We start from the raw sequence: 218,454 nt of genomic DNA, 5'->3' as shown, positions 1-218,454 counted from the left end.
GAATTTTAATCTTCCAACAAAAAGGAGTTTGGTAGAGATGAATTGTATCAAAAGTTTTGGTGTTCAGCAGCCGGACACTTTCAGGGCCTTCCTGGCTCTCGGCGTTTATGCAGCCAAAAATCGCAGCAGCGCTCTCACTTTGCAGATGGAAAGTTGGAGCCTGGGGCTTGCAGTCTCCGGAGTGAACCGCAGGCACCTGGGACTCAGGTCAATCTTCCCGCCTAATCTTTACCCACTCTAAACCCCCATCCATGGTTGTCAGTAGACGGAAGGGAGAATCTCCGGGTCTGTCTTAGATCAGCGACAGCGAGAAACCCACAGTGGGGAGTTCCCACACAGTGGTTAGGAAAGGCCCTAACTCACAACACACAGTGCCAGGGATGTGCGATCCGCAGAGCTGTCCTCCCCCACGTGGTAGTTCCTGATGGGCCCACGCAAGGGGTGCTTTTTGCTTTCAGATTCCGTGGGGATAAAGACTTCCACTTGAAACATTACCAGCTCACCGAAGTTAGGGTCACTGCTCCTACCGTAGGCCGAGCTACCCCTCTGACTCCTGGTGGTGGGAGCATCTCAGGAGGGGCACCCTGGCCCCAGAGCAGAAGGTGGTAATTACTCTAATTGGAAGCGGGTTGGGTTGTAGCCAGAAGTACCTTCCTTGTTCTTCAAAGGGCCTCAGGTTTCCCTTACTGACCAGACGGTTTTAGGATCTCAGTTGATGACCACGGGCCTTGGTAAGGACCTAGTTCTTGACTAAAAGAAATGCACAGCGTGAGAGTTGTGAGTTAAGTTTTATTTGGGGCAAAATGAGGACTATAGCCCGGGAGACAGCATTTCAGAGAGCTCTGAGCAACTGCTCCAAAGGGGTAGCGGGGGAGGTCAGTATATACATGATTTTGGTGAACAGGGGTATGTACAGTCAAGCCCCATTTTTTTTTTTTTTTTTTTGCGGTACGCGGGCCTCTCACTGTTGTGGCCTCTCCCATTGCGGAGCACAGGCTCCGGACGCGCAGTCTCAGCGGCCATGGCTCACGGGCCCAGCCGCTCCGCGGCATGTGGGATCTTCCCGGACCGGGGCACGGACCCACGTCCCCTGCATCGGCAGGCGGACTCCCAACCGCTGCGCCACCAGGGAAGCCCCAAGCCCATTTTTTTGCAGAGAGTTGCTGCCGGTCACGAGGAGCAGATGTCACCATTAATGATTTTAGTGCTTTTCTAGATACAAGGAGATGCAAGAATTGGGCTCATAAAATCTTCTTCTGAAAATATCTGGCTATCTGAAGGACTGTCGTGCCAGTCTTTCCCAGTGCCCAGAGGGCCTCTTTCCTGATTTCCAGCCTGAACTCCTTTCAGGGGGTGTTGAAGTTCAGCAGCTGAAGTACCTCATGATTTAATCCTCGGAGAGGTAGATGGCAAGTGTCAATTTGTAGATGGCATAGTGATGACTCGCACCTGCCTGATGCAGGGGCCCTGAGGTCACCTGTGTAACGTATGATACCCTTTCTGATCTGGCATTAATTGTTTTCTCAGGGATCCCTGTGCACTTCAGCCAGCAAGATTTAGAACACTGGGGTTTTACTAAAAAAGAATTTTAAGTTAGGTAGGTTCTACTTCCATATCTCTTGGTATCTGAAGGTTTGTCCCTCTAGCCACAAGCAAATAATGAAGCAGAAGCATCCGTCGGCCCCCTAGATGCTCCTAGAAACCATTTCGTTTTTCCCTGCCAGGTCATTTATTCATACATCTCCCAAAAATGTCCTAGATGAGATCTAGAAGTGGACATAAGGTGAGAAGTAACAGCCTGCAGGTGGTGGTGGCAGTGAGAGGGGTTTCAAGCTCTTAGATTGGGAGCCTGAGAGTGGCATCTAAGTCAATAAAGGGAAAGGAAGTGAATTCACCAAACCAAAACTGATCAAAGGGGCCCATGACTCGAGTGACCAGATGCAGCAGGCTCTGATCTGGTTGCTAGAAGCTCTGGGTATAGTGACAAGTTCCACCCATTGGTCACAAGTCAGAGTCAAGGTAATCACTTCCTTCCTGGGGTGGAGTACAGCCCAGGCACAGCCATACTTTAAAAAGCCAAGTCAATATTTTAAATCAGACCGAGGGCTCTGCCATAAGGAACTGGTGTGGGTAAATTGATAGCTGTCTGGGCTCCACACACTGAGAGAGAGCAGACGATGCCTGGTTAAAATGGGAACGGGGGGACTTCCCTGGCCGTCCAGTGGTTAAGACTCTGCACTCCCAATGCAGGGGGCACGGGTTCAATCCCTGGTCAGGAAACTAAGATCCTGCATGCCGTGGGCGGGGCCACACACACACACACACACACACACACACACAAAAGTAGGCATGGGGTTTATCCCAGTAGGAAGTGGCTCTCGGGTTACTATATGGAGGTCTTTGTCTGCCAAGTACGCAACACAGAACATCAGCGTCAAAGAGATGTTAGTTCTTCCATGACTTGAAGTTGCCCCTTGGAGTTTAGAAATGAAACAGGCTATTTCCAGCTGTTCAGAGTCTCAACAGAGAAACATGATAGAAATTGATGGTCAGTCATGGACCCAACCTGGAAAGCGTTGGATCCAGGTCATTTCTACATGACGGGATCATCAATAGACCACTCCTGAAGCCACGTCCTTTAGCATTCATTTCCAGTACACGAGGAAGGCCCGGGGAAGGGAGGCTGTGCTTGGAAGCAGAATCGAAACATTTAGTGATGTGACTAATCCACCAGTGCTTGGAGTTGGAGAATCACTCTCAAGTTATCACATTAGCAAACACACTCCCCAAAGATTCATCTTACAGTGTAGGCTGTTCATTCACACGTATTTGCTGAGCACTGGGCGTTAATGTCTTATGCCTGGGAAAGACCAGTGAAAAACCTGCCCAGGTCCTCCCAAGGATCCACCAGTCTCTCAGGGGGAAACAGCCACGAGGAAACACAGTCTCTGCAGTTGGGGAAGGGCTACAGGTGGCTACATAACCCCACTGGTTATGTTGGTGTTTTCCCATGCTCTGTGTTTGATGCTTTGAGGGAATTAGAGATCATGTCCATGCCAGGGCAGTGCAATCAGAGGGGTGGTTGGCTCATGACTGCCTTTGGCCAGAGATTCAGATCTCCAGGAATTATACCTCTGAGCATCTTTGCGGACACAGAAACTAAAGGATCCTAATTTTTGGCCCCTGGAAGTCAAAAAGATAATTTAGGACTGGAAGCCCAAGTGCCCTGTGGAATATAGTTACCTGATTGCAGGAGGGGAGGGTGTAGGGCTCCAGGGTCCAAGGTACCACACTGAGAGCACGCTGAGGGTTTTGAGACAAAGGTCAGAGTGAGTCAGGCGTATGAGCGATTGGGTTAAACATCAAAGACAATTTGAGATGAAAGGCCCTTGGACTCCCCTAGACACAGGTAGAACCACTTCACCTGCTGTGAGGGGAAGGCAGAGGCTCTGCACTGAATTCCACTTCAGCTTGAAAAACAGGTCGGCTTCTCCCAAGGGACCTGCACACTGAACGCTGTGAGCAACGAGGCCCTTGTGTCCACGACTCAGAGGTCCCTGAATGCTGTCTTTGTCACGATCCTTGCAGCGAGGTAGGGCTCAGGGGTCCGGGAGGAAAAGCTGAAACTCGAGAGGCTGTGGTTTTGTGCTTTAGGATTATTTTGGGATAATGATAAAGCCCATGAATCCCCAGGGATGCCAGATAGGCCCAGGCTGTGCTTGATCTCTAAAAGGGAGCCCGGTACAGCTCTGGGGAAAGGGCTCTGGGACTGGCATGGCCGCAGGATTTCTAGGCTGGTATTAGGAAGAGGTGGAGACAGGAGAAGAGGCAGGGACCCAGAGCTAAGCTAAGCCCAGGTGATGAGAGGAAATCCCACAAGATGATGGGAAGAGGAGGGGAGGCAGACAGGGCTGTCCTGTGAAGGAGGGAACGAGAAGTACTTACATGCTTACCCCGGATTCCTGATCAGGAGCCGAGAAAATACTCGAGAACACTGTTTGCTCCCCATTGATGGCATTGGCGGTCATTTGCAGTTGTATTTATGTTGTGAAAATTAACAGAAGCCTCATTTAAAATGGAGTCGGTTGGCCAGAAGGGGGAACACTCACGCCCTACGACCCCACCTGAACTACAGACCCAAGAGGAAGAAGCTTACTACCTCCCTACCCATCAGGGGAAGGAAGAATTTCTCCCTGCCCGCAACAGCCCAGCCAATGAGAGACCACCACAGCTCAGCCAATGAAAAGCCACTACACTTCCAAGTCCCAGTTTCCTCCAATGGACCCTTTGTTTACAACATCCCCTCCCCAAACGCCTTTCTCTCCTCTATAAAAGAAGTTCCTCTCCTTTGTCCTCTGAACTTGCCTGGGGTTCGCCATAGGTTGCATGTCCTGAATTGCAATTCTTTGATATTCCTGAGTAAACCCATTTTGCTGGTAAAATAACTGACCGTTTCATTGTTTTAGGTCAACAGTGTTTTGAACAGGTAATGCAGGGAAGTTAAAAAGGAATCAAACGTTTTCTAAATGTACACACAGACGAGCTGCTGTATCAACTTCTCTGTTGTACCATGTCTCCCGCTGCACAGACTGGAGTGAAGCAAGCTTTACCTCAGAGCTGACGTGATCTTGGATGGGGGGGTGAGCCTCAAATGCTTGCTGGGGCCTGAACTTGGTAAGATTGTAAAAATAACTGTGTAAATTGCGGTTGGCTAATTTGACATGGATCGATGTTCAAAAGTACAAAAAGGTATAAACTGCAAAATCTTCCACCAGACACTGGCCCCAGGGGTAGTCACTGTGTCTGGCTTTTTGTTTATCCTTCTAGAACTGTCATATGCCTGTTTCAAACACACATGTCCCCGAGGTCAGCACATCATACACCCTGTCCTGTGCTCTGCGTATTTACTCATCAGTGGGGGTGGGGGGTGGGGAATGGTTCGTATCGGCATGTGAAGAGCTTCTGCGTTCTCTGTACAGCTGCATATCCCCGCTGGGGGCGGGGGGGGGCAGGGGGAATAGGTTTTTTCCAGTCTTGAATGGATAACTTTGTACGCAGTGCTTTGTGAGGGCATAGATTTTGTTGGCTTAATTACTGCTGCCCCAAGTATCTTGGACAGTGTAAGAGCACAGCTGATACTTGTGCAGTATAAATTCTAAGAAATGGACTTGCTGGGGCAAAGGATATGCCAATCTGTCATTTTAATAAATATTATCAAACCGCCCTTCACAGAGGCTGCACACTATACACTCCCACTAATGTTTGAGGGTCTTTATTTCCCTAAGCTCCCTTGACGCAGGGTGTGATCAAACTTTTGTATCTTTGATGCGTGAAAAATGGCTTAATTTGCATTTCTCTTATTGGAGTGAAGTTGAACAACAGATTCTTTTAAAAAATTATTTAACTCAACTAGTATTTATCAATGCATTTCTAAATGCTGGACGGTGTTCTAACTGATAGGGGTATAGCAGTGAATGAAATAAACCTGACCTTTCCTCATTCACAAAGCAACAGCACATTTTTAGTGATGACCCTGACCATTCGGGTAAAATTTATTTTATGTTAACCATTGCACTTGAGGTTTGCAGATCATCACAATTATTTTATATTCCTAGAGCAATGGCTCTGACACTTTAGCATGCATCGGAATCCACAGGAAGTCTTGTTAAGACCTAGGTGTCTGGAACCCTTCCCGGGTTATTTTCTGTCTCATTTGGTCTGAGGTGTGGCCCGAAAATTTGCATGTCTAACAAAACCTGGGTGATGCTGAGGCTACTGCTGGTCTGGACACACTGAGAACACTGCCTAAAATCACCTTGTTCTGTGACGTAAACATCTCCCTACTCTTGTCTGATCAGTGTTATAAATTGTCAAATACAAACTACCCGCATGGAATAGCTTACTAGAAAAGAACTATCAATTTGCATAAAGACCATTTTATGTTTGGAAATCTCAGCAATGAGTGTTTGGCGGGGCTGGGTCATGAGGTGGCTGGGTGCGGAACCTGGGTCTAGTGCTGGCTCACTGGTGCGCAGGGGCAGGGTCCAGGAGATCCCGGGGCTTCACCCACTGATGGCTGAAGCCAGGTCCTGGGGCTAGTGCAGGCCCACTGGCGGACAGAGCCAGGCTCTGAGGTCTGGCTGCAGGGCCCAGGGGTCCCAGAGGTGGTGTCGGGCTGCTGATAGATGGGGCCAGTTCCTGACACAGCTGGCTGCGGGGTCCGGGGATGTCCCAAAGCTTGTGCCTGCTGGAGAGTGGGGCTGGGTCCTAGGTGGCTAGTTGAGGGGCCTAAGGTGTCTCAGAGCTGGGCTCGATCCTACCAAGACCGGCTGTGGGGCCGCAGTTGTCCTGGGGCCGCTGTCTGCCTACTGATGGGTGAGGCTGGCCCAGAGTCTAGAGCAGGCTCACTGGTGGGCGGGGCCTGGGCCCAGGGGATTCCGGAGCTGGTGCCCGCCCACTGGTGGGTGGAGCTGGGTCCCAGGCTCTCCAGCTGCAGGGCTTTGGGGTATAAGGTCTAGTGTTCGTGCACTGGTATGCGGGGCCAGGTCCTGGGCTTTCTGGTGGGCAGGGATGTGTCCAGGGGCGGCTGTGGGTTCGGGGTCATAGGGCAGCCTGTCTGCTGGTGGATGGAGCCGCGTCCCTGCCTAGATAGCTGCTTGGCCAGTATTGGTTCCTACAGGCTGGTGGGCCCAGGTGGGGCTGGGTCCTGAGGCTAATAAGCTAGAGGAGGATTCCACAATGGCATCTACCAGCACCAGAGCCTACATGGTAGAACGAGCTCCCACAGTGACCGCAGCCAGCGTCTGTGTCCCCTGGGTGAGCTGTAGGTGCCTCCCGCCTCTGCGGGAGGCTCTCCAAGATCAGCCAGTGGGTCTGACCCAGGCTCCTTTCAAATTACAGCTTCTGCCCTGGATCCTGGAGCGTGCGAGGTTTTGTGTGAGCTCTTTAAGGGTGGAGCCTCTCTTTCCCACTGCCCTCTGGCTCTCCCAAAATAAGCCCTGCTGGCCTTTAAAGCCAAATGCTCTGGGGTTTTGTCTTCCCGGTATAGACCCTTGGACTGGGGAGCCCGATGTGGGGCTCCCTCGCTCCTTAGGGAGAACCTCTGCGGTTGCAATTATCCTCCCATTTGTGGGTTGCCCACCTGGGGATATGGGTCTTGGCTAACCCACAACCCCGCGTGACTACCCATCTCGTTGAAGTTCCTTCTTTATGTCTTAGTCGTGGAAGATGTTTTCTAGTGGCTCAGTCTTTTTCATCAATAGCTGCTCTGTGAATAGTCGTAATTTTGGAGTGCCTTTGGGAGGAGGTGCGTTCAGGGTCTTCCTGCTCTGCCACCTTCAGTGATTCCCCCATGAGAGTTAAATTTTTAATTGAAGTATAACGTACAGACAGTAAAATTCACCCCTTTTAATGTATATGTTAATGATTTTTGACAAACACAGTCATATAACCACTGCCACAATTGATACGTTCCATGACCCTTAAAACTGTTCACTTCCAGTTCTTGTGTCCAATCCTCTGGGCTAGCACTGGCATACATTTTATTTTTACATATGCAATAAACCTGCAATTCAGTGCTACTGTTTTTGCTTGAAACAGACAATTACCTTTTAGAGTGATTTATATTTACCTTCAATTTATGCGTTTGTGTGTAGATCCAAGCGTCTGATACATTCCTTCTGACTGGAGAGCTTTCTTGAATATTTATTCTAATGCAGGTCTGGTGATAAACTTGTTCACGTCTGAAAAAGTCTTTATTTTGCTTTTTATTTTTAAAAAGATGTCTTTGCTAGGTATAGAAATGTGGGTTGATTTTCCCCCCCAACCCTTTAAATATGTCACTTTGTTGTCTTCTGTTTGCATAGTTTCTCAAGAGGAATCTGCTGTAATTCTTATCTTTGTTATTCTGCATTTAAGGCACCTTTGTTTTCTAGCTGCCTTCAGGACTCTATTTCTTTGGTTTCAGCAGTTTGAATATGGGGTGCGTGTGTCCGTGTGTGTGTTTCATCCCATGTTTATCCTATTTTGTGTCTTCTGAACTTCTTAGATCTGGTGTTTGCTGTCTCATTATTTTGGGAACATTCTTGGCCATTACCTCGCAAATATTTTTTCTGCATTGTTTTCCCTTTCTTCTTTTTTCGGGAGTCCTATTACATGTATGTTATACCATTTGGTAGTATCCCACAGCTCTTAGGTGCTTTTTTTTTTTTTTTTTTTTTTTTTTTGTGGTACGTGGGCCTCTCACTGTTGTGGCCTCTCCCACTGCGGAGCGCAGGCTCCGGACGCGCAGGCTCCGGACGCGCAGGCTCAGCGGTCATGGCTCATGGGCCCAGCCGCTCCGCGGCATGTGGGATCCTCCCGGACCGGGGCACGAACCCGTGTCCCCTGCATCGGCAGGCGGACTCTCAACCACTGCGCCACCAGGGAAGACCGGTGCTCTTTTTTTTTTCTTAAGTTCCTCTTTGTTTTCTGGTTAGAGTAATTTTTATTTCTCCTCACCTGTGTTGAGCCCACTGATGAGCCATTGAAGGCACTCTTTATCTCTGTGACCATGTTTTTCTCTCTCATACTTTTCATGTGTCTGCTGAACCTCCTCATTCCTTCATGCACGTTGCCCACCTTTTCCACCAGAGACTTTAGCATATGAACCATAGTTACTTAAAATTCCCTGTGTGACTGTCCCAACATCTGGGCCATCTGGGTTTGGTTCTGTTACCTACCTTGCCTTTTAGGGATGGGTTGATTTTTTTTCTCCAGCTTCTTTTGTCTGTCTCGTAATTTTTGATTGCATGCCCAACATTGTGTGTGGGCCAGGAGAGTCTGAGGTAGTGTTCATGCCTCCTTCTCTGCTCGGTCATTAGTGGGGTGGGGGGGTGAGTCAGTTTGGTCTGGAGTTGAGCTGGATTTGTGTTTCAGTGTGCTGTGGCCACCTTCCACACAAGACTCCTCCAGCACTGCCCTGTGCTTATGGTGGGGATGGGCTGCTGAGGGATTTTCTCAGTGCAGCTGCCCACTCCCCGCTTACAGCCTTCCTTGCCTCTGCACACTTTGGCCTCACCCGGAGTGGTGGCTGCTGTTACTATCACTCAGCACTTGTTAGCTTGGTGGTGATGGGAGCGGTGTTTTCTGTTGTCCCAATCCAGCCTCAACGATGGTCTTTGAAGCTTTCCACATCCTAGATGCAAGTTAAATTTGCGAGGTGATTTCAGGTGAAACAAAGGCAAATTTTAAACAGATTTCTTTAAGTTGTTTCATATTTAGTTTATGATACAGGAGAATAATGAATTTCCATTTATATTGGCACATACAGTTTTCTTTTAAATTAGATTTTGGTTTTTAAGAAGTGATTAAATTTAACGGAAAATAGTCCCTAAATAATGCTGATTATCAGTGGAGGCTGGGAAGGCACACGCACGAGCGATGTTTTGGAAACTGAGCTATGGCCCATTTCTGATAGAAGGTCTCACCCGGCACAGGAGGCACGCAGGTCATGACAATGGCATGTTCGATGTGCTTCAAATAGCTGCTTTTCATCGTTCTTTGAAGCAGAAGGATGAGGACTGCGACGATGGGCAGGGAGGGATAGCTCTGGTGTGCCTGGGGCACGTGTACGCGTGTGTGGGTGTATGTACGTACGTGTGTGTTGAAGCTTCTACGACCTACTTCCCCTGGCAGCCCCATCCAGGGGTCTGGCATCTTGAATCTGACACACTCACGTTTGAACTCTGAGCCCCTCCTGTTATTGCCTCTCAAACCGTCCTCCCAGTGTCTCCACCTCTCAGGTGAGGCGTGTGTGTATGTATATGATGCACGTGTATATAAGATGTATGCATGGGTATATGATATATGGATGTATGTATATGGTGTGTGTACAGTGTATGTATGCATATGATGTATGTTTGTATGATGCATGTGGGTGCATATGACGTATGTGTGAATGATACGTGCATGTGTATCTGATGTATGCATGATGTGTGTATATGATGTATGTGTGTATGACGTGTGTACGATGCATGTGTATGATGCGTGTATGTATGATATATGTGTGTACGATGTGTGTATGTATGATGCATGTATGGTGTGTGTATGTATGATATATATGTGTGTGATGCATGTGTATGTGTATATGATGTTTGTTTGTATGATGTGTATCTCTGCCCTCCCAATGGCTCGGGTTAGAAAACTCTGCACTTCTTCCTCACCTGGCAGATCAACCTTCGAAGTAGGAACCGAGCTCATCACTTCTCTCCATCTCATGACCCCCGCGCTGGTCACGCCCCCTGTCCGTTGCCCAATAATGGCCTGAGGCCATGTCCCTGGCCTCTGTGCCCTGCCTTTGCCTCCCTACAGTCTCTTTTCAACCAGCTGCATAGCTCATGATGTGCACCCGCTGGGGCCCTGCTCCCTTGGCGTGGAGGCCGAGGGCTTCACAGCGCTTACAAGGCCACGTGGGTACTCCCCTCCCCTCCTAAACTGTTGCTTAGTGCACAGTCGTGTGGGTCTCTGGCAGTTCTGGTCTCAGCCAGCCTCTCCCCCTTGTTTACCTCACTGCTGGGTAGTCAGCAGCTGGACGGCCTGTGATGGCCTAATTTCCAGGTCTGGCAGCAGGCAGGCTGCTGGCCAGGGCATGGGACTGCTGGCTGGGCGGCCACCTCTCCTCCACGTGGGTGGTCCTCAGCAGGCTCGCTCACGTGTGTTCCTTGGAGGTACCTGGCTCTCAGCACCAGCTCCTTTCAAACTCCTGTTTGTGTCACGTCACTCCTGTGTCATTACCAGCCCAAACGGAAGGGACGGAGATGGGGGGAGGACTCGTGGCTGCTTTTTGCAATCCCCAAGGGCCACGTGCTGTCTAGCAGGGCCACCTCCAGTGGACCCTTGTTTACGCAAGTTTAGCAGCCCCCAACCTGGGTTGGGCAGCAGCAGTTATGCAGGGTGGTCATGGCGTGCATGCAAACTTGAAAACTTGGAGTTTCCAGCCACGTGGAAGCAGTTCAGGAGGTGGCAGTGGTGCTCTTTGAGGGCATCCTGCACCCGCAAGGTCTTCACGGCCGATGGGACCATGATGTGTGAAAACCCGGACACTGAGACACGGGGCTGCACAGTGATTGTGAGATAACAGAAATGCATGTCGGTCTCTGTGCCTATCGTGGCACAGACCCCGTGAAACCCCTGTAAATTCCTAAGTGGGAAGAATGCTAGGAGCATCTTTTTCTCTAACAGGTGGACACTGGGTGGGCTCCTGGTTGGCTCCGGCACAGGGGCTGAAGGCCAGAAAGGCCAAGCCATGCTTACAAGCCTGGGATTTTCAGCCCTCCTTCCCCCTCATCCTCCAGAGAGGGGAGAGAGACTGGAAATGGACTTCCTGTGTGTGACCCTTGTGGGTGCGACCCCTGGCTGTGCTCGGCCGGGGTGAGCGGCGCTGTCCACCAGGCGGCCTCTCGTTTACACTTAATTGAAGTCAAGGCAGAGCAAGCCTCAGCTCCGCAGTAACACCGCCGCCCCGGGTTCCGCGGGAGACGAGGGCGCAGACTCGTCCTATACGGTTTCCAACTGGCAGCGCGGTTTTAGCGTCTCCCTGGATTTGGGTTTGTCGGATTGCTTCTTCATGCCCAGCTCTGGGTCATCTCGACAGGACTAACGCACAAGGGATGGCACAGTTTTCTCGCCCGTGACGCCGTTTGAATCAGCACCGCAAACCTCCAACGTCAGTGCTACCTACCTGGCCCAGGCGTCAGTCAAACCGCGCTCCCGCCACCACCAAGATGGCCGTCGTGCGGCGCCACCAAGATGGCTACCGAGGCTCCGCCCTGAAGGGTGCGGCCGGGCAGCTGGCAGCCAATGGGCGCGCGCGCCTGTCCGCGGCCAATGGGAAGGAAACGCGGGCCAGAAGCCGAGAGACGTTGCCCGTGGCTCGTTCGCGACATGTCGGCCTCCCAGGCGCGGGGCGCTGCCTCGGACCTGGGGCAAGGGGGCTGCAGGCGGGCCTGGGTCGAGCTGCTGGGTAGGTGGGCGCGGGGCCCCAAGACCCCTTCCTGCCCCAGCCTCCTTCGGCCCGTCCCCGTTCCCCCCTCACTGCGCCCCGATCGCGGCCCGTCCCCGCCTCACCTCGACCCCCGCCCGTCCCCCCCTCACCTCGACCTCCGCCCGTCCCCCCCTCACCTCGACCCCCGCCCGTCCCCCCCCACCCTGACCCCCGGCCCGTCCCCCGCTCACCCCCGACTCCCGGCCTGTCCCCGCCTCACGCCGACCCGTTCCCGCCTCACGCCGACCCCCGCCCGTCCGCCCCCATCCCGGCGCCTGGCCTGTCCCCACCTCATCCCCGCCCGTGCCGCCTCAACCCCCCCGCCCTCCTCCTCCCCCACGCCCACCCCGAGCTGTCCCCTCCTGGCAGCCCTCTGTCCACTCTGTCCAATGAGTGGCCAAGAGGGGTGTTTCCAGAAGGTAGGGAGTTAAGATTCACTGCCCCCCGCCCCCAGTAGCCTGGATGACAGTAACTGTTCAGCTCCGCTTAGCCCCAGAGTCGCGTAACCTCTTTGAAAGGATCAATCCCAGGAAACTAGCGTTGGTACCATCCTGCCAGCGATACTACACTTTACTCAGGTTTCACCAATTTTCCCCATAATGCCCTTTTTCTGACCAGTCTCCCGCGTGGCAGTTACTCCCGTCAACTTGGTCTCCTCCAGAGGGTGACAGTTCTTGGGTCTTCCCGACCTGGATGTTTGGAGGAGTGTCCCTCAGTTGGATGTGTCTCAGGATTAGATTAAGCTTGTGTGGTTTTGACAGGAATCCCATGGAAGTGACATTCCCGGGTGCGTCACCTCCAGGGGTACAGGGTGTCACGATGTCTCCTTGCTTGAGTTTTTAAAGAGTGCTGTAATTTTTTGAAACTGATTTTCTCCCCTAGCGGGAAGGGTCAAGAGGCAGAAATTGGGTCCTGAAGGTGAGCAGAAGGTCAGGGAGTCGGCTGTGCGCCTCCTGAGGAGCCACCTAAACCTGGGTGACCTTGTGCTGGAGGTGAGTGGAAGTTGGTTTCGCCTTTGCCAGCACATTTGGGTTTGGGGATTTGAGCCCAGCAAAGCATCATATTCATGAAAGACGCCTGGCAAGCCTCGTGAGTATCTGGGAGAAGCACGCATTAAGTTTGCTGTCCAGGTGAGAAAAGTAACCGGGAGCACGTATCTATTTGGAGGTAAAACAGTCCGGAGAGGAATCTGGTAGTTCTCAAAGGCTTCAGTAGGTTTCACCTTTTAAAATGCTTCTTTACCTCGGAATATTTGGGAATAGCGCAGTAGGCAAGCACTGTGGACACTGGGTGTTTTCAGGACATGGCTTGAATTTTAAAATGGAGTGCTTGGTGTTTGGTTTCTAGGTAGAAGGTCCTCCCGGTAAACAGCTGTGTCTCAGCCGGTTGATTGATTATGATGGTCCTGGGGCCCACATTGACCTTTCCAGTTCATTGATAGGTAAGTTAGAGCTTCATTTTCTCAACAGATTGAGTTACGGATGAGCTTTATGTAAAGTAACTTTTAAAAAACAATTTTATTGCAGTATAGTTGCTTTACAATGTTGTGTTAGTTTTTGCTGTACGTAAAGTGACTTTGATTTGCTTATAACAAGCAGATGTGTAAATTCCCCCAGGTAATGGTTTTCTGCTTATATGTGTGGTCACCAGCCACAAGTTTTTGTGACTTGCTTGAGGCTTGTTATGGGGCTCTTGTTTAAAAACAGTGACTCAGCATCGGACTCAGAAGCAGTAGGAACCAAAGTTACCCTTGGAAAAACGGGACAGAAACATGCCCCTCGTTTCTGGAAGTGGTGAGAACAGGCTCTGCTGGGTAGGGAAGTGCAGCAGGCAGCCAGAGATACAGGCTGACCTGGGGAGACTGTGGTTTGGGTTCATACCACTGCTAGAAAACGGATATTGCAGGAAAGCGAGTCCCACGAATGTTTCGGTTTCCTGATGCATATAAACTTCATGTTTACACAATAAATACTGTAGTCTACTAAGTGTACAACAGCGTTGTCTAAAAAAGTGTACATACCTTAATTAAAAAATGCTCTATTATTAAAATTCGAAAAACTGCTTTATTGGGGCTTCCCTGGTGGTGCAGTGGTTGGGAATCCGCCTGCCAATGCAGGGGACATGGGTTCGAGCCCTGGTCCGGGAAGATCCCACATGCTGTGGAGCGTCTAGGCCCGTGCGCCATGAATGCTGAGCCTGTGCTCTAGAGCCCGTGCTCCGCAACGGGAGAGGCCACCGCAATGAGAGGCCCGTGTACCGCAATGAAGAGTAACCCCTGCTTTCTGCAACTAGAGGAGGCCTGCGCACAGCGGCGAAGACCCAATGCAGCAAAAAATAAATAAATAAAATAAAAAACAAAAAACCTTCCAAAAAAACCCGCTACTTTATGGCTAAAAATGCTAACCATCATCTAAGCCTTCAGAGATTCGTAATCTTTTTGCTGGTGGAGGGTCTTCCCTCAGTGTTGATGACTGCTGACTGATCAGAGTGGAGGTTGCTGAAGGCTGGGGGGCTGTGGCCTTTTCTTAAAACAAGACAGCAATGAAGTCTGCTGTATCTTCCTTTCACAAATCCTCTCTCTGTAGCCTGCAATGCCAGCTGATAGCATTTTACCCACAGTAGAACTTTCAAAACTGGAGTCAGTCTTTTCAAACCCTGCTGCTGCTTTATCAATTGAGTTTATGTAATAGTCTAAATCCTTTGTTGTCATTTCAACAGTCTTCCTGGCATCTTCATAAGGAGTATGTTCAATCTCAAGAAACCACATCCTTTGCTCAGACACGAGACGCAACTCCTCATCCTTCAAATTTTATCATGAGGTTGCAGCAATTCAGTCACTTCTTCAGGCTCTACTTTGTTTTTCAATTTTTGTAATTTTTTAAATTGAAGTATAGTTGACTTAACAATGTTTCAGGTGTATAATAAAGTGATTCAGTTATACATATATAGATCGCGCGCGCTCTCTCTCCCTCTCTCTCGATACACTTTTTCAGATTCTTTTCCATTATAGGGTATTACAAGACATCCAGTATAGTTCCCTGTGCTATACAGTAGGTCCTTGTTGTTTATCTCTGTTTTTTTGGTTTTTGTTTAAGATTTTTTGATGTGGACCATTTTTTTAAATTAAATTTATTTTTATGTATTTATTTTTGGCTGCATTGGGTCTTCGTTGCAGCACGTGGGCTTTCTCTAGTTGCGGTGAGCCGGGGCTACTCTTTGTTGCGGTGTGCGGGCTTCTCATTGCGGTGGCTTCTCTTGTTGCAGAACATGGGCTCTAGGCGCATGGGCTTCAGTAGTTGTGGCACGCGGGCTCAGTAGTTGTGGCTCACAGGCTCTACAGTGCAGGCTCAGTAGTTGTGGTGCACGGGCTTAGTTGCTCCGTGGCATGTGGGATCTTCCTGGACCAGGGCTCGAACCCATGTCCCCTGCATTGGCAGGTGGATTCTTAACCATTGTGCCACCAGGGAAGTCCCTGACGTGGATGAGTTTTAAAGTCTTTCTTGAATTTGTTACAGTATTTTTTCTGTATTATGTTTTGATTTTTTGGCCCCAAGGCATGTGGAATCTTAGCTCCCCAACCAGTGATTGAACCCGCATCCCCTGCATTGGAAGGCAAAATCTTAACCACCGGCCTGCCAGAGAAGTCCCTGTTTATCTGTTTTATATATAGTAGTGTGTGTATTTTAATCCCAAACTCCTAATTTATCCCACCCTGCCCCCCTTTCCCCTTTGGCAACCGTAAGTTTTCTACGTCTGTGAGTCCGTTTCTGTTTTGTAAACGGTTCATTTGTATCATTTTTTTAGATTCCACACGTAAGTGATATCATACCACATTTGTCTGACTTACTTCACTTACTTTGATAATCTTTAGGTGCATCCATGTTGCTGCAAATGGCATTATTTCATTCTTTTTTATGACTGAGTCATATTCCATTGAGTATATGTACCACATCTTCTTTACCCATTCACCTGTTGATGGGCACTTACATTGCTTAGGTTATTGTAAGTGGTGTTCAGGCTCCACTTTTAATTCTAGTTCTCTTACTATGTCCTCTACATCTGTAGTTACTTCCTTCACTGAATTTTTGAACCCCTCAAAGTCATCCATGATGGCTGGAATCAACTTCTTCCAAATTCCTGTTAATGTCAACATTTTGATTTTGATACATCCTTCCCGTGAATCACAAATGTTCTTAAGTTCTTAATGACATCTAGAATGGTGAATCCTTTCCAGAAGGCCATCAATTCACTTTGCCCAGATTCACCAGAGCAGTCCCCGCCTACGGTAGCTATAGCCTTACGAAGTGTATTATTTAAATGATAAGAGTAGAAAGTTGAAATTCTTCCTTGATTCATGGGCTGCAGGATGGGTGTTATGTCAGCAGCCGTGAAAACAGCATGAATCTCATTGCCCATCTCCAACAGAGCTCTCGGGTGACCAGGTGCATTGTCAACGAGCAGTTGAAAGGACTCTTCTTTTTCTGAGAAGTAGGTCTCAACGGTGGGCTTAAAATAGTCACTAAACCATGTTGTCAACAGATGTACTGTCATACCGGTTTGTTTTTCCATTTTTTTAGAGCACAGGCACAGTTGATTTACCATAATTCTTAAGCGCCCAGGGATTTTCAGATGGTAAATGAGAATTGGCTTCAACTTAGTCACCAGCTGCATTAGCCCCTAACAGGAGAGTCAGCCTCTTCCTTGAAGCCAGGCACTGACTTCTCCTCTCTGGCTATGAAAGTCCTGGACGGCGTCTTCTTCCAGTAGAAGGCTGTTTCCTCTACATTGAAAATCTGTGATTCAGTGTAGTCACCTTCATGGATGATCTGAGCTAGAGCTTCTGGAGGACTTGCTGCAGCTTCTCCATCAGCACCTGCTGCTTCACCTGGCACTTTCGTGCTGTGGAGATGGCTTCTGTCCTTCAACCTCATGAACCAACTCCTCCTGGCTTCAGACTTTGCTTCTGCGGCTTCCTCCCCTCTCTCATCCCTCATAGAATTGAAGAGAGTTAGGGCCTGGCCCTGGATCAGGCTCTGGCTGAAGGGAATGTTCTGGCTGGTGTGATCTTCTGTCCAGACCACTCAGACTTTTTCCATATCAGCAATAAGCCTGTTTGGCTTCCTTATCATTCACGTGTTCACTGAAGTAGTGCTTTTAATTTCCTTAAGAACTTCTCCTTCGGCTTCGCAGCTTGGCTAACTGTTTGGTGCGAGGGGCTTTAGGTCTGTCTCAGCTTTCGACATGCCTTCCTCGCTAAGTCATTTCTAGCTTTTGAGTTAAAGTGAGAGATGTGCAACTCTTCTTTTCACTGGAACACTTAGAGGCCACTGTAGGGTTATTAATTGGCCTAATTTCAGTATTGTGTCTCAGGGAAGAGGGAGGCCCGAGAGACGGAGCGAGACAGGGGAGCGGCCGAGAGGTGGAGCAGTCAGTGCACACAGGATGTTTGTGGGTTAAGTTCACCATCATCTGTGGGTGTAGTTAGTGATGCCCCAAAACAGTTACAGTGGTAACATCGGAGATCACGCATCACAGATAACATGACAAATGTGATAATAATGAAAAAGCTTGAGATATTGTGAGAATTACCAAAATGTGACACAGAGACACCAAGTGAGCAAGTGCTGTTGGAAAAATGGTGCTGATAGACTTGCTGGGTGCTTACAGACCTTCAGTTTGTAAAAAGAGGCAATCTCTACAAAGTGCGATAAATCGAGGTCTGCTTGTCTGTTTCTAGGTCCCCCACCCCACTTTGAGAATACGAGACAGGGAGAGTTCTGTGGGAATAACAAAAATAAGTTATTTTCTGGTCTTTCACATTTTTATTATGTAATGACTGTCATTTCAGAAAGATGCAGTCGGCCCTCTGTATCCGTGGGTCCCACATCTGTGGATTAAACCAACCTTGGATGGAAATACTCAGGGGGGAAAAGAATTCCACAAAGTTCCAAAAAGCAAAACTTGAATTTGCTGTGTGCCAGCAACTATTTCCACAGCATTTACATTGCTTTAGGTATTATAAGTAATCTAGAGATGATTTAAAGTGTCCTTGAGGATGTGTGTAGGTTATATACAAACAGTACGCTATCTTGTGTAAGGAACTTGAGCACCTGCGGATTTTGGTATCCACGGGCGGCCCTGGAAGCAGTCCCCCTGGAATACTGAGGGACGACTGTCTTAACTAATTCACTAATTTGTTTTAAATTGCTACTCTGAGAACCCTACACCCCAGGCTTACGTCGGCAGCTGATCCCTGAAAGCCACAGTGCTGCTTCTCTCGGCCGGAATTGTACGTGGATTTCACAGACTGTGCACGGTGCAGGGAGCCAGCTCATCCACACACTCTCTTGTGTGGACTTTTGGATCAGAGCATAAGAACTTAGATAAGAAGCTCTTCACCTTGACCACAGAAATATAAGTAGACTTGCAACTTGTGAATTTTTCAGTTTCTCCTGCTGAAGGTGGTGGCTACCATACGTATTGGTATTTGTATAAAAATAAAAGCCTTGTAAATAAAAACAGGGATAAACTTTCCCATGGGCACAAATTGGAAATGAATGGCTAGAAATGAGCATTTTCTACATTTCTGCCGTGAGTTATTTCCTGACCACAGTGGTGGATAGTATCTAGTACTGTCACTTGGAACCTTTACAACTGTTGCACGTGTTTTCACTTCTGTAGTGGTCTGTGTTTCAAAGCCTTGAAGGTAATGGGCATGTGATACAGTTTCCTGGTTTTTTTAAATTAGTTTTGGAAGTCAAATAAGCTAGGAAACAGTTTTCTGGTGGCATCATCTATTTCCAGGCTGCGCAGCATTTCTCTTTGTTGAGTGCAGACCAGGGGCTGGTCCTCAGGGGGCAGGTGGCTGCCTGTGGGCCCAGCTTCCACCTGGCAGCCCAGGGACCGGCACATCTGTGGCATGCGATGCCTGCCATGTGTGTGGCTGGCATCAGGAAGCCAGACCCATGTCCAGTCAAACATCATCGTACGGTTGTGGGAGTGGTAACTATAAAAAACTGAAATTTGTTAAAAGTTCTCAATTTATTGTGCTCCTTTGGAAAGAGTTGCTAAAGTTCTTGGTCAGAATGTATCTGCCAAGCTCCCTTGTTTTTGTCATACAAAACGCACAGATGTGTATATGCAACCATGGGCTTCAGGTGCTGCCCTGATTCTCGTGAGCTTCTTCAATCAGACTGAAGTTGTCTTACTTTCATACCTCATGTTTTCCCCCCAGATCTCTTCTCCCCTTCAAAAGGCAATTTTCTGTGGTGCTAGAGCTTCGGAGAAGGCATTTAACCAATCTACTTCAGTTGTACATTTTGTTGTGTGTGTCTGTGTTTTGTCTCATCTTTAAGGCTCTGCTTTGCGCGACCAAGCCGCGCAGCTGGGTGTTCCAGCGGCTGTCCTGTGCAGCCAGGTGGTGGCCTCTGGCCTCGTGCGGGTCTGTGAGGCAGATGCGGTGCCCCCTCCCAAGGTGCTGCTGACACCGGACCAGAGGGTAAGACACAGCACGAGTTGCTATTCAGCTGTTTGGGAAAGTTGTTTAGAAAGCTGTTTAGAAAAGTTGTTTAGAAAGCTGTTTAGAAAAGATTTAATCTCTCTTTTCAGAAGAAACTGTCTTCCTTGTTTGAGATCGCGCAGAATTTATTAGCACAAAGCATGTTCTCCCGTCTTTCCTTCTGTCAAGAATTATGGAAAGTACAGGTAAAGTTGAGATTGTAACTGACTCTAGGGTTTTCAAGCAGTGTTCTGTTGATTTTGGTGGAGCCAGTAAAATCCCCAGGTTTTGTTAGGAATTCCAGCAAGCATCGTATTAATTACAGAGACTGGAGTGCCTCTGTGGATGGGAAAGAAGGACCATCAGTCACCATATTTGTCAACATTCACCCATCATTAGTAATGTTTATTAGAACAGACTGCACAGAAACATCATGCTTTGCTTTCTTAGGTATATTATGATGAACGATTTCCCAGGGTAGCATAGTAAACTAGAAAAATGTGATTTAAAGTGATTTAAAATCCTTCTCTTTTTTTTTGGCCGTGCTGCGTGGCTTTGGGGATCTTATTTCCCCTATCAGGGATTGAACCCGGGCCCCCTGCATTGGGAGCAAGTGGAGTCTTAACTGCTGAACTGCCAGGGAATTCCCTCATCTGTTCTGTTTTGAAACATTTTGAATTCAGTAGGCCTATAGATTTTTTTTTAATTTTAATTTTATGTTGGAGTGTAGTTGATTTACTGATTTTTGAACACTTCAAAGCTATTGCTTAGTTACTAAATGAGATCAGTTAAGTATATAGGAGAAGGAAAGAAGAAAACCAAGATTATGGTGCATTCATGGTTTTTTCCCCCCTTTTATCCAGCATACAGTGTAGAGCTCAGTTGACTATCAGGCGTTGGTATGGCCCCTGCACCCGTTGGTAACTAGCTAAATGGCCCTGGTGTTTGCAGGTAGCAGAGAAGAGTGGGCGGCCATGGCTGATTGGGTGGTTAGGAAGGGCTTCCTGGAAGGAAGTTCCTGGGTGAAGAGGAGGGCACTGTGGGCGTTGGGGCCGAGTCCGACGGGGGCTCCTTGTTCGAGGGGGTGGGCACATCAGTGCTATAGTCTGGAGGGCCTCCCTGGGAGGACAGACGAGAGTCTGAACTTTGTCCTGAAAGCTGGGAGGAGCCACAGAAAGGGTTCTAAAGAAGAGGAGAGATTGGCCTGGCCAGTTACATTTTGGAATCTTGTGTTGGCCATAGTGGACTAAGCTAGAGGCTGGGCAGAGAGCAAGCCTGAGCCTGAATCTGGTTGCAGTGGCGGGGGGGCGGGGTGAAGGTGGTGATGTGAGTGTTGAGAGGCTTGGTTTTCAGGAGAGCACGTGCTTAAGCACACAGGCTGAACGTCTTGTAGGAAAATGTGTGCGTGAAGGACTGACTCATAGTTCCTGTCATTTTCTGCAGAATTCTTTGCTGCTTGAAGCTGTGTGGCGCCTTCATGTTCAAAACATTGTAAGCCTCCAAGAGCTGCTGGAAAGGTATACCAGTGATTATTTACCATTAAACTAAATCGAACATTTAAGTTAAAAATTAAAATTTTATGTAACATGAAATTTAATTAATATTACATGATTTATTTTTTTCTAATCTAGTATGATTTATTTATATGTAAAGCCAAAAATCACCTAGAGAAGCAGTTGCTTTATTATTTAAAGAGAACATTTGTTATAATTGAAGTCTTCATCATGCACAGACTTGGTAATGTTTTCTTTGTATAAGATGTACAGTGCGATAAAATATTTTTAAAAGCTAAAAAAGAGACATTCAGGTAAATATGGCTGATAGAATGTGTGCAACTCTTACCTCCTGAAATCCCACCAACAGTCAGAAAGGGGGTTTTATAAAAGGAATAACCCCATAAGGTTGGGAGAGTCTAGGGGAGGAGAAGCAGGAGGCGGAGGGACGGGTGGTGAATGACTTAGCAAGTGAGCAGGCGGTGCAATGGCGCCAGGTGCCTCTGGGTGAGGGGGTGAAGGGGAGGGGGGCTCAGGATGAGCTGACTGAGAACACACATGAGGAGCATATGGAGCTGTAGGTGGATTGTCTTCTCTGCTCTAGGCAGCCAGGCAGTCAGTCCTCCCCTGGTCGACAGAAGGCTGGAGGTTTACGTGTTTATTCTCTGGTCAGGGAAAACAGACAATGTCTAGTTTGGGGAACTGTCAAGCACAGTTGAAAATGTTGTATTGAAACCGGTGGCAGCATGACACGTGGGTCACATCCAGAAGTCGTGGAAGATTGATCAGTTTGACTACGTGAAAACCGTATCTCCCAGCATACATGCCTGATGTCAGGGCTCCAGATACATGAAGCAAAACCTGACAGTTGGAGGGAGAGATGGACTTTCAACTGTGGTCATTGGAGCCTTCAGTCCCCCACTTTCAGTAACGGGTGGATCACCTGCTCAGACCAGCAACGACCGGAGACGAGAGAGAGCAGCATTCGCAGCTGGCGCCCGCGGAGCGCCCCACCCGGCGGTGCCCAGCGCCAGGGGAGGCCACCCGCTTCAGGCCATAAGCCAGGCTGGAGTAAGTTTACAAGGGTTGAAACCATACACAGCGTGTTCTCAAGTCACAAAAGAACTGCATAGAATCAACCAGAAGATTTGGGAAATCCATAATATTGGGAATTAAGCAATAGACTTTTTTTTTGTTTTTAATAAATTTATTTATTTTCATCTTTGGCTGCATTGGGTCTTCGTTGCTGCATGAGGCCTTTCTTTAGTTGCAGTGAGCGGGGCTACTCTTCGTTGCTGTGTGCGTGCTTCTCATTGTGGTGGCTTTTCGTTGCAGAGCATGGGCTCTAGGCGTGCGGGCTGCAGTAGTTATGGCACTTGGGCTCAGTAGTTGTGGCCTGTGGGCTCTAGAGCGCAGGCTCAGTAGTAGTGGCACACGGGCTTAGTTGCTCTGCGGCATGTGGGATCTTCCCGGACCGGGGCTCGAACCCGTGTCCTGTGCATCGGCAGGTGGACTCTCAACCACTGCGCCACCATGGAAGCCCCACACATCCTGTTTTTATTTTAATTAATTAGTTAATTATTTTTGGCCATGCCGTGAGGCATGCAGGATCTTAGTTCCCCGACCAGGGATCAAACCTGTGCTCCCTGCAGTAGAAGTGTGGAGTCCTAACCACTGGGATGCCGGGGAATTCCCCACACATCCGGTTTTTAGAGCTTACTACAAGACTGTAATTATCAAGAAAGTGCAGTCCTGGCATAAGGATTGACATATAGATAAACAGTAGGATTGAGGATCCAGATGTAAACTCACACATTTATGGTCAGTTGATTTTTGACAACGGTGCTAAGACCATTTAATGGGGAAAAACGGTCTTTTCAACAATGGTGCTGGAACCACTGGACATCTACATGCAAAAGAGTGGTGTTGGACTCTACCTCACACTACAGATGGCAACTAACTCAGTGCATCAGAGACCTAAACCTGAGGGCTAAAACCATAAACCTCCTAGAAGAAGATCTGAGGGTAAATCTACATGACCTTGGATCAGGCAGGGGTTTCTTGGATATGACACCGAAAACTCATGCAACAAAAGAAAAAATAGGTCATTTAGGCTTCATCAAGTTTTAAAACTTTAGTGTGTCGGCCCTATCGAAACAATGAAAAGACAATGCATAGAAATTGTTTGCAAATCACATATCTGATAAGAACCTAGTATCTAGAATAAAAGAATTCTTAAACTTCAACAAGAAGAAAAATAATCCAATTAAAAAATGGACAAAGGATTTCAGTAGACATTTCTCTAAAGAAGATTTACAAATAGCCAAGCACGTGAAAAGATGCTCATCATCCTTATTCTCCAAGGAAATACAAATGTGACAGGTGAGGGCTCCCCCACCCCGCTCTGCGCCCAGACAAGGACTGTCCTGCAGGGCTGCTGCATTGCTGACGTCTAGAGCCCATTATCGCTACTCTCGCTATTTATTATTACTGAAATTTCCTTTTTCCCCCAAGAATAGTAAGCTACTCCAAATAAATAAACTATTTGAAAAAAGTGATGTTTTGTTTTTTTTTTTTGCGGTACGCGGGCCTCTCACCGCCGTGGCCTCTCCCGTTGTAGAGCACAGGCTCCGGACGCGCAGGCTCAGCGGCCATGGCTCAGGGGACCAGCCGCTCCGCGGCATGTGGGATCTTCCCGGACTGGGGCACTAACCCGCGTCCCCCGCATCGGCAGGCGGACTCCCAACCACTGTGCCACCAGGGAAGCCCAAAAGGGATGATTTTTAACATCAGTGGCAGCCATTCCTGATGCCCCTTGTACATCTGCTGGCCCTGTTGTGGCTTGGGACGGGAAGGCTGAGGTAGTCGCTCGGTTGCTGTCAGTGGAGTGAGTGTGAAAGAAAGTGGAATAATGGGGTCAGGTGAACTGTGTGCTTGTGCCCCCAGCCATGCCGACTCTCAGGCCGTGGTGGCCTGGCTCTCCAGGGACCTGCGCCTGCTGTGTGAGCAGACAGAGGCACCCTGTCAGCACACCGACGTCGCCAGGGCTATGCTTGCTGGTAAGTTCACGGCAGAGGTGGGTTCCTGGGTACAATTGCTTTAGACCAGTGGGAATGCTTTCTGCTGTGACGATCTGTGGGAAGCAGAGCGGCCCACACACTCCAACAGGAAGGCATTGCAGTCCGTACCTGTCGTTGTGGGTTTGCATTGAACTTGAGTTGTGGAAATGTCAGCTTGTTGACCCGATGGGTTGGGCCGGAGCTGGTGTGTTAAGGATGTGCACCTTGTGACCTGCTAGCAGAGGCAGGTGGCTCCCCCGGCATCCCAGCTCCCACTTTGGAGAAGCGAGAGTCCAGGGCTGATTTGACTGAAGACGCAGTTCCTAGACAATGCGCAAAGGACGTAGGGTCACAGATTGGTTATTTACATATCCCAGGGAGCTGGGGATGGGCCGTCCTCCGTCCAGGTCACAAGCGAGCAGGAGAGAGCACAGCAGAAGGCACCAGTGCTTGTATGGTGGCCACTGGCTTTCCACGGCTCAATTCTAGGTGGTGGTTTTACAAGGTGCCCGGGAGAAGCAAAGTGGGAGCTTGGGCAGGAATCCTTATTTGAATGTGGGGACTGTGGGTGAGCAGGGCTGCCCTGCTGTGGACGCCTGGGCAGCGCCACACCCTGTTCTTCTGTCACCTTCCCTTTCTCTCCGAGTCAGCAGGCCCGCCGTCACACATACCGAAGGAATGCAGTCCACAAGTAAACGGAAACCTAGATGGGAGGGGTTCCCTACAGTTAGTTGGCTTGTGGACTGTTTTTCTTTGCAAAAGGTGCATTCCTTTTTCCTAAAACTTTCTTGGTGATGTGAATTATTTCCAATTCCTGAATCCTGTAATCTGGTCCCAGATTAAGTTTAAATTGAAATTTGACAAAATCTTTTTAATTTCAGTCCCATTGGTCATAACCTTTTCAGAAGTTATGAGTCCATTTTCTGCCTCATTTCCCACAGTGTAATGCTTCCGAGCCCTAGAACCGTCTTTGTATGGTTGGTGTAGGAGATTGGCTGAGAGGAAGGCCACGTAAAACCCTTAGTAGATACTTTTTTGTTTTCAGTGAGAAAATCCTTCCTATAAACTTGATGGATTGTGTTTCCTTTTCACATAGAGTGTGGCTCGGGGAAGAGGCTGTCCTTGGCTGGGTTCGGTGGTGTGGTCGGTGGGCTCCCTGGGGCCAGGAGCCGGTGTCCCCTCAGCTCCATGCAGGTCCTCACTCTGCCGGCCCCTCTGAAGCTGGTGGTCTGTGTGATTCACAGCTGTTCAGAGACCACAGTGTATGTAAATGCTTTGGTTTTGTGGGTTTCAGATTTTGTGCAAATGCTTGTTTCGAGGGGATTCCAGAAGAACGCGGATGTGAGAGGAACCGTGGACCCGGAGTGGATGTCCCAGGTAGGAGGACACTGGGCCTCGTGGGGCAGCGGCTGCAGCACGAGAGGCCCACGCTGTAGTTGTCAGCTCTATACGGGGAAGTCCGCTTTGCTGTCACCACAGGGCGCTCCCTGAGTGCAGATGTGAGGGCACGGGCACGGGCCTGGACGGTGGTCTCTCCCCCACAGCTCTTGAGGGTAAAGCCCTCCCCATGGCCCAGATCCTGGGCCGTGCCTGAGGGGGAATCTGGAGATGAGCTCTTTGTAAAGTCCAGTCTTGCTTTACTTTGGGGTGACGGCTTGCTCGCTTGTGCCGCTGTGTAACTGCAGCGTTCTGTCCCCGCAGGTGGCCGTCGCTGTTCTCAAGAGGATGCTGGCTTGTGAGTGGCTCTGTGGCCGGGTGGCAAATGGCCTCTCTTGCTGCTTAGGGCTTCCTGTGGTTCGCCGCCTTTGCAGCTCAGTGCTGCTCCGGGGAGGCCTCTTTTACGGTTGTGATTGGGTCTAAACTCACCAACTTGCTTGTTTCTCTCCTGCTGTCAGTTTTGGTGGCTTCACACTTGATCTCCAGAGCACCAGAGGTGACCAGTTGAATGGTTCATTAGGGAAGCATTTTCTTGCCTACATATTGTGCTTGATTTTCAAGGCTTAAGTCTGGTACCACTGAGACACTTGGGATCTTGCAGGGCTTGTGCGTCGGGGGGTTCGGGGGCCTAGGAGGCCTGTGATGGCAAGGTGTCCGTTACCTGACTTGCCCAGAAGCAGTTGGTCGGGGCTGTTTATGATGGGTGGTGATGCTGTGCTGATGTCTCTTTTCTGCCTCAGCCGCGCTCGAAGCTTTGGCGGCCGGGATACAGGAGGGGTCCGCAGCACACAAGGCAGTGAGCTGCTGGTAAGTTCTGGGGGTGGGCCTGCCGGCTGAGTGGTCCCAGGAATGCTGGTCGCCCCCGAAGGCCCAGTGATCCTTTGCTATTGTGGTGACATCAGGAGCTGGAAAGCACTAGAAGTCCTCTGAAGATGAGGCCCTTCCTGTGGGAACCATGCCACCTCCGGGTCTGAGGGGAGGGGATCTGAGGGGTCCCAGCCAGGGAGACCTTGCCCGTCATGCCTGCCCCCGCAGGACCCTCCGCTTGCTCTCCTTGGTTCTGTGGAGGCGCATCCAGGTACTTGGGGACCGAACGTTGGGGTATCGGGTTTGCTTCAGAGTAACATGGGGTGAGGCCACCTGGACCTTGGCTCTGTCCTGGGAACCCGGGAGATTTCCCAGCATTTCCAGGCTTTGTCACTCTTTCCATTTTTCCATTATTTTGCTCCTGATTACCTCTTCTCCACGATTACTTTAATCGTCCTCAGACCTGCTGGGTGAGTGCTTCACTCATCAGCATATCAAACACTGCTCTGTTCTGTGGCTCATGCATGTTCACCATGTGCTAGTCCGTGCTCAGACTTGTCACGAGAGTCAGATCACGACTTCACGATTTTTATTTAGTTGCCAGCACTTAGAGTCAGACGTCCCCTCCCAATCTGGGTGGCCATCCTGCCTGGAGCCTCCGCACTGCACGTGTGACATGGGCAGTTCACGTGGCTGCTAGGGCCCCGGATTCTCTCCCCTGAGGGGTCGGGTGGGGCTGATCATGACACCCCGCTGTCGGCCCCGGTCTCCCTTTGTCCCTCCTGACCTGTCAGTGACATCCTGCTCCCTCTCCTTTTCTTGCTTCTCCTGTCGGGAGAAGGACGTCCTTGGCTCCGGGTGGGGTTGAGAGCCTCCATGTGCCGGGGCAGGATCAGGTGCTCAGTGGGAACCATGGCCCTGCCACCTCTGGTTCCCATTTCACAGATGGGGAGACTGAGGCTTTACGACTGTGCTGGGCCTGGGTCCAGCCACTGGCTGTTGTCACCGTGGCCTCCATCACCTCCTGCGAGGCCCAGCCTCCTGTGACCTCACTCTGACCTTCTAGCTTCTCCATGTGACAGCGACTCCATTGCCTTTGATTCTGTCCTGTTGAAGCGACGCTCCCCTGGATTCCATTTCCATCTGCGGCACGGCCGCCTGGCTGCAGGCCTGGCTGGGGAAGCGTGGGCAGGGCCAGCCTGTGAGCCTGAGCTGGGGGTCTGGAGTTGGGGGCCTGCAGGTCCCTGGCTGCTTTGCCAGCGAGCCGCTCCTCGTGCGTGAGGTGCCGCTGTCAGGTGCTGACACTGTTGAGTGGCGGAAGCCTGCAGGGGTCTCCTCCCCTGAGATCCTCTGCTGCATCTGCAGGTTCGGTGTGTTCAGTGGACACATGTATGGAAGTATAATTTCAACCGAGTATCCAAAGAGGTTCTTCTGTCACACTCTGACCCAGATCCTCACCCACAAGCCTGTGCTGAAAGGTGGGTCCTGGTGCCCTGGGTGCCTCCCTTGACAGAAGCTCGGGCCACGGATGTTAATGCTGGGAGGACAGTCCGTTTGTCATTAAATATCTTCTCATTTGAAAGCAACACTTTCCCGTAAAGAAAATTTAGAATTAAAGAAGCGTCATCCATTATTGCCAAAGTAGAATATCTTTAATATGAAGCCCTTCCTGTCTTTCTAGATAGGTTTTTAAAACAGTGCTCGTACTGTGAATTCCAAGGTTCTGTTTCTGCGGCTCACGTCAGCATTTTCTGTGTGGGTGCATGGCTTTCTGAAGGGTGTCTGACACCCGAGTCATCGTCTGCCTGACGCACTGTCCCGTGAGGGCTGGGCGGTCCGCGAGGCTCCTCATGGTGCCTTCTCTGTGGTGCTGTGTCCAGGGGCGCACGGAAGCCCCCGGCAGAGGCTGCTGCCCTCCCGGAGGGCCTGGCCTGGCTGATGAATGCTTTCCAACTGTGTCCTTTCAACACGTCCTCACTGACTGCTTATTCTTAGTGAAAGTTTAAAAGCAGCAAAATTAAAGTGTAACTGATGGGTTGGAGGATATTTATAGCAGATATGATCAAGGATTACCAAAGACAGACAGTTCATGACATAAAAAAATGGCTGGAAAATGGGGAAATGGTGAAGTTCACATACATTTGGAAAAGTGCAAATTAAAACAAGGTACTTTATTGATACTGGACTTTTTGATGATTACTGATGTGACATTATGTGTATTTCCTCCTGAATGAAGTTTCCGACGCTGTTCAGATGCAGAGAGAGTGGAGCTTTGCAAGGACCCCGCCTCTGCTCAGTGGCCTGTACCGTAGGGTAAGTGCACAGGGTGGGGTCCAAGACCTGCTGCACGGGCTCTGTGGGTCCCAGGAGATGCCACAGCCACGGCCGTCCATGGCTGGACCGCCGTCCGGGTCCAGAGACTGAACTTTTCACTTGGGCAAAGCACCTTGTCCTCAGATGAGAACTCCCTGCAGCCACTGCTGGCCGTGGGGGTCAGGAGGGCAGGCGTCTCGAGTCTAGGCTGGGTCCGATGCGGAGTGGGAGGGAGTGGGGGTCCAGCTTTGACACTTCGGTTTCAGCTCTTCGTGATCCTGAGCCCAGAGGAGCTGGTGGGCCACTTGCAAGAGGTTCTGGAGACACAGGAGGTGAACTGGCAGCACGTGCTGTCCTGCGTGTCCACACTGGTGATCTGCTTGCCAGACGCACAGCAGCTCGTTAATGGTGCGCGGGGATGGGAGCCCCGTTGTGTTCCGTGCGTGCGTGTGCGTGTGATCCGTGGACCGGCGTTGAGGCGAGCCTGCGGGCGGAATCGCTGTGTCTGGCTCAGTGAGGATGGAAGCCCTTCCTGCCTACCCAGCCGGTGCCCTCTGGACCGCCCTCTGCTGTCGGCCTGCCCGTGTACCCGCTGCTCGGCTGCGTGTGGGCCGCCACCCAGGGCCTGAGGGTCGGTGTTGGGTGAGCGGACTGTCCTGCCTGCCCCCGCACCCCCGTCCCAGTCCCCGTCCACAGCCGTGCCACTGTTCTCACCTAGGTTGGGTGTCGCGTTTGCTGACTCATGCGTTCGAGAGCTGTGACCTGGACAGCATGGTCTTGGCGTTCCTGGTTGCACGGCAGGCCGCGCTGGAGGGCCCAGCTGCCTTCCCGTCCTATGCTGCCTGGTTCCAGGTGAGCCGCCTGCGCTCCCGCTGGGGTCGGCTCTGCCGAGGCTGCTCAGATTCCCATCTGCCTCATTGAGCCTCCTGCCGTCTCTCACGAGAAAATGAGTGAAATCCAGTAGGAAAGGGTGAAAGCGAACACAGCTGCCTTTTTTTGCACAGTGTGCTGCGCTGTGATTGGTTTCACGTCTGTCGGGGAGCGCCCTCCTCTCTTGCCTGTTTCCCTCCACCTGTGCGTGTTTGCCCCTCTTCCCAGGCTGCTGAACCTGGCCGGGCCTGGGGGGGCATCTTTGGGACATCAGCTTTGATGGTTGGGCGTGTGTGGATTTGGGTTTACGAGCCCTGTTCTTTGCAGAAGCTTTGGGTGGTGTAGCTGTGGCCTCTTTGGAGAGCCCGCCTCTCTCTGCATCCACTGGGCTCTGTGCCTGGTGTGCCGTAGAGATGGTGGGCGTGGTTCTTTCTTTCACGGAATGAAGCTCCCTCCTGGCCCCGTGCTTCCCCCAGCTCCACACAGCGGGCCAGGGGCTCCTGCTGGACGCACGTGGACTCAGTGACTGCGTCCACAGTCCTGGCACTGAGGGACTTACCAGAGTCCACTCGGTGCTCCGAGTGTAGGTCCAGTGGTGTTGGCCTTGTGTGCTCGTTCTGATGACTTTGTGCCTGTCGTCTGACAGCACAATTGTTAAGAAGAACCACAGGGTGTGCTTTGGAGGAGGAGCTTCCGTGGGCCTCGTGGTGTTGCAGGTGGGCCTCTTGTGGCTGTCGTGAGGCGAGTGCTGGTCTCTGCAGGCTCATGGGGACATATTCAGGGCCGACACCTCTTCAGAACCTCCCTGCCCTGGGCACCCCCAGGCACCCCTGGGTGCCCTGGGTTCTATAAGAGTCCACTGTCCTGCTGCGGCCTGGGCACTTTGCCCGAGGGCCCACCCCTGCAGGGATCTCATCCGCTCACACGGGCTTGGAGCTGGAGTGGAATGAATTCACCTGTGAGGAAGGGACTCTCGCAGGGTGGTTAACAAATCCTGTCTCTAATGTTCATAGAAAGGCACCATATTTACCATTTTCTGCAGCAATATATTTTTAATTTTTTAAATAAATTTTCAGTCCGTCTGTTTAGCTAGGCCACAGCCATGCCGTCCTAAAAACAAATGAACTGAAATGGCTTTGCTTCCCTTTTTCTGCTGTTTTTGAGGCCGGGATGTAGCCACGGCCACCACGCGGCAGGTCCTCCCGTCGCCCCCACCTCATGCCCATTCTCCCCACAGGCCGCCTTCGGGAGCGCAAGGGGCTTCCACGGCTCCAGCAAGAAGGCGCTGGTCTTCCTCTTCAAGTTCCTGTCTGACCTCGTGCCCTTCGAGGCCCCCCGGTACCTGCAGGTGAGAGGCCGGCGGCACGTTCGGCTCAGGGAAGCCCCACAAGTGACAGTCACAGAATGCAAACGCCATCCTGGGGTGTTGGTGCACTCCTGGGGAGGCATGTTTCTTATAGTAAATGCCCAGAAACCAGCCGCATGTGGTCCTAGGAGCTGGTGAGTGAGCAAAGGGGGCCTGGTGCCTGCATAGAAAGGGGGCCCCATGCCACAGACACCGAAGCCAGCGAGTGCCCTGGGTCCCATGGTTGGTTTTTAAAAATGATATACTTTTATATATCTGGAAGAATCTGCCCCCAGTGGCTGTGGACGTTCCTTCTGGGAGTGGAAGACTTCACGCTCCAGTTTACGTTCTTTATCACCATGTACATTAGTCTCATGATTAGGAAGTGCCTTTCAGTGAGCTTTCTTTTGTAATCAATTGACTATAACCAGCATCCGCTTTGAGGGGTGGGGCACTTGGAAGATGAATCTCACCTTCTTTCTTTAATTAAGAAATGCGTTATTTCATTTCAAAGAATACACATGACGTAACTCACGCAGCCTGGAGTCTGGTCTCCCCGTGCATCTCAGTCCCTGCCGCCCCTCCCGGCCCCGTGCCGAGACCCTCACCCAGGACTCCGTCTGCCCCACCTCCAGCTGTGGCCCTGGGGTCTTTGGCTAATTCTTCAACTTTGTTGCTGTCAGTACGAGTGTCTCCCCCAGAAAGTCAGGACAGCTGACGGGCTGATGGACCTGCTCCGCCCTCTGCCCGCAGGTGCACATCCTCCACCCGCCACTGGTTCCCAGCAAGTACCGCACCCTCCTCACCGACTACGTGGCGCTGGCCAGGACGCGCCTGGCCGACCTCAAGGCGAGTCCCAGCCTCCCCTGCTGCCTGCCCCTCCTCTGTCTCCACGGAGGCCAGTGCCTATCTGGGTCCTCACATGCGCCTGTGTCTTTGCAGGTTTCTGTAGAAAACATGGGGCTCTATGAGGATTTGTCTTCAGCTGGGGACGTCACGGAGGTAATGTCCCGGGCTTGTCGCTGAGCGTCTCTGCGTGTCCGAGCCTTTTCTTTCTGGGCCCCGGTGCGTGTGCAGCAGCTGGGGTGAGCTATGCTCCAGGGCTTGTCCGTTCGTATCCACACTCTTCAGAGCAGTAGCGAGGGTCACCTTTTACAGGGATGCTTCTTCCAGGAGGTCCCCCTTCCCGTGGTTTCACGGACAAAGTGGTCTGTAAAACAGTTGGGGAAGGGCGGTGTCATGTTCTTCTAGGAATTACAGAAAAAAGTGTGAACTATATTTATGTAGACCAAATGTCGGATGGCCATATGCGGTGTGTGTGTGCTTTCTTAAGACACTCTTACTTCAAAGTTGCGAGTCTCTGGAGAGCCCTTGCTGTTGGACTGTTAGGCAAATACTTTAAGTTTTCTATTTAAGATTTATCGCTGTTCACAAGTTGCCATTTCATAATTTTTTTAAATCTCAAAAATTAGGTCTTGGCACCTTCCCACCTGAAAATCTTGCATTGGGATCCTTGTCTCTCCCAGAAGGGCAGCAGGAAGCGGGGTGGAGTGCACAGACACATGGAACCTGGGGGTGGCTGTGGCTCCCCGGAGGTGCTGAGCTCTCTGGGGCCGGGGCAGCAGCTGATCCCTCCTTGTGGTTTTGCTGGTATCAGGGCGTTTGTCTGCATGTCCGCTTGCTCTGTCATGCCTCTCGCCCGACCACAGAACCGTGGCCCCACTGTGCTCCTGCCTTTTCTTTTAAATCTTCTGTTTCTTTCCATCCTCCCCACTTGGAGCCAGCCCCGCTGCCAAGCGGCCCAGGATGTTGAGAAGGCCATCATGGTGTTTGAACACACGGGGAAGATTCCCGCCGCCGTCCTGGAGGCCAGGTGGGGTTACGCTGCCAGAAGGGCTGGTGGGCAGGTGCTGCCGAGCCCCTGCTGTGACATGAGCTCCCTTGCGGAAAGCCCAGGTGCCCCGCAGCACAGACTGTTCAGAGGGACCAGACAGGCCCTCCCTGTGGCCACGATGACTTTTCTTGTTCATGCTTCAACGGTGACCGTGTGAAGCCAGCACAGGGAGTTGAATAGCAAAATTTTGTTGAATTTGGTGTGACGCCAAAACACGTTGAATTCTGGTTGCTACCAGTACGGGGTAGCTGTGGGGTAGCTTTCTTAAGGCTTTGCCTCTGAGAAACGCTCACAGCTTCCAGCTCCCACGGTCGACCTCGTGGCCGCGGATGAACCCAGGTTCCAGGGCCGTGCATCTGGAATCCTCCAGACTCTCAGGGTGCAGGTGGTCACCAGCACAGAGTTCCCTTTGTGTGAAATGTCCCAAAACAGTGGGAAAGAAAACTTGAAAACGTGATATAATGTCATAGCCTTGAAACGTGACACCACGTGGCCCACGCTCTGGCCTGCAGGGACGGCCCTGGACGGTCATTGCCCTCACTGAGGGTCCTCTGGTCGAGGTGGGGCACCCCTGAGCCTGGCCTTTTCTGTTGCAGCATATTCCGGAGGTCCTACTACCTGTCCCACTTTCTCCCCGCCCTGCTCACACCGCGAGTGGTCAGTACACGTCGCCGTGAACGTGGGGCTGGGTCGGCAGAGAGAGGGGTCCCTGTCGGCGTCTCACCCAAGTCCTGTCTTTCCTCTCAGCTCCCGAGGGTCCCTGATTCCCGGGCCGCTCTCATAGAGTCCCTGAGGAGGTATGCATGGCAGCGCGGCTCGTCTGGGGGCTAACAGCGCAAGGAGCTGTGGCTCTTCTGTAGAGAAATGTGTTTTGTCACATGTATGCTTTACTTATAAAAAGTTGGCTCAAAATTAGTCGGTTAAATGTTAAAGAGAAAATTTCTTTGATTCTGGATATCACAACTGAGCGTTTTTCAATGAACTTTCAGGATGATTAGTCTGGGAATTAAAGAAAATAGTGTTTCTGCTACATAATCATTGGGAAAGGAGGAGAACTTAAGGAAAGAAGGAAAAGGGAGAGGTGAAAGCCTTCCACTGTGATGATTTGGGGAGAGTGGAGACCACGTGTAGAACGGGGGTCCCATCCCCCGCCTCACACTGAGGACCTCCAGGAGCAGAGAGGTGGTAGAAACAGAAAACGATAAACCCTGTTTTCCAGTGTCTTATGGGAAGTGATGGGTCCTGTGAGAAGATTGAAAAGATAAAGGGCCTAGAAAGTAAAAATAAGCTTTTTCATCTTATGATTAGGCCATTCTCTGGGATCCTTACTTCTACTTATTTTTGGCATAAGATATTCCAAAAGTAAAAAAAACACCCCTATGCCCCATTCGCATTAATATTTTTGCTATCTTTTCCTTTTTTTTCTTGAAATAGTCCAGATACATCTTACCCCAGGTCTCCGATCCCCTCCCCTTTTCCTCCAAGAAAATCATTATCCTGAAGTTGGTGCATAAATTTTTCCTCTATTTTTTATCCTTCTGTTTTATATGTTTATAACCGTAAATCATGTCCACACACAAACACACCACACAGTGTGCTCTTGTGTGTTTTCAAAGTGGATTTCATAGCAGTGTGTGTTGTTCTGTGACTTGCATTTTCACTCCCCCCCGCTGGTCGTGTGCTCTGGTTCGTTTAATGCTGTGTGGAGTTCTGTTGTGTCTGCAAACTGCCACGTCGCACCCCCCCGGGTGCAGGCCACATGCCTACGGAATAAATAGATGCACTCACCACCCTGGAGTTGGACCCTTGGGTTACTTCACGTTTATGTTCTGTTAGCGGTGCTTCAGTGAACACCCTTGGCTGTATCTCCGTGAAAGCTTGAAAATTTTGAGTGCAATTTCATTGATTCTATAGGTTAACTTGAGGGTATTTGGCTTTATTATGGTACTGAGTTTTTCCTTCCAGGAACACAGTACATCTTTGTTTATTCAAGTCTTTTACTAGTGTTTTGTGTTTTTTCTTTATAAAACTCTTGTAAATTGTTGTCAGCCTTGCTACTCGGTACCTAGCTTTCGTTGTGAACTGCATGTTCTTTTCTGGCTTCTTCATCAGCTGTTGCTGAGGTGTAGGTGCCCTTGTTTCCGTTAACTGTTGAACTTACTCCCAGTGGGTGGTGAGATTTTCTATGCAGTCACGCTGTCCACAAGATCAAGTTTGCCTCCTCCTGTCTGATTATTATGCCTCTCGGTGTTTGTCACTGTATTGGGTAGGATTTTAGTATAATGAGCAATCGTAGGAGTGAAAGCTGGCCTCGCGTCTTGTTCCTGGCTGAAACAGGCCTGCTTCTAGAGTTTTTCCATTTATATATATATATATATATATATATATATATATATATATATATATATATATATCCTCCTTACCATATTAAAAGAGTTCCCTCTGTGAATTCGCTAAGGACTTGTAGCAGGAATTTGTGCCTTTTTTTTTTTGGCAACCCTTAAGATGATTGTGCTGTTTTCCTGTCATCGGCTATGTGATAATTACATTGATAGGTTTTTCCACTGTCTTTGCGTTCCTGGAATACCCCCTAATTGGTAACAGTTTTTTGTTTTATGAACTGCTGAATTTGGTTTACTGATACTTTATTTAGGGTTCAGGCATCTGTGTCTCATTCTGTTACACTCACCTTGGCTGCTTTGCCATTAAGGTATTTGGTTCCTCATGGAACGAACCAGGTAGCCTTCCCTCTTTCCTGTCCCCTGAAATAGTTTGTCACACAGGGATCATGTGTCCCTTAAGGTTTGGTAAAATCTGGCTGCAAAATCATCTGTTCCTGGTGTCTTTTGTGGAGGCAAAACTTTTGGCTGCAGACTCAGTTTCTTGAATGGTTATTGGTTTAGTCAGGTTTTTTATTCTCAAGTTAGCTTTTATATATATTTCTAAAAAATTGTCCATTTCATCTAAGTTTGCAAATCTATTGATGTATCATTTTTCATGATATTCTATTGTGATTTAAAAAATTTGTCTACCTCATCTGTACTTTTCATCCCTTAAAATTTTTTTCATGCTAGTGTTAATTTTTCCTTTTTTTATGACTCATTCATTACTTAAAGACTTGTCTGTTTTATTAATTTTATCACATAACCAGCTTTTAATATTGTGTCCTTCCTGCTGTTTTGGGTTTTTTAAATAAATTTATTTATTTTATTATTTTTATCTTTGGCTGCATTGGGTCTTTGCTGCCGTGCATGGGCTTTTCTCTAGTTGTGGCGAGTTGGGGCTTCTCATTGAGGTGGCCTCTCCTGTTGTGGAGCGTGGGCTCTAGGTGCGCGGGCTTCAGTAGTTGTGGCATACGGGCTCAGTAGTTGTGGCTTGCGGGCTCTAGAGCGCAGGCTCAGTAGTTGTGGTGCATGGGTTTAGCTGCTCTGTGGCATGTGGGATCCTCCCGGACCAGGGCTCGAACCCATGTCCCCTGCATTGGCAGGCGGATTCTCAACCGCTGTGCCACCAGGGAAGCCCCTCCCTGCTGTTTTAAAAAGTATCTTCTATTTGTTTTTAGATTTTAACTTTATTATTTACCTTTTGTTTTCTTTGGGTTTACTATGTTGTTCCTTTTATAACTTCTTAAAGTGGTGGTTTAATTTATTGTTTTATAACTTTCCTTGTGTTTTAAAACAGGCATATTTTAATAAATTTTACCTCCAGATATCACTTTAGCCGCCTTCCAAAAGTTTCAATGTGTAGTTCTTACACTGTCGGTCAGTTCTAAGTAAATACTCAACCATTGTGCTATGATTTTCTCATAATTTGTAAGTTAGTTTTAAGTAAATTTTAAAAAATTTTAAACATTTAGGTGTTTGCCCATGAGTTTTTATTGTTGAATTCCAATGTTAATTGCATGTTTCACAAAGAATATGATTCACTTTATATGGAGATTTTTCTACTTGTCAAGACTTCCTTTCAGAATTTGCTTGGAATTTGCAGACATTCCACGCATCCTTGAAAACAACACATGTCCTTCAGTTTGGGACTGTAGGGTCTGTCTGTTAAATTGTGCTTATTCTCAAGTTTTCTGTATCCTGAATAGTTTTCTGTGTCTTTGGTTTATCAGTTTATTGTGGAGGTGGTTGTGATTTTGTCAGTTTCTCCTTATAATTCTGTCAGATTTGTCTTGTTGCAAGAAAGTTTGTAATTGTTAAAATACAGGCTTCTCTTGCTGGGTGTTTTTCCCTTTGTTATTATGTAATGTCTCTGTTAGGCTTTTTACCTTAATTTCTGTTTTGTCTGCTATTAAAACCAGCTTTTTTTTTTTTTGGTATTTGTATGGTATACCTTCTTAATTTTTTTTTTATTGGCTGCGTTGGATCTTTGTTGCTGCACGCAGGCTATCTGTAGTTGTGGAGAGCAGGGGCTACTCTTTGTTGCAGTGCGTGGGCTTCTTATTGCGGTGGCTTCTCCTGTTGAGGAGCATGGGCTCTAGGCGCGCGGGCTTCAGTAGTTTTGGTACATGGGCTCAGTAGTTGTGGCTCACGGGCTTAGTTGATCCACGGCATGTGGGATCACATGTCCTGTGCATTGGTAGGTGGATTCCCAAGCACTGCGCCACCAGGGAAGTCCCTAATTTTTTGACATATTTATTTCTAATCTTTAAAAAAGAGTTTTGTCAGAGTTAAATATAGATATAGATTAAAGAGTCCTGGCAGCAACATGGATGGACCTGGAGATAATCATACTAAGCGAAGTAAGTCAGACAGAGAAAGACAAACACCAGATGACGTCACTATGTGTGGAATCTAAACTATGACACAAATGAACCAGTGACAGACTCACAGACATAGAGAACAGACTTGTTGCTGGGGAGTGCAGGGGTGTGGATGGGGAGGAATGGAGTGGGAGTTTGGGATTAGCAGATGCAAACCATTATATATGGAATTGATAAACAACAAGGTCCCACTTATAGCACAGGGAACTATATTCAGTATCCTGTGATAAACCATATTGGAAAAGCATATGAAAAAGAATGTATATATATGTATTACTGGGTCACTTTGCTGTACAGCAGAAATTAACACACATTGTAATTCAACTATACTTGAATAAATTTTTTTTTTTTAAGTTAGATTAAAGAGTCAGATACTTCTATGAAGTTTATTAAGAGAAATAGCCAGGGGCTTCCCTGGTGGCACAGTGGTTAAGAATCTGCCTGCCAGTGCAGGAGACACGGGTTCTAGCCCTGGTCTGGGACGATCCCACATGCCGCGGAGCAACTAAGCCCGTGCGCCACAACTACTGAGCCTGCGCTCTAGAGCCCACGAGCCACAACTACTGAGCCCGTGTGCCACAACTACTGAGCCTGAGCACCTAGAGCCCGTGCTCCCAACAAGAGAAGCCACTGCAATGAGAAGCCTGCTCACCACAACGAAGAGTAGCCCCCACTCGCCACAACTAGAGAAAGCCCGTGCGCAGCAACAAAGACCCAATGCAGCCAAAAATAAGATAAAATAAAAAAAAATATTTTTTAAAAAAAGAGAGAGAGAAATTGCCACTCCCCACCCACCCCTGCTACTTCACTTTCTTTCTGGAAGCAAGCATTTTCAACTCAACTGATTTTTCGATATTTCGCCCCGAATCTCCATATAACATTATTATTTTGGTATTAATTTTTCTGTTTTAGTTTTCTTTCCTTTACCAATACACATAGCTGCCCTTCCTGTGTTGGTTTTGAAAAATTGCTTTTTAGGGCTTCCCTGGTGGCGCAGTGGTTGAGAGTCCGCCTGCCGATGCAGGGGACACAGGTTCGTGCCCCGGTCCGGGAGGATCCCACATGCCGCGGAGCGGCTGGGCCCATGAGCCGTGGCCGCTGAGCCTGCGCGTCCAGGGCCTGTGCTCCGCGGCGGGAGGGGCCACAACAGTGAGAGGCCCGCATACCGCAAAAAAAAAAAAAAACCACAAAAAAACCCTGTTTTTTTAAGGCTATCTAAACAGTATTCAGAGTTGATCATTAGGAATCGTTACTTTCTGTTTTCTCTGGAGTTTATAATTATCTTTGTTTTATCTTAGTTTTCCTTGTACATATCATGATTCACTGGAAACTCTGCCAGTTGTCTAAATGTTCTCTTGTTCAGAATCATCAAGTATCCCAACGGTTGTATCTTTGGGAAATCTCTTCTAGAGCCTTCTGACCTGCTTCACTCTGACCCACTAGCTTGTTATGCCTCTAAGACTGCTGTCACCCTTGTATCTTCCTTCAGCATCACCTGGGGACTGACGTCCTTTGCTCTGGCTTGTGCTGGCTTCTCCTTTCTGTGCCCGAGATCATCCTCTTTCTTGGTTTACTCCTTTGTCTTGGTGGAAAACATCCTATTGAAGCTTCTTACAAAAGGATGGGTGTGAGGTAGATTTTTCGACACCTTATTTAGCCCTCACATTTGATAGGTAGTTTGGGTATAGAAATCTAAGTTGGAAATTATTTTCCCTCAAATTGTTAAGAGTCACTCCTTTGACTTCTAGCTTCCGTTGTTGCGTCTGAGATGTTAGAAACTTACAGTTTCTGACTCTTTGCATGGGAATCTGTGTTTTTCTTTCTGGAGGCCTGTAGTGCCTTTTCTTTGTTCCCTGTGTTCTGAAATTTTATAGCAGTGTATTTCATTGTGGGTCTAATTTTATTTCTGGGCTGGGCACATGGTGGGCCTTTTACTCTGGAAATTCATATCCTTCAGTACTAAGGGATTTTCTTGGATACTTAAAACCTTTTTTTTATGAAAAATTTAAGACAAAAGCAGAATAGAATCTATCACCCAGATTTGTTATCAATAAATGGGCAATCTTGTTTCATCTATAGCCTTCAAACTCACTTACCCACCCAGCATTCTGGATTATTTTGAAGGAAATCCCAGACGCTGATTATTTCTACTTGGTTTATTTCACTGCAGATGTGTCCTCTTTATGTCCTTTTTCTTCTTAGAACTGCTATGTTTTAGATATTAGATCTCCTGTATTGTCTTCTGATTTTTTTCTCTTTTGTCCTATTTTGCGTATCTGTTTTGTTTTGTTTTTTCCTCTCCTTTCTGAGAGATTTCTTCAAGTTTATCTGCAAGTTCTTTTACTGAGTGTTTCATTTCTGCCATCAGATATTCCTTTGTACAGCAGTCCATTCTTCTTTTAAAATTTTAATTTAATTAATTTATCTATTTAGGCTGTGTTGGGTCTTTGTTGTTGCACGCAGGCTTTCTCTGCTGGTGAGCGGGGGCTACTCTTCATTGTGGTGTGCGGGCTTCTCACTGTGGTGGCTTCTCTTGTTGCAGAGCATGGGCTCTAGGCGTGCGGGCTGCAGTAGTTATGGCAGTTGGGCTCAGTAGTTGTGGCTTGTGGGCTCTAGAGCGCAGGCTCAGTAGTTGTGGCTCACGGGCTTAGTTGCTCCACGGCACGTGGGATCTTCCCAGACCAGGGCTCGAACCCATGTCCACTGTATTGGCAGGCAGATTCTTAACCACTGCGCCACCAGGGAAGCCCCCCAGCAGTCCATTCTTGTTTCACAGCTGCAGTGTTTTGTCTTACCTCTCTGAAGATACTAATAAAAGTGATGACTGACAGTTTCTTTTCTGTGAATTTCTCCGTTTCCTTGAATTTGTTCTTTCTTTTTATTTGCATTGGTTTCTGTTTTTTCTTTTCTTCTTTTTGGTTTCTGTTTTTTAAACTGAAGGCTTTCCAGTCCCCAGGGCAGTGGGTGGTACCCTCAGTTCCTAGTCTCCAGCCAGATTCCCTGCCTCCCTCCAGTCCCGGTGTGGAGGTGTGGATTCTCACTCTGGACCACAGCTATGTCTCTGTTCTTCTACTTGAATCTCGTTGTCACGGTTTGCAGCACTGATGGGGGGGGGATGCTCTGTGGCTCTCGTCCTTGTACTTGCTGCTGTGCCATGACAATGTGCCAGCCGTGTCCGTGCCCTGCAGATGCCCCGTGTCCTCATCACAGGGCTTGTATTTTTAATGACATTAATTGGATGTTTTCCTTAGTTAGCATTTTTCATTAAAAGTAATATAAGTTCACCTTTAAAACTGGGGAATTACCAAAACTTGAATGAGAGAAGTGAAAATCATTTATAATCTCACTACACAACAAAACCCACTGTTGGGAGATGTTTATATAGGACGTATGAAGTAGTCAGGACCATTTAAGTCCATATGGACAATGTTTTTCCTAAACATAGGGTCATGCTGTGGGGTGTTGTATAATTTATTTAGATTTACTCTGTTGCATATTTCTGTTTTATGATAGTCTTTGGGATTGTAAGCTTGAGAATTAATTTGAGTCATAGTTGACTATTTTAATGTTTTCTTCTGATCCAGAGCAGATAAAATTCCCCCCTCCTTATACTCCACCTACCGCCAAGCCTGCTCCACTGTCGGAGAGAAGAAGCCAGAAGGTAAGGTCAGTGGGTCGCTTGGTCCCCAGACGTGCCCACATCTCACCTCCACTTCCCTGACCACGAGACGTGTCGGTGGCACCTTGGTCCATCTGGTCTGCTTCTGTCATGCTGGGTCTGGTCACAGCTGTGGCTTCAGAGACTGCCCAGCACCAGCCCTGGGACAGCTGTGACACCAGGAGGGCTGCCTGTGATGTCATTCCCTGAACACACATGCAGTACAAAATCCACTTGACCATTTCTCATCTTTGTGTGCCCCGCTGAGGCTGTCATGTGGCTTCTGTTTGCCTGTCTGAATTCGAGCTTTTTTTTTTTTTTTTTTTTTTTTTGCATTACGTGGGCCTCTCACTGTTGTGGCCTCTCCCGTTGCGGAGCACAGGCTCCGGACGTGCAGGCTCAGCGGCCGTGGCTCACGGGCCCAGCCGCTCCGCGGCATGTGGGATCTTCCCAGACCAGGGCACAAACCCGCGTCCCCTGCATCGGCAGGCGGACTCTCAACCACTGCGCCACCAGGGAAGCCCTGAATTCCAGCTTTAAAGTCAGGTGACCAGCCAGGCCCGAGGCCCGTGGTGCTTGTTCTGCACCGTGTCCTAGTAGGGGGTCTGTCATGGCTCTTTGGCCGTTTGGACGGTTGGGGATCTTTCTGCTTCTAGGGGACAGTGATGTAGACCTGGGCCAGTGTGTGAAAGTGTGCATCATTGCTTGGAGCAGCTGGGCAGGCTGTCCGCACCCCATTGCCCCAGGAACGAGGCGCCATCCAGACAGGGCCTGGTCTGTCGGTGTTGAAATGGTGCAGCTGCTTGCTGGTCAATCCCTCTGACGCCTGCAGGGCCAGTTGGGCTGCATGAGCAACTGCAGCTCTGCTTTCTAATTCTCTCTGCCAGGACCCTCCTTGCACAATCTTCCACGGTTTCTGACAGCCAGGGAGACCCACACCTGTTTGGACCAGTATCGAAACATCTTGCAGACAGGATGCCAAGGGGGCCGTAGGGCTGTGTCCACTGTTGAGTGAGGCCTTGCCCTCCTTTCCTAACCCCATGGTCCTGCTTTTGGGGGCTTCTAGAATGTTTTCTAATGCTGTATCTCATAGGGCTAATATTTTTTAGTAAACCTACTAAATGTGTGTTGAGGACTGGTAATCACCTCTAATATACTGATTTTAACATCCTGTTGTAAAAAACAATATCACAATGTTACTTAAAAGTTTGAGAAACAGGGACTAAACCATCATCTGTACATAATTCTGCTCTCCCCACCCAGCCTCCCTCCACATGCATTTGGTCTTTATTCATTACATACCTGCATTTTACACTTGTGGCGATAGTGTGTATAGAACCATGGTTTTTCTTAAACTTCCTTATGAATGTTTTAACTTTGATAGGACATGAACATCCGCCGTCCAGGGAGAGCGTTTCACTTCCCTCCTCATAGGGCCTCAGTCCTCTGTGTGCCCTCTGCAGGGAGAACCCAGGGACAGCGTCAGTTCCGTGTGCTTCCTATCTGATCTAACCTGTTTAATTGTTAAAATTACCTCCTGTCTCTCAGATGCAGCCTCGCAAAGGGAGGTGGAGCCCAGCTGTAAGGAGGAGCCGCTGGGCCTGCTCACGACTGCCCTGCGAGAGCTCAGGGCCTCAGTGACAGATCCCACCCAGCGTGACGGTGAGGACAGGGCTGTGGGTCGGGCCGTCCGCAGTGGGTGCCCGTGGGTGCACAGGCCAGTCCTGACGTGCTCAGAGCTTGAGGCTGCTCTGTTGCCCATAGTGGCAGTGGTCAGTGCATTTTCCCTGCAGTTCAGCATCTGGTAGTGAACCCGACCACGGCCTGGTGGGTGTGGAGTGTGCCTCCTTTCTGACACTCAGGCTGTCCCAAAGTCTGGGTAGAATATGGTTATTCTGCTACTTGGCATCCCGGTGGGACAGGAGACAGAGGAGGAAAGCTGCGTTGTCTCCTTCCTTTACTGCCTGGGTGGCTGTGCTCTTCAGCACTGGGCCTCTGCTTCTGGGACTATTTCCTATGAGGGGCCTGGAGGACGGGCGTGAGCAGTTCAAAGCGCTCAGTGGCCATAGCGGTCCACAAGTAAAATGTAAGGTTCTGGTGTTTTTAGAGTTTTGCTATGCTAAATGCAGAAACTAAAATACATAAGGCATGTTTTTGCCTAGTAACTTCAGTAGATGTTTATTTATTATGAATTCATTTAATTCCTATGAGAGTCTCACGGAGGAAATACAGTTGACCCTTGAACAACACAGTTCGGTTTTTTTAAATTTATTTTTGGCTGCGCTGGGTCTTCGTTGCTGCCCGTGGGCTTTCTCTAGTTGTGGCGAGTGGGGGCTGCTCTTTGTTGCGGTGCACGGGCTCCTCATTGCGGTGACTTTGCTTGTTGCGGAGCACGGGCTCTAGGCACACGGGCTTCAGTAGTTGTGGCTCATGGGCTCTAGAGCGCAGGCTCAGTAGTTGTGGCGCACGGGGGCTTAGTTGCTCCGCGGCATGTGGGATCTTCCTGGACAGTGCTCGAACCCGTGTCCCCTGCATTGGCAGGCGGATTCTTAACCACCGCGCCACCAGGGAAGTCCGCAACACAGTTTTTAACTGTGTGGGTCCACTCAGTATATGCAGATTATTTTCAGTAAATATACTGGAAAATTTTTTGAGATAAATGACAATTGCAAAAATTTCAGATAAACCACATTGCCTAGAAATATTGAGAAAATTAGGTATGTCGTGAATGCATAAAATACACGTAGATGCACATGACATGCAAAATACACGGAAGGCTGTGAGGAGTTAAGCTTCGGGTCAGAAGTTACGCACAGATTTTCACCTGTGGTGGAGGGTCGGCAGCCCCAGCTCTGCACTGTTAGCTCTGCCTCCACCGTGGTCGTCCTGAGGGCCCAGGATGTCCCCTCATGGTCAGCGTGACCCTTCCAAACTCTGCTCCTGCAGTACGTGGTTCTTGGGGAGGTCGAGGCCCGTGTGGGGCCCCAGCGCTGCCGCAAGATGGTCAGCCAGCCAGGCCTGTGAGTCCCTGTGCTGGCAGAGCTGCTGAGGCCGGGCCAGGCGGCCGCAGCGGGCGTCAGTGTGTGCAGAGGTGGCGGGCGGACGAGGGGCGCGGGGTATAGACACAGGGGCTGTGGTGACGTGAAGAGCTATGCCAGCCCCTCGGAGAAGCCTGGCCACCTGCACTGCAGAAAAGTGGTTCCGCTGCTGGCCGGGCGGGGACGAGAGCGGGCTCAGGGTCAGTTGAGAGTGTGGCCCCTGAGGTGGTGGGTGGCGCCCCTGCTCATGGCGCCGGTCCCTGCCTTGCAGCGTTGTTGGCTCAGATGGCAGTGATCTCTGAACAGCTCCGCTCCGCCCTGGGCCTCGGCGAGGATGACAGCGACTTCGAGGGGGCCCCGGTTCAGCTCAGCGTCCGGGCCCCCAAGCTGCAGCCGTGGGAGCAGAGGGTGAGTGTGGGGCACCAGGGAGACCACATGTGAGTTGAGGGTTTCGGGCCGGTGCTGCCGTTTGCGTACAGACTCTGTGTTTGAGAGGAAGTTGTGGCAGAGGCTGCTCGTGGCCCTTTGTGGGCAGGTTTGCTGACCCTGCTCTCTGCTGAGAAGCTCCGTGATGACCCCTGGGGGCCCCTCCCAGGGTTTGGGGATTCCTGTGCTGAGGCGTTGCAGCCTCTTCTCTGGATGGGGGCTCATTTTCCAGTCTCGTCAGCTCCACTGTGGCCCTGTACGTCCAGGGTGGAAACGCTGTGATGTGGGTTTGCGGCCCTGAGACCTCTCCTCTCTCAGGTCGTGGACCTCCTGCTGACGTCTTTCTGTCAGAACCTCATGGCGGCCTCCAGCGTTGCCCCACCAGACAGGTAGAGGCTAGGTGGTCTCACCGGGTGGTTTGGAGCTGTCCTGGGGCAGTCTGGATGCTCGTGATGAGAGTGGCCATCGTTCCTGGTCCAGCTCTGAGCCTTGGGCCCTGGTCCTGCCCCCCGACTTCGTGCTGCGCTGGGGAAGGGCCTGGCTGCGGGGGGGGGGGGGGGTGGGCGCTGACTTATCCAGCAGGGACGTGGCGATGGTCAGCGTCGCAACAGGAGACCCTCCTGGTTGGGGAACAGCCTGGTTCTTTCTTCAGTCTCTGGTGCCTGACTGCTCGTCCACCAGGCTCCAGGCGGGCAGTGCAGGGCCAGGCCTGGCTGCTGCCACTGTTCTCTGTGGCTGTCCCCACAGGCAGGGCCCCTGGGCCGCCCACTTCGTGAGGACCCTGTGCAGACGCAGGCTCCTGCCGGCTCTGCTCAGCAGGCTCTGCCAACTGCTTCATCACCAGGTAGGGCTGCTACCTCCTCCAGCCCCCACAACGCTGAACCTCTTTTCTTTTTAAATATTTCTGTATTTATCTACGTATGTACGTATGTATGCATGTGGCTGCGCCCGGTCTTCATTGCGGCATGTGGGCTCTTAGTTGCGGCACGTAGGCTCTTTAGTTGCGGCACACGGGCTCTTAGTTGCAGCACACAGAATCTTTAGTTGCAGCACGCGGGCTCTTGCGGCATGCGGGATCTTTAGTTGAGGCACGCGGGCTCTTAGTTGCGGCATGTGGACTCTTACTTGCGGTATGTGGGATCTCGTCCCCTGACCAGCGATTGAACCCTGGCCCCCTGCATTGGGAGCGCGGAGTCTTTAGCCACTGGACTACCAGGGAAGTCCCTGAACCACTCTTCTTTCCTATTTTAGGGCCCGAGCCTGAGTGCCTCACATGTGGTGGGGTTGGCTGCCCTGGCCGTCCACCTTGGCGAGTCCAGGTCTGCCCTCCCGGAGGTGCATGTGGGCCCTCCCACCCCTGCCAGGGGCCTGCCCGTCCCCGAGCTCTTCGACATCCTCCTGCCCTGTAGGACCCAGGAGTCCTCAGCCCTGTGTCTGAAGTGAGTGTCCCTCTTGTCAAAAGTAACACACGTTCATCAGACAAAATTAGCACAGACACACATGCTCTACAGATGACCAGTCTTTACCGTGTTGGTCTGTACCCTTCCAGAACCTTGTCTTCGGTGTATTTATGTGTGTGTTGGTATCTTCAGTTATAAAAGTGAGATCACCCTACTTTGCTACCTGCTTTTCAAGATGCTCACAGTGGGCTGCAGGTGCCCTTCTCCAGGTCAGGTGGCCAGCGGCTGGCTGGACCTGTCCCTCAGGTTAGGTTCCGGGGTCTCCCTGTGGTGAGCAGCTTTCTCTGGGGGATGTTTCTACACACACAGCTGTCCCATCCAGAGGGTTTTGAGACCCATCGTCCAGTTACGTGCTCATCCACTCGCTGCACACTGCGTGCTAGGCCCCCTCCGGCACCTGGTGAGCCGCAGGGAGCCCGTAGCCTGGGGTCGGCGGGTGTGAGAGATGGGCGGGGGTTGGGTGAGAGTGGCCATCCCATGGGCAGAGCCCTGGGGAGTCCACGTGTGACTCAGGCCCGAAGGGCTTCCTGTGGCTGCTGAGCTCAGGACGGAAGCTGGAGGCTCCGGTGGGAGATGTTGGGTCTCCGGTGGGAGATGAGGGTCGCGGCTCACGGACTGAGCTGGCGTTAGGAGAGACAGGGAGAGCTGAGCACAGGAACGCGGCCTGGGACCAGTGCCCGCCAGCTGTCTGCGCCATCCACAGCAGCACCACTGACAAGTCCGCACTGGGAGTCGGGCCCCATCCTCGCCACGGTCCTGACTCTCTGGGCCTCGTGGTCACCTCTGCTCTTGGCAGCCTCTCCCTCCCACACGTCACAGCCCGCCATGGGCAGGCAGAGGCTGAGTTGGAAACCGGACATGCTTCACTCTGGCTCTGAGGTTCTTTTAGGCGGGAACAGCGAATAATTTGCCATCATGCAGATGAACAAGAGCCTTACGCAATCACACGGGGAACACCCACCTCGCACCTCCTCACTTCATTCCCTTGGTTCTGACCGTGGCTCTTGACACGCTGGGAAAGCAAGCCCTTACGTGCAGAGCCTGCGTGTTCATGTGTTTTCTGAGTCTCTCGTCAACATGGAAAGAGCTCAGGCCAGACGGCCTGACTGGGGGCTCTTCCTGAGGGCTCGGGGGAGCCGGCCTGGCTGGGCCTGAGGCTGAGCGCCGAGCGGCCGTCGGGCTGGGAGGCCCTCAGTTCACGTTGTGCAGTTCACGCTCTTCTTCCACCTGTTGTTTTGCGTGGATCCCATTTCTGTGTTATAATCTGTTTTCTATTTTCAGATTTTGTACAGCGGCAATTTCCTATTCTCTGTGTAAGTTTTCTCCCCAGTCACGTGACATCTCGTACAGCTGTTTGTCTCCAGGCCTTATAAAAAAGGTGAGTCTTGTGGGTTCCTTTTTCTGCTCTCCTGTAAGTTCCAGTCTTGTATGGGTTTCTGGCCTGAAGCCTGTGTGGCCTCCATCTCGGCACCGGCCTCGTTCGTAGCAGACTTGTCTCCTGGCGCCACCCTGCCGTCTGCTTGGGTTGAACACTGCCTTTTCCTTCCATCTGAGTTAAGAGGAGGGGCTGGCAGGTGACAGCTACAGATGTCCCTCCTTATTTATGAAGTAGGCAAGTTAGAAGATTGACGTTCATAGAAAGTGCGTCAGCATTTAAAGAAGCACCCTGCGCTTCCTCTGAAGACGGCCTGGGAAGCCGCGTGTTAGAATCCTCAGCATCAGAGGCGGCGGTGCCGTCACAGCGGGAACCAGTGTTGCTGCGCCTGCAGAGCTTTAGGGCACATCTCCCATGGGGATCGAGCCTGGTTCAGAGTTCCGGGCTCCGCGTCGGACTCCTGGGCGCTGCTGGGAGCTCCACCGCGTCAGGAGCAGCCTGGGGTCCAGGTGCCCCTGTGCTCCCGGTCCCAGGTGCCGACATTTTAAAGTGTGGGATAGAGATCCGGAGGAGCGGCCCAGAAGAGGAAGTCCTCGCCCTGTGTCCCAAGCTCCCCGAGGTCCCCTCGAACAGCCTGTGGCTCTGTCAGCATGAGGGCGGGGGTGCGACCTCCTAAGGCAAAGATGTGCGGCTCAGTGCATCACTGAGGGAGCATCTCCTGTAGCCAGTGAGCACACTTCTTAGAATGCCGGTGCCCGCGGGTCGCGGGGGACGGCCGTGCGCGGCTGCAGGGCGTGGCAGCTCAGAGATGTGTGGTAAGGGCTGGCTGCCCACTGAGACCAGGGGCTCCTCGCTGCCAGCCGAGCGCCGCCAGGCCCCTGCGTGTTTCCTCAGTCTCACAGCACACACACCACTGTCTTTTTTCAGTTCCAGTTCATGGTGTTCAGATGGTTCTCAGAGGCCCGAGACCCTCCCTCTTGGGAAGACCCGGCCAGCTCTCCCTGGCGGCCCCTGTGCCTGCCCTCCGTGGACTGGCAGCGAGCCGCCCTCTGCCTGTGGAAGCAGAGGACCTTGCGGGAACTGCTGAAGCAGGAGGGACTCCATGTAGGTCCCACTGTCCCTTCCCCTGCTTTGCTCCTCCACGCTCTGGGCTCCGTGGGCGCAGGACATGGGCGGCGGGCCTGACCTGACAGAAATCACTCCTGGGATCGTCAGATTTTAAACACGCCTGCCAGGCTGCGAGCTGGGGCCGGGCGTCTCCAAGCACAGTCACCGGAAGCTTGGCCGCTCAGCCAACGTGCCCACGTGACTGTTTCTGCCACCTCTTCATAACTTTCCATTTATTTCTTGGATGTTTGCCTGCTTGTTTTGGTCTTTAGAGAAGAAGTTGTGTCGTTTTATTGTATATGTTTTTCAACTCTTTTATTGTTAATAATCAGTCATACAAGAGTAGGTCTGACCGGGCTTCCCTGGTGGCGCAGTGGTTGGGAGTCCGCCTGCTGATGCAGGGGACACGGGTTCGTGCCCCGGTCCGGGAAGATCCCACATGCCGCGGAGCGGCTGGGCCCGTGAGCCTTGGCCGCTGAGCCTGCGCGTCTGGAGCCTGTGCTCCGCAACGGGAGAGGCCACAACAGCTAGAGGCCCGCGTACAGAAAAAAAAAAAAAAAAAAAAAAAATGAGTAGGTCTGACCATCTGCCTGATGCCAGGAGCAACGAGGCAGGAGCAGCCGCGCCTCGATCACTGTCTACACACACGTCCCTGCTGGTGTCGCACAGCCCCGGCGTTTACACACACTGCGTGTGCTGCATGCATGTCCCTGAGACACGTTGTGACACACAGTGTGAGGTTTTTTTTGTTTTTGAATTCTGATGTCATTTATTGGCACAAAAATTATTCAAATACAACATGGTGTCTAGACATGGCTACACTTTATATTTTGTGCATTTAGTTTATATTTCTCTTGCTCCTAATTCCCAACATGTACTAGACCTTCCTTCTCTGTGTCAGCGGTGTGAGGTTTTGAGGTTAGTCTGTGTTGACGCGTGGAGCTGTGACTGTTGGAAGCATGTTGTCACGTCAAGTTTATCTCTTGGTTGTTTGCACAACTCAGTGAGCTAGAAAGCGATTGTTGTGCAGAGGCTGTGGGCTGTCCAGGACCAGGCAGCAGTGTTGAGGACTGAGTTTAAAGACCAGTTTGAACAGTTTTGGTTAGCTTCACGTTCAGAGTTAAATGACTGATTCTTCATCTGGGCTTGGTGCCAGCCTCCCAGTCTAACCCTGGGAGATGGCATAGGACGATATTTCTGACAGACACACAGGAGACCTCCAGCTAATATGAGAGGGCAGCGTCACAGCCCCAACCTGTGGCTTCTGTGCTCTGTCCTTGCTGTGGTGGTCACTTGGTCCTTTTCTCTCAGTTGACTTACAGAGACTGGTTACAGCTGGAACTAGAAATTCAGCCTGAAGTTGATTCTCTTTCAGATACAGAAAGGTAAGTGCTTAAAGGATCTACCCTTTAAAATGTTAATACAGTTTTCTACACTGTCTTAAGTCTAAGTTTTGTCATTATATCTTCAGTTTAATGTTCAGTTTAACATAAGTGTATGAGTACAATTTTATTCATTCTTTTATTCGAGAAACACTTATTGACCTACAGTTTGCCAGACACTTCTAGAATGTTCTGGAAGCTGGGGATGCAGTGTGAACAAGACAGATGGGGCACACGAGGCACATACAGGGCTTCCCACTTGCACTCTGCCCCAACGCCCCTAAGCCGTTCTTCACAGGAACTGTGCAGAACCGGGCCCTGTGTGAGCCTGGGGGCGGGCAGGGTGATAAATAAGGTGGATTAGAGGGCACTGAAGACACCAGATAGGGCTTTGGGAGCTGGTGCCGGCGGGCAAGGATCAGAGAAGGCTGCGCCTGGGGAGGGCCACAGTGGGGAAGCCCTGGAGGGTCTCAGCTGGTGTCGGCCAGCCAGGGAAGCAGAGGGGAGGGTGGGCAGCGCCTTGCCGAGTGCTGGCTTTGAGGCATGGCACCAGGGGTGAGCGAATCAGAGTCTGAGCCCCATGTGAGTCCCGGGGCTGGTGACTGAGACCGCCAAGACGTCAGGTGTGCTATCCTGGCCTCGAGCAGGTGCTGAGGGGCCATGGGTTTGGGGGTGGGTCAGGGGGCACAGAAGCCAGAGGTGGCTGTCCTCAAGCCACCGTACTTGGAGTGGTCAGAGACGTCCCTGAACACGGGGGTGCTGTGTCGTGGTGTCAGATTCTGACAGAACAAGTAGAATGAGGAAGGACAGTGATGGGCAATGGGAGGGATGACCCGCTTCCTTTCCCAGCTCAGTGGGCGCTTCCACCTTTCAGGTTTGTACGCAGCCTGCCTTCTGTGCGCTTCCTTCCTTGCCAGGAGGGAAAGAAGGAACTAGTTTTCTGGCCTGCGGATCCATAGGACCCCTTCTTAACTCACCCTCAGGTCACTGTGTGTTGATGGTGTGGGTCCTGTTCAGGGCCTCCTTCCGTCTCTCCTGATTGCAGTTCCAAACAGGCTTTGGCGGCTCGCTCCCTGCCCCTCGTGGTCACATGGGGAGGTCCTGCTTGGGTCCTGTTATTCCTGCAGGAACAGACTGCAGTGTTGGTGGCTGTCTGTGCTGTGGTTTCAGCACCACGGAGCCTGGTCCATATGTGGATGCTTTGCTGGTGGACCTGGGACAGTGCAGGCACCCGCTTCACCCCCAGCTCAGCAGCTGTAGACCTGCAGTCCCCGTCACCCCTGGCTGAAGCAGACCCTGGCCCGTGCCTCCCTCAGCACAGACCCTGGCATTTGCATTGCAGGCAGGACTTCCACCAGTGGGCCATCCACCAGCACTTCCTCCCCGCGCCCTCTGCCACCGGGGGCTGCGATGGAGACCTGGAAGTCGCCTGTGCCACGCTTGTCGACGTGCTCATGGACTTCTGCCAAAGGTTAGGAATGTTAGTGCCCAGAAGAGTCTGTCTTTTGATTTTGGTAGCTCTAAGAATGTTTTTATTTCTCTCAGTCCAGTCTGTGTTATACAGAGCACAGTTGAACATATCCTGATCGCAAGTTTGGGTTTTCGAGATAAAGGCAAGCTTCCGGAATCAGCTTCCTCTCTGTGCATAGATTTGCCAGTGGCAGTGACCTGGTCTTTCTGCTTTGTCTCCTGCTATCAGGGTTATTAGCAAATGTGATGAGAATAAAAGGTCAAGCAAGTGGTGGGCACCAGTGTTGTCACCCACAGTGCAGGGAGCACTGGCGTGGACTGCCTGCCATGAAAGGCAGGCGTTCCTGGTACCAAATGGGCTGTGCCAGGTGTGGCCTTCTGACGTGGCCTGTTTTTCTCATCGTCCTCGTGGTTGCTGTGTCGAGGTGGTACGTCGTGTTATCTCATTATGGTTTTGATTTGCTTTTCCCTGATGGCTTATGATGTTGAGCATCTTTTCACGTGCTGGTTGACCATTTATGTTATCTTTTTTGGACAAATGTCTGATCAGATCCTTTGCCTACTTAAAATTGGGTTATTTGCTTATTGAGTCATAAGAGTTCTTTATATACTCTAGATACTTGGTCCCTACCAGATACATGAGTTGCAGATATTTTCTTTCATTCCATGAGTCATCGGTTCACTCCCTAGAAGGGGTACTTTGATGCACAAAAGTTTTAAATTTTGAAGAAGCCTTATTCATCTATTTTTAGATTTAGCTCTTATTTTTAGGCCTTTGATCCATTCTGCATTAATTTTTTATATGGTGTGAGGTAGGGATCTGGCCCCATTCTTCTGTATGTGGATATCCAGTTGTCCCCTTTTGTTGAAGAGACTGTCCTTTCCCTGTTGAATGGTCTTGGTACTCCTGTGGAAAGTCCATTAGCCATACATGTGAGAGTTCACTCCTGGACTCCTGATTCTATTCTACTTATCTATATGTCCATCCTTGTGCCAGGACCACACCATTTTGATTACTATAGCTTTGTAGTAAGTTTTAAAATTGGAAAATGTGGGGATTTCTTGGTGGTCCAGTGGTTAGGACTCTGCACTTTCACTGCTAAGGGCCTGGGTTCAATCCCTGGTCGGGTAACAAGTTCCAACGAGCCATGTGGCATGGCCAAATATAAATAAATTTAAAAAATTGGAAAATGTGAAATCCTCCAACTTTGTCCTTTTTCAGGATTGTTTTTGGCTATTCTGGGTTCCTTGCACTTCCACCTGAATTTTAGGATCAACTTATCACTTTCTGCAAAATGAGATGAGATTCTGATTATGACTGCATTGTATCTGTAGATCAGTTTGGGTAGCACTGCCATCTTCCTATCCATGAACATGGGGTGGCTTTCCATTTATTAAGGTCATCTTTAATATTTTCAACAATATCTTATAGTTTTTAGCACGCAACTCTTGCATCTCCCTGATTAAATTTATTAAGTATTTTATTCTTTTTAGCACCATAGGCTCATTGCTTTAATTTCACTTATTTGCTCTGGTGGTTTTTTATTGTGAATTCTTTAGGATTTTCTATATAAAAGGTCTTGAAATCTGCCAGTAGAGATGGTTTAACTTTTTCTTTTCCAATCTGGATGCCTTATATGTACTGATTTATTTATTTGCTGAATTGTCCTGGCCAGAACTTGACAGGGCAGTGTTGACTGGAAGTGGTATGAGTGGACAGTTGTCCTGGTCCTGATCTTAGGAGGACAGTTTTCATCATTAAGTACGGTGTGAACTGAGGGTTTTTCATAGATGCCCTTTGACAGGTTGAGGAAGGTCCCTTTTACTCCTAGTTTTTTTTGTTTTGTTTTGTTTTTTGTTTTTTTTTAAATCTTGAAAGGGTATAGCATTTAATTTAATGCTTTATCTGTGTGGTTTTTGGTTTTTATTCTACTCATATGTTTATTGCATTAATTGATTCTTGCATGTTGAGCCAACCTTGCATTCTTGGGATAAATCCCACTTGGTCGTGGCATGTAATTGTTTTGATGTGTTGCTTGAGTTGGTTGCTGGCTTTTTGCTGTTGTTGGCACACCGTGAGTGTCCTGCAGTCTCCGGGTACCTCCTGGCCCTGTGACCACAGGCCACTCTGGAGGCAGGAGGAGAAGCAGGCAGCCCAGCACAGTTAGGAGACACTTAGGAGGCTTTCACTGTGTTTTCATTTCAGTTCAAGGAGTTATGATCACTCAGAGAATTCTGATTTGGTTCTTGGTGGCTGCACAGGAAATCGCGATATTTTTTCCAGATTGCAGGTGAGTTAGAAGATGTAAAACTCAAGTGTGTCCACTGCGTTTAAGCCGCGTGCTATTAAGGTATTTATTATGAATATCCAGTGAGTCCTAAGGAACCTGACCAGAACGAAAGCTTGAGTCACATACACAATGGCTGAGACCAGAGAGGCCACGTGCTCTGTGAACTCACCTCACCGTGAACATCACAGGAACACGGAAACGAAAACTGTAATATGGGAAGCATCTCCAGGCTTTAGGACGTTTAAAATTTGAGAACAGGAAGTAAAGATACTGACTTTGGCAGCAGCGTGGCTGCTACTCCTGTTCTCTGCTTTGTAACTCCTGGTGCTGCGTTGGGAGGTCAGGCTCTGAGGATTGACATAAATAACCCTCCACTTGGCCGAGGATCAGGAGTTTGCAGATGTCGGAGGCTGGGAGACTCTCCCGTCTCCCAGGTCACTTGGCAGCAAGGCAGGAGCACTTTTAGGAGAGTGCAGAAACCGTGTTTCTCACGTTGAAGTGAAAGGGGCGTTTCTGTCAGCATCCTGCTCTCCCCAGATCTCTTGAGCGTGAACTCTGGGGCCAGAGTGCAGAGCAAGGCCCCATCCTGCATCCTCGTCCACTGTGTGCACTGGGGGTCTGTAACTTTGGAAGAGTACGTGCAATTCTGTATAATAGGAGTCGGTGTTCCCGCTGTCACTCTTAAAAAAGTGCCTGACTTTAGAACATGTGGGGAATGAAAGAGATATCATGGAGGATGTGGTCTGGAGCACTGGGAAAATGTACTTAAAAATGAGTAAAGCATCCCACAGAGAAAGGACCCGAGTCCCCCAAGCCCTCATCTTGACCTTTGTCCTCCACGTCCGTCATAACTGAACGTGGAAGAAAGTGACCTGTGAGGGCAGACACAGCGGGAGACGTGGGGTTGGGGTCACACATGACGGGGCGATGATGAGACGGGTGCTCTGCATCTGGGGGGTGAGACAACACACGTGTGCCTGCAGGCTGTGTGCGCACCTCACTTGTGTGATTCACCCTCAGGCTGTGCACACACCCCCACCTGCACAGGGGAGCAGGTGATAAACGGGTGAAGTGTTAGCCATGGGGAGTCTGGGGAAGGGTGTTCTTTGCACTGTTCTTTCTTCATTTTTGCAAAATCCTGCAGTTGTTCAGTCATTTCCAAGTGAAAAGGCTAGTTGCACTCACTCTGCTGGCCCCACCTCAGGGCCCTGCTCGGAGTGAGAGGCCCCAGGATTTCTGCCTCTGGCCGTGCTTTCTTCCAGGAGATGGCTGCTGACCTGGAGCAGGGCCCAGCGCCCCTCGGCCATGCTGCTCCCCGGGGCCACTTCCTCTTTGGAGTTTTCTGCAGACGCCTCCAGGCCCTGGCTCGAGGGTGGGACGTGGCCAGCCGCCTGCAGCGACAGCAGGAGCTGCTCATGTGCAAACGGTAACACGGCTTGTGCCCCAGGGTCTGTCTTCACTTTGGGTTCTCTTCCCACTAGTCGCTCGTCTCTGGCCCCCGCCCCAGCCTGGGACGGCACCTTCCCCGGGTCCCCCTGGAGAGCAGGGTCTAGAGGTGTGAAAGCAACTGGGGGTGAAAGTTCTCCTCCTGGGCTTCAGAAACCCCTCAGTTCAAAGACCTCGTGTGGAATGTGCGCTCAGGGTCCTCACTGCATCACGGCTGAGCCGTGATGTCCTTCCCGGTCTCGTGAACTGGTTGGTTAACACGCTGCTCCCTGCCCTTGGTCATCATGTAACATCACACCTGGTCTGGGGACACACAGTGAGTGTCCGTCGGCCCAGCAGGGCAACAGGCCGCAGACCAGGGCCAGTTCCGAGCGGGCTGGGAGGGTTGGCTGCGCTCCGAGCGTAGCTCTCGGGGTCACCGTCCATGCCTCCCTCCTCCCAGCATCCTCCTCGGCCTGCCCCCCTCCGTGCTTGTCGGCAGCCCCCGCTTGGAGCAGCCGGCCGCCCCCGACTGTGATGACTTCTTCCACTTGGTCAACTCGGAGCTGGTAGGCGCAGGGCAAGTGAGCTGGGGTGTGGGGTCGAGGGGCTACGTGGGCACCTCAGGCTGGCTCTGGAAAACTCCACAGCACATCCGTGGTCACGTGGAGCCAACGCCTCAGTGCATGTCCTGCCTGCCCACGCCGGGTCTCTGAGGGTAGGACGTGGCGCTCGGAGCTGCGGGTGAGCCCTTCACCTGGCTCGGCACCGGCCTGCGAGGCTAGCGACTGGGCAGCCTCGTCCTCCGGAGCACGACTCCTTCACGGAACCTTCCCCAGGGTGACCAGCTTGGGCCCTGCGTGTGCAGACCATCCTGCCCGCCTTGCCTCCCCTCCGTCGGTTTCTTTTGGGGGCACGGAAGCCAGATGGTGCCCTGGCTCTTGTCAGGGGCTCCAAAGGGTGACATCCCTGTGACCTGCATGCGGTCAGGGTCAGGGAGGTGCCGTGCATAAGTGCTCCCCTGCCCACTGCAGGGGAACGGCTTCTACACCAAAGATGGGTTCCCGCTTTCTAGAAATGCACACGTGACTAGAGCTTGACCTGAGGTTCTGTTCATTTGTGTGGAACTTTAAAAGGTAACTGGGGAAGCAGCAGAAATGAGATGAGATTTTCTTTAAGTTCGTTCTAAAGGCTGTTTCCCTTCGAGCCTTGAGAACGCCTGTGAAAGCAGCCAGGGAGGACACGGCAGGGACAGCACCTGGCCCGCCCGCCTGGGCCCATAGGGTTTGCGCCACGGCTGGCGGTCGCAGGGGTGGACGCGAAGCCACACGGAGCCAGCCCTCCATGGACCGTGGTGGTGCCATCCTGCCGCGTGTCCTTACGTGCTGGAGCCCCCAGCAGCTGCCCGCCCTGTCCTGTGCGTGCTTCCTCACTGGCCTCTACCGTTGTGCAGAGAAACTTCTCCCACGACGGCGCCCTGACCCATGACATCACGGCCCACTTCTTCAGGGTAATTTCCTTTCCCTCTGCCCCTCCAGCGTCGCTGCTCACTCAGACCCCAGGGCTGGGCCCTTGCGTGCGTGGCAGCTCCCGGGGCCCTGGTCCACGTGCAAACCCTGCGTGCGGGCGTGTCTCCCCGCAGGGGCTCCTCAACGCCTGTTCACGAAGCAGAGACCCCTCCCTGGCAGCCGACCTGACCCTGACTGCCTGCCAGACCCAGTGCCCCTTGCTTCTGACCTCTGCTCTGGTAGGCTTCGCATCTTCTCAGGGGCGTTCCTGGACCTGGCTCAGCCGGGGTCCGCCCAGGGCTTCCTGGCAGCGTGATTCAGGGGAAGCTGCACCAGGAGCAGTTGGGACAGACCGCAGGAGTTGGGGTGGGGCTCCTCAGGAGTCTCTGTGCCCGGAGCCGTTCACACTCCTACTTGCTCTGTGCTGACTGGAGCTGAGCGGGGACTGCTGCTCTGCTGGTCCGGCTGCTGCCCCAGCCTCTGCTGGCCCGGCCTTCTCGTGACGTTCCACGGGTGGGGCTCCCACGCGGGCTTTCTCACCCCTTCTCAGTTTTGTCGGGAGGGAGGACGCAGCGCATTCCTTGCTGGCTCCCTGGGCGGCTGTGGCCTCTGCCTCACGGCTCGGCAGCTCAGCAGGGCCGTCCAAGGACCGGGCCATTCTCTGTCCGCATCCTGCGTCCTCCGCGGATGAGGATGAGCACGCCTCACGGAGCTGCTTTGGGCCTTAAATGAGACGCTGTCCTTGCGGTTATGAAGCACTTGATGAGCGGGAGACAGGCTCTGGGGGTGTCGGCCTGCGGGCAGACGTTGCCCGCGCAGATCGCCAGCGTCACCCGAGGCTTCCCGATCTTCTTGGTGAGGGGGGTGGGGGAACTGACCCGTCGGTGCCCGTTCTCTCCCATGAGCTGTGGTGGCCGCACCTGGAGCCCGAGCTTCACCGCCGCTGGAGGAGATGCTCCCAGAGCCCGCTGCCTGCAGAGCTGCGGAGGCTGCAGGAGGCCCGGCACTTTGCCGGGAGGTGAGTGCGGGCAGCGGGACCCACTCTGGGTTACGTGCATCGTGTCTCGGGAGCTGGAGGGGGCCCTGGGGAGGCTCTGTGAGGCCCACGTGTGGAAGGGGGAAGCAGAGCCGAGCGGACACGTTCCCGTCAGACTGGTATCCGGGGTCCACCTGCCCGTCTCCTCGCACATCCGAGTGGTGCTGTCCTCGGAGGTCACAGCAGGGATTGCTGGCCCCATCCAGCCTCCCTGCATCTTCCTTTGTGACCCGTTTTTATCCGAGGCACCTGTGTCCCCGCCCCCAAAGGGTCAGGGATGCTCGAAATCTCAGAAAACGAGGAAACCAAGTCTGCCCACAGAGTCTAATTCTGCAAAGAGCAGAGAACTTTCTTAAATCACTGCATTATATTCCATTTTTAACTTTCGGCCCAGTTTTAACCTTCTGGAGAACCGTGAACATCACAGTGCAGTCGGAGTGGGGGCTGAGTAGAAGGCGGGTGCAGACTCTGGGGGGAGGACTCCTTGCAAAGCTGAGGCTGCTGGGACCGGGCTCCCCCTCCAGACATACCGCTTCCTGTGTCTGGGGCAGAGGGGCATGTTGACAGCCAAGGGCCAGCCTGTGGAGACTGGTTGGGAGGCCGGGGCGGGTGCGCTTTGGGTTCTGGCTGTGACGGGCGGGGGGCTCTTGTGGTGACACACACCTCCGTCTGCGGCAGCGTCCTCTCCCCCCTTGCGGCACCCCCCACACCTGGCCCGGCCTGGCTCTGCGCGGCTGCCCTGCACTTTGTGATTCGACGGGCCGGGAAGGAGAGCATCCGGTGGGAGCTGGGGCAGCTGGATGGCCAAGGAGAGGAGGTAAGAGTGAGATCCTTTCCCTGCGTGTCCTTTTCCAGCAGCCTCACTGGTTCTCAGGGTTCCGACCACACTGTGCTTTTCAAGGACAGACAAGAGTTTGGGGTGCTTGTAACTTTATTTGGAAGCAAAAACTTACTGGGTTTGTAGGTTTAGTAAGACTTAGGTTCTCAGGTTTGTTGATAAAAAGGGTACTTTACATTTCATTCTCAAGTGCTTTTATTCGGCCTGTTTATCAACGCAACCCCGGGGTGGGGGGTCAGGGCTGGCTGTCAGCTGTCCAGCGGGACCTTCCGTCTCATAGCCTCCAGGCACCCGCACCCCAGTTAGCTGCTGGCAGAGACCAAGGGTGGACAGAGGGCTGCTGGGATGGCAGGCTGGTGGCCCCACTGGGAGCTGTGGGACCCCCCCAGGGACCCCTACCCAGAGCTGTGGCGTGCTCCCCTGTGTCTCCCCCAGCTGAACCCCTGGTTCTGTGAAAGCCAGGGTCCCGCAGTAGCTCAGGCCGTACACACCTGCCTGAGAACGGTTGCTGAGCTGTGAGTTTTTGGTGATTATAATTTAAAGTAAGAAACTACCAGGGAGAGTCTATTTTTAAGAGTTTTCAGGTTGTTTCTGCTGGAAGGATTTTAGTGGCTCCAGAGCCTCCAGGCCACTGTCACCTCTACACACTCTGGCCTGGAGGATCAGCAGAGACAGGTCCCCAAGCAGTAACAGTTTATAACCCACTAAATTTTCTCTTTAAGAGTGACTGGAAAATTTTCTTTCTCTGGAGATCCACTTAAGAGAGATTTATAACCTAGGCCTGTAAATTGTTCAGTTAACGAGGAATGTGTTCTTTCCCCATTCAGAATTACTTTAAGGGAACAGAGCACAGATAGTTTTATGTTGTCAGTGGACCTGTTTTTATTTGCAGCTATTGGTTTTCCTGTTTTTTTTTTCCTTGATGGGCCTGCTCTCTTCACATCTGACCCCACAGGTAGGTCAGACCCTCTGCCGCCGTGGGCAGGGCGGCAAGCAGCTGGTACGACCCCCCAGGGCACTTGAAACCATGGGTCTCCCCGTCTCCCCCGAGACCTCCTGAGTTAGGGTCTCGTGGTGGTGGTGGGGGTGGGCGCGCCTGGGACCTTTGTGTCGAAGGCTTTCTCAGGAGAGAAAACCCCAGGCTGTTGGCCTGCCTCTTGGTGTCTTATGTCCAGAGGCCCCAGGTGGACACCTCTTCCTCGCGCACTTGTCAGCTTAGGGTCCTTCTCCTCCTCCTCCTGTGGGTAACAGGCCGCTGGCTCCCTGAAGCCTCTGGACGTCTGTGCCGAGGTCCTGGGGTGTCTGCAGAGGAAGAGGGTTTCCTGGCTGCCGCTCTTTCAGTTGACGGAGACGGGTGAGAAATCCGGAGACCGACTGGCCGGCCTGTGTCTGTCCTGGTTCCCAGCCCTCTGCCGGGAGCACAGGGGGTGGCAGGGTCAGACTGCGGCCCCGTTCTTTAGTCCTTCTCTTCAGAAGCAACTTTCAGATGGTTAAACATGAGCCTCTCCTTGGGGCTCACTTTGAAAACTCATTTTTGCAAGTTTCTGTTCTTGGTAAGTATGTAGACTCATTTAAGCAAAATAATTTAGTGGAGTATCGAGGATCCCAGGGACCCCGGCCCCCAAGCTCTACTCTGCAGCATGAGGACATCACCCCTGCGTCACAGGCACACGACGCCCGTGAAGACCCTGACCCTGCAGGGAGGCACCTGCGTTGCTGACGGAGCCCCTCTGTGTTGCAGATGCTGGCCTGGGGCGCACCCTCCTCCGCCTGGCCCCCGACCACCAGGTCAGGCTGCTGCCGCTCGCCTTCTACAGGTAACCCCGGGGCCTGCTGGTCAGGGGAGGGGCGGCGGGGCTCCCTCGAGATGGGAACGGCTGCTCCTCTGCTGCCTGCACCGGCCTCAGTGAGGTCAGTGAGGTCTGGGTCACCTGACATCCGTCTCTGCTTTCAGCCTCCTGTCCTACTTTGACGAGGACGCCCTCCTCCAGGAAGACGCCTTCCTGCACGTTGCTGTTAACATGTACCTGAAGCTCGTGGGCCTCTTTGTGGCTGGGGAGACTGGTGCGGTTTGGACTCTGGCCCACGGTGGGGACCTCCAGGCCCAGGCAGGTGCAGGGCCAGGCCTGTCTCCAGACGGACCCGGGCGGCCAGCTCTTGGGGGCCTGTGCAGCCCCTCCCGGCGCAGCACGCAGCTGTGGGCACCCTGACCGCGTCTCTGTCTTCTCTCCAGGGCGACCCCGTAAGCCTGATTACAAACGCTCGTCTTTTTCTGCTGCAGTCGATACCTCGGTGCCCGAAAAGGAGCTTCTCAGACGTGGCAGAGGTAACACCCAGATGCTCGCCTTGCTGTCTGTCTTTTTAAGTCCCCATCACTGTTCACTGTGAGGGTGCTGAACGCCTTCGGGAAGACGAGCATGCAGCGTCCAGCACTTGGCATCTCCCCGGGCCCTGGGTGTTTGTTTGGGGGCCATGGGCAGCAGCACGGGCCCAGCACACGGGCTTTCTTGCAGCTGCTGGGCGCGAGTGCGGACTGTGACCCGGAAGTGCGTGCCGCCCTCCTCAGCAGGCAGCAGGCCGTGCTGGACCCTGACCTCTACCAGGCGCCCCGACTCTTCTGACAGGATCTGTGCAGGGCACAGCCCAACTCCTCGGTAAATAATTTATTACAAGCGTTAACGTGGAGCTCTCCGTTGCCCTGAAAAGTGGGTTACAAACCTCGACTGCATTAGCGGGGAAGAGGAATCATTTCTTTGAAGTCTGCCTCTGGCCCCAAGTCACTCTGTTTATAGAAGAAACTGCCGGTCCCGGAGCAGAAGCCACAAGGCCCCGTGAGCTGTGTGCTGAGCCCCTGCCACCCAGCACACGGGGTGGAGGCTCGTCGGGGTGCAGAGCTGTGCCGTCAGGCCTGAACCCCCATCACTGCCCACTGAGCTCGGGGGCGGGCGTGCCCTCAGGTGGGCTCAGCCTTCACGGCCTGCCCCGCTGCGGGCCCAGGCGGGGGCTCCGGGGCCTTGTCCGGGGTCTGCGTCAGGGGGTGCACCATGGACATGTGCACGTTGAGGTTGTGAGCCTTCTCGAACCGCCGGCCACACTGGTCGCAGGCAAAGTCCAGCTCCGTCTCGGCCTTGTGCTTGGTCATGTGGTACTTCAGGGATGCCCGCTGTCGGCACTGGAACCCGCAGACTTCGCACCTGGGGGCCGGGGGCAGGTGAGCCAGGGCACCGCTGGTGGGAGAAACCCCCCCCCCAACCCCCCACCCCACTTACTGCAGGGGCTTGGCTCCTGAGTGGCGCATCTGGTGGACCAGGAGGTGCTTCCGCTGCTTGAAGGTCTGCCCACACTCGTCACAGATATAGTTCCGCACCTCTGGGGACCAGAGAGGCAGTGACCACAGGCCCTGACACCCTCCCCTCGGTGCCCAAGTGCCTTACAGGTGACACAGCTCTGATACAGAGCCCTCCGGGTCGCCTGAAAATTGTCACCTGGCTGCAGCTTCCTCTCCAACTACTGTGTACATTTCACCTGGAGCCTGTTTTCTTGCCCTTTAGGCCGATTTCCTTGAGCACAAATTTTTAGAGGAAGCCAAAGCAGCAAGGTTTCATAGATGACTGACTGATGACAGCTGCTGCTACTCTAAGACCCACCGTCACGCTGGGCCCTCTGCGGGGTACCCACTGCAAAGGCAATCTTAACGCTCTTGAACAGACTTGAACCGTCACGCCCCACGCCAGTGGTTCCACTGCAGGCCGTGCCAGTGGGGCAGCTGCCACACGCTTCCCGCCCCACGTCACTGCACGTCCCACTGCTCATCTACCAGTACCTGAACCAGCCTCCCAGGCAGGCTCCTCCCTCACTAGGGGCAACTGTCCCCATAGCACACGATCTAGCCTCTTTTGTGTTAGAAACAAAAACTGCTTGTGGTCACGACCACTGGCATCCAGACTGAGAACAGCTTGACCCAACCCAAGAGAATTACTGTGTTTGTTAGAGACACAGACAAGAACACTTGGAGCAAAAAACACAAGGAAAACTGTTTCGCTGTGGAACCAACAAGTAAATGTGCGCCAACAATTAAACGGTCAACTCTGAGTGAAGTAACTCATTTTTACAAAGTTCAAAACGAGAAAAACTCTCTCTTAGGGATAGACACAGATGTAACAAATCTATCTAGAAGGGGGTGCGGTTTGGGAGAGCTGCCTTCTGTGCAGAAGCAGTGACGATGCGCACCAGGCACGTAAGAGTCCAAGGTATGAACGCATGTTCAGAGAGAGAAGGGGGCAGTGGGCCTCACGTGCTGTTGGCGGTGATGACCAGGGCACTGTCTTCACTGTGCTTCCTCCCCCAGTTTCTACAACGGATGCGGGTCACTTGTAATCCAAAAAGCACACGTCATCTTCTTAAAGTAGTGATTTAAAAAAACACGACAGTAAAGCCACAGAGAGGTACCAGGATTCTTTGGCGCCAGTTTCCCAGGAGGCAGCCCTGTCCACGGGGGTGGGTGGGGGGACGCACCTGTGTGGATGAGCTTGACGTGGCGCTGCAGGTAGCGGTCGATCATGAACACCTTGTTGCAGCCGGGGTGCGGGCAGGGCCTCTCCCGGACCTCCTCGTGGTGCTCCTTGACGTGCTTCTGAGGGAGGGACCGGGGACCTGAGTGCCTCAGCCTGGCCGACACCCCTGGTCACAGCACGTGCCTCCCTCCCACAGGCCCCGCTCAGCACCCTCCTCTCCCCAGAGGAACAGATCCCAGCACTGCAGGCCTGTCCAGCCTCCCCCCAATCCTCACGGGCCGGGGCCCTCACCTTCATGCCGTCAGCCCCACGGTACACGGCCGTGCAGCCCTGGTGAGGACACTTGTAGATGGTGGGCAGCTCCTCCCTGCAATGCAGAGCACACGTGGAGCTGCGGCCCCGATGGGCTGCGTGGCCCGGACGGGCTGCGCGGCCCCGGCCCCTCACCTCTCACAGCGCGGCTTGCCCTTCCAGCCCGGCTTGGGCCCAGGTTTCTTTCGAATTTTTGGTTCTTCTGGCTTCTTGGCTTCTTTGCTTTCACTCTTCTTACCAGAGATCCTGGGGGAAAAAGAGGACACCAGTCAGTGATGTTTCTGATTGTTTGCATATGCACTGCGGGAGGTGGGTCTCCTCGGGCCTCCAGGGCTAACCTGCTTCAGTCCCCGTGCTGACTGGCTGGCCCTCATATTGACCCTTGGCCGCCAAAGCTAGAACAGCTCTTCGGGGAGGTGGAGGCGCTGCACTGCCCCCTCGGGACACAGGAGTGGGCCTTCATGACAACTTTCACTCCCTGTCTGAAACATCAACACCATAATTTTGGAGACAGCATGGAAAAAGGTGGGGCAGGGGAGACTCGGGGGTCAGTCCCTCAACAAAACTATCGTTAAGCTAGAAAAGATCAGGATCCACTCTTCTGGAACCTGCTGGGAGACTCACGGCAGCCAGGAGAGAGCTCTGCGCCCACTGCCGTCCCCCACTCCACAGCCCCTGGGCAGCGGGGACCTTGTCCTCCACACATGGGGTCATGCATTTCAGCCAGTCTCGCAGGCCCCAGAGGACCAGGCCAGACACAGTAACTTCCCCCCCCGCCCTGTGGTGTCCTTCAAAGACTTAAAGATACATGCACACTTTTCTTTCTAGATCCAGGAGTTTAAGGAAATCTGTCAGGAATAGAAGGAAACTTCTAGGGCCATAGCAACAAGCCCACAGCTGACACCATGCTTGGTGGTCAAAGACTGGAAGCTTTTCCTCTGAGATCAGGAACAGAGAGAGAGGGGGCGGTGGGCCTCACGTGCTGTTGGCGGTGATGACCAAGCAAGAACAAGACAAAGATGCTCATTTTCACCACTTCTCAACAGAACACTGGAATTCCTAGCCACAGCGAGTAGGCAAAAAAAAAAAAAAAAAGAAAAGGCATCTAAATTAGAAAGGAAAGAAAATTACCTCTTCACGATGTCATGATCTTATATGTAGAAAACCCTAAAGAACCCACACAGAAAAATAAATTCAGCAACATTGCAGGGTAGAAAATCAACACACAAAAACCAGTTCTATCTCTATACACTAAAAATGAACAGTCCAAAAAGGAAATTAAGAAAACAATTCATTTTTAATAGCATCAAAAAGAATAAGACACTTAGGAATAAACTTAACCAAGGTGAAAGACTTGTACACTGAAAACTGCAAAATGCTGCTGAAAGAAGTTAAAGACCTAAATAAGTAGATATCTCATACCCATGGATTGTAAAGATGGAAGTAATCCCCCAAAGCAATCTATACGTTCAATCCCTATCAAAATCCCAATGGTGTTTTTTACAAAAACAACAACAACAAAAAAACAAATTTTCACATAGAATTTCAAGGTACACTGAATAACCACACAATTTTGAAAGACAACAAAGCTGGAGAGTTCAAACTTCCTGATTCCAAAATTTACTACAAAGCTACAATAATCAAAACTGTGTGGTACTGGCAAAAAGACAGACATACAGACCAACTGAATAATTGAGTGACCAGAAATAAACCCTTGCAAGTACAATCAACTGATTTGACAAAGGTGCCAAGACCACTCACGGGGGAAAGGACAGTCTTTTCAACAAAAGGTGCTGGGACAACCGAATATCCACATACAAAAGAATGGAGCTGGATCCCTACCTCACACCCTACGTAGAAATTAACTCAAATGGATCAAAGATCTAAAACTAAAATTCTTAGGGGTAAATCCTCTAGGACCTTAGATTTGGGAATGGTTTCTCTTAAATATGACACCAAAAGCACAGCCAACAAAAGTAAAAACAGGTAAACTGGACTTCAAAATAATTTTTTGTGCACCAAAGGGCACTATGAAGAGAGTGAAAAAAGGGAGAATATATACAACTCAATGGCAAAAAAGCAAACAACTCAATTAAAAAGTGGGCAAAGGACTTGAATAGACACTTCTCCAAAGAAGATACAAGCATGTGAAAAGATGCTCTACATCACTCATCAATAGGGAAATGCCAATCAAAATGACGAGATACCACTTCACACCCATTAGGATGACTATTAAAACACACACACACACCCAGAAAATAACAGATATTGGTGAGGATGTGTAGAAATCAGAACCCCTGTACACTGTTAGTAGGAAATGTAGAATGTGCAGCTGCTGTAGAAAACTGTATGGCAGTTCCCCAAAAAGTTCAAAGTACCATATGACCCAAAGAATTGAAAACAGGGTCTCAGACAGATACTTGTTACAACAGCCTTTATACCATGATTCACAATAGCCAAAAAAAGTATAAACAACCAAAACTGACAGATGAATGGATCAACAAAACGTGGTCCATCCATACGATAGAATTTTTTTTTTTTTTTGACCACACCGTGCCACATGCAGGATCTTAGTTCCCCGACCAGGGATCAAACCCATGCCCACTGCAGTGGAAGAGTGCAGTCTTAACCACGAGACTGCCAGGGAAGTCCCTTTACAATAGAATATTACTCAAGTCATAGAAAGGAATCAAACTGACACATCACAACATGGATGAATTTCAAAAACATTATTCTAAGTGGAAGAAGCCCGTAGCAAAAGGACACATAACATGTTATTGCACCTGTATGAAGTCCCCAGAATGGATACCTAGATTAGGAGTTGCCAGGGCCTGTGGGGAGGAGAGGGGAGGTCGTTGCTTCATGGGGACAGAGTTTCTACTTGGGATAGTAAAAGTCTGGAAATAGTGGTGACAGTCGCACAACACTGTGAAAGCACTTAAATGCCACCGAGTTGTACACTTTTAAAAATGGGGAAACAGTAAATGTTCTTACGTATATTTTACCACAATTGAAAACATAAACAGGGCTTCCCTGGAGGCTCAGTGGTTGAGAGTCTGCCTGCTAATGCAGGGGACACGGGTTCGAGCCCTGGTCTGGGAGGATCCCGCGTGCCACGGAGCGGCTGGGCCCGTGAGCCACAACTACTGAGCCTGCGCTCCGCAGCGGGAGAAGCCGCGATAGTGAGAGGCCCGCGCACCGCGACGAAGAGTGGTCCCCACTTGCCACAACTAGAGAAAGCCCTCGCACAGAAACGAAGACCCAACACAGCAAAAATAAATAAATAAATTAAAAACATAAACAGCTGTCCTCCTCTTTAAACAGTGCATTAACAAGAACCTTCTCAACAACTGTACAGGCTGCTTCTCCTTTTGTCTAGTACCTGCTTTTCCGCCTGGCCACGGTCCTGGCCTCCACCCTCCCCCTCTGCTGCGTGGCTTAGGTGCCCAGTCAGAGCTGAACCGTAACCAGTGCTTGCAGAGGATTACACATTTCTTGAGAGCAGGAGGCTTCAGAGAGCCCACAGGTGTCTCAGGTGAGTCCTTGAAGGACAAGGTGTTGAGGTCCCTGCGGACGCAGGAGGACCGTGCTCACAGCGCCCAACTCGGGGCTGCCGGCGCCCTTCCTTCCCATCGCCGCTCAGGCTCCTTCTCTCCCGCTTCCTGCTGGAGCCCTGGCCCCTGCCGCCTGGCTGCGGACCCCGACAGGCACGGCTGCTGCAAGGTCACATGGACCACGGCTGCTCAGAGGCCCCATCCTAGGACGTCAGCTGGCACTCACATCATGGCACCTGAGGCACCAAGTGGCCGTCAGGGCTAAGCCCAGAGCTTCCGCCAGCCCACTGCTGCCCAGTCCCAACTCCCACAGGCCTCTGAACACATACCTTGTGTGTCCTGTCCTACAGCATGTGTCTGTGTGCCCTCCCAGGGGCCTCCTGGAAACCCAGGGACACGGCAGGTGTCCCCGTCCCCACACCAGTGGCCCCAGGCCTGCTGGGCAGCAGGACGTAAGAGGTGGGTTCGTGGAGTTCAGGGTGGGGAGCGGGGGCTCCTGCCGCAGCCCCGGGCAGCACCGTGGAAGCAGATGTGGTCTCCCCAACCTAGCCCGCCTGACGCCCCCCCTTGGCCCCAGGCAGCGTGTGTCCACTCAGGCCTGCTCGAGGGCTCGTGACTCAGCCAGCCCCACACGCTGACTGGGATCTCCTAGGCCGCCTCCTCTCCTGTCTCTCTACCCACACCGCCCACACGGGAGCTTAAAGCAGAAAAGGAAGCCATGCTTTTGCTTCTCTGTTTTGTTTTGTGCTTTCCCGGCTGATGGTGTGGTGCTCCTGAGATTTTGTTCCACGTCAGAGGCCCAGGCTGGGCATCTACTAACTGGAGGTGTTTGGGGTGTTCCTGGGCACAGGGTGACACAAGTGAAAATCGGCCTTCTCTGCCACGACCCCGCGTTCTAACGGAGAGAGGACACAAAGCCGCGCAGGGGGCAGGCTGCCCCAGCGAGGAAGTGGCGTGGCAGTCAGAGCCAGAGGCGGGCCTGAGAGCCGCTGATGAGCCGGGAAAGTGGGGCCGACAGCAGACGCGGGGGGTGGCGGGGTCCCATCCCCAGGGCTCCTCGCACAGCTGGCTGCCGCCCCCCAGGGTGACGCCAGGCCAGGCCCCTGCGCTGAACTGGGCAGGTCCTCCCGGGTCACCCAGAAGCCACACTGTGCCGAGCTTGGGAAGTCAGGCCATCAGAGAAGCAGAAAGCATGTGCTGAGCGAGGCAGACGGGGGCAGCGAGCTTCCGTCCAGTCCCCGCTGCCCCCCAGGACAGACGCACGTCTCCAGGTCACCCACTGGACACCTCCCACATCCCGTGAGCTTACAGCACCACTGTCCCCCTTACTTCTTTTCTGGGTAGGGCTCAAAGGACTCGTCTGAGGACTGGGTATTCTGCTTCTTATCATTTTCGTCTTCACTCAGGAAGTCTCTAGGAGAGAAGAGAGAACCTTTAGCAAAGCTCTGGGGCCGGTGACGGAGCCAGTGAAACTTCCTGTCTAAAGGCACCCTGTGGATCCCCACACTGCACGTCTTAGCTCTCCTCAAAAGGCCTAAAATTCCCAAGTCTCCAATCCCATCTCCTAACAGCAAGGGCACGCCAGCCAGGGTCACAAGCTGACGATCCCGTGTAAGCCACACTTCTCATCACGACACCAGGACCCCGATCTCCCAAAGAGCCTCTCTACCGGGGCCCGAGGCAGGGGGTGAAGACCCTCACAAGAGGCGGGCTTCTCAGGAAGTGGGCCTTTAGAATGTCACCTCACCCCCATAACTGTGAGCACCTGCCCAGATGAGAGGTCAGCTGTCAGTCATCTCAAAGGTCACAAAGGCCAAAAAAACATCTGTACGTCTGTAACCTTTACCCTGAAGTGTGAGTCACTACACAGGCTCTGCTGGGCAGCGGATAGAGCCCAGCTGTCACACTCCCCACAGAGAAAGGCCCAAGGCTGGCTGGTGGCTATGGAACAGCCACGGCCTCCTGACCCCGGGGGAGTTTGTGGCACACACGGTGGGGTTCCTCCAGCACCTGGGTCATCCGTCACTGGCACCAAAGTCACGCTGTCCTTCTACTTGTTTGGACAAAAGTGCATCTGCAGTCCAGCCAGAGCTCGCAGGGCAGGGTGGGAAGGCTGGCTGGCATGCGGCCTCCATCCCGAAAGGTTTGGTCTTGGAGCCCGGGGGGTGGCCCCAGGAGCAAACAGGTGCCCCTTCCAGGAAGGTTTGTCCTCCTGTAGGAAGCCTCCACCCCCATGTCACCAACACATGATAGAGGGCCAGAGGCTGGCTTCTGTTCTAGTAATGTCTGGGGTTGGCTCAAAACTCAGGCCTTGGAGGGCGAGACAAGCGGCAGCAGCAAAGGACCAGCCAGAGGACCATCTGAGCAGAGTAACTTCCATACCACCCTGGCCAGGCCCCCTGCAGCTCCATCAGGTCTGCGGTGCCCCGGGGACCCAGGAGCCCCCAATCAGGAACGGAAGCCTAGAAGCACCCCCCGCCGCTCCCCTCCTCCCAACAGAGAAAGCGGGGAGGCCGGCCGAGACCCAGGCTGCCGGCCCCTGGGATGGCGGAGTTTGGTTTCCAAGGAGGAATTTTAGGCTATGTAAACCCACTCTTCTCTCACCCCTCAGAAAGGTCACTGAACTCGTCTTTTACCCGATCATCCGAGGTTGGAGATGGAACCTGCTTCTCACCCAACTGCCCTGAGAAACAAAGAACAAGACTCCAGTCACCCGTCACCCCCAGACAGCCAGGGGTGCTCCCCGCAAGGACGACGGGGAGCCTGGGGTCCCCCTGCCTCCAAGTCACTCACCTCCCAACCCATCCCGCACATGGGGGTGGCCCCAGCGCCGGGCCACCCCCATGTCCAGCCAACAGTAGCAACACCAGCAAGCCCAGCCCCTCCCCAGGGGTTCGGATCCAGCCGCTTTGGGATGGGCTGCCTGGTACTTTGTGGATGTTTTGGGACATTTAAAAAAATCACTGTTATCCAAGTACTGCAGGCACACAGTTTAGAAACGCAAGCAATTCTAAGAACGGTGCAGCACAAGTCTCTCCCCTCCAACACCAGCGTCGCCCTCACTCTGAGCCGTCCGGTGGCTGAGGGTCAGCACACGGGGCAGCCTGGTGCCCACACGGCAACAGGCGCCCACATGGAGGCCGAGGGACGCGGCCGGAAGCCAGCCTGGCCCTCCGAACACGACGTCTGCGAACAGCTGCGCCCAACCCACAGTGCCGTGGGATCGGGCCCCGAAGAAGGGGCCGCCCAGAGCAGCCTGTCCACACTGGTCCCACTGGGCGCTGGTTGAGGCCCAGGGAGAGACCTGCAGCTGGCTCAGGACAGCCTCAGACACCAACCGCCGTCGGGCCCCATGAGGCCCCCGTCCTCTTCCACCCTCTGTGCCCTGGGCCCACGCAGGCTTAGAGGAAGCCTGCAGGGCAGACGAGTGTGCCGTCACAGAAAGCGCTGGAACAGGGTCCTCGGCCTCTCTGCTGTCAGATGGCCGTGAGGCGGCCCCCGGCATTACCCTGGCCCCTCCACGCACGACACTGCAGCCACCGCCCCAACACACGCTTCCTGTCGAGGGCTCTGCCTGGCCCAGGACTAGGAATCCTGGTCAGACAGCCCAGAGGCGCCTCCTACCTGGGGCCCCGCTTTGGGGGAGGCTTGGCTGAGGCGGGGGGCCCGGCCCAGGCCCCACCGGGTCGCCATCTGAAGGAGGCCGGGCTGTGTCCGTGCTGGGCAGCGTCTCGGTCTCGGCCCCGGCGGCGGTCGCTCTGCCCTGGGAGCTCTGAGGGGCAGCCCCGCTGGGGCTGGACCCCCGATGCCGGGGGAGCCCTGGGGCCAAATCCTTGTCCCACGTCCGCCTGACGCCCAAGGTGCCGTCCAGCAAGAGGGCCCCGCAGCTGGAGTCGGCGTCCATGGTGTAGTCGTGCCCTCGGTCACAGCCCCACACGGCCCGGACGATGCCACAGTACTCGGAGGACAGGGTCCTCTGGAGGCTGGGCAGGGCCCCGCAGCCGGCCGCGTGTCCGTGCACCCACCCCACCAAGCCACGCAGGCCCTGGGGGCTCGAAGCGATCAGGTCCACTGAGGAGAGGCAGAGACGCCAGCCCATGGCCGGTGAGCACGGGCACCTCCCACCCCGCCCACCCCACGCCCCACCCTGGGGGTGCACTCACCCACACACGCTCCCTCCTCCGCCCCCGTCCGAGGCTGCACACCGACCCTGCAAAGGAGCAGCGCCGCCCACTGAGAGCAGGAGTGGGCCCGGCCGCTCCGCGTGCAGTCTGAGCCCTCTCCTCCGAGGCCGCCCGCCGGGCCCCCCTGCCCACACACCCGTCGCACTGGTGCTCACGAACGTCTCCCTCACCCGCCATGATGGGCTCCCCGTGAGGAGGCTCCCACCCGGGCCACCCTGTGCCCACGCGGCCCGCTTGTGGGGTCTCCTGCACGCCCCCAGCGAACGAGGGAGGGCGCCTACTTTGCACAAGGCTTCCGGCGGCCCGTGGGGGGGACGTTGACTCTCTGCAGGAAAGACGTGAGGAGGCCGTGGCACTGGTAGAACTGGGTGTGGCAGTTCTTGCAGACAAACTGGGACAGAGCCGGGTCCTGGTGGACGGCCACCCCCAGGAGGCGCTGGAAGTCCCGGACAAAAACACGGTCCCCAGGGGCCGGTCTTTCTGAGCTCTCCCCAGGCGCCCTGCCAGAGATGCTGCGGAGACTCCGAGAGGAGAACTTCCCGTGACAGAGGCGACAGTGCCCCATGGCCAGGGCCCGGGCCGTTCCTGGGCAAGCACAGGAAACATGAAGTCAGGCATGCAAGACAGCTCCCAGGGGAGGTGAGGCCCACACTCCGCCAGCCTCCCAGCTCCTGGAGCAGGGCCTACCCAGACATGCCCCTTAAACACAGGCGCAGGTCTGGGCCAAAGGCAGGCCTCTGGCTCCGGTCTCCCAGGCGAATACACAGCCTTTGGGGAGAATGGCCAGTGGAGGGCCTTCTGGGCTAGAAAACCTTTCAAAGAATTCTAAATGCCTCCAAAACAAGACTTTTTTTTTTTTTTTTTTGGCTCTGTTGGGTCTTTGTTGCTGTGCGCGGCTTTCTCTAGTTGCAGAGAGCCGGGGGCGGCTCTCCGTTGCAGTGCGCGGGCTCTAGGCACACGGGCTTCGGAAATTGTGACACGTGGCCTTAGTAGTTGTGGCTTGCAGGCTGTAGAGCACAGGCTCAGTAGTTGTGGCACAAGGGCTGAGTTGCTCTGCAGCTTGTGGGATCTTCCCGGACCAGGGCTCAAACCTGTGTCCCCTGCTTTGGCAAGCAGATTCTTAACCGCTGTGCCACCAGGGAAGCCCAACAAGGCCGGTATTACTCTGATACTAAAACCAGACAAGGACACAACAAGAAAAGAAAATTACAGGCCAATATACCTAATGAATGTAGATGTAAAAATCTTCAACAAAACAACAGCAAACTGAATTCAACAATTAATTTAAAAGATCGTGGAGACTTCCCTGCTGGTCCAGTGGTTAAGAATCCGCCTTCCAATGCAGGGCACACGGGTTTGATCCCTGGTTGGGGAACTAAGATCCCACATGCCACGGGGCAACTAAGCCCGCGCACCACAACTACTGAGCCCGGCGCCACAACTACAGAGCCCACACGCTCTGAAGCCCACGCGCCACAACTACAGAGTCCATGCACTCTGGAGCCTGCATGCCACAACTAGAGAGAAGCCCGTGCGTCGCAACGAAAGATCCCGTGTGCCACAACCAAGACCCGATGCAACCAAAAAATATATAAGTAAAATAAATAAATAAATAAGTAAATAAAAGATCATGCACAATGATCAGTTGGGATTTATTCCAGGGATGCAAGGCTGGCTCAACCTCCCCAAACCAATCCATGTGACACACATTAACAAAGTAAAAAATAAAAATCATACAATCATCTCAATAAATGCAGAAGAAATGTTTCACAAAATTCAACATCCATTCACGATAAAAACCTCAATAAATTGTGTACAGACAGAAAGTACCACAACATAATAAAGGCCATACATGACAAGCCCAGAGCTAACATCATACTCAATGGTGAAGAGCTAAAAGCTTTCCTCTAAGACCAGGAACAAAGCAAGGATGCCCACTCTCACCATTTTTATTCAACATAGTATTGGAAGTCCTGGCCAGAACAATCAGACAAGAAAAATAAAAACCACACAAATCATAAAGAAAGAAGTAAAACAACCTCTATTTGCACATGATATTATATATAGAAAACTCTGTAAGACCCCACCAAAAAAACTGTTAGAATAAACAAAGTCAGTGAAGTTGCAAAATATAAAATCAGTATACAAAAATCGGCTGACTTCTAAATACTCACAAACTATTAAAAATTAAGAAAACAACCAGATTTATAATTGTGTCAAAAAGAATAAAATCCTTAGAAAAAATTTAACCAAGGAGGTGAAAGACCTGTACACTGACAACTATAAGACACTGAAGAAAGAAACTGAAAACACAAATAAAGACAGTCCATGCTCATGGGTTGGAAGAATTAATATTGCTAAAATGTTTACACTCCCCAAAGCCATCTACTAATTTAAAGCAACCCCTATCAAAATCCCACTGGTATTTTTCACAAAAATACAACAATCTTAAAATTTATATGGAACCAAAAAAAAAAAAAAAAACCATGAATAGCCAAAGCAATCCTGAGAAACAAGAACAAAGCTGGAGGCAACATTTCAAACTATATGGAGGCATGATCATGGAGGCATGACTTCAAAGTATACTACAAAGCTAGAGTAATCAAAACAGTACAGTGTTAACATAAAAATAGACATGTAAGCTAATAAAACAGAATAGAGAGCCCAGAAATAAATTCATGCGTACAGAGCCAATTAGTTTGCAACAAATGAGCCAAGAACATACAGTGGGGAAAGGACAGTCTCTTCAATAAATGGTGCTGCGACTGGGAGATTGGGATTGACATATATACACTAATATGTATAAAATGGATAACTAATAAGAACCTGCTGTATAAAAAAATAAAATTTAAAAAAAAATGGTGTTGGGAAAACTGGACAGCCATATGCAAAAGAATGAAACTAGACCACCACCTTATACCATACTCAAGATAAACTCAAATGTATTACAGATTTCAAAGACCTGAAAGCATAAAACTCCTTCATAGAAGAAAACATAAAGGTAAGCTCCTTGACATGGGTCTTGGAGATGACTTTTTGGATTGACACCAAAAGCAAAGGCAACAAAAGCAAAAATAAACAAATGGGCATATGTCACACTAAAAAGCTTCTGCACAGCAAAGGAAACCACCAACAAAATGAAAAGGCAACCTACTGAATAGGAAAAAAAGTTTGCCAATCATGTATCTGATAAGGGGTTAATAATCAAAATATGTAAAGAACTCATACAACACTATAATAAGAGCACAAATAATCTGATTTTAAAAATGAGCAGAGGATCTGAAGAGACCTCTTCCCAAAGAAGGCATAGATAACCAACAGGTGTGTGGAAAGGTGCGCAACATCACTAATCATCAGAGAAATGCCAATTAAAACCACAATGAGACATCACTCCCGCCTGTCAGAATGGCCACCACCAAAAAGTCAAGTAATAACAAGTGTCGGTGAGGGTGTGGAGAAAAGTGAACCCTTGCGCACTGTTGATGGGAATGTAAATTGGTGCAGCCACTATGGAAACAGTATAGAGGTTCCTCAAAAAATTAAAAACAGAACTACTACACAGTCCAGCAATTCCAGTGCTGGGTGTTTATCCTAAGGAAATGAAAACACTAACTTGAAAAGATATATGCTCCCCTATACTCACTGCAGCATTATTTATAACTGCCAAGGTATGGGAACAACCAAAGTGTCCACCAATGGGTAAATGTTTAAAGAAGCTGTGGTACATATACACAATGGAATATTTACTCAGCCACGAAAAGGTGAGAAAATTCTGCCATTTCCAACAACATGGATGGACCTTAATGGCATTACACCAAGTGAAGTAAGTCAGATGGAGGAAGATGAATACCATATGATCTTACTAATACGTGGAATCTAAAGAAAGAAAAAATCCTGAACTAATAGTTACAGAAAACATATTAGTGGTTGCCAGAGAAGGGGAGTGGGGTGGTGAGTGAAAGGCATGAAGTGGTCAGAAGGTACCGACTTCCAGTTATAAGTCCTGGCATGTGCTACACAGTACGGTAACTACAGATACTTCAGCATAATACTGCGTTGCATATTTGAAAATTGCTGAGATCTTAAAAGTAGATCCTAAAAGTTCTCATCTTAGAGAACTTAGAAGGGAAAACAACTTCTAAGTACAAGTGGTGATGGATGTTACCTAGTACACCTGAAACCAATATCATATTATGTGCCAATTATACCTCAAAAAATCCCCCCCCAATAAAAATAATAATAAAAAAGAAAGTTTGAGTAAATAAATAAATGCCTCCACAGCTATGGAACTTCATAAACTAAGCTGGAAACTTCATTCCTCTTCACATCACCCTCCTGCGACCAGAACTGAAAGAGCACGTCCATGCTCTGCTTCTCCGGGGGTCTCCGGTCTGCAAGTGTAGATGATGCACCTCCCTCTCTGACCCGGGGGAGGACTACATGAGAGAAGCGTGAAGTCCTTCTCGAGGGGGCAAAGGCATTACACGAAGGCAAAGTGCATATTAACGTCCATACCGCCTGCCAGGAGGGGGCCCCGGCACTCCTACACTTAACCCTCTTAAACCCTCTTAGTTCTGTTTTAACGAAGAGGAAGCTGAGGCCCAGACCAGATGAAGCCATTATCCGAAGAGCACAGGGCAAAACCACGACTGAAACCCAGGCCTGCCCGACAGACGGCAGGACTTGAGCACTAATTACTCAGTGAGCTCAGAGTCGGCGCCGAAGGGACAGCTGTCTTGCGAAACATCACCCAGCGCAGCTGCGGCGTCCGCCGCGGAGACCGCCTCACCCCCTCCAGGCGGGGAGGCCTAGTCCGCTTTCTGAGGAGCCAAGGCACCCTGGGCCAGGTTGTCGCGGGGGGCGGGGGCGAACGGGTGGTCTCGGGGGGCCGGGGAGTCACGGCGGGCCGGTGCTCCCCGGGGGCCGGGTGGTCGCGGAGAGACGGGTGTTCATGGGGGCTGGGTAGTCACCGGGAGCCGGGGGGGGTCGCGGGGGCACTCGGCGGTCACGAGGGGCCCCCGCCCGCCGCCCCTCGAGCCCGGACGGCAGGACCCACCTGCCTCGTCGGCGCCGTCCTCGCCCGCGTCCGCGCAGGCCCGCGTCGGGCCCCAGCCCAGCCGCGCAGCCACCAGAGCCGCCGCCTCGGCCACGTCGGGACCGCTGCGGGACGGGCGGCCCCGGGCCCGGCCGCCGCCACAGCTGCCGCCACCTGAGCTCCCGCGCTGCCCGGACACCCCGGGCGACAGGAAGCGCCCGAGCCGGTCCCGCTTCATCGCTGTGGTGGCGGCTTGAGCTCGGCCCCGGAGCTCCGCCCCGTCCGATTCCGTTCGGCCCCGCTCGGCTCCGCTCGGCTCCGCCCGGCCCCGCCCGGCCCTGCTCGGCCCGGCGCTCCGCCCCGTTCCTCCTCGCTCGGCCCCGCTCGGCCCCGCTCGGCCCCGCTCGGTTAGCCGGGCCAAGAGGCAGGGCTAGGTGTTGCTCTGCCCGGAGCCTCTCGTCCGCTAGGTTGGACTGTGCTCACTCGTTCAGTTCGACTCCGCCGTTCGGCTCCGCTGGACTCACTGGCAGCGGGGCGGGGCGATGAGGGAGGGGCGGGGCGAGTGATGGGGGCGAGGAGGGTGAGGAAACAGGGATTGGACGGATTGACAGCGGGAGGGGAGTGGCGAGGAAAGGGAGGAGGGGATGGGAGAAGCGTAGCGAGGAGGGGCGGGGCGATGAGGGGAGGAGCGGACTGAGGAGGGGAGGGGCGGACTGAGGAGGGCAGGGCAGCACGGCACGACGAGGGCAAGGGGCGGGGGCGTACGCGGTTGCCCTGTCACCGACAAGGAGTGATGGCATCGGTAGTTGCACTTACACTGTCGTGGCAACTGCGGGAGGAGGTTATTTGAGAGTTCCGTCCCCCCCACCTCCGCCCCTTCGGCTCCAGGAGCGGAGCGCTCCGCGCGTCGGGAGGCAGGGCTGCCGGAAGTGGCCTCACGTCGGTACCGCCTTTTCCGGCGGTCAGGGGCTCGGGCGGCACCCGCGCCCGCGCACGCCGCGTTCCGGTATCCGGGCCGCCCGCCCCGCCCCTCGGCCGCCACGGCCTACTCCGCCGGCGCCATGGCCGCTGCGGTCGGGGACGGCGCGGTGAAACCGCTTCAATGCGCCATGAAGCTGGCCAACGGGGCCATCGAGCTGGACACCGGCAACCGGCCCCGGGTGAGGCGGGCGGGGCGAGGCGGGGGCGGTAGCCGACCCGCGGCAGCCCGGTGGGCGTGGGCGAGGGCGGGGCTGCGGGGTGGGCGCCTCCAGGCCTCTCCGAAGGCTCCGGGGCGCGGGCTCGGGCTTCGGCCGTGACCGTGGACAGCTCCCGTGGGTTCCAGCCCTCAGTTTTCCCGTCTGTTCATTAAGTCGGGAATATGAGAAGAGGTGTTTTCATTTGTGAAGGGGACTCAGGAGGGTCCGTGAAGCAGCCCTCCAAAGTGTATCTGGCAGACAATCCCGTGTGTTTGTATAGTTTGTGGGCGGGCCCTGTAGCTTTAGTCAGATTCCCGAAGGGGACGGTATCCATAAGAGGTTAGCTGCGGCTTTCCAGTCGCCTTCAGCGCTTGTTTGGAAGGAAATGCCGGCGGGGGAGGGGTGTGGCTTGTCTCCAAGAACGAGTGTTAATCCTAAGGGTGGCGACCGCCTGGAAAAGCCGGCTGAGTCACACCGGGCCGCCCAAGGAGGGGAGGAGGCCGCGGGTGCCTCCGAAAGGCAATCCGGTCTTCCATCCGCTGCCTTCCCCAAGTCGGGATCCTAGGGCAGCAAATGCCCCCACAAGTCAGAAATCCTTCCCGGAACCCATTTTATCCTTATCTGAGGTGTAGACTTAAAGGTGGGTAATTTGAGAACTGGGATGCAGCAAAACAAACAAAAAGCAAAGCACCATGCTATGGTTCCAAACGCCCTGAGCTCTATCAGGGAGCCCTGAACAGGGCGGCAGGGTCACCCTCTTGAAAATACTGACATTCTAGTGTCAGACTGCTGCGTGCCCAGGGAATACTTACTCTGGGGTTCGGGAAAGGATCTCCCAGAATCCGAGTCAGAAAGGCATTCTGAGGTTTACAACACACTTCCTGATTCACCTTCCAAGAAATATTTTTCTAAAGCCACTGAGTGAATGGCCCCTGAGTTACACAGGAAGAGAACTTGTTGCATAGAGTGGAAAATGGCAGCACCTGCCAAGGCTCCTTACCCTGGCCCACTGACAGAGAACCTCCGTTCCTTCCTGTACTGGAGAGAAAGGCAGTGATGCCAGCTTCAAGTCTAGAGAAGAGGGGTACTCTCCATGCCCCAGCAGAGCAGTTACCAGTGAACCGGCTCGGCCACTGCAGGTGTATCTCACAGATAAGCAGGCACCACTGTTCCTGTGTTTCCACAAGGGCACCGAGCAGGCATGATGGAATTATGCGCCTCTACTGGCCTGACCGCTGCCATTTCTCTTCCCTGGGCACAGGAGGCATATACAGAATACCTGAGGAGCGTCCACTACATCTCCCAGGTGCTGCTAGAAGAAGTGGAGACTTCCAAAGGTACAGCTCCTCCCAGGCCGGGCAGACCGTGGACAGCTTAGCCTTTGATGGGTCCCAGGGCCCCAGGCCTGGGGGTGTCCTGTGCCTTGCCTGCCGCGCCATTGGTCGAAGGTGGACGGCTGAGCGCTCAGTAAGCATGAGCGCAGCAGGGAGCAGGAAGGGCCGGCTGCCGTGACTGAGGGGATGGAGATGGGCTGGGACGTGACCAAAGACTGGACACTGAACCTCAGTCCAGGGACGAGTGAGCTGCACGATGGTTGAGGGCTGGGGGCAGCATCCCAGCAGAGGGCGCTGCAAAGGCCCTGAGGCGAGAGGGTGCCAGACACAAGAAGGGTGGGTAGGCAGGCAGGAGAGGGGAAGGTGCAGTTGGGGCCGGTCGGCCCTTGGGATGGGCCTGGGGTTGTTCTGGCACGAGGCGAAGCTCGCGGAGGCTTTGTGGGGAGAGGCCGGCATGGGAGCAGATCCTCCAGGAGGCTCCCACAGTGAGGACAGCAGTGGTGGGACTGCCTGGAGGTGGAAGGAGTGAAGGGCTTGGGGCATGTTCTCTAAAGATGGGCCTCACCAGACATTCTGAGCGGACAGTGAGCTGCCTGGAGTTGGGGGGGAGGGCCAGGGAGCACAGGAGGCAGTGCGGGAGGTGGCAGGAGCAGACATGAGGGAGGAACTGAGGTCTCTGTCAGGAGCACATTCTGCTCGAGGTGTCCAGCAGCCCGACAGCAGTCAGGGAGAGGTGGGAGTCTCCACCCTGGGGAGCTAGGGAGCTCAGCAGAGCTCTGGGCACCGGGCGGAGGGCACGGTGGGAGCAGCCGCGAGGGGTCGTCCTAGAGGAGAGACCTGCGAGGTCAGGGAGCCCTCAGAGAAGGGCAGGACTGAGTGGGTGAGGGCCACTGCAATGGGAGCAACGTGGCTGAACGAGGGTGTGGTGAGGGTCTGGCCGTCACGGGAGCGGGGGTGGATCAGGTCTGGTGGGGTCCAGGGGAGAGTGTCAGGTGGCAGCTCCTACACCGTGAGTTTGCTGATAGGAGCGATTCCCAGAGGGAGTGCAGAACAGAAGTCCTCTAGCTGCACCAGGGGTGAGCTTGGACACAGCCAGGGGGCGGGAGATGGGTTTTGAAACTCTTTCTGTGAAACAGCCGTGCTGACTGCAGGGCCCACCTGGAGGAGGGGCTGTGAGTAAAGTGAAGCCGTCAGTGAGGAGAAAAGGCCCAGTTAGTTACAGAGAAGGCTCTGATGGTCCAGGCGAGAGGACAGGACAGCCACACACAGGGCCAGGAGGTAAACCCAGGGCAGATGGTCAGAGATGAGGAGGAAGTGGGCTCTCCTTTGTTTCTATCCCAGCAAGAATCTGACTAGTGATAGAGGTGATGGTGACCACCCTTCTTGTCGCTTGCTCCCCAGAAGCTGGGGAAACTGTGACCCCTGACACCTCGAAGATGCTGAAGCTGGCTGAGCAGTGTCTGGAGAGGGCCCAGTCGACAGCTGCCAAACTTGGTGGGTGTCCGGCAGAAAGCTTTCTTAGGACATCCCCACCCCCCAAGTCTGCATGTCTTTTTTTTTTTTTAATTAATTAATTTTTTGGCCGCGTTGGGTCTTCATTGCTGTGCACACGCTTTCTCTAGTTGCAGTGGGTGGGGGCTACTCTTTGTTGCAGTGCGCGGACTTCTCATTGCAGTGGCTTCTCTTTGTTGCGGAGCACAGACTCTAGGCACACAGGCTCAGTAGTTGTGGCTCGCGGGCCTTAGAGCGCAGGCTCAGTAGTTGTGGCACATGGGTTTAGTTGCTCAACAGCACATGGGATCTTCCCGGACCAGGGCTCAAACCCGTGTCCCCTGCATTGGCAGGCGGATTCTTAACCACTGAGCCACCAGGGAAGTCCCAAGTCTGCATCTCCTTTGTGGAATGTCAGGCCCCTGTGCAGACCCTTGGCTACGTATGTCTTACAGGGAAAACATGCCTGAGGCCAGCCATGCCTGTGGCTGCCCCCGTCCCCTCTCCTACCAGCCGACACCGCCGGGTGTACTCGGATGAGGGAGGGAAGCTCTCTCCATTTCTGCCGCCTGAGATCTTCCAGAAGCTTCAGGCTGTAGAGTCACAAAGCTCTAAGAAGTAAGATGGGTCAGAACAGAAGGTGGGCTAAGCCTGGGTTTAGAGGCAAAGTGAGCTAATCATGGTGGATTTAGTCAAAAGGGATCCCAGAATGGAAATACCTGGTGCCTGGCAGAAACAAATGCAAATTGTCTCTGGAGCAAAGCACCTTCAACTTTCATAAAATGAGTGGTACATAGTCAAAGATAACCAAGCACAGAAAGAATCAAGAAACTGTAAACGAGAGGTAGCAGAAACAGACTTGTAAAGTCTTCAGATAGAGTTATGGGACACAGATTATAATACAATCACGCTTTCTGTATTTAGAGAAATAAAAAGCAAGTTTGAAAATACCTGCAGGGAACAAGAAACTATAAAATCTGACTTATAATAGGGGTCAAATAGAATTTATAATAGGGGTCAAATAAGAACCAAGTAGAAACAAAAATACTGAAATTATTTTTAAACACTAATCAGAAACGGCAACAAATTATATCCTCCTGTAAACATATACACACGCACACAAAAAGAAGGGGACAAGTTTAAAACAGCAGAGTAGACCCAGCTGAAGACAGAATTAGAGAATTGGATAAAAGGTTAAAAGATACCCTGAATGGCTCACACACACAAAAAGACATGGAAGGTCTAAGGGGTTATTGGAATTCCAAAGAAAGATGAGAAAGAAAATGTGAGAGGAGCGTTACTTGAGGAGATGAAAGCAATTTTCTAGAACTGGTGAAAGACACTGAGACACAGATGCCAGAATCCCAGCAGGATAAGCAAGAGGATGGGCTCTTCCTGCTGCTGCTGCTGCCAGGCCTTGAGCCACAGCTACACCCTGTCTCTCCAAGTGCAGTTCTGGGGCAGGGCCAGGCACCAGACTTCCATCTCAGTATAGTCTTGTGTCCCCACGACTTACCTCCTCCCACCCATGAAAGCAGGAAGACGTGGGACCATAAGTTTTGATGGTGAGGGGGCTGTTGGTGGCTGTTACCAAGTAGCTGTGAAACACCCCCCACCCCTACCCCTCTTTCATGGGTTGCAAACTAATCTAGCTGTTCGGCTCACATGGTGCCTTCACAGAGTTTCATGCTGTTAATAAACACATGTGACTGGTGTGCATAAAGGTCTGGAATCCAGGCAGTAGGGCCATGTTTCAGGGAGGCAGGTGTCTCCCGCCCACCCCAGACCTCCTCCCTCCTTTACATTCCTGCCTGCCCCCATCACCACCTCCTCACCTTCCGGTCTCAGGGCAGGGCCAGGAAGGGACCTCAGGTGACCAGAGCGTTCCTGGGCTTCCTGGAGCCTGGACAGCAGCTTGTCACCATTCCAGGGAGCTGACACCCCTGGAGGAGGCCTCCCTGCAGAATCAGAAGCTGAAGGCTGCCTATGAGGCCAGGATGGCCCGTCTGGACCCCAGCCAGGCCATGCAGAAGACATCCCTGGTGAGCGGAGTCCAGGAGGGTCTGGACTGAGGGCCGCGGGGGCAGTAGGCCTAACTCCACCCTCCCCGTCCTAGACCCTGTCCCTGCAGCGGCACGTGATGGAGAACCTGGTGATCGCTAAAGCCCGGGAGAAGACAGTATCCTTTCCGTGCATCCTTAGTGTGCAGAGGCTTCACCTGAGGGAGGGGACAGGGAAGTAAAGATGCCAGGGTTCAGGTGTGGAAACAGAGTTCCTCCAGTTTCGGAGACACTTGTCCTCAGTGGGTGGTTCCTGCCCAGCCCCGCTTCCTCTCGCCTCCCGGCCTTTGCACAGGCCACCCTGCCCCTCCCAGCACCCACAGACTCCTCTCCACCCCTCAGGTCGACTAGGACTTGCCTTCCCTCCCTGAGCGGGCCTGTCCTCTGGCCCAGCCCCTCCTCCCACCCATCCCAACGGGCCCCGTGTCCGGCAGGGCGCTGGGACGCTGGGGGGGTTCGTGCACGCCGCGTCGGAAGGGCCTTGACTCTGCCGCCCCAGCTGCAGAGGAAGATGGAGGAGCGCCGGCTGCGGCTCCAGGAGGCCGCCAACAGGTGCGTCTCCGCCTTCGGTCCCGGGACTACTGGGGGGGCCAGGTGGGGACTCCCGCGCCCACCTGTCCAGCCCTGAGGCCCTCAGACCTGTCCTTTCTCCCAGGAGGTTCTGCAGCCAGGTTGCCCTGACCCCCGAGGACCGGGAGCAGCGGGCCCTCTACGCCGCCATCCTCGAGTACGAGCAAGACCACGTGAGTGCGCGGGGCTGGGAGTCCGCAGGGAGGCCTGGGCCCCTGGGCGCGGCCTTGGCTTGGGAGGAGGGGCTTCCCGCGGGCTCTCCCCCAAGGTCTCCTGTCCTGCAGGACTGGCCAAAGCGCTGGAAGGCCAAGCTCAAGAGGAGCCCAGGGGACCTGTCCCTGGTGACCAGCCTGGTCTCCCACCTGCTCAGGTACCGGCCGTCGGCCCCTCCCCCGGCTGCAGGCTGATGGCGGAGGAAAGGATTAAGAAGGAGAGAGGAGCGAGGCAGTCTGGGGTGACTGCACGGGCAGCAGGCCACGCTGGCTCTCTCGGAGGCCCCCGCCTGTGACCCCGGGGTCTCCTGTCTGCGGATGGCCTTTCACGGGCCTCCTGGCTTCTCAGAGGGGTGGGACAGGCCTTACCAGCAACATTCAGCCGCGAGGACTAGTCCATGCGTCCCTTCTCTGAAATCCCTCACGGCGGGGCCACGTGGCCGTTGGGTGGGGGTCGGGTAAGGGCCTCGCAAGGCTGGCGGGCCTTCTCAGCCCCCGGGTCACCCAGCGAGGGGACTGCAGCCCCAGCCCGACGGGGCTGCCTTCACACACTGCCTCTCCCCCTACTCACAGCGTCCCCGACCACCCCATCTCGCAGCTCCTGAAGAAGCTCCAGTGCGCCGTGTACCGGGCGCTGTACCCCATCGTGAGCAGGGGCGCTGCCTCGGCCCTGGGCTGCCGTTCCCTGCCCCCCGACGCCGACGGGCTGCTGGCTCCTGGAAGCCGGCGGCTCCGGCCCTCTCAGAGCCTCTACTGCATGCCCTCCCCCCCGGAGCCCAGCCCAGCCCAAAGGCCCACAGACGGCGCCTCCGCCAGCGCCCCCATCCCCCCACCCCACCCCGGCAACCCGGACAGAGGGGCAGACGGCAGCCCCGCGGGGCCTCCCTCACCCCTGGCGGACACTTCATCCGACCTGCCGGGCAACGACAGCTCCTTCGGGGACCTGGAACAGTTCTTGGCTGCTCCTGAGAGGAGGGGCCGGGGCCCTGGGGGGCAGCCTGAGCCCCAGCCCCCAGGGGTGAGGAAGGAGCCATTGCTGGAGCAGCTGAAGGGCACCGTGCAGGACATACACGACGCCATCGGTGAGGTCCGCGCCACAGGCCGGGTGGGTGGTGGGGGAACTGCGCTGTCCAAAGCCCACATCCTCGGAAAGCTTGTCAGAGGCCTGGGATGGGCCCGGTCCGGTGGAGCCTTCCTGTGGGTGGCATCCAGGCCGGCCCTGCTCTGCAGAGCCCTCCCCTGGGGCCACGTGTCCAGTTCAGCAGAGAGGCACACACCCTGCCCAGAGAGCAGCTGGGGCTGGCAGTGGCCAGGGTCTCCCTCCATCCCTGGCTGTCTCCTCACGGGGCCACATAGGGAGGACAGCCGGGTCCATTTCAGTCTTGTGTTTGGGGGAGGGTCTGCTGTCAGGGCCTCTGGCTGCCAGGTGGTCCTAGCTGCCCCATTAGGTCCGACCCCCACCCTTCCAAACCCAGGGCTCTAGGTCTGTGCGGCCTGGTGGCGGCTCATCTTAGGTTTTTCCATTTTGAGAAGCGTGTGTGTGTTCCATAAGGAGCCCAGGGTGGCAGGGGACTTCACGTCCCTTCCAAGGAGGAAGGCTGTGAGGGTTTCCTGAGAACCAGCGAGAGGCCCAGCAGTCAGGGGCCTGTGTTGTCTGGGAGACTCTGGGTGAGCACCCCTTCCTCCCCGGTGGGGGGCGGGTTCCTTCATCTCCCTGGGCCTCAGATTTCTTGTCTTCAGATATGCTTCTGACGGTCCTCTGGGTGCCCCAGTTTGGGGTACAGACCCTTTTCAGAAAGAAGCTGTCTTATGCCCTCCCTTCCAGGCTTGTCTCCTTGGCCCCCTGGCGGAGCTGCATATGACCTTGTGACCCCCTAGGGATGAGGGCCCTGACTCCCTGCACCGACCTGGGCCGTAGCGTTTAGAAGTGGGGGGAGGCAGGGCCAGGCAGAGCCCCTCCTGCTGAGCCGGGAAGCTACCTGTGGCTCTGCCCATCCCAAGCCTGGCTCTGGGGCAGCAGGGAGGGGCAGGCAGGTGGGGACCCTGCCTGGGCACCCCAGGTTGGCTGCGGGTGGGAGAGGCCTCCAGGGGCCGCCAGCGGGGCTAGAGGTCCCAGCTGTCCCCACAGTGCCTCTGTACCGGCTCTGCTCCCGGCAGACAGGCTGCTCTCGCTGACCCTCCTGGCTTTTGAAGGCCTGAACACGGCCGCCTCCAAAGACCGCTGCTTGGCCTGCATCGAGGAGCCCTTCTTCTCCCCGCTGTGGCCCCTGCTGCTGGCCGTGTACAGGTACGGCCCCGCCACGTGTGCGTCCCTGAGCTGCCTTCCTCCCAGGCCTCCTCAGGTGTTGCGCATGTGCAGGCGGTGCCACGCGCACCCTCCCACGGCTCGGGGCATGGCCAGCTTTCCCCAGCCCCGCCCCTGTCCCCTCCCGGGCGGGGCCCTGGGCCGCTGAGCCGGGCCCCTCTCTGCCGCAGGAGCGTTCACCGCCTGCGGGAGGCCGCCCTGAGCAGGAGCATGGAGCTGTACGGGAACGCGCCCCCGGCGGCCGTTGGCGTCCCCACCAAGCTCCTCCCCCGGGACCCCGAGGCCACAGCGGGCGGCGCCTACCCGTATTGTGCTGCCGCCCAGGAGCTAGGGCTGCTGGTCCTGGAGAGCTGCCCCCAGAAGAAGCTGGAGTGCATTGGTGAGGGGGGACGGTTTGGTTGGAGGAAAGGGAGAAGGGAGTCAGATGAGACAGAGTCGAGTCCCGTCCCGGAGGGCGACTGGAGTCTGCGCCTTCAGCCCTCAGCGGCAGGCCCTTCTCCAGTCCGGGGGGTGTGTGTCCCGTGGGACATGAGTGGTGGTGGTCCAGGCTCTGCCCAGACCTGCACGCGATGGGGGTGGCGCGGCGCCCGGGGCCGTACCGGGACGAGGTCCCCAGCCCCTCACCCGAAGCCTGGCTTCTGCGACGCAGTGCGGGCCCTGCGGGTCACCTGTGCCTGCGCGGAGGACTACTCCCGGGCTCGCGAGGCTGCGCCCCAGCCGGGCATCGCCGCCATGTGAGTCCCAGGAGGCCGCGGCCTGTGGTGGGGACTGGGCGGGAGGGGCTGCCTTCAGAGGCCAGGGGAGCGGGAACCCTGCCACCCAGGCCCTGGCCCCGGCGCCTCGGGCTCCCGCCCGGCGCCTGGCCCTGCTTCTCCTTGAGGAGAGTGCGGCCCATTTCCACCAAAGACCCCGGGCTCCAGCCCTGCTGACGACGCGGTCCGGCCCCTCGCTAACCTGGTGGCGTGTGCCCCCCTCAGGTGCATGCTTGGGGAAGCCGCCCCGGTCCTGTCCTGGGGAAGAGCCCGTCCCCTGTGCTGAGCCCCAGCCTGGGGTTCCTGCACTGCCCCTGCCCCAGCCTCCTGAGGTGGGCAGGGGTCTTCCCCACCTGGGTTCTGCCTTATCTCACCTGCACCAGCCTGTAGCCAGCAGCCTGCCCTGGCCCTGGCGCCCACCTGGGGCTGGTGACCCTCACCCTGTGCCAGAGACCGGGGTCGTCCTGAAAGCACCTGTCCTTGCAGCCAGCTGGGTGGGCTGCGGGGTCAGGCCGGGGGACCCACCTGGCTCTCACCGGCCACCATCACTATTGTACCATCTGGTCTCCGAAAAAGTTGCAGCAGGTGAAAGGGCCCCAGAACTGAAAGCATTTCCGAGTCCCAGCTGCAACCCCACGCTAGCGCTCTCTCTCTCCTCAGGACATCCAAGGAGTGGGGGGTGGGGGTCGCTGTGTGTCCCTGCAGGTGTGTGGCACCCAGCGAGGTGGGGGCAGGAGTCCCTGGTTGGTCATCAGGTTCAAACCAGTCTGCCGCCGTGCTCCTCGCCAAAAGTACTGGCCCGTGGGCCCTTCGCCAGGGTTTTGAGCATCCCCCGAGGCCTCCCTCCCTCACTTAGGTGCTTCTTGGGGAGGGTCTGGGGTACCTGGAGTGGTACGTGAGTGACCCTGATCCCAGGAGTGAGCAGGCTGCCTGGGACACGGGCTATCCTCTCCGTCCTCCCGTCCCAGGGCTCGGGCCAGCTCACGGGAGAGCTTCACCGTGGGGCCTCCTTGGTCCAGCCCTGGGCTCTGCGGCACAGGGTCCCCCTTCAGGATGGCCTCAGCGATCCCGGGTGGTCTCTTGTCACGCTGACCCAAGCCCACCCCCAGCCCCCTGAGGCCGGTGGGCAGGAGAGGCACGGGGACAGCATCCAGCAAGCCCAAAGCTACTCCAGGGACCTAGCTGGGAGGCTTCAGGGCTGTGGGGACTGAGCAGCGCCCCCGGTCCCTGGAGCCTCCTGGCCGGCTCTGCGTCTCCCCAACAGTGGCGCCGACGACCTGCTGCCCATCCTGTCCTTTGTGGCGCTGAGGAGTGGCCTCCCCCAGCTGGTGTCGGAGTGTGCAGCCCTGGAGGAGTTCATCCACGAGAGGTGGGAGCCTCGGGCCAGCGTGGGGGCTGAGCTCGTGCTCCCACCCATGCACGGGGCCCACGGCCCCTCTCCCTGCCCCTCACCCAGCACACCGCCCAGAGGAGCCAGGGGGCCATCCCCTGAGCAGCGTCTGCCTGGGGAGTGGGCCGTCCCCCAGCCCAGCGCCCTGACAGCCCGTGGGACCTCAGCATCCAGGTTCTGCCCCGCCAGGGCAGGTGCCCCTTCCAGAATGTCGGGGTCTCCTTGCATCCCTCCAGTGACAGGTGCTTGTGCCACCTCCGTGCAGGTACCTGATCGGAGAGGAGGGTTACTGCCTGACGTCACTGCAGAGCGCCCTGAGCTACGTGGAGCTGCTGCCCCGGCGGGCCCTGGGCAAGTAGCAGAGGACGGGCTGGCCAAGGACTGGCCCAGAGGCACCTGCGTGGGGCGGTGGGCTGGCCGAGGTGGGGCTCTCGCCCCCGCCTGACATCAGCCGCTAAGGCTCAAGGAGGCCCCTCTGCTCCGGATACGATGGGGCTGACCCGAGTCAGCTCCCAGGAACCAGACCCTTCTCTTTCCTGTCCCCACCTGTGAGAGGCCCCGTGCAGGGAAACTGGGCGCCCCTGGGGCCTGCACACTCCAATGGCTCAGTCCGCTGACACCCTGCAGGCCCCGCAAGCCCAAGGACAGAGGGGCCGTGGGCCTGACCGAGGGCAGGTCTGCTTCTCTCCCTTCCCGTCCCCTGTGACACGCGGAGCTCCCTGAGCCAGGTTCTTGTCTGAGTCGAGAAGAGAGCCTGTCACCCCACAAGAGGCCTGGGGCCCAGGTGGGTTTAGACTGTGCTGTTTATTGGTCACTGACCACTCTGTCCTGGAGACCCAGGTGTCCCCAGGGCACCCGCCCATGTGTGGGAGCTCTGAGCCACACTCCCACCCTTGGTAATGGGCACAGACATCCTGAGACCCCTGGCGAATCCCCACCCCCACTCAGCCACTTCAGGGTCGGTGTGAACCCAAGGGTTGGCGCCTGCCAGGAGCCCCACCACCTGCCCACCCTGACTGTTACAGGCCCCTGGGCAACCACTGACCCAGCTGGAAATAAAGAGGTCACTGGTGTCTCCGTCAGCGCGGCTCACCTGCTCCCCGTCCCACTGGCCGGGCGGAGGACTGGGCAGCACAGCCACTCCCAGCCAACCAGCCAGAGCCAGAGGGTCCCAGAGGCCCCTGGGGCCATCGCCAAGCCCAGCCTGCCTCCCAGACCTCTGCCCAGGAGTGGGATCCGTGGGGCTGCTCCTTCTAGCACTGGACACACTTGGGGGGGCCTAGCAGGTTGGCAGGGTCAGAGGTCATCACTGGGCAGGATCTGAGCCCGGACCACTCCTCCCGAAGGGTTCCCAGGAGTCATGTTGCTCTCCAGGTGGGGAACACACGCAGGTGGCCCGGCCCCAGCCCCAGGCAGCATCTGTCACCATGGCAGAAAGTGGTGTGGGAGCAGCGTGTGGGTCCCTGGGGAAGGCCCAGCTGGACCTGACTGTGTGTTCTGTGCACGCAGTGTCCCAAGGCTGTGCGGGAACCTCGTGAGGAAAGTGAGGCACAGAAGGGGAAACGCCTTCTCCAGGCCACAGCTCCCGGTGGCAGAGCTCTCTTTGAGCCCAGCAGGTTGACTCCGGAGGCCAGAGGGGGCCGGGGACGTGACCCCAAGGGAAGGCCAACCCGAGTTCCGGGGGCAGCTGCCTCTTTCGGGAGCCTTTGTGGGCAGGGGTCCCCTGCCCACCAGCACCCCAGGAACGACAGGCAGGCACCCGCCTGCTCACCCTGCCCTGCCCTCAAAGCTCTCAGTCCCTGAGTCCCTGCCCTCTCCAAAGGAAGCCCCCCAGTCCTGGACACGAGGCCCAGCCAGCCATGAAGCCTGGGGAGGATGACCCCCCTGCTCCAGGCCTTGGCGGTCTCAAGGATGGGATTTTAAGCCCCCTTTCATAGAGCAGGTGGACGATGGAGCGAAGCCTGACCGTGGGCGCTCCTGCTGGCTTTGGGGAGCTCTCTGGAGGCGCTGATCAGACGGCCTTCCTCCTGCTGGCTCTGGGCCAGTCCTTCAGCCTCTCCCAGCCTACAGCCGTTCGTAAGACGGTGAGTGATGGATTCTTCACACAGAAAATCCTCCAGATCAACACGAAAAAGGCAGGAGCCCCAGTCAGGAAAATAGCAACGGCTGTGAACAGGCTGTCTTCAGAAGAACTTTAAAAAGCTCATCAGCATAAGAAGAGGTGTTTAAAGTCATTTTTAAAATCAAGAAATGCAAATTAAAACACTTACAAGACAGACCTTCCCTTGCGCTGAACTGGTGAAGATGAGAAAGCTGGATGATCGGGAGAGTGGTGTTGCCTGGGAGACTGGACCCAGCCACACAGTGTGCAGCGTGCTGGGCGGTGGTCCGGGGAGCTGCGGTCCTGGCAAAGGTAGGTATTAACTGACCCTGCCACCCATCTGCTCCGTCCGGCTATAGCCCAGGGTCACAGGAGGACCCCTACGCAGCTGGCGCTGAGGCAGTGTGGCATCCACCCCCCCCCCTGCTGTGTAACAAACCAGCCCACTCACTGGCTTAAACATGGGACAGCCATTTGCTTTGCTTGTGAAACTCCCACCTCGGCAGGGTTCAGTGGGGACATCTTGTCTCTGCCCCACCTGCAGCATCAGCTAGGTCAGCTTCCAAGTTGGGGTGACCCAAGATCAAGGGGTTGGAGTCATCTGGAGATTTGTCTACATGTCTGCCATCAGCGAGGGCCTCAGGGCTGTGGGAACAGCCGTGGGAGGCCTGCATTCGTTTCCTGTAACTAGCTACTGGGGAGCTTAAAACAACAAAAATTTACTCTCAAAGCCCTGAAGTCAAGGCGTCCACAGGGCCGTGGCCCAGCAGAGTGCTAGACGAGAACCCTTTCCTGCCTCGTCCAGCTCCGGGGGTTCCTGCAGTCTCTGCCTGTAGCTGCAAGCCTCTGCATCCATCATATGCCTCCTCCCGAAGTATGTAACCTTGCTCCTTACAAAGACATCATTCTGACAGGGTTTAGGGTCCACCCTAATCCAGTCTGACTTCGTCTTAACTTGATTATATCTCCAAAGATCCTATTTCCAAATATGCTCACATTCCCGGGTTCCATGGATTTTGGACATTATTCGGCCCCTTCATGCAGCTGCTTTCCTCCCAATATGTGGCTAGGTCCCAAAATTGAGCGTCTCAAGACAGCAAGGCAGTTTTATGACTTAACCTGGAAAGCCACGCAACGTCACTTCCATTCAACGGGTCTTCTATGGGACTACTCCTCTAAGGGAGGACGGTGCAAAGACCTGCTCAGGTTCCAGTGGCACACTGAGACAGAGCATGCTCCCTGGAGTAGCACACAACAGTTAACAGCGAACACCTGGGGCCACGCAAACAGCACTCAGAGCGGGAGCGGAGAAGCAGGGCTGGATACAGAGCAGAACATCGGATCCGGTGCCTGGAAGCGACTCTGACCTAGGCAGAAAGGCGCCTTCACGCCGCCTCAAAGAGGCCCGGGTTGCTGATTTTTTGGGTTTTTTTGGTGGGGCGAGGAGGGTGCGGCGCCCCCAGCAGTGGGAGAGCGGAGTCCTAACGACTGGACCGCCAGGAAAGTCTCCTGAGGTTGCAGTTTTAAATGACGCTGAAACGCCCGGCCGGCTTCCACCTGGAGCGCTGGCCCCGCCAGAGGGCGGCTCGAGCCCTCCCTCCCTCCTTCCCGTATCTGGTCAATCCCGTTAGGCAACGAGAAGGGTCCTGTCACTGTTGGGGTAACCCCGCCCCCAGGAGATTGCCCCGCCCCGCGTCCGGTCCCCGCTCCCGGCAGGCGCACGAAGAGCCACGGTACCTGCTTCCTCGGCACCCTGGCGCTCCCGAGGGTCCAGCTCGGGAGGTCGGCGCCCGCCTCGGTGGGAGCGTCCGCGGTGTGCCCCCTGTCCTTGGCTCCGCAGGCCGTGGAGGTTCGTGCTCCCGGGCCCTCACCAGGCCCCGCCCTGTCCGCGTTGGCGGAGGGGGCGGTGCCCGAAGAGACCCCGCCCCTAACGTCACGGCCGAGGGGTGGAGCCGGCCCGACGGAAGCGAGGTGCTGCTGGAGAGGCCCGAACAGAGCAGCGGGCGCTCGGGGACTGCTGGTGAGAGACAGGTAGGGTTGTCGTCCTCCGGGCCCACAGCACGATCTGCTGGGCAAAGGGGTCTCTGTTCGGGAAGGGAGACTCAGGTGGCGTACGTCTCCAGGGAAGGGGGTGCTGTAGATACCAGGGGCGTACAGTTGGTGGGGGACCTGTGGATGCAGGCGAGGGCTCTCGAGGCGCGCAGCGGGCAGGGAGGGGCCTCTGCGTCCTGATACCCTATTCCCGCCCGCCAGCATGGGCAGCAGCTCGCTGTCCGAGGACTACCGTCTGTGCCTGGAGCGCGAACTTAGGCACGGCCGCGCGGCCGTGTGCGGGGACCCATCGCTACGCGCCGTGCTCTGGCACATCCTGGTGGAAGACTTCGACCTGCATGGGGCGCTGCAGGATGACGCGCTGGCACTACTCACCGATGGCCTGTGGGGCCGCGCCGACCTGGCCCCTGCGCTACGCGGCCTGGCCCGCGCCTTCGAGCTGCTGGAGTTGGCCGCCGTGCACCTGTATCTGCTGCCTTGGAGGAAAGAGTTCACCACCATCAAGGTAGGGCGCCGAGCCGAGTGGGGGCCCCTGCCCAGGCTACTGGGAGTTGGCTACCATCGGGACGGTGGCTACCGTCGGGCATAAGGGATTTCAGGTATCCTCAGAGGCTGATAGGTTTCAGAGAGTTCAGTGTGCTGAGGGGTCCTGGGCGTGTTGGAGCATCTCTTGGCCGATGTTCCCCTTTGTACTCCTGGGGCTGAGAACATGGGGTGGGTGGAGGTCACCTGTTTGGATACCTGCCTTCTGAGGGGGATCCTGGTCCTTAAAGCTTGCATCACTGCCCTCCCCAAAGTGGCCTTGTGGCCCCAGTTACCATAGAAATCCTAGGACAGGAACACAGGATGGACTGGGCATTCCAGGGTCACCCTAATCTCTCCAGGAGAGATTTGTGGCTCCATTTGTGGAAGAGGACATGGTTATCCTCTATGAAGTAGGCAGGGGCTGGGGGTGCCCCTGCATGTCCTAGTGGAGCCGGGCTAAACAAGTACCTAGCTCACCCCACAGCCTGGGTAGAGCTGAGCCCAGGGCTGGCCGGGCCCCTCCAGGTGAGCTGCAGGCTGGCAGGAGGGGGCAGGCTGCCTTGTGCTCTGAGCTAATTCAGAAGAGTGGGAAGGTAATGATGTCACTGGGCACGTGGGCGTCCGCCTACACTGGTTGCCATGGCAGCAGCAGCCTCTCTCAGTGAGGTGAGCCGTGGAGCCCACTGCTCCACTGGGACACCTGCTGTTCTGAGGCTCTAGGACTTTCATTCATCGGTTCAGACGAGGGCAGGATGCAGCCCCATGGGGGGCCAAGAGCAGAACAGACAGGCCTGATCTTGACACGCTCACGGGCTTCAGCACTGGGCAGACCTGGATGGGGTCTGCTTCTGCCGGCTCTGTGGCTTGGGGCAAGTTACCTAATCTTTTGGAATCCATTCCTTCCTCCATGAAGCAAACACGAGGACAGTCTAGCACAAGGTCCATTGTGAGGGGTGAGAGCACAGCCCTGAGCACAGTCTTACAGCAGTGCCCCATCTGTGGAGGTCCTCTCATTAGCTGTAAGCAAAGGTACACTCACAGGGTCCCAGGATCAAAGACCTGTAGACACGCGAGACACACGTTATCACCATCCTAGGGACGCTTCTAGTTCCTTTGCAGCCTGGAGCGTCCAAAAACTACAGATGTTCCATCCGTGTGGTGGAAAGCTGCACAGCTGGAAAAGTGAATGGCTAGGCCTCTGTCGTGTTAGGGAAAGCTCTCAGAAACTGGAAAAGCAGAGTTCAGAATGAGGCGTTTAGGAGGCTACCTGCTCAGAGCAAATAAGCACCTGTATTCTTTGTGTGTTTGCATGACCACTCAGCAGGTACACGGGAAACTAACTAAAGTAGCAAACCCCCACAGGTGAGAGGAGGTGGAGAGGACCCAGAGGGCAGCGAGATTTCTCAACAGGGCCTGTTTATTTAGTTTGTTCTATGACCCAGGTGAAATGTGTTAGATTAAAAAATTGTGATGCCTGGGCCTACGTCAGCCAGTGAGATCAGAGTTTCTGGGGGTGGCCCTGAGCATCTATGGTTTTTTTGTTTTTGGCCGCACAGCTTGCGGGATTTCAGTTCCCCGACCGGGGACTGAACGCAGGCCCCAGCAGTGAAAGCGCCAAATCCTAACCACAAGACCACCAGGGAACTCCCAGCATGTATGTTTTTAAACAGCTCCTCTGGAGGGAGCATCAGCACATCCCAGACCGCCTTGGGGCCATGCTGCCCCCTGGGGTGAGGATGGTGGCCCCCAAAGCAAGCCACTGCCAGAGTGCAGCTGAGGCGGGGGCAGGTCTGCGGGAGGGTGGGCTGCCGCCGACCGACCCCCTCCCTTGCAGACTTTCTCAGGGGGCTACGTGCACGTGCTGAAGGGCGCACTCTCGGAGGACCTCCTCATCCAGAGCTTCCAGAAGATGGGCTATGTGCGCAGGGACGACCACCGCCTTATGGTGGCCGCCCTGCCCCCTGCCCGCCAGCTTGTGCAGGTGGCCCTGGGCTGCTTTGCCCTGCGGCTGGAGTGTGAGATCCTGGGCGAGGTGCTGGCGCAGCTGGGCACCAGCATGCTGCCAGCCGAGGAGCTGCTGCAGGCGCGGCGGGCCAGCGCGGATGTGGCCTCCTGCGTGGCCTGGCTGCAGCAGCGGCTAGCCCGCGAAGAAGAGCCACCACCTGTTCCCCCCCGTGGCTCCCCGGCCCGGTGCCAGGCCCGGCTGGACCTGTACCGGGACCTGCAGGAGGATGAGGGCTCAGACGAGACCAGCCTATACGGGCGAGCCTCGCCAGGCCTCGACTCACCCCCCTCGGAGCTAGCCTGCCAGCCTCTGTTCTGGGAGCAGAGCGCCAGACTGTGGGGCGTGGGGGGCGGGGCCTGGGAGGCTGAGGCCAGCAGCCCGGCCTCGGAGGAGGAGCCCGAGGCCGAGGCCTTCTCCCTCCTCTCACTGCGCCAAGAGCTGCTTAGTCGGCCCGGAGACCTGGCCGCCCCCCAAGCCCCTGGCACCCCTGAGCAGGCCAGCCCCCCACGAGTCCCCGAGCCCCCCGGCTACCAGACACACAGCTGCCTGGGCCCTGGCGCCCTCCCCACCCTCTGCTGTGACACGTGTCGCCAGCTGCACACTTCCCACTGTGCCACCCTGGCCACCTGCCGCCTGGGCCACCCTTTGCGCGCCCTGCACGGAAACCACCAGCGGCGCCTGTGGCTGCAGCGAGCCCAGGTGGACACCTTGCTCTACGATGCCCCTAGGCCCGCCTGGCCCTAGGCCCAGGGCTTTCTGGAGACATGTTCCGTGGTGCTTTTCTGGGCCTCATCCCTCCTCAGACCCGGGCCACTGGCCACCCTGCTCCTCCTGCCCCCCCAGGGGTGCTGAGCACAGCGGCAGGTCGGGGGGCATGGAGACTCAACCCCGCTACGTGAGAGGTGGGGGCCGTCTTCCTCGGAAAGCTGCCGGCCCGCCCCCAGGGAGCACCGTCTCCCTCCTCTCCCACCCCTCCCCGGCCCCACCACTGGCCCCAGCGCCGCAGCTCCTGACCTGCTCCCTGCAAGTGCCCAAAGGGGTGCTCCACAGAGGAGTGTCCTTAGGGGCTCAGGTGACCTCATGAGCCCCGGAGCTTTGCTAAGACCATTCTAGGGGCTCTGCCAGGTGCATGGCTGACCCGGCTGAGGGGACCTGGTCCCCCATGGGTGTCACAGACCAGCACTGAATGAGCTGAGTGCTGGCCTGAGACCAGCCCCATGGGCTCCAGTCAGAGCCGGGCGGGGAAGCTGGACCCAAGGACAGAAGAGAAATGATCTAGTCTCCAGCCAGCGTGAGTGCCCAAGAGTTCCAGAGAACAGCAGGCGGGAGACAGGGAGCCACGGAGCCCGAGAGGCTGTCACCCCACTTCCGGGTGGAGCGTGGGGGCTTCTGAGCAATCAGTACCCCAGCAGCCTCCCTGCTACATCTTCCTGCTGTCCGGCTTCGGAAGGCAGGGTGAGAGATCTCCAAGGCTCCCACCCCAGAGCCCACCTGGGTCCCGTGGTAAAGATGCACCAGCTACCAGCCGCCAGCCCGCTCACAGGGCTGGAGGGGGTGGGTCTGCCCACCTGGGCCTGGGGTGGGGCCAGTCTTGTGTGTGGCCCCTCCCCCCACACCTGTCCGTCACGCGAATCACAACTTCAGAGTACATTAAAGGACGCTGGATCCAGCTGCGTCTGTGAGGAAAGCGTTTATCTCTCCGAGGCCCAACCATGTCCCTCCCTCCCCAGGAGCCTCAGTGGGGAGTGGGGACAGGGCACAGCCCCCAACCCAGGGCTGTCCCTCTGGTGGGCTCAGAGCTGCCCAGACTCCAGTCCACCCAGCTGGCGGCACCCCACACCCCACCCCTCCTTCCCACTCTGAGTCCTGCAGCCCCAGCGGGGGGTCACTGTAGCCTCTCCCTTCCCAGGCCGACCCTGGGGATCAAGTGGGGACAAAGGTGACCACGTGGGGTCTGCTCGTCCCAAGCCAGAGACACCTCCTGAGATGGGCCCAGCCAAATTTCCTCCTGGGAAGTGAGGGTCTGAGGGCTTGGCAACAGGTGGACCCAGCCCAGCCACCAGATGGCAGAGCCACGAGATGACAGAGCCACCAGGTGGCGCCCGGCAGGGTGTCTGGGCCTGCAGGACACACCCACCGGCATCCCCCGTGTCCACACGCTGCCGTTCTGGGGCAGCGGTGGGCAGAGGTGCAGGAAGCGGTGCAGTCAGCTGGAGGAGCTGGTCGGTCCTGGCTGAGGGACAGGCCGGGCCGCAGGGGCCCCCACCCTCAGGGCTTGCAGCGCCGGCTCTGGCTCTCAGCGCCTGAGGATGTGGCCGGGGCAGCACGCTTGTTGCGGTGGTGGGGGAAAGTGGGCATGAGCTCCGGCTCGCAGGCTGCAGGGAGGGGGCTGCTCAGCGCCGGGTGGGGAGGGCCCCCCACGCCTCCCTCTGCTCCCCTCCTGGCCCTGCACGCGGTTCCTGCGGCACGAGCAGCCCGTGCCTGCTCAGGCCCCACTGCCCACCTGCCCAACAGTGGCCCCAGCCCGGACAGGGACCCCCAGCCAAGCGCCGGCCAGGGGGCGGGGGAGACTCACGCAGGGGCTTCTCCTTGAAGTAGGAGCTCTCCAGGCAGTCGCCGGCCGTCGCCCTGGAGAGAAGGCCTTGCCGTTCGTGGGGCCCAGGCCTGGCCGAGGCCCATCTCCCTCACACCCGCCCCGCACGGCAGACAGCTGGGTGGCAGGTAGGGATCGGGGGCCCAGAAACCGACAGGAGCCTCAGAAAGGGCTTCATGACCTGGGTGGGCAGAGGCCCCGGCCTCACAGGCATGTCTGGGACCCGCAGGCCGGGTCAGCACCTTTTCTTGGGGTCGTACATGAAGAGCAGGTTCAGCAGGCGCAGGCCGGCCTCCGAGAGCCACGGGAACTTGTGCTTCAGGTTGTTGTAGGGCTGCTTCCTCAGACTGTACTGGCTCACCAGTGGCAGCTGGGAGAAGCCCTGTGGGGGGGAGGGGGAGTGGCAGCTGCAGGCTGGCGGCCGGCAGGGGGCAGGAGAGGGGAGGGCAGGGCCGACACTCACCGGCCAGATGTTCTCACTGGGTGTCCCCAGCAGCTGTACGATCAGGTCCACCTGGTGGATCTCGGAAGCGCCGGGCAGAAGGGGCTTATGGGCCAGCAGCTCGGCCAGGATGCAGCCCACGGCCCTGCAGAGGAGCACGGGGCCTCGCCTCAGCTCCTCCGGCCCCGCAGAGCACCACTCCGCCGGGCCTCGGCCCCCGGGGTGCTGGGGTCAGAAGCCGGGGGCAGAGCTGGGAGGAGGCCACGACGGGAAGGCAGGTGACCACTGGGTTCTCCCCCCGGGCCACGTGAGCTGGCACCAGCAGGCCTCTCTGAGTGGCCACAAGGGCGGGTCCTCAGTGATGGGGGCCGTGAACGCTGAAGCCGTCTTACACTGCCTCTCGGGACCCCAGGCGCAGGCCCACCTTCCTGGGAGTTGGGAGGCTGGTGCGATCCCAGCCCCACTCCTGCCCCGCCAGCTCCCACAAGACCACCCCGCCCTGCCCAAGGCCCTGGGTGCATCCACCCCTCACCACATGTCGATGCTGGTGGTCTGCGTGGTGGTCCCCAGCAGCAGTTCAGGGGCTCGGTACCTGCGAACAGGAGCCCCCACCTTGGGTCTGGCAGTTCCTCTCCTCTGGCCCGGCCTCCACGAGGCACTGTGGCCCTGCACCAGCCTACCCACCGGCCACCCCTCCCTGAGAGCCAGAGTCAGCCTGGGCGATGGAGCATGAAGCCCAGCTCAGCTGTCCCTTCCCCTAACCCGACAAGCACGACAGCACACGAGGCAGCGCAGCAGGGTCCTGTGCTGGCCCGTCCTATACAGGTCGGGGCTGAGCGACACACGGCAGAAAGCATCCTGCCCTAAAGCACAACCCCATTCTTCGAAATGTCGAGTGAGAAATAGTTACAGAGGACATGCACTGTTCTGTCCTCGCGTCGGTGGAGCCACCGCCCCTTCCGAGCAGCTCAGAGCAGCGCCCCGTCTGGACGGGGCAGGTCCTTCCCAGTGGCAGCCCTGCTCGGCCTCAGGAGCCATCCACACCCAGCCTCTGAGTGTGTGCAGCCCCACAGCTTAAAATCCTCCAAAGTCCTTGAGCAGCTTCAGCGTGACCCCCCCACTTCCCATGGTCCCCAGGGACTCACCAGAGGGTGACCACCTTGGGGGTCATTGGCTTCAGCGGGATGCCATAGGCCCGGGCCAGGCCGAAATCCGCTGGACAGACGGGAGGGACAGTGTCACCCAGTGAAGACTGTCCACTGACGTTTGCAACCAGCTTGTAGCGTGCAGGGTGCTTATCGGGACCGGCCTGCCGCCCCGTCGAGGTGGCGCTCATGGAGGCCCCCACCAAAGAGCCAGCACCTGCACCCACCTGTCTTCACGCAGCCCTTATCCGTCATGAGCAAGTTGGAGACCTTCAGATCCCTGTGACAAAAAGAGAACACCAGTGCTTCCCAGGAAACTGCGTGGGGAAAGAGGCTGTCACCGTCGCAGTGACGCTTAGAACATTTCCCCATACGTCTCCTCCTGTTTGCACTTTTTTATTTTTTTTATGTGGACCATTTTTAAAGTCTTTACTGAATTTGTTACAATATTGCTTCTGGGTTTTTTTGGGGTTTTTTTTTTGCGGTACGCGGGCCTCTCACTGCTGTGGCCTCTCCCATTGCGGAGCACAGGCTCCGGACGCACAGGCTCAGCGGCCATGGCTCACGGGCCCAGCCGCTCTGCGGCATGTGGGATCTTCCCGCACCGGGGCACGAACCCACGTCCCCTGCATCGGCAGGCGGACCCCCAACCACTGTGCCACCAGGGAAGCCCTACTGCTTCTTTTTTATGCTTTGGATTTTCTGGCCGCGAGGCATGTGGGATCTTAGCTCCCCGACCAGCGATCGAACCCACACCCCCTGCATTGGAAGGCAAAGTCTAAACCACTGGACTGCCACGGAAGTCCCTGCACTTCTTAAAAATAAGGACGGCAGGCAGTGCAAGGCGATTTGGCAGCTGGGAACACCAGAGAGAGCTCTCAGTAACTTTCTGAGAAACTGGCAGAGGCGGCCTTGAGCCCAGGTCTGACTTCCAGGGCTGTGTCTGATCCCCACCCAGGCCATGCGAGCCACCGAGGGCACACGGAACTGCTGCCTGCAAGGTCCTGCCCAGGCCTGCAAGACCCTCCCCTCTGCCCCTCCAGTCTCTGCCCTTCCTGGCCTGCCTTCCAGTAAGGCTCTCTCCAAGGCAGCACTTCTCAGAGCCTGACTCGCTCACACCATCGGCCCCCCAGAGGAGAAAACAGGTATTATCTGCTCCTGGACCATCCGCCAGGAGCAGTCACAGAACCTCTACTGCATCGAGGCTGTGCCTGCTCCTCTCCTGGATACTGGGCAACGTCAACTGGCACTGGGTCAGTACTGGCAGTCACACTTCCCCCATGTCACAAACCAGCACTCCTCTGGAAAAATGTCTCCTGAGGCCCCGCCCCCTTCCAGGCCCGTGGACCCCGCCCACCTGTGGATGATGAAGTTCCGGTGCAAGTACTGGAGGCCCCGGAGCACCTGCAGCACGATGCACTTGACCTGTAGAGGGCCAGGATGCAGGGTCAGGGCAGCCTGCGTCTGCCACAGTGCGCCGAGCAAGGACTTGGGAAGCCCGCCACCAGAGCCCGCAGCCTCAAACCTGCGCCTCAGAGAAGGGTGTCGGCATGTTCTCCAGAAGGCTGGCCAGGTCCTGCTCACAGTAACCCATCACCAGGAAGATGCTGAAAAGAAGAGGGGGAAATGCAGGCCACCTCCCACCTCCTCCCAAGTGGGCCAAGGGACCCTCCTGGGGCAGCAGGAAGGGCAAGAGAGAGGGGCGGGCAGGACCCAATGCGGGGGCAGCAAGCGGCCCACTCACCTCTCCAGGTGGTTCCCCACAACCACCTCCTTCAGCTCCACGATGTTCGGATGGCGGAGGCGAAGGAGAAGCGTGATCTCTCGAAGGCTGCTGATGGGGACCCCTGCAACCCAGCGTGGCCTCAGCGAGCCCACCCCTGCAGTCAGGACCCCCTGACAGCCTCTGGGACCCCCACCCTTGCAGACAGGGACCCCTGACAGCCTCTGTGACCGCCCCCTGCAGACAGGGACCCCTGACAGCCTCTGTGACCCCACCCCCGTGCAGACAGGGACCCCTGACAGCCTCTGTGACGCCCATTCCTGCAGACAGGGACCCCTGACAGCCTCTGTGAACCCCCCCCTGCAGACAGGGACCCCTGACAGCCTCTGTGACGCTCCCCTGCAGACAGGGATCCCTGACAGCCAGCTACTCGGTGAGCCCCCAACCCCTGTCTACATCCCCTCTCAGGGACCCCCATGCCCGCCGCTGTCAGGGCTCTGCCTGCTACTTCAGGGAGAAGCAAGGCCATCCTAACCAGCACCTTTAACTTTTCCCTCCTTCATCAAATGCAAGCAGCACTCTGTACTGACCCCTGTGCATGGCAGGTGGCCCCCAGTGCGCCCAGCACAGCCCTGCCTGCACAGGCAGCCACGGGGCTGTCGGCAGGGCGGCATGGAGCACACAGGTGCTGCCGGCTCAGTCTTGGGTGGGAAAGCCCTGTGGAGGGGTGACGCTGAGCTGAGACAGAAGATGAGGCAGTCATTCAATGGGAGGGTGAAGGGGATGAACCGCACAGGGCTTGGGGGGGCTGAGGCCTAGACTGTGTGGCAGGGGCCAGGCTGCAGCCCCAGAGATCAGCCTCCTTTGACCATCATGCAGACACCCTTGGGAAAGCAGGTGCGACTCGGGGGGGGCCTCAGGCAACTCACACCTTCCTCCCCCTCCCACGTGAGCTCAGAGTGGTCCGGCGGCCCCTCCGCGCTCACCATCCTTCTCCTTGTCCATCCGCACTTTCTTCAGGGCGACAATCTCATCCGTTTGGGTATCCCGGGCCCTGTCTGCAATGGAAACTCCTCCAGGATAGGATCCAAGCCCGACCCCAGCGTGTGGCCTCCTGCCCCACAGGGGCTCCCTTCTCTTCCCCCTTGACTGCTGGGTACCCTGTGACAGCCCGTCCACACTCCTCGCAAGCAGCACCCGACCCTGCGAGATGTGCTCCCTGGGGAGTCCTCTGGCTTGAGCTGGTACAGGGTCCCTGGTTGTGAGAAGCTCCCTGTAAGTTTTCCTTCTTAGAGCTGGTATGCAGATCACTGCTTTGTGCTCTGCGGTTACTATGTTCTAACAGCAAATAAGGTAGCTTATCTTGAGAAAGGAACTCTTATTTTGTCAAAGTTGGCTCCCCAGAGCACTGTGCTCGATTGTGCTTCTTCCACACCCGTAGCCGCTTGACGCACACCGGTGTCCCAGCTACTGTGGACGCAGCTCTGGCTGCTTCCCGCGGTGTGTACTTTACGGCTATAACAGCTACCTCTACTCACGGGCACACATTAGCAACCTGATGCTTGTGTTTATTCAGGCGTGCTGTGAAATCTATGGCAATTACACCAGGGATTAGAGGTCACCTGTCCCCTCCTTCCAGCCCCGCCACAGCTGCTGCTGGGACAGTCCCTGGGCGCCCAGGCCTCCCACCGTGGCCACTCACACACAATGCCGTAGGTGCCTTCCCCAATGCGGTTCAGCTTCTCAAACTCCTTCACGCTCCGGCACCGTCCCAGCTGAAAGAGAGAGGTGCTGGCGGTGAGGGGATCCGGCAGCTAATGGAGCCAGAGATGGATATGGACACGCAATTGGTACCAAAACGCCAGCTCGTGTCCTGCTCACCAAACAGAAAGGTCACCACACACCTGGGTTTGCAGGTGAGAAAATGGGGTGATGATGCTGGCCTCTTTGAATGTGATATCAAAGACGCTCTAACCACTCCCTTTCAATTCCATGGTCCAGATGTGTGCTGCCCAAAAGGAGGAACTGCCAGCCACATTTGGTTAAAATTAACTAAAATGAAAGTAAAAGTCCATTTCTTCAGCTGCATAAGCCATGTGAAGCGCTCCATGGCCCCACGCAGCTTGTGGTGACCATCCTGGACGATTCAGAAAACAGAACATTTCCACCATCACAGAAAGTCCCCTGAACAGCACCGCTCTAAATTATGCTCTGGGGTTTTCTCCAGCAGTCCACTGGATAGAACTCCGCACTCTAGGTGCCGAGGGCCTGGATTCAATCCCTGACTGGGGGAACTGAAATCCCACAAGCTGCAGGGGGAGGCCATAAATAAATAAATAAAGAAGCAAGCAAGCTCTGGACGTGGAAAAAGCTTGAAGAACTTCTCAAAGCATCTACCAAGCACAGTGGAAACACTTCTGCAGCAAAAACTGTCTCAATCATCCACACGTTACTTCTTCCTTTGGGTTATGAAACTGCCCAGGGGCACATAGCCACCCAGCTGGTGGCCATAGTTCCCAGCCTCCCTTGCAGCTGGGTGTGACCATGTGACTAAATCCTGGCCAATGGGATGCGGGCAGAAGGGACAAGTGCAACTTTCTGATCAAAGGAGGCTGCTTGCTGCTCACTCCTTCCTGCCCCTTGAGGCAGGCTGGGATTTGGGTGGGGCACAGGTGAAGCAAAGAGACAACCTGAGTGCCTGGCCCACCTGTGAGACGTTAGGGGAGCCAGAAATAAAGTCCTGTACTTACGCCACTGTATTTTGGGGTCTCCATATTCTAGCAGAGAGCCTGTACCCTAATACACCTTCAGTTGTAGCAGAATCAATGAGCACCTCCCCTTGGGTCGGAGAAGCACGTGCGGCAAGGTTCAAGTTCTAAGAGCCCTTCTCTGGACTCCCTGCCTCTATGTATCTTGCCCTCCATCCTGGGGAACGGAGTCAGAGTCACCTGGCCTGTACTTAAGCCCTTCCACGGTTTCAGCTCAACCTAGTTGTCCTCTCTCTCCCGTGACCCCCTGGTGCTTCTTGTGCGCTCTGTGCTTCGCGGGACTTTGCTCCTGCTGCTGCCCAGGTCTGGCAAGAACCCTCCTCGTCTCTGCGTGTCCAAAACGCACTCACATTTACCCGCCCAGCAGAAATGCTACCGCTTTGCAAAACTGCTTCCTGGCCCCCAGCTGAAAGCATTCTTTCTCTGAAAAATCCCGACACTTCCGTCTCACAGCACCTACTATTGTGCACTGTCCTCGTCCGGGTATGTCTTAACTCCCCACTGAGAGCAGCTGCTGCGTGTCTCGGTGATGAACGACGGCGGCGGACGGCTCAAGGCGGGGGTCCTGCGTTCACTCAGCCAGCATGTTAGGATCCTTACTGGGCACTGAGGCGGCCTCTCAGAGCACCAGCAAGTGTTTAAAACAATCCGCCGCCAGGGTTCACACCAGCCCCTGCACGAGCCGTCTACCTTGGAGAAACCACCCAACGCCCATAAGCTTCACTCCCCTCACCTCTACAAAGGGTCCCCGAAAGGACTAAGTGACAGTTACACACGCAGAGGCCCCACACGGAGCAAGGCACAAACGAAGCTGCCGGGTCACAGGTGGGGCCCCGCGCCCAGTGCACCCACAGCCCGGTGGGAGACACGCCTCCAACTCTTCCCATGGCTACTGTCTCCCGACACAAGGCGCCCGTCCCCGGCACAAAGCTAAGAAACGCCCGCGCTGCAGCGCGCTCTTGCTTAGGCGGCCGGAGGCCAGAGAGCCGGCCCTTCCCTCGCGCGGGCGTGACACGCCCCGGGGTCTGCAGACCGGCCGGGACCGGAGTCCCGGGCGGCCGCCGCCGGCTTCCGCGCCCGTCGCGAGGAGCTCTGGGACTGTCGTTCCCGCTCTCGCCGGAAACCTGGCGCTTTAGCGCGACACTGAGGGCCCCAGTGCGTTTCGGCTCCGCCCTGCCGCCGGCGAGGACACAACTACCCCGAGCAGCCCGTCGTCGCACCCTGTGCTCTGGAGGCACCGTGAAGAAGCCTTCCTTACGGATACACTTCAGACGGATCTGTTCCGGCTCCGGCTCCGGCTCCCCCATGCCGAGCTCAGCCCCACCCCACCCCACCCCCACCACTTCCCATGTGCGTAGGCGCAGACGGGTGTTCCTCGGAGCAAGCGCATGGCCTACTTCCGGGGCGTCCCCTCCTCAGCAACGGTTACCAAGGAAACCTCCCGAAGACCCCACCCCACCCACGAGGACCTCAACTCCTACGATGCACTCGGACTACCAAGGTTCTAGCTTTAGTTTTTTTTTTTTTTTTTCCAGTACGTGGGCCTCTCACTGTTGTGGCCTCTCCCGTTGCGGAGCACAGGCTCCGGACGCGCAGGATCGGCGGTCATGGCTCACGGGCCCAGCCGCCCCGCGGCATGTTGTATCTTCCCGGACCGGGGCACGAACCGGTGTCCCCTGCATCGGCAGGCGGACTCTCAACCACCGCGCCACCAGGGAAACCCTACTTTAGTTTTAAGTGCGGGCACGTGACCGCGCTGGGGCGCTGAGTAACGGCCGCCGGAGGAGGAGGCCGAAGTCCGGGGGGCTGCAGTGGGGTGGGGGGGTGGCTGCGGGGGCCGTGGCGGCCGCGGGGCCGCGGGAGCTGTGCTGTAGAGCTCTCCCTTGGAGCATTGGAGGGCTGACCTGGAGCCAGGGAGGGAGGAGGCTCGGGCAGGGCCAGTGGGGACCGAGAGCAGAGGGCGCGTCCGAGAGCTGTGGAAAGAACTGACAGGACGCGGCGACGGAGGGACTGTGGGACCAAAGGGTCACCTAACACATCCGTGTTGAGCACCCAGTACGTGGTCGGCCCTGTCAGGCTCTGCCCTGGCGGACCTTACATTCCAACTGGAGGCGGTAAACAAGGTAAGTAAAGCAGACGGCGTGCTAAGGAGAAAAACGAGGCAGGGCAGTGAGTGGCCCGTGTAGGAGGAGGGGTGCAGCTTCTCCTGTCACGGGGACTATACTGTAAATGATAAAATGATGCGAATGTAAGTTCAGGGCGTTTGATAATTATGAAATTAAATAATCATGAGTCAAAAGTATTTAATTTAAACTAATTACCACATTCAGTTCATTCTGGTGGGTTTTGAATTCTGATAAGCTAAGCTCACGGCTAATAATGAGATTAGAATTAATGCCATGGTAAGTATAGTTTGGGGATTATTTGTTTGAGATGCTCAGGGCAGGGGTAGGAGGAGGGCAATTTCTAGGTCATCTAGTAGAAATGCAACAGCTACTAGAAACTTTATAGAGAAGGAGAGGCATGCTGACCCAATGGGTTCAAATTCGAATACCTTTGTGTGGGCTTGATTTTTCTGTATAAATATTTAGTCATGGCAGTCAGGATACATAAATAAACATACTAAATAAATACAAATAAGGATGTTGATAATATGTTAGTAAACAATGTCAATATGAGATTTCTTTTTTCTTGGGTTATACCAAAACTCATGGATTGAAAGTCACTTGTACTGTTTACTACTAAAGAATATGACCCTCATCAATAGACAGAGACAGACCATGTGTACGGCCTGCTGATCGTTCCAGGAACGAAGGAAGCTGACATATACTGTCATCAGACTAAACGTTTGAGCTCGGACGGGCAGGGCACTCTCTCCAGCCACCCCGGAGGAGAATGGACTCTGACCCAAGGGCTGCCGGTGAGGATGGACAGCTGAGGCTGGGGGTCCCCTGAACAGCCCCTCCCCCCCAGGAGCCCTCAAACACAGCCAGAAAGAGGGGAAGTTGTCAGTTCAACTCACCTTCTCCCAGGGCAGCTCTGACAAAGCCACTTCCACAGTTCTAAGCGCCATGGCTGCCACCACTCCTGCATCCACATTCTTCTTCTGGATCCTATAATACCTTGCATCCCTACTACTCAAGCTAGGAGCCCTTGGACCCTCCAAGGTGACTGTGCACTTCCCTGTTCTGGGACCTAACCACCTGAAGGTTTCATCCTCAGAGTGCGACCTTTTGCTCAAGGGTGGGGGCACCTCCTCCACTGTAACTGCTGAGTGCTTACGCCATGCTCCTTCAGAAGCGAACAGGAAGGGTTCTAATGCCCACCCAGAGTCAGCAAGAGATGCTGCCTGCTGCCAGTTCATCACTCTGCACAGCCAGACAGCTCCGACAGGGTCATCTCTTCACCGATTACCCCAGAGCCACTCTTGCCCTCTGCCAAGCTGCCTGCGGCTTTGGAGAAGCTGGGGAGAGCCTTGTTTACTGAAGGGGCACCTGCAGCTTTCCACAGGGTAGGGCAGCCCTTTGCCATCACCTCTGAGACTCAGAGCACAGGGAGTGACTGCAGCTACTGGGGTGCCTGTTTATTCTTTGGTCTGTGAATTATAGGCGTCTACCGTACTGGGGTTCCTGTGTCGGTAGAAGGGGCCCGGTTCAGCCCTTTCCCGAATGGTCCTCTGCTCCTCCATTCCTGTGGAACCGTAGCTGATCAGAGTCTCTTTTGAGGCTGTGGTGATGACAATCTGGGGGATGGCAAATTTCTTCTCTTCTGAATTTACATCAGGTTTCTCTAGAAGGAAGGAAACATCCGGGTATTTCATAAGTCTGTGGAAAAACTCTTCTGTAAAACAGACAATGTCTGTGTTAGGGCCAGAGCAAAGGAATTAGGTTCGTGGCTCAGGAAAAGAAATGGGTGAGGTTGAAAGCAGTCAAAACCGTAAGTGAACATTCCAAAGCTTACACCAACCGGCAACGCAGCCACGCAGTGGTGACCCTGGAGGCCTCCTTCCAGGAGGGGAACGGACAGACACCCGCACCGTCCCCGTGGAAAGCCTGAGCTGCCGGGCAGCCGGGGTGACAGACGCAGGAGCGAGACCTGGGAAAGGCAGGGTCTGCCCCAGAGGTGAAGGTTCAGACACACAGTGTGCAAAGGATTCTCTGCACAGAGCTTCATCAGGCAGGGCGCTCTAGAAATGGACGCCACAGCGTTTTCTCAAACTTGTCAGGATTACCAGGAACACATGGGACGTGTGAAACGTTACAAAGTACAAAAGCGGAAGCCCCTTCGCTGCCTCCACCGCCTCACTTCCCGGCCTGCTCCCTCCGTTCAGGCCTGTGTGTCCCCGTGTGCACACACGTGTACTCCACAGACTTAGAACACTGAATACCCCAGGAACTCAGCTATACGGGGGATGAACAGGTGCCCGTCCTGTGCTAGATGTTGCTCTGAGCCCTAGAATAACAACTGCACGTTTCTGAGATAGGTCCTCTTAAGACCTACGTTTTACAGACGAAGGAACTGAGGCACAGAGGGTTGGTTCAGTCACATGCCCAGGGCTGGTGGGAGAGGGAGACGCCGGGTCCCAGGCGGTCGGGTCCAGAGCCACCTCAACCTTCAGCGCTGCAAGCATGGCTTCAGTCGTTCTAACCCGCTGCCGATGGCCCACGGCCTGCACTGAGCACTGACAGTATCCTTTCTTTTCATTTTTATCATTAAGCCAAATGTGCATTTCATCGTATTTTGGATTTAATTTATTTTTTTAAATTTATTTATTTAATTTATTTTTTGCCGTGTTGGGTCTTTGTTGCTGCACGTGGGCTTTCTCTAGTTGTGGTGAGCGGGGGCTACTCTTCGTTGCGGTGCATGGGCTTCCCATTGCGGTGGCTTCTCTTGTTGCAGAGCACGGGCTCTAGGCGTGCAGGCTTCAGTAGTTGTGGCACAGGGGCTCAGTAGTTGTGGCACACGGGCTCTAGAACACAGGCTCAGTAGTTGTGGCTCGTGGGCTTAGTTGCTCCGTGGCACGTGGGATCTTCCCGGACCAGGATTTGAACCTGCGTCCCTTGCGTTGGCAGGCAGATTCTTTTTTTTTTTTTTGGCAGGCGGATTCTTAACCACTGTGCCACCAGGGAAGTCCCTTTTGAATTTAACTTAAATTGAGATCATTTTTTCATGTTGATTTACACAAGCATTTTTATATGTTAAGACTACTTAAAAGGTTATGAATATTTAATTTAAAAATAATACATGTTGGTTAAAGGGGGGAAAGTGATGGGGGGTGGGATGGATCGGGAGACTGGGATTGACATATATACACTAATATGCATAAAATAGATAACTAATAAGAACCTGCTGTATAAAAAAATACAGTTAAAAAAATAATTTAAAAATAAAAATAATACATGTTGGTTAGAGACTGCACATGGAATGACGCTTCTCCTTGTGGACACTTCATACGCACACGACATGTGCAGCTGGGATCACGCTGTGCAAGGCTGAGTGTTGCAGTGACCACGCTGTAGGCTGAGCCCCACATCCACACAGGTGCGGCCCCTCCTCCACGGCAGCCTGCAGTTCACTGTCGGGGGCCCATCATGTGCGTAACCAGCTCCCCTTGATGAACATAATTTAGGTTATTTCCAATTTTCTTCTTTGGACAATGCTGCAATGAACATTCCTGCATTTATGTATTTATACACTTGTGGAGGTTTATCTGCCAGGTAAGTTACTAGGAAAATTTTGGCAAATATTGTCAAACTGTTTTCCATAACGATTATATCAATTTTGGGACTTGCCTGGTGGTCCAGTGGCTAAGACTCCACGCTCCCGATGCAGGGGGCCCAGGTTCAATCCCTGGTCAGGGAACTAGATCCCACATGCTGCAACTAAGAGTCCACATGCTGCAACAAAGATCCCATGTGCCTCAACTAAGACCCCGTGCAGGACTTCCCTGGTGGCGCAGTGGTTAAGAATCCGCCTGCCAGTGCAGGGGACACGGGTTCGAGTCCTGGTCTGGGAAGATCCCACATGCCGCGGAGCAACTAAGCCCGGGAGCCACAACTACTGAGCCTGTGCTCTAGAGCTTGTGTGCCGCAACTACTGAGCCCCTGTGCCACAACTACTGAAGCCTGCGTGCAGCAACGAGGACCCAACACAGCGAAAAATAAATAAACAAAATAAATACATTTATTTAAAAAAAGACCTTGTGCAGCCAAAAGATTATATAAATTTATCTTTCCTCTAGGAGGCTATCAGCAGAACTTTCCTCCACACTCTCCTGCTTCTCACTTTTCTAAACCTTTTCCCAGGTTACACTGACAGTGGAAGTGCTGACTCCGCCCCCGCTGGTCACCGGTCACCGCCAGCTTCCCTGAGCTTTGGGCACCCCCGCCATGGGGAGGCTGAGCATCTCATCTCGTTGTCACTCGTTCATGGGCCCGTGGCACGTATCCTCCTGTGAATGCATGTCATTCCGCATTTTCTAGATTGACTTTTTTTTCTTTGGTGAGCTTTTTTATATTTGGGAAATTCACCCTTAGTGACTTATACTACAAGTAGCTCCTGGCTTTTAGCTTCCTTTGTTGCTTTCTGCAACAGATTCATCCACCTATTCCTTAATGGCTTTTAGAGTTTGTCAGACTGGAAAAGGCATCCCCTGCTCCAAACTTATAAAAACATTTACTCATTTCCATTTCATACTTTCATAGTTTTACTTTCCACGTTTAACTGTTTGTTTTCTCAGTTGTCGACTGAGTTGCCCCAGCACTCGGGGAACATCCGTCTTTCCCCCATGTCTGCAACATGGCACTTCTCTGGGACCCCATGCAAGCATGCTGTGCTATGTGTTCACCACTGTGAGACACACTTCCATGTCAGAGGACTCAATCCCTCTGCTTTTCCAGATGTTTCCTGCCATTCTTACATTTTTATCCTCTTAGGTGACCTTTGGGATAATTTGGTCTGGCTCCCAAATCGACCTGTGCTCTTTTGTTTGGGGTCATACTGATTTGTTAGAATCAGGGAGAATTAACGACTTTATGTTACTGAGACTTTCTAATCCAAAACAAGACTCCTTTTATCTTCCTCAGAGGTTTAAAGCTTCTTCATTTAGAAACATGAATCTTTGGGGACTTCCCTGGTGGTCCAGTGGTAAAGAATCTGCCTTCTGGGCTTCCCTGGTGGCGGAGTGGTTGGGGGTCTGCCTGCCAGTGCAAGGGACACGGGTTCGATCCCTGGTCCGGGAAGTTCCTACATAACGTGGAGCAACTAAGCCCATGCACCACAACTACTGAGCCTGTGCTCTAGAGCCCGTAAGCCACAACTACTGAGCCTGCGTGCTGCAACTACTGAAGCCCGCACGCCTAGAGCCCGTGCTCCGCAACAAGAGAAGCCACCGCAATGAGAAGCCCGCACACCGCAATGAAGAGTAGCCCCCTCTCGCTGCAACTAGAGGAAGCCCGCACGCACCAACGAACACCCGACACAGCCAAATATAAATAAATAAATTTATTGAAAAAAAGAAACATGAATCTTTTGGGACTTCCCTGGTGGTCCAGTGGTAAAGAATCCGCCTTCTGGGCTTCCCTGGTGGCACAGTGGTTGGGGGTCTGCCTGCCAGTGCAGGGGACACGGGTTCGAGCCCTGGCCGGGGAACTAAGATCCCACATGCCGTGGGGCAACTAAGCCCACGTGCTGCAAACTACAGAGCCCATGCACCCTGGAACCCGTGCACCACAACTAGAGAGAAGCCCGCGTGCCGCAACAAAAGAGCCCACATGCCACCGCGAAGATCCCACGTGTCGCAACTAAGACCTGACAGAGTCAAAAATAAAAACAAAAATTAAATAAATATAAAAAGTAAAAATAAAATAAGAAACATGAATCCTTTTAGGGTTCTTAATACACAGGACGTGTACTATTTTTCAATTACTGCCTAATAAGTTACCTCATTTTAGTGGCCAACTTAAAACAGCGCACACATCACCTTGGGCTCCACGTGTCTGGAGTCTAAGCTACAATCCAGCTGTCGGCCCGGCCGCGCCCTCATCTGGACCTGGGGACCTTCCACGGCCACTCAGGTTGTAGGCAGAGTTCCTTTCTTTGTGTGCCAAGGACGAAGCCCCTTTCCTTGCTGGCTGGCGGCTCTCACATCATGGGAGCTGACTTCTTCACAGCCACGTCTCTGACACTTTCACCTTTTTCAAAGGCTTCTCTGATGAGGTCAGGCGTGCTCAGGAGAAGCTCCATTTTGATTAAGTCAAAACCAACGGGTTACTACCCTGATCCCAGGAGCCCAGCCCATTCCTACTCACAGGCTCTGCCCACATGTAAGGGAGAGGCTCTTACAGCCTTGTTCAGAGGGCAGTGATGGGGCTCTGGAATGCTGCCTTCCACGCTACCACACTGCCTTCAGGAAGGAGTCTGACTTCCACCAACAGTGTGTCCAGGCTCTCCGTCTATCATGTTATTCTCTGGCCTCTCGTTTTTGTTGCAAATACTTTTTGAGCTTACCATTTGTTTTACATTTGTTTATAGAGGGCTTAGGGAGATGTTTTACATTTTAATGTAGTCAAATCCTTCAACATTGCTCTGTAATATCTTTGCTTTGAGGAATCAGAATAAAATTTACGTCTTATTTTTTGCAGCCACTTTTTTCCAGCAAGGAAATTTTTTTTAGATGACCACACACTGGCATCTGGAAGATGGTTCTAGACGTTCTTTCCCTCTGCCCTTGAGTCACCTGTATCAGCTGATGGTAAGTCTACCTTTTTAAAAAATTTAAGTATAGTTGATGTACATGTAATCACTTTTTATATCCACTCTTAAACCATCTGGAGTTTATCAGAGCATATAGCAGGAGGTTACAATCCAGCTTACGTTTTCTCTTAAAACGTTACGCCCTTTTTCTAGCACAATTTATTATATAATCCTTCCTTTTCCCACTTACTTTTGGTGCCAGTTGTATTGTACTCTGATTATATATAAACATACATAATGTTCATACACACATACTCTTGTCCATGTTTTCTATTTCATTGACCTGCTATTCTTATATGGGAATCATGTTATTTTAATTATTATAATTTCTGATGTATTTTTATTTATTTATTTATTTTTAAAGAATCATCTTTTTTAAAAAATTTATTTTTGGCTGCATTGGGTCTTCTTTGCTGCACACAGACTTTGTCTAGTTGCGGGGAGTGGGGTCTAGTCTTCGTTGCACTATGTGGGCTTCTCATTGCAGTGGCTTCTCTTGTTGTGGAGCACAGGCTCTAGGAGTGTGGGCTTCAGTAGTTGTGGCACACGGGCTCAGTAGTTGTGGCTCGCAGGCTCAGTAGTTGTGGCTCGCGGGCTCTAGAGTGCAGGCTCAGTAGTTGTGGCTCACGGGTTTAGTTGCTCTGCGGCATGTGGGATCCTCCCAGACCGGGGCTCGAACCCGTGTCCCCGGCATTGGCAGGCGGTTTCTTAACCACGGTGCCACCAGGGATGTCCCTGATGTATTTTAAAACATTTTACTTTAATATTATAAATTCAGAGAAAGTTGCAAAAGTAGTCCAGAGAGATCCCCGTACCTCCGTCCAGAGAGATCCCCGTACCTCCGTCCCTTCTCCCTCAGTGGTAGCACCATAAGTAACTGTAGTAGAATAAGGCTCAGTGTGGCACAGTGTGTGTTCTGTGCCATGTGATCACATGTCACCACCACCACGATCCAGACACAGGACTGCTCCAGCATCACAACGATCACGTTCATGCTATACTTTAAAAGTCACACCCCCGGCCCCCGCCATCCCTAACCCCTGGCAGTCCCTAGTCTGTTCTTATCTGTATCATTTTGTCATTTGGAGAATGTTACATGAATAAAATCGTACAGCATGTGACCTTTTGAAATTGGCTTTCTTCAGCATATTTTTTGACAGTTAAAAATGCAGTACTTTGGGCTTCCCTGGTGGCGCAGTGGTTGAGAGTCCACCTGCTGATGCAGGGGACACGGGTTCGTGCCCCGGTCCCGGAAGATCCTACATGCCGCGGAGCGGCTGGGCCCGTGAGCCATGGCCGCTGAGCCTGCGCGTCTGGAGCCTGTGCTCTGCAACAGGAGAGGCCACAACGGTGAGAGGCCCGCGTACCGCAAAAAAAAAAAAAATGCAGTACTTCTTCAGAAAGAGAAAAACAAATATCGTATATTAACGCATGTATGTGGAACCTAGAAACATGGTACAGATGAACCGGTTTGCAGGGCAGAAGTTGAGACACAGATGTAGAGAACAAACGTATGGACACCAAGGGGGGAAAGCTGCGGGGGGGTGGGGATGGTGGTGTGCTGAATTGGGCGATTGGGACTGACATGTATACACTGATGTGTATAAAATTGATGACTAATAAGAACCTGCTGTATAAACAACCAAACACACAAACAAACAAGAAATGCAGTACTTCTATCAGATGAGGATACCTCTTAGCATAACCACAACAGCACTGTCACATCTCAGGATATTACCGTCAATTCTTTGTTATCACCTAATACCCAACTGGATTCTCTCCAGAATGACTTAGCCCAGACCCACACACTGCTTTTTGCTCATAGGTCTCCCAAGGCTCCTTCTAACAGTCCTCTCTGCTGTGACTGAAAGTCTGTATCCCCCGAATTCATATGTTGAAGGCCTAGTCCCCAGTGTGCTGGTATTTAGAAGTGGGGCCTTTGGGAATTAATCAGGTTTAGATGAGGCCATGGCCACGTGAGGACACAGCAATCGGGCAGCTGTCTGCGGGCCAGGGAGGGGTTCTCACAGGAGTACAGCCAGACTGAGGGCCTCCCCAGCCTCCAGAACGAGGAGAAACAAAGTCTGTTGTTTAAGCCCCCCAGCCCATGGTATTTGTTGTTTTTTTTTTTCTTTCTTTTGTTTTTTTTTGCGGTACGCTGGCCTCTCACCGTTGTGGCCTCTCCTGTTGCGGAGCACAGGCTCCAGACGTGCAGGCTCAGTGGCCATGGCTCACGGGCCCAGCCGCTCCGTGGCATGTGGGATCTTCCCGGACCGGGGCACGAACCCGTGTCCCCTGCATCGGCAGGCAGACTGTCAACCACTGCGCCACCAGGGAAGCCCAAGACACCACCTTTTTTGCAAGTCATTTATTTGTAGAAAAATCAGAGTTCTTTTTTCAGAAGAACCTGCAGCGTTTTTGGAATTGGCTGACTGCCAGCTTGTGGTGTTTGGTCTGTATAATGTATGTTTGTGGATTCTGTAATGCGAAATTTGAAGCACAGACAGAAGCAGTGGGAATAGTACAATACAACCCATCACCCAACTGCCGAAGTCCTCATAAACCGCAGGCAAAGCTGACCTCACTCCAGCTCTTACCCTGTGTGCTGGTCACTGCTGCTGAGCAGTGACTCACCCCAGACCTCAGCAGCTTGAAACCACCATTTTCTTACCGTTTTATGGCTCAGGAATTCAGGAAAGGTTCCACTGCACTTATCACCTGTGGTTTCCCAGGGGCTGCAGTCAGATGGTTTCTGAAGGCTCAGCTGGGCTGGACACGTGGATGTCCACTCGCAGGGCTGCTACATGCTGTGCAGTGGCTCGGCTAGGGAGACTCCAAGCCTGGGGCTGGAGTCACGACAAGCTCGTCACAAGCCCGGCACCTGGGCTGGACGGGCTGCGAGATCAGGACCGCGGGCTGCGGCTCCCCTGTGGCCTGCCCAGCAGCCGAGCACTTCCCAGCACGGTGGCTCCCAGCACAGCCAGCGTTCCCGTGAGCCCGGCCAGGCCGCCCAGCCCACAAGTCACTTCCACCACTCCACTGGTTACAGGAGAGTGTCAGGCCTTCAGAGGTTTGGAGATGGGACGTTAGACCCCCAGGTCACACCACAGGACCCGTGGGCTGAGAGGGGCTGTAGCACCTGCAGAGACAGGTGCACCCCTTCCCGTGGCAGCAAATCCCCACCCAGCGCGTCCATTTGCCCTTAAAATACTTCGGGTGCGGCTCTAAGAGACAAGGACTCATGCGTATTCCATGTTTTCCACGGCATAACTCACACTGGACAAAACGCAGGGTCCCTACTGTTCAGCGGGAGAGTTTTCCACAACTGTACGCACCCGTGTCATCACGCAAACGAGATGCAGAACTTTCCTCCACCCCACAAAGCTCCCACGGGCCCTGTTCCAGTCAGCTAGCCTGCCCCGGCCCCAGCCCAGCAATCATTTTCCGATTTCTACCCAACAGTAGTAAAACCTACTTTTTTAATTGTATAACACACAGAATTTTTGACTTGTTGACCTTTCTATTTCTCTGAGGCTTTTATGGTATTAGGATGACTTAAAGAAACGTGACTTCCGAAAGTTGTCACTTTCCCAAATCTAATAGGGGAATTCCTCAGCTTTAAAACCAGAATGTGGAAGAGAAGATGCTCCTGCCCTACTTGAGGTGTTGCTCCTGGCAGACCAGGTCCTGTCCTCACTCCCGACTCCCAGTGCCTCTCTCTGCAAGGCCAGCAAGACCAGCTGCTGGTCTCATCCGACGGCCTTCTCTGAGTTTACTCCACCTCGCTGCAGCACCCAACACTGCCAACTGGTTCTCCTTTCTTAACAGCTTTCTTCAGTGCAATTTAAATACCACAAAATTTACCTGTTTAAAGCATGCAATTAAATGGAATTCAGTAAACTCTCAAAGTTGGGCAACCATTGATTCAGTTTTGAGACTACTTCCATCACCCTCAAAAGGGCCCTTGTGCCCTCTTGTGACCGATCCCTGTGCCCACCCTTAGCCCAGGCTTCCCTCCATATGGATTTGCCTTTGCAGGACTTTTCATATAAATGGAATAGGAATCTATATCTGGCTTCTTTCACTCGCATCATGCTTTCGGGCGTCGTACACAGGGCGGCACATTCCTTGTGACTGCAGTCTCCACTCGCTTTCTTGAAACTCCATCCTCACTCCACCCCCGAAGTGAGAGTATGACACACACTGTTGGTGGAGTCCCCTGCCCACACCTTCCCTTGCTGGCAGAGGTCCAGCCCATCCTGGAGACACCGGGCACACAAGGCTTCTGGGGGAAGATTCTCCTTGCTGACACGAAGCAAGAAGTAACGCCTCTCACAAACTAGACGCAGTCCCACGTGTGTGACACCAAGAGCCGTCCAGCCCTCTGCGGACCGTGGACACAGAGGATGGCAGAGTGTAGACACACAGCTCTTGATGCTGCCACGCCGAGGGCCCTACCTCTGACCTCTCCTCTGTTTGGGGGGTACCGAGCCCCTCAGCACTAAAGCTGTGTCTGGATGGCTTTTCTGTGACTGACAGCCAAAAGCCTCCCGACAGACTAGTAGCAGTTTTCCAAACGTCCCCCCTAGGACTCTGGCCCTTCCTGCACTCTTCAGCCCTCAAGTAAGGGCTCTTAAGTTGGGATCTGAAGTCCAGGCCTTGCCCCCAAGGCAAGCGCCCTCATCTCAAACGTTTCCTACCCTTGATGACCCCCAGGGGGCTCGATCTGAAGCTGTCTGTGCCCAGCTCCTCTCCCCTGCCAGGCGGGCATCCATCCTGCCCTTCCTTGTCTGACCCACCGGCCATGCGTCCTCACAGTCACCGAAGCCTACGGGCATGGCTCCCTGCTTTGCCCTCACACCCTATCACTCGGCAATTCCCGCTGCCGCAGCCTCACTGGTTCCTACCCAGTTACAGCAATGGGCCTGTGAGAGGCCTCTGTTCTGGAGACACAAACCCCATCGTTCCTCCCTTGGTTTAATTACCTAACAATTCCGTTTCCACGACCCACATGATAAAACTGACGAAAGACTTCACATTCTGCTGCTTCTGTGGCTTCAACCCCGACCCACACCCAAAGGCTGTTACGGTGAGTAACTCTGCCCAGCTGTTTCACCAACATCCTATCCCCTCCGTGATCTCTGTGGCCAGGCAGAGGGCTCCCATGGGACCGTGCTCCGCAGGCGAGGAGCTTCCCAGGCTCTGTCCCAGTCTGTGGAATGCCGAAGGAACGACACTGGGGCCAAAGGCGTCCAGCCCTCGGGAGGACAGCAGGCCTGCTTGGGATCTGCGCACTGCTTAGCCCTCTTGACTGTGTGTTCCGCATCTACCACGTGGGAACTCACCTAAACCTTGACTAAACTTATTACATCTTCCAACTAGAACTCTGATACTAAAGGTCCTAAAACCCCCTCCACCGTTAGGGCACGCCCCCTGCTACTAGCATCCCACCACAGGCTCCTGTGCGCCCCATCCCCAAACGCACCTCAGGTTCTGTACCCTCCTGGGTGTGTCCTACCTTCCACTTCAGATGAAGGCCACTGCCGCTTGGCTGCCCCTTTCTTCTCATGGAAGCTCTCTGCAGGCTTGGTGTCTAGAGGCTTCTCAGACTCTTGTGAAGGCCTGTCCACCGGCCTTTCCGTAGCCTCTGGGATTGAACAGGTGCGCCCCGACTTTGGCTCCTCACCTGAAATATATGGGTAATTAATTAGACCTATATTTTACTGAGTCTAGGGCAAAGGATTCCATCCTTCTTCAGTTGCCTGCTTTGGTCCGGAATGAAATAAGATAGCGTGAAAGACTTGGGTCAGTCCATTTCCCTACACGTGGATATTCCCCGGATGAAAAGGTCCCCGAGGCAAGATCATCAGAGAGGACCCGGCGCAGGAGGATTTGTGGGGGCGGGGCCGCGCCGGGGAGACTGCGGGGCGGCGGCCCTTTACCTTTCCGGAGTTTGTGTTTGCTTTTGGAAAGTCCCATAGGTGACTGCCCCGCGACGCAGGCGCGGACCCTGCACCTCAGTGGGAGCCCAGCCCACTGACTCACGAAAGGCCCGGCCGCCGCCTCCCTGGCCCGCGCGGTCGCCACGGCAACGCCACCGCCCGCGATACCAACCCGTCCTCTCGCGAGAGCTCCCGGCCGCCGGAAGCAGCGGCGACCCGGCAGTACCTGCTCTCCAGCCCGCCAGCCCGCGCCGGTCGGTTCGGTTGACGCCGCCGGGAGATCCAGTCCTTCCGCCTCTGCCAGGGCTGCCGCTGCCGGACCGGCCATGGACGGTGAGAGGCCGCCGCCCTCCGGGGCCGCGCAGGGCGGGGCCGCCTCTCCCGTGGGCGGGGCTCAGGCGGGTGCCCCTGGCCTCGATCCCGGACCCTGGGCCCCGATCCCCGGTACCGGATCCCGGGGCCTCCACCCGGGACCCCGATCCCCGACACCATACCCCGGGACCCAGGACCCCGACCTCGACCCCGGGGCCTCGACCCAGGACTCCAATCCCCTTCCCTGATCCCCGACCCCCCTCCCCGGCCCTCCTCAGCTACCGTCTGCCCCTGCCCCACCTGCCCCTGCGGTACTGGTGAGGGACATCGGCCTTTGGGGGCCTTGGGATGCCGGGTCAGAGGGCACCCGAAAAGGAGACAGTTGCACCACTGCCCCCAGAACACCGCTAAGAGAAATAAGAAGAGCTCTGGCAGAAAGCCCTCACTATGTACAGGAACAACAGCTCTTGAGATAGGAACCGTATGCGCCCATTCTGCAGATGGGAAAACAGGTTGAGGAGTCCGTGCAGGCACAGGCCCCAGGAGGCCTGGTCCTCCACTGCCTGCAGCACCCCCTCAGGGCCCTCTGCCCTGCTCTCCTCCAGAACAGGAAGCATCAGTGATAAAATGAAGATACCGACATTTGCCAGGATATTTAAGTGCTAGTGTGGTAGAAAGGCTGTGCAATGTTATTGTCATGAAGGAAATCCTATGCAGATTGCCTCAGAGAGAAGATGAACAGCTATACCCCCACCCCACGCGCGCGCGCACGTTGGGTTTTGCCTCACGGTTCACTCGGCTTCAGCTCTCCAGGGAATTCTGTTTTGCCCGTGTCCCTTTTCTCTGGGGTTAGGTTTTGCCCTTCAGAGTCTGTCCTTCCCACTCAAGTCTGGGCCACACCCAGCCCAGCCTCTCTTTCCCGGCAGTGAGCACACTGCCTGCCACCTGTTTCTCCAGAGATGCAGACAGCTCTGGCCTTGACTAGGGCCCGCAGTGACAGGTGAGAGCTGCACGGAGCTCCACTGGGCTCGCAGCTGGGAGCCTTCACATACCTTTGTGGTCCTGAATTCTGGTTGCAGGACTTCGTTTCTTCATTCCGGGCTAGTGTGGTACACCCTTTCAGAAATCATTCCCCCAATTTAGGAATGGGATATACACTGAGATAGTTTTAAGATGAAGCAGAATCTACCGAGCTCTTGAGTTTGGGCAAGTGAGCAGCAAGTTCAGAGACCGAGGGACTTAGCCAGTAACACACACAGGTCTCCAGTTCCTCATTGAGGGTAGGGGGGCACCTGAGCCTGATTCGATGGCTCAGAAATGGCAGCTCCCACGGAGAGCGGTCTCTGTGGGCCAGCTCTTTTATGGCGTAAGAGTCATCGCCCTGCTGTTTTTATCCGTAAAGAATAGACTCTCAAGTACTAAACCTCATTAAATTGGGGAGGACTCCCAAGGGTCCTTTGTAAAGCTGCACTGATTACAGACCATCTCGAGTTTTCACCATGGGCCACACGCTGCACCCATGACATTCCCCCGCACGCTAACCCTTAAGGTCAGCTGGTCAGCTGGTGTTTTCCTGAATTGGAGAGTCAGGGAGGCTAAGGAGGGGCAGAGCTTGTGTGAGTAGGCCTCCCTGAAGGCCCCAGTTCTGTTCCAGCTCTTCACGTCCAGGAGGGTCGTAGTGCCCCCACCAGCTGGTTAGGAGCGTTGCTTCTCACATTTCTTAAAATCCTCAAACCATCTCCTCTCTTTGCAGATACCCTGTTCCAGCTGAAGGTATGTACTGAGTGGCCCTTCACCCCATCCCGGCCTGCTGGTTGTCAGTGGGGACAGATGGTGTGAGTCACACTCAGGATCGTGCTCAGCCAGACTGATGACCGAGGGGTCAGGGAGGTGGTGTGCTAGCTTGTCTTGGGCTGAGCGGAAGCAGATCATTTGGCCTCATTCATGAGCGCGCGCGTGTGTCTGCAGCACCTGACTCTCTGTCAAAGAGGGAGGGGTTTACGGTGGCAGCATCTGTGTGACGCTGGCCAAGGCCTGTGGGCAGTTTCTCAGTGTGCCCCCAGCTGCTGACCCGTGGAACAGGGAGCCGGTGCGCCGTGCTTCAGGCTGGTGGAAGGAGGGGCTGAGGCCGCTGGGAGCTGGGCTGTGTAGAGGGGGCACAAGCGCACGGACGGGCACCGACGTCCTAGTGGGCAGCGGATTGTCCAGCAGAGGCAGCAGTCATGAGGGATCAGTGATGTCCGCCCTCGGAACGAACTTACAGCCCAGGAGGGCGGGGAGCAGAATGGGGGGTAGGCCGGGTGGTGACCCGGCCTCCTGTCCGTCAGTTCACTGCAAAGCAGCTGGAGAAGCTGGCCAAGAAGGCGGAGAAGGACTCCAAGGCAGAGCAGGCCAAGGTGAAGAAGGTGAGTGCAGGCGCTGCCGCCGGGCCGGGCCTTTCCTCCTGTGGGTCCTGTGCTCCTCGGGCCTGGGCAGAGGCCGAACCCCTCTGTGGGGCGGGGCAGGGCTGGAGGCTCCTGGGGTTGCTGTGCTCTCCGTGGGGGGGCTTTCTTACAGCTGGTTAGCGGCTAGAGTAGCTCCTGGGGTGCTGGGTTTGGATGACTCCTCAGCCAGACTGAGGCTCCCAGGGCAGAAAGAGAATGCAGCTGACATCCCAGTCTGAAGCCACGTCACCGCTATAGTCGTGATCCTTTGGAATCAGCATCGCCTGCGCCGGCTTTTCAAGCTCTGCTGCTTCCAGGCGGAGCTATGTCATGTGAGGGCAGCTGAGTGTGTCGGTGGGAGTGGAGAGGCCTGGAAAGGTGGCCGTGTTTTCCTGAGCCCGGCTCTCTTGTCTGACTTTCTCTGAGGGCTGGTTGGGGGCCCTGCCCCTGGACACCCTCACTCCTGAGACACTTCTGATGAGAAACCCTGCGGAGAGGCTGAGAAGGGGCCGCCCCACAGCAGCAGACGGCACCCCAGGACTGGCCGGGGCTGGGCCCCAGCTGGCATCTCCCCCTGCATTTCAGGCCCTTCAGCAGAAGAATGTGGAGTGTGCGCGGGTGTACGCCGAGAACGCCATTCGCAAGAAGAACGAAGGTGTGAACTGGCTCCGCATGGCGTCCCGCGTGGATGCCGTGGCCTCCAAGGTGCAGACGGCCGTGACCATGAAGGGGGTGAGTGCTAGGCCGGGCGCCACGTGCCCGGGGCCGGCTCCTGCTGGCAGAGTCGAGGGGGTGGCCTGGCGCAAGCGATCAGGCCGGCATTCCCTCCCTACGGTAAGGGCGGTGCTAGAGCGGAAGACGCACCCTGAAGCCTCTCTCCAGTGTCCGTCCTTCCATTGACGGCGCCATCTGGGGACATGCCATGCCGGGGGCGGGGGTGCGGGGGCCCTGAGGCCCTGCCTGCCTCCTCACTCCCGCCTCTGCCAGGTGACCAAGAACATGGCGCAGGTGACCAAAGCCCTGGACCGGGCCCTCAGCACCATGGACCTGCAGAAGGTCTCTGCGGTGATGGACAGATTTGAGCAGCAGGTGCAGAACCTGGACGTGCACACGTCGGTACGTCGGCCCAGGGCCCGGGTGTGCGGGTGACGGCCAGGCGTGTGGCCCCTTCCCCTCCCGGGAACCTGGCTCCTCGTGGGGAGTCCAGACCGGCCTGCAGAGGTCCAGCAGGGGAGAGGGGGGCCTGGGGCCGGGGATGGGTGCCCGTGCAGGCAGCTGTGCCCCAGGACCGGCACGCCAGAGGGAGTGCGCTGGAGAGAGCGCCACAAGGGGGCTGGCGGGGGGAGGGAGCCACAGGAAGCCCTGACCGGCCGGCACACGACCCCCAGGTGATGGAGGACTCCATGAGCTCGGCCACCACGCTGACCACACCACAGGAGCAGGTGGACAGCCTCATCATGCAAATCGCCGAGGAGAATGGCCTAGAGGTCCTGGACCAGCTCAGCCAGCTGCCCGAGGGCGCCTCTGCCGTGGGCGAGAGCTCCTTGCGCAGCCAGGAGGACCAGCTGTCTCGGAGGTGGGCCAGGGGCACCTGTGCTGGGCGGGCAGCGTGCTGGGCGGGAGCTTGGGAGGGACGCAGAAACCCCGGCCTCGGTGCCTGCAGGCCCAGGAGCAGCTCAGTCCCCGCCTCTCGTTCAGACCCTGCTCACCGTCTATAGCTCCCCCTAGAAGGCGGGGGACAGGACTACGCCGGCCTGGAAAAGGGCCTGGGAAAGCCGGCGTGGAACCATTGCCGGGCCTCAGGGAATCCTGTTGTCGTTTGCAGGTTGGCCGCCCTGAGGAATTAGCGGAGCCCAGCGGCAGCACGCTCCATCCCGGCCTCATAGGGGAAGGGCTAGGAAGCCCGCCTCTGCCCCCTCCCCACTGCTCTCCCCCTCTCACCTGCCAGGCCTGGGACTCTGCCTCTTCTCTGAGCACGGGTGTGGGTCTGTGTCCGGCTGGGCGAGTTTGCACAAACTTCTGACTTCTGTGGGTAATTTCTGTGACTCCGGGCCACCAGCTGGGCGATCTGCAGGCTCCCCCCCGTCCACCACCACTGAGAAACCCCCAGGGACTGGCTGGTGGCTGCCACGTCGATATGGGGGCTTTCACACTCCATGTGATGGCAGATGCACTGGGAGTGGTCAGCCAGTGGGGGTCAGGGCTGCAGGCTGTTGCTAGGGACCCCTGGAGGCCCCCCCACTCCATTTAGAACCTGGTCCTGCCAGCTGCATGGGCCCCGCTCGGGCTCCCCAGTGTAAGGCGCCTAGCTCCCAGTCCAGCGGGCCCCTGGGGGTCTGCATCCTCTCTCCCCTGCGCCTCTGGAGGGCTCGGGCCCTGCGGGGTCTCCTCTAGGAAGCCAGAGTCTACGCTGAGGCCCCTCCCAGCCAAGGAGCAGGCGCCTCCCCCTTCTGGGTGGGATGCTTTGCTCCTGTCACTATAAATGATGGGGTGCCTCCCCCATCTGGCTCTCGCTGCCTTGTGGGCTCACGCTGTTGACCTTGAAGCTGGAGTGGCTGATGGGACAGCCGCCCTCAGTGGGGCAGCAGTGGCAGTGCTTCTGACGCCTTGCTGGGCTGGCCTGAGAGGAGCTTCAGACAGGCTGCACTTTTCTGTTTTCTCCAGTGACTGAAGTTTACTTCGTTTTCCTGAAGTTTCCAGGGATTTTTTTTTTTTTTTTTTTTTTTTGCCAAAAAGAAGGAGCAAGTAGATCGGGAGCATTTGGTATGAACCCCTCCCTAGCGTCAGCTGGAAAGCACTGCTTGTCGGTGCTGACCAGAGGCCTCTGGCTGGCCGTCTGTCCTCACAGCACTGGCTCTCATGGACAGAAATGTGGGAGAACTTTCCCTGGCTCTCTGCGTTTGATTCTTCCTGGACTTGGAGCCCTTGGGTGCTCTGTACAGTAAGTTGTGCTGTGGGCTGCCTGGGGCTCTGGACTGTGGTGTGAGGCCGGAGAGAATGGGGTTCAAGAGCCACCTGGTTTCTCTTCTGTGATGCCGACCTCGCCTTACTCCCTGGCCATCATCCCTTGGGGCTCCCACGTGCCGGGGGTTCAGAGAAGGTCCCCAGGGGGTGCAGAGCTCCACGGAGACGCCTGCTGGGGGCAGAGGCCACACTGCATCAAAGGGCAGCAGGCGAAGTTTGCCTTTTCCTGAAATGCTGTTGTGAATAAAGAGGTTGATGCCTGAGAACTGTCTCCATCTTTGCTTTAGTGGCCTGGGGTGGGGTGGGGGCCTTAAGGGGCCGGTCGGCTTGCGGTCCAGCCCGCCAGTAGGAGGCTGACGGGTTCCTGAAGGAGGGCAGGTGGGGTGCTGTGAGGAGTGGGATTCCCAGGCCCTGCTCGGTGAGGCCGAATCAGATCCACAGTTCCTCTACAATTTTACCTTGAAATACTTTTAAACTTATGTAACAGCTGCAAACCAAGTACACAACTTCTGTATACTTCCGTGTAGGAGCTTCCCTCACATCAACCTAGTTACCGTAGAACCAACCAAATCAGGAAACCGCCCTCACGTTATTACCCTGTGGTCCCTCCAGCCCCGAATGTGGCACAGGCCCTCCCATTTCTCTACGTGACCGGGACGGTCTCGAGGCCAGTGGGTCTGCACCGGTGTGCTCGTGGGAACTGCGTCCGGGCGCCCCCCACCCCGTGTGCCCCAGAAACCGCGTCTGGGAGCCCCCCACCCCGTGTGCCCCAGAAACCGCTTCCGGGCAACCTATGTGTGCACCAGAAACCAAGTCCCTGTGCCCCGCTGTGTGCACCAGAAACTGCATCCGTGCGCACCCCTATGTGCCCCCAGAAACTACCACCGGGCGCCCCTCTGTACTCACGGGAACCACGTCTGGTCACCCCGCTGTGTGCACCGGAAACCACATCGGTGCGCCCCTCTCTGGACATGTGAGCCACGTCAGCGCGCCCCCTCTGTGAGTGCCGGAACCATGTTGGTGCACCACCCTATGTGCACCAGAAACTACGTCCGGTCACCTTCCCCACAACCCACCGCTCACACGAAGCACGTCTGTGGGCCCCCCTTTGTGCTCACGGGAACTACGTCCGGGCACCCCACTGTGTGCACCAGAAACTACGTCCGGACACACACCAGCAGATACGCACACACACACATACCCCGTGGGCACGGGAACCACAGGTTTGCACTTGTCAGGCCTCCCCCTCTGGGTTACTCCTTGGGCAGGGAAAACCCCGTTTTCAGGTTCTCAGCCCCTGCTCCCCACACAGAGCTCTAGTTTCGGCACTGCTGGCTGCCCCCACCCCCGAGAGACGCCCTTACCCACCAGAGGACTGGGTTTGTCGCAGGCCTTGCCAGGCCCCTCGATGTGTCGTCTCTGTTAGATTATTTGCCTTGTGTTTCACGCTGGTGCTTCGCAGCCTGGATGGTCTTGATCAGTTTTTTGGGGCGTGTGATCCATGGCCAGGGTTGTAGAGTCGGAACCACAGTGGGGTCCATGCCCCTTGTGCCCAGCCCGCCTGTCAGAGTGACCACCTGTGGCTCTGGGTCCCCCTTGTCCCCTCCGAGCACATCTGGGTTTGAACAGGGCCTGGGGCTGCTTGTTGCCTGGTTGGAGAATCGCTGATGTGGGCCCTGCCTGGGGAGACAGCCCTCCAGGGGCTCCTGAGCAGACTCCACGCTGCTGGGTGGGCCCGGGTGTGGCACCCACCTCCCTGGAGCCCCTTACCAGGACCCCCAGGAAAGGCCTGCAGGCCTGTGTCTCCCAGGGTGAATGAGGGGTGAGCAGAAGGGTCCCCAGAACCAGATTCTGAGGATGGCACTTGAGGTGTGGCCTCTGGTGTGATTCTAACGTGGTTAAGATTATTTCAGACGAATATTACAGCGTTTCTTATGGGAAAATCCCTCCCAGTTAGCAAACCTAGGCATGCCCGCCTGCAGCCCACCAGGGGGCCCTCCAGCCCTGATAAATCAGCCAGCCATGGCAGGCAGGCGTGCTGGGCAGGATTCAGCCAACTCAGGACAGAAACCCTTTCTTCTCCTTTAACGTTAAACTGATCCTAAGTGATCAGCAAATACCCACAATGTCCCTGCTGGTGGCTTTAGGTATCCCTGGAGAGAGTGCCTGCTGGGAGAGAGAGGCAGGGCCCCAGCCCAGAGGCCCTCGCTGGCTCCCACGGCCCAGGCTGGCAGGCACCGGTGGGTAATGGCGCAGAGGGGCATCCTCAGGGACTCTGGCCTGGAAAGGGGCCAGCAGGGATGCGTTGGGGGGCTTGTCCAGGGTCTGTCACCAAGTTATTCATCTCAAGACACATGCACCGGATGACCGGTGGCAGGGGGAACGCTACTGAGCCCCCCTTGGGCAGAGCCCTGCCCTGCAGGGTCCTTGTTCATGGTGTGTGAGGAAACCCTGCAGGGCTGGGTTCCTCCCTGCTCCGGACCCTGCTTTCCTGTTTGCCAAGAGAGGCTGGCCCAAGGGGTGGGCCGGGGGCACAAGCGTGTGTGAGTGTGTGTGGGTGTGTATATGTGAGAGCATGGGTGTGCACCGGTATGAGGATATGGGGTGCAGGTGTGCACACGTGTGCATGTCTGTGTGTGTGCACGCACCTGTGTACAGATGTGCGTGGGGAGGTGGCAGCCGGAGCCTGGACTGTGTGTTATTTTAAAGACCCTCCAGCAACATCCACGCAAAGCCTCTCAGACCCTGACCCCTCTGGCCCTGACCTTCAGGACTCAGGCACTCCTGTGTCTGGTGTCCAGCCAGGAGCCCCCTCCAGGGCCAGGGTGCTGATGACACGAGACTCAAAGGATCGGCGACTTTATTGAGGGTCCCGCCGTGCCTGTGTTTTGTGTTGCCCAGGGGAGCGCAGGTGCCTGCCCAGGACAGGCCAGTCTGAGCGCACGGGGAGTCGCTGCCGTTCTAGCACCCAGGGCGTCAGAGGCAACACGGGCAGAGGACGAGGAGTGCAAGGGAGGCCAGCAGGGTCCCCGGCTGGAGGTGGAGGCTGGGGGCCCCTGAGTAGCCGTAGCTGGTCCTGCAGGAGGCCTCCAGCTGGCCCAAGGGGATGGGCTCCTCGCCGGGAGCCTGTGTGTGACTGCTCGCCTGGGGAAAGATGCAGGTCAGCTGCCTGCCTGAGGGCAGGAGGTGGTCGGTGGCGCAGGGAGTGCGAGGCCCCTCACCTGCTCCACCGCCTCGAAGACCCTCAGCAGGTTGTCTGCCAGGACGCCCTTGACCTCTGCCTCGGTCCACTGTCTCCTCAGCAGCTCGGCGGCCAGGTCTGGATACTTGGACACGTCCTTAAGCCCCGAGGGAAGCCTGAGATGCGGGTGGAGAAAGCCAGGCTCTGCATCCCAGGGGGCAGGGCCTGGGCGCCCCCACCCCGCCCCTCACACCACGTGGAGGGGGGGTCTCGCCTCACCTGGACACACCATCGTAGTCCCCACCCAAGCCCACGGCTCCGGCCCCCGCCACCTTCTTGATGTGGTCCAGGTGATCTGCGGAGAGGCGGCACGTGAGGGCCCTGCGAGAGGCCCCGGCCCGGAGGCCCGGCCGCTCAGCCCCGCCCACCTGCCACTTGGGACAAGTTGGCCTCCGCTCTGCAGGAAACGTAGTCACTGTAGAAGTTCACCATCACCAGGCTGCCCGTCTGCTTCTGCTCGGGAGAGAGGGCGGCACCGTGGGCAGGGCGGCCAGGCCGCGGGGGCCAGCCCAGGAGCGGACGGCCCCGGCCCAGCCTCTCACCACCAGCTGGAGCACGTCGTCGGGCACGTTGCGCCGGTGCTGGCACACACTGTAGGCCGAGGAGTGGCTGAAGACCACGGGGGCCTTGGACAGCTGCAGCACGGCCTTCATGGTGGCCATGGACGCGTGGGCCAAGTCGATGATGATGCCCAGTCGGTTCATCTCCTTCACAACACTCTGAGGGGGGACGGGGCTCAGGGGACCCGCACAGCCTGGAGGGTCTCAGCCAGCACCCTGGGACCAGACAGGCTGTGCCGTGCACGCTTGGGTTCACACGACCTTCTAAGGTTTCTGGCGGCCGCCTGGGAAGTCCAGGTGTGGGGAAGGGCACTGGCCAGGTGTTAACAAGCCCTTCAGGGGCTGAAAGACTGGAGGCCACTCTAATGACCAGTGGGTTCCAGTGGAAGGCCCGTGCTGCTGGCCCATCTCACAGTTGAGGAAACAGGTGACATGCCGGGTCCTCTGAGGGTGACCGAGGCCCCGCCCCCCCACTCACCTGCCCAAAGAGTGACAGGCCTTGGCTGCGGGCCTCGTCCACTCCCGTGTCCACCAGCCAGTTGTCGGCCCTGGGAGAGCAGAGGGCAGGCGCCCGAGGGGCAGAGTGGTTGCCCGGGCCCACCCACCTCAGGACCCTCAGAAGGAGAGACAGGTGCTGGGGCTGTCCCTGCTCTGAGACCCTCCCGCCCGCCCGGCCCCCCGGGGCTGCTCACCAGGGCGTGTTGCAGCTGTGGGTGAGAGTCAGGTACCGCATGCCCAGGTGGTAGAGCGCCCGCAGGACGCCCAGGCTGCTGTCGATGGAGTGGCCGCCCTCCACGCCGACCAGACTGGCCACCTTTCCCTCCCGGAAGGCCTGCCGGATGCCTGCAAGGAGAGCCCAGCCAGGGGCAGTGGGCACCGGGCGACACGTGTGCCTGGGTGTCGGGTGTGGGGACTGGCTTCCACATGAAGCAAACCGCAGAGCGGCGCAGCAGCCCCTGCTCAGGACCAGGGCTGGTGGGCGCCGGCACCCACCTGTGCTGTCGGTGACACACAGGAAGGTCTCGGGGTACAACCAGCACATGCGGTGGATGACGTCGATCTGCTCCAGCGTCCTCTTCACGGCATCCTTGTTCTGGGTGTCGCAGGGCGTGTACGCAGACCAGAACTGGGGGGGGTCACGGGGGTAGGCGCTGGGAGCTCAGGAGCTGGGCCCCAGGCACACGAGCTCTGGCTTCCCTCCAGCCACAGAAGCCCTCCCCGCAGCCTGAGTGGCTATCGGAGTCCCCTCTAAGGCCCCGGGGCAGTACGCCGCCACCAGGGAGGGGCAGCAAGAGAGGAGGTGATGGGCTCCAGCGCCTCAGGCTCCGGGCCCGACCATACCTGGGCACCCACAAAGCCAGCCCTCAGCTTGGGGATGTTGGTGTGCGTGTGGACCAGGCTGGTCAGGTTGGCCCTCGGGTCCTGAAGCTGATTGTTGAACAGTTTCAGCAGCTGCCAGGGCAGGTCATTGTGCCTGGAGGGGCCAGGCGGAGGGGTCAGGGGCAGGTCAGGATGGCCCCTTGGACCCGGGCCCCCCGAGCTGCCTCCCGGGCAGGCTGTCCCTTCTCCAGCTCCTCTTCTCATGGGCCGAAGACTAGGGAGGTCGCAGGGTGACTGCTGTCATCTGAGCACACCTGAGCACAGGTGAGCTTCTCAGCTGGCCGCACCCCCAGGCCAGGCAACTGAGCTGAGCCCTAAGTGAACAGGTCTTCCCTCCCGGAGCCTTTCACTGGGGGGAGAGGGAGGGCAGATGCCGGCTTGGCTTCAAAATCGTGGAGGTCGGGGGAGCTTGGAGTTGAAACAATCTCCACGAACAAGGCTGGTTGACATGGGGTTGCTGAGTGCAGGCCTGGGGGAGATTCACAGATTAAAGATGAAATCCTGGGTTTCCCTGGTGGCTCAGTGGTTGAGAGTCCGCCTGCCAATGCAGGGGACGCGGGTTTGTGCCCTGGTCCTGGAAGATCCCACGTGCTGCGGAGGGGCTGGGCCCGTGGGCCATGGCCGCTGAGCCTGCGCGTCCGGAGCCTGTGCTCCGCAATGGGAGAGGCCACAACAGTGAGAGGCCCGCGTACGGCAAAAAAAAAAAAAAAAAGATGAAATGCTTCTGCTGCAGGGAGAGGGTGGGGAAGTGTGGGGCGTGGCCTACCCTGGGGGGCAGCCATGGGAGCAGGGCACCAGTGAGGGATTTGGGGCCCCAGAGGCCCTCTGCTGCCTCTGTCCCTGGGGACAGTCCTGCACCATTTCCAAGAAGATACCTCTGTGCTTCCAAAGGACAGGCCCTCTGAAGTTCTCCCAGGAGCCGGTAGGCGGTGAGTGCATTAGAGGAGGAGGTGAGGTGTGGGTAGAGGAGAGGAGGTGACTAGACAGGCAGGACGAGGGGCAGGGGACAGGTAGGGCTCTCAACAGCTGCTGGGGGTCTTCCAGGGCAGGACCCATGGGGCACATTCCTCCCTGCATCCAGGAGCAGCCCCAAGGGGAGAGACCACTGGGAGCCATAAGCTCCAGGTGCCGGCAGGGGCCTCGGCCCCTGGGAGCTGATTAGAATTTCAGAGTCTCAGGCCCAGCCCTGGCCCACCAGTCCGCATCTGGCTTTTACCAGCCAACGGGCACACACGCCCGGGACATGCAGGGAGCCGACCAGCGGATCCCTAGCCTGGTGACAAGGGGGCTGTGAGGACAGGCCGGAGGGGGCTTTGCTCCCACTGCGGACCCTCCCATCCACCCCTCCTCCCCAGCCCAGCAGCCATGCCCACTCTCCCCAGGACCCTCGCCCACACCTAGTTCCCACCCCCAGCCCTGGCTCCCTCCCTGGTGTCTGTTTCCTCATCTGTAACACACACACACGAGGCTGCCTTGTGAGGGTCACTGACAATGTTAACACCGTGACGGCCTAGGTCGTCCGGGCCCCTGGGGTGGGCTCTTCCACAGCAAGGTGGCCATGGCCCCTGGTGGGAAGTGAGGGCTCCCTGGGCCCCACACAGGGCTCCAGATCCTGGAGGGAAGTTGCCCCTGGTCTCCTGAAGAGCTCCTGCCCCAGCTGTGAGGTTTGACTGCTGGGCATGGGCTGGTGGTCAGGACGCCTTTGCTGACTGAGGGGTGGATGAGCTCCAGGGAGGCGAGGTCACTGCCTCACTGCAGAGTTGGGGCGGGGGCTGGCCCTGGTCACTGTCCCCAAGGCAGCGCTGAGCAGGACTTCACTCCTTTGCCCCTCGAGGAAATCCAGCCCCACGCTCCAGCTGCCTCCACTTTGCTCTTCCCTCCTCGCCTCAGCCTGTTCTCCCTTTGTAGGTATCCGCGCTAAGGTCAACACCACATCCTGGAGTCTGTTCTGGAGGCTGACGGATCTACCCTCCTTATCTGTGTGGCCTGGGTAGCATCCTCAGCTGTGATAGAGGACCCTGCCACCCTACCCAAAGAGGAGAGGGGAGGATTCCGAGTGCTGGGAAGTGCTAGAAACGACAGCCAAACACACACTTAGGCCAGCTATGGCTTACAGATGTGATGGCTGGAGCTGGTGCAGCCATATTAAATCATGAGGTAACTGTGGGAATGGTGGCCACACCATTATGGAATGCCGTGCCAGGACTCCGTCCGGACTTCCCTGTTGTTGAAGCTACTTATTTGGGTCTCTCTTACCCACAGGAGTAGCTAATACTAACTGGTTTTGATTCTGTCAGCCTAGTCTTGGCTTTCTAAGACTTTGGATAATCCCAGCTCCCCAAATCCCAGCTTCCTGAGTACTCCTGGCTGTCTGGGCTCTTTGAGCCATCTTACCCTCACATGGACATCTGGACAGCTCCCAGCACCTAAACTCGGAGCCCCTCTCCGTGTGCCCACCCCCCCTGAGTCCCCCGGAAGGAAGGAACATTCATTTTGTTGGCATATTCTACCTGCCCTTGCTGGCCTGGGATGGCTGGTCCCTGAGCCCAGACCTGCCAGACAGCAGGGCCTCCCGGATGGGAGCAAAGGACAGCGGCCTCTGCAGCAAACTTCCTATGCCTGTGAGGAGGCCCAGCCATGTGAGGACCCTCAGAGGCAGGCAGGGGGATGGGAGGTCCAGGAAGAAGGGGGAGGGGAGGGACCAGGGGAGGACTGAGGGAGCCCTGACCCCCGCACTCTGACCCCTGATGGCCGCCTCCTTATCTAGGGCTGCCCCTCATTTCCCTGCCAGTCTTATGTGATGAGACACCTGTTTTCTCTGCTTTTCTTGCAGAGCTTTTGTCCCATAAAGCCTGGGCAAGTGGGTACCCCAACTTTCCCAGCACCCGGTGGGAAAGAGCAGGTGGGGCGGAAGTGTGTGTGTACAGGTGGCGTCCTTCCCAGGGCTGGGAGAGCCCCGAGGAGTTGGGGGCAGGAGCGGCAAGGGCAGTGCCAGGCCTGCCTGCAGCGTCGAGGGGCCCTGAGGGCCGCTGGAAGGCTCCGGCTACTGCTCTGAGCTCTGTGGGAGTTGGAGCTGGAAGGGCAGGGGCTGGTACTTGTGTCTCCAAGACTTCCTCTGGCTGCAGTGCGGAGACCTGACCTCAGGCCAGGGGCAGGAGGGGGCAGTCAGAGGCACAGAGGCGGGGGTGGAGGGTAAGTGAAGGGGGCAGGCGCGGCCAGGTTGGCTGTGATATCAGGGAGAGAGTGACAAGGTGTCACCAGGGTCTTGGCTGGAAGAGGGGCAGGGGGAGTGGGCACCCAGGAGCTTGGCCTGGGGCACTGAAGCATGAGATGCCTCGGTGAGGTCAAGCCGGGCGCACAGGCCTGATGGCGTCACCCCAGGTGGATGGAGCGAGGGGTGGGCTTGACGAGCGGGTCCCCCAAGGGCCACAGCAGACGCCACCCTCACCTGCACTTCCTGTGACACAGGACCCTGGGCCAGGCCCCAACAGCCCCCAGCCCCAGCCCCACTCTGAGCTGGGATCCAGCCCCCAGGGGTCCAGGCTGTGGGGTGTCCCGGGAGCTGCTGAGGCCTTGGGGGCCTCACTATTCACCTCCTTCCTGCCGCGTTCCCCACAGGCCCTCATGTACTGAAGTCTCTGGGGCCCTGAGAGAGCCCACAAAAAAACTGAGTCCAGCAAAGGGCAAAGGCCATAGTGCAGTTGGAGAAACTGAGTCCCATTGGAGACAGGGCAGCTCCTGTCTCAGGTCAAGGGCACATGAGCCTCGACCCTAGCGCCCCCCCGCCCGGACCCCCGGGCCCGTCACATGGGTGGCTGCTTACCCGTCAATGACAGGCGTGCTCTGCATGATCCTCTCCGCTGTGTCCCGGAACTGGTCCGCAGTGCAGACGGCCACCAGGGGCCAGAACCACCAGCTGGCCCACATGGCGCGGTCCCCAGGGATGCGCTCCCCTGCTGCTCCTGTGCGTGTGTCCTGACCCGCCGTCCTGGGCGCCACAAGACAGAGGGCTTTGGTCCAGGTGATTGTTGCCAGGACCTCCCCTGTTTATCAGTAATCAGCACATTCCCCGCAAGGGTGGATCCATGGGAGTTCCTAGCCCCTGAGGCTGGGCGTCGCTGTCTGGGCCAGGCCAAGTGTAGTAAAACCCCAGAGGCGGGACTGGTGCCCAGAAGTGGGGCAGAGGGTGGGCTAGCGCAGGGAAAGGGGCCGCCAGTGTTTGTTGTGTCCTGCCCCCAGGACCCGGTGTCTGAGGTCTACAAACGAGATTCAATTTTGTGTACTTGAATGTATCCCTTTGTTTGCCTGTAGTTTTTTGTTACTTTTCTTGGAAGGTGGAGCACAGCCTGGCAGGGGCACTCCTGCCACACTCCACTGCAGTGCTGGGGGCGTCTGCACACTGACCCACGCTCCGGCTGCAGGCTTCTGACCGAGCATGTTGGATGCTGGGGCTTGGGGTCGGAAGCTTAGAGCGTTTGCATTTCCTTAGAGCTGGGGGCGCACACTCAGGTCTCCCGGGGGAGGCAGGGGCTGGAGGGTGGGGGGCACGGTTCTGAGAACCAGATGCCCAGGCAGCGCCGGGCCCAGTGAATTGTGAATCCCGGTCCCAGGGCTGGGCCAGCATCCAGGGTTCTGCTGGGCAGCTGGGTGACCCCACCCCACTCTGGATCCTCAGGGCTGCTGAGCTGTGGAGACCCTACCCCCTCGCTGGGCTCCCTGGCACCTCTGTCCCTGGATGGCTTTGGACCCTCACACAGACCTGCCCTGTGGAGCCCAGGTCCCAGGCCGGTGGCCTCCCCGAGCCCCGACCCGGCCCCAAGGACAGGATGGGCCCAGCTCCAGGCCCTTTCTCCCGCCTGGGAAGGGGGTCACGTCCGAACCCTGGCTCTGCCGTCATTAGCTCTGCATCCCGGGGCCTGGGCCTCCAGCCCCGTTTCCCTCCTGTTGAAACGGCAGCTCGCAGGGGAGACTGCGCAGAGCGGGGAGCTGCCTACCTTCCCTCCCTCCACCCAGCATCACTCCGGGGGGAGGGCTCCGGGGCGTCCTCCACCCAGATGCTAGGGGACGAAGCCGCCGGCCCCAGACCCCATCGAGGACTTGCCCCCGCTCCCCGCAGGGGCATCCTCAGTGCCAGGCCCTGGGATGCCACCCTCTTCACCATTCTGTGCACAGAAGGCCCCTGAAGGCTGAGGGATCCAGGACTCTGACCGCGCTGCCTGGGGACTGGGCCCGGCAGGTGCTGGGCCAGGACACGGGCTTTAAAGCCGAGTATGTCCCTCCGCCACCCCGAGCCAGGACCCCGTCTGCCCTTCGCACTGTCCCCATGGCCCCAGCACCTCGACGGTCCTCCGTGCTCTGTGTCCAGCCCCCTCCAGCTCCCCGGCCTGTCTCTGTGACCCGACGCTGCTGCTTTGTGGTGGGCGATGCCCGTCTGCAGCTGGGGGGCTTCTCCCCGGAACCCTCCTCTCTGACATGGCTGTGAACACACGTCCCCCCTTGTTCACACCGGCCTGCTCCATTTGACTCTACGTATTTTCAACATTTTCCCCTTATTGTTTTTGTTTCAGAGTTGGCTTTTTTTAAGAGCATGTAATTGGATATTTTTTAATTTTCTTTTTTTTTTCATGTGGACCGTTTTTAAGGTCTTTATGGAATTTGTTACAATGTTGCTTCTGTTTTCCGTTTTGCTTTTTCGGCTGCCAGGCTTGTGGGCTCTTAGCTCCCGGACTGGGGATGGAACCAGCACCCCCTGCCCTGGAAGGCAAAGTCTTAACCCCTTGACCGCCAGGGAAGTTGCAAGAGCATATAACTGTATTTTATTTCTTCACCTCATCTGAGCGCCTCTGTCTGTAAATGTGACCGTTTAAGCCAGTACGACGGTGACAGCACTGCATCCCCCCTTAGCCTCGCTACTTCCCAAGCTACGGCCGGCCGTGCTCCTCCCGTTTCTTGCTTCTGCCGTGCTCTTCGTGTTACTTTGATTCCTTTCCTACCATGGTTAGAAAGTTCCTCTGCGTGTCACTACTTTGCTAGTGTCTTCCCTCATACTTTGTAACACTCGTATTTATGTCTGTGTGTCTCTTTCAACATATAAACTCCTTAATACTGGAGTACAGCCCACGGGGCGTGACATTCATTTAAATGTAACCACACATTTTCTTAGGTTTGCTGTGTCTTGTATACTTTGTCTCCTCCTCTCCTGAGATAGTCGTTCTGATTTCTTTCTCACTTGTCTGCGGCGCTTCCTCGGCCATTTCCCTGGGTATAGTGGCATCCTGTGTGATCCACGTGTCTGCTTCCGTGGCTGAGGGGTCCCCGCAGCAGACTGCTCCTTTGTGAGCACGTGGGCCCTCCAGGTCTGCCAGGGTAAAGTTCTCCTTTACCCCTTCCACCCTCCCCAGGTGGCTCCATGGGTTTGTCTCTTTAAATCTCCCGGACACTTAATTTTGACCTTCTTTTCATTTTAAATTCAGAATTCATTTAATTGCTTAAAGGATTTTAAATTCTCTGCTCATTCCTCTGTAATACTTCATTCGTTTAACAGCCCAGTGGAAAGGAAGGAAGTGGAGGGGCTCACGGCCCAGTTGCACTGCAGGAGGGGGACTTTCAGTGTTATTTTCTCGTTGTCGCCGTGTCACAGAGGGACGGGCCCCCCACCATCCACTCTGCACGTCACCTACGGACTCTCTCCTCCCTGGGGTGAGATTTGGCCCCAGCCTCCCACCTCTGCAGCTCAGGTGCCCGGGCCGGGCGAGGGCAGGGAGAGCGAGGCACCGTCCTGGGGGCAAATTTCAAAGCGGGGACACTAGGAACCTCAGTCACGGAGATAACTAGTATTTTAACGCAATATTTTTAAAAATCAAAAATTCCTGGCTCCCCAAAAAATCCATGATGAACGAAATGTGAAACTTTTAGATAGAGCCAAGGCCACGTCTGCCCTTTCCTCTGGTCCCAGCTCCCCCCGCGGTTCCGCACAGCTGGTCTCACCGGGCCATTCACATTAGGTTTCGTGACATCAGCTGTAGAACGCTCTTGCAAGTTGGTGACAGAGGCCGGCGTTCCTAGGAGCTAAGCTGAGGGCGTGACCACACTTCCCAGGGTGGCCCGAGCATGAGAAGACTCAAGGCTGGGTGCACCCTTGTTCAAGCAGGAGAGGATGTCCAGGACGACGGACCCGGAACATGACACCCAGAGGGCCCAAGTCCACGTCCAGGAGGGCTCGTGCTGTGCAGCGTCTGTTCCACACCCTCTCTCTGGTGACTCACAGCCTGCGGCTGGCCGGGGTGCGCAGGGTCGGGCTGCTGTGTAAGTGCTCACACGCCTCAACCGCAGCGTCTGTCTGGAACACAAGTCACCGTGGTACCTCCCACTGGGACCACCACCCTATGGACCCGCGGGTCAGGCCCCCGAAATGACCCTTGAACCTGTGTGCTCTGGAGTCTGGGGTCTCTGGTTGCCTTTTTTTCCTTCCACTGGGTGCTGTTACCATGTCCTCACAATCTTCCCAGCTCTGGGCCTCCTACCTCACCGCCCCTGGCTTCGGATCTATGGTTCCCACTTAATTTCTGCCCTGAGCCCTCTGCCTTTCAGTTTATGTCCTTTTTGGTAGAGCTGGTCCCCAAACCACCGCTAGCAGTGGGTGTGCGGGAAGTGGATTTCCAAGTCCTGGAGCGTTTGCACGTGACATTATTATGCCCTCATAACTGAGCAGCAGTTTTACCGGCCATGCAGTTCAGGGTCATAAACCGTTTCCTCTCAGAAAGTGAACGTTCTGGGGCCGTCCGCACCGCGCTGCTGTCGGGAACCCAGTTCTTTGTAGGCGGCGTGTTGCTTTCTTGCACAATCTCCTTGAATCCCCTCTTTCTCCGTGGGCTCTGCACTTTCTCAGTGTCGTGCCTCATTGGAGACTCTGTTTCATCCGACTGCCCTGCACCCACGTTCACCAGCTCTGCCTCTGGTCCCGGGACACGCCCTGGAATCCCTTCTCTCCTGCATCCTCTTTGCCCACTCTCCTGGGCACGGGGCTCAGTCAGATGCTGGACAACCCGCGTTGATCCTTTTTGTCTCTTGTGTTTTTCTCTCCTGTTTTAGGTTTCCTCGTGCTTTTATTCTATGCGTTTCTGTTCTGTGAATTTATGAATAGAATAGAAATTCTGTTCTTTGAATTTATTCTATGAATTTCCTCAGTTCTGAATTCGAGCACTTTTATCCAAAGTTTTCTTTCAGGAATTATATACTTAATCTCCCAAGAGGGCTTTCTTGTGTTTCTGTTGGTGGTGGGGCTTTTTTTTCCTTTGCACCTTGTTCTTGTTACAGAAGCCATATTGTCTGATATCAGTGAGAAGTTTTGTTTCCTCCTGTTTACTGGATGATAATGTTTCCTCTGGACCTTTTTTTTTTCCATTGTTTATCTGGACCTTTTTTTGCATGTGCAGGCTGTCCTCAACCAGCTGGAGGTCTTTGTCACTTCAAACGTAATATTTAAGGAGGTAGCAGTAGCGAGGCCGCTGTGCTGTGGATACACGGGCAGCCTCCCAGGTTCAAGAGGGGGGCCGCCATTACAGTGGGGGCCCTTAATGTCAGCATCTAACATGACCATATCAATAGCAACCCTGATTCTCAAAACAAATGGTTTTTTAGGGAAGGACCCACTGGTGTCTTTTCCCCCAGAGTCAGCCTGGCCGTGGGCCAACCAGGGTTGTGCGTTTGGGTACTTGGGCACTGGGGGTCAGCTGGTCCACGATCCAGCCGTCCACAAGCCCGATTTCAGCCACGTATCTCACTCCCACCCCCTCCCGTGACATCTGAACTGAGTTCCTCTCCGATTTCTGCTGGGTGGCTGCCGCCTGCCCACCTGCCGCCCCCTCTGTACATGTTCCCGAAGGGGCCACCTCCGTCCAGCTTCTCATCCCCAGAGACAGGCTGAACCTGCCTGCTGAGGATCCTTCCTTTCTCTGACACAGCAGGTTCTGCTTGAGTCAAGTCCTCCCACCTTGACAGACATGGCGAGGAAATGTCCATCCCAGGCCGACCTTCTGACCTAGAGGATGCAGTGGGTGTCGCTATGGAGGATTCTCACAGGGTTTCTGCTTCTAATTCCTGTTTCTTCCTCTTGTGCTGGTAGCTGGCACCCAGGGACGTGAGCCTCAGGGACAGAGCCGCGGCCCGACGGCCTGGCCCAGGTCCTTTGATTTCAGAGACTGGCTCTCAGGAGGTGGGAACAGGCTTTGTTAAGAGCACGAGCTTGGAAACCAGGCCACCCTGGGTTCAAACTCCCGTGTGGCCAACTGCGTTTTCCTCAGCCGGCAGCCCCCGCATCTCCATCCATGCGCCCTCCTAATTGTCCGCCGAGAGGGGGGACACTTGGCTTGACCCGCAGAGAGAAGGTGGCAGGCTTGACTTCCGTGCTGCCGCCTGGCTCCTGTGCTGGACACTCCGTCGGGAAGGCAGCCACCAGCCCAGCTCCCTGCCGGCTGGCTGACCGCCGGCCCCCCTGCCAGCTCCCGGCTGAGGCCGGATCCGCGGGCCAGAGACCAGCTGGCCCCGCCGGGCCCGGAAACGTGAGCGATGGGAGCCCGCCGAGGACATATTGTGCGGCGGCGGGGAGCTGACCCGCTGACCCTTCTCCCACTGCCGGTGACCAGTGTCCTGGTCTATAAAATGGGGTGAGTAAGCCAAACCGCCTCGGCCTCCTGGAGGTGGCTGCACCCCACAGTCGCCTTAGTAACGAGAAGCCCCACATGGGTGGCGGCCGAGGACACGTGCTCTCCCCGGCGGGTCCCTGGGAGGACGCCCGAGCCTTGCAGCCAGCTCAGCTCTCAGCGGGGCCGCTTAATAGTTTGCTTTAAGGCATTATCACTTTTTACTTAAATAAGGAGAATAATATCATTAACTGGAAACATCGTCACTTGCCGTAAACAGAAGGAACACAGGAAAATAAACACACAAAAACTAAACGGTGCTGTTCAGTTTCGCCCAGAGCCACAGAGAGGCGGCAGATTCCGCGTCCAGGGAGCAGTCAGGGCCCAGCTGGATCCTCACACACCCGAGGCCCCTGCACGGCAGGGCAGGCGCTCACCCGAGCTCCCAGGACCAAGATTGGGTCCACCGAAACTGCCCCCACCCACGTGGGCCGGGCTGTCAACCAGCCAGGAGGGACCAGAGCCCAGGCCCCGACACAGCCCAGAGCAGAACGGAGGGCCTGAGTCCACAGCCCACATCCCTCAGGAATACACACGCTATGTGCGTGAGCAAACACACAGAGAGACGTGCAAACACAGCCAACCACACACCCACGCAGGCTACAGAGCACACCCACATCCAATGCACAGTTACACAGGTGTACACGCACAACCACCCGTGTGCAGACGCCTGTGCCCCCAGAGACACCAACACAGAGAACGTGTAGACACACCTACCCGTGACCCCCATACCTGCACACGTACGCACCTGAACATCGCACACGAGAATGCTCAGACATGTCCCATACCTGCATGTGCAGACACAGCACATGCTTACAAGTACACACATGCAGACTTGTACACGTGATCAGCACATATGCAGAGATGCAGACGTGCACATACAGAGACACGCATACTTAGCATGTAAATATAAGCGCACACACTCAGACATAAGTACAAAGATGTGACACACACTCAGACATAAGTACACAGATGTGATCACACAAACACACTCAGATGTAAGTACAAAGATGTGACCACACACTCTCACCAGGCCTGTCCTGTCACATACACAGCACACAACACACACATGCTTAGCCTTGCAGACGTGTCATTGTGCCCACCCGGTCCCCATGCCCACCTCGGGGCCAGCAGCCATGCCCTCAGCCCATGACCACCCACAGAGCCTGGCACACGACTGCCCCTGGTGGGTTGTGGGGTGTGTCCTAGGAGGCCCTGGGGCACAGACAGCTTCAGACCCGGCTACATCTGGGTTGGGCTGTCCTCAGGCCCCTCAACCATCCACGCCCAGCCATGAAGCCACCACCTGGACCTCTGCCCCCAGATCCTCACTGCCCAATTTCCTCACGGACGACACCCCGTCCACCCAGCCCCCGGAAGTGGCCTTCAGGCTGGTGGCTTCTCCACCAGCTTCTCCACAGCTCCCTGACCCAGGCGGCCCGCGGTGGCAGGAGGAGACGGCCATCCTGCAGCCCAGACAGCACAGTGCCGGGCTCCCCACGAGGCCTGGGGCTTTGTTTCTGTTTTTCTCAAGTTCCATCTACCCCTGAGCTCCGCAGGCGGCCTCACCTCCCTCACACAGAACAGCAGCTCCCCCGGGGGCCTTCTCGACACACCTCAGAGCACGGGACAGAGGGCCGAAGGCCGCACACGTGTCAGCTGGTCCGCATTTCCGCAGACACGTGAGCCAGGCGTGCCCGGCACACACGGCCCACTGGGTCTCAGCGCCCTCTGACCCTTGGGCTGGGCCTCGGGTCTCGGGCCGGGGCTGGGCTGGGCACCGGGCAGTCGGGGGTGGGGGCCGCCTCCGGCAGGCTGCTGGCATCGGTGGGAGGGCTGAGTTAGGAGCTGTGGGGAGGAGGCTCACAGGGGACACCTGGGGCCCGGGCCCCTCCCGCTTGGCGCACAGCATCCCAGGCAGCGGGCAGCCTGTCACCTGAGGGCCTGGGATTCCACCCCTGCCCACCGCCCTCACTGCTGGGGTGGAACACCGCCGTGTCTCAGGGCTGCAAGGCATCCTCAGCCGGGCCCAGAGGCTGGGGGCCCTGGTTTCTATATATGTAACATCCCCAGCTACAGGAGTGTCAGAGCAGTCAGGGATCGGAATGTCCTCTGGCAGAGACACGGGACTTCCAAACCCAGGGGAAGGTCTGGGTGGTGACCCGGCCCAGCTGGGGGCTGGCTGCGCTAATTGGTTTCAGGGTTCTGCGGTTAGCGTGGGAGGTGGGGAACAGCCCGGTCAGCACTGGCAGGCACCTGGCAGTCCCATCGCCATCCGGGGAGGGCATACACAGCTGGTCACACCCTGGCTCCCCGAAGCCCGGGCGGGGGCACAGTGGGGCGTGCACAGCCGCACTCCCGCCTGCCCTCTGCCCTGGCCCCCTCCTGGGCTGCAGACACCGACTCTGAGTGGGGACAGCCCCCTAGTCGGGGCAGTGCTGTGATGAGCTCAGATACCAGAACTGCGAGGAAAGGGATGTGGCTGTGGGGCCCGGGTCGGGGGCTCTCCCGACCTCAAAGTTCAAGGAGATCCAGAGTGTGAGGAGGGGGTGGGGATCTAAGCAGAGGCTGCAGAGCTAGGAGGTCCCCTGCTGAGGCTCTGGAGGAAATCCACTCCCTCGACCCTCCCCTTCCCGGGTGCAGGGTGAATGGCACCGGGAGGGGAGGGCCCGGGAGGAGAGCCGGGTCAGGGTGGAGAAGGGCTGAGTGTCCCCCCCGGGCACTGCGGACCAGGGCCGGGGGAGGCAGCCAGGTGCAGCCCCTCCCTGGAGGACGACGCCCCAGTTCCACATGTGGGGTGGCACCACTCTGGGGGCACCACGGCTGGAGAGCAGAGCTTCCCCACTGGGCCTGCCCGGGCCCTGGCATAGCGGGACAGCCGGAGGGCCAGAGGCACTGAGGACAGGGTGTGGGAGGGAGGTTTCTGCTTTTGATGTTATTACTCTTTGTACTGTTTGGAAATGTTAGCATGTGCATTAACATGGAAAAATCAAATTAATTAAACCAGAGACAGAGGGTTCAAGCGGGCTCTGCACAGAGATGGGGGTCTGGGCACCTTAGGGCCCCAACCCAGCCCTGAGCCCTCCGTTCACGGGGGTGTCAGGTGAGACCCTACATGCAGGCTCAGGCTCCCCCCTCCCCCCACCCCCACCGTGCAGCTGACCGGTCAGGAGTCCCCAAGGGAGGAGGCTCAGGGACTGCCAGCAAGTGTGTGGAGCCACGTCTACTACACTGCACCCTTCCTGCTTTCACACCTGTGACCCTGGGGGACACATCTGTCCTTCTGAAAGTCCCCAGAGAGAAACCACGCCTAGTCAGGCTGAGCCTGGGGAACATAACGTTCAGATGGGTGAGTCAACAGTAATCTCCAGGGGATGCCCCTCGAAGAGGCTTCCTCAGGAGGCCTGGGGTCAAAGGGCGCACACCGCCACGGCCGGCTGCCCTTCCTTCTGGGGTTGGGGTGCCCTGGGCCCCCAAACACTGTCCAGCATGGTCCAGCTCACAGAGCCGGCACCTGGGCCTGGCAGGGGGACATCTCCATCTGTCCCAGGGTGGCTGCTGGGGCCTGGGAAGGGCTGCCAGGCTCAGACAGAGGCCGCGTGGCTCGCAGTCAGAACCAGGCTGTGTGACGCTCGCTGACATTCTTAGTCTTGCCTTTGCCACGGTCTGGCAGGATGTGTGATGGGCAGGGACTCCCCGTTTGTTGCCCCCGAGGCCCCATCCTCACTAGGTTTGGTTTGTCTCACTCCCTGGTGTGTCCTCAGCTTCCAGGACAAGCCAGGACCACAGAGTGTGTGGCAAAGCAAAGGCGGGCACAGGGGTGGGGGCAGCCTCCAGTGGGCTCCCTCCTCCAGGCTGGCCTCCGGGCTCCTCCCCTCCTGCGCCTGTGGCCATTGGATGAGCTCCTGTGAGGGACACCGGGCCTCCTGTTGGCTGGTGGGCTTCTATATTTGAGCATGAGACATCCCAGGAACATTTAGACAGTGCCCGAGGGCCCTGCCCGGGGCTGCCAGGCCACCCTCCCTGTGGGCCTCGCAGGCAATCCCGAGGCTGGGAGCGCCTTCCGCAAGGGGGGTAGGTCTGGGGGCCCCGCCAGCTGTTCCTTCAGCATATCCCTGTCCCTGCAGAGGCCCCCGTCCTGGGGCGCCGCCCGTTTACACCCCCTGTCCAGCATAGCAATAGGGAAGCCGTGGCCCGGCCGCCCCGCCCCAGGGCAGGGTAGTCACTGGGCGGAACCAGGCCAGGGCAGGCGAGGGCCTCCCGCTGGGGCCGGCCTCCCTCCCTGAACTGTAGGATGGGGACAATGGTGCCCGACACAGGGACCCTCTAGATTTGAAGGAGACGCTCGTGTGAAAATGCTCAGGGTCTCTTAAGCGCTGTGTGAGGGCCGCCCTGTCCTGTCTGTGAAAAAGGCCGGGAGCCCCAAGCTCAGCCTGAGGCTGGTGGACACTCAGGGGTGAGGCCAGGGGCTCGGGTCCCCCTAGGGCCTCCCGTGGTCCTCAGACCCACACCCCGTGACATGGGCCCCAGGTGGCCCTGGCAGCTGTCCCCACCCCCGCCCCTCCACTGCTGCCCTCTGGTGGCCGGTTGGGCCACGCGGTGTTGCCCGGAGGTCATGCCTGTGGAGCAGCCCCCTGCATACTCTGAGGGTCCGGAGGGCAGCACAGGTGTGGCCGCCCTTTCCCAGCCCTGGAAACTGAGGCGCGGGCGGCACGCACCCAGGCCACATGGCTCAGAGCTGCAGGTTCCTGGATGGCAGTGGGCAGGGCAGACAGCAGGGCAGCCAGGCAGAATTGCAGATCAGGAAGGCTTCCTGGAGGAGGAGACAAGCTAGCTGAATCTCGAAGGGCAGGTGGCCAGGGAGGAAGGTTCTAGGCAGAGGACAGCAGAGATGTGGGAGAGAGAAAGCTGCAGAGGCCGGCAGGGGCCTCACCGGCCTCAGTGGGTCTGGACCAAACCCTAAGGACAGCAGAGGGGCTACTGACTCAAGCCCGCTTTGTCAGGGGTAGGGGGGATGTGCATAAACATTCAGTGCATAGCAAACAGCATGCGAGCTGTATTGCAACAAAGCAGTCACAACCGTAGCACAGGGGGCAGCCGTCACCTCCACCCTTAGGCGAATGGACCCACAGATTACGGCGCATCCACGCATGGAGCGTGACACAGAATGAACAGGAACTGTGGACACACATCAACATGGCTGAATGCCGTGAAGAAGGACACTCAGCCTTGGTCCCTGGGTGCAGGGTCCTGGGATGGGTAACCCGGGTGGTGGGATGGTCGGGAGGGGCTGTGGGTTGGTGAGGGCGCAAGGGAAGTTTCTGGGGGAGATGTGTCACGCCTCATCTATGTAATGGTCGCGTCATGTGTGAACAAGTGAAAACTCAGAGAACTGGACTTCTGTCCCTGGAGCTTTGAGGGTCACAGGCTGATTTTCTCTAGGAAAATGTGAAGGACAGCGTTCAGGAGGTAGCGGCCAGGTCAGGGTGCACTTTGCAGTCTGGCGGACAAGGAAGACAAAGCCTAGAGGCCTGCGCCTGCCCTGGGCCCCGGGAGGCCAAGGGGCCAGCTGCGCGCCACGCCAGCCAGGGGGAGAAAGGGCCCACAAGAGGCAGAGCGGCTCTGGACTTGGGCCCCGCCCCAGGGTTGCTTGCAGGTCCAGTCAGAGCCCAAGTCCTCCCCTGCTACCCGCCCCCTGCAGCCCCTCGCAAGGCTGGCCTCTCCCCACCCCACAAACCCAGTCACCCGCCCCCTCCCTCCCCACCAGCCAGGCCCCCAGGGATGCCCGTGCCAGCCTGATTACACCTGCATTTTCCCAAACACAGTCACATTCACAGGCCTGGAGGTCACACCTCTGGAGGCGACCATCCCACCCACTGCAGGTGGGTCTAATTAGTGCCCCATTTCACAGATGGGCTCATGGGTGCCAAATGCCCTGCAGAGGTCACCCAGCTGGCAGGGGAGCTTCAGACCAGGCGGTGCAGGGACCCCCCTCGCGGGGACGTGTGCCTCATCCAGGCGGGGCACGAGGGGGCTGTGTGCCCTGAGGTCACCCTGGGACACTGCCCTGCCCGCCACGCAGGAGGGCGTCACACAGGCCCTGAAATGCCAGGCCCAGGAGACCCCTGACACGTCCTTCTCATGGGAGGAAGATGTGACAGGAAAAGGGCAAAGCAGCATGACAGAGGGGAGGGGTGAGCAGCCCCCGATGGGGGACAGAACTTGCTGAGACCCCGGGAAGCCTCAGAGGCTGGCCTGCACTGGCACCTCCATCGCAGAGCCGGGCTCTCCGAGGCGCCGCATGGACCAGCCCGGGTTGGGTGTCAGGGATCTGGGGGTGGGGGCCGGCAATCGGGGGGCTTCTCTCTAGGAGCCAAGAGCTGGGCTGCCGCCCACACCTCCCGAGGGAAGCCCTGCAGCCAGGCCAGAGAGCCGGGCAACCCTGTCCCCCTGCTTGCTCTGGGGACTTTCTGTTTCTTTTCCTTTTGTCCTGGAAAGTTGCCATCAGATTCCACCTTTTATCTCAGATAATTCTTCCCGAGCACTTCGGCTCCCCAGGACACCTGAGGACGGGGGTGCTGGACGCGCCTGTGGCCGCTCTGTCTGTGAAGATGAGGGTGGGCGGGGGAGGGCGGCACTGTCCCCGCTGGGGGCCCGGAGGGGACAAACCCCCACCCGCTGCTCGCAGGGCCCAGCTGGTGGGACTGTCCAGGCCCAGGAGTGACTTATCCGAGTCACACCGCGAGCTAGTGATCCAGGCGGGGCCAGGGGCTGCCTCTCTGGGGTCACTACAGGAGGGTCGGTTCAGGAAAAATAAGGCTGGAATGGAATTCGGCCTCCAGGCCCTTTAAATGGAAACAGCTGGACTGAATCCGAGTCAGTGGGGCACCAACCGACTGTGGAAGCCAGATTTCAATCAGTGATAACTATTGCGAAAGGGCAAGGATACCACGTTGCAGTTACTGCATTTGTGCCGAGCAAGGGGGCTGGGGGGTGAGCCGGGCTCAGCCACTGGGGGCGCAGGAATCTACAGACGTGGGAAGGGGCCCCCAGGCACTGGCCTTGGGAGCGGGCAAGGGGCAGGGTGTTTGGGGTGCAAGAAGGAAGTACTGTTCCCCAGCCGGACCTCTCCACATCAAAGAAATGCTTGTTTGCTTTGTTCTCCAGACAGTAACGCATAACAAACGCCACCGCTCAACAGGAATCTTGACTCTGACTCCCCAGACCCGAGGTTCCCTCAAACTCCTTGGTGAGCGTCTGCTACTGTGGCCTGACCCCCATTCGCTGGCGAGCCCCCCAAAGTCACGGGCAGTATTTGTCTGGCTCACAACTGTATCTCTAAACCAGGCACACAGTATACATCCCAGAAGCATCAGTGGACAGACTGCCAACAGCTTTGGTCACCACTTTATCCCGTGTGTATCTCTAAACCAGGCACACAGTATACATCCCAGAAGCATCAGTGGACAGACTGCCAACAGCTTTGGTCACCACTTTATCCCGTGTGTATCTCTAAACCAGGCACAAAGTATACATCCCAGAAGCATCGGTGGACAGACTGCCACCAGCTATGGTCACCACTTTATCACGTGTGTATCTCTAAACCAGGCACAAAGTATACATCCCAGAAGCATTAGTGGACAGACTGCCAACAGCTTTGGTCACCACTTTATCCCGTGCGTATCTCTAAACCAGGCACAAAGTATACATCCCAGAAGCATCAGTGGACAGACTGCCACCAGCTTTGGTCACCACTTTATCACGTGTGTATCTCTAAACCAGGCACAAAATATACATCCCAGAAGCATTAGTGGACAGACTGCCAAGAGCTTTGGTCACCACTTTATCCCGTGTGTATCTCTAAACCAGGCACACAGTATACATCCCAGAAGCATCAGTGGACAGACTGCCAACAGCTTTGGTCACCACTTCATCACGTGGAAGAATAGCTGTGGGAAAATTTGTGCTATTCTTTATCCACCAAACGTCCAACAGTGAGGGAAGGGGTTGGGGGATGGACCCAGCATTTTCTTTTCTTTTTTTTTTTTATAAATTTATTTATTTGTTTTATTTCTGGCTGCATTGGGTCTTCGTTGCTGCGTGTGGGCTTTCTCTAGTTGCGGCGAGCAGGGGCTACTCTTCGTTGCGGTGCGCGGGCTTCTCATTGCGGTGGCTTCTCTTGTTGAGGAGCATGGGCTCTGGGCGCGCGGTCTTCAGCAGTTGTGGCACGTGGGCTCAGTAGTTGTGGCTCGCAGGCTCCAGAGCACAGGCTCAGTAGTTGTGGCGCATGGGTTTAGTTGCCCTGCAGCATGTGGGATCTTCCCGGACCAGGGCTGGAACCCGTGTCCCCTGTATTGGCAGGCGGATTCTCAACCACTGAGCCACCAGGGAACCCCAGACCCAGCGCTTGCCTCTTTAACGAGTGCCGTGCTGCGTGAGAGAGCTGGGTGGGTGCTGGCTGAGCAGCGGCAGCTCACGACTCACTGCCCTGCTTAGAACACGCGAGAAGGGTCAGCCCATGGAGACAGCAGCCCATCAATCCCGTGGGATTTTAGTAAATTGTATTCAGACAAGGATAGAACCATCCGAAACACAGGTCAGGTTGGACTCCTCGCCTCATATTCTACAAATCAGAAAGCACTGGAAGGGAGCAGATAGATGGCATTAGAGAAAAATACAGACGCACGGCCAGCACACCCCAGGGGACCATCAAAGACCAGTGACAAACTAGGAAAACACATTTCTAATAATGCTTACAGCACAAAAGGCCTTAATAAGTCATTTTTTAAAAAGAAGCAATCCAACAGAAAAACGGGCAAAGGGCATGAACAAAGAGGTGACCAAACAAACAAAAAAAAAGCTGAATGAGAAAAAGGCAGCTTAAACTATGGCAAGATTCTTGTACCAATCTGACTGGCAAACTCCAAACGTTAGCTAAAATCAAACTGCATTTGCCCTGTGAACGAGGAGCCCCACTTTGGGAAACTGACCCCACGGACACACGGCACACACACACACAAGATAGTGTCTCTGCCACACGGTTCATTGCCCCATGTCCGCCTGGACGAGAATAACTGAGGTATTCTCTGCAGCTGCTGGGACTGTAGACTGACGAGCAGAAGTCAGCAGGACGGCCCGGAGTGGGGGGTGGACGCACCTGCAATTAGCTACGGCATACGATGGTACCTGGCTGGATGCCCACAGTGGCAGGAAGGCCACCAGTAGGACGTCCAGACACACCTCGCCAGGACTCGGATTTCTTTGTACCACGTGAGGGTGTTACTGTACTTACTGCTTACAACAAATATGTCTTTTAATTAGGTGACAGCCATGGTTTTAGTTGGTAAAGACGTGTCTGTCCTCTCCTGTTCTTGAGGCCAACAGGGCAGCTGGCTCTGTGCCCATCCCCCCCGCACAGCACTTCGTGACGGGAAAGCGAAGCCATGGTTCCCTTCTCAATCATCCTCAAGAAGGGGCTGCAGGCTCTTTTGGTCCTGGTGGGGTCGGGGTTGGCCCTTTCCCACCTCCCCTGCAGAGCAGAGTCCACACCCAGGGGGCCGGAGGGGGGCTGTTGGGTGACCCGCCTCTGTCATTTGACCCCAAATACAGCTCAGTCCCAGGCCCCTGGCTGCAAGCCCAGAATTTTCCAGTTTGGTGCCTTTCTGGGCCAACCTGAGTGGGTAAGCCATCCTCCAAGGCTGGCAGACAGGCAGAGCCAGGAGAGTTGCCTGGTGGGTGGGGTCTCGGACAGTTTGGGGGTGCCCGGGGCTTCTGTCTTCCCCCTGGAGCTACAGAGGGTGTGCAGGCCTCTCAGGGACCCCAGACCCAGGGAGCGCCGTTCATGCTCCCAGACTTCTGTCTTTATGGTGGGCTATTCATGCTGGGGGTCGTCAGACAGGACAAAAAAGACTCATCTTAGCCCTTTCAGCGGGATCTCAGGACCCATCACTGCCTTGCTGAGCCGTGTACAGAAACTCTTGTTATAAATGTTCCTTAAAGACTTCTGACGGGCACAATTATATTGTCCTGTGTTTCGAGCGTGGTCAACGTTGAGCATAAACATTAAAGCCCCTGCTTCTCCTCCTTGGCCGGCCTGGGAAGTGTAGGCTCTTGCCCTCTGAGGGCACCTCGTGGCTCTAACGGGACTGGTCCTGGCCCCAGAACCACCCCCTCACCAGCCTGTCTCAGGGCCTTGAGCAGACGCCCTGCCCTGCGAGCTCCTCTGCCTGGTCCAGAGTTCACTTCCACCCTTCCCTTAGGGCTCCCCAGACCTCACCCTGGGCTGGGAGCTGCCCCTGAGCCACACTCACCCTCCGCAGGTGTAGAAGCTCACGCACACGCACACACACGTGCACAAATACACGTGCTCGCAAACAAACGCAGGCGGGTTGGGCCGGGTGGTCAGGCCCCGCGCACTCGAGGGCGACTTGGCTGCTGGAGGAGACCGAGGGGGTGGTACAGGCTGGCTGGAGGGTTCTGCCTGGTCAGTGGGGCCTCTGGGCAAAACGTCCCAGAGCTGCTACCCCCATGCCCACTGCCACCACTGCTTCGGGGTAACCACTGGAGTTCAGTGCCAGCGTGGGTCCTACCAGCGGCCACGGGAGGGAGACTCCAGGAGGACCCTGCCCAGGAGGGGCCCATGGCTCAGAGCACCAGCGCCCCCTCCTCGGCAGGGCTTCCCCTTTTAATTTTGGCTTTTGTGTTTGGCTCTTTTGTTTTGAACGGGTAATACATTCACAGGATTCCAAAAAATCAAGATGATTTTAAACGGTACCTGCAGGAGTCTTCTATCGCCGCCGAAAAACTACCACAAACGCTGAGGCTGCCAGAACCTGGTTCTGTGGGTCCGACTCCGGGGGGCACTGGCCGGCTCTCCCGCCCGCCCTGGGTCTCACAGGCCAAACCAAGGCGGCCCGGACCCGGAGGCCCTGGGGAAGAGCAGCGAGTTAGGTCCCGCTCCGCGGCTCGGCGGGAGTCGACTCCCGATTTCCAGCTGGAGGAAGTGCTCGGTTAACGATGTGCGATTCCATCCGGCCCACCTGGGGCTCCTGCGCCAGGTTCTGCGAATCAGGGGTGGCAGCTCTGGGGGCCGTTCTCTCCCCACGGACACCCCGGGAAGTCGCGCTCCCGTCCCTGGTGCCACAGCACCCTCACTCCCCGCCTGGTACGTGCACTTCATCCGTACACGCGCTTTGCGTGTGCTCTCTTGGTGTGTTTCTTCAGCCAGGCGCACGTGCGTGTGCGTGTGTGTGCGCCCTCACGCACCCTGCTGTCAGGACAGTGGGTGCTGGGTGTTTGCAGCATACGGAGTGGCTTGGAGCCCCGAGTCGGGCACCGTCTCACCGGTGCCCGAGGGCAGCTGACAGCGTTTTCTATGTGTGCCCTAACCTGCCCGGTCAGCTCCCAGGGCTACTCTGTGGGTCACACGTGACTGCCGGGACCCTCCAGAAGGCTGCTCCCGAGCGGCGACATCCACGGAGCGTTTTCCCATAGCTCCTGCGCGTTTGCCAGGCACGCTGAACTTGGACGTCTCCCCCTTCACACGGGGCACCGCCGCCCTGCCCCCACGCACCTGAAGACAGAGGGTCTCCAGGCAGCGTCCACATTTCCTTGGCCTCGATCGAGGCCCCTCAGGGGGTGGGGTGAGGTTTCCGGGAAGCCCGCGAGGTGCGGGCAGGACTCAGGAGTCCGCCAGGAGGGCGGAAGCCGCCGCCAGCCGGCCCGGAGCTGCCCTTGGCCTGTCTCCCAGCCGGCGCCAGCTCCAAGGGCGAAGAAGGCCCCAGGCGGAGCAGCGATAGGACCCCGGGGCCTGCCCAGCATGCACGGCCCCAGTCCTCACCCCCACCCCACCACCCCGCCGCTGCTGGACCCTCCTGACATCGCCTGCTCACTACCCACCTCCAGTAGGGCCCTGGCCCTGCTCTGCAGGAGTCCAAGGCTGGGGAAGGGGCCGGCCTCCGAGCGGCCCAATCAGAGCCGAGTCTGGGGGTTCTGGGGTCTCACTTCATCCACAAGTCCCAGAAGACAGGGGCTTGGGGGGCGAACATGCAGAAACCTGACCTCAGAGGCAGGGTCCATGCAGGAGCCCCTGCTTTGGCTGCCAGTTCATTGGGTGGGGGGGTAAAGGCCTGAGTCACTTGTCCTGGGAAAGGGATGGTTCCAGTTCCCAAAACTGATGTCAGCTGTGAGATTTGGTGGCTTTCATGTGGTTCACTGTGCCTTTTACCATTTAATAAAATCCAGTTTATTAATGATATAAACTTTCAATCCCAGTTTCTTACACATTCAGTCTACGAAGTTTAATATTCTATTTATTCATCACTTTTAAAGTCTTTGATTCAGGTTTGATTCCATTTATAAACCTAGTCAAGCTCCTATAAACATGTTTAACTGTATTAATACATTCACTCCATTTGACTTTCTTTTTAGCTCCTACAGTTGTCTCACAGAACAAACAGAAACTTGTACATCTAGCAAATTACAGTTGTGAAGCTGGAGCCCCCAAAGCTCTCTGAGCTGGTCCAATATTGTATGTACCCAGTAAGATTTCAACTTTAAATCACACGTTGAAATCAATTTCTCAATCACATGTTTTAAATTGGTTTTACAAGGCTGACCTCTCAGATGTCCACAATCCCTCATCCCAAGCTCTTGGAAACAACTGTGTTTAGGAATTGGGAGTTTACCCATTTCCACAGCTACTGAAATGCCCAGTGGGGAATGAGCAGCAGCTACCACCAGACAACACACGTGACTGTTTCTGCCTTGAGATGCTGGAATACTCACTCTGAGGCAAAAATTATTATAAATTTTCCCTATACGAAAAAGAAAAAAAACCCCCATTTGTAATAGCATCAAAAACAATAAAAACACCCAGGAATAAATTTAATCAAGAAGGTGAAAGACCTGTACACTGAAAACTATGACGCACTGATGAAAGAAATTGAAGACAAAAATAAATGGAAAGGTATCCCATGTTCATAAATCATAAGAATTCATATTGTTAAAATGTCTATACTACCCAAAGCCATCTACAGATTCAATGCAACCCCCATCAAAATTCCAATGGCATTTTTCACAGAAATATATATAAAAAAAAAATCCTAAAACTTGTATGGAACTACAAAAGACCTTGAATAGCCAAAACAATCCTAAGAAAGGAGATCAAAGCTGGAGGCATCACACGGCCTGATTTCAAACTATATTACAAAGCTACAGTAATCAAAACAGTATGGTATTGGCCTAAAAACAGATACATAGACCAACGAACAGAATACAGAGCCCAGAAATAAACCCCTGCATATCTGGTCAACTAACATTTGACAAGGGAGCCAAGAATACTCAATGGAGAAAAGATGGTCTCTTCAATAAATGGTGTTGGGAAAACTGGACAGCTACATGCAAAACAGTGAAACTGGACTGCTATCTTACACCATTCACAAAAGTTAACTCAAAATGAATTAAAGCCTTAAATGTAAGACCTGAAGCCACAAAACCCTGAAAAGAAAACAGAGAAAAAGCTCCTTGACATTGGTCTCAGCAACGATTTTTTGGATATGACACCAAAAGCACTAACAACAAAAGCAAAAAGAAATGAGTGGGACTGCATACAACTATAAAGCTTCTGCACAACGAAAGAAACCATTAACAAAATGAAAATGAAACCTACAGAAGGGAGAAAATATTTGCAAACCATTCATCTGATAAGGGGTTAATATCCAAAATATATAAGGAACTCATACAACTCAATAGCAAAAAAAGAGCAAATAACCCAATTAAAAAGTGGGCAGAGGACCTGACTAGACATTTTCTGAAAGAAGACATACAGATGGTAACCAGGGACATGAAAAGGTGCTCAACGTCACTAATCATCAGGGAAATGCACATCAAAACCACAGTGAGATATTCCCTCACACCCGTCAGAATAGCTATTATCAAAGAGACAAGAAAAAACAAGTGTTGGTGAGGATGTGGAGAAAAAGGAACCCTCCTGCACTGTTGGTGGGAATGTAAATTGGTGCAGCCACTATGGAAACAGTACGGAGTTTCCTCAAGAAATTAAAAATAGGACTACCATATGATCCAGCAATTCCACTCCTGGGTGGAATTTCATTTCCTTTTCCAAAGGAAATGAAATCACCCTCGAAGGGACATCTCCCACATCCACAGCAGCACTATTCACAACAGCCAAGACATGGAAGCAACCTAAGTGTCCATCAGTGGATGATGGATAAAGAGGATTGTCTCTCCCTCCTCGCCCACCCCCACCCTCTCTCTCTCTCTCTCTCTCTCTCTCACACACACACACACACACACACACACACACACACACGCAGAGGAATAGCATTCAGCATAGAAAAGAAGGAAATCCTGCCATTTCTGGAACAAGGATGAACCTAGAGGGCATTATGCTCAGCGAAATAAGCCACGCAGAAAACGACTCTCTTTTCTCACTGTATGATCTCAGTTACATGTGGAATCTAAAAGCCAAACTCAAAAAAACAGGCAGTAGAGGGTGGCGGCCAGGGACTGTGGGGGAGGGGAAACGGGGAGGTGTTGGTCAAATGGCAGGAACTTCCAATCGTGAGTAAGCTCTGGGATCTGATGTACAGCATGGTGACTGCAGCTCACAATACTGTGTGTACAGCTGAAAGCTGCTCAGAGAGTAATCTTACGTCTCATCACCACACACAAAGAACAGGTGATTATGGGAGGTGATGCTGGTGGTCTAGCCTTGTTATGGGAATTGTCCCAAAATGTGTAAGTGTATCAAATCATCACATCGCACGCCTTAAACTCACACATAATTACCTGCCAGTTGCGTCTCAGTAAAGCTGGGGAAGAAGCTGCCGATTTGCTGTCAGCGCGGAACGGGGTCCTGTGAGCGCCTGGTTTGGGGCGCCCCCTAGTGGAAGCCAGCGTCCTGACACCTCGCGCTCTGTGCAGCGTTGAGGGCAGGGGTGGACGGAGCTCCTGAGGGACCCCAGGCCCTGGACTCCAGGAGGTGGCCGCCCCCCAGGGCCGGCAGGGCTGGGAGGGAGAGTCGGTCATAACTGGTCCACATCACAGCTCCGCATGCCTGGTATGAGAAAACAGTGTATCAAAACAAAGTGCGGTTATGGGGTCCTTCTGTTTAAACAATAAACTATTTTAGAAAATTTGAAAAATAAGACAAAATGCAGATGTCCCTCGACGCCTCTGACGCACCAAAGCCCAGGCAGCCCCTGGGTCCCCAGCCTCCCCACTTCCTGGGAGCTGCTGCACAAAACCACAAGCAACAGGAGTTCACTCTTTCCCGGTCCTGGAGCCGGAAGTCCAAAACCAAGGTGTCGGGGTACGCTCCCTGTGCAGCCTGCCATGGCAGGGGGGTGGGGTGGGGGGTGGGGACAGCACCTGTCCCATCATTGGCACTTTCCTCCTCTTATGGCGACACCAATCCCTGGACTCAGGGCCCATCCTATGACCTCATTTGACCTTGATCACACCTGCAAAGATCTATTTCCCAAGAAGGCCCCATCCGCGGGACCGGGGTTAGGACTTGATCGTATCCCCTAAGGACGGGGGAGACGGTTGCTGGCCTTCCCCCCCGAGGAGCCCAGGGGCCCCCAGGACCACATGAGCTTTCTCCTCCATCTGCTCTCCCTCCTGCCTCTGTGGGGACTGAACACATTACTCCAGCACAAACTCGAAACTCAGTGCTGTCTAAAGGCCAAGATGGACGACCCGGCCTCCACCTCCCCTGGACGTTAGACTGACCCCCTCCCTGACCCTCAACCTTCTTCTTCCTGGCCTGCCCTTGGCCACCCAGCCAGGGCCTTCAGTGCTGGCCTGCACCTGGGCCTGACAGTAAGAGGGGGGGCCTGCTCTGAGGACCCCACCCTCTCCACTGTCACCCATGGGAAGTTCACCCCTCATGGAACCAAGGCCCAACCTCTTTTCTGCAGGACAGGACACTGTGGTGATGTCACCTTCAAGATCTGGGGCCACCAGTACAGCTGCGTCAGCCTGGAGGCGTGTAAGAGGGAAGAGCCTTTACTCTATTATGAGTTAATCACTCTGAGGGGGGCATTGCCAGACTTCCCTGGTGGCAGAGTGGATAAGAATCCGCCTGCCAATGCAGGGGACACGGGTTCAAGCCCTGGTCTGGGAAGATCCCACATGCCGCGGAGCAGCTAAGCCCATGCGCCACAACTACTGAGCCTACGCTCTAGAGCCCGTGAGCCACAACTACTGAGCCCACATGCCACAACTACTGAAGCCCGTGTGCCTAGAGCCTGTGGTCCACGACAAGAGAAGCCACCAGGATGAGAACCCCGTGCACTGCAACGAAGAGTAGCCCCCGCTCGCCGCAACTAGTGAAAGCCCGTGCAGAGCAACGAAGACCCAACGCAGCCAAAAAATATACATATAAATAAATAAATAAATTTATTTGAAAAAAAATAAAAGAGGGACATTGCCTATAGCTTAAATTATACATGATGGCCCATCCCAGGGAACCCCGCCTCCCAGGTAATGAGCGTTAAGGTAAAATACCTTTGTTTAGCTCCCAGGAAACCTCCTGACCAGCCCACCTGTGAGGAAAGAAATTCACATCCCTCCCGAGCCTGGCCTGCCAGGGTGGGATGGGAGCTGGGATCCTCGCTGGGACCACCTGAGCCTGCATCTGGCCAGCTGCCCCCTCTCGGGGTCCCAGGCTTCCAGGAGCCTCCACGGAGCATCAGGCACGAGGGCCCCTGGAAGTTAAATCCCCGGAGAGAGGCTGCCTAGGGCGCCACAGCGCGGTGTCTCCTCTGATTTTCCTGGGCGAGAATCCAGATATAGGTTCCTGTCTGGCTCTGCTGGTCCAGCTGAAGGGTCAGAATGACCAGACTGCCATGTCCGGGGATAGGGCCTGGGAGGGGGCTGGCCAGCACCCAGGGCCGGGCCGTGGCCGGCAGGGAGGGACTTCTGTTCCTTAAGATGTAACTTGCAATTCCCTGGCTTGGTTCGACCTGGCATTGGGCTCTGTCCAGTGTCCGAAGCCAAATCCCTGGGTCTCACCTCAGCCACATGGCAAGGGAGGGAGGGAGGCCGGGTCTGGCCATCCTGCCCCTTGGGACACGGAGCCTGGGGCACTGTTCCGGAGCCCCTCCCAGGGCTGGAAAAAGTTATCACATCTCATGTTCTCAGGGACATCCTGGTCAACGCTGAGTGACAAGTGTCCATGCTGGGCAGGGCACAGAGCTCCAAAGACACGCTCACGGCCACCAGCCCACACCCTGGACTGAATGACTCCCAGCTCGGCGACCAGACAGAGACAGGGCCCACAGAGCGAGGCTGACACACACACACACACACGACCCCCCCGACCTGTCTCCATGTCCCCAGGAACACACACATAGACACAGACACACACACACACACACGACCCCCCCGACCCCTCCCCATGTCCCCAGGAACACACACACACACACACACACACACACACACACACACAGAGCTGAGGCCTATTGGCTGTGGGCTTCGGGTCCTGAGAACCAGGCTGGGTGGCCCAACTCAGGACCCTGCTCCAGTGCATCCCAGGTCCAATGACTTCATGTCTCTGAGCTCAGTCCCCTTCTGTGATATGCCACCCACCACGGTCTGGCCCAGGGTTGCTGCTAGGGTCTGAGCCACGCTCGGCAGGTAACCAAGACCAAGTCCTCACGGCCAGGGCTCGGCAGCTGTTGCAGATCTGCATGGGGGCAGGTGTGCGCTGGGCAAGGGTCCAGGGTGCCCTTGCTCTGGGGCAGACGCCAAAGCAGGGGAAGCTTTCGCCCAGAGCCCCCTGGGCCCAAGGCCGCACGCCTGGCATCTGACAGCCCTGCTGTCCACGTCAGTTACACCACTCACAGCTGCCTGCTGCCGCTTCCCCCACAGCAGAGGAGAGAGCAGCCTGGCTGCCGAGCTGCCCCTGTCCCGCTGCCTCAGCCCACAGCTGACTCTGAGGACACTGGAGGGGAGGGGCCCAGGGCGAGGCAGACGACCAGCAGGCTGGGGGCACATCCACAATCAATGAGGAAGAGGCACCGCGCTCCCGCGGGAGACCGATATTTATTTACCAACAGGGGTTTTGTGCCAGGCCCTGTGCACACCCTCCCATGCAGTCCTTACGAGAGAGTGCAGAGTTATACCAAAACTCGGTGGCTTACAACAGTGGCAAACAAGGATGAACTCACCCCGTTTCTGTGGGTCGGCCGGCTCCCTCCTGAAAGTGCACGAAGGTGTCGTGGGAGCTGGGGAGCCCCTACCCAGGCAGCAAGGGACCAGGGCAGTCCTGTGGTGTGTTCATGACAGAGCCTTGGAGACACACGGGACCAAGGCCGCCTGGACTCCAGGAGAAGCAGCAGCCACCCCACCTCTTGAGAGGAGGGGCGGCCAAGAACTCTAGGGCCGTGATTTAAAGCTGCCGCGTCCCCAGGTGACAGCAGGGGCTCACGTGCAGGCTGAGGAGACTGTCCAATGAGAACTGGGCCAGGCGTCCGCCTGACTCTGGACCAGTGCTTAAGTCAGTGACCACTGCAGGCTTTTGCAAATCCCAAACCCACCCTCCGAGAATGGGGGCTGCTCCGAGCAGTGTGCTGCAGGCGACTTCTAAAGACAATGAGGCCCACGTGCCTCCGTGGGGGCCCCAGGCCATGGCGCACCTTCTGGGTCCGCCTGCTGAGAACCCCACGTGCAGTGCTGAAGAGCTGGGGGCTGGCCGGCCGCCGGGGTTTCAGCCCAGCCCTTCCTGGGCTTCCCTCCCTGGGATCCCATCTGGATTCCAGAGCCCTTGATGGAGAACCTTGTACTGAAACCTTGTACCTTGTACCTCCAGGAATTGCAAGAGGCTGGCGGGTCCTGCTTCTGCCACTGGCCAGCTGTATGACCCTGGGCAAGTCACTTAACTGTTCTGAGCCCTGCTTTTCTTGTCTGTGAACTGGGCGTATTTGCCATCCTTCTGGGCCAGAATCTTCGGGTGGCAGGGGACAGAAAGAAGCCCCACCCCCAGCCCCAGCTGGCCTGAGCAGAAAGGAAAGAGCGGATCCACGTGCCCCCAGCGTCATTTCTCTGTCCACCTCCTCTATGCCGGCTTCCTCCTCAGGCGGGCCTTGTCCATGTGGCGGCAGTGGTCATCAGCTGCTCCTGGGCCCCATCCCATCAGCTCAGCAACCTGCAGGAAAGGCTCAGGGCCCAGTCTCATTGGCCAGCCAGGTGGCGTGCCCACCCAGAGCCACTCACAGTGGCCAGGGAACAGCACGCTCGCTGATTGGCCGGGCCTGGGTCGTGTCCACCCTGGGATTTGGACAGTGGTCCAGGCCCATGAAATACATGGACTGAGAGACGGCCCCCAAAGGAAGGAGGTGGGAATTGATGCCAGGCCGGCAGGAGCAGTTGGTACCCGCCTGAACCGCCCCTGGGGCAGTACTTTGTTACTCTACTGCCTGTGGGCAGAGCTGGCCACCTTCTCAGGCTGGGCACCAGCTGGTAAAATCACCACATCTGTGCAGCTGAGCCAGCTGATACCTTCCTGCCCCCACCTCCCTCAGCAGCCCCCCTATACCTGCACGTGCCCGGCCGAACCACCCACTGGCCGGGCCCCACGACTGCCCCCGTCGTCCTCGCGTCCACACCTGCTCTGGCTCCAGGAGGGCACCCTCTGAGGGCTGCCCCCGCCCCCCTTGACGCCCGGCTGCTCTCTGCTTCTTGTTGGCCAGAGGTGAGAGGTTGGGGCCTCACACCTCGGCCCCTCCCTGCTCCACGTGCTCTGGGAGAGGCTACATCCCACCAGGCGACAGCTCCCGGGGCCATCACGGCTGCCCCCATGCTGTGCATGGACCCCTCCCATTCTTCTTGGCTTCTGCCTCCCCAGGGAGCTCAGCTGACCAGCCTCTGCTGGCTTCACCCCTGAGCCGGGCCCAGGAACTGTCCACGGCTTTCTGCCACTGAAATGGCAACCCACTCCCACAGGACTCAGCGGCTGGGCTGCTGCTGGCTCACCCTCGCTGCTCGGGACCATGTCACCGCCGCTCTGCAGCCCTGCTGCCTCCCAGATGTGGATGGAAGGGCTGCTGCTTGGGTGTCCTCGCATCCCGGAAGAGACCAGTATCGGCCCTTCTGGAATTCAGCGGTAGCCAGGTTACCATGGCGATGCCCACTATCCCCGCTGAATGGGAGATGAATCAGGAGCTAAAAATAGGCCCCCAGAGTGGATGGATGGAGGGATGGAAGGGTGGGTAGGCCTGGATTCAGGGTCGGAACAGTTTGTTTCTCCCCGACAAGATAATTTAGGGGAAATCTCAATTGGAAATCCACCCCCAGAGGGCTGGGAGGCGCTGGCAGGTGGTGACCCCTCCCCTGACAGAGCCCATAGCACGCAGCCCCCAGTGGGTCCTCGTAGAGCCCAGTGTACGCAGCCGCTCCCCACCCGAGCCTGGCCAAGAGGAGGCTGCTTGGGGCGGGGCGGCCATCGCACCGTCTGGCCCTTCCCACGGTCAAGCAATGGCCCCCCGCACCCTTTCATTCCTGGGAGGGCCCTTGGTTCAGTCCAGGAAGGAGCTGGTGAGCCTGACGAGAAGCTCCCGGCTCCAGTGTGGGAGCTGCAGGGCACACATGCAGCGCTCCATCCCTCCAGGGGTTGCAGGCCTCTGCTGGGAGGGCAGTAAAGGCACAAAGCCGCTGCAAGGACAAGATGACACTTTATTCTGCCTAAGCCTCCTGCCCCCACCCCCAGAGACCCCACAGACACAGAGAGACATGGGGATGCAGCTGGGACAAAGAGGAATCTGGCTATAGGGATGGGTGTCCGGGGGGGTCTGGGTTTTCTCAGAGACAGGACGCTGCCTGCTGCCCCCTCCCCCATGAAGATCAGATGCAAAAGCAGGAATCCCCCAGACCCCCCCACCCACCCACAAGGCTCAGGCAGGGTCAGGCGTGCCCAGGGGGACCTGTCCCTCCTTCAGCCCTGGGGCCCGGAGGGAGGCTGGCCCACCAGGCAGCAGGGTCACAGGAGCCAAAGGTGGGCGTGGGCTGGGGGACGGAAGGCCCCTGGGTAGTTGGGGTGGAGGGTGCTAGAAACAGATGGTGGACACAGTCCTGGCCGGCCCCTACCGTATGTCCTCATGGAGCGGAGCCCGGGCTGGTCTTGCCGAGGTCTCTCAGAGGCATTCCTTGTGGCTGTAATACTCAACCAGCTGCCTGGGCACCTCAGCAAGCACACTCTTGGCCAGCGCCACGGGGGACGCCTGTGGGTGGGGACAGTGTGCCTCCAGCCGGCTTCCCATCCCCCAGCCCCCTCCCCTAGAGCCGCCATTCACACCGTGACCTCCACCCCCTATGGGTTGTGCACCAGCTCCTGGGACCACGACCAGGAATTCACCCAGTGGGCGGCCGGGTGAGCTTGCGCTCACGATGAGAACGCGGTCGCTGGGCAGTCCGTCCACGCTGGCACTGCGGGTGGCACAGGTGGGCCCCTCTGGATCGGTGTGACCCTGCTCTGGGCACAGGGCAAAGTGGCTGAGGCAGGAGGGGACGCCCAGGTCCCCAGTGAAGTTGTGAGTGTGTGTCCACGGGACAGGCAGTTCTTTCCACATCACAAAGGGAGCGGGGAGCTGCCTGAGAGGAGCCCTGCCCCCCGGGGCATCCACATGACACTTCTCTATTGCAAAAGTTTCTAGGGGCCGAAAGCTGCTCAGAACGGCGAGGGGCCCGGGGACCCGATGCGCTGCCCGCGGGACCCGCCCGGCCACCCGCCCAGCACTCACGATCTTGAGCTCCCAGAAGGGCACAAACTTCAAGATGTCAGAGGGCAGGCTCGCCCCGTGGGGAGCACAGGACACCGCTGTCGCCATCGAGGACCTGCATGTCGGTGAAGTCGGTGTTGCCCATCCCCACGATGATAGACACGGGCAGGTGGAAGGCGCGCATGATGGCCTCACGTGTGTCCGCCATGTTGGTCGCCACGCCGTTTGTCAGGATCAGCAGGATGTAGTATTGCTGGGGCCACAGGGACCCTTCAGGGCAGCTGCGTCTCCCCCCACTCAAACTCCAAGTCCACCAACCAGATGGCCTGGGGGTGACCATGGTTTCCAAGCTTTTCTAAAAGCATATTTGCTGAAGCGTAACCCACACACGCACGCGCGCGTGCACGCACACACACACACACACACACGTAATCACAATGAACTGTGAACACATGCTCTCTTTGACCCTGAAGCAGATACTGGAACGGCCACACCTTATAGATGGGGAGACCGCAGCTGGGAGAGCCAGAGTTGACCCAGGTCTGAGGCCAGAGGAGGAGAGGTCTGTGGGCCCTGGGTAGGAAGGGGCTCCCACACCCTGAAGAGTCGCTGAGATTCAAGGAACAGAGTTTGGAAAGGACACAGTCTGGTCCAGCCTGGCCCGGTGCCCAGTGCATCTGCAGAAGACAGACTGGGACTTGTTTCAAATAAAGGTCCATTTCCAGTGTGAAAAAAACAAAACCACTCAGAAATCGTTACTAAAAATCTGGATGAGAGAAAACATACAAGAGAAGAAGGAATCACCCTGGAGGTGCAGCCCCTGGAAGGCGGGCCGGGCTGTCCACCAGTTGGCCCAGTCCCTGGCCCAGAGGGCACCCAGCACCGTGATGTCTCCAGAGAAAAGGAGCCAACCGACAGCGCAACAGGGGCACCCTCTCCCAGAGGGCTCCTCTCTGAGCCTGCAGACCAGGGGGATGGGCAGTCCCCTGTCCACGGCTGGAGCACCCCTGCAGTGCCCAGCCCAGCCCTCAGCCCCACATGCCCTCCTCCTGCCCCCCAGAGTAGGGCCAGTTCTCCATTAACATCTCACAGCCCTGCGTTTGCCAGTAGCGCAAACTCCACACCCTCACCGCCTGGAACAGAAGCTTCACCTGAGCCAGGGGACCACTGCAGTCAGGGTCCCCGGAAGCGTCAGCAAGGAAGGACAGGGCTTCTCCATGGGACAGAAAGACGGGTGGGGGCAAACTTCAGGTGGAGGCGCAGGGAAGTGGGTCCCGCGACACGCGCCCAGCATCCACCCGCATCCACCTTGCTCGGCTAAGATGAAGGGTCCGAGCCCCAGCAAGGACAGAGGCAGGCCTGAGTGCCCCCAGAGCCTGGCCGCCCGCCCCCCCCAGAGGAATGAGAGGGGATATGGAGGCCACCACAAGGGCAAGGTCAGCAGACTCCAGCCAGGGGCCCTACTGGACACAAACGCGGGTTTCTTCAGCAAGGGGACCGCGTGAGAGAAGGCAGGGGTCCCCAGCAGGACAGCCACACCCACTGTCAGGTGGAGGCCCTTATCTTAACCCTGTTCCTCCTGGAAAAGCCACCAGGACGTGGACGAGGCAGCTGGACACTTAATACTCGGGAATGGACATCGTCTTTAAGTGTGATGATGGCATTGGAACCCTACTGTTTCTCTTTCAGAGGTTTATACTGATGTTTACAGATGAAATTATGTGTCTGGGACTTGGTTCAAAACAATAGGAGAACATGACAACTGAATGTAACCCTTAACTCCAGACTGGATTCTGTGCTAGAAGTAATATTGTGATAGACTTATTATGGGGGCAATGAGTGAAATTGGAGTATATTCTATAGGTTAAAGTATTGGATCTAAATTAAACTACCTGAAATTGATATTTGTGCCGCGGCTATAGAAGAGAACTCCCGGATCTGAGGTATAAAGGGCAATGCTGCAACCCTGGCTTTGGGGCTCCATGCCGGGGAGAGCTGCCCCCACACAGGGCGAGGGACAGTCGGACAACCTGACCACGGGCGATCAGAGGCTGGGCGATGGCAAGTCACAAAGATGGAGCAAGGCTGAGAGGAAGAGCCCAGATCAGGAGACCAGGACAGAGGATAGGCAGGTCCTGGGATGGCAGGGAACATGGACACGCGGGGACAGACGGACGTGGGGGAGAGACAAGAGGACGGGGTCGCCTGCAACGTGGGGCTCGAAAGCTGGACCGTGGTCGTGCACAGAGTGTCCTGGCCGCGAGCAGACCAACGTGGAGAACGTGGGGCGGGGGCGTTCAGGTCAGCAGCCTGCTCTCAAATTGTTCAGAAAGAAGACAATAGTAGCAAATATAGGTGGAGGCGGGAGGTGGGGGGAGAAAGAGAGAAGAGGAGGAGGAAACAGGGCAGGGAGTCAATGACGGGTGAGTCTAGGGAAGCAGGTGCCAAAGGTGCTGTACTGAAATTATTCTTCCATAAATTTGATGCTTTTCTTCAAAATAAAAAGTTAAAAGAAGGCAACAGAGTAGCCGTGCCTACAGCAGCATGAACAGGTCTACAGAACATTCTGCAGCAGAATGCAGCCTTCAGCACAGTATTATTTGGGTAAATTAAAAATACAGGGAAGTCCCTGGCAAAGCAAACAAAATGACAATATATGTACGACAGAACTGTAAAGAACAAATCAGCTTCCAGGGTGAGAATTCTGTGCCCGAGAGTAGAGCTCAGCCGCTGGCTCTGGGGCCCTTGGCATCTCCCAGCCGGGTCCTCACTCGGTCCAGACACACCGGCCTCCTGCCCACTGCCCCGGTTCCCTCGGCCTCCTTGCCGCCACGCCCCATCTCGCCCACAGTGGGCCCTGGCCCTGCCCTGTCCCCCAGCAGCAGGCAGCCCTTCCTCACGCGCCCAGCCCCAGCACCTAGAGCTGGACCCTGGGCAGGCAGTTCCGGCAGGCTTTCTCCACGCCCCGGATTCCGGCGGGGGAGGGGGGTGAGCCCAGCCCCGCTGCAGCCCCACCCCGGGCGCCTCGCGCTCCTACCTTCACGCTCACCATCCTCAGGGTTGAAATTGATGGCAAAGTCATGGGACACCTGGGCAGGCACAGAAGGGACTGGTCAGTGGGTCCCCCTCCCAGGACCCCACACCCCCACCTACTGGGAGAGGTAGGTCTGGAGCCACCAGGGCCACCACGTCAAAGATCCTTCGCACAGAGGGCGGAAGGACAGACCAGTGCCGGGCATCGCTCCAGCCCTGGATCCAGGGGGACCTGAAGCTTCTGAGTTACATTAGCCAATAAATCCGCCGCCCCCCCCCGCCCCCAAGTTTTCTGCTTAAGTCAGTTGAATGTCCTTTCTAACTGGAAGGTTCCAGACTAATGGTCCCCTCTGCCTGACAGGGCTGCAGTGCTGGGAGGTCAAAGGTCAGCCCTCTGGCCAGCAGGCGGTCCCTGCAACCTGCCCACCGCCGGTCACATGGTATAGCTGGTTCCCAGCAGGAGAGGCAGCAGCCAGGGGTCCTGGGACCCGGGCTCTCCTACCTCACACTTGGGAGGGATCCGGGCTCCGAACCCCAAAGCAGAGAGCCTCTTGTTGCTGGAAGAGAGACGGCCCCATCAGCCAGGGTCCCTGATCTCCCTGGGGGTGGGTGCGGGTACTTTGGAGAGATACTGACAGAGCCAGGAGACCAGGATGAAACTCTACGGGGTCCAGGCCCCGCCCCGAGCCATGTGGGGGAAACTGAGGCCCAGAGCCGTGAAGAAGCCACCCAGCGTGCAGGCCCCCATCACCTCCCAGGCGAGGGCTCCGCCCTGCCACGGCCTCAGTTCACGGTCTGTGAGGTGGGATTTGGACGCCATGTCTGTGTGAAGAACCAAGGGGACCATGGTTGGGGAGCGGCCCCACCTCCCATCTCGGGCCCGGCAGGTGCTAACCCACACCCCACGCAGAGCCTGGGAGGCGGTGGGCTGGGGGCGCTGGGCTGGCACACCTGTCGTAGTCCTGGCAGGTCTCACCCACAGCCGCCAGGGCCTGCAGTACTCGTGGGGCTGGAAGGGGGTGATGTAGTGCAGGGAGCAGCTGTTCCTAGGGTCCCCAGTGGAGGCTGTGAAGTCAACGGCCACCTGCAGGGGCCACAGTGCGGAGACCCAGGAACCCCTCCCTCCTGGGCTGGGGTGGGCACCTGCACCCCCATATGACAGGTAAGGGAAACTGAGGCCTGGGGAGCCACTCGCCCAGGGCTGCAAAGAAACCCGGAGGTGTAAGCCCGAGGGCCCAGCGCTGTGTTGGCGGGATCACAGAAGGGACGTGCCAACCCCAAAGCTCCTGGGTCCCCAGGGTTGGCCAGCGCCTCAGGGCAATACCAGCCAGTAGCTGCAGGGAGCCAGCGTGGTCACAGCGGACCCTCGGCACCTCCTTCTACAGTGGGGGGCTGTGGAGGTGGGGGTGGGGGAGGGGCTAGGCAGGGCTGGGGAGGAGCAAGCCCTGAGCTGGGGTCCCTGTGTGCCCCCCGCCCAGTCACTTTCCTCAGGGCATTCTGGCTGTCACGAGAAGGAGTGCAGAGGCCACACAGAAGGGACCTGTAGGCCCTGACGAAGGGCCTTTTCTGCGCCCATCCACCCTGGGTGCCAGACGGGCTCTGAGTTACATCCAGGGTGGGGAGGGGCTGCTGGGAGCCCTGGGGTGGGGCCCGGGCGCTGACACCCATCCTGCTGGGATGCACCCAGCAGGCTGTGCAGACAGTCCGTGGACTCACCGTGAAGTGGTCTGGCAGCCGCCCATGATGTAGTCCCGGAACAAGTACGCCCTGTAGAACATCCGGGACCCCCACCCTGGGAAGACTGAGGCCAGGGCTTCAGAGTCGGGACCTCTGGGGCTCCTGGGACATGCCCTCCCCCAGGAGCCCAGCAGTCTCAGTCCCCTCCTCTCAGGCCCTCAGGCCGCCTGAATGCCCATCTTCCCCCCACCATCTATTCTCTTCTGTCTCCCCCTCCCCTCCATCCCTCCCACCTCCACACACTGGGGGCACCAGACCTCTGGGATGGGGGCCCTTGAGGGTCCATCTGACTACAGGGGGTTCCAGGCAGTGGCCGGCCACCCCAGCCCGGATCACCCTCTGCAGAGCTGAGGCAGGAGCACCCCCTCCACCCACTGTGGGGGGGAGGGGCTGCAGGCTGGGCCGAGGCTCACCTTCAGGTCTGCCAGGATGACCACCCCAGAGTTCTTGGAACTGCGCTTCTCCTGCGTGTACTTGAGGTTTACACAGTCCCACTGGGCCTGGGGGACAGGGACAAGCAGAGACCCCCACCCCAGAGTGCCAGCACCCAACACCCACCCCAAGGGGCAGGGGAGCACTGAAAGCCCTGCCCCACCGGCATTTGTCACTTCAACTTTAACACGGGCTGGTGGTCCCTACTCCAGCCACCTGGTGGGTGTGGGTGTCCTGCTCTGTCACCATCTTTAGCCTCTCTAAAACCATCACAACAATTTCTGGGGCAACCCAGCGCAGGGCCAGCGCCCCAGCGCATTCTGGGGGACAGGCGGGCCCTTCCTGCTCTCACCTGGTCCTCCCGGAAGGCATTCTGCATCTCCACGAAGGTGGTAGAGAATTCTGCGATGAAGTCGTGCTTCCCGCAGGAGTCATAATCCCAGACGAGGCCCTGGGGACCCCGGGACCCCTCAGCCCGCCTGCCCCTCTGAGGCCCCCAGCCTGGGTGTCTCCATGCCCCTGCAGCAAGGTCGCCCCCTTCCCACCATCCTTCCCCACGTACCTCAACTCCAGGAAGGTGTGGCCTGGGGGGACTCGCCCCACCCCAGCCACGCCCCCAGCCGCCCCATCCCCTCCCCAGCACCCACCCTCCGCCAGCCAGCCCCGCCCCGCCCCGCCCACCATCAGAGGCCGAGGCTCCTCACGTCTGCACAGGCTGCTCAGAGACACCTTGAAAGGCTGCCAGGTGGGGCTCAGGTCGTTCTTCACCACCTGCGGACCGGGAGGGGCGGCTCAGGCGGCCCTGCCTCACGCTCCGGGCGGGACCCTGAGAGCCCAGAGCTGCATCTCCGAAACTCGTTCCTTCCAGAGCCACCTTCCTAACACCCCACATTCCTGGACCACCTGAACTTCTTTTTCCTTAAATAGCCTTTTTTTTAACTCAGATTAATTTATCTCAGAAAGAAACACTTTCCGGGGTTTCCCTGGTGGCGCAGGGGTTGCGAGTCCGCCTGCCGATGCAGGGGACACGGGTTCGTGCCCCGGTCCGGGAAGATCCCACATGCCGCGGAGCGGCTGGGCCCGTGAGCCATGGCTGCTGAGCCTGCGCGTCCAGATCCTGTGCTCCGCAACGGGAGAGGCCGCAACAGTGAGAGGCCCGCGTACCGCAAAACAAACAACAAAAAAAGTGCCTTCCCACTGGAGTAACTGCAATCTTGTTTTACGGGCAGGCAGTGATAAGAAATCCGGACTCTTGATTCTAGGACAGAAGCTCCATGCCCCCTGGCCGCTCTCTGTTCAAAGGGGTATGGCGGTTTCGGAGGTCAAGACGCTACAGCCGTGGGGAGCCAGGGAGGTGCAGGGAGGGCCGGGGTGACTCCTTCCCCTGTCCTTTCACGCTGTCCCTGGGTGCTGGCCAGGGACCCCTCACCTCCGTCCTGTACACCAGCTGCTTGCTCTGATCATCGTTGATTCGGCGCAGCTCCAGGAGGGGGTCCGGCTTGCTGAAGAGGCCCTGCAGGAGGAGCAGAGGGTGTGCTTGGCAAGCGGTGGGGTCCAGGCTCTGCCACCTCCTGGCTGTGAGGGCAACAGCCTCCCCTCTGGAGCATCCCTGGCTCCCCAGCGCCCAGCGCCCAGTTCCCACCCTGCCCCCCACCTGCCCCACCCCTGCTTCACTCTCCGTCCAGGGGAGGCAGCAGGCAATGCCAGGTCAGACCCCTGCTCTGTGCCCCTACCCCATGTGAGAAGCCAGCAGGACCAGAACTGAGTTCAGATCCAGTTCCTCCACTGTCTGGACGGGGACCTCCCTGAGTGCCCGTCACAGGGAGCTGAGGATGAGCTGACGGCAGCGACACATACAGGACCCTGACAGCAGCACAACCGCCTGCACGGACAGCCCCACCCACGGCTCTGAGTGCGTCCCACTCCTCAGCCACCTGTCTCCCTGTGGACACAGTGTAGCTCTGTCTACACCTCCTGACAGGAGGGAAAGCTGGGCCCCAGGGGGGCGCCCCTCACCTTGTCATCCAGTTTCCCGGCACGGAGGGAGAGCTCCGCATGGCCTTTATTCCCAGAGATGTCTCTGGCTATCGCCTAGGCGAAGGGAGAGCGCCAAGGCTCCCGGCTGGTCAGGAGGGGTTTGACCCCACCCTTCCCTGCCCAGCTGCAGCCCAGCCTCGGGGAGGTGTCCGGACGCCCCGGCCTCGGCGAGGAATGGGCGGGGGTCTGCAGGGGGCGGGGCTGGTGGAAGGCGGGGCCTCACCGTGCTGGGGGACTTGCCGGCGTTCCTGCTGACCTTCAGCAACAGTGCTGGGGTCACCTTCTTCTGGGCCACGATCTGGAAGTCAGAGGCTCAGGGAGGGGTACGCACCTGCTCCCCTGAGGACCCTAACCCCGTCCTGGGTCTCCCTGTCTCCTCCCCAACGCCCCCACTCACCCTCGGTGGCCAGGTTCCCCAAACCGACCCCCCAGGGCACCACGCCCTCGGCGCCTGGCAGCGGCCAGCCCAGTGACCCTCTCTCGCTCCACCAGGCCCTCAGCTCGGCACGCCTCACCGCCTCCTAGGCCCTCCCACCGCCCACGCATCAGGTGAGGAAAGGGAGGCTCGGGGAGGAGGAAGACCGCCGAGTCACGCTGGTGAGCGCCTGTGTGCAACCTGCAGCAGCAGCCGCGCCCTGGGAACCCATCACCCTCTACGGACCAGGTCGAGGACAGCGCAGCCCCTACCACAGCCCAAGGCCAGCGAGCGAGCGGCCATGGGGCTTCCCAGCCCCACCCAGGACCCCCAGGCTGCTCCCTCCCTGGGGTCTCAGCCCCCTGCCCAGCCCTCCCCCTCCTCTCAACAATCTCCCCGGGGACTGCATTCCTCTTTGGCCTATAAGCCCCTGACTGGGCTAAGAGTTGATCCGGGAATGCCGTGTGCAGCCAAGCAACACTGGCTCACCAGGAGCAGCGCTCAGACTGGTCTGCAAACAAGATAGAGGACGACCACCCTCATGGCTGCTGGACGACCAGGTACTTTGTACGTGTGGGGACTGCCCCCTTCCCCTGGCCAGCGAGTCCTCAGCTGTGGCCGTGGTGGGTGAGGGCAGTGCTGACCCTCTTCGCCCTGCCCCACACAGGATCTTGTCTGACAAGCTGAGACAGAGGGACACAGGACAACCCCCCCCGCAACAGGAGGTGCCTGGCTAACAGCTCAGAGCACACAGGGACATTCTGTGCAGAAGAGAAACCCATCCCAGGTGGGGGAAGCGGAGGCCAAAAAGGGCCACGTGCCAGGCCCCCCGATTCTCCCATTTGCAGACTCACTTCTGGGCTCTCCTGACTCATGGGATGGTTGCTTTAGCTGGTTTGACAAGTGACCATGCTTCCTGTGAGCCCCGCAGCTCCCACGGAGGTGGCCTTGTCACGGCCCCAGTCTCCCATATGAGGAAGCAGAGGTCAGGGACTCGCTCAAGGGCGCAGCACTGGAATCTGAAGACCAGGTCCTAGCCTTTGGCCACTGATGGTAGTGCCCCTGACGGCCCCACAGATCTGGCAGTCCTGGGGGGGCCTTTCCCTAAAGCTTACGTGTATGTCCAGATGTGTGTCCATACATGTATCTGTGTATCCATGGATCTGCACCCACATGTGCATGCATGTTTGTCCGTGCATGCATGCCGATACACGTGTGTCCGTGCATGTGTGTCCCTGTGTGTTGTCCTCTTCCACGCTCACGAGAGCAGGTAAGAGGCCAACACTGGGTAGAAGCCTTCCTTCACGTGGGGCTGTGCCCTGCCTAAATCTTGGTCCTCTTAACTGATGGAAGGCTCTACCCTGCCGGCTCCAACCCAGGCAGCGATGGGGATGTCACACACAGGCTTCACGCTGGGTAAAAGGAGTCGGACACAAATGAGAACACACTGTGTGATTCATGGACATGAAATTCTAGAACAGGCAAAACTATTGGGGGAGGGGATTGAGAGGAACAGGGGACCTGCTGGATGACAAAAATGTCCTGTGTGATCTGGGTGATGGTCAGGTGTATAAAACTGTCTAAGCCCATTGATCCCAACCCTCAAGGTCTACACATCTTACTGTATGTAAATTACACCTCAATAAAAGACAGGCAGCCCAGAGCACTCACGAGAATCTAACGTGACACATCGAAGGTGTTCGGCTCAGAGCCTGCGCTAAGCTGTCGGGCTGGTGGCTGGTGGCAACAGCTCCCGTTACACTGACCACGGTAGAGCTAATTGGGAACGACCTCACCAGAGCATGCAGTGTCCCTCGGGTGGCAGCTGGACCTCAGACCGGTCACTGCCATGGGGAGAGACGAGGGAAGGGCTCCCTTATGTCATGGAAGTGAAAAAAAGCAAACTGCAGAACAGTATATGCCGTTTGTGTTTTTAAAAGTGTATCTACAGAGAAAAAACTACGTTCCTTTGCTCAGTTAAGAATAAATCTCTCCAGAAGGATGTAACGAACCTGGGGACGGGGCACGAGGGAGATACGTGGTCCAGGGTGTACCTGTTATACTTTCTGAATTTAGACCCGTATGGACGTATTACCCAGTTCAAAATTACATTTTTTTAAGTAAAAAATGTTTTAAGAGAAGGAGCTATGGAGTCAGAGCAGCTGGTACACGGTCTGTGTGTAATCACGCTGTCCCCAGGCCACCACTGCCATCGCACCGGCCCTCAGGACCAGCTGAGGTCTCCATGCTGCCCTCCTCCCTCTCCCTCCCAAGGGGACGGGCGCCCACCTGCCCCGAGGTGCACTCCATGCCCCCCAGAAGTCGTCATCCTGGCAGCTGAGGCTGCTGGGCCCGTGGGTGTCGTAGACCTCAAAGCACAGCTTCTGCACCTCCTCAAAGTAGTAGTCCAGTGTGAAGACCTTGGAGAAGGCCGGATGCAGGCTGCTCCGGACCACCTCGGTTCTGTCCACCTGCAAGCAGCCCTGGGTGAGCAGACCCCCGGGGTGGGGGTGGGATCTGTCCAGCTGAGCACTCCCCGAGGCCCTGTGCCCCGGCTCTAGCCCTCAGGGTCCCCCCTCTCCCACCCATCTGCCCTCGGGCGGTCTTGAAGGACTTGCTTCCAGGTCCTGCTGTGGGAAGACAACCCCTCCCCCTCGCCCCGCCCGCCACCTGCTGCTGCGATGCCCCAGGGGGGCATTGCCCAGACCCCTGGGCACCTCCCTCCCTGAGACAAAGGCAGTCCTCTGGCCCCCACAGAGGGCCTGCTCCATCCCCACACCACGGATGAGCAGGCAGGCTTAGAGAGGAGGGCGTGTCCAAGGGCCTTTGTGAGGTCACTCAATCAGCAGGGGGATTCCACCTGGACCCCAGTCTCCATGCGGAACCAGTACTCTCACCTCCCTTGATCCTCCAGGCCCCAGGTGTCTCTGCAGCTTTGCTGCACCAACCCCTCCCCTCCCAGGTTGGCAGGGCCGCCCGAGCCCCTGTGAAGCCATAGTCAGGACACCTGCCCAGGGCCAGATGGAACAAGGGACACTGTCCAAGTCTGGCTGTCCCCCTCCTGGGTTCCCCTGACCAGGAGCCACTCTGCACAGGGCTGGCCCTGGGCACCCAATACTGCTGCTCCCAGGATGGTGGCCTGCTTCCCTGGGGGAGTGAAATCTTTCATAACCCAACCTCAGCCCGCCATCCTTCACTTCTGTTCCACTCAGGCAGAAACAAGCTGCTGGGTCCAGCCCACACTTCACGGACCGCACAGACAAGGACACAAAGGTGGGACCTCGGGCCAGGGCAGGAGGGGGGGACCACGAGGACAGCTGCCCGAAGTCCCCAAAGGGGTGATGGCAGTGCAGCCAGGGAGGCAGGTGGCAGCAGGGTCGACCGGGCGGGCGGTCCAGCTGAGGGAGGCCTGGTTTTACTCGTGCCTGGCTCATCTGGGGGCTCTGAGGATACCCTTGGCAGGAGCCGCCTGGATGGTGCGCCCAGCCCCTCCACCCTCAGTCCCTTTCAACAGTGACCCAGCTTTACCTCCTCTGCCGGAGGCACCATCCTTCCTGGGGAAATTTTCAAAAGGGCAGGAACTTACCACGCAGCACCGTTTCATCAGTTCGTCCCCCAGCACTGTGCAACTGGGGCTTACAAAGGAGAGGAGCCCAGCTGAGGCACCACAGTTGGAGGGTGGGGACCAAGGCCTAACACACACCTTCCCACTGCCCCTCAGGTCCTCAGGCTCCCCAGATGTAACCCCCAAGAAAGCTCTGAGCCGTTCCCAGGAGGGTGGGCCCAGAGATGAATCTGGAAGGCCAGCCCTCTCCTCCTGGGCTGCAGGCCTTCACCAGGCCCTGGACCATGGTCCTCCTGTTGAGCAGTCCTCACCGCTACCCAAGGCTGACACGCACCCAACACGCTGCAGTGAGAGCCAGAGATCTTTCAGAAAGAAATCTCCACAAAGGTAAGATAGTTTTACTGCCATGTCCCTGCAACCTGGGACTGTGCCTGGCCCACAGCAGATAATAAATACTTGACGAGTGCCCGTTCTCTCTCCATCGATTTGTTCTGAGACAATTCCCCGCACGTCGCCTTCTACCTTCCCTGGCCCACCCACACCTGCTCCATCATCAGCTTCCGCCGTCCAGGTCCTCAGGACGGTCAGGCCAGGCAGGCCCTGGGCCGGAAGTGCGTCAGCTCATTCACTTTCCTCTGGTCTGGTTCTAAGCTACTGAGAACTGATTCTAGCTGAGGACACTGGGAAATTCCTGGAATTGGGCATGAACTGCTCTGGACAGAGGCTGCGGTTAGGAAAGGGAGGTCGTTGCCTCTCCTTTCCTCTGGACCTTTTGTGACGCAAAGACTGTATTTTCCTCCTGTAACGCCCAGAAAACATACAAGGAAAAAAATGGCAAGTGCAGCCACCTACGCGAGGCATCAAGGAAAGAGGACGTTCGCCCTTTGCACAGCTGCCCCTTAGTCTACTCTTTGGCTTGAACTAAGTTGAGTCAAGTGGGAAAAAAACCTAAATAACCTAAAATGACTATGGTTTCCCTGTAAACTACAACAATTTGAATCAACTGGGAGTTAGAATTTCAATTTTTTAGAAAAATATCACAATTACCTACATTTTAACAAAGCAACTACAGGATACAAAATCAAATTAAAATTCACTCTGGAGGGGTGACACTCCCATGGGTTAAAATGCAGTGATGTATACCTTCCCTCCAAAATAAAAAATACCATGTAACTTGAATATTAAACAAAAATTATTTGTAACTACCCAGACCGACGCTAGTCTCCTACAAATGCCCCAGCACTCCCTGGTGGCCACTGCAGGCACTGCGGGTGACACCAGCACACGTACTTTGGTTATCTGTCCAGGAGATGCACCTACAACCCACAAACAGTTCTGCCCAGATGGACACCGGCACAGTAGACCCCGGCCCCGCACACCCAGCCAGAGGCCTCTCTGCCCCCCAGCCTGTGAGCACCTCAGCCGGGGCTCCAGCCGACGGGCAGCTACCCTGCCCTCGAGTAGCTTAACTCCTTGCCAGGTCTCTGAGCACAAAGCAAATGAACCAGTGTCTCCAGGCTGTCCAGAGGCAGCCCCCCACGTGCCCTCTCTCACAGATGGCTCATCAGGCTCCAACCCCCAGGCCTCCACACCAGCTGACCTTTCTATGGCTCATGACTTCCAAATACACAAAGTGAGCATGGACGTCAAATAAGTACCTTATAAACTGTTAGCTTTAGAGATGAGAACAGTGGTTTAATAGTCCTCCAAATTGCCTGAGGTAGTTGGTACCGAACGCACAGCACCTGCAGGGGTGGAGCGTTCCGACAAGGAAACTCACTAAGCACCTGCCTCCCAGGCCCCGAACCTGCTCCCCTCACAGCAGGCCTGCTGCGACGAGGGACAAGGACGTGCTCCAGGTTCCCCTCAAGGAGGCTCCCCAGGCCCCAGTTCCTTACACAACGAAGGTCACATGGACACTGCAGGCTTATCACAAGTTGCCAACAGCACTTTATTTTTTCTTTTCGACATCCTGTTCCGCAGCTTCCTTGGCCCTTTTTGCCCGGATGCCAAAAAGCCGGGCGTTGGCACGGGCCATGCGGAGACTGGCGAACGCCTTGAAGTTCTTCTCTTCCTCTGTGATGACTCTGGCTTTCTCCTTCTTGTAGACCTGGAAGGGAGCACAGGCCCAGGAGCAGCTGTCAGCAAACTGAGAGGCCTTGGAGGGGCATCTGCCCACCCAAGAAAGGCTACAGGGGAGGCCACCAAAAGATTATAACAATCCCCTGTGGATTTAAAACAACCCCAAGTCATGTGAAGGGTGGGCGGGGCACTGTGCTTGGACAGGACCTGGAGAAGGGGAGGCTCAGGCCCACGCCCCACTCGCAGGAGCCTCAAGGGCCTGGTCAATTGCCACTCAGGTTACAGGATCACCAAACACCCAGGGTTGCCTACAGCCTGGCCTTTCCAAATAGAAGAGAAAAAGGACCCAACAGAGGGAGTGGTGACAAGTAAGGGTTCACAAAGCTTCCCTCAAGGAGTCCATCTGTTAAGATGCAGGAGACTCTCTCCAGGGTGGAAGGAAGGTCCTTTCCACAAACTTGTAAATCTCAACATGGGCCCCAGATGCCAGGCTGACTCCCTCCAACCCAACCCCCGCCCTGTCGTTCAGTTGCTCCCTCCAAACATGCCCACTTACATTCCGTATGGGCATGACTGGTCCGGTCAGCTGGGTGGCCAATTTGAGCTCTTCAGCCTGTGTGCAGTGAGAAGGGAGTTAGGTGGGTTCAGCTCATCTGCCCAAGCCTGTAACCCCTGGCTGGGTGTCTGCCAATGGATCCCTGTCCGTCTAGCCGATGGCAGGCACAGGCACATGAAAAAGCGCCAACCACGTGTGCAGCAGAGACACACATACAACAACTCTCAGGAGCCCATACGGATGGACTGTTAACTTCACACAAAGGTCAGTAACCGGAAAAACACTTTCCCAATTCTACGACAGCTGGCTCCAAGGCCCACAGCTCTTGCCCACGGTGAATCTCGGCAGTCCTAGTAATTAGTTTGTGGATTCTCAGAGGCTTTCTTCTAGGTATCTATCAACTCTCTACTACCCTGCATGAAGACCCAGTTTTGGATGATAAAAAGCTACAGACAAATACGTGTTCTTCTCAAGGCAGCTAAACCCCCGGTGAGACCTCCACGCCCTCACCAGGCTGGGCACAGAGGAAGCCCGGTACTCACAGAGCTGTCTCCCTTCTTGGGGGCCGAAGGCTTCCTGGGGAAGAGGATGAGCTTGGAGCGGTACTCCTTGAGCCGCTGCACGTTCGCCTGCAGGGACTCTGTGCACTTGTTCCGCCGCCTCGGGTCCACCGAGATCCCAATGGTCCGGGCCACCTTTTTGTGGATGCCGGCCACCTGCCCCGAGACAGACACAGATGAAGACCCGAGGACTCCCCGGTCCCCACCCCCTGCCGGGAAAGCCCAGCCGTCAGATGGAAAAGGGTTCAAGCACACTTTCATCACAGCGGTGCAGCGATTCCGGAGAATGTCATCACTTGGCTGTGGGCCGCGAGGGACAACCCGTGGGACTCAGGACGCATGCTGGCGACACTCACCCTCAGCTCCTCCAGGCTGAAGCCCCTGCCGGCGCGCACCTTGGTGTGGTACCTGACCGTGGGGCATCTCACCACCGGCCGGAGCGGGCCGGACGCGGGGCGCGGGGCAATGCGGCGCGCCTTGGCCTGCCGGGCCTTGCGTCTGCGCAGACAGAAGACGAGCGGCGGTCATCGGCCGCCCCTCCCGCAGCGGGCCGGGAGCGCGAGTCCCGGCCGCCCTCCGCGCGCGGGGAGAGAAAGGGGCGCGCTCGCCTCGGGGCGGCTCACCTGCGTATCTTGCGCGCCGGCTGGTTGAACCACGTCGCCACGCGCCGCTGCCAGTCCTTGTGGAAGTGGGGCTTCAGGATCATGCCATTCCGGCTGGGCGCCATGGCTGAGGCCGACTGGCCTGGGGAGCAGGGAGGACGCGGACCGAATTAGGGCCCGGGCGCGGTGGCACGCCGGCGCGCGCACAGAGCCCGGGCCACGGCCCGACGCCTACGGCGGCGGGCGGACCCCAGGGACGATAGATGGGGCCGGATGGTGTCGGATAGCAGCGATAGCGCCACGCTCGGGCGTACTCACCTCCTCCGCGGGTTCACGGACGCGGAAAGGAAAAGGGACCGCAGAGCACCCTGGGATGGTACTGGGCCCGGCCAATCAGAAGCGACGGAGCGTTCTGACCAATCAGAGCCAGGGCCGCCGAGTGACGTACAGGCCCCACCCCCACCCCGGCGGCCCTAGCTGTACGGACAGACATGGCGCCGCGTTTCCCGTGCTACGGGAGTCCCGCGCCCCCGCGCCCCCGCCCCCGGCAACGCCCGCGCCCCCGGCCCGCGGACGGTCTGGGTCCCGCGAAGCCTGGGACGGACGGCCGGCCTGCTTGTGCACCACGGTAGGCCTCGCCCTCCGCGTCCTGGTCTGCGGCCCCGGCCACCACGTGGAGCCTGCTTGCCCTCCCTGTGGGCGGAGCGCACACTTAGGAGCGGGCCTTCCAGAGCGCCCTGCGCGTGTCGCACGGAGGTCTGCGGTCGGGCCGTTGGTGGCGAGTACCCGGCAGCGAGTGTGGAACTAAGAACCGCGTGGCGGGTGGCGGCTGTCCCGCGCTCCGCTGTGCACGCAGCTGAGCGTCGTGAAAACACCAAGTAGCCAGGCCACCTGGGCTGTGGCGCCTCCAGTTCCCGGGACAGCCTGGGACGACGCCAACACATCCTGCCATCTTAAGCTTTGACACCCAGCAACCCCTTTACGTTCCCAGCCTCACCCCAGTCACCAAGCTTCCGCCCCTGAAACCTAATCAACGTTTTATGAATTTCATGACAAAATAAGAAATTTGGAGGCCTGTGTCCTACACTGAGTAAACAGGTAGCTGATACTAATGCTGGTAGCTTTCTGCCCTACTGAGACCCCCCCGGGTATTAGAAAAATCAGGGACTCATTGAGGAATTACAGGGTTATGGTTGGGGAGACCAAAACATGTGAAAGGGCAAAGGAGGATTTTTAACACGTAAGTGCCAAGGCTGTGTGGAAGGTTGGAGCCCTGCCACCTAATAGGTACCCGCTCAGCTCTGACGCAAGCGCTGTATCAGTCCTGCTTGGCCGACAGTTGTTAGCAAATGCAAGAAAGCACTTTTCGGTAAACTCGGAAGTGGTGTTTATCTGTGAAGTTAGGGTCATAAACTTTTATTTTGGAATACTTTTAGATACACAGCAAAGTTGCAAAAGTAGTACAGAGAGTTCCATTATATTATCTACCCAGGTCCTCTTAATATTAACATACTACGTAGCAATGGTAAGGTTGGCAAAGCTAAGAAATTAGCATTGGGACTTCCCTGGTGGCTCAGTGGCTAAGAATCTGCCTCCCAATGCAGGGGACACGGGTTCGAGCCCTGGCCCGGGAGGATCCCACATGCCACGGAGCACCTAAGCCCGTGCACCACAACTACTGAAGCCCATGCACCTATAGCCCGTGCTCCGCAACAAGAGAAGCCACCGCAATGAGAAGCCCCCGCACTGCAATGAAGATGGCCCCTGCTCGCCACAACTAGAGGAAAACCCACGCACAGCAATGAAGACCCAATGCAGCCAAAAATTAAAATTAAAAGAAAAAAATCTCTGCATTCTTTCACAGACACAGACGGCTAAACTGGAAGGTCAGTGACCCACAGTTAAGTGGCTGTGGAGTTAGCTAGTATAAAATCTTTGTACTAGTTTTGAGACTTTGGGCAAGTTATTGGTGTGAAATGGGAGGAGCTGCTGTTAGGACACAGAACACAGCGCAGTGCCCGGTGCATGGTAAGTCAAGGTCACACAGCTCTGCTTCCAGGTAACAGGGAAGGGAAGGCAGTGCAGGCGAGAAGGGAGCGGGGGAGAGCGAGGGGTCACCATCTGCCTTGCAAGTCACTTTGTCCATTGGAACTGAACCCACACTCACTCCACCTGGCAGCCTAACTGCAGCAGAGAGGCCCTGTAGGAGATGTCTGTTGAATACACGGTTGCCTTGGCCTGGGACGTATTTCTTCGGACACAGACGTTAGCCCACACCTCCCATGTCTATCTCAGACGCCTTTCAGTAATCCCGCCATGGACCAGGATACCTTGCTATTTTCTAATCTCAAACACATTCCTGTCCCCATCCCCCCTTTCAGACCCACAGACTCATGCAGCTCTGTCTGCTCATAGGGTGCTGCCCGGGGTACCGGGGGAGGGTTTGAAGTCTGGAGTTAGTGGTAAGAAGCTGAAGCTGCAGTTCGAGGACCTCGGTCTGCTGCACACAACCCGGCAACCCGGCCACACAGTTTTTTGACACATGAATGGTCCATACTTACATCCTTGGGGAATATGCAGAATTAGCAAGGCCTGAAGTTCCCATGTGATGTTCTGCTGAGAGCTGTTTCCCAGCTGGGAAGATGAAAGAAGTGAACTGTTATGTAGGCATCCTTCTTGACACACAGACTTGTTGGCTCAGGGTTTTAAAAGTCTTCAGCTAGGGACTTCTATGGTGGTGCAGTGGTTAAGAATCCGCCTGCCAATGCAGGGGACACAGGTTCGATCCCTGGTCTGGGAAGATCCCCGGTCTGGGAAGATCCCCTGTGCGCCACAACTACTGAGCCTGTGCTCTACAGCCCACGAGCCACAACTACTGAGCCCGCATGCCTAGAGCCCATGCTCCGCAACAAGAAAAGCCACTGCAATGAGAAGCCTGTGCACCGCAATGAAGAGTAGCCCCCGCTCACCACAACTAGAGAAAGCCTGCACGCAGCAACGAGGACCCAACGACAAGGACCCAACAGAGCCAAAAATAAATTAAAAATAAAGAAGTCTTCAGCTAGAGGGACAGCCCCTGCCTCCTTGCCACAGAACTCCACGGCACAACTCTGCCGAGGGCCTTTTGTCCTGGGCTTGGGCCTGCAAGGGCCACTGAAAGGACTGGCTAATGCCGCTGGACTTAGCACTCACTGGGGTCAAGGTTCCTGGAGGAGAGCCCTGGAGGGGTGGGGTATGCACAGCCTCCCAGAATTTCCTTTTAATTGTGCCCCAATTGCTTGCCCCACACCTACACCTGACTGGCCCCCTCCAAAGATAGTCAACACTAGCTCCTGGAGCCCTCTGACACACAGTATTTATTTATTTATTTATTTGACAGCACCAGGTCTTAGCTGTGGCACATGGCATCTTTAGTTGTGGCATGTGAATTCTTAGTTGCAGCATGTGGGATCTAGTTCCCTGACTGGGGATTGAACCTAGGCCCCCTGCATTGGGAGCACCGAGTCTTAGCCATTGGACCACGAGGAAAGTCCCTGACACACAGTCTTGATTTTTAAAATTAATCTTAGGGAATTCCCTGGTGGTCCAGCGGTTAGGACTGTGTGCTTTCACTGCCGAAGGCCCAGGTTCAATCCCTGGTGGGGGAACTAAGATCCCACAAGCCGCTGGGCACAGCCAAAAAAAATTAGTTGATAAAAAAAATCTCACAGCGGCAACGTGTTTTTATTGTGTTTTGACACACACACAAGTCATGTTCCTAGAGCGCTTTGCAAAAATTAGCACGCTAACTGTCATAAATATGGGCTGCTGGTTGAATTAGGAAAAGCAGGAGCCGAACAACTCAGCAAGGACAGGATAATTTTACGGTGTTTCATCACAGACCTCAACCACCCGGCCTCTCAACTTACCAAAGTCGCAGCCAGCACGTAAACCTGATAGAGGCTGAGAGAGTCCTGTAATATGAGGGACACCTAAATGTAAGTGAGCACCTGGAAGTACGTTATTATAATCACAAATATCTTATCTGAAAGTTGCTAAGAGTGGATCTTTTTAAATTAATTATCTATTTATCTTTGGCTGTGTTGGGTCCTCGCTGCTGCGCACGGGCCCTCTCCAACTGAGGTGAGCAGTGGCCCCTCCTCGCCACGGTACGAGGCCCTTTCATTGCAGTGGCCTCTCCTGCTGCAGAGCACGGGCTGCAGGCGCACAGGCCTCAGTAGTTGCGGCACTTGGGCTCAGCAGTTGTGGCACATGGGCCCGGCTGCTCCGCGGCATGTGGGATCTTCCCGGACCAGGGACCGAATTCGTGTCCCCTGCTTTGGCAGGTGGACCCTCAACCACTGCACCACCAGGGCAGTCCCAAGAGAGTGGATCTTTAAAGTTCTCATCACAAAAAAAAAGCTTCCGTAACTATGTGTGGTGACCAGTGTTAACTGACTAACCGTGGTGATCACGGCACAATACAAACAAATAGGAATCATTGTGTTGTACACCTGAAACAAATATGAAGTACCTCAACAAAAAAATAAAAAAACCATGTTTATATGAGCATAGACGAGAGTGGAAAACAACTTGTATGATGATGTAAGAACTCTAAGTTACTTCATCTAACAGTCTTTACTGGTCTTCTAGGGCTCTGATTGTATTAAATGTACATTTACCGTCAGGCCACGATGTACCCGCCATGCTGGGCCGGGGCAGGTTGCCCAGCGCGGTCTGGCTGCTCCAGGGGACCACGAGCTGCTATTGGGAGAATCCCCTTCACCTCCGGGAGCCCTGTAAGGGAGGCGCGAGAGGCAGCAGAGGTGCACAGGCCCTGTGCCCAGTGCGCCCTGCGGGTGCCATGCCTGAGGACCGGGAGGTCACGTCACCTAGGACAACTCCCTTCTGTCCATCAGAGCACCGTCCCCGCAGCCCTCCCTGCTGGGCGGCCGTGAGCCCACTCGCTGGCCAGCCCTGGGAAGCCAGGCTGCACCTTCCTCCACTATAGCAAGGCAGCCCGCTTCACGCCACTTCCATCCTATTCCTGGCTAAGCGTCACCAGACGTGGGCCATTTTAATGGTAAACTACGAGGGGCTGAGCACAGCCACATCCGTGTGAGATTACAGAGGCCGCCCCATTGCGAAGACGCCAGCCTCACCCTCTGAACCCTCGGCCGATCTTTGGGAAGGAACCTGGGGAACTGGGGCAGATGGTGAAGCATCTCTTGGGCTGCTCGCCCCCATGAGCTTCCTCGGGGCACCGATGCACAGGGGAGGTGGAAGCAACGAGGAGCAGGTGGGAGCCCCCAAGTGGGTCACACCGCCGGGGACTCGGGGGCCGACTGCAACCCGTCCGTCTGTCCCACACCCTCCCTCCCAGAGTCCTACAAGAGGGAGGGGTCCCAACTGGTCACCTCACAGCTGACATCACACCCTGTGAATATAGTATCCGTGACCCAGGACGGCCCTCGGGGCAGAGCTGACCACGCAGGAAACAGAGGCCTCCATCCACAGCATTTATTAGTGGTCGCAGTTCCCAGGTGTCCCCCCAGTGCCCCTTGTGTGCACCGTCCACGCGGCAGCAGGTGACGGTGCTTCACTCCTCCAGGCCCAGTGCCTGTCCCTGTGACCACTGATGAGCGAGCCCAGGACAGGGCCCCGCGGAGGACAAGCAATGAGGGGCTTGGAGGCCCTGTCACGGCGGAGCCCTGAGCATCCTGACCAAGTCTCAGGAGCCGGGAGGAGCCTGGCCCAGGCCCCGCACCACGAGGCTGTTCAGGGCCCCCACAAGACGGGGCGCTCCGTGCGCACCGGTGACCCTCCCACAGGCGAGAACGACCCACAAACACGAATGAAACCGTGCGTCTCTGCAGAGACATTTACTTGTCCCGGGCAGGGAAGTCAATAAATAGATCTCAAGGGCCTTGAGCTGAGAACTGCGAGGGCTGAGAGGAGGGACCGTCTCGGGCGGCCAGCAAGGTGGTCCAGCTATCGGGGCCAGGACTGCTCCTCCCCCTGCAGGGGCTGCTGCCGGCCGCCTCCGCCTCCCCCGCCTCCCGCTTCTCCCTCTGGGCGTCGCTCCACCTCTGCGGCGCAATCCTCTTCTTGGGCCCATGGGGGGGCGGGCCGATAAGGGCCTCGATGTCCTCGTAGTTGATCACTTCCTTTTCCAGCAGGGCGTTCGCCAGCTGCAAGAACAAGAGGCCAGTGTGAGCGGCTGACGAGCGCCCGGACAAGAGCCCTTTGAGAGCAGGGCACGGTGGAGGGAGGGCCCGGCCCCCGGACCCGCCGGCCGGGTGGGTGGCCGAGAGCGCAGAACCGCTCCCTGACTCCGCCTTGGAGAAAAGGCCAGCTGCCAGCCCCATTAAGCTTTCTACTTCCCTTCCCAACGTGTTTATTTGGGGCAACTTCAACTTCTTTCACAAACACGCGTGAGCGTCAGCATGCGGGCGGTGGAGCTGGCGGGCAGGACCGCCTCGATGGGACCAGGGGAGGGGCCCACGAAGAGCCGCCACACCCGCTGCTGAGGGGGTCCCATCACTCCCACGCCGGCCGCTCCGACAGCTGGCCCTGGGCAACACGGGCTTGAAGTGTGCGGGTCCGCTCCTACGCGGATTTCTTCAGTGAACGTGACTGCAGGACTATGAGACCCACGACCCGCAGATGCAGAATCGCGGGCAGGGAGGGCCGGCTGTGAAGGCGGCGCTCGGGGGCCAGCTCTATGGTGCTCAGCCCAGGCACGCCCGGACGGCGCGAGCAGGTCCCAGCGCACACAGGAGCCCCGCACGGCAGCGGGCCAGTCCTGGTGGGTTCCGCACGGCTCCCGGCGGGCAGGCGCTGCTGCTCTCGGGGCCCCACAACACGATGCCCACAACATCACGCTGAAGGAACAGTGTCCTTCACAGGACGGCCCGTCCACAGAGAGCTGCACCCCCTCCGGGTCCACGGAAACTTCACCTCTGCGGTCGCCTCCAAACCCAACAGCTCAGGCTGGCGATGAGGACACCAGACAGAGCCCAACTGGGGGACGTTCCACACACACCAGCCCAGCCCTCCTGCACTGCCATGAGCAACAAGAGGGAGCCGTGCCAGCCAGGAGGGCCTGACGGACGTGACAACCGACCGGAAGGCGGGGTAAGCGCTGCGCGAGGCGGCTGAAGCGTGGACTGCGGTTAACGCCGCCGTGTCCGCGTCGGCTGGTCACTGTGTTGTGGGGAACGCGCCCCACTGATGGGAGATGTTAACACGAGGGGACCAGCTGGGGGCAGAGGGCTCTGTGCTATGTCTGGCGCTTCCATGGGCACCTAAAACTATGCTAAGCTTTAGAATTTAGTTTAAAAGTTCCAGGAGAAGGGTAAGAGCTGGAAAAGGACTACACAGCGTCGACCAGACCCCACTACTGGCTGAAACTGGGTAACGGCCCAGGAGGGTTGGCGATGTCCCTCCGTCTCCTCTGAAGGAACTGGCCTGAGAGGTTCAATGATACAAAGCTAAACGAGGTACAAAAGGTGCTACGTTCAGTTGAGGTGGGTGGGCCTCGCTGGTTATGTCGTTTTCTGGAGTGCTGTGCACGGGAGGGGTGAGCGGCTGCGTCAGCAGGGCAGTGACGGCAGGCCCAGCTCCTGGCGGGACAGGCAGGCACAGGGCCCGGGGGGCGGCGGGGGCTCACCGCCTGCAGCTTGTCCAGGTTGTCCCGAAGCACCTTCTCAGTGTGCCTGTAGGCTGCGGCCACCAGCAGTCTCGCTTCCTGCAAAGGGAAGAGAAGAGTCCGTGATGGGCCAGGGCGGCTAGCCACCACGCGCGGGGTCCCCTGCGGCCCGGCCCTGGCGCTAAGGTACACAGAAGAAACACAGGTTCAGGAACACGGCCTTTCGTGTCTTACAACGAACAGGAGAGCAAGGCTGTCAAGGGCCTCCTGCCCCCACCCCAGCCCCGGGAATGCCCTGTTCAAGGGGCCTGCCCAGCAGACAGCCCGCCAGCTCCTGGAGCCCCGGACCCACATCTGTCCTCCACGCCCACAGCTGCCTACGTGCCAGCGACACTGCGGTCATCTCCCGTGGGCAGCTGCAGGGCTCACGGGTGCTGGCTCCGTCACTGGAGACATATACTTATTTGACATCCCTCACAGTCCTGTGTTGTCTACGGTCGCACTGGGCGCCAGCAGGCCCTTGCACAACCCTTCTGGGCACACAGCCAGCACACACGAGGCCTGTGCCCACCCGCATGCAGCTCGCACGAGGCCTGCGCCCACCCGCATGCAGCACGCACGAGGCCTGCGCCCACCCGCGTGCAGCTCGCACGAGGCCTGCGCCCACCCGCATGCAGCACGCACGAGGCCTGCGCCCACCCGCGTGCAGCTCGCACGAGGCCTGCGCCCATCCGCGTGCAGCACACACGAGGCCTGCGCCCACCCGCGTGCAGCTCGCACGAGGCCTGCGCCCACCCGCGTGCAGCACGCACGAGGCCTGCCCCCACCCGCGTGCAGCTCGCACGAGGCCTGCGCCCACCCGCGTGCAGCTCGCACGAGGCCTGCGCCCACCCGCGTGCAGCTCGCACGAGGCCTGCGCCCACCCGCGTGCAGCTCGGGGCCAGGGAGGACTCACATGGTCCATCATCTGCTGGAGGCCCTGGCTGAAGGGGCGCCGCCCGATGCCTGGGGCGCCGTCCTGGGCCTCAGGGAAGGAGATAGGCCCGATGCCGGGTGCCATCCCGAACTGCTTCACCATGGAGTAGGCGATGCGCGTGACCTTCCTCAGGTCGTCCTGCGCCGCTGGAGTGAGGGGTCAGAAAAGGGGGTTCTTTCCTGGAGGTGTAGGTCGAGGCACCCGGGGCCCTGCCGACCCCTGAGGGCAGAGGAGGGTACCCGGGGACAACTGTATCCTGTCACTGGTCCTTAAAACTTAAAAAAATGCTCTTTTCTTTGAAAAACAACTCCTCAGGGGCTTCCGCAAAAAAAACAACTCCTCGGGATGCATCTCTGGATTCATGGCGCCGGCAGTGACCTGGCCACATCCAGGTCCGTGGGGCCCCGAGTCTCCCAGAACCTCCTCCACCTCCTGACAGCCCAGCGAGACCACCTAGCTCCGCTTACAGTCTGCACGTGGGGAAAAGCTTTTTTTTTTTTTTTCCGTTGTGTGGGCCTCTCACTGTCGTGGCCTCTCCCGTTGCGGAGCACAGGCTCCGGACGCGCAGGCCCAGCGGCCATGGCTCACGGGCCCAGCCGCTCCGCGGCATGTGGGATCTTCCCGGACCGGGGCACGAACCCGCGTCCCCTGCATCAGCAGGCGGACTCTCAACCACTGCGTCACCAGGGAAGCCCGGGAAAAGCTTTTGTAACAACTAAATCATCTAGAAAGTCTTGCTTAGTTCCAAACCTCCTTTGACCACAGCTCATCTTTTAGAAACACTTAATGAAATTCAAAACTGCATTTGCACCTGCTACTCAGACCCCTCCATCAGATTCACCACCCCTCACACAGAACGGCTGCAGGGTGTGGAAGTCGTGTGGGCGCCAGCCCCTCACCGGAAGTGACCCTGTTGAAGGAGATGGACTCGGACGCACGGCCGCCGAGGGCCATGCACATCCTCTCAAACAGCTGCTCCCTGGTGAAGAGGTGCTGGTCTCTTGGGAGAATCTGAGTGAAGCCCAGGGCTGCATTGGTCCGCGGCGCGATGGACACCTGCAGAACAGAGGTGGCCCCAGTTAGTGGGCAGGACGTAGGCCTCAGAGATTGGGGGGTGCAGTAAGACACTCTTCAATCAGAGGGTTCAAAGCAGGGAGCAAATGTGACTGTCCCCATGTTTGTAACAGCATCACGGAGAAGGGCTCCCCCACTGTTGGGGCGTGAGGCAGCTGCACACAACCACGCGTCCACAAGGAAAGGAAAGGTGACGAGGACGGGACGACCCGCCGAGGGCCCTGCGCTGCCCATGCTCCCACCCACAGCCCGCGCCTGGTGAGCCCATGGGGCAGGGTTCTGGCAGCAGGAGGCCACCCTGAGGCTCCGAGGAAGACATGTCCCCACCTCGCCTGGCAGAGTGCCGAGCACGGGCAAGGGGCTTTCTCGGCACGACTAGTCTGCCTGACTCTCTGTCGTCGAATGGAAAACCCTAAGAACAGGCAATTTTAAATTAGGGTATTTACTTCACCATGGGCTTTCCCATGTTAATTTTTTGAGATACTGCATGAAAACATTTATCTTGATCACTGGGTCTTCTCGGCGGGCAGCTCCTGCACACACAGGCCTTCGCCACAGCACTCTGCCCAGGACACAGCGGGGACCGGCCTGAGCAGCAGGACACCGGCCGACGAAGCCCGACTGGCAACGCGCTGCTGCAGCCGTCACCCCCGGGGAAACGCCGCACGTGGCTGCAGCTACCGCACAGCCCCATCGTCGGGGGTCACGGAACAAGGAGCAAGGCGGCTCCTCCTCAGCCGGGGGGACCAAGCCCCCGGCTCAGGCCTATGTGGAGGGCACAGTTACAACCCTCCACACGGGGCACCCACGCCCCAAACACGGGCACCGTCCGCAGGGGCCACTCAGGGACCCCCGGTCACGAAAGCACACAGCTGAGGGGGCGTTACGACAGTACGCCCGCCAAATACACGATGTGTGCTCACCTCACTGCTTTCTAAACTCAGGAGTCACGAAATCAGCACGTCCCGGAGCTGACGGCAACCCTGGCAATCCTCAGCTCCACGGGCGACCGCGGCCACCCCGCCCCGTGCCTGGGCCGCCGACCCTGCACCCCCTCCACGCACAAGCGTGTGGGCCTTCCACAGCGGGCTCGGCCAGGCCCAGGCCGCTGCACCCACCTTCCCCACGGCCTCCGTGTGCTCCAGCAGCCAGCCCACCAGGGCGTGGCCTGACTCGTGCAGCGCAACCACCTTCTGCTCTTCCTTGGAAAGCACCTGGCTCTTCTTGGCAGCCCCTGAAAGAACACCCAGGAAGGTGAGCTCAGGCGCACGGCCACCCCGGATACGCGGCCAGGCGCGTGCTCGTGGCACCAAAGCGAGGCCTCGCTCGCCCCACTTGTGTAAACGCTGCCAACAGCAGCCCCTCAGGCAAGGCCCTCACAGGGCTGCGGGGCCGGCGGCACGAGCTCGGGTCTCCTGCCGGCCCCCAGACCTGGCAGGGCAGCCGCAGCCCCCGCTCTCCGGTCCTGCCCGAGTAACTGACCCCTTACCTCGCAACCTTACAGGCATCCCCCTCAAGTCACTGCTGAGGTCCTGTCCGCTGTCCCCAACCGTCCACACAGCCGCATGTTTCCACCTCTGCACCCTGAACAAGCTCTAGGCTCAGGGTACTTGGTAAATCACGCGACCGGGACTACCCCCAGCACCTGCTGTGAGGGGACACGTCCTGAGACGCACTGGCTGTGGCAGTCGGATCGCCCCACCCAGAGCCGGGCCCAGGAGCAGCCGCTGCAGCTCGGGAGTACCCCGCTCGAGGCACCACACACCCAGGTAGGGTTCTGGACGGGTTTTGTCTAGTCTTTCCTGTTCAGATACTCTTGCTGTAAGCGCGTCACTTTCCACGTAAAAGAAATGGCTTACACAAAACATAATTTACAGTGAGAAACTGTGACGCTGGCTTGTGCCCAGGCTGCAGAGGCACCTGTCCTAGGTCTGGACTCAAACTGCAGGTGGCGGGCCCATCTGTGGGAGGGGCCTGCTCCTTGGTGCCACCCTCAATGACTTGCTCTAAACCCTGTGGGAGGACGAGGCGCACTGATGGCCTCTGGTGTTGCCCCCGGGCTGTGGGAGCTCGTCCTGCTCTCCTCACAGAAGGCCAAGGACCCCGCGTACGGCAGCAGGTGAGCACAGCTGCGGGCGCCGGCCCCGCCCAACACAGAGCACGGAGCCTCCTGCAGAGCAGGCCTCCTCCTCGCCCGGGGCGCAGCTGCCAACCCCTGGCGACGTGGGCAGGGGCCTGTCCGGCGCTCAGGCCCCGCACGTTGGCCGATGGGCTGAGGACACTCACATTTGAGCTTGTGACACCCTATGATATTTCTGTTTGCACAGTATCTTAAACTAACGAGAGTAAGTCACACTGTTAAGGCCTGACGTAAAAACAGGAACTCTTGACCTGTCTTCCCTCTTGGGCAATAATTCTGTCGCGCGGCGTCTAGGTCTGCCCCCCACCCATGGGCGGGTCTGTGTACCGGCAAAGACGCGTTCCACAGCGTAGTCCAGGTTGGACGTGTGCACGGCCGTGTGCCCCTCCCGCGCAGCGTGCAGTGCGGCCTCGTTACAGATGTTGGCGATGTCAGCGCCTGTGGGCACGGGGGTGGCACTCAAGCAGATGCAGAGAGATGGGGGGCGGGAGGAGGGGGCTGCCCCATTCCCCTCGAGCGGCCACAGGGCTGAGGTCAGCCGCCTCTCTGGACCCCTGCTGGTTCCTTCCACCTAGTGTTCCACACACACGTCGAGGGATGAGAAAGGCTCTCTGACACCCATGAGGTTCTAGTTCAGGACATTAAACAAAGTCCAAAGGGAAGAAATTTATACCACGATAAAAGGGGTTTCTACTTATATTACCCTGTAAAACGAGAGCCGTACAGAAAAGAAACCTGATTTGTGACAACATGGAGACCGTGGGGGAGGGCAGTGGGGGGCCTGGGAGGAGACGTGGCCTTGCAGGTCAGCCCCCAGTGGGGAGGAGCGGAACAAAGGCAGGACCACCAGGACTGCTGGGGGTGGGGGGGCGTGCACAGGCGACAGAACCTCAGGGAGGAGAGTCCTCTCACCTCTGCCTGCTGCGTGTACACCTCACTCCCACCCCGGCTGTGCTGGCCGTGGGCCCAGAGCAGGGGTGGAAGGTCCCTGGGGAGGCCCCCTCCGCCCTCTCCAGCCCCAGACAGAGACCCGTGCCCCTACCGCTGAAGCCCGGCGTCAGCTCCGCCAGCCGCTGGGAGTAAAAGCTGCTGGCCCGCGTCAGCTTCAGGCTCCTCAGGTGCTGCTCAAAGATCTCCCTCCTTTCCTGCAGGACACGGGACAGGGGACACGGGTCAAAGGACACGGGTGCAGGCTCCCGCCAGCTGACGCTCGGGAGCCACCGGCCGTGAGGTCAGCTTTTGCTCCGAGAAACCAACTCAGGGCTGCAGGCGGCGTTTCAAAACCGGAAGGAAACAAGGAGACAAGAGAAGATAAAGCACGTCACACATCACAGGTAGCAAAGGTTATTTTGTACCCTGTGTGACACGTCAGGAAGACGGGAATCCAGGCCTTCGGAAGCAGTGGCAGGCCACAACCTACGACAGGACAAGGCTGGGTGTTCCCGGGCCCGGCCCTGACCCCCACGACGGTCTTTGCGGGAACGTTAACCCACCAGCCACCTGCCACGCTCACCCTCCAAACCCTCCCCTGCCCCTGCTGGATCCTCAGCCACGCTAGGCTCCTGCTCCCTGGGCGGCCACCACGAAGGCCCAACCCCCTGGAGGTGGACGTCCGAGCAGAGGCCTGAGGCAGTGCAGCCAGAGGGGCCGAGAGGTCCCTGGGGCTCGCACCCTCCACCCCGTCAGGGCAGCCGTGCAGCTCGTGCTCCAAAGCCATGCAGCACATGGCTCTGAGGCTCTGCGAAGACTGTGCCGCAGGACTCGGCCCAGACGTTTCAGGATAAAGAGGAAAACAACAAGGATCAAAACCAGGAGAAGAGGGGAATCCCCAGTGGCGCAGCGGTTAGGAATCCGCCTACCAGTGCAGGGGACACGGGTTCCAGCCCTGATCCAGAAAGATCCCACACGCCGCGGAGCAGCTAAGCCCGTGCGCCACGACTACTGAGCCTGCGCTCTAAAGCCCGCGAGCCACAACTACTGAGGCCATGTGCCACAACTACTGAAGCCCGCGCATCACAACTACTGAAGCCCATGCACCTAGAGCCCGTGCTCCTCAACAAGAGAAGCCGCTGCAATGAGAAGACTGCGCACCGCACGAAGAGTAGCCCCCGCTCGCCGCAACTAGAGAAAGCCCGTGCGCAGCAACGAGGAACCAACACGGCCAAAAAATATAAATAAATAAATAAAATTTAAAACAAAAAAACCCAGAAGAGCAGGGAGCCGAGGCCCGGAAAGGCCAGCCAGGCCGCACTGACCTGCAGTGTGGGAAGGTCGATGAACACATGTCGGTCCAGTCGGCCTGGCCTCAGCAGAGCGTTGTCCAAAATGTCAGCTCGGTTGGTGGCCGCAAGGACGATGACGTGGTCGGTGGTGCCCATTCCTGAAGGAACAGACAGCAGCTGTTAGGGTGGGGTCCCCAGCCCGGAAGCTTCCCCACAGACCCCCTTGAGGGACATGGGGCGGGAGAGGCGGGGCACCTGAACGCAGAGCTGTGGACCCACCCGGGCTCGTCCCTCCTGAGCACTTCCACCAAAACCACAAGAGCAAGAACCCACCACTTCCTTCCCAGGCCGCGGCCCAGAGGCAGAACCGCAGGTCGGAACCCGGTTCTGCCCTCCAAGGCCATCCTCCACATCCAGACAGCAGCCCTGCAGGAAGAGTGTTCCCGGGGTGCAAGGGGCACCTCCCCACACCACTGCCAGGGACATTGGGGACATGTCCCCTCCAATACTGGGACTGAGGGCCCCAGGTCTCTCATGAGATTTTAAAAGCAAGTCCAGAAACCATCACTAACGGCCCACACCTATGTGTGAACCTGGGCTGGACGCTAATTTGAATAAAGCAATTGCAAAAACGCCCCATGAAGCAGCCGGGGGGATCTGACCCCGACTGGATGTTAGATGCTAGTAAGAACAAGTGTCACAATGATAGGGAGGTATTTCTCCTAGTGAAGGTGCAGAACTCTGGGTCTGCTTTAACCCACGGGGGAAGAGGCAGGTGTGTTGGCAGACAGAACTGGCCGTAGTTACGACAGGCACCGAGGCTGGGCTGGGGCACGGCACTCAAAGCAGGCTCTCCCCAGCTTTGGAAAAGTTCCATGACACAAAGTTTAAAATATAAAGATGCCAGGATCCATCTTTTGCTAACTTAATCTGTAATAAACTGACATTGACAAATACAATTTCAAATCACCTGTACAAAGTCTTTCAACGGAAGTGAAATCAGAGTCCTTCACTCTACTGCACGATGCCAGGACAGCGGCCAGGGGCCCAGGAAGCCCCGACCCAGGGAGGGCATCCACCTCGCCCAGGGGTTGACACCACCAGGATAGCCCAAACCACACCCAGCCCCAAGGAAATCACTCCAGAACTTCAAAGAAATGTCTCCCAGAGACCAGGCTCTCAGCCTGGGCTCTGCATTTTGGGATGTGGTGAGCCCAGACACCTCATGGAGCCTGGGCCCACTCACGGCTCGAGAGCGGACAGTGCAGAAAAGCGTCTGCTTCCCAACACAAAGGCAGCATCTTAAAATAACTCAGACTTTTGAAATAAACTCGGACAAAAGCAAGCACCACCCAGCATACGTGATGCACCAGCCCCTCTGCCCCGATTGCCTATGCTCAATTTTAGGAAAAACGAAACTCTGAAATGGAAATGAGACGCTTGCTGGAGGGAGGGGCCCTGGGCAGAGCTGGCCGGGTCCACTTCCCAGGACACCTGGGGATGGAGAAGCCCCTCCGCCTCGAGTCCCAGAGCGCTACCTGGGACACCTGCCGGGGCTCCCCACTCAGATTCCCCAAACGCCTGCCTGCCATAGGCCGGGGCTGTGAACACAGAATCCTGGGATTATACAACAGTGAAAAAACATTGAAAAACAGTAGGAATAACGAGTGCAAAGAAAGCAGCAGCCGGGCCAGGGTGAGCGTGAGCCCGGAGCTCCAGGCGGGGCTTGTTCAGGGACTGGCATAGCTCTGGGCACACCGCAAGTGGCAGAAACTGTACCGATGTCCCCGTGGCTGCGTGTCAGGTTGCTCCCACGTGGAGCCGAAGCTGCCGCAACCCCGTCTGACGGGCACGCATCTCTCTGCGCGGTGCCCGGCCTCCACCCCGGACTGAGGCAGATCCCACCACCACAAAGACCTCCCTGCACAGCCTCGTCCCCTCCCCGCCACTCGCGTGTTCTCCTTCCCAGAACCGTCATTTGCACGGTCTCATATAAATTGAAGCAGACGGCCTGTAACCTTTTGAGGCTTGCCTTTTTCACTCAGCATAAACCCCGAGACCCAGCCAGGCAGTCGGGCATAACAACAGCGAGCGTCTCTTCACTGCTGCCTGGTACCCCCATGAGAACACATCAGGGCGTAGCCACGCACCCACCGCAGAACACACGGCCTCTTTCCAGGTTTCAGCTGTTACAAGCGAGTGAACACTGGTGCACGCGTGTTTTGTGGACACCGGGTCAACGTGCCGTGTGTGTCCAGCGTGTTCAGAGCCGGCCGAGCTGTCTCCCTGGAGGCTGCACGTTCTCCCTCTCCCGCCGCAGGGGGTCAGGTTCGCTTCCCCTGCTGCTTCACAGATGCGTCTTCACAGCTGCTTCACTCAAATCAGAGTCCAGGTTCACGCACAGACCTAGGATCCAGTCTCTTCACATCCTCACCACGTCTGCTCTTGCCACTATTTTGAATGAAGTGAGAGGAATGACTCTACCTTCAGGAATGAGTGCTCAGCTAAGTAACAGGGACGTGTGTGTGAGGAGGACAGAGTCGTGGACCAGCAGCCGGGGGCCGAGACCATGCTCTCCAGAGGCGCCCGGCTGGGCTTACGCAACGCTGAAGGCTCAGCGCAGGAAGGACAGCACTTCAACAAGAGGTGCTGGAGGTCCACACACAAAGTGAGCTGTGACCAAGCCTCACACCTCACACAGAAATTCACTTAACACGGGTCACAGACTAACACGGAAAAGGCCGTGTGAGCGCTACCTGCGGTTTCCTCTTTTTCCCGAATTAATTTTCACTTTCTTAATGAAGTATAGCTTATTTATAGTGCTTCAGGTATAGCACTGAATCACAGCGCAGTGACTCAACTATTCTTTCGTATATATGTATACATATTCTTTTTCAGATTCTTTCCCATCAGAGGTTGTTACAAGATGCTGACTACAGCTCCCTGTGCTGTACAGGAGGTCCTTGGGGGTTAGGTACCCGGGCCTTTCTACAGACTCCAGGCGGAATCGAGGCCACAGGGGTGTGGATGGAGACGCCCATGGTGGGGGGCGAGGAGCGAAGGCCTCCTTGCGCCCACTGGGCTGCGAGAGGGAGCGTAGGCGCCCCGCCCCTGCAGGCTTCCCACTGCGGCGCCAGGTCCACTGCATGCTCCGCACTTGGCGCATGCGCTGCACTTGGATGAGCAGACACTGCTCCTCCCTGAGGGGTGACAAAGGCTCCTCAGACGCTCAGCCGTGTCTGTGCACAAAGGCCCGTGGGCGGCGGTCCAGCCCTGCCAGGGCCTCTGAGGGGGTGCTCCAGGGCCTGGGGGGCGGGTCCCGGGGGGCCCACGGCTGCAGCAAAGCCGGTGGAAGCTGTTCCTCTCCTGGCGGCACAGAGGGGCCCGTCAGAGAAGGCGCCAGCTGGGAACGCTTCCTGGGGGTGCACATCACCCGGAAGGGTGGTCTCTGGCTTCAAGCGCAAAAAGCAACAGGAGCAGAGAGAGGGGGGTACTGCTCCCGGGGCCCAGGTGCTCGGCCACAGCGGGCCACGAGGGAGCCCCACCGTCACGCACACAAGGTCACAACTATGGGTGAGGTCGCGCATTAGCTTCACTCGACACGTCAGGAAACCCCGGCTCGGAGGACGGGAGGGGAGGAGGGGCGCGCACCCCGCCGCGTCCCCCCATGGCCCACAAGCCCCCCGGGGCCAGCACTCGGGCGGGCAGCCGCAGGACAACATGAGTCTGGCATAGCCGCTAGGGCCGTGGAGCTTGACGGTGGCTTCCAGACACGCCCTGCCGTGTCCCACGGCATCACCAAGGTTCCCCACGGCTGAGATGCAGCACTTCTGACAGCACGCTCATCAAACCCTGCGACGGGGTTTCTGGAGACTAGGAGTCTAACTTGCAGACGACCAGACGGTGCGCTCAGGGTCCAGCTGCTCACAGCCCAGCACACGGGGAGGGGCTGCTCAGAGCGGGGAGCAGCGGGGGTGGGTGAGGGGCCCCAGGAGGGCCCATCTCCAGGGAGCGGCCCCCAGAGCTTCATCTCAGCTGCACAGACACCGAGTTCCCAGGCACGTCCTCCCCAGGAAGCTTGCTCCTCAGACCTTGACCACGGGGCAGAGTCCCTGAGCCATCCTGACGGACACCCGGACGAGAGGGAGACGCAGGTCTCCAGGGGCAGCTCCAGACGCAAACCATTCTCAGGACCTAACGAGGCAGCCCTTTCCTCTGCCGTGAGAAGTCACACTTTGATTTCTCACACATCTGAAAAGATGACGAAATGCCTCCCCTGCATCAGCCCCCGACCTGCCCAGCGCTGCAGGCCCGCGTCCCAGCACCAGAGTCGGGGCACGGGGGCACCGCCGTGCACAGTGATGCCACCAAGGCTGTTGAGCGGCTCCTGCCACACACGCGGGGCTCAACCTCACTCGGAGGACACAGCAGCCTCACAGGGGACGTCCTTTCCAGGGCCTGGCCTGGAAGAAGTGCCACAGTCACGAGGACAAGGACATAAAGACAGGCCCAGGCTGGAGGAGACCAAGGAGACAGGACAAGTAAGCAGCGTGAGGCTGGACTGGACCCTGGGCCAGAAAGGGCACATCTGCAGGTCAGAGGCAGCTGCTGGACACCTGTGTCAGGCCTCATCCACGTCGGCCTCTGGGCTGCGTGGGGTAAGGGAATAGTTATAGGAACTCTGACTGCTTTTCCATTGTTTTTGTAAGTCTGAAACTCTTTGAAAATGAGAGGCTAAATAAAAAAGTTTCACCCTTAGCCACACACAATCAGATTCCACTGCCCACACGCTGGCCACCAGATCCACCATCCCAAACGCTGAGAATACTTTAAAGAGGAACATAAATACACAAATAGGGACTTCCTGGTGGTCCAGTGGGTAAGACTCTGTGCTCCCAATGCAGGGGGCCTGGGTTCGATCCCTGGTCAGAGAACTAGATCCCTCACGCACGCCACAACTAAGAGCCCACATGCCGCAACTAAGACTGGCGCAACCAAAATAAAAGATAAATATTTTTAAAAATATACAAATAAATGGTTCTCTTAGACCAAAACTACTTTGAGAAAAAAGTGTTTTCCTTACCTACAATACCTAAAACAGCACTGGAATTCTGATGAAAGAAAAATTAAAACTGGGTCCTACGCGGCTGGGACTTGAAAAGAGATCTGTGTGCCCATGTTCACAGCAGCATCATTCACAACAGCCAACAGAGTCCATCGAGAGACGAGCGGATAAGCCAACCGTGGTCCATCCGCACCAGGGAACATTACTCAACCTTAAAAAGGAAGGGAATTCTGAGACTTCCTGGCGGTCCACTGGTTAAGGCACTGTGCTTCCAATGCAGGGGGTGTGGGTTCGATCCCTGGTCAGGGAACTAAGACCCTGTGAACCTTGAGGACATGATGCTGAGTGAAATAAGCCAGTCACAACAGGACAAACCCTGTACGTTCCCAATAAAATCAGACACCGACGGGAGGATGGTGGGGCCAGGGGCTAGGGGAGGGGAGAATGCCGAGTCGGTACTTAATGGGGACAATTTGTGTTTGGGAAGATGAGAAAGGTCTGGAGACGGATGGTGGTGATGGTCATACAACAATGGGAATGTACTTACTGCCACTAAACACTGCATTTAAAAATGGTGAAAACAGTAAAATTTATGTTTCGTATATTTTACCACAATGAAAACAAACACAATATCTACACACACACGCGCGCGTGCGCGCACACACACACACTCCAAAGAGGATCTTACAGGAGCAGCTCAAAAAAAACCAATTCCATTAAAAAGAAAAAGAAATTGTGTGGAAGCCAGTCCACAGGTCATCTCAAGGGCAGCAGACACAGCACCCCCGGCCGTGCATCTGAGGCACCGGCCGCACCCACGCCGGGCACAGAGACTCTCACAGCAGCAAGACTCCCTGGGCTCCTCTGAGACTGACCACCACCGTCGTGACCCAGCCCGACACGGCATCCCCACCTTTTCTTCCTTTTTCTTTCTGAACTACTGCTCTGACTTTGGGAAAGTGAAAGCTGTGTTTCTGGTGATCACCTGCCGGAGGAAGAGTTCCCAGTGCTGACAAACCCTCAGGGCGCACGAGCATCCCTGCGACCCGGCCCGAGCAGCGCTCACCGTCCATCTCCACCAGCAGCTGGTTGAGCGTCTGCTCCTCCTCCGCGTTGGAGAAGCCGGACACGGTGGTGGAGCGCCTCTTGCCCACGGCGTCGATCTCGTCGATGTACACAATGCAGGGGGCCCGGGCGCGGGCTTCCTTGAAGAGGCTCCGCACGCGGGCCGCGCCGAGGCCTGAGGACACAGGGGATGGGGAAGCGGGCAGGTCAGGGGCACGGACCCTGCTCTCGGGGAAGCCCCAGCAGGCGGACCCTGCTGCACGTGTGCCGGCCCACTCCCTCCTGGACCCCCCCAGACCACGGCTCCCCAGAACATCAGCGCCCCGTTCCCTCCACGCCCACGACTCCCTAAGGCAACCAGCCACTGCAGAAGGAGCGCGCCCTGGACACGTGGTCAGGGGGCCCACCTCCAATGACCTCTACGAACTCCGGGCCAGCCATCGCGAGGAAGGGCACCTGGGCCTCTGTGGCCACCGCCTTGGCCAGCAGCGTCTTCCCGCAGCCGGGGGGGCCGAGCAGCAGTGCGCCCTTCGGGACCTTGGCTCCGAGCTGAAGGAAGCGCTCTGGGCTCTAGAAAAGCAGCAGAGGACACGCACTGACCCCCGGCGCTCCAGAGAACCTTTGGGACATGACTCTCGGGGGCCTTGGGTGATGTCCACGTGGCTCTGGGAAAGCAGAGTGCTCTGCGGTGACGGGTGACAGGCAGCGCAGGGCACCGTGGTCACGGAAGCCCCCACTTAGGTTCCGGCCAAGCAGGGGGCTCACTGTGTAGCGCGGCACCGGCCAGGCAGTCCGCCCCGCCCCCTGCGCCGCAACCGCCACCCACTCACCTTCAGATAATCCACAAACTCCTTAACCTCCAGCTTGGCCTCATGCATTCCTGCCACATCTTTGAAGCTGACTCCTTTCCCCGTCTTGCCATCCACAATCGTGAAGCGAGCCATTTTAAGCTGATTCTGGGCAGAAAGACAAAGGGCGGAGCCCTGTGCAGCCCAGTAGGACAGGGCAGAGGAGCCCTGGGCGCCGGCTCACCTGCAAGTCCTGCCCCACCGTCCCCACTCACTAGACGGCAGCTAAGGGCACAGTCCAGACACACGAGGGCGCTGACAGCTAGAAAGCCGCCCAGCGTCCAGCAATCTGCCTTAAAGGAAAACACTCCCCATGTCAACTAGGTCTTTGCATGAGCCATCTTACTTCTCTGTGTGACCTTCCCCACTACCGTGTGATTTCTTTTTCTGATTATAAAAGTTATGTAACGACACACAGTTCTGGGGAGTGTTGGTAAAAAAGTTGCTTGGTCAATTTCTGGAGCGCAATCTGGCTGGACAGACAAGCTCTTGGCGAGGAGCTCAACCTCAGCCACGATCTCCTTCAGGACAGGCTCTCAAAAGATGCAGCTGCGTGGGATTCGCTGCAGCATTATTTAAATACAACGATGAACAGCCCAAAGTGTGCAAGAACTATCAAACTGGCTGAGCCAGGTCCGGCGCACCCCACGACACACCATGCTGCCGCTCACAGTGTGCCTGCACGGCCTGAGCTACCGAGGGCCCCAGTCCAGGGGGAAACTGGGGCGCTCTGTCCCCCCGGCCGGTTCCCAGGAGGGGCTCCTCCGCGGCCCTCTGCAGATGCGGCTGACAGGCCAGGTACGACTTGAGGGGGAGGGAAAGTGCACGTTGCAGTGAATGCCATGACAACAGAAGAATCCTTCTGAAGTCCATACAGGTCGTCCTTTTCAAGACAACCTTTAAAGCTGTCTCGGCTAGCAGGGGAAACCCCCCAGAGAGTCAGGTCCAGCTGAGAGCGCAGAACGCAGGACACAGCGCAGCGGAAACCCCTGGGCTCGGCCACCCCCGTGCCGGGAGCGAGGCCTCAGCTGGAGCCAGTGCGACGCCCCCCAGGTCAGCCAAGCGGAAGGAAAGAGGAGCTGCCGGACGACGTCCAGGCGGACGTCCACTGTGCACTCATCCTGCAGGTGACGGGAAAGGGTCAGCACAAACAGACGAACCCCAGGACCACAAGCTCGGGGAGACGGTAAGTACAACTTACAAAAGCACTGAATCCGCCTTCCCGTCCTGTCATTCCAGCCAGACGGAAAACATACCACAGGATGGCCAGGCCCACGGCTGTCATCCCCAGGGCGTAGAGGGCGCTATCATGAGAGAGAAAGGTGGGCACAGCCTCAGGCCCGGCCGCCGGGCAGCCTACACACACGCCTCACACAGGCTGGGGCCCGCAGACGCTCCCAAGGTGAGAAGGGCTCCCTCACTCTGAGATCAACCTGTGGAACCAGTGCTGAAAACGGGTTTCCTTGTCCCATTCTCACCAACTACCCCTCCTGCATCAAGTGCTCCCGAAGTCTCAGATCTGGAGCACAGCAGCGCTGGGCACGCAGAACCTGACCGTGGCATGAAGCCAGAATGTCCCCCGCCATCCAGGGCCCCGGGGTAACTCATGCCTGCCGAGAGCAGCTCTTCACCTTCCACGTATTTTGTTTTCAAAAGTAGGCCATCAATTTTGGTCACTAAGGCAAAATCGGTGTAACAGTAAAAAGAGAAAACCGTAGGGCATCACCCCCCAGATGAAGAGGGGGACCCATCCAGGTGTGCCCCCCCATTCCCTACAACAAGCAGAGGTGCAGCCTAGGGGCCTTGAACCCTCAGGAGCCAGAGGCTGTGGGACAGACACACAGCACTTCACAGTCGCCGCTGGTCATCACGAGGGGACGCAGACCTCTGCACACAGTAGCGTCCAGATACATGGCCTGTGACCCGCTAATGAATGTGCTCCCACCAAGGAGTCCGCAGGCCCTGCCGCCCACAGGCCCTGCATGGTCTCTATGTCTCTCTTCAGCACGGAACCAAGAAGTTCCACTGGACACCCTGCTTCTCCCTTTCCTGCCTCATCTTCCTGTTTGCAGGCAACAGCAAACCCAACCTGGGCTGAATTCGGAAACACCACACACAGCGGAAGTGGTGCCTAAAAGTGACTCCAAGCTGGCCCACCTCATGCCACCCCTCACGTGCCCGCCTCCCACGAGGGACTCCAGCTCACTGCAGGCACAGCCAGTGTGAGATTTTTATTGGGGTTTGTTTCTCACATTACAAAGTCAAGCCTGGTTTAGTTTAGAGGCACACAGAAATGACCAACCTACTTTCCAAAGAATCCCGTCCGCTTATAGGAAACCGGAATCCTGTCCTTGCCTTCGATACTCAGCTCATCCTCAGCTGCTCGAAGCTTCTCTTCAAATCTGTCGATATTCGCCACCTGCATTCGGTACATCAAGGCCAGCCGCTGGGGGCAGAAGCAGAGGGACCGCGAGAATGATGCACAGGTCAGACCACTGACCCTGAGGACAGAGAACGGCGCCCCAGCCACAGTGTGTGGACAACTGCAGGACTTCAGAAGCAGAGGCCTGCCACTCAGAAACCCCCTCCACATCTACGGAGTTTTCGTTCTCTCAAACACAATTACAGTGACACGTTCACAAAAAAGCATTTTAAGCAAACGAAGGGCAGCACGTGCGTCTTAAACTCAGCACCCGGATCGCACTCCGCTGTGAGGGCACAGCAGAGCCTCGGCAAGGAACCCGCAGTGCTGGACCAAACCCACAGTCACCCTGAGAAGGGTCCCTGTTTAACCATCGGCCGGATCTGACAGTCAACCGAGTGCGCTCCTCCGTCCTCAGGCAGACGAGAGACTAAGGAATAGGGAGCAGGCGGTGTCTCCCGGAAGCTGGTGGGACAGTCTCGTCACCTCCACCCCAGTCCCACGTCAGTCATGGTTCTGGCAGCCGGGCCCATGCTTTCCAGAGTTAAACTGTTCCAGGCTCAGATTCTAAGCACACTCTCGGAATCTAAAGGGAGCAAGCTGATTTCCCCCGCTCTGAAGTCTCTTGAAAGTCTTGCGGGTCAGGCTCCACTTTGTAGGCTGAGAAGGCCAGATGGAGGGGCACACAGGGGACCCACCAGTCACAACCAAGCTTTGCACTGGAACGCCTCTTGGCCTTAGTGGCTGGATTAACCTAACGCACCCCAAACACTTGGTCTGAACTTCATCGATCCTTGATCACTCAAACACCTGCCCTGGCCAATTTGGATGGAAGGGAAAAACGTAGAAAGGACCCTCTTACTATTTCAACATCCAAAGGCAAAAGGCGTGATCCCAGAAGCCCCTTCAACCCCGCGCCTGTGAAGCCTTCTCTGATCCCCTGGGCCCCTATGAGCCGCTGCAGCAGCAGCCACCAGGCCCCTCACCCTTGGGCCGGCAGCGGCTACCATCGCCCCTGGCCTCTCAAGCGCACTGGAATTTAACTTCTACGATCTGCCCAGCTGTGAAGAGGGAGAGGCTCGCAGGGCTGGGCTGCGCCCACGGCCGCGCTTGCTCGGGCAGGATGAGCCCCCTCACCCCAGCACCCACGCAGCCCAGAAGCAGAGCAGCGCCCAGGGCGCCCGCGGGGCATGCTCTGGGGCACCGTGTGAGTGAGCCATCAGGGAGCAGGCACTCCGCCCACAGGAGCAAACCTGGGCTCCAGCGAGCAGAGCGAGTGCAACCAGAAAGCCCTGTCTCCTGGCGTGGAGAAAGGTGCCTGCTTTTCCCACTGTCTAAACTGTTAACAGAAGATGGGAAGGATGCTAAAGTCAGGATCCTTGACTGGATCCTGGATTAAAAGTATTAACACAAAAGGCTCTCAGGCCAGTATAGAGGCACCTGGGAAACACAAACAGGATAAGTGTGTTAGAAAATATTCTGGGGGACTTCTCTGGTGGTGCAGTGGATAAGACTCCACACTTCCAATGCAGGGGGCCCGGGTTCGATCCCTGGTCGGGGAACTAGATCCCACATGCATGCTGTAAATAAGAGTTCACATGCCGCAACTAAGGAGCCCGCCTGCCGCAACTAAGACCCGGTACAACCAGATAAATAAATAAATAAAATATTAAAGAAAAAAGAAAATATTCTGGTATGGATGTCACCTTTCCAGGGCCTCAGGCTGGTGTGTTCCTGGGGGTAAATGAGAGGGGTCGGAGATGGGAAGGCAGGCGGGACAGTGACTCCTCCTCACAGGAGGGTCTACACAGCAGCCCTCCTTGCGCCCACCCACCTGCTTTGCTGGGCGTGTCTCCCCCTCCCTGACGCCCAACCCTCTACCTGGCACAAGCCTGCAGCCTCCCCTCCCCCTCGCAGGGCCCCTCTCCTCCGCCCCCTTTCTTTCCTGCTCCTGCCCAGGGCCGGCCCTTGCCCACTGGTCTCTCAGCCGCACACTCCGGCCCCAAGGGGTTTCCACCGGCACAGCCCCAGCCCCTCCCTCCCCCGCCTGCTGGGCTCCAGCCAGCCACACACCGGGCAGAGCCTGGACGCCCGCTGCCTCCTCTCCCTCAGCCCAGAGCCCCTGTCGCCCTCCCACCTCCTCTCTGCACAGACCCCGCTGGGACCACACTGCCTCGCCCCCTTCTCAAAGCCTCCAGGCCTCCTCCTTAAATCAAGACACTCACAGCTTGCTCTAAGCAACCCCGCCAGGCCCGGTACTCACAGGCCGCCCGAATACCACGGCGCCGGGGTGCAGGTACACCTCCACCACGTCGCTCTCGGGCACCACCTGCACCCGCTGCACCTCGCCCTTGGCCAGCATCTCGTGCACGAAGTCGCTCCAGGAGATGTTGCCGCCGCTGGAGCCGAGCGCATTGAGCAGGCTCATGACCACAGCGATGACAAAGAGCGTGCGCAGCCGCTCGCGGTACATCTGGTCCTCGCGTTCCCGGCGCCGCCGCGCCTCTGTGGGGTGGGGGGGAGCGGTTGTAAGACCAGGGCGGAGCCCCCGCCCCTGCCCCGCCCCCCCACGTCAGGGGGCTCGACGTCCCCGCGCCAGTGTAGCCGATGCTTCAACACAGTGACTGCTTACACGCCGTTCAAGGTCACCAACATCCCATTCCTGGGGTCCCACCTGCTGGGATAACATGAAACCATTTTTAAAGTCAAAAGCCTCCCAGGACCAGCGCAGCTCCACAGTGACGCCACATCTCACCTACAGCACGTCTGCCCAACTACGACCCTCGCTGGCCTTCCAGGCTCGACCAGATACCGACCCATCCCCAGTGCTTGTGGCTCACGCCCAGGTCCCTGCTAACAACAGCCTCTCCACCACCACCTGCCCTCCCCCAACACAACCACCTGGGACTGACACTCAAGCGAGCTGCACAGCATTCATCACAGAAACACTGGACAAACAGCACACTTCGAAGTGTGAAACAGAGTCTGGAGACCCGCTCTTTATCAGAACCATGACATAAATTCCCCCTATTCACACCTGACACAGGAGCTCCTGGGGGCAGCACCTCCCTCCGGCGCACAGCACAGATGGGAAAGAGTCCCAGCAAAGGCAAGGCCACAGTGCTCCTCCCACCAATCACACAGGGGCAGGGGCTGCGTCTTACTGACACGGTGCTGTGGACCCAGCACTTCACATGGTCTCACTAGCCCACTGCCCTCCAGGAGCCCACCTCCCCAGTCCTTGCACCCACCGGACACCTCATCCACACCCCAGGAGGCCCTGGAACAACCCGGCCTCGCTCACCTGTGCAGGGTGGGCCCATCCTTCCTAACACTCCATGCAGCTTTTGCAAGACCTGCAGTTAACAACGCCTTTTGAGAAACGCGTGTACAATTCTTCACCAGTTCTGCCCAAGACAGACCTGTCTCAGCAACCAAAGCTTCCACCGTTCACTCACCCTCCCCAGAGGCCATGCCAGCACACACAGCAGAGCTGGCCATGGTCACCTCTCCAAGGACAGACTGTGGAGGAACTCAGGGCCCCCTGCCCTCTGCACAACCTGGAGGTGCAGCCACCCACACACACCACCTGCTTCTCCAACGGGCGGCCTGGAGGAATTCGAAAGCATTTTAAATCGGTTTAGAAACCTGAAGCCTGAGGGACTTCCCTGGTGGTCCAATGGTTAAGACTCCGCGCTCCCAACACAGGGGACCCAGATTCGATCCTGGTCAGGGAACTAGATCCCACATGCTGCAACTGAAGATCCCGCGTGTCGCAACTGAGACCCGAAGCAGCCAAATAAATATTTAAAAAATAAAAAATAAATAAAAGGAAAAAGCTGAAGCCTGAGAGACCGTCACAGCAGCCATTTTGAAAACACGAAGGTACATTTCAGGTATCACCCTATCTTACGATAGCTTACAACAGTGTATCCGATATTTCAAGCTCATAAAGGTGACCACTTATTGTGATTGTGGACAGCAGATTCATGTTCTCAGGTGAGAAGCCGCCTCTCTCAAATATTTAACCTTCAGCCTTGCTAACAACCCAGTGGGGGGCAATCAACCCTGGCAGCCGCACTGCCCGACAGACCTGCCGCGCCAGCCTGAACTGGTTGAACTAGTTCTATTTCTGAAACTTTAACATAAGGAAACCAAATGTAACAAAACATATATCCGTAGTACTGATCAGGTATGAGATCATGAGGGCCGCTCCAAGAAAGACAACGGGAAAACAGTAAGGGAAGATACGAAAGTGAGACATAGGATCGGCTAAACAGATGGAAGCCTCTTGAGCTCTAAGAGATGAAACAAGATCTGACCCTGAGACTCTACATAGAAAAGGCATGTGAACGCTCTGGGCAGAAAGGACATTCCCTCCACTCCGAAGGCCCCCTGTCTCCTTCCCACCAAGTCCATCATCCCCACAGACTCGGGGACACGAGGCTGCCGACTGGCGCCTCTGCCTGTGCCCTGTCTGCGGAGGGTGAACCCGCCTTCGTGAGCACAGCTCCTCCCGCCGGCTGCTCCTCGTATATCCAGCTCACGGAGAGCTGAGGGTCACCCCAAAATCTCTACTGCCTGGGGCACCCAGGAAAGGCTGCTGCCTCCTAAGCCGTTAGACTGTCTACCCGCTGGACAGCAGCCTGCGGGACCGCTGGAAAACTATGGTCCCACGAGTCCTTCTTGGGGGTCGGAGGATGCCAGCTGCTGCGGTGAGTCACCTGAACCAGCCACCTGAAGACAAATGAACGAGTTACGACGCTGCTGAACGTGCAGGAGACCACGGCAGGAGCCCTCCAGGTGTTCACCCCAGCCGTGAGCACCGTGCCGTGAACACTGGGAGGATGCGGTGATACCCCGGCTCTCGTTAATACCACCACGGGGCTGGTCCTGACCCTCAGCCCGGAGAGAAACCTGAAGATGGAGACGAGGTGCACCTCACAGAGGATAAAGGAGCACCGTCCACAAAACGTGTTCTGGAAATGCCAGCCATCGCTGTTTGTTAACCTTTCACGACGAGGTAACTGTAGGCGCCACGTACTCGTGAGAAGTAACAGAGGCCCCTCTTCCGCATCTACTGGGCTCAGGGCCTTCCAACAGTCAATCTGACAAAACCAGGAACAACATCACAACCCAAACGTGGACAATACTGACACAGCCACCCCTTGCGACCCGCGCTCCTGTGTGACTCTAGTTCTGTGCCATTTCACCACAGGTCAACGTCTGCGCATCCATCACCAGTCAAGCCACGACAACTCCATCCCTCCGACCGCTACTCTGTGCTCCAGCTCTGTAATCTTGGGTTTGGAGAAGCGAACGTATATAATCTCTCAGGACTGGCCTTTCTCATTCAAGGCTCTCAGAGGGCAGGTCTGAGCGGGACGCTGGGCTGTGCTGCCTGCATGCAGTCCACAGAGCTGAGAGCTCACGGGCCAGTCAACTCCCTCACAGTCCAGAAGACGCCCTCATGGAAAAAAAACCTTTGGTTAAGCAAGCAATTATCGTCTAATGCAAATATAACGGACATGAACTTTATCCCGCTTTCTCGAGGCAAGCTACAGTTCACCCCAAAATGAACAAATATACAACCAGCACATGAAGGAGGCGGGGAGGCGCAGACCCGGCCCAGGGCCGCCACCTCATCAGGTGTGCGCCAGGCGTGCAGGTGTGCGGCACGGGCAGAGGGAAGGAGCCGGCGCGACCCTTTCTCCAGACTGACTCTGCCTCTGGTCCCCGGCGCTACAGTGCCCGATGGTAACTTGTGATGGGATTCAGCGGGGGGAGCACGTGTCCGCAGCCACGGCAGGTTAGAAGCTGCAGAAAGAAAAGTGGCCATGGCCACTCCTCCCAGAAATCAGTATCCGCAGGACCATGCACCAGCTTGACCGACGGGACACCGGCCAGGCAGACGCAGAAGCTGCTCCGACCCACCTATCTTCTCCTTCTAAGAAAAGGCTTTACCCGTTTCAAGTTAAGGAATGGTCCTCTCTATTTTCTCCTAATTCTTTTCCAATTTTGTTTTTTAAATTTAATGACTCAATCCACTCAGAATTTATGTTGGTATATGAAATGAGAGTCTAATTTAATCTCCTTCCAAACAACTAAGCAACGGTTCCAAACCATTTCTCATACGATCCACCCTTTCTGCCACCGTGGGAAATGCCACTTTAGTTACTTGCTAATTCTTAGACAAACTAGACTCTGCTTCTGGATTTCCTACTTTGTTCCATTAAACTACGTGTTACTGGACCCAGCATTGACTTGTTGGGAGGAAACAACGTTCACATCTGCCAGTATCAGCCTCCTCAGGGTTTCTCTTCCGTATTTTCTCATGAAGCAAGCCCTCCCCTTCCTCCTCCAGCTCAGAATGTCTCTGAAACGAATGACACACTTGAAGACACACCACATATCTCAGAACATGAAGACACATGTGTTCAAACAATCAGCTTTAAAGGAAACTATGATCTCGGTGATAAACTACAAGTTATTACTATCGAAGTGCTACTTGCCAAACGCCGAGCAGAGGGCACCTGACTGGGACCTCCTTCAACAGTCAGGTGCCTACAAACCTCGGGGAAAGCTGGGACTGCCAGCGCTACACCCCAGGAAGGTAGAAGAAGGAAACTCTACAAAGTAAATTCACATGGAAACGTGTGGAGTAAGAGACCTGGAATTGCTGACAAAACCAATGAAACTGTAGGAAAAATGTAAAAACATAATATCAAAAAAAATTGTAGGAGGGAATTCCCTGGCCCTCCCAGTGCAGGGGCCACTGGTTCGATCCCTGGTCTGGGAACTAAGATCTCACATGCCGCACGGTGCGGCCGGGGGAAAAAAAAAAGTGGGAAAAATAAAGAAAAATACCCATGGTCAAAGGTCATGCAGTGAAATGCTTAAAAATGCATGAGGGGGACTTCCCTGGTGGCACAACGGTTAAGAATCCGCCTGCCATCGCAGGGTACATGGGTTTGATCCGTGGTGCGGGAAGATCCCACATGCCGTGGAGCAACTAAGCCCGTGTGCCACAACTACTTAGCCTGTGCTCTAGAGCCCGCAAGCCACAACTACTGAGCCCATGAGCCACAACTACTGAAGCCTGCACGCCTAGAGCTCACGCTCCGCAACTAGAGAAGCCACCGCAATGAGAAGCCCACGCACTGCCACGAAGAGTAGCCCCTGCTGGGCTTCCCTGGTGGCGCAGCGGTTGAGAGTCCACCTGCCGATGCAGGGGACACGGGATCGTGCCCCGGTCCGGGAAGATCCTACATGCCGCGGAGCGGCTGGGCCCATGAGCCATGGCTGCTGGGCCTGCGCGTCTGGAGCCTATGCTCTGCAACGGGAGAGGCCACAACAGTGAGAGGCCCGCGTACCGCAAAAAAAAAAAAAAAAAGAGTAGCCCCTGCTCGCTGCAACTAGTGAAAAGCCCGTGCACAGCAAAAAAGACCCAATGCAGCCAAAAATAAACAAATAAATAAAATAAAAAAGAAAAATACCCATGGTCAAAGGTCATGCAGTGAAATGCTTAGGAATGCATGGGGGTGGGGTGGGGAACTTTCCTGGTGGTCCAGTGGTTACGACTCTGCATTCCCAATGCAGGGGACTCAGGTTCGATCCCTGGTCACGGAACTAAATCCCGCATGCCGCAACTAAAAGATCCCACATGCCACAACTAAGACCCGGCACAGCCAAAGAAACAAATAAGTTAAAAGAAAAAAAAAAAAAGAATGCATGGGGGTACTTCCCTGGTGGCGCAGTGGTTAAGAATCCGCCTGCCAATGCAGGGAACATGGGTTCGATCTCTGGTCTGGCAAGATCCCAGGTGCCACGGAGCAACTAAGCCCGTGTGCCACAACTACTGAGCCTGCGCTCTAGAGCCCGCAAGCCACAACTGCTGAGCCCACATGACACAACTCCTGAAACCCGCGGGCCTAGAGCCCATGCTCCGCAGCAGGAGAGGCCACCTCAATGAGAAGCCCGCTCGCCGCAACTAGAGAAAGCCTGCGCACGGCAATGAAGACCCAACACAGCCAAAAATAAATAAATAAATTTATAAAAAGAAAAAAACAAGAAGAGCCAAGTCCCCTGGGGGCTTTCCCCCGGGGTGATGATGAAGGAGGCCTGCAGCACACACACTGCCTGAGCCTGCAGCCAGGAGGTCGACAGCCAGAAACGTCTAATCTGAACCCAGCCAAGGGCACTATGGGAGTCAAGACCAATGGAAAGTTACAGCTCCTCTCAAGGTAAACGAAGGGGCCGCCAGCGAAGGATGGACATGAGCATCAGGAAAACGCAGCCCCTCCTAGAAAGTCGAGCACAAGGGGCTTCACCCCATAACCTGTGGGCTCTGGGGCCGAACCTCCAGACCCCCAGCTCCTGAAGACGTTTCTGGACCAGACTAGGGAGGAAGGTCCTCCCCACGGTTACCAAAACCTGGTCGGGAAGCCGTCTTGTTCCAACTAAGCTGCCAGGGTGGCTGCGCCCTTCTGGAAAGATGAGGCCTGGGGAACGGGACCAGTCTGTGTGCAGCTCTGGTGACAGGCCCGGGGTCCGATAAAGAAAGCGTTTCTCAGGTGCCGTCCCCCCTGAGGCGTCTGGGGCTCACAGGAGCCTGGTTCTGAGCATGGCTGGCCTTTGGGTAAAGTACCTCCTCCAGGGCCCCCGGGCCTCGGGTCCCGCACCGCAACCCTCTGCAGCCACGTCAAAATCAGCGCCACTTCCCCACGCACGGGTCCCTCCCTGGACCAGGCAAATCAGCGCCACTTCCCCACGCACGGGTCCCTCCCTGGACCAGGCAAAGAGCAGGCATCCAGCGTCCTCGTATGTAGAAAGGGCCAGTGACAGGGTCACTCTGAAGGGAGAGTGCACAAATCAGTGAGCACAGTGCTAGGCACGCTCCAACCATTCCTAAGGCCTAGCGAGTTCCATGTGTATCAGCTGCCTGCAGCCAGCTGTCATCTTAGAGGTCAATTCAGTCCAAAGTTCCCTTTTCATTTCCCTCCCCTTCACACAATCATCGAGTCCTAATTCCAGAGTCCAGAGGAGACTTGCAAGTGAGTTCGCTGTGCCCCGGGGCTTGGGGCCCCACTCCTTCCCCAAGGCCATGCCCCGTACCATCCTGTCCTCTGGGGCTGCTCCTCAGGCCTGGAGGCAGTGCCAACACCAGTCAGGTGTGCACGAGAGCGGGGCTTCGGCCGGGGAGTCCTGGAGCCTTCCTCCCCCAGAGCTCTGAGTCCAGGGCGGATCCGAGGTCCACCCTCTCCACACAGAGCACAGCAGCCCCACCCGCCTTCAGGCACTCTGAACAAGGGACACGGGTGCTGATGATGCCGTCCCTAAAAGGATGGGCAGGAAGAACCCAGCAACTGCATTAGGGACGGGGGCCAGCTGTGATCCTAGGATGGGCTTCCTATTCCTTAGACTAGAGCACACATGTGCAGACAACCAAGGCAGGCAGCGCTTAAGATCTGATGGATATACCTTCGTCATCTTCAGGGCTCCTCCCCTTGGCTTTATCACTGCCTTTAGTCTTCTGCTTCCACCTTGAGGTGTTAAAGTAGTACGTGCCTCCTACAAGGAAGAGGGAAAGTGTTTAACAACAATCAGGCTTGCAACTACAGGGGAACCCTCAGGAGAAGAGCGTATTCCCAGACAACCAAAACAAAACAGAAGCTATCTGAAAGCTACGTGCACAGGATCTAGAAGCTGGGGTAATCATTCTTACTCTAATATCTACTCATTGTAAATAGTGAACTACTTCAACTGAAGTAACTGTTTCTGTAATTTAAATTAGCCAACGTGAGGGAATAAAAATGATGAACACAGGGCTTCCCTGGTGGCGCAGTGGTTGAGAGTCCGCCTGCTGATGCAGGGGACACGGGTTCGTGCCCCAGTCCGGGAAGATCCCACATGCCGTGGACCGGCTAGGCCCGTGAGCCACAACAATGTCCCCTGCGTTGGCAGGCAGATTCTCAACCACTGCGCCACCAGGGAAGCCCCTGACATGCAGTCACTTTACATGAATTTAAACAAATGAACAGCGGCAAGCGGCTTCCGCACGATGCAGCAACAGCGGCCCGGGCCACCACCTCCACCCAGACGCGCCCCAGACCACTCCTCACACCAAAGGCTCTGACTTGTCCAAGGTCTGAACCAACCACTGCTTAAAACGGGGGAAGGCGTCTCACAACGTGACTGGGCTGCACCTTTCTTCACACACATTAAGAGAGTCACAAATAAAACTGCCTCGATGTCCACCTGACACGGGGGTGTCTGGAGGTGACGGCTATGCCACTGGGGGCACGTGTAGGCTGCCATGACCGGGGGTGGGTACGTGTAGCAGTGGGAGATTTCACCTTCTCCCTGTTCCAACTGAATAAAGGGGGGAGTAAAAGTACAGGTGTCAACCCTTATGGTCCTTTGACCTAAGATCAAAAGAGACAGCCGGATGTCACAAGATCTCAATAAACGGTGCGACTCCAGTGTAAAAGCACATTATCTGTAGGCTGTGTTTACTTGCCTTCTGTACGTAAGACATACACAGCCAGTTTGCAGCTCCTTACTAAACGTTCCTGGAGTTGGCTACAGCACATGGAAAACCTTTGTCAAGCAGCCCAATTATTACCAGAATTAAAAAGAAAAAAGAGAGAGACAACTCAAAAGAAGCAAAAATGGCTCGTTCAGACCTCAGACAAATTTCCTCCTCATAAACTTCATTTCAGAGCATCTGAGGGCTCACAGTGAGTAGCAGCCAAAGGTCCTCTTCGCGATTTCGTTTTTCTGATGATGTCAAACAAGCAACATTCTCTGAATTTACTCACAAATGCCATAGGCTCTGCCTGTCACTTCTGTCTTCAAAAGATACACACCTAGAAGTTTCCAGAGTCCGACTGGATTCTGGACGAGATGCTGTTTCACCAACAATCTGCTGACCCCTTCAAATGTAGGGGTTAGCAGTCGCCACTGGAAACTCTGCAAAGAGCGAGACAGAGAATCAATCCCACCAACACCACAGCACACCAGGCAATGCAGACTAATTCCCTGCTGCACAGCCTTTCCTAAAAGCTCTGATATTTATTTACTTGTAATATTAACACCGTCCTGAAATGTGAAGCAATAGTCTGAGCATTACTGCAAAGTTTTAACATAACATCAAAAGAAAAAAACAAACAACATCAAAACCTTAAAAGCAGTGCTTGCTTCGGCAGCACATACACTAAAGTTGGAACGATACAGAGAAGATTAGCATGGCCCCTGCGCAAGGATGACACGCAAATTCGCGAAGTGTTCCATATTTTTTGGACTTGAGGACACGGGGAGGGGAAGGGTTAGGTGGGACGAAGTGAGAGAGTGGCATGGACATATATACACTACCCAATGTAAAACAGAGAGCTAGTGGGAAGCAGCCGCATAGCACAGGGAGATCAGCTCCGTGCTTTGTGGCCACCTAGAGGGGTGGGAGGGAGACGCAAGAGGGAGGGGATATGGCGATATATGTATACATACAGCTGATTCACTTTGTTATACAGCAGCAGCTAACACAACAATGTAAAGCATTATACTCCAAAAAAGATGTTAAAAAAATAGTTTAAAAAAACTAACTAAAATAAAATGGGGATGTTGATAAAAAAACAAAACAAAACAAAAAGCTTAAAAGCAAGTGAGCAAGTCAAAGAAATGCTGAACTCAAGGTGCGGAACACTGGCTGCCATTCTGTGAGCCAAGGCTCACAACCGTCCTGCAGGACCCAAGGAGCAAAGGCCACAGTGGCTGCCCAAACCCATTGCTCCCCACAACTCCAGATGACTATTCCTTGTAGATTCCCAGGCAGCCCACCAGTTTCCCGCCTGAGTGTGTTTTATGTTACGGTCAACGGTACATCTTAGTTTCTTCTATCTCCGTGGCGGCAATTTCTTCATTTCTGTTTTATTTACTTATTTATTTTTAATTTTTTTCCCTTAGTTCATCCTTGGTCTGCTGTTATTACAGAGAAAAGTAACTCCTTACCAAAGGAGTATGTTACATGTAATTTCCTGTTAGCAGCAGGTTAAAAATTCCTCGTGCACACAATTACTGTCCCATTTAATTAATACTACTATTCTTGGCTCAGTGATGACCAGGAGGCATATAAGGGAGGACCATAGAGTGTGGACTGGGCCCAGTAACTGAGAAACGTCAGCGTGTTTGATCGAGTGGGGGAAAAAAAGTCATTCTTCAAAGTCAGCCCTAAACACTGCTTGTTTAAACCAGATGATTTTGTTTTATCACTATTATAGCCACTGGTGAGGTTATCTGTTTAGACTTCACAAGTATGTGTGAATTGCCTACTTCAGTCCTTATTTATTTCATTGAATAATCAAAGAATCTGATTAAAAATAATAAATTATGATTTTCCTTCTCAATAGAACTAAACAGCAAAAACAAAAACAAGTGTAATGCAGCTATAGCTGTCCTCAGACTCAGGAAAGGTGGCCAGGAATCTAGAATAGGATTATGATATGAAATTGGTTCTCAAGTTATGGTAAAATACAATAACAATAATACATTATAACCTAAAATGTGAGAGTCGAGGTCCTAAGAGAGGGCTAAAAAGAATCGGCGAAAAAGGCTGATTTTTCAGCTTAGAACTTAGGGTCTTTGTTTTCAGAGTGAAATGTTAACATTAACAGTGCCTGGAACACACCCTTCACACAGAGGGTCTATGAATTTGAATCCATAACATGTCAAGCTACACGACAAAAGTAAAACACAGTTGCAAGGTACTTTGCTCACACGAAAAACTTTCTGACAGCCCACTTCGAGCATCTGGAAGGTGCTGGAATTCATCTGGGTGGGATCTGATCTATGTGAGCTAAGAGTTCTCTGCCAGAAACTGATGAAACTCTTACTCGATTCAATTTCAAAACGCCAGGAAGACGGGCAGAAAATACCAACACACGAAACAAAGACTAGAAAAGTCCAAGCAGGAACTGTGCGGCCTCGCCCCCCGCCCCTCCCTCGGGCTGCCCGCCCGCCTCGGCCCCCGCTCCTCCCCCGGGCTGCCGGCCTGAGCGGCCTCTCGGACGACGAAGACCCGGCGGCGGGAGGGCATCTTCCCCGCACATTACCTGCAGGACTCGGCCTCCAGGCCCGATGACACCCATGAGAGGCCTGTGGACAACATACGGCCACCTCCACCCGGTCTTGGCGGAGCTGCCTGGACTCCAGCCAGAGTAGGGGCCCCGCAGCCGCCCCGGCCCTGGCCCCGGACCCAGGCGGAGGGCCCGCAGCAGCAGACACGCAGCCGCCATGTTGACTCAGAAACGGCGCCTGCGCGGTCGGGGCCTCTTCGGGGCGCCTGCGCGGTCGGGCGGGGCGGGTTGGGGCGGGGGGGGGGGGGGGTTCCTCGGAGCGCCTGCGCTGTCCGGGCCTCGTTGGGGCACCTGCGCGGTCAAGCTTGCCAAGCCTCGGTCCCCTGCTCGCGGATTCCGGCGCCGCACGCGGCGTCAGCTGCACACCTAATCCGACTGGAGTTCTCTAGCGGTTTGAGGTGCCACCTTGTGCGGAGCGCCTCGAGTAGAGCTGAAGCCAAGGAGGGCATCGGAACGCCGCGCCGAGCCGCCGCTCCCGTAGGGACTTGGCGCAGCGGGTCCCGGGACTTCAGAGCGAGCGAGGGAGCCCGAGGGGCGCGGAGCGTGCGCAGATGGCAGGGCCGCCCGCGGCCCTGACCCCGACTTCGACCCTCAGACCCGGATCCTGACCCCGACTCCGACCCTCAGACCTGGACCCTAACCCCTACTCCGACCCTTGGACCCCGGCGCGGTCTGGGCGCGAAGAGGGTGCTGCCGAGGGGAGGAGGGCTTCGCTGGTCCGGGCTCTGGCCGCAGAGCCTGCCCGGGTGGTGCCCGGAGGGTCCTGCGGACGGAGCGGACGAGGAAGGGGCTTAGGGTAAGAGCAAGGACTTCAGGAGAGGGTAGCTGAGCCCCCCGGCGCAGGCGGCTGGCAATCTTGGCCTACAGACGCTTAATATTGGAGAGGTAACCATCTCGTCCACTGTTATTTTCTCCTGGAGGCAGGCTGACTCCCTCTGGAAGTCGTGCCCAGCTCTGGAGACCAGGATCACAGCCCGGGGGACTTAGTCCGCTCTATCCCTGGGAGGCGGGGGGGGGGGGTTGCTGTGGTTTTATCCCTGGGATTCCGGACCCCAGGGTCCCCGCCTCTTTCCCAGCCCCCCGGAGGTCTGGTGCTTGAACCCTTAGCCCTGAGACTGCTGATTGTGTTATGGTGACTTAAGTTTGTTTGTGTGTTTTTCTGTAATCCCCAAATTCCTAAGGTCATTAGACGATAACCAGTCTTACTGAGGGCCAGCTAGTGCCTGACTGTGTATCAAACATTCTTTTAATCTTCACAAGTGTGCAAAGTAAATGCTTTTACATCTATTTTACAGATAAGGAAACAGACTCAGAACACTTTAAAGTAACCTTTCCAAGGTCACAGCTAAGAATTAATGGCACAGAGTTTCAGAGATGGTCTGACTGGTTTCAGGGCCTGTGCTCTTCGCCCTATGGCTGTAAAGGTCATATGTGTCCCCCCGCCCCCGCCCCGTCGGTCCTGAAGCTGCAAAGGTTTAGGGACTTTTTTTTTAATGCAGCGTCCTGATTATAGGTCCCCCCTCTGGCAGCCAGGTTCTCGAGTGTGGTTGATTGTGGAGAGGGGGCTGCCCCTGTCCTGCACAGCTGGACTGCCTGCCTTCTCACTTTCTCTCTCAACAATCCATCCATCCTCCCCGGTGTCCTCCTTCACTGTTTCACTGTTTTTCTTTCACTGGTTAAACTGTCCCACCCACATTCTCCTGTCCACTCTCCCCAGACCAGTTCCGTAACCATGACCAGGCTTCCCAGTAGTTTCTGGCCCCCTTGCACCCTATCAAAGCTTGTGCAACGCCGCCCTAACAGGAAGTGGCTGAGCCCCACCCTCACCCGGTTCCCTTCTCACCCAGCACAGAGAATTTGTGACTCACAGCCTCTAACAAATTTGAACGTGTTTCGGGAGAGTGTAAGATGCAGTCCTGTTAACACTGTTTGAAGTAAAAAGTGGTATTGGAATCTAAGCTCTTTGCAGGAGGTTCATTTGGAAGCAGTGCAGGGTGATGGCAGGAGCTGGGCTTTGGGAAAGGAGTGCGGGCTTCTGTCCTTCTGAGTCTGTGGCCTTGAGCAATTGATTACCTTCTCCAAGCCTCAGTTTTCTCATCAGTAAAATGGGGATAAAGTTATCTGCAGAGTGAGGCTGATACTGGGTGTCCCACGGGGTTGTTGTAAAGATAAAATGCAATGAAAATACATGAAAGCGGCTCATCAGCTGGGAAGCCGTCCACATCCAGGATGTGGTGGGAAATGAGGTTCTGGGAAATATTAATTCACTCATCCAAACACATTTACTGAACAGCTGTGCTTTGAGAGCTGGCTGCAACCCAGGCCTCAGGTGAGAGGTGGACCTTGACTCTGAACCCCGCCCTGCTCAGTCCCACCACTGCAGTGGCCTCGGGCGATGGGGGTTCAGTTAGAGAATTCAGACGCCCAGTGGCCTGGACCCTGGCAGAGAAGGACCTGGGTGGGGGGGTGGCCTTAGGAGACCCGGCTCCTCCCGGGCCCCACTCCTGAGGCACCGCCTTCACTTTCCTGAGCCACTCCTGTCGGTCACCTGCTCTCTGTTCTTTCTGTACCTTGTGACTTGTGTTTACTCAGTTCTACTTCCTCAGCTCTCGGAACCCTGTGCACATCAGGACCTTTGGGCTTGGCTTCCCTTAACTGTGTCAGAGGCCATCATGGTGAACTGACTGCGGCCCAGGCTTGTCTAGGCCTCTGTATCACCTCCCTGTCACCAGGCGGGAAGGGCAGGGGAGCAAGGCGCCTCGTCCTGCTGCCGTTCCTGTGACCCTTGCTGGGCTCCTGTGCCGCCAGCTGTCAGCCGAGGGGCTTCAGGCAAGCTGCTCTGCGGACATCTGTCCGTCCCCTTGTCTGTAAAATAGGAATAACACTTTAGCAGTCTGGGACAGAGGTTGATCTTTTGGGCCATCTTTGGTTTTAAGATACAAGCTCTGTTGTTAATATCAGAGCAAATAATTTTTTGCTTCTTCACAAATTAGGCAGCTTGGCTGCAACTAAAGTGCTAAACTTTTTTTTTTAAATCACAGTTCCAATAAGGAGCTACTGTATAGCACAGGGAACTATATTCAGTAACTCGTAATAGCCTATAATGGAAAAGAATCTAAAAAAAGAATAGATAGGGACTTCCCTGGTGGTCTAGTGGTTTAGAATCCACCTTCCAATGCAGGGCGTGGGGGTTCAATCCTTGGTTGGGGAACTAGATCCCACATGCCTCGGGGCAACTAAGCCTGCGGGCTCTGGAGCCTGAGTGCCACCAGGAACACTAAGACCCGACGCAGCCAAATAAATAAATATGAAAACAATAAAAATAGAAAAGAATGTATATACATATATACATATATATTTATATATACACGTGTATGTATAACTGAATCACTTTGCTGTGCACCTGAAACTAACACAACGTTGTAAATCAACTATATTTCAATAAAAATTTTTAAAAAAGCATAGTGACTCCACACTCGGGCCTGGTCTTTGGAGCCCTTTGGCTGTCGCATAAGGTAATGACTAACTGTGCCCATGGTGGTGAGCTGCTGGGCTGAGGCTGTCTTGCAGCTTTGAATGACCTGGCCTGTACCTAGATCTTTGCAAAATGTTAGGTTGTCATCTATAAAATACACTCCCCTGTGGAATGTTTGAATAAAGTCATCTGCATTTTGGTAAATTTTGTTTCTGGACTGCACATCTTTCTTAGGAAACGATTTCTTCTCGTATGGCTCACTAATTGGGTTTTACTCACACGTACAACAAGATTTCATAATATCAGATTTGTTCTTGAAAGGAGAAAAGTCCATTATTATTAGCAAAAAACCTGTCCAGGAACTCGCACATGACTAAGTAGCTATGTATTCCTCAATAGTTGTCCAGACGTGGGCGTGGGATTCTGGACAGACATTTAGGAGGGGCCTGGAAAGGGCAGGTCTGTGTTAACACCCAGAGTTCTGGACAGCACATGCCAAATTCATTAATTTAACCACTTGCTCTGTTGATTATATCAGTTATCCATTGCTGTGTAACAAATTACCCTAAACTCAGCAAGTTAGAACAACCAGTGTTTATTGCCACATGGTTCCTGAGTGCTTGGTCTCTCACCAGGCTGCAGTGCAGGTGACGCCTGGGGTTGTGGTCACCTGAAACTTGCCAAGTGTCCAAGGTAACGCCCTTGCCTGGCTCCTGGCCTGTGGCAGCAGCTCCTCACCGTGTGACTCCATGGGCTTCTCACGTAATGTGGTGCCACATGGCAGGGACAACCCAAGGGTATGAATCCCAGGGGGCAGGGGTCATCGAGGGCCAGCTTGGAGGCTGCTGCCTGCAGTGATGGTTGGAGAAGATGTCTGCTGTTTATACCTGCTCAGTAAAGCCCATCCGCTGGGTTCCTCACTACCCATCGTGTGGCCCTAGCCCTTTGCAGCGTCACACTGGTCACCACATTGGGTAGTTCAGGGAGAGGACAGTCATCCCCCAAGTGCTTCCTTAGGACTCAGGTTTTTTTTTTGGCCGAGCCACATGGCTTGCGGGATCTTAGTTCCCCAACCGGGGATTGAACCTGGGCCCCGGCAGTGAGAGTGCCACATCGTAACCACTGGACCGTGAGGGAGTTCCTAGGACTCATGTTTGCAAACGGGGAGAGGACTTTGCCTTTGGGGTCACGGAGTAGAGGCGTGAGTTGACAGTGCTGCCAGCACCCTCCGAGCTGTGGTTGGAGCGGGCGTGGCCACAGCAAAGAGGGAGACTGCAAGGGAGCCTCCAGATCCATTCGCAGTGAGTGGGCACCCCCATCGTTCCCTTGTCAGGGGCCAACCCCTTTCCTACAGTGTGAGTTTGCAGTGGGTTTTCTGTCTGTTCACATTGGGGTTTGCCTGTCCAGGTCCTTTAGCCACTTGGGAGCCACAACCAGACACCCAATGTTCACCTCCACGCCCTGGCACCTGTTCAGAAGCCTTGTCTGGGTCCCGCTGGCAGGAAAGAGGGATCGTGTCTGGATGTCCATGTTATAGCCAGTATCTGAAAGTTACAGGCTTGATATGTCTCTGGTCCCTCGGGTTACCTGTTAGGGGGATGACAGGATAAGGAAAGAAGGAAGGCCTCACTGTTCTGTGTTTTGTCTCCTGGGAGCTCCCCATTGGAGGTGCCCTGCAGCCAACAGGATGCTCTGGGATCCTGTAGCCACTAGCCAGATTGTGTGCCCATAACACACAGCTAGCAGCTGTCACGGAGAGGCTCCGTTTCACCCGCTGGACAGAGCATGCCGTCTCCCGGAAGGAGGACGGTCCTAGGCCTTTGTGCTTTTCCATATTAAGACACAGAGTGGCCACCGGCTGGCTGCTTCTGGACCCCAGAGGTCTGTGGCTGTTAACGGCTTATCAGCACATCAGTGGTGGGCCTGCCTCTGCAGATGTTCCACAAACCACATTGAAGTTGGACAGTCACAGCAAAACGGGGAAAAGACAGTAACGAGCGAGCGCTTGCAGAGGTCCTGGCCTTTCCTGCCAGCCCACTGAGGAAAACCCACCTTCCTCCGAACTCCTGTCCCGTTCCCTCAAACTCAGAGGTGGCTGGCCCATTCTCGATATTCTGTAGGGCAGAACAGAAAGACAAAGGACAAAAATAGCTCAAAAGAAAGGATGAAAGAGGCAGAGGTGGGGAAAACACACCAGTGCTGTTACTGGTCCAAAGCAAAGCTGATGGGGAGATGGGGTAGGAGGCTGGAGTTTCTGGGGGCGAGTTTTGGGGAGATTGGAGATTGGTGACAGGCCTCCAAAGAAGTTGCAGAGAAGGAAGGAACTGGAGAGAAAGGGAGATTTTTGTGGTATAAACTGAAATTGCCTTTGACAGATGTTGCATGGCTGTGTCCTGGGTGCTGAGGACACAGCCGTGAACGAAGTGATGGCTGGTCTCAGTGGCCTCGCGTTCTAGTGACAAACCCTGAGGCGGGGTGATCAGGCTCCACAGAGAAGGGAACCTCTGAAAAATTGTGGTGAAATATGCATAACATAAATTCTCCTCTCGTGGAAGGGGAAGGGAAGGCGGAAGCTGGGAATGTGCAGGTGGGAGATGCTCTGTGGCCAGGTTGGGTGGAGGGAGGTGGAAGGAGGCAGGGCTGGGCTCAGGCCAGGGTCAGAATGCCCAGTGGTCAGGACCATTCCTTTGTGCTGGAGGGGCTGGAGGGCTTTGAGCCCAGGACCAATTGCTCTGTTTTATAAGCATGATTTGGACTGCTTCGTGGAGAGCAGACTCTAGACAGATGGGAGGTGGGGAAGGGGAGGGCAGGAAGACCCTGCGTGGGTGGACGGGAGGTGCGGTGACAGGGGCTGGTCTCCAGGAGGCCCTGGAAACCTGGGGAGCTTCCAGTTTCCCCCAGTGGCTGGCCGCTTGGCTTGCCTCGCAGTCCCAGGGAGGCCAGGCTGGCCAAGCACAGCGTCAGCACACAGGACAGCCTCAGCGCAGATGCGGCGCAAGGCGAGGGCTCAGCGCTCAGACAGGCCTCCCTCCAGGACAAGCTGCTGCGGCAGCGGCCACGAGGCTCAGGGGTGCAGGCACGGCTGCCTTTTCTCTGTGACTGACGGGGTTGATTTGACAGAGGAAGAGGTGGCCGCTTCTACATAGAATTTCATGGCTCACATACTCCCCCCTCTCCCATGGATCGTTGAAAAGATAGACCAGCACAGGCGGCTGGGTACCAGGATCTCCCAGCAGCTTCCCCCGAGGGGTCCTGTGTTTCCGGAATTCCTCTTGTGCCCTCTCCAGCCAGCCCTGGTTGGAGAGGGCACAAGAGTTGGTCAGGTCAAGTTGGAGATTATTTGGAGACAGGAGGATACTTGGCTTCTCAGACGCCTCGGATCACAGTGTGCAATTTGGGTTTTGCCGTCTCCACCCCTGCTGCTGTATGTTTTATTTCGTTTGACAGTTTATTTGTTACTTGGGCCCTAAGGCAATCCTATATGAGGTTACAGTTTAATAAACAGAATAAACAAAACAAATCCCGTAGACTGTGTTTACAATCCGTCTCTACTGGCAGAAGGGAAGAACTGAAGCACCCTGAGGATGGACGGGGAGAAGCTGGCCT

General features: G+C 56.1%; 11 protein-coding genes and 2 non-coding genes across 48 annotated transcripts; 5 read left to right on the top strand and 8 right to left on the bottom strand.

Moving 5' to 3' along the window:
- The first annotated feature begins 11,850 nt into the window (after nucleotides 1-11,850).
- Nucleotides 11,851-66,813, top strand: FANCA (FA complementation group A). Of its 6 annotated transcripts, XM_022582834.3 has the most exons (43): nucleotides 11,851-12,001; nucleotides 12,905-13,014; nucleotides 13,370-13,463; nucleotides 19,378-19,520; nucleotides 19,631-19,726; nucleotides 20,964-21,037; nucleotides 23,960-24,072; nucleotides 25,367-25,449; nucleotides 25,774-25,807; nucleotides 26,250-26,316; nucleotides 27,682-27,794; nucleotides 28,553-28,629; nucleotides 28,896-29,037; nucleotides 29,348-29,481; nucleotides 30,737-30,847; nucleotides 31,598-31,693; nucleotides 31,787-31,846; nucleotides 32,629-32,717; nucleotides 33,335-33,395; nucleotides 33,486-33,535; nucleotides 41,088-41,164; nucleotides 42,710-42,823; nucleotides 44,471-44,607; nucleotides 44,944-45,014; nucleotides 45,373-45,469; nucleotides 45,877-46,064; nucleotides 47,367-47,463; nucleotides 48,388-48,564; nucleotides 49,879-49,952; nucleotides 51,292-51,420; nucleotides 53,626-53,710; nucleotides 54,973-55,136; nucleotides 55,599-55,704; nucleotides 56,589-56,645; nucleotides 56,778-56,882; nucleotides 57,549-57,661; nucleotides 58,358-58,496; nucleotides 59,410-59,472; nucleotides 59,769-59,871; nucleotides 60,259-60,334; nucleotides 60,472-60,625; nucleotides 60,751-60,843; nucleotides 61,031-61,151. In XM_022582834.3, the coding sequence occupies exons 1-43, from the start codon at nucleotides 11,866-11,868 to the stop codon at nucleotides 61,136-61,138; spliced, it is 4,410 nt and encodes a 1,469-aa protein (XP_022438542.2). In that variant the 5' UTR covers nucleotides 11,851-11,865; the 3' UTR covers nucleotides 61,139-61,151. The 6 variants fall into 6 exon arrangements, with proteins under 6 accessions (XP_022438542.2, XP_089759567.1, XP_089759568.1 ...); XM_089903441.1 differs by adding an exon at nucleotides 62,069-66,813 and having other exon boundaries at nucleotides 33,335-33,535; nucleotides 56,589-56,882; nucleotides 61,031-61,171; XM_089903442.1 differs by having other exon boundaries at nucleotides 56,589-56,882.
- ZNF276 (zinc finger protein 276) lies at nucleotides 61,166-76,950 on the bottom strand. Of its 8 annotated transcripts, XR_002645892.2 has the most exons (12): nucleotides 76,138-76,454; nucleotides 71,363-71,666; nucleotides 71,061-71,107; nucleotides 70,522-70,968; nucleotides 69,502-69,580; nucleotides 68,227-68,310; nucleotides 63,479-63,589; nucleotides 63,323-63,398; nucleotides 63,033-63,150; nucleotides 62,812-62,887; nucleotides 61,787-61,886; nucleotides 61,600-61,711 (listed from the first exon to the last, which is right to left on the bottom strand). XR_002645892.2 is itself a non-coding variant. In XM_089903459.1 (11 exons), exons 2-11 carry the CDS (start codon nucleotides 71,644-71,646, stop codon nucleotides 61,471-61,473), a joined length of 1,587 nt encoding a protein of 528 aa, XP_089759585.1. In that variant the 5' UTR covers nucleotides 71,647-71,666; nucleotides 76,933-76,950; the 3' UTR covers nucleotides 61,166-61,470. The 8 variants fall into 8 exon arrangements, 3 of the variants coding, with proteins under 3 accessions (XP_089759585.1, XP_022438555.1, XP_089759584.1); XM_089903459.1 differs by lacking the exons at nucleotides 62,812-62,887; nucleotides 76,138-76,454 and adding an exon at nucleotides 76,933-76,950 and having other exon boundaries at nucleotides 61,166-61,711; XM_022582847.2 differs by lacking the exon at nucleotides 62,812-62,887 and having other exon boundaries at nucleotides 61,166-61,711; nucleotides 76,138-76,436.
- Nucleotides 75,776-90,407, top strand: VPS9D1 (VPS9 domain containing 1). Of its 13 annotated transcripts, none has more exons than XM_089903450.1 (15): nucleotides 75,776-75,928; nucleotides 78,556-78,631; nucleotides 79,765-79,906; nucleotides 80,030-80,122; nucleotides 80,575-80,737; nucleotides 82,050-82,161; nucleotides 82,236-82,298; nucleotides 82,679-82,731; nucleotides 82,835-82,922; nucleotides 83,034-83,119; nucleotides 83,535-84,043; nucleotides 85,119-85,248; nucleotides 85,437-86,000; nucleotides 87,283-87,387; nucleotides 87,674-90,407. In XM_089903450.1, exons 4-15 carry the CDS (start codon nucleotides 80,065-80,067, stop codon nucleotides 87,765-87,767), a joined length of 2,025 nt encoding a protein of 674 aa, XP_089759576.1. In that variant the 5' UTR covers nucleotides 75,776-75,928; nucleotides 78,556-78,631; nucleotides 79,765-79,906; nucleotides 80,030-80,064; the 3' UTR covers nucleotides 87,768-90,407. The 13 variants fall into 13 exon arrangements, 11 of the variants coding, with proteins under 11 accessions (XP_089759576.1, XP_089759577.1, XP_022438552.1 ...); XR_016391057.1 differs by lacking the exons at nucleotides 75,776-75,928; nucleotides 79,765-79,906 and adding an exon at nucleotides 77,079-77,276 and having other exon boundaries at nucleotides 87,674-89,821; nucleotides 90,054-90,407; XM_089903451.1 differs by lacking the exons at nucleotides 75,776-75,928; nucleotides 79,765-79,906 and adding an exon at nucleotides 77,079-77,276 and having other exon boundaries at nucleotides 80,033-80,122; nucleotides 85,437-85,645; nucleotides 85,916-86,000.
- A 117-nt stretch (nucleotides 90,408-90,524) lies between these two features.
- Nucleotides 90,525-95,760, top strand: SPATA2L (spermatogenesis associated 2 like). Of its 2 annotated transcripts, none has more exons than XM_089903461.1 (3): nucleotides 90,525-91,529; nucleotides 91,763-92,066; nucleotides 93,921-95,760. In XM_089903461.1, the coding sequence occupies exons 2-3, from the start codon at nucleotides 91,764-91,766 to the stop codon at nucleotides 94,833-94,835; spliced, it is 1,218 nt and encodes a 405-aa protein (XP_089759587.1). In that variant the 5' UTR covers nucleotides 90,525-91,529; nucleotide 91,763; the 3' UTR covers nucleotides 94,836-95,760. The 2 variants fall into 2 exon arrangements, with proteins under 2 accessions (XP_089759587.1, XP_022438572.1); XM_022582864.3 differs by having other exon boundaries at nucleotides 90,525-91,540.
- Nucleotides 95,761-95,766: 6 nt separating this feature from the next.
- CDK10 (cyclin dependent kinase 10) lies at nucleotides 95,767-104,090 on the bottom strand. Of its 10 annotated transcripts, none has more exons than XM_022582867.3 (13): nucleotides 103,983-104,089; nucleotides 101,697-101,769; nucleotides 100,981-101,052; nucleotides 100,016-100,118; nucleotides 99,797-99,878; nucleotides 99,629-99,696; nucleotides 98,499-98,551; nucleotides 98,272-98,341; nucleotides 97,659-97,718; nucleotides 97,148-97,271; nucleotides 96,927-97,066; nucleotides 96,667-96,719; nucleotides 95,767-96,466 (listed from the first exon to the last, which is right to left on the bottom strand). In XM_022582867.3, exons 1-13 carry the CDS (start codon nucleotides 104,067-104,069, stop codon nucleotides 96,360-96,362), a joined length of 1,092 nt encoding a protein of 363 aa, XP_022438575.3. In that variant the 5' UTR covers nucleotides 104,070-104,089; the 3' UTR covers nucleotides 95,767-96,359. The 10 variants fall into 10 exon arrangements, with proteins under 10 accessions (XP_022438575.3, XP_030616702.2, XP_022438574.2 ...); XM_030760842.2 differs by having other exon boundaries at nucleotides 96,945-97,066; XM_022582866.3 differs by lacking the exon at nucleotides 95,767-96,466 and having other exon boundaries at nucleotides 96,473-96,719; nucleotides 103,983-104,090.
- Nucleotides 104,091-106,330: 2,240 nt separating this feature from the next.
- Nucleotides 106,331-117,886, bottom strand: SPATA33 (spermatogenesis associated 33). Its single transcript, XM_089903467.1, has 3 exons — nucleotides 117,459-117,886; nucleotides 117,035-117,202; nucleotides 106,331-106,551 (listed from the first exon to the last, which is right to left on the bottom strand). The coding sequence occupies exons 1-3, from the start codon at nucleotides 117,784-117,786 to the stop codon at nucleotides 106,346-106,348; spliced, it is 702 nt and encodes a 233-aa protein (XP_089759593.1). The 5' UTR covers nucleotides 117,787-117,886; the 3' UTR covers nucleotides 106,331-106,345.
- On the top strand, nucleotides 117,632-122,162 carry CHMP1A (charged multivesicular body protein 1A). Of its 2 annotated transcripts, XM_022582875.3 has the most exons (7): nucleotides 117,632-117,791; nucleotides 119,524-119,543; nucleotides 120,098-120,175; nucleotides 120,779-120,925; nucleotides 121,181-121,309; nucleotides 121,582-121,769; nucleotides 122,019-122,162. In XM_022582875.3, the coding sequence occupies exons 1-7, from the start codon at nucleotides 117,785-117,787 to the stop codon at nucleotides 122,038-122,040; spliced, it is 591 nt and encodes a 196-aa protein (XP_022438583.1). In that variant the 5' UTR covers nucleotides 117,632-117,784; the 3' UTR covers nucleotides 122,041-122,162. The 2 variants fall into 2 exon arrangements, with proteins under 2 accessions (XP_022438583.1, XP_089759594.1); XM_089903468.1 differs by lacking the exons at nucleotides 117,632-117,791; nucleotides 119,524-119,543; nucleotides 120,098-120,175 and having other exon boundaries at nucleotides 120,197-120,925.
- A 3,865-nt stretch (nucleotides 122,163-126,027) lies between these two features.
- Nucleotides 126,028-132,399, bottom strand: DPEP1 (dipeptidase 1). The gene is made up of 10 exons (XM_022582816.2): nucleotides 132,162-132,399; nucleotides 128,300-128,432; nucleotides 127,952-128,084; nucleotides 127,651-127,801; nucleotides 127,437-127,506; nucleotides 126,941-127,117; nucleotides 126,767-126,851; nucleotides 126,618-126,693; nucleotides 126,379-126,514; nucleotides 126,028-126,301 (listed from the first exon to the last, which is right to left on the bottom strand). Exons 1-10 carry the CDS (start codon nucleotides 132,263-132,265, stop codon nucleotides 126,134-126,136), a joined length of 1,233 nt encoding a protein of 410 aa, XP_022438524.1. The 5' UTR covers nucleotides 132,266-132,399; the 3' UTR covers nucleotides 126,028-126,133.
- A 23,602-nt stretch (nucleotides 132,400-156,001) lies between these two features.
- On the bottom strand, nucleotides 156,002-170,870 carry CPNE7 (copine 7). Its single transcript, XM_022582883.2, is given in 20 exon segments — nucleotides 156,002-159,284; nucleotides 159,804-159,843; nucleotides 159,845-160,137; nucleotides 162,554-162,699; nucleotides 162,820-162,871; nucleotides 162,936-163,031; nucleotides 163,318-163,372; nucleotides 163,767-163,812; nucleotides 163,815-163,899; nucleotides 164,532-164,542; nucleotides 164,545-164,589; nucleotides 164,965-165,052; nucleotides 165,337-165,435; nucleotides 165,666-165,755; nucleotides 166,414-166,497; nucleotides 167,001-167,075; nucleotides 167,245-167,319; nucleotides 169,726-169,754; nucleotides 169,757-169,980; nucleotides 170,614-170,870. Coding segments are annotated over 20 exon segments (1,977 nt in total). The 3' UTR covers nucleotides 156,002-159,197.
- Nucleotides 170,871-172,928: 2,058 nt separating this feature from the next.
- On the bottom strand, nucleotides 172,929-175,222 carry RPL13 (ribosomal protein L13). The gene is made up of 6 exons (XM_022582882.3): nucleotides 175,120-175,222; nucleotides 174,823-174,943; nucleotides 174,556-174,697; nucleotides 174,182-174,355; nucleotides 173,640-173,696; nucleotides 172,929-173,111 (listed from the first exon to the last, which is right to left on the bottom strand). The coding sequence occupies exons 2-6, from the start codon at nucleotides 174,924-174,926 to the stop codon at nucleotides 172,953-172,955; spliced, it is 636 nt and encodes a 211-aa protein (XP_022438590.1). The 5' UTR covers nucleotides 174,927-174,943; nucleotides 175,120-175,222; the 3' UTR covers nucleotides 172,929-172,952.
- LOC115802530 (small nucleolar RNA MBII-202) lies at nucleotides 174,411-174,494 on the bottom strand. The gene has a single exon (XR_004022991.1). It is a non-coding gene; the product is annotated as a small nucleolar RNA MBII-202 (small nucleolar RNA).
- A 5,063-nt stretch (nucleotides 175,223-180,285) lies between the features above and the next one.
- SPG7 (SPG7 matrix AAA peptidase subunit, paraplegin) lies at nucleotides 180,286-211,562 on the bottom strand. The gene is given in 18 exon segments (XM_022582885.3): nucleotides 180,286-180,818; nucleotides 180,821-180,971; nucleotides 182,453-182,530; nucleotides 183,387-183,553; nucleotides 184,307-184,463; nucleotides 185,600-185,715; nucleotides 186,949-187,059; nucleotides 187,664-187,766; nucleotides 188,877-189,001; nucleotides 194,975-195,148; nucleotides 195,381-195,543; nucleotides 195,804-195,929; nucleotides 197,023-197,125; nucleotides 198,128-198,267; nucleotides 200,507-200,748; nucleotides 207,724-207,813; nucleotides 209,112-209,214; nucleotides 211,350-211,562. Coding segments are annotated over 18 exon segments (2,379 nt in total). The 5' UTR covers nucleotides 211,533-211,562; the 3' UTR covers nucleotides 180,286-180,771.
- LOC115802541 (U6 spliceosomal RNA) lies at nucleotides 209,435-209,541 on the top strand. Its single transcript, XR_004023000.1, has one exon. It is a non-coding gene; the product is annotated as a U6 spliceosomal RNA (small nuclear RNA).
- Nucleotides 211,563-218,454: the final 6,892 nt, after the last annotated feature.

The sequence above is a fragment of the Delphinapterus leucas genome, chromosome 20 (genome assembly GCF_059928025.1).
Source record: "Delphinapterus leucas isolate spDelLeu-1000000601 "Yukka" chromosome 20, BTC_Dleu_Yukka2, whole genome shotgun sequence".
NCBI lineage: Eukaryota > Metazoa > Chordata > Mammalia > Artiodactyla > Monodontidae > Delphinapterus > Delphinapterus leucas.
Note: the sequence above shows the minus strand (reverse complement) of the source record. Positions and strands in the feature narration are given on the sequence as shown.

What these genes read in the sequence shown, in the direction of transcription:
- FANCA (XM_089903441.1), top strand. Translation starts at nt 11,866, where the DNA reads ATGGGAAGGAAACGCGGGCCAGAAGCCGAGAGACGTTGCCCGTGGCTC. An exon ending in CCACAAGCCTGTGCTGAAAG is followed by an intron (nt 27,795 to 28,552) that starts GTGGGTCCTGGT and finishes TCCTGAATGAAG; the next exon opens with TTTCCGACGCTGTTCAGATG. An exon ending in CGCACAGCAGCTCGTTAATG is followed by an intron (nt 29,038 to 29,347) that starts GTGCGCGGGGAT and finishes GTTCTCACCTAG; the next exon opens with GTTGGGTGTCGCGTTTGCTG.
- ZNF276 (XM_022582847.2), bottom strand. Translation starts at nt 76,354, where the DNA reads ATGAAGCGGGACCGGCTCGGGCGCTTCCTGTCGCCCGGGGTGTCCGGG. An exon ending in CGCCGGAAGCCTTGTGCAAA is followed by an intron (nt 71,108 to 71,362) that starts GTAGGCGCCCTC and finishes GCTCCTTTGCAG; the next exon opens with GGTCGGTGTGCAGCCTCGGA. An exon ending in TTCAGTGACCTTTCTGAGGG is followed by an intron (nt 68,311 to 69,501) that starts GTGAGAGAAGAG and finishes CTTCTCTCCTAG; the next exon opens with AGACTTCCTGAGTGAAGACG.
- VPS9D1 (XM_089903446.1), top strand. Translation starts at nt 77,178, where the DNA reads ATGGCCGCTGCGGTCGGGGACGGCGCGGTGAAACCGCTTCAATGCGCC. An exon ending in GAGTCACAAAGCTCTAAGAA is followed by an intron (nt 80,738 to 82,049) that starts GTAAGATGGGTC and finishes TCACCATTCCAG; the next exon opens with GGAGCTGACACCCCTGGAGG. An exon ending in CTAAAGCCCGGGAGAAGACA is followed by an intron (nt 82,299 to 82,678) that starts GTATCCTTTCCG and finishes CTGCCGCCCCAG; the next exon opens with CTGCAGAGGAAGATGGAGGA.
- SPATA2L (XM_089903461.1), top strand. Translation starts at nt 91,764, where the DNA reads ATGGGCAGCAGCTCGCTGTCCGAGGACTACCGTCTGTGCCTGGAGCGC. An exon ending in AAGAGTTCACCACCATCAAG is followed by an intron (nt 92,067 to 93,920) that starts GTAGGGCGCCGA and finishes CCTCCCTTGCAG; the next exon opens with ACTTTCTCAGGGGGCTACGT.
- CDK10 (XM_022582866.3), bottom strand. Translation starts at nt 104,069, where the DNA reads ATGGGGGAGCCGGAGCCGGAGCCGGAACAGATCCGTCTGAAGTGTATC. An exon ending in GATGGACAAGGAGAAGGATG is followed by an intron (nt 100,119 to 100,980) that starts GTGAGCGCGGAG and finishes GCTGGGTTGCAG; the next exon opens with GGGTCCCCATCAGCAGCCTT. An exon ending in CCAGTGAGAACATCTGGCCG is followed by an intron (nt 97,067 to 97,147) that starts GTGAGTGTCGGC and finishes TCCCCCCCACAG; the next exon opens with GGCTTCTCCCAGCTGCCACT.
- SPATA33 (XM_089903467.1), bottom strand. Translation starts at nt 117,786, where the DNA reads ATGGCCGGTCCGGCAGCGGCAGCCCTGGCAGAGGCGGAAGGACTGGAT. An exon ending in CAAACACAAACTCCGGAAAG is followed by an intron (nt 117,203 to 117,458) that starts GTAAAGGGCCGC and finishes CATATATTTCAG; the next exon opens with GTGAGGAGCCAAAGTCGGGG. An exon ending in GCCTTCATCTGAAGTGGAAG is followed by an intron (nt 106,552 to 117,034) that starts GTAGGACACACC and finishes CCTTCCTTCTAG; the next exon opens with AGAAACCTGATGTAAATTCA.
- CHMP1A (XM_089903468.1), top strand. Translation starts at nt 120,671, where the DNA reads ATGAGAAACCCTGCGGAGAGGCTGAGAAGGGGCCGCCCCACAGCAGCA. An exon ending in CGGCCGTGACCATGAAGGGG is followed by an intron (nt 120,926 to 121,180) that starts GTGAGTGCTAGG and finishes CGCCTCTGCCAG; the next exon opens with GTGACCAAGAACATGGCGCA. An exon ending in GAGGACCAGCTGTCTCGGAG is followed by an intron (nt 121,770 to 122,018) that starts GTGGGCCAGGGG and finishes TGTCGTTTGCAG; the next exon opens with GTTGGCCGCCCTGAGGAATT.
- DPEP1 (XM_022582816.2), bottom strand. Translation starts at nt 132,265, where the DNA reads ATGTGGGCCAGCTGGTGGTTCTGGCCCCTGGTGGCCGTCTGCACTGCG. An exon ending in CTGGCTTTGTGGGTGCCCAG is followed by an intron (nt 128,085 to 128,299) that starts GTATGGTCGGGC and finishes GACCCCCCCCAG; the next exon opens with TTCTGGTCTGCGTACACGCC. An exon ending in TCTTCGAGGCGGTGGAGCAG is followed by an intron (nt 126,302 to 126,378) that starts GTGAGGGGCCTC and finishes ATCTTTCCCCAG; the next exon opens with GCGAGCAGTCACACACAGGC.
- RPL13 (XM_022582882.3), bottom strand. Translation starts at nt 174,926, where the DNA reads ATGGCGCCCAGCCGGAATGGCATGATCCTGAAGCCCCACTTCCACAAG. An exon ending in CCAAGAAGGGAGACAGCTCT is followed by an intron (nt 173,697 to 174,181) that starts GTGAGTACCGGG and finishes CACTGCACACAG; the next exon opens with GCTGAAGAGCTCAAATTGGC. An exon ending in CAGTCATGCCCATACGGAAT is followed by an intron (nt 173,112 to 173,639) that starts GTAAGTGGGCAT and finishes GCTCCCTTCCAG; the next exon opens with GTCTACAAGAAGGAGAAAGC.